Source organism: Melospiza georgiana, chromosome 3 (genome assembly GCF_028018845.1).
Source record: "Melospiza georgiana isolate bMelGeo1 chromosome 3, bMelGeo1.pri, whole genome shotgun sequence".
Classification (NCBI taxonomy): Eukaryota; Metazoa; Chordata; class Aves; order Passeriformes; family Passerellidae; genus Melospiza; species Melospiza georgiana.
The window spans coordinates 11,273,084-11,483,967 of record NC_080432.1 but is presented as its reverse complement, the minus strand read 5'-3'; the positions used below and the strand labels follow the sequence as shown (position 1 = coordinate 11,483,967).

At 42.7% G+C, this 210,884-nt stretch overlaps 4 protein-coding genes across 8 annotated transcripts; 1 reads left to right on the top strand and 3 right to left on the bottom strand.

Annotated features, from left to right (window-relative positions):
* Window positions 1-3,828: 3,828 nt before the first annotated feature.
* On the bottom strand, window positions 3,829-10,119 carry MKKS (MKKS centrosomal shuttling protein). The gene is made up of 4 exons (XM_058021235.1): window positions 9,036-10,119; window positions 8,377-8,552; window positions 7,633-7,743; window positions 3,829-7,179 (listed from the first exon to the last, which is right to left on the bottom strand). The coding sequence occupies exons 1-4, from the start codon at window positions 10,024-10,026 to the stop codon at window positions 6,739-6,741; spliced, it is 1,719 nt and encodes a 572-aa protein (XP_057877218.1). The 5' UTR covers window positions 10,027-10,119; the 3' UTR covers window positions 3,829-6,738.
* Window positions 10,120-10,277: 158 nt separating this feature from the next.
* Window positions 10,278-13,174, bottom strand: LOC131081864 (uncharacterized). 4 transcript variants are annotated; one of them, XM_058021238.1, is made up of 3 exons: window positions 13,000-13,174; window positions 12,025-12,254; window positions 10,278-10,452 (listed from the first exon to the last, which is right to left on the bottom strand). In XM_058021238.1, the coding sequence occupies exon 2, from the start codon at window positions 12,235-12,237 to the stop codon at window positions 12,046-12,048; it is 192 nt and encodes a 63-aa protein (XP_057877221.1). In that variant the 5' UTR covers window positions 12,238-12,254; window positions 13,000-13,174; the 3' UTR covers window positions 10,278-10,452; window positions 12,025-12,045. The 4 variants fall into 4 exon arrangements, with proteins under 4 accessions (XP_057877221.1, XP_057877222.1, XP_057877219.1 ...); XM_058021239.1 differs by having other exon boundaries at window positions 12,025-12,250; XM_058021236.1 differs by having other exon boundaries at window positions 13,046-13,174.
* Window positions 13,175-13,254: 80 nt separating this feature from the next.
* SLX4IP (SLX4 interacting protein) lies at window positions 13,255-96,676 on the top strand. 2 transcript variants are annotated; one of them, XR_009114273.1, is made up of 13 exons: window positions 13,255-13,333; window positions 14,567-14,701; window positions 16,519-16,567; window positions 46,439-46,528; window positions 49,536-49,659; window positions 64,243-64,320; window positions 66,217-66,305; window positions 78,752-78,861; window positions 80,347-81,334; window positions 82,980-83,118; window positions 85,183-85,349; window positions 85,940-86,055; window positions 96,599-96,676. XR_009114273.1 is itself a non-coding variant. In XM_058020814.1 (9 exons), exons 3-9 carry the CDS (start codon window positions 16,541-16,543, stop codon window positions 81,179-81,181), a joined length of 1,353 nt encoding a protein of 450 aa, XP_057876797.1. In that variant the 5' UTR covers window positions 13,255-13,333; window positions 14,567-14,701; window positions 16,519-16,540; the 3' UTR covers window positions 81,182-82,255. The 2 variants fall into 2 exon arrangements, 1 of the variants encoding a protein (XP_057876797.1); XM_058020814.1 differs by lacking the exons at window positions 82,980-83,118; window positions 85,183-85,349; window positions 85,940-86,055; window positions 96,599-96,676 and having other exon boundaries at window positions 80,347-82,255.
* JAG1 (jagged canonical Notch ligand 1) lies at window positions 90,614-123,858 on the bottom strand. Its single transcript, XM_058019390.1, has 26 exons — window positions 123,784-123,858; window positions 122,666-122,971; window positions 112,051-112,102; window positions 106,395-106,649; window positions 105,321-105,381; window positions 101,446-101,576; window positions 101,041-101,160; window positions 100,538-100,651; window positions 99,872-99,985; window positions 98,999-99,112; window positions 98,555-98,601; window positions 97,885-98,058; window positions 97,243-97,393; window positions 96,555-96,719; window positions 95,936-96,049; window positions 95,202-95,315; window positions 94,983-95,096; window positions 94,742-94,858; window positions 94,205-94,232; window positions 94,019-94,104; window positions 93,102-93,215; window positions 92,768-92,877; window positions 92,452-92,688; window positions 91,993-92,124; window positions 91,401-91,551; window positions 90,614-91,082 (listed from the first exon to the last, which is right to left on the bottom strand). Exons 1-26 carry the CDS (start codon window positions 123,856-123,858, stop codon window positions 90,625-90,627), a joined length of 3,654 nt encoding a protein of 1,217 aa, XP_057875373.1. The 3' UTR covers window positions 90,614-90,624.
* Between the last annotated feature and the right edge of the window lie 87,026 nt (window positions 123,859-210,884).

Here is a 210,884-nt window from a genome sequence, read left to right as displayed (position 1 = left end):
CATGGCAAATAAATCCCCGTTTCCCAATATTGCAAGTCATCCTTGTATTGTATGTGGTATGCACATTCAAGAGACATTTCATATTAACCTGTTACAAAAATAACTATCTGCAGCACTTTTCACTACCCAAAACTTCAAGCCAGATGTCTGTCAGCAAAATGGAAACTCACCTCTGGATTTTTGCAGAGGTACAACCATTCCTTTTCCCCCTAAAATGCATTTTAATATCATAAATTTTTTTTCTTTTCTTCCTCTAATGTAAAAACAACTACCTTCCTTTCTCTGCAGGCACTAGATTCAGACAGATGTAGCTCTGGATGACTTATGCCCACAAGACATAGTTTTAGGCAACTAGAAGTAACCTATGATACAGAAATAATCTTGCTTTCTACTCTAGTGTCTTTAGGGCCAGTAGCAGGGGAGATTTTCGATCCCCTTCCAGTGTGCAAACCCAACCAAAACCACATTTTTAAGATTGTAGATGTTCATGTTTCTTTTTGTGTTCAGGAAACCTGTTCTACCACCTTGCCGTGAGATTTTTGGCCTAACACATAGTACACATAAAAACTTAGATAGCACATTTACAAAGTGCACATAAAATATTATAGTACAGATAAAAACTTACATCGTACACTTTGCAACACATAGTACATATAAAGTCATACAAGATGTGCCTGCTTCAATCAGCACTACTTCCAGAAACTTGAAACTTGAAATCCTAGATGAATTTTGGATAAATTTAGCAATTATTATGACCAAAGTATGAACACTGAAACAAAGTGCTCCTTCAGACTGTTTGCTGTAGTTTGCTTAAAATATACTTAATTATAATACAATCTTAAAACTCTTAGATCAGTTCAGCCATGCAGCTGCACATTCCTCTCAGTTAACAGAGAGCCCCACTGCCTTAAACACACACCATGCATAGGGTGTGTATTGATGCTCACTGCCCACAGCTCTTCACAAACTGGTTCCACCCCATGCCAAAACACTCAGCTCCAAATGGAGAGAGTCCAGAAACACAGCATTTCTCTGGTATTTACCCCAGCAATCATCAGTTAATCTCAGAAATTCTGTGATGTGTTCCATCTATTCCTCAACACATGATATTAAACCTAAGCAATAATGTCATGCAAGAGTTATTCTTGCAGTGAAGCAAATCCTTCTCTGGGAACCCAACTAAAAACTGGAGTGACATCTGCTGTTGTGCATGCAGTTTTAGAAGGATTTTTCATTTAGCAGCTATTCTGATTAAACAGACACAACAGATCTTCTTAACACCTAAAACCAGGACATGTGCACTCACAGTCCCCTCAGAATTCTGCTCTGGATTATTCAATATAGGGTTCAAGTATTCCACTTTTGTAGCATTTTGTATTATATTCTTCTACCTAGTTAATTTCAAAGGTAAGAAACAGCAAGAGCATCTTCAGCTGTCAGAGCTATTACCCAAATAACCTTGTTTCAGCTGAAAACAACTTTCAATTAGAAATGTTCCAGCTGTAGAACATTAACACATCTGACTGGCCAGACCAAACAATTTATGGAACAAAACAGAATAATTTATGGACAAATTCACAATTACAAGTAAAGCATCATGACAGGACAGTTCAAAACCTGATTCAGCAAAGATATCTGGGTCAAACACAAACCATGGAAGTCAGTGCAATGCTGATCGCAACTACATGACACTTCAGTGATGCAAGGACAGGCAGTTTCAGGACATGCTTCCCAGGATCATGATTTTAAATATCCAAAAAGAACTCAAGTAAAAACTGAAAATCTTTCTTTTCCTCTCTTCTGCTGGCAATCCCAAAGAAGAAACACATACAGCATACCAGGGTTAAGGTATGCAAAAGCAAGTGAATTTCTCCTACCTTCATTAGTTAGAGAAAAAAATATTTCATTGCTTAAAAATGAAGCAATAATAGCAGAAAGGGAGGAAAAGGGCTGGCATCAACAGCCAGCCATGTCACACAACTACTTGCTTAGCGGGCACAGTGCTGGTGCAAAGAAAATGTAAATGTAAGGAAATTAAAACTCACTTTTTGGAGTCACCCTGCAGACTGCAGCTCACATGATGATGGAGGGGCCGTGGGTCAATCCTGTCTCTCTCCTATGCTCGTGTCCTCAGGCACTCCTGAGGAGCCCTCATGGCTGTGGGTTGGTGCTCGTACGTGGGAGCTCCCTCATGAAGCGCTGCTGGGCCTTTCCCCTTTTCAAAGCTACTGGGAAGCGATCTCGCCTTCCCAGAAAGTGCCCAAATCCCCAAAGCTCCCCAGTCCTTCAGCACACCATGCACCCTTGCTTCTCCACAGGTGGGATCTATCTCTGAGGGGATCAGGGCAGTCTGTCACAGCTGCCCTGCATAACCACCATCAGGAACCATTGGCTTCACACCCACCCTTGGCAAAGGAGCCGGGCTTTTCTTTGTCTGTCCCTTTTCTGAGGTCAGCTCTCAAGGGTGCCTGTCCCTCCTGAAGCACTCACTGCACAGGGAAAAACCCCATTTTCCCAGCACCTTTCCCAGGACTGGGCTTTGTTGGCAGCCCTAGTGATTTCCAGGTTTCATTAAACACAGCGATTTTCCGCACCCTCCAGCAGCCGTCGTGAGGGCTCTCAAAATGGTGCCCGTGAGGCCCCTCAGGAGCCCTGTGGGGAGCAGGGGGCTCCAGCAGCCACCCCGCGCCTGTGGCAGCTCTCCTTAAACACATCTAAAAAAGGGCAAAATGCCACTTGGCAGCGAGCAATTTAGGGGAGAAGAGTGGGAAACACAGCAGGAGAGCCTTATCTGGACCCAGGAGGCTTTTCATCTCATTTTCTCCCTCTGTTGAGCTGAGGCATGAGCAAGTGGCTGGGCAGGTGTGTGGCAGGTATGTGGCAGGAGGAATATTAGTTACAAAGTAATAAATGAGGGTGAAATAGTTTTGTTTCTGGCTCTTAAATAAGTCATGAAGTCTTCCAAGAACTGAAGGTACCATAGTCACTACAATTCCCTGAAAAAACCATTCAGCCATTGCCCGAGTACACCATCCATCAGCAGGGCCTGCACAGCCCACACGCAAATGGGGACTCAGGGTCCTTCGGAGTCATTGCCACAGATTAGGGAACTCAGTTTTCCCCACACCTCACAGTTTTTTTATCAGGGATAACATATTGGTCTACCAATGTCATAAAGCCTTGAAGAGACTAAATATAATGGTTTATAAAAAGAGGGTTACCAATCAGGAATAGCTGTTGACATCGCAGTGCTGCCACACAAATGCTTAGCAGACATCATGTAATAATATTAGGAAAAAGAAAACAAAAAAAGGGCAGCTAATATTTAATGTGTATTTAATGTGTACCTGAAGACAGCTGATGTTGTCCAGACAAAAAATAACAAGGACACTGGTAATCAGTTTCCAGAAGGCAGACACAAACAGCTGGGGCCTTCGAGGCACATGATAAACGCTTGAATAAAAGCTTTTCATGTGCAAGCAGATTTAAAAGCTCAAGTTTATAAAGATGTTTGCAGTAAGGTGTGAAAATAAAATGAGTTTAATGATTAGGTCAAGCAGCCCAATCCTGGAACCTGTTCTGCACTTAATTTTACTGGTGCCTGAAATAATGACATGGTGGCTGTACTTACAAACATTGTAATTACATTTCTGCTTCTAGCATAGAGAATAAATTTGTATATGCTTTTGAGCTTATGATGTGCAAGACTATTTTAAACCAGGCAATGCATACAGACAAAAAGCAAAGTTATTTCTTAACTGAGAATTTAAGATCACAGTGTTACTGGTCAAAAAGTTATTTATTAGTACTGTGCAACTTGTCCCTGCTGACTAACATAGAAATAACTTGTATTTACAATAATGGATAGAAGCTACTAATATTCTAGAACTACCCATTGTAATATGGCTTCTCAAAAAGTCTGGCTGGCAGATTGTAAGCATGCTGGAGGCAGTCCCTTTGCAATAAAGTCAGACTGTTTCTGCATCTTCAGAACAGCAGTAAACGCAGATCCAGTTAAAGTTCTTGCTACGACATTGACTCAAAGACATTGATTTTTCTGATATTCAAGAGTGTAATACATGACTCAGATCTCATGGCACTGCTGAAAATGTGATAAATACCACATTTTGCTAACCAGCACAGCAAAATACGGGCACAAGTAAAACTCAAGAGTACAGGTTTTGGGTAAGGTGTGAATTGTTTTGTACAAGCTCTGCTGTGCCTGTGATATTCCAGGCACTGTTTTCCTTACAAGCTTTGACAGCAATCAATACCCTTCTTACTGGGACAGATCTAACAGTGTAGTGGCTGCTCAGCCTAAAAAACCCCAAACACTTGAATTAAAAAAAAAAAAAAAAATTAAACCAACAAACCAGTGTTATGCCACCAATATAGTAAGGTGACGTTTCCCAAAGTCACAAACCTGCTTCTAGCCTGTCTTGAAGGATTAGCATCACACAAACATCCACTGAACAGCAGAGCACAGACTTTGAAGACATGATACAGTAAGGATTGCTGATATGTCTGACACAGCTGATCTCAAATTCCAAACAAATGCCAAGGGGAACAGGAATAAAACCAGAGTGGCTTCTCAGAGGCTTTACAGCTGACCATATTTCATTCTGTCAACTTTGAAACACACAGGGAAACCCAACAATTTTTGCACCCAAGTTTTATTAGAAAACATTAAGTTCAAAAAAGTTACTTTATGTTGCTGTTCGATTTGAGTCAAAATTCTTTTTACATGGATTTTAACAACTATCCAAAGCTGTACTCCTCCTATGTTACCCCTCAAAGATGAGGCAACAAGAAACATTAAAGGTTCAAGCCTACTGTAGTACAACTGAGAACTAAACCTATACTGTCCATAAATAGCAGAGCAAGCTGCTTATTTATCCTTTTTAGTTACAGTAGAAGGCAAAAATTCATTGTTATTAAAGTTATCTATATAGGAAAAAATCTTTAGTTCACATATAAATGATTTTTAGCTATTTAACAAAAATTTAAATTTAATTTTTTCAGTTTTTTAATCTGTGACTTTCTTTTGGGGGGGAGAATAAAAACCATTGTCAGCTCTGGTTCAAGACCTGTGATTCGACCTTCAGATACCAAGACAAAAGAACATTCACAACTGCTTCTGCTTGAATATTGTTTTAATTTTCACTTCACAGCTGTAGTCACTAAACTGAACATTTTCCACACTGCATAACAAGCTGCTATTATAGGAAGTCAAATAGTATAATTCAGCACTCTGAGCTGGAGAGTCATAATTAGATGAAGTATTACCAAGATTCTTCTGTGCCTTTAGATGTGCACCATCATTTGGCTTCATTATTCCTGATGTTTTCAGATAGTTCATGGCATATGGGAGGATCAAGATATGAAAGCAGCCTTATTAGCTTTCAAACCAGCTTTCAGCAGCCTCCATTCTCAAGCCTTGCAACATTCTTGCACAAGTCCCCAAAGTATGCCTTACAGCACTGAAGCAATCATTTCAGGTCATAAAAAGATAAAGAACTTTAAATAACTCTTCATTTTTTTTTTCCCAGGGAGAAAATGATTACTTATGTTCTCAAAATTAAAAGAACTTTAGAACAGAAGGCCTGGAAAGATCAGGTTTTAATTACATATTTCATATACATATTTCATATACATATACATAAACTGAGTTATATATAACAATTCTACTGATTATATGCAGTAAACAAATATATTAAAATCTTAAGAGAGCAGGAAAAAATAAGCAGACTAGACAACAACTGAATTGGACGTTTTCTGAAAATGCACCATGCATGATTTGTCCCCTGTGACTGAAAACAAAGAGGGAGAAGAAAAGTGGCAAAGAAAATGAGCTTAAGTAAGAAAATGTAGCACCCTTTTTGATCTTGCATGCAAGCTGAGAATAAGAAAAAGTTTTGATCATTCAGTCTACAGTCTTATTTAAAGATCAAAACAAGTCTGAACAGCTTAAAGCCTTACTTCATTAAAAGAAGCCATGCACAGTCAAAGAGTTAATTGAATGGTAAGTGGGACATTCTTGCAGCTTTGCTTGAATGACAGAAACTTCATTATACACTGCCCTGTATTCCACAGAAGATAATCAAGGTCCACTTCACAAAAGTTTTTTCCACCCAGTCTGCCATTTATTTTCAAATCATCTATTACCTACCTGCTACCTTAAGAGCTACAGGTTGAGTTTTTGTAACTTGCTAAATAAATTACATATATTAATTTAAATCTTTCACCATTTAGAAATAGAAACTGCATCTGCATATAGTATACGGTAACAAAAACTTCAGGACAAAATTAAAAACAAGTGGCTTAAGGTATCTGCTAAGCCTTTTTTACCTACAAAATTAAAAATACCAGTGATTCAATTCTGCTGTAATATAAAAGTCTCTTTAGATGTGTAAAGCTTTTGCTGAAACACTATAAACCCTAATACATAACATTTTCTCAGCAAGTGAATCCATTTTTCCCATTCCTTTGAAGATGCCACAGAGCTAACCAAGATCCAAAACTTTCCTTAATGCAGAAGGAACAGGTTGAACATTTGAAAATGCTTGAGAGCACAGCAGATTAACAATGAGAGGAGTTTTCAATGGCCAACTGTTGAATTTAAAATTTCTGTCTGCTGTCCACCCTCTAACCCATTCAAATATTTTAACACATTATAGATTAGCCTGCCTTCAATTCAGTGTTGTCTTGCTAAACAACACAAATCATGTTAGATCAGAGCTAATTTTGATCTTCAATTATGTATGAGAGATCCAAAATCAGGTTGGCTGTCTCCAGAGCTACTTGCAGGCCGCTGCACTTGGCAGCAAAGCAATCCAGAACCCGGAGGTCAGCAACCTTTACTGAGGGCTCTTGAGGGCAGCCCTGTAAAACAGGAGAGCCAGACTGGCCTTGCAAAAAGCTCCAGCCGAGGTCCTCTGTGCTACCACTCACCCCACAGCCGCATTTGGAAACTAAATCTGACCACCTGGAGACATAGGGAGAACCGGGGGGAGCAAACCAGCAGTGCCCATACACCACATCTGTCAGGACTTCTTCTCCATCGTGACCAAGAGCGCGAGCTACAGACTCGAGGGCACGGCAAAACCCCTCAGCAACCAGGTGGTACTGTGTCTGAGAACAACCCAGGTCTCTGAGAGTGCTGGCAGGCAGGCTGTAGCTCTAAAAAAGAAACCAGAACCAGGAAAGCAAAGTTAGAACACAGTTTCACAGAAGTAATTTTAAGCATGTATCATACTGCTGCTTTTTTCCCCCTCAAAACAGATGGTTCAGTTCTAACTAAAACATGTTTCATTATTATCCCACGATAGGAAAGAGTCAAAGCAGAGTTCTGCATGATCATCTCTCAATATAAAAACCCTACATATTTTCAACACTTAAAAACATGCAGTTACTACAACAGATACCTAAAGAAAGATCAACAAGTACAAATATAGTGTTAATTTTAAGAGATATAATTAAAACTCAGTGCTTCAAATAGACTCCTTATTTTATATTAGTAGTTAGCAAAATGCCACATTAACCTAGAAAGAGACAAGTGTTTTACTGTCACAGTGATTCTACATAAATTCTTAAGTACATTAAGCATCTTTAAAACCCTTACATCTTACGTACCTTGTGCCTTAGGTATGAAGCCAGGTGAGTTTCTGTACAGCCCCCTCCTAATAATGCCAAAGGTTCCTTCACTGTTAACTGCAACACGTGTTCTGCAGTTTCACAGACACGCTGAAAATGACAGAAAATTCTTGGTAAACATATCATGATTAATAGGATTTGTCCCCACCAGAATAAAATTTTCAGTAGTTTCTGCTACAGATTCCATAAAGTTGAATTACATGTGGATATAAAACTGCTGAGAGATTTCCAGACCTTGTTCACTTAATAAGAAATTGTCTTTATTTGTCCACACTATGGAAAAGCAGAAATAAAAAGAAGCATTTCAACCCTTCTTTTTTCAAAACAGGGCTATATATAAAAAGCCAATCAGTATCAACAACATTTCCAGACCAAATGTTCAATGCAAAACAATGCTTGACTATCATTGTATGTGTTGCTGCTAGCTTTTTGCTAGGCAGTTTTGATTTTAATGTTCTCATTGACAAAGTAATGAAAATGAGAATGTTTATCCAGCACTGGCCTCAAGAAAAGGTAAAGATGTACCTGTCCCTAAATAACTTCCTGTATTAAAACAGAGGCATTAAATGAACATGAGCACTTCAAGGATTTTGAAATTCTGTAAACAAATAATTTATGTACTGAAAAAACTATGCTTCCAAACTCAATGTATTTCATATTTCTCAGTATTTTTCTATTAAAAATATGACTTTCCCAGAAAATATTTGAAGAAAATTTACCTACCTTCAACTCATCCCACGCTGTTTCACTTCTGTTACAGAGTATCAGGCTGCAGATAACTGTGTCCCCAGGAATTAGATGTAGAAAATGCTTTGAAGCAAAACTCTCAACACACAAATCCTTCAAGCTGCCATAACAGCCAGGAGGCAATGAATGTATGGAAGCTATAGGCTGTGAACCTGTCAATTAAAAAAGGAGAAAACAGTATGTGGCAGCATCAGAAGAGCTAGCTCATGCATTTCATAAGGCATCACCTTTATTCCTCTTGGCTTTTTAAGTTAAATACATTGTTCAATACCTTTCAATTCACACAGGAAATCACAGAAAGCAATAGATTCAGAGTGCAAGACTTGGTGGCAATTTGAGATTAAAAAAAGTAATTGTTTCATTTGCCTTGAATCAAAGTTTGAAAACAAACTGGAACTGGATATCCCTCATGCCACAAGCAGTAATAACACCTGTGGTATGCCACCATCAGGGCCTGCACAGAAGACCCAGTCACCTTGAAAAATGGTTTGTGGACTAGAAAAGAGCAACTCTTGCTTGTGGCTAAAGTAGAGGGAAATAAAAGACCTTCCTCTGCCATGACACCAGCCCAGGTGACGCTCCCCTCACAGAGACAGCTGCAGGACAATGGCTCAAGCAGAGAACTGGCCTGTTACCTGTCACACGGCCCAGGGGCTCCATCAGGGACAGCCCGGCCCTGTCCACAGCCACCACACCCTGCTCCTTCAGGTACTGCTTCAAGGAGGGATGCATCACCTTCTGGCACACCACAAGGCCCACCTCATCCTTAACCAGCTGCTTCCCCACGTTCAGCAACTGATTCAGCTCCGACACTTCCAGAGAAACTCCGTGATGGACCGCTATAGTTCCTTCCTCAGGGTTAGAGCCGTCCCCTGACATGGACACACTGAAAAGGGCAATCTTGATCATGTTTGAACCAGTCCTTTTGACAGCAAGTGGTTTTCCCAGCTGGACTTCTGGTGCTTCCATCAGCAGTCCAGGAAGAACTGTAGAATCCACAACTCTTCCACCCTTCACAGGTATTACCACACACTTCCCTAAAACAGCATTAGTCCCAACGTGACATGGAACAGTAAATATAAAAGCCCTTAAAACCAGTGAGGTGAGATGATCAACTTCAGTTTTATTAAGCATGCAAGCAGGTTTGCTTGTTAAAATGCTCCGAACCAAACAAACAAGGGTCTCAACACTGCTAAAATCCACAGACACCCGGCAACCACAGGCCTCAGATTTCAGGTGGTGCACGCACAGACTCAGAAGATGCTTGCTTATTTTAATGACAGTAAAAGGTGCAACATTCAGGCTCCTGAAATTTTCAATGAAGCCACAGCAAAGGATGGCAGTGAACAAGCCACAGTCACTGAAACGTGACACGTGGTTCCGTACAGAGGCTGTCAGGACACGCAGCACGGGCTGGCTGAGGGAAAGGCGCCCCAGGAGGGCTGAGGACTGGGAAGTGGTACAAACACAGCCCCCCACACCATTGTGCAGCTGCTTGAGTCGACCAGCAGGACCGTAGGAAGATTTTAATATCCCACTCAGCAGAAACAGCGACTGACTCACTGCATCTCTAGTTAGCGGCTCGCTAATAAATAACGGAGGCTTTCTAGCTTCAAGGCGAGACATTCTGAAGGTAAGATTTTAATTCTAGCCAAAAACACATTGCATTTTTACTTGGATCTATAATTCATTGCACTTTTAAATTTTAGGAGTGGTACATTTTAATTCTTTGCAGGTAAGGATTATTTTCAGTGCGAAACAGTATAACATTCCTGAAACTACTCATCACAGCTCTCTTAAAACGAGGCTTAAATCATGTTACAAAACAGAAAAATAGTGACAGCAGGAAGCTATTTCATTATGGACGATCTCTTTTGGCTTCTGAATGAGATAGAGCAGACTTTTTCGCAACAAAGTTTACAAGCATGCTTCCTATATGAACACCTATAAGTGACAGTCCTGCTACAAGCAGAAAGTTCTTTCTACCCCAGGAAGTTTTCTTCATCTTTTCTGGCAACAGGCACAGATGAAAACCTTCAAGCTCAGTTATACCTACAATAAAAACCAGAAAGATATTAGAATAATTGTTGGAATATTAAGTCAGAGTTATAACAAATAATCTTATGAAAACATTGTATAGCTTGACCTATTTTAGTTTTCACCAGGAAAAGTCACAGAAGGACAAATACTGCATAAAAAAAATCACTTAGGTTGGAAAAAACCTTTGAAGTCTAGTCCTGCTGTAACCCCAGCAGTGCCAAGCCACCACTGAACCACGTCCCCAAATGCCACATCTATGCATCCATTAAACACCTCCAGGAATGGTGACACAGCCACCTCCCTGGGCAGCCTGTGTCAGTGCTTGACAACCCTTCCAGTGAAGACAGTTTTCCCAATATCCAATCTAAACATCCCCTGGTGCAACCTGACGCCACTTCCTCTTGTCCCAGCACTTGTCACTCGGGAGCAGAGACTGACCTCCACCTGCCTGCAGCCTCCTTCCAGGCGTTGTAGGAAACAATAAGGCCACCCTGAGCCTTCCTCTCCCTGGGCTGGAGACCCAGAGCTCCCTCAGCACTGCTGACAGGAGCACCGCCCTTCTCAGGGCTCATTCAGCACCTCAGTGTCCCCCAGCAGTGCCGAGCACAGGGGACAGGCACTGTCAGCACACACTGGCTCACGTTCAGCTGCTGTCACAGCATTCCCAGGAACCTCTCCAGCCACTCTTCCCTGTAACTCAGCATGGGGCTGTGACCCCAGCGCAGGACACAGCACTGGGCCTCTTGAACCTCCACTGGCCTATGCATTCTATAATGCTTTTTAACTGAGGAAATCTACTAATATGATTTTGCTACAAACACAGAGAGTGCATCAATTATACCTGCTTATCAATAACTTCAATTCTGATCACTGGTCTGTACCCTTACCAGCAGGTCTGTAAGTAGGCTACACACAACTTCACTGAAGTACCAAAACTACAGCAATTTTCACCTGATTTTACTCAAGAACTAAAGAACTCAACTGGTCAGCAGCGCTTTTGATGTTCAAACAAAAACAATAGCTTTTGATGTTCAAACAACTTCAAGAACTCTGGCTCAAACAAAGGTTTCTTACTTCAAGAGGCCCACAAAGAAAGCTTTTCAGTTCTTACAACAGTAAAACTGAAATCAGTGCTTATTTACGTTTCTATGTGAACTTTACAGTATTTACACTTGTACTTCATTTTGTTTCTCTGCTGTAATCACCATCCCTACTAACACAAAACATGTTACTATGTACAGTCACAATTATTTCTGGGCAGTTTTAAGCCTAAAAGGACACTGTTACAGATCCAGTCACACGAGTTTGATTGCTGTCCTGAAGTTATTGGCGCTTGTTTTAAAATATCTTTAAGACATATAATCCTCTCACTTAATTGATCTCATCATGTGGGATTTAGCAGTAGTTTTTGAGACTTATGATGCACTTTTTGGGTCCATGTAGGTACAAAAAATTAACTCAGTTGCAAAGGAGGATAAAACTCCAAAAGACTAAAGTTAGAACACCAAGGCTGTATGTTTGAAAATTCCCAATTAATTCATCTTCTCCCTCAAAGACACAGATACAACTAATTAGGCAACTTACCCAAAAATCAAAGTACTAATGCTATTTTTCTTTACTTTTGCGAGCAGTTTGCATCATGAATGCCAGAATCTCACGGTCTGGAGAAAAATCCTCTGTCTTCACTTGGAAAATAGGACTGGACTTCAAGTAATACCAGCCCCAGTGTACTAGCCCCAGGCTAGCTCCCATAACAATCAGAACTTTGTTGTCCTTCCAGAAGGTTTTAAGACCCATTGCAAACTGGCATCTACCTAGGTAAAGATAATTTATTATTTTAAACATATTCTAGAAATCCTTTTTTCTTACTCTATAGCAACAATACTGAACAGATGAAGCTGAATATTAATACCTTTAATTGCAGTGCAGCAGATGACTAAAATACTAAACAGAAAGCCTTACTTTGTGAACCAAAAAAAATAACCTCAATTCAGACATTTTGAAATGTTAATTGCTGCATTTGCTTCGAGCTTTGGCATGCTAAATCTGAAACACAACAAAGCTTTATCTAATTACAAGCACTACTGCCCAAATGGTAAGCATCAGAAGCCCAAAAGCAGGTTCAAAATCCACCTTCCCCCCTATAGTTAATAAAATTCAATGAGTAGCTGGGCTCCTATGGCAATGCAGACCTTTGAAACTGCAGGCAAAGCAAGGTGTGAAGCTTCTGACACCACTTTACCTTTGTGCAGCTTTGCCTGACCACCTTATAGTATTCAGAAGTGGCACCATCACAAAGAGAACAATAAATTAATCCTTATGTAATGAGAAACTGGAAAAAAACTACTTGCCGTGGGATTTCTCACGGACACTCCTGTTTTATACCAAAACGCCTCACTGGTTTGAGCGGCTACAAAGCTGGAACTCGGAGAGGAAATGCTCCCACACCCGGCCCAGCTCCGTGGCCCTGGCAGGTGTAACCCGCCCCAACAAGCACCCCTCCCTTCATCGCGCTACGGAGCCCCCACAGCCCACTCCTTCTTCCCCGGACTCAGCCACCTTGAGGCGCAGGCGGCTGAGGGCACAGACCGCGGGCACGGCGCACCTGAGGCGTCTCCCCGCCCCGGGAGCGAGCGAGTAAGGAAGGTGCTACCAAGGAGCCTTCCCAGGGAGGAGAGCACTCGCCCGGCCCTCACACGTTCAAACGCGCCCCGGCAGGAAGGAGAAGCCCTGCGGGAAGCACGGCCCCGGACGTGCCGTGCCGCGCCGCCCCTCGCGCCCGCCATTAGCCGCGCGCAGCGTCACTGGCGGCGCGGCCCGCCTCAGCCGCCGGCGGCCATTTTGCGTGCGGGCAGCGCGGGGCGGGCGGCGGTGACGGGCGCGGCCATTTTGGGTAGGGCAGAGGAGCGGCGGGAGGCGGGCACGGCGTGGGGAGGGGTACGGACGCGGCTACTTAATGCCGCCCGGCTGGCGGGGTTGTGTCTTGGGCTCTGGCTTTGTGCCTCTCCTCGGTTAAACCTCTGAGGGGAGGCTCGGGCACTTTGGTGGTGGTGCCGGCCGGCCGGCCGGCTCCCACCGAGCCTGCCTCAACCACCGCCTCCGGCGTCGCCTCAGCCGCTCTGTCCTGTTCCTCACCCCCGCCCAGCCTGGCCAGGCAGAAAAATACGTGTATATATCTCTGATTTTTCTTCCTTGAATACCTGCTACTGTAGCCACTCCGCCTTACACCTTCGCCCAGCCGTCTGAGGCTTCCTGTGGGCGGGGAGAAGTGCCCCGGCCAAAACAAGTTCAAATAAGTTTGTTCCCTGACCTCTGCTTTTCCTTAGCTCTTCTGCTTTCCTGTAGTCACTTTTCTGTATTCACTCCTGTAAGTACAAGAAATACTCCTGTGAATACACTTATACTTCTGTGTTCACTCTTCTCTTTACTCATGCAGTCAGTCAAGGATATCTCGTTTTATATTCATTTGTTATTGAATGGGTTTGTTTTCAATTTCGTTTATAGTTGCAGAGTTTTTGACTGTAGCCAAAAGACAAGTATTTAATGTCTGATCTTCACGCAGAAAGGAGTATAATTTTTTAATTCTATAGTAATTTTTCAGTGTTAATTGCATTCAGCTGTTCCACAAAAGTTAAAAAAGATAATAGTGCCTGTTTATGGCTCTCTGGTGCTCCGCAGAACCTCTCCTCCCTCTAGTTCTAGGTAGTTCTGTGGTGACTGGGTCATGTTTTGGAAATTGACTTATTGAGCCTTAAAGGTGAATGGGCAGTTTGTGAATGAAGGAGTGTGAACAACAATGAGGAGAAAAGGCTCTGACTGGCTGGAAGAGTATTTTTCAAGGGCTAAGTGGAGTAATTGGCAGCAGTGGGCATAGAAATCCTGCATGGCAAATGGGAAGATTGTGGTGTGTCTTTTCAGCACTGGGGATGCTTTAGGGGATGTGTGAATAGCTGAGCATTGCACTGCTCACCCCAAGCTTAGGATCCACTCCTGGAAACTGACTATTGCTGGACGGGAAAGGTTTTTTTTATGTTGTGATAGTTCATTTCATACTACAAAAATAGTTAATATCAACTTACCCTACAGAGTTCCTTAGTGAGCACTTGTTTGTTTCTGCCGTCCTCAGGTGCCCTCTCTCCTCACCCGGGCATGGGCCGTGTGTGAAGCTTGCTGCTGTATCTCCAAGTGTGTGCCAGGAGTTTTCAGTTCCTCCTCCCTCCGAGCTCTGCATTTGCTCACCACAGGAAGCTGCTTTGCTAAGGTAAGATGCTGATCATCAGCTGGCAGAGAACACCTGAGCTTGCTCTCTGGGTCACTGTGTTTTCTGGCTTCTCCGGAGACCCCACTGCTCCATTTGACTCAAATTTAGGAAAGAAAGATATTCTGCCACATTATTTTTAAATGTGTCTCACTCTAGCTACAGGCAACCTATGTGTTTCATTCTAAATCATGTCTTCATGCACAGGTTGTATCAACATTTTAGGCCTTGGAGTACTACACATCCCACATCAGGACTTGTTTTTCGTACACACACATATATATATGTATGTATAGTCTTGTGAGAAGCTTTTCTGCCATATTTGCTTAACTTCATATGTCCTCATGTGACGCTTACTTTAGAGGTTTGCAACACAAAAAGCATTCCATGAGACAGAATCTTGCTGTCTAACAGTAGCAGTTCTAACAGATCTGTGTTTTTGGTGTTTTTTTTAAACACAGGAAATGGTAAAGTATTTTGGAGTTAGTTGTTTTGGGACTAGTTGTTGTTTTTTTCTTGAACAATTGATGAGTGGTTTTCCTCATCTTCTGATGCCTTTGTATTGAGTATTTTTTCACCTGTGTCACTTCAGTGATTTCCCTGATGGTTCACACATAAAATATTTTCCTTTTTGTGTTCTGCGGATTTGCTTACATTTTGTCTGTCTGCTCTATTTCCTTTGTCTTATCTGTGTGGTCAGTGCAAAGAATGGGGTAGTTGGCAAACTCCCAAAGTCAGCTTACTCCCAGGAAGAGCAAACTGAACCAAAGCTAACTTTTCTTGTGCGTCCTTTTCCTTTTTATGTTTTTCTTCTATTATTTTGTAAATTGTATTTGGAGGGGATTGCTGCCTGCCAGCAGTTCTCACATGAGTAGTAGCAGACATGTTGCAACAGTATTATTCTGGAAAGTAAATTGCTACCAGAAAGAAATGAATGATGCCAGGGTAAGTTCAGCTGAATTTACTACATGACTGAACTGAACTAGGATGTTTCAAGTGGCCCAGAGCTCTGTTCCTTCCACTGTGTTTCTCAAAATTGCCATCAGTAAAGTTGTCCGGATTTAATCTGATAAAATGGAGACGTTTCCAGGGCTGTTTGGTGCAAGGGAGAATGACAGCAGCATGGCACAAGGCATGATGGTGTTCCAGCTTCTGTGTGCAGGACTGTTTAAGATTAAAATCACCTGTGCTACACCATGTAGTTTTAAAGTGGGGGTTTATCTTGTTTTGCACTTTTTTGAAGTCAAACAGTGATAACAGTTGCATTTTGAAACATGTAAGTGTAGTGCCTGACAGAAACATGTATTCCCAACCTGACTTGGGTCCTGAAATTTGACAGCTCTCTCACAGTACTTAATGATTTGAAGTATGCAATGAGAAATGTGTACACATTCCTCAATTTTTAATGTTTTCACTTAGGATCCCAAATTGAGTGATTTAGGTCCTGTTTGGGATAAGCAAGGGAGGAGGAAGTCCAAAGTTCACTTTACTTTTGTGCAACCACCATAGGAGTTGGGTTATGCTGCTTTATGTGTGTAATATAAAATTTTAAATATACATAATGTGTATGGATGGATACCAGGTGAGCCAAAAGCTATATTTTCTTACATTAAAGAGTTCTAAGTTTGTATTTCCTGTGAGGTTCAATTAAAGAAACCAACACAGGTAGCTAAGTAATTGTCCTTTAAACAAGAATTTTCCTTGTTTTTTCAAAATCAGAGTGTAGGGTTTGAAGAACAGTAGTCATGAAGGAATGGGCCACAGATGTGAAATTCATTCTCAATTTCTGTAGAGATCATTTTTAATTGGTTTCTTTATAGGACCAGCTTCCACTGACCTATCATGGCATCCAACAAATTTGTCATTAAGGTAAGCAGAATGTCATAGCTTTACAAAAAATAATAAATCTGTAACACTGATTAGAATGTGTCTGTTGATACCAAAAGTGCATCCTTCAGATTTCTGGTCATGGTAGCATACCTTATATGAGCTTTTCTCTCCCTCTGGAAGCAAACTTGGAATTACTGCTGTATCATGGCAGAGTGTGTCTGGGGTCAGCTGAGGATTAAAAGGCTGTGACTAAAAGTGATCAGTTGTGCAGCGAGAATTAGAAACTGCATGAATTCTCAATAAAACACTATTTTGCTACCTGAAGTAAAATTTTGGGTGGATTCTTTTTTACTGTGATCTTGTAATGCTATTTGTGTACTTCCCAGTTCTGAGGGTTCCTGGTTTAAGTTGTAGCAATGTTCCTAAAGTATTAATTTATTTGTTTCTTTTCTGCCTCTTTTTCCATTTTCAAGGATTGATTGTTTCATGTGCAATAAAATGCTATTGAAGTTCATTTTGCAAACAGTCCCAGACTTTTAGTTATGAACTGAAGAGCAAAACTTTTCAAAACATTCTGTGGTAAACATAACACTTCATAATTCTACTTCTGTGACTATACTAGCTAATCAATAAATAAACCTAATTGTGATTAGCACAACATATTATTCTCTTGGAAGTGTTTTTCCAGGAGTTTTCATAACACAGCAGATTTTTCTTGTATGGGTATGCTTGGAATTTTTTGGAGGGCAGCTACAAAATCCTTCCTGAGTGATCAGGCTGTGGAAGCTGTCAAAACTTGGTTTTGTGGGTAACCAACCTGTTTAATGAGAAGACCAAGCATTTAATTTTTGTGTGTTGCGTGTTCTTTTCCAAGGAAAACCGCTGTCATTTAGTGGCATGTTTGCTTTATATTTTTACTATTTAACAGGACTGTAAACCTCCAGAAGGTTAACAGCATCATGTTATTCACTGCTGCTGAGTTGATAGAGGGACTTAGAGGAGATATGTATTTGATTTTGAGCACATTTTAGCTGATACTCTGAGTCTGTGCACCACTGATGTGGATAACAACAGGAGCTGAGGCTGAAGGCATTGCTTTTCTCAGCTGAGAACTCTTGATATCATCAATATTCATGTAAGTGCCCAATAAAAAAAAGAGGTGTGAGTTGGCATGTCTTTACTCAATATAAAGCCTGCAGACTCTTGGTTTCTGATGTGCATCATTACAGCTTCATTATTCAGCAAGGATGTGTAAATGGTATTCAGCATGGACCTTGAAGTCACTGAGTTTAGCATCCCTGACTGCCTGACCAAGGCTAGGTTCTCATTGAGCATGTCTGTAGGTAGGAATATCACAGATAAAGCTTTTGAAAATGATAATATGGAATGCAACATTTTCTTTCTTACAGTAGGTGAGAAACGAGAGTAAGTTTTTAAGGTTTTGCATGTACCAAGTGCTGAAAATTAACTTTACCTTGACCTGATTGAAATTCACTTTGTGCACAGATTAACATTTTACTTATTAGGTCACGGATTTTGTTTGTCAAGTTTTGCTTCTTTAAATACACTGGATTTGTATTTCATTTTTTAAGACTTTTCAGCTTTCAGGTAAGTTTTGCACAGAAGATCCCCATGCAATAGATTCTCCATTAAAACTATTCCTACTTGTCACTGCAGGCAGAGTACAGAGAGTACTCTATTCTTTATTTTAGGTTCCCTGATGGGCGTATTTTACTGAGTCTGAAAATGTTCAGGACAGATGTGTTGGAGCAAGCCCACAGGAGGGACATGAAGATGGAGCCCCTTTCCTGTGAGGAAAGGCTGAGAGAATTGGGGTTGTTCAGCCTGGAGAGGGCTTCAGGGTGACCTAATTGTGGCCTTCCAGTACCTGAAAGGAGCCTACAAGAAAGGTGTAAATGGGCTTTTTCCTAGAGCATGTGGTGACAGGGAAAAGGGGAATGGCTTTAAACTGAAGGAGAGTAGGTTTAGATTAGATATTAGGAAGAAATTCTTCCTTGTGAGGATGGTGATAACTGGAACAGGTAGCCCAGAGAGGTTGTGGATGCCCCATCCCTTGAAGTGTCCAAGGCCACTCAGAGCCCCATCCAGCCTGACCTGGTCTAGTGGAGGGTGTCCCTGGCCCTGTCAGGACGTTAGAACTGGAGGAGGGATGGTTTCTAAGGTCCCTTTGAACCCAAACCACCCCATGATTCCATGTTTCAGGTGCCTCGCCTTGTCTTCTGCATTCTCTACTTTTAAGCTTTTAGATTTTGTGAACTTGAATATGTGAATCTTTCTGGTAAGAGAATGAAAAGTGCAGGTTATCAGTCTGTCAAATCTTAGCCGACTATCAAGTAATTTAGTGGAAACCCCCTCTAATTTGTTTAATTTAGCTTCTGATTGATGCGCGTTTTATCTGCACATCTCGGCACCCCGGTGCAATGGTCGGTGACTTCCAGAGGAGGGAGCAGTTGGCCTGTTTTTGAGAGGCGAGCCTAAACTTTGCTTTACGGGGCGTTGAGAGATCGAAATAAACTAATTGATGCAGTAAAGTAACTTTAAACCTTAATACAGAAACTACATTAGGTCCTAAACACACATTCTTCACCTACCAAGCAGCTGGATGATATAGTCTTGTGATTTGCAATAGATAATATTTTATGCAAGTTAATTTGATCATCAGTTTTCTATTTTATATTGATATTTCATAAGCATTGCATGGTAAAATACCCCCACCATATGAATTTGATTAATCTTTCTCTGTGTGTTGCTAAAATATTTTATTGCTGTTCTGAGAAATAAATCTTAACTTTAATTGGTGAGGCTTAAAGCAAAATCTTGAACTCTATATGGATTTCAAAAATAATATCACTGGGGCCTTGCTTAAAACTTTGGACAAAGTAGAAAGAATTCCTCTTCCAGAATTGTGTAAATTGACTTTATTCATGCCAAGCTGCAGAACTAAATATAGTAATTTTTATGGCTTCAATAGAAAAATTTCATTTACTGTTTTCTGCAATTTGTTCATTTGCCAAAGACAGAAGAGTAACTTGTTACTGCATTTCAATAGCTCAGCTCAAAGGAAAGCTTTTTTTTTTTTTTTTTTTTTTTTCTTTTTTTTTTTTTTTTTTGCTTTGTTTCCTACTTGGAGCGCTGTTCTGTCTCCAATTTGTAGGCCTTGGATTAAGATCATTGTAGTTTTAGTGTTCCCTCTGGTCATCCAGCTCACTTGGCAATTGATTTTTCAGCATTGTTGCTCCTTGTTACCAATTTAAATTACTGCATGCTGGACATTTATGTGACTTTTTTGATCCTTCCTACTAATTTTTTGCTTGATTTAAGTGGCAAGTTCATTTGAAACAGCAAGCACAGCTTTTTGTTTTATATTGGGAGCAAAGATGGAAATACTGGACAGGATTGGACAGGAAGATGACAGTGAGATCATAATGTGATCAGTTTGTATACTTTGTTTTTTTTACATTGATGGATCTTAATGTAATCATTAAGAAACTGACTTAAAACCAAAGGCATCCTAACATCTGTCTTTTGAACTTAGGAGTGCTCCATGAAAGACAATGTGTGTAGCAAGAGAACACATTTTAGGCTGGAAGAGCAGGTAGAAGGAAGTGGAAAGCCCTGTTCTTGTCAGACAGTGTCCCAGTATGGACTGACAGCCCTGGCTGGGCCATTCTGGGGTCTGCTCACACACCTGTGGGTTGGCTTGGGTGTGGAAAAACAAGATGAGACTTAATTATGATATTTGCAATGTTTTCTTTTTTTAGCCACCAGCTGGAATGTAATACAGTGACAGTACATTGGCAAAGATTTCTCCACCAGTTGTGCCCATCTGGATGATTCTTGGTGACATCTCAGAGGGCTTGGCAGACTAAAGTGCACATTTCTGTGAAAATGTCCATCGAGTTAGCTGATCTATATTCCTGTAAATATACCATTAAGCCAGAATATTTTTGTGAGAAATTGATGTGTTTTCTTCTTCTTGGGAGTTGTTTGGAGAGAAAACAACTCTGGAAATGAGTAGGTTTTCTTACCTGCTTTTTTATTTCTCTTATCCGATCTAGTGAGTGATTAGGGATAACAGATGTGTTTACTTCTATATTAAGTCCACAGATACATGAGTGCAGTGCTCTCAAGTGGAGAGCAAGGATAAGGAATGCTGTTTATATTTAAAGTAAATTTTTATATAATGTGACTGCTCAGAGTTATGAGACTGATTCTGCAGCTGCTTTTTTGTGTACATAGTTGTGAGCGTGTTAGCATTCTGAGTTTTGGTTTGAGAATTAGTCTTTTTTGTGAGTACTAAGTTAAATTAACCAATAAATACAGTATCTGATGTTCATTTCTTTTCCCCTTCACTGCAAAATGAAGATATTTTTATGTGAAAGTCCTGTGGTTGGAGTACTCAAATGTTTCAATAGAAACATGCTAAGATTAGGTTTCTGTGATTTAAATAGAATTTTCTAAAGTATTCTAAATCTAAAACCAAGGTGCTGGTGTTCTCTAAACAGATTAAGTGTTGTTGAGTTTTACAAGTATTGTGTGTTCTTATATTTGCTGTTTGGATCTTTAAAAACTAAGAAATGGTTACGTTAACCATTAAATAGTGGTTTTCTAGAGATTGGAACTTTCCTGAAGTGGTATTGCTCAGAACAGCTGGAAATACAGGTGGTTGAAATTGGCATTATCAAGTAGCATCACACTTCACTCACTGTCATATTTGTTTCTGTATAAACAGATAATATGGGACACTTGTCTAAAAGGGCTTAGAAGTCTTAAAGAAGATGATGAAAAAGGGGCAGGAGGGAATGTGACTTAAAATAGGAAGTGCAAACAATAATAATGGCTGGAGGGACATCTATTTAGTTCTCTTTCTTAATGCTCCAGTAAATTCCCAATTTTATGGGACCAGATATGGAACAGCTAAAAGGATGAGTAAATAAGTTCCAGAAGAAACAAAAGAGGAAGTTGGGAGGTAGAAGGGGGAGGAAAATTAAGTGTACAATATAATTCTAAATCTCTTGGAGTCAATGGAAGTTTCCTCACTGACCTCAGAGGATTAATTTTCAAGCCTAGGGAAATGATGAGTGGATGAAGAGTTGAGAGATTAAAGTGTTAGCAGAGGAGAAAGGAATAGGAAGCCAGAGGGATAAACAACAATAGTGGAAACACTGCTTTCATGGGGATCACTTCAAATAAGGAATAAAAGGATCATTCAACTTGCATTACTACTTTCGGTAATTCAAATCTGATTATTTTTTAATGTACCACTTGTGCATGAAAATCAGGTTTTTTGCTAACTGTGAACACTATACTGCTGGGGCAGTGATATGGGATTCTAAATACCCACCATACTATGTAATGTGGGTTTTTTTTTTTAAATCTAATTAATTCAAAGATGTAAATTCCATTATATTTGCCATGCGCTTTATTTCTGACCAGCACTGCCAGATTTTACTGTTGGCTTTGTGGAGATCCTGGTGGTACTGCCTGCTTGACCCCAGAGTCCAGCCCTGAAGGAAGAAAGGATGGGAAACTTGGAAGGAGACTTGAATCTCCCTGAGTCCAGCAAAACATGAGGGCTTAGCAGCGATGCTGCGTGGGGTCACCGAGTGTCTTTAGGTCCTGGGAGAGGCTTCAGCTTACACTGTAGGTGACATTCTTCAATTCTTTCCACTGGGTTCAGATGGAGGTTAGTAGGCTGGGAGGTAGAGAGAGCCATGTTTCATGCACCACCTGGTACAAACAGTTTGGTGATGGGCAAATGCAGATTTTGTTCTTGATGGTATGATAATGAATATTTATTATAATATTTTTTGGTAATTTGTCATGTATCCTCTCCTTCTTTTGGACAATGTAGATGGATTCTAGTATGTGGGAGCTATCTGAATATTTGGTGTAAGAGTGTATTCTGACAGGACTGTGGAGTAAATGAGAAAAGATTGACTGACAACACGTTTTCATTCTTTACTGATGGTTAATCCGTGTAGATCACAACTTCCTTAAAAGGCATCTATTTTTAATAGCAAAATTATTTCTTAGTTTCAATTCTCAAAGAAAAGCTTTGTTTCTGGACATTTTGTGTTCCAGTTTAGGACATTTTGTGCTCCCTGCAGAGCTTACTCAGCCATGACTTTGCAGTATTTTTCTTGAGTCAGAAGCCAGACTTTTCCTTAAATAATGGTACCAGAGCACATGGCCCCTGTTTGATTGTTGTGCTGCAGTCATGGCTGTGCACGGGCACCTATGACGCTCAGCTCTTGTGAAAACCCTTTAAACTGCTGATAAAATGGTGACTCATGGTCACCTGATGAAAACAGATTCATTACCATGACTCCAGAAAGTTCAGCTCCCATGAAGTGTTTCACTTCCCACACTAGTTCTTCTAAAAGAGATGATGCTGCAGTTATTTTCTAACAGTTGACAACTGCCCAATTAAGTGCGACAGTGTGGTTGGAAAAAATTGGAATTCCAGACTTCTTTTAATAATAGTTTAAGAACTAAAATCTGTATGAGCTGTGAAGCAGTCACCAACATTCTTCACAGCGTTACTTGAAGTGATTTCTAATCAAATTATACATTTTGGATTTAATTTACCACTACCGAATTAAGTTCTTTTTGCAGTGGATCTGACCCAAACCTCACTGGAGTCAATGTGTTTTGGATCAGAGCCTGTAGAAGTGTATTGGTAGCATGCTGTAGCTTAACTGAGGACATGCTAATTCATTCCATAAATGGTCTTTCTCAGTCCAGTTTATCTGTGTTTTTAATGTATTGTGTTTGTCTGTAATGTCAGTGTGTAAGGAAGTTAGGTTGGAAAAATATGGAAAAGGAATACAGCCAAATAATAAAATATAAATGGATTTTAATTCCAGTGTGAAACAAGGACAATTAAATCCTCTGCATTGCTGACTTGTGATTCCCCAGGGACTGTGAAAGGATGGGTGAATTATAATAGAAATATGAAAAAACCCTGTTGCATGTGGATGATTTTATGTTATAAGGCAGAAAAAGGTTCTCACCAAGGATTTGAATGTAGGGTAGTGTAGGATGTGTCACTGACTCTTACATGATTGGGAGTTTGACTGGTGATTTTTGTCTTTACCTAGTTTCCCTCTTTTTTGACTGGAAATATTTCCGACACACAATGCTTAAGAAAGTCACCTAACATGTATGATTGAAACTTGCTACAGTAACGACTAATATAAATAGATGTTGGCTAAGTAATTCATGCTTTAAAATTTAACATGCAAACTCCTATGTTTTTTTTTCTTTATTACATCTTCACTTCTGCTTGGGCTTTTTTCCCATTTATTTTCCAACTGATTAATTTTATGTTAGATGATGAACATCATAAGTTTATTTTGTGTTAAAAACTTGCCTAGCTTGAAAAAGAATGGTCTCATCAGAATTGGAAATTAGCTTAAGATTTTTAAAAAAGGTAGAAGTAAGATAGATTTCTTAGCTGTTTTAAAATCAGTCATACAAACTTTGTCAGCAAATTACATATGGGAAAGTCATGGCTTGTTTGCATGGTGGTGTTTGTTTTTCCCCTGAATACCTCTCCACCATTTTCATTACCACAAGCAGTGTTGTAATGGAAAGGCAGTTGCAGATCTAATAAAGAAATTGAGTAATAATGTTAAAAACCCCTTAGAAATTCAAGCCCCAAAATGGAGTGAAGAGGTCTCACGATTGAGAGAGGAGAACTCTCACTGCAGAACACAATTCCTGTACAGTGTGTCTCCATCTGAGCCCTTCTGTTGTTGTGCGGTGTTGTTTTTTACAGAATCCATCTCCTGCCTTTGTGTGATGTTGCTTGGCCAAAGGACAGAAAGCATAAACACCTCTCAATAAGGCATGGGAGTCAGGTCAGCTGTGTATGTTCATTTCTTCAGAGAGATGGCTGAGTGAAGGTGGCTCTTGCCAGGCCCTGGTGTCTGGCCCTTGCCATGTGGAGCTCCCCTGTTCTTCATTTCCCTGCTCCAGAGAGTGCAGGGCTTTGAATGAAGCCTACACGAGAGGCAGCTCTGCCTTCTTAGTACACAGCAGTGTTTGCAACTAACTGAAAGCTTTTCACTGGGAAACTGGGAAAAAAGAGTTTGTGATCTATATTGTGTGCTGACATTTTGAACCAAAATCTTCACTACTGTGTTTTCCTCTTGGCTGTGTACATTTTGCTAGGGAAGTAGGGTCCATTATGAAGCCTTAAGGGCAAGTGCCATTTTTCTTGGGTTTGTACTTTTTTGTCTTTGACCTTCACTGAGGGTTCTTTGCTGGTTTTGCTATAGGTGTGTTTTACAGACAGATCCTCTTGCAGGAAATCCTGAATTTGGCAAAACTGAGATTTTATTCCTTTTTCTGTGTAACTTGCTGTGTAATGTGAGATAGCATTCAAGTGGAGAATCACAGTAAAAATGTTTTATCAAAGCTGGTTGCAGAATAGTCAGTTGTTAGTCTCGAGGGAGAGTGGGAACAGAGATAAGGAAGAATGACACAGTGGTTTCCACCCAAGAAAATGTGTCATAGCCACAGAACATTTTCTCAGCATTTTCATATCGTTGATGACTGAGGTTTGTCAAAGTTACTTCAATAATTTTATCTTCATTTTACTCTAAAAAGTTATGTGGTAAGTAAGCCAAACAAAGCTCTGTTCTGTGTGCAAGGTCCTCTTTGCACATCCCTGCTTAGTTTCCAGGATTAGTGCAATGCCTGGTGTATCTGACACCACTCAGCTGGTGAAACAATAGTTTATATAAGGTATAGTTAAGTACAGCCTTTCAAGCTTGAGCCAGTGCTCTCCTGTTGTAAACTCTGACGAGTGTCTTTGTTCATTGAATAGCCCAATGATTTAATAGCACTCATAATGGACCAAATATACAGGGCTGTGGTTTATCCTGCTTTGTATCATGCAGATAAAGTCTGAGAGAAGAGCAACCTATAGATCTGAACAGAAAATATTTGCTGAACTTAAGAGTTGGGAAAGAGCTAACTCTTGGGCCATTAAAGAGGCTCTGTTCAATGCCAAAATCCTAGGATGTGACAGTTAGTAGGGTCATGCAGAATATAATTTTTCCTTCTTTATTTTGACATTCCTATTGCATAAAAATAGGAAGGAGAGTCATTGAGCTGGACCAGAGTGTGCTGCCCTGCCATAATAAGGTAATCTTCAGCAGTGGAAAACAAACCTACAAAGAGTTATTCATTCCCTCTGTGGTATTGTCTGCAAGTCTCTGGTTCTTATTTGCCTGGGTGTTAAACTGACACAGTCACAATCCATGGTTCAGGGAATTTACAAACAACTTGGATGATAGGATTAAGCCTGACACATCAAAAGTTGAAAATTAATCCCATAATTTAAAAGAGCAATCAAACAACAACATATTCTCATCTCTAACAATGACTGCAGAGAGTTTGATGCATAACATAAAATAGCTGAATAGCAGAGAGCAGTGATTAAATCTTTGGCTACCATGTGTGGAATAAAATAGCAACATTGGTTTATAGATGTCTTCAGGAAATTGATAGAATTTGTCACTAGTTTTAAATGTTTATATGTTAATTTATGTGTAGTTCATTAAATTGAACTGAATATTTAATTTTGCTTTTATTGTTTGGTGGAAACGGGGTAGTGTGTAGAGATGACCTCAAAGGACAAAATAATGTTAAGGAAAATGTGTCTTTGTCTATATCCCTTCACCCTCATAATTGGCAGGAATTTTGATTTGTAGAATATTTGGAGGATACAACTAGGGGTAGTTTTTGATTATGAACTGGAAAGAGATTTAATTACAGAAGCTCAGTATATTCTACACAGTTCAGAAAACTCTTTGCTAATTTGAAGCTATTTTCTGTAGGGTTATTAGAGATGGTTCATTTGTTGTTGCTATTTTGGAGAGGCCTACATTATTAAGCATGTAGGTACTGTTGGGGTTTATTCTGGTATTGTAAATTCCTATTTGAAACATGATATAGATTTGGGGAAGGGAAAATCCAGAGATGAAGAATACAATAAAAAAATATTGTAAGTTTAGAAGTGAAATGATACTCAGGTATCATTAAAACCTGCCTTTCTTTATCTTAGGCAAGCATCAAGGAATCACAGTATTTCAAGCTGTACACCTAGAAAGTCACTTAAAGCTCTCTTGTTGGTAGCTGTGCTGTGACAAGGGGAGATAACTGTTTTTTATCTACCATTATGAGGCAACATCCACACTCCAAGCAGAGAAAATGAAGTTGGCAAAAGATAATTTCCAGATTTGTAAGTAGGCTAGGGTATTTGAGCTGTTACAAAGTGGTAGGAGTACCAGTGATGATCACAGCCTCCTAAAACCTAATAGAGTACATGATATTCACTGTGGGCTCCAGATAGGAAACTAGCTTAGAAGGAGAGAATACTTCAAGAATTTTATCCACAGAGATACTGGTGACTTTAACTTGATGCAAGTGGTAGTTTCAGAAAAGGCAGGGTAATGGTACTTAAGAAGGTAAGCTCATTCACCAAGAGCATCTACTCTGTAGTAGTGCCCTAATCCAAATGATCTCTGCTGCTGCTGGCTGCCATCATACTGGTACTGGTTTTGAAATACCCCTTCTTTGTCTTTGGACTGCCACACAGATTTGGTGCTTAGGCCCTGATCAACAAGTGGCTTGCTCACTTCTCTCATTTGACCATCTGCAAGTCAGTTCAGTGACCCTCAAGATGTTTGGATTAGTTCCCTTGTGTTCTCAGTAATGCTTTGGTTTTCCTCAAAGTCTCCATATGTTACTTGTTTAAATGTTAAAGTAGTTAGACATTAGTCCAAATCTGTTAAAACAGAATTCAGTTTAAATGCTGTGTTACCCATTACTTTACTAGTGTGGTGAAAACCAGCAAGGCTTTGTAGTTTTCTTGTGGGCTGTGTGATGGAGGTTCCTGTGTGTTATGGGTGAGGATTCCAGGTTTTCCCACTAAGTGAAAACACTGTGAAAATTCCCTTCTGTGAGGGCTCATTCTCAGCAGCGAAAATCTCCCTTGTTGTTATTGTCATGTTTACAGCAGCACTGTAAAAGGGCTTAAAAATCAGGCAGACCTAGGGGGAAGGTGTAAAGGGAAAAGTGGCAGGGTCATGGAACAGGCTGTGGAAGGTGTGTCCTATGGGCTGGGAGTAACTGTGGCATCAGCTGTCACCTGTGTGACTGATGGTGAATTGCAGGGGAGCCTGTATGAGTTTTTAAATTGCAGATAAATGCAGATCATAAGCATAAAAATGCCAAAAATTGCCATTAAGTTCCTGAGGAACAGATTGCACATGAACAGGTGATGGGATTGGAATGAGCACTCCAGTACCTGAAGAAAAAGGCAATCTGCCACAGAATGCTTGTGTGTTCTGGAGTTTCCCTCTGTGACTTGCACAGAAGATTTTGCAGTCTGGCATTGAACAAAATAAATTCTTAGGCCTTCCTTTGTTTGCAGCTGTCCTCAACCAGTCTATTAATATTTCTGCACTGGAGCAAAAGCTGGATGTTTACAAATAATTCCACACTGAAGAAATGTGCAGCATAATGCTTTATTTACCCAAAAATACGGGTTCCAGCAGGCAGGCTCCAGGAAGGCAGGCTGACAGCCCAGGAAATCCTGCAGTGCTGCTTGGCTCTGCCCCTGGGACACTTGTGCCAAGGAGCCCCCTCTGAGGAGTGGCATGGGGATAGTGCCCTGCCCTTCTGCCTGGCGTCAGAGCCACGCTGCTTCCTGCAGGCAGCTCAGAAGGACCCCTTGCAAGAGTCATTTACAGTTTGTTTGCAGGGAATTACCCTCCAGACATATTGCCTTTCTATTGGCTCCTCAATCACTTCTCTAATTGGGGAAGTGTACTTTGAAAGACTTTCGGTGACATGTTTGTTTTTCTTAAAAGCTTATGGAACAGAAACTCAGCCTCATGAGGGATGTGTGTCCCAAATGGAATTACAATGATCCCACAGTGTTAATTCTGTTCATCAGTTATGCTCCTGATTTTTTTCTGTTCTAACATTAATCCTGTAATTTTAGAGAAGAAACTGTTTTGAAGAACTTTGCTTTCTGTTCATGTATTAAATTATCAATAGGGTATGAACATGGGAAAACTTAATAAGTTATTTCTCCTTCCCAAATATGCAAATGAACAATAGGACCAGAAATCTGTCTCAAACCTTTGGACAAGTGCATTCTCAGTACAACCTTGTACTTTCAATCTTTTTTTTTTTCTTTCCCACTGAAGTCTTAGGAATTTCAGCCATGGGTAGTGAGGTTCACAGATAGATGCTGGAAGGATGAGGGCCTCTGCTTTCTGTTGCTGGCTGTGGCAGGAAGTGTCAATTAGTGTGGAAAATACTGAGAGTTCTTGCATTGAGTGATTGAAGTAAATATATTTTGTTTATTCTGCGTACTTGCCCTTTAAAGTTGCATGTTTGATTGCTAGACTTAGGGAGTGAGAAGGTGTGGCAGTTTGATGCCCTTTACCTATTAGCACTCCTTAGCTGTGTGTGAATAGTAAAGCTACTAATTGGTGTCCCTATAGTACAGGGAGCATCTTCTTAGTGATTTCACAGTGCTCTTTCCTCTGAAAGGCTTTGCTTTTTATCAAAAAGAAAAAAAAATTGTTGTAGGACATTTTTCCAGTGATTCCTACATAAATTAGTAACAGCAATTTGTAGCAAAAATCAGCTAAGAATCAGCAGATTAGACATTTAAGACAATTAGGAACTAGAGCTGTGATATATGTATACTTGTGTACAAATTAGAGTAATTTAATACATTTCATGTGAGAAAGCAATGCAAGTGAAATGACCATAGTTTCAGAATCGCGGCTTTTAGCAAAGATGATGTTTGTTATTTTTAATTTCTTAATTTTATTTTCCTTTCTAAGCAGTGTAAAGGGAAGAAAACTTAATTTTTGTGAAATATGAGTCCTCTGTTTACTTTTAGAAAAGCTTTGTTTCCATTTTTTTATTATATTGTAGAAAAGGAAGTAAAAACTTTGTATGTAGGTACATGTATGTTGTAATGCTCGTTTTCAGAAACTCAGATCTCAGTGCTTCTAATATTTGCAGTCTGGCATTGATTGTAAGTATAATAGGTTATTTCATGCTGTTTCTCTTTATGTTCATGGTTATGATACTGAAATGTTGAGACCACACACAGACAACAAAATCTCCAGCCACTTACGCATGTAAACAGTCTGGCTTTTTACAAAGTGGAAAAATATTTCTTGTGCAGTATTTTTAACATGATCAGCATGTTAAGGCTTAATCTGCAACTGTGTCAACATTTCTTTGGCTGTAACCATTAATTCTGTAGCCTCTTGATAATATGTAAAATGTGAGACTGGTTTGTTTACTACTGGGATTTGTCAGCAATTACTGTCTGCGTTTAGCTTAGTGCTTTCAAATATATAATAGATCAAAGAGTTATTTTGCATCATCACTGTGGTTTTAGTAAAACAAAGGATGTTTTTCTCCCCAGCTGGCTTTGAGACCTTCAAAGAGCCATTGGAGCAATAATTTCATAAATATTGTACTTATACCTGTTTGATATTGGTAGGCACAGGTACAATACATCATTTACCTTCTGTAGCTACTCTTTAACAGGAATTTAGCTATAGGGACAGGAATGTACATCTCTTTCAGCCTCAGTTATTGTGAGAACCTGGCATGGCTTCAACGTAGCTGGGAATTTTTGTTTTGCTTATTTTTGTGTAATTAATGCATGTTTTCAGCATTCTTCTTACCATCAGGAACTGCAAGTGCAGTGGTCATGTGCGGTATTATCTAAGTGCCAGATCATTTTCATCACAAAGAACTGAGCATTACACGTTCTGATAGACAAGTTCTTCATATGGATATCCATGTATGGAGTTAATTAAGAGTAAGATGGCATAAAAGCATTTTAATGGACAACATATCTGTTTCAAGTAACAAATATTTGGCTTTATATAGTGCCTTTATCTCTGTTCTCAGAGATAATTTATTAACATAGTTATGAATTTAGTTTCAATGTATTTTTGTGGCTTTGCAAGTAACAAAAAGAACGATCTCCCAACCTTATCAGACAAATGTGAAGGACTTTGGTAAGAATTTTTTGTTTAGTTAGAAGTAGGCTGTGAAATCAGTTAAACTTACTACTGCTCCTCAGAAAATTGCCATTAATTAATTCTGTGAACTCAGGGACACTTGGTTAAGATATTTCACCTCAGCTTTTTCTATGACCTTATACAATTCTGAAGTGCTTGTTTTTCTGTGAGTATTTTACTTAAGAGATATAAATAATGGCACATCAATCCATAATACTGACTTTAATAAATCTTAAAATGCAGGCACTGTAATATGGATAAGGGAAATTGTTGGGGAGTTCAGTTTTAGAGGTAGTCACCTGACAGAATAAGCTTTTATATGAAGCTCTTCAAAGGCAAACCTGCATTTTTAGTCACTATAATAAAGTATTTAATAAATGTGTCAATATTACTGCAGGAGATTAGGAAAGCTTTCAGTTTGTAGATTACTGTGTTTTTATTTTTAAGACTTAAACACTCTCTTAAATGCTTAAATTCTATTGCCCTTTCTCGGCACCGCTCAAACCAGAGGTTTTGTTAAAATTTGAGTTAATCTTTTGCCCAGTAAACCCTAAGATACTGTTTTCCTAAACAGCATATGAACAAAGAGAATCTATGTGTTTCATCATTCCTGTTCTGCTGTCTGGTCCAGTTTCATTTCCTTTGATGAAGAAATGATAAATAGATCTTACAAAGTGAGGCAGCAAAACTATCTCTATCAGTTAGTTAAAGTTAAATTCTTGATACTAGTTTTGTTTTCCAAGATTTTAAGCATTTAGCTTAAATGATGAATTTCCTGCTAAGAATTTGTTTAGTAAAAAATTAGTTGAATTTTTGACTTATTTTTTCCCCTGCAAAGGTGTTATTTTGGACATATCTACCAGCTGTGTATCCAAGTCTTTTGCATGGTAACAAATCCCAGGCTTTAAGAAGCAGCAGTAATTCTAGATGGAGTTTTGTGATGAGCCCTTTGCCCTTGGTTTGGATATCTCCCCACCAAGTTATACACCTCTGGGGAAATCAGTTTTTAGATTCACTTTTCATTTAGGAAAACCCTCAACTGACGGGGAATCTCCTGTGATCTTGGTGGCCCCTGCTGCACTGGTGATGAGAAGGGGGGAGATTGAGCCTGTTCTGTTTGGGAGAAAGGGTGGGATGATTTATTGAAACAAAATTAAAATTAGACAACAAAAAGCAAAAAACCTGCTGAAGATCTTTGTTATTTATGGAGCAGAGCCTGGGGGTAGGTGGCACGGGATCGGCTACAGGGATATTCAGCAGTTTGTGTGAGGAACTGGTGATAGGAGAGCAGTGGAGCAGGAGTGAGGGGAAGATGGAGGGTGGTTGTCAGTGCTGGAGCAGGGATGTGCAGGCAGGGTCAAGCCGAGAACTGGACTAAAAGGTGCAGAGAAGGCTGGGAACAAGACAAGGCATGGAGCAGCAGGAGTAAAACAGGAATTCATAGTGGCTTGATAATGAGATGAGGATTAGGAGCAGTAAGGGATACTCAAACTGGTGAAAAGCCTCGGGTGGCAGGATGAATTGGTTGAAAAGCTGTTTTCAGCCACTTGGAGCAGGGAGGAGAGCAGGAATACCCAGATGTCGGAAGGTGTAAATTCTCAGGGATGATGGGCACAGCTGTCTGGTTTATGTTTTGTGTTCCCCTGTGCCCCCCAGAAAGAGAACGTAAGGCCCCTGAGGTGTCCCAGAGTGGCAGAATGTTTTATCCTTGCCCAGTATTAATCCAAAAGGAAGGCTGATGGTTTACTGCATGTTAATTGTGTTGATCCAGTCAGGGCAGATGTCTGTGGGCTTCCAGTCCTGCCCGTTTCCCGGTGGGAGTCAGTGTGTCAGCAGATGGCAGATTTTCCTTAATCAGTTTTCCACCTGCCCTTCCCAAGGTTGTACTCAGAGACCGTTTAACTTCATAAATGTACTTGTAGTCATCAAGGAGCATGGGTGGTGTCCTTGGCCTTTCTGTAAGTCATTCTGTAGGATATTGTCATTGTGTTCTATTATAGCACTGCTTCACTCTGCCCATTTCAGTTATAGAAAATAGTTCATACAAAAAGGGTGAATTTCTCATGACACCTTTTAAACACTTGTACATTTACCTGAATTTTTGGACAAATACTTGGTTGATAAAATTGAGGTTTTGTTGTGGATTGTTATTACTCTTCAGTATTTCTCTGAAAACCTAATGAAGGGAGGCTGAAGGGTATATTGAAAAACTTTAAAGCCAGCAAGATTTGGAGCATCTAGCACTCCTACCATGTTGTAATCATTAATAATGATTTAAATGTTTACACACCCTGATCTCTATTGTTCTCTTTGATGTTAATTACATTACAGCATATCACAAGTTCATTCTTCATATCAGGCAAATAAGGAAATATTTCCTCTTCATTTATCTGTGTCCCTTAGCAACACAATGGGTCTTATGCATTGTTGAATAACATGTGGTTTTGCTGCTTTTGCTATGTACAAATGCTTGTCTTTCCATCTTTTTAAAAAACCCTGAGTGGAACTTGGTTACTAAATTCAAGCAAAAAATAATAGAAAGATAAATATATGGCCATAGGTGACTATAGTGAAGCTTAGTAGTGTTCTTGGACATGTTAAAGCTAAGTCTTTCTTTTTTCTTCTTTTTGTCTTGCTCTTATTAATGTGAATCAGATTAAATGGATGGTGTGATCACTTGTTCCTGTCTCTGTGGTTCCTGACATCCAGGAGCTGTAATCTGTCAGGTGCTGTCATCTCTGTTCTTTCATTCCTTTTACCAAAGACAGTTGTGCAGCTAGCATACTATCAATTTTTTAAATTAAAAAATGAGCTGTTGCTTTCCAAAGGGTAATCCCCTTTCAATCTGTGAAGTAGGTGTGGTTTTTTGGTTTGTTTTTTTTTCTCCTGTTGAAATTAATGGGAAAAAAAAATGTAGGTTTTTAAACCTAATTTATCCGGAGTACACTTTTCTATGTGGCCCTTAAAAAGGATGCAGACTTGCAGGATGTGAAATTTCAGCCATATCTGTTCTAGCTCTGCAGATATTGTCAAAGTTCCTTAGTTGGCACAGTCCTGTCTTTGGTAGGTGATTTTTGTAGCATGTGAGGCTTCATCCTTTGGATTCGCCCTATGGTTTTCACACTTAAAGTTGTATGACAGGGTTGGTTTTGTAACCAGTGAAATCAGATAATATTTGTAGCATCTGCTGTCATGTATTTTAGTGTGAAATTCCTGACTGCTGGTAGGCATTGCTTAGGTTCCATCAGCAGTGTAAGTGCTGTGTACAAAGAGGCAGCCTGGCCTCTGGAACACAGTGCATTTCCAGTAGAGGGGTACAGGTCAACGTTGTACCAGGAAGGAAAGAAACTTTTTGCCCTCTAATATTATCTGTCAGTTGGAGAAATGCTTCACAGGTCTGTTCATCTGCTGCCTGCACAGGACAAATCCTGCTGCTGCACTGCCTTTAGAAGAGAGGGGAAGTCTCTATTCCCTACAAATCATCGTAAAATTCTTCATGAAATTCCTGTCTGAAATCAGCAAAATGCATGTGGAGTTTTGCTGTTGAAGCTGATTGCAAAGTTTTTAAATGTTGAGAGTTCCTCATTTTCCGGGATTATTGTAAATTTTATTTGACTGTTTGAAAAATTTAATCAGGAATGTAAAATTCTACTGGACCTACAAGCCTAAAGATACTGAAGGATAAGTTTTGCCCACAAGTACAGCAATTGACAGTCTCTATGTGTGTCTGTAAACTTGTTCTGCATCTATGCAGAGCTGTTACAATGGCAGAATCTGACCATGTCTTTTAAAAATCTGGTTTTTTTCCATTGCTTCTACTATTGGTGATATCCTTTGTTTTAGTGACATGGATTGGATCATTAATGACATTTAAAAAAATTAGTTTTTCTTCAGCATCTATATCCAGAAGTGCTTACAGAAATCTTTATTAACTTAAAAGGAATTCTGAAAACAAGGGAATTAAACATAATGCAGCATTATAAAGACCGTAATCTTAAAATCTGCTTCTGTACTATGGAAAATGGATCTTTAGTTCTGCTGTTTCTATATGTGTGAAAGTGCTGTTGGCAGATAAGGTTTACAGCTATAGATTTATGGAGAATTTTCTTCTAAAATTCCAATTCTAACATTCTTTCTTGTAATATTGACCTGTACGGATATTTGAAGCAGTTACTACTTAATTTCCCATGCATATTGAGTGAGAGCACTGTTTGAAAAGCCCAGGAAAGCAGACCTAAATACAAATCTCGTACCATCAAAATTTCAGTGGACTCTGGCAGGTTACATTTCTTTCATACTTGTGTGTTTCCTTTGAAAGAAAACCATTCCCAGATGGTCGTTGCAGGATGCTGAATGAAGCCAGTAATTTTATGTAAGCTTGTGAGTTCATAGCCCTGACAGAATTCCTTGTTTGGGTGCAGGATTCTTTGCCGAGGGTTTTTTTTTTTTCATTTTTATCTCTGCACTGTTAAATGAAGGCAAGTTGAGGGTAAGATTATCTGCAAGGTCACAGAGAAACTTAAGGCATGATGGGCAAAGGATCCTTACCGGGTTGGAACTAGAAATAAACACACAAAGGGAAGGATAGGGCCATACTGATAGTTATAAATTAAGTGTCAAGGTCTCAAATCTGGGAAGGGATCATCAGAATTTATAAAGTTCTATTTAAATAGTCCATTCTCCTCACTTCAGACATCTGTTACTGGTTATTGTTTGAGTGACCACCATGTACATTATACAAAAAGGAATGTGTTTTTTGTAAGATCTCTGCTAATGTGGCAGATAAAATCCCAGTGTTTGATAGCAGTGCCAAAGGGCAAAGAGGTGCTGAACAATATTCCTCATCTTTACCATAACTTTCCTTCCTGGAAAAACAGGCTTTGACAGTGGGAAAATGAAGACTGAGATAAGGAGAAGTGGAAAGAGGCTTGGGAACTGAGAGTGATATAGACCAGAACTTGAGCAAGCAGGGGAAAAAGTCTTCTCTTGGGCTGATGCACCAATTTTTTTTTTTTTTTTTTTTTGATTACAAATAGGAGTTCTATCTCCATGGTATGGCAATAAATTGAAAGGACTAGCAAGCTAAGAAGCTAAGGAACAGTTGTTTGTGTTGGCATGGAGTGTAATCTGGGCCTAGTTTTTACATCTCTAGCAACTGATTTTTGCACTGTTTAATGCAAATGCTGCATCAGTCTCAACATTTCATTTTTCAGAGGAGCAGTATTGGAACTGATGATAATGATTTGCTTACTCAGGAGAGATGAAGCAGTTGACAGTGCTGGTTCTCTCATTTTTATTGATTATGGGCATTAAGTTTCAGTACAGAAAGCAGGCAAGTTTGCCTTTATTTCTTTTACCCTTGGAGAGCTAAGCAGGTGGATACAGGTTATGGGAAATTAGGTGTGCTGCAGACATGTTAAGTGATTCAGTTTTAATTTTCCATTTTAACATCTTGCTGGGTAGACATAAACATTGCAATTAAGCAAGATTTAATTCAGCCAGTTGACATCTTAGATACCCGATAATAGATGACATAGCTGAAATTATTGAGCTGCTTTGTGCTGTCAGTTTTACTGTAGCCCTTGCCTGTTTAGAAGATGCATTAAGGAGGAATTTTGACCTTGGCAGGTGTAGAAAAAGTCAAATTTAAATTCAGGAAAATTTTCATGGAAGAATTAGGCAACCTATGAGAGTTTTGTGCAATAGGGTTACAGATGGAGCAGGGAGAAAAAGAACCTGACGAATGTACAAATATATGCAATTTTTGATAGAAAATTATAAAAATAAGAATTTTAAGGGACTGTTTTACAGAAAGTGGAATTTTTTCAGCAGTTTAGTTCATTATAGGGGGAATATGGAAGACAAGTGAAGCCGAATTAGCCTCCTGAAGGAGAAGGTATTACCTTAAGCATGATTCTCTGTATTTGCACACAACAGGACAGGATGCTAAGATGCATTTGTAGAATTTTGCTATTTACTTGTATGTTAAAAAGCTGACCTTTTTGAAACATATGTATTAACTTTGGAAACTAATTTTCCAGTATCATCATGTTCTCAGCTGCAAAAGAAACAACAGGTATTAATATAGTTTATGAATTTATTTAGTCTTAGTTAATTTGTACTCTGCACTGGAATAAGTACACAGAAAGCCACCTTTTAGAATATGTGTGAAGAATAAACTTTGGCAGATGTTGCTTCTGTTAAACTATCTTTGCTCCATGTATGTGAGAGTGCCTTGAGTGATAGGAATAGAAATTTGTCAGTTCAGTGTCTGACATCTGTGTTGGGCAAATTAGCACAAACTCCAGGGGGCAGAATGAATGATATGGGAATCAGTGGAACCTGTTGGGAAAAAGTCAAAACACCCATTGTAACAGAAGCCATATGCATCACAGCCCTCTGGTGTCTTTACAGGAGGGAGTGAGTGTAAGGAGAGGAAATGTGGCTGCCATAACCCTTTCAGATCCCCCAGAGGGGATGGACAAGGGCCTTCGCCAAAGGCTGAAGGTGAGCTGAGGGACAAGGTCCATGCACAGATTCCCTGGCTGAAGGGTGGAGGCGGCACTGGAGCTGAACAGGGAGCTCTGGGCAGATGCTGGATTTGTGCTGGAGCTGAAGAGGGAGCTCTGGGCAGATGCTGGATTTGTGCTGGAGCTGAAGAGGGAGCTCTGGGCAGATGCTGGATTTGTACTGGAGCTGAACAGGGAGCTCTGGGCAGATGCTGGGTTTGTACCAGCCCTGAACAGGGAGCTCTTGGGCAGATGCTTCTCTGAAATCTTGGGAGCATGTTGTTTGTATTACTCTTCATAATAGGTGAAAATGAGCAATGTGTTACCCATGATGTCTGTATATTGTGTTTCTCACAAGTGTTTTTCCTTGGGCATTCATGATAGGATTGACCACATGTGAATATAGTACCTATCAGTGCACTTAGTGTGAAAAAGAATTAAAGAAACCAGCAAAGCCAGTTAGAGATTACACTCTGCTTATGTAAAGTACTGAATTTGTTTCTGTAAATGTTTGTTTTCATGTTAGAAACAATCACACTTTGTTTGGATCTTTCTTTCTGCTATTGGAAGAGACTGGAGTAAATTAACTGATTTAAATAAATTTTTAGAAGAAAAATGGTCAGAACTTCCCAACCTCAGAAACTGCGTTTGTGGGAAGAGGAATATTTGCAGAAGGATTCACTTTTATGAATTAGAGGTCTTTGTTGTGGCTGCTGGGGACACATAAATAAATATTGATTAACCTGTGCAGTGTAGTGCTGTACTCACCTGCCTCCCTTAGAGGTCAGCGTGGGTTCCTGGGGCTCCTGAAGGGCCGCGCTTGGAGCAGGGTCAGGTGCATTTTTCAGCTGCATCTGATTTAAGTTAAGGCCTTGTGATGCGGCACCTGCTTCTCATTGCCCTGCTCTCCTGCCAGGGATCACCAGTTCAGTTTGTCAGGAGAGATATCTGAATAGGCACTCCCTGTTTGTTGCTCTCAGACTCGATAGGTGCTGGGCTGCCTTTTACAACCGATGGTGAATCAAAACTGTTTGAGGCAGGGGACACTTCCACTGCTCAGCTGTGGTTGGTGCTGCCCTGTGGGAGATGTGAGACAGAGGCAGTCAGGAGCAAGGACAGACACATGGGGAAGGAGCTCTGTTAGCACGTCATGTTTTAGTCCCAGGAGCCTTTCTGGTGACAAACACTCCAACAGCTACCTTCCACAGTCTATTCTTGCCTTGCACCAACTCCTCAGTGTTCAACTCTGTTCATATTTTACATATTTTTATAAATTGCTTGTTGCTCCTATTCTTTTTTCTTTTTATTTAAGCATAACATCTATTTATTATATACTCTGTTCAATGCCAGATTAAATGATTTTTTTTCTTGGACATTAAAAAAAATTATATCGCTTTGCTTGCTAGCTGTTAATTCCTTGAGGTTTTTGGTGATCTGTTTCCATTTTGAAATATGATGGATTCTCCATCATCTGATTCTGCTTTTTCAGCAATAAGATTTAGCACATCACTTGTTCTTTTGGAAGACTCAGCTATTTCTTCCCTTGTACCTCTGTGGATAAAGCATCAAATATTTTGTTGAACTTTCCTCCTCTGCCCTGTGTTGACTTAATATGCTCCCACTTAATAGAAGGATTTTGTCCAAAGGGTGTCACTTGTGTAATATGCCTTTTTCAGCATGAGTCACTTTTTTCTTATGCTGTTTCTGAAAAAGCTTTCTTGCTGTTCTGAAACTTTCCTGGCTGGGTTTAGACAAATTAGTTAAAATAGAGAGTTAAAAGTACTTCTTTTACGTACTTGGAAAATGTAACATTTCAACCATTTCAGTAAATTTAACAATATTAAGAAGTTTGGCTTGCTACACTTTTTTAGCAAATAAAAATACTTCTGCTTTATGTATTTGTCTTAAAATCTGATCATGTGCAATTAATTTATCTTGAATCTGTTAAATTATTTTGGCATGAAGATTGAGCATCTGCAGATATTTTAGCTTGAAGCATGGGCTGCAGATGTTGGGTTTGGTTTTGTGCTGCCTCCTGCTTCCCCGTTCAGTAGCTGTGTGCTGCGGTAGGTAAGGCTGTCACGAGAGGCAGGGAGGGAAGGCAGTTCCAGAGCAGGTGAGGCCTCGTCTCTTAGAATAAAAAGGAATCTCAAATAATTGCAAAGTTGGACATGTGGAACAGTTTCCTGCCTGGGACCTGCCCTCACTTCCCCATTCTGTTTTTGTGAGAGGGAAGTCAGCCCATCCCTGCAGCTGTTGGACAAATAACTCAGAAATACATTCATGGGTGCATCATGTGCTGGAGAACTGCTGCTCCTTCATCCCAGCAATGTGCCCGTTACCTTGTGAAACAAACACTGTGGTTTGCCTCTGCTTCACCTTACAGGAAGCTTGTAAATTGTGTTTTTGTGCTATCTGACATCTGCTTTTATTTCCTCTAACAGTTTACATCAGAAGATACTGAGGGTGGTGTCTCCACCTAATTTTTATTGCACTTCATTTTCTGGTATATGCAGAAAGTCATAAAATCAGGTGGTACATTGCTAATTTCCTCAGCCCTCTTGTATGGTGGCTCTTTTCATGCTGAACAAATCCATCAGTAGCTTGCCAATACATACTTGGTGATCTTTTTTTGATGCTTTAAAGTCTGGCAGATTAATATTAAAATACAGCCTGTAAAGCATGTATGGGAAAACCTGTGAAAATCATTTAACAAGTTGAATGTCTGAAAAAGGCCCTTAAACCTTTTTATTACTGGCTCTAATTTCTTTAAAATTAGGTATTATCATGTTGCAATTAGCCATCTTTAGGAGTTCTGGAAGCTTTAGTAGTCATTGCAGTTGTTTTGATACCTATTGCTGTAGGATCTGATAATTACAAACCGAATAATTCAGCCACGCAGAGTGTTTTGTACAAGTTCCTTGTTCTTTTCACCTGGGGAAGAAACAAAATCCCAGGACTAACTTTGTAGAACCTGAAAGAATGTCCCCAACTCCAGTTTAGTACAGCAATGACAAAGCAATTCTTCTCATGAATTACCAAATCCATAAGAGCAAGTTTTTGTCATTATTATTATTGATAGCTCAGGGTAAGAGCTCGGTAAGGTAATAATATTTGTCTGCACCCACTTACCTATCATCAAGGGATACACAAGAATATGGTATCCTGTGGCACTCTGTTGGTGTGGCCAAGCCCTAGGAAGTGTCTTTAAAAATTTACAATTAAGAGTTAATTGTATTTGGGTAGATTGTGAACATTTTCACCTCCTCAGTTAATATGGCCACTCACCTTTCCCAGCTTGCAGTGGGATGAAAGCGGGTTGTTGCAGACATGGGTATTTCATCATCGCTTGCTCACAATGATTCAAAAAATACCATCCTTTTTAGAATAATACTTCACAACAAGAGGATGAAAGCAGCTTGTTGGAATCTCAAATTATCTTTTTATTATCTTGAGCAAATAGTGTGCTGCTATTTCTGTTTTTCTGGATCAGTCCTGACACAGGCAGGGACATGGTATATCCTTTCAAAACGATGGTGAGATTGCACTGTTACTTGGAGACTTAGCCCCAAGGAAAAAACTTGCTTTTTGCAATTGTTTGAGCTCCAACTATATGACTCTTTTCAATATGTGGGCTACAAAACCTCCTACGGAATTGGGATCAGGCAGCACAGATTGACAACGTAAATTAAGCTTAATTCTCTCATGCAATTTAGGCCTTTTTCAACGTTGTACCTGATAGAGCAGTTCTCCAGGACCAGTTTATATGTTTAGATTAAGTAATTACTGCTTAGCCTGGCTGTGGGTGATGAACTGGAAGCTCTGTTTGCACTGCAGCATTCTTACCTTGCTAGAAACATGCAGCTCCTTTCCCTCAGCAGGTATTGGGTTTTCTGAAGGAGTTGTCTTCATTAACTTATTTGAATCTGTGTATTTGGGTGGATTGCTCACTGTTAACGTGCTTTTAACAGCAGTGTGTTAGTCCTCAGTTTGAAAGTCTCCAGTATCACACACAGCTCCATCAGATCTGAAGTTCCTTAGTGTTTTTATGTTTTCCTAAGGGTTGAATCACTCACAAGTATTTCTTGTTTTCTTTTCTCCATCATTTCTGAAGTTTAATATCCCGTCCATCTGCATCTGTTAAGAGTCTAATGCTGCCTTGATGTTGCATCCTAGTCTCATGAGTTGTCAGGCCACATTTATCAGAGGATCATTCTAAAGGCTTGTTCTCTGCTTACCCCTCTTTGCTTGGCATGGAAACCTCTCAATGGGATCTTAATGTGCCTATAGCTTATTGATTGAATTTTCAGATAACTGCTTCTTCTCTTCCACTAAAACACCAGAAAATTAAGCACTCCTCCTTCCAGGAATTCCTCATATATAAACTGTTCTTCTAAAAAAAGCAAGCCAACCGCTTGTGAAAAATTACTTAGATATAATTTGTATGCAGGTTGTAAAAGGGGAATTTCCTCCCTGCTTTTGGAAAGTCTGACTGCCTTTTAGATTGTCCAATTCCTGCTGAATCTGTGTATAATTTAGTGCGGCTATCTTTAAGGATAGATCTTCTATTTAGAACCATTATAGCATTGCCCTTGATCTGCTGCTCCCTTTTTACTGTTGCAGTGACCCCATAGATCTTTGAAAGCAGGGAATTGAAAAGATCTAGGTGATGTTAGCTGATGGCTATAATCCTTCTTTAATAAGAAGGATTTATTTGTTGAAACTGTTCTACAACTTCAGGATATAAATTTATGACAAAGTACGAGCTTTGTACAATTTCCAGAACCAAGCAGCTCTTATCCAGAAAAAAGGTCAAAAGTGGAATATGCCCCTTTTCCTCTCTGACATTTGCATCATATTACTTGAGCACTTTGAAGAGTGGACTTGTTACATGATTTCCTAGAGGGATTCTGCTTTTGGCTTCTTCTGGAGGCTTCTCTCATCTGTTCTGCTCTGCTGTTATATCAGCTGTTGAGAATTTTTTTTTGTAATTGTCAATTGCTCTTGTTAGGTGAGTTCCTGATTAATCTGGTGACAGCAAAACTATTCACTGGTGACCTAAATCCCCCTCCCTCTGAAACAGAGAGAGAAATATCTTGCTTTGAGCATTAACCAGGGAAACACTATTTTCATGCAACTTTCCTGCCTGGTGGAAAAAAAATTGTATTATTTTTTCCCCCTTCTTCTCTCTCTGATTTGCCTTTTTTTTTACCCTAGAAGTATGACACCCCCCCCCCCCCAAAAAAAAAAAAACAAAACAAACCGACAACAAAAGAACCCTTGAGATTCTTGAGAAAAATATGTGGAAAAGTCATACACATATCAAATTGTAACTTTATCTACTTAAAAGAATGAGAAATGTACAGTGTTAGCTGTCACCAAAATTCCTTTATCATCTCATAGCCATCAGCAGTGGTGGTGGCATAAACCCCTATCCTAACTCCTGTATTTATACGGCTTGAGGCATTTAAGTGTTGGAACAGTGTCCCTATGGTTTGAGAAACTGTGTATAACCTCAAATCTTGTAAATGAAAGTTAATGTTGTATAATGACAAATATGTCTTTTGTGCTGTATGCTCACTATGCTGCCTCTTGCTATTGCTCTGTAAGAGGAAAAAGTCAAAATATTGCAAATCCTTGGTGCTAATAGTATAAACGATAGGAAAACACATAATTTTATTTGGGATCGCAAAGATAAAGGAGGAGAATAAACTTCTAATAAGCCTGGAAAATGTAAGTTTTTTTATAACACAGTTGGCACAGTACAGACCAATGATTAATTGGTCATAATTATACTCTGTTGTAGATATTAGAACTCACTTGACTCAGTGCAGAACACTTAGTGATTTTCAGAAAGAATTTAGGATGGAAAATATTCAAATTTTCCTTTTTATTTTAAGACAAGATATTTTGCATAAGCTTATGTGTGGTTTATTTTATTTTTTCCCACAAAATCTCTTGGCCCCGCTTTTGCATTCTGGAGAGTGATATGTCCTATCAACTTTGTCACAGTGCCAGAAAGGGCTTCCAGTGACATTTTTGGAGTGGTCATTGGGATCAAGTCTATCTTTTTTTTATTTTTAAACTATAGATATCATCTAAGACTGGAGTACAATTCTCTCTGTAACAACAGAGTCGCACAGTGCTCAGGGAAGAGGGAACAGTAGAAATAAACAGTTCCTGTATGTTCATCATGGAGCAGTTTTGGAGTTTTGAGTGTGTGAGGGTTGCAGCTGAGCTCCTTCCTGCCCATCGCAAAGCCCAGCCAAACTCTGGTGTTTCTGTTCCAACTGAGCTTCAGTGAGTTCTGACCCTCCAGTCCACATCCATCATCCCAGCAGTGGGGAGCCCTGAAACGTGTCTTAGGAGGCTGGCTCTGCACTCGGAGTGCTGGAACTGAGGACAAGCCCACCCTGGTCATAAGGACTGCTTTGATGCTTCTCGTGTGATGCAGTTTTTAGAAACAAGAGCATCCATGTTGAAGCCCACTGATTGTAAAAATGGGTATAGCAATAAAAAGTATTGATGTGGGTTTATTTACTCATTCTGGGTTTTGCAACAATAGTTCACCATCTAGCATGTGCTGCCTTCAAGGTTTCAGCAGGTTATGGGCAGATGACTTTGCTTGAATGACCACTTTGTGTTGGGTTTTGTTCTGTTTACGTTACATTTCGGGTTATATTTTCAATTTGTAGAGTCTATGAAGTGTTTGATGTATTTGTATAAACAATTTGATTTCTGAAAAGATGTTCTGAATTAAATGCCAATGCTGTACAACAATACACTAACAACATTCTGAGATCATTTAAAGCCCTTTGTTTAGTAACACAATGAATGTCATTAGACTGTTACAGTAAGAATGTGAACATTAAAAACAGCTTGTAATAATGAAGAGTTTTTGAAACCTAGAATTATGGGGGATATCAACTTGGAGCATCTGCTTCTGTCTTTAATTTTTGAGTGAAACATTTTCCTATTGATTCTTGACAAATGTGTTTCCCATCAAATCAGGCATTCAAGTTTCAGTTTTTACAATAACACCTCAAAAAACAATTTTCAGTGCAAATTTTGAGATGGATGTTGAAAGCGTGAAATTAAAAGTTGTCGTTCTTTTTGTTTGCCTCTCAGTTGTGGTACTTAGGAGCCACGAGTTGCATCTTGCAGCCACACTGACTGGAAACACTTCATTTCCACTAAAATAAAAGCGAGTATTTTCATGGAATTGCATGTCATCAGAATAAAAATAAAACCAGAAACTTCTGTAAGAGCATCAGATCTTCTAATATAAACTGTGTACATTTTTCCTCCACTTGCCTCTGTTCCCTGCCATTGTTTGTATTGGCATTTATTGTGTACTTGTCCTTTGCTGCTGGAGCAACCCAGGTTGTATTGAGCTGCTCAGAGCTGTAGCCTGTGAAGGCAGAAATGCAGGTGTAGCTCAGGAATGCAGGGGAGCCTGCATGGGAGCTGTCACTCAGATCAGTCCAGCACTCACCAAAACCAGGAGGAGGAGAGGCTCGGGAGGGGCTGCACTCATGTTCTCTGACTCCCCCTTCTCCTCTTTGCCTGTGCCAGTGGTGCTTCCCTGTGTCCTGTCCCAAAGCTGCTCTGACTGTGGGGCAAAGCTGTTGGCTTGTGGCTAGTGAAATATTTCCAGGTGTGCTGTCTACAAAGAAGAGTGCTCCAAAGCTCAGAGGGGCAGAAAGCGTCTTTCCATTGGGAAACCTGGACTATTACAAAGATTCATGGGCTATTTGTATCTGTTTTTTCTTTGAAGCACAACAAATGTTTGGTGTGTTTGTAAAATTTTCAAGATAATTTTAACTGTTCCATTGTATAGTTTTGAATGTGGTTCATTATTTTCTTTTTTTCCAATCGTTTCAAGATTGGCGACTGAGACAAACAGTGCCACTCAGAAGAAAATAATTACAAACATTCTGTCTCCTTGAAAAACAGGTCTATACTTTGTATCTGTATCTGTGTATAAAGTTTTGTAGTCAATAGAAAATGATACCAGTTAACATGGAGCATTTGATAATTTGAATTTTCTTGATGTATCAACTACTTGTTTGTTGTTATTAGTGCTGAACCATGAATAATTTACTGGCTTTCACTTTATAATCTGCAGCGTCTCCTAACTTTGAAGTTCAGTAGTCAATTTAAAGTTTGCTGGAGCTGACTAATGATTCACCAGAGATTTTTGTGAGATATTTTGTCATCCATTTAAAGCTTGGAAAAGTCTGCTGTGGCAGCCATCTGGCAATTCTTGGTTCTCTGGAGGAAAGAGAAGCCTTTTGATACAATAGATCAAAGCATTCTGCTCTTTCAGTGACTGATACCTATAAGTAACTTAGAAGTTTCTCAAAGTTATTTCACAATGCCTGTCTCGTTTGCCAAACTTTTGTATTGTAGCTACAATACAGTATTGGCCATGAATTACATTTTAATTATATTTGAATAATTATTTAGAAACTTCTGTTTGCAGTTGATTTACAGATCCGAGTGTTTATTAACCAAGAGATTTTAAATTTAACGAATATGCTGTTATGATCAGTAAAATTAATGCGAAATCTTTTTGCTCTTAGTGCTAATGGTATAGGTAAGGGTGCTCTCAGCAACTGTACTTGTGCTACAGCATAAGCCTGAGATATAGGTGCGCCTATCAAGGAGTTTTAGAAATAGCTGATGTGTCTTGGCATGTAGCTGTATCATCCTAATAACTGTAATAGGTGAGCCTGATTATTGAACCATTCGAAGTGCACGTTACAGATGTGCTAAGTGCCAGATATCCACTGACAAGTCCTTCAGACTTGCTCTTCTTTACATAAGGTAGCTTGGAGAAAGGAATAGACTTCTAAGATGCTGAATTTTTAGATAATAAATTTCAAGCACCAACCAGATAATTAATGTGGTGCCAAATTTTCAGAAGTAGAACTATGTGAGTTTGGTGAAGGAATAGCTAATTTTTTGCACATTAAAATTTGCTTGAACTCAGATTTAAAAGAGGCATTTAGGTAGCAGAAGTAAATTCCACATACTTGTGCTTGTCATATGAACACTTCAGTGAGCTATCCAGGATAGGTCTGGTGCTCTTGTTCCTTGTTAAGTCCAAAAACAATGATAAATTTGTAATTCCATACTTCATAAACTTCCATGATTTAATGTTCTGCCTGCTGTAACTCTGAATCAGATACATGTGCTTACCTGATTATCTCCCTGTCTGCTTGACATGTGCTTCTGTGCTTCCTAGCAGCTACAGTTCAACATGTTTTTTCTTCTTTTTTTTTTTTTTTTTCCAGTGTGGGAACTTTGCTGTCTTGGTGGATGTTCATATTTTGCCTCAAGGCTCCAGTAAAGACACCAGCTGGTTTTCAGATCATGAGAAAGAGGTACAACAAATATCAATTCTACTTCAAAGGTGTATGGCTGCAGGGAAAAAGTTGGATTGCGTTGAACTGTTCAGGATTTTTCAGTGTTAGGAGAATATTGTTAGTTATACCTAACCATCAGCTGTTGCCATGGGACCCCTAAGTCAGCCATATGTGCTATTTGGGTCACCAATGACCACTTTAAATTTGCTTTTTAATTTTTAAACTCTCTGTGTGCACATTCGTGCATGCATGTGTGCTGTGTGTATTCTTGTGACTTAACTTTTAATTTAAAAATGTTTCTCATGAATGCTTGTAAATTATCCTGAGTGATACAAACCAGATTGCGGCAGGTATCATTTTGATGGTGAAATATCTTCCTAATAATTTTTTTCTCATTCTGAGAATTGTAAATGATGTTGCATTTAGAGAGTGCAAGAAAACATAAATATGCAAGATAAACCATAGTAGAACTGTTGCCTTATACGAAAAGAAACTTCCATTATTTTTAAGTGTCACATGTATATCCTGATGAAATAGTGGGAAATCAGTGAGCAGCAAAAGTCTGTCTGTAGCTTTGATCAGGCTGCAGGGAATCACAGAGGAGCTTGTGCTGTGTCTGGCAGGAGCTCTCCTGGGTGGGAACGTGAGAAGCTCCCTGCTCCGCTGAAAGGGAGGGCAGGACGTGTTTGGGATGCCTGCGCACTTTCCCGCAAGTCTCCCTTACGGCACTTTCAGCAGATAGCTTCCCCAATAATGCCATCATTAACTTGTCACTGCACAGCCCCAGACATCCCAGAGTCATACATTTCAATGGAACTGAAAGAAACAATGCCTTCGGATCCTGAGGGAGCAACAGCACAGTGTTTAGCAGCATGTGGTTCATCTGATTTGTGCTTTATTAAGCACAGGAATAAGAAAATAGGAAAAATCGCTCGGATTTCTTTTTTATGGCTAAATGAATGCTCATTACCTTTTCTGTTTTATAACAAGTTTTGCTCTCCTGGTTATCTGAGTTTTAAACGTTTTCAAAATGTATTTTGTAAGACTGCCAAAACAAAAGAGATGAATTTCAGGAAATTAGCTCACGATTGATTTAATAAAGAGGCATGACAGGACAGCATTCGGTGCATTTCTATGACTGCATGTTTCAAGAGAAGTACAAAGGTTGCATATTTTCAGCAACTGAGAAGTGTGAGTCAAATAGCTTTGCAGTTCACTTCCTGAAAGTCCTATACAGAATCTCTGTGAAAGTGAGGGGAGAAAAGGTCCTAAAGAAAGATTATTCCAATGTATTTTTTGTGAGAGCTTTTACATGTTCATCCCAAGCGGTTTTCTGCCTTTTTATTGTTTCCAAACTCTGAAAAATGTTCGTGGTGGTGCGGCCCTCTCTGGCTGTCTGTGGGAAATGTGGATGCCTCTGTAACAAACGATTCCTGCTGATCCCTGCTCACCCTGGCTGGAAGTCATCAGCTTGAGCTCCAGGACCCTGGTGCTGCTGTCCCAGCGGCCCTTTGGCTGCTGCCGCCTCGGAGCATGGGCTGTGGAGGGCAGGGTGGAACTACCCCAGTGCCCAAAGCACGGCCCTGGAGTGAGGGAATACAGCTGGGTGTTGGAATCGGCACCGTGGCACACTGCTGTGGCCAGCTGCATGGGGAGGACTCCTGGCCTTGATGCGAGATGCTGCAGGTTTCCCTCTTTCTGCACTCCAATTTCCCTGCCCTTTCTTCCACACTCCTTTTCCCCTGGAATGGCCAAGTCACAGTTTTATCTTTGCTCTCTGAGGTCTGTATGGTTCTTTGTGGGGAGCCATTTAAATAACATTTCCATAAGGCTGACAAGTGAAATATGTTCCATGTAAATGAAGGAAGTGCAAGGTAATGTTTATTGCTGTGGAAGGAACCAAAGACACACCATGTTTCTGCTGCTTCTGAGACCTTCTCGTTGTAACTCCATGAAGGAATGTGTAATGGGAGCACTTTAATGAGTTAAACAGAAGGACAGGCAAATACAGAAATTTATAATTGTCCTCTACAAGCAGAAAGGAAAATGGATTTCTTACTGTAAAGGGAAAGTACTGGTTGTGATTGACTAATGTCTATGCCCTACTTTCATTTAGATTTTTATGAAAAATTTGTTGTTCTGAGTACTTTCTACATGAATCAAAATGAAATTTCAAGGCAAGATAGTTTAGATACTACTTATATAATTTTATCTATTACCCTAACACATTTTAGAGATAAAATTATATTTTTGTGTCCCACAAAGTATCATTGCTGTGAGCACATAGTTACGAACAATGGAAAATGAGAATACTGAGGGAAAAGTCTCAGATGTGTGTGTGTGTGTATTAAGCTTAAAACTTATTCTGGTATCCAAGAGATGAATTTTTGGTTTTTACTCCAAGTGAGATTTTTTTTCTGGCTAATTCTGGCAGAAGGTTTTGCTCTTCCTGAGTTGTCTGTGTTTTTATTGTGCTTTGTTGAAGAAAGTATGAAAGATATGAACAGTTATGTTTAGGAGCAGAAAAATCTAAATTAATTAGAGCAATTAAGTTGCTGTGACCTAATTTTCTCAGTCTTATCCACTCCCCCCCCCCAAATTACTCAGAATTGGCACAAAATATCTGTTGTTGTTTATAAGGATTCTTAAACACAAATAGTGTGGTGACAATTCCTGAGAGGATTTTTACTAAAATTTTGCTTCAATACCTAATGTTGTGATACATTTTTAACATGTATTTTTTCCTACTTTGCATGCATATGAAACTAATTTCTGGTTTTAAAAAGTTAGTATTCTAATGTGTTTCATCTGCCAAGTAAGAATTTCATAATCTACTTCCTCTTTTGTTCTTTAGAAAAATTGCTTGATTCCCCTCCTTGTTCCCATCCATTTCCTAATTCATGTGCTTCTCCTCAATGTTTTTCCTTTTAATGGGAGAGGGGGTAATTTTGTATTGGTTTCTGCTGTGTGCCTGAGGGCATTTCTGTAAATTTAGATCAAACCAGGCCAGTGGTTTCTCTTTCAGGAGGTCTGCAGGCTGCTGGAAGAAGTTGTTGCATCAAGGGTCAAACACTACTTGGAGGCACGTAAACAGCGTGGTCAGTGGAAGCCCACGGAACAGGGATCATCTGGGCCTTTGTTTCTTACCGGTAACAGAAATTATTTCACTTAGTGTGCCATAAAGTGCTGTGGAGAATGCTGTTCTTTGTATTTTCTGTGAGAAATTTGCCATCAGCGAGGCCTGAAATAGTTGATGTTTTGGTCTGGAATTACTTCAGCTATGTTAGTGAAAAAATTAAGTGGATTTTAATTTTCTGTGTTACTGAAAAATGAACATAATGCTGCTACTATTAGTCCAAGAGCCTATCATTGGAACTAAAAAAATTACTTATACAACCCTTGGTCCTGCAAGATTGGTTGAAGTCTTGCTGGTTAGTTAAATCTCTTTTCCACTCATCCATTTAGTGTAGAATTTTTAAATACAGAAATAATATCTTCGCCTTTTACTTTTGGCAATCTGTTCAGTCTTTAAAAGTTGGTGTGATGTGATAAGTGACATTTGTCATTTCACCAGTGCTACTGCAGGCCTGGCAGCAGCACCCATGACCTTGGGAGTGCAGAGATTAAGAGCCTTCACCTATTTGGATCTCACTTTTTGTGTGTGTGAGGATGATGAGGCCACCAGGTGCCATTTCAGTACACCCTCATTTTAAACTAAAGATCATGATCAGTGCAGCTTAGGCCTTACTGCTAGATCAGCTTTGGGGCTGAATGGCTGCCAGTTCTTGTTTAACACCATTTCATTGTTAGCATAATGTGGGGTTTGCAGTGGATAGGCTCATCTGTTGGTCATATACAGCAATTTATCTTTAAATAGTTCTTAGGCAAAAAATTACTGGTGTTAGTTACTAGTCTGGAGCAGGCTATAAACGTGTCTCAGAAGAGCAGGGCTGCAGCAGTAAAGCTCTGTGCTGGCCATGCTTTGTCACATCTCCTTCAATCCAGGAGAGATCTCTGCTGGAGAATGGCTTCTGCAATCCAGGTCATTACATACTTGTATTAGATCATCACTAGGCTCGTAAATTTTACAATTCAACATATATTGGATGAACAGTTCCAATTGGGAACAAGTTCTTTGCCTCTTAACATGCTTTCCATTGTTGAACAAGGTGTATTCCTATAGAATGCTGATTGGTGGTTGCAGCTTTGCATGCTATTGTCAATAATAATGATAAAACACGAGTTATGTACTGTATGGTTGGCTTCATATGGCAACATTTTAGGCATATATGGGAGCCAGGTTCTTCTGGCATGACAGGGCCTTTTTCCCACCCCTCAGGAACACAATACCTCATAAGCAAGAGGTGCTTCAGGCCACTGAAGGATTTCCAAACCCTTTTCTTCCTTGCAAGTTGAAACTACATTTTATCCCTTTAAAATATCATTATTGTTTGTCAAGCACGTGAACTTTCAAACCCTGGTACTTTTCTGATTGTGAGTGAACATTACAGATGGTGGGATCAGAATTTCTAAGATCTGTTGAGGTTTTTGTGTTTTCTTTTATGAAGGGATGTTTTTTAATATTTATTTTTGAAGTTTCCTGCCTTAGTAAAAAGTAAGTTTTGAAAAAATGATGATTTTATAAAGTAAAACTGCCAGACATAATAGTTGTTTTTTATATATGTGGGTAGATGCAACACTAATTTGTGTTCTTTAGAATTTAGGGTTTCTATTTTCTTTCACATCATGAGCTTTTCAGTAAAAATATTGATGTGCTGTCCCAGGGTTGGGAGCTGTTCTTCTGCTTGACTCTTCCCCTTGTTTCCTGAAAATTAAAAACTTAGGGAAATGCATTTGAGAAGGTCATCAGTAATATCAGTGACAGTGTTAGATTAAAGGATATTTACTTTGGATGAGGCAGAATGACTGTTCCATCAGTTTTCTGCAGTTAATCTCACCGTCATTAATTAACAATAAAGAACTAAAGGAAGAAAACAGGCTGTGATAACGAACACTCATGTTCAGCTTCGCTCCCAAAGCCAACTCTTTCTTTTTCTCTCAGCCTGCTTTGCTCAAGGCTGTAATTTGTAAGAAAGGAGTGCTTTGTTCAAGCCCAAGAATCAAGTTTCTTCAGGTTCCCTTGGAGTCTGTTCTTACCTGGGAAGAAAATAACAGAATAGGTGGGTGTTCAGTGGGGCAAGGGGCCCTGCCTGTAAGGACTGACCCTTGGAGCTCAGCAGCAGTGCCCCTGGTGCTGTGCCTGCTCCTGGGCCCCCAGCAGGGATCTGTCTGTGGCCTGCAGGGAGGAGGCTCTGTGTTGTCACACAGGTGAGGTGCCACACTGCAGCATAGAGGTGGTTCTGTGTTGTCAGTGCCACACAGGGGAGTGCAGGAGCCCCGTGTGCTCCATGGAGGTGCTGCTGGGAAAAGGCTTCAGCTGCAGCTCCTGTTGCCTCTGGAGCTCAGGAGGAGTTTCTGAGGTCTTCAAGCTCTGTGTGGTTTCTGCTGCTCCAAGTGATTCAAGTCTGCGTGGAGTTGCACTGCTGTGAACCCCCTGCTCTTGTAAAGAGGTGTGTATCTATAGAGGGACCCTGCACATGGTTATTAACTGCTCACTTACTCTTTCCAGTGTCCCACGTCAGCATTCCACCCCTGGCTGTAGTTGCATCTTTTCAAGTCAATTTTAACTATTTGCTGTTCACACTGAAGGATGTATTCAACACGTCTTGTAAAGAGACTAATTAGACCTGTACTAATAAGATTTTAGACTACCTTTAACATCAAGGCATGATGTATTAGGTTTCATTTCAGAACTAGAGGCCAAGCTACCTTAAGACTTGTTAAGTCCTCTACTTCCTCACTACTATAACATTTTTGAAGAGAAAATTTTCACCTATCACAGCTTCTTTTCAGTATTAACATTATATTATGTTTAATATTAGTACTACTTGACACTACCTTTCAATTTTTGTAACACTTAATGTAAATATCCATGCCAGTTACTTGTTAATTTACATTGCTTTTTCATTTGAGTTACACCCACACTGCAGTGTGTGGTGGGTCGCATACCAGCTCATTAGGAAATCTGTGGGTGTTACACACAGGAGAAGAAAGAAAGAAGGAAAGAATGGAAAAATGAGAGAAAGTAGCCAAGACAAGCAAGTTCTTCCTATTCTTCCTTCTGTCTGAACAATTTCCACACCCTTCCCAAATGGCCAGTACAAACAATTTGCCAAAGTAAACTTTAATTTAGTATTTGGGCATAGGCTTCAGTATAAATTCTCTGATTCTTATGTTTAATTAATGTCCAAATGTGTTTGACTTTGGTTTATTTTATTTTTTTAAAGAGAAATTTAAAATGGGGTGGATTTTCAAAGCTGAATTTTGCCTGCATGCAATCTGCATGGCCAAAATCATGCAAAAGGGCATCAGACAGGTATGGCTTGTGATAGCATTATCTGAAGGTTCACATTCCACAGAAAGTGTCTGGTTTTGATCAAGAGCAGTGAGAATTAAGAGGAGACTACAGAGGTCTGAGTAGAGGAATTAAATACCAGGAGAAATGGCAAAGGGAGAACTGAAAACAATAAGGAAGAAGGTGAGGTTTACATGGGCACAGAGGAAACAATAAGGAGAAGTGAAAAAAAAATGTGGCTGATAAAAATGTCAGTGTTAGAAATGGAAGGAAGGAAAAAGGTATATTGTAAACTGACCTTCTTCCCCCTCTTGAGGGAGGAAAAAGTTAACTATGTTTTTCCTACAAGTAATATTCAGACCTACTCTCATTCCTTCCCTAGCATCCTTGCTGTTTTTCTTGGCTTGAGGGTGGGACATTTTTGCTCTGATTTCAGATCTTTTTATTGTACAGTCTCTTCTACAGTGAAAATAATTAGAGAGCATGCTGTCACATGGCACAGGGAGCTCCCAGCTTGATTTTATCTGCTTTCCCTGGGACTCTGTGTACTTTTTTATATATTTTTAACTTTCTTCTCTCATGAAATGGGGCTTGCAGTGATCATGTTTCCTGAGTCCATCTTTTGACCCAGTTGCTTTTTACAAATGTGACTGTACTTTATTAACAGGTAGACATCTCAGACTTGAAATTCTCAGACATTAACTTGTGACAAGCTTACTAAAATGAGAAACTGGAAGAGGGACAATAGCTGTTATGAGTTGTTCAGCCTTACAAAGATCTGGAGTCAAAGTTCATGTCCTATTTAGTATAAAGAAAAATGCATAAGATGCAATTTCATAAGAAAATACATTTCTCTTGCTTATGAAACAATTTTTTTGGCTCCTGCAAGCACACAAAAAATATACAATAAATCATGATGGCAAATATTCCAAACTCTTTTGGCCTTGCATTTTAATTTGAACATTATAGTGTTTTTAAGGGAAACACCCTTTTCAGACTGCCCCAGTTTGCTTTAGGAGTGTTCAGTATTGCTGTAGGACATGAATTGTGGGAAATGCTTATAGGGTATGTCCCACATTGTAATCCTGTAACAGCAAAACTGATTTATTCCCACCCTCCCAGCTGTTAACTCACACTCCTCTGCTGTGAAACTGTTTGGTTGGGTCTGAATTAAAATCTTTTCACTGGTCTTGCTTGAAGAGCAGCTTTACAGCATTTCGATGGGTGCTGACATAGGGGTCTGGGGAGGAGTCTTTCCTATGAACTTTGAGATTTGGAGTTGCACATTGTAATATCTGTCTCTCAAAAGAATTACATTGCAGCTTCTCTGCAATGGACTCATTTATGATTTGTGGCCAAGTCCTGCAGATCTGTGTGAACTTTAAACTTACATTCATCTGTCTGTGACAACAGAGCTCCCTGAAGTATGCAGTAACTTATGCAATAACTTATGAAAAATGTTTTGATTAGTTTTTGATTAGTATCTTGTACCTAATATTTCCTGGTTTTGCTTTAGATTACTTCCTCGCCCCAACCCCCCATTTTTTACAGCCAGATAATGGGGAATAAGGGTATCTGTTTTTCATCAAAGCATTCTTCTTCTAGAAGGTCAAGGTTATATATCTGAACTCTTTTTTTTTGTCATTTTGTCCTTTCCTCAGGGTAATGGGCATGACAAGAACAAAAGAAATGTCCATAGTTACACGCTCTTTGAGTGGTTTTTCTTTATGATTTTTTTTTCCTATCTTACCTTAGATTGTAGTAAAATTGGGAAAAATGCCAAGAAGGACAACAGAGATAATCTAGGATGGGGAAATGCAATACAGAGAACAGTTACATGTGCCTGGACTCTGCAGCCTAGAAAATATATCAATTATGGGGAATACAACCAAGATTTGTGAAATAATTTCTTGTCTCATTCCCTTCCAGTTTGAGAGCAAGGGTGTATCAAATGAATGGAAATGCTGTGGTAGTTAGGAGAGCTGGGGAGCTCTTTGCCAAAGGATAACAGATATGATAAAGGCTTGCACTGCATCCACAGCAACATGGGAGGGTGTTCCAGAGAGGGGACAGAATCTCCTGTGGTGCATTAAAGGCCTGAGCTCAGAGGGCAGAGTGTCAGGGAGGTAACCACGTGCACTTGGCCCCTGTGTTTTAGGGTCCCCTTGTAGGTGTTTGGCTGTAGTGACCTTTGGTCTTCCCTTCCTTGCCATTGTGCCCCTCTGCAGCTGAGCCCCATCCAGTCAGAGGCTGGGAGGAGTGCCTGCACAGCCTGGACTCGAGCATGTGCCTTTGGAAGGCTCTTCTGTGGTGACACTGAGACTGGCAGAGGCCTCAGCAGGGCCTGTCCCTGGTTTATGGGGGATATTTGCAGCTGCAGCACCAGCTGGGTTCAATGTGTTCTCCATATTTTGCGTCTTCCCTGGTGGCAGCTCCTCACGAAATGTCGCACTTATTTAAAGATGTCCTTAATAAAGTGGTTTATATAGGTAGTATTGGATTGAAAAAAGCAACAGGACACTTGTTTAATTCGGTGTATTCTTGTGAAAAGGAAGAATTTGGTGTTGGTTTTGAAAACAGTCTTGATCTCTAGCCTTAAAATACTCTCTGCCTTAATGCTTTTTATCACTTTCTCTTGCTTTCATCTCATTTCCATTTGTCTCTTCTTCCCATATGATTTTTTTTCATTTTATGAGAAGAAAAAAATAGTATGAAAAGAAGTCCTTTTTATGTGTGTGTACAAAAAAAAAAAATGTGTTTGCATGCACAAACAGCTACTCTCTTACATATCTATAAGAGCTATAAAGGTCTTCCTTCATCATCCAAATATTTCTGCAGAGGGATTTTGCTGCTAGGACTACAGTTTATGCAATGACACAGATATTTATGCAAATTTAAAGTTTATCTTTGGAGTTTTCTTTCTATAGTTAGGCAAAAAATCAGCATCCATTAATCATGTGTCTTTACAAAGTGGAGTGGTGTGTCTCAGTTTCTCAGAGTTGGCTGGAAGTTAATAGGTAATTTATCTCTATCAGTTAAAAATGAAGTTTAGGGTACTAGTTTGATGCAGGTGTTTCAAGTTAGGCAAGATGAACCCCACCTTTAATTTCTGATTTGATACTCACCTGAGAATATTAAAGGGACTCTCATCTAGGCCAGGGAACATACCCTTGGAAAGAGCTCTTGGCATGCTTGTTCCAAGTGGGAATTCAGCATTTTTGGAGGGCACATGAAGGCAATTTGAAAATCTGTCCCTGAGCACTATTTGTTACTCGACTGCCTTACTCCTCTCTGCCACATCGCTCCCTCTTGGAGGTGCTCTTTGTGTGTGCGCTCTGCAGGGCGCACAGCTGCTCCCGTCCCTTGGAATCAGGAATGCGCACGATGGATTCTCAGGGTGCAGCTCAGGGACCTGCTTTAGCACTAAGCACTAGCACTACATAGGTTTGGGGGTTTTGGAGTGCTCACTGTTTTGGTTGAAATGTTGTGATTGTAAAAATTAACTAGGTTTAATAGTGTTTTGCCTTTAATTCAACTGTACATTAAATGAGGTGACAAGAAAGAGATTGATTCTTACCTTGAAATTAACTATTGGGTTCCTTCTTAAAACAAGTGCTCTTTATTTAATGCTTCTGAAGAGACCAATATTGCTTTGGTTAAAATGTAAGCAAGAAAGAATAGGGATTTGAAATAAAACCTGAAAGAAATGTGAATTCCCTAGAAACGTTCAGAGGAATTTACTTAATTGCAACCAGAAGTTTGACCTGGAAGTGTAACGCTTTGACCTTTTAGCTGTCTGGCTTCCTAAATGTGTTGTTTTGCTCTCTCTAAACTGTGAGAAAATCTCTTTTATACATCTTTAACCCTTACCTTACCTAAGAGTCTCATTGAAAGTCTGCAAGCAATCAACAGCACAAGAAAAATAATCATGATATTTTAAGAAAAAAAAAATGGTTGCAGGTATGTATTGAGCATTGAAGTCCTTTTTATTTTCATTTTAACTGGAAGTAATTGGAGGTATAATTTCACTGTTAAATATAAGTAGGAATTTCTTTTAAACTTTCCATGCTACCATATTACACAATAATACTCTCCTTTGTTCTTAAGTTTCATTATCATATGACCAAGGTAGAAATTACAGCTTTTAAAATTGCAAACATTTTTGTGGGTTTATTCATATTTGGAAAATTTTTATAAGTCTTTATGGGAATCTGTCCAGCTAGAGTTGGAGGGAAAAATCCTGAGAAAAATTATGGCTCTATTCTCTGTGTTAGTAGTTTGGTGAGAGCAATTCTGGGTGTTTGATTCACCACTGAGTACCAGGTATGTTGTGGTTACTGAACACAAAGTGTTTCTGTGGACTACAAAGGCACAGTGGCAGACCACAAACAAAACTAACACCACAAAGCTTTGCAGGGCCCATGCCTAATTTAGTAAAAAAAGGAGATAATTAAATAAAAATTTAGTAGTGTAGCAAATAATAAAGACTTCTCATTGAAAATGTGAGGAAAAAAGTTCAATGTAATCGTGACTGGGTTGTGGGCTTAGAACTTGGTGCATCCCTCAGTTTCAGACTGATCAGAGATGATCTAATGCACGGCAAATTACACATATTCAGGGAGAAACATTCCATATTCACTGTACAAACCCATGTTTAAATGCCAAAAGTTACTTTACAGAGAATATTAGATGACAGTTCTGTATTTGTTTATGGAGTATCTTTTGTGGGGGTTTCATATGTGCACATATGACAGGCAATGCCTGTCTTTTTTCTGCTGTTTTCTTGCCAATGCAAAAGAGAGGATTGTGGAGTTTGTCTTTTGCATAAAAGACCTTAAATTTGCTATTTAGTTTTGAGGAAGAGGATGCTCTGTGTACTTCTGTTCTTTGCACTTGGCATCTGTTAAGGTGATATCAGAAATGGAGGCTGCTGAGCTGTGCCATTCAGGTGGTCCCCTATAACACCATGCTCTTGAGTGAGCTAAACTGAGTGGTTTAGTACAAACCATTTGCAATCAGTCTCCAGCTCTCTCTTGCACCAGAACCGGAGCTGAGCTGATGGCAGTGGGCATATGCTTCCAATCATGGCTGTTCTTGGTCTCTTTTAGTGGTATCCTCTTTGCATCAGAGCTTGTGAGAGCCAAAGGACATGCAGATTTTTTTGGAAATAGAGCCTTTCAGGAGCTGACTTAGTTAGGGTCTGTTTGCCAGCATTTAAAAAGACAAAATACAGAAGGCTCTATTGTGATACTTTCACCTATTTGCTACGCCCCAGAATTTCCTTCTGTTCTGAGTTGTTGCAAATCTAACAAGAGTCTGTTGTGTGAAAAGACAAAAACCTGTGAACCTCTGGCACAGCTTGCTTTATTCAGACAACAGCATGAAACTGCAGGTTCAAGTCTACACATGTCTCTTAGAAGTCATGTTCTTTTGAAGTGTCCTCTAGATGTTAGGCTAGGAAAGGAGTTATGACCATCAACATCTACCTCTTAGCTCCACTGGGATATCCTAACAGGAATCCCAAAAATAAAAATAAAAAAATGTAGCTAATATCAAGACCTTTGAAGAAACAACGTTTTCATGTTTAAGCTACTGCTTTAAAGTTCTGCTGAATATACCTGTTCCAGGTTGGTCTTTCCCTCTCATTCTCTCCCATCGTGTCTCCAGTGGTGGTGTTGGGCTTTTTCACCAAGCCCAGAGGTGTTGTAGCCCTGTGATAGAATATATTCCTGACATTTCCAGTGACCCTTGCCTAGAGACCTTGTTATTGGTGGAAGATGAAAGTCTTGGCAGCTGTGGGAGCTTTAGGGTTAAAACCCTTTCCTCTTGGGGGTAAAAGTTTTGCAGAAGTTATTTCCTCTTGCCAGGGGAAAAAATGGTGCTGGGAGACCTGTGAAAGGTTTGATTGACTTTATTTGAAAATCCTTCAGCATCCTAATATTGGCACCAGTGATTTTGCTGTTCTCATGAACACTAAGGGGAATCAGTCATGTCTGATAAATTCCAAGAGGCTCATTTCCACATTTTGGTTGAGTTTTTGTGCTTGAAGGGACCTTGTTGTGTAGAGATTCCTCACCCTTAAAATACAAAATCCTCCATTTCAAGTAGTTCATGGCATCAAAAAGTTTCCTGCAGCTCATGGATTTCTTCAAGGAAAAACCGCAGAGCCAGGCTGAAAGGACATAATTCGTGCTGTATTATGCATTCCCTAGCGTGCTGTGAGTCAAACTGGGGTCCATCACAATGTCTGTGTCTCATTTGAGCCAGAATCTGCCTCCTTTTATCACTGTGAGGAGTTCAGTCATGGGAGGGGTTGGGCCATTTGGGTAGAGCTGTGTCTGGCCAGCCTGTGGGACAGACTCCTGATGTGCAGAGGTGGCACCAGCCCGTGGAACTGAACCCCATCGCAGTCCAGGCACTTGGAGGAGACTTGGGCTTCTCCTGGGCTGCAGACTGGTCAGACAGTGCTTACCACAGGCTTTGTGTTCCAGCTCCCACTGCCTTTTGGCTGGTAGCAACAGATGCCTTTCTCAGCCTTTCTCTTGGTTGTTGTGCTCATTCCAGTGGTTAAAGAAGCCCAGGCACGTGGCTTTCTCTGGAATACAGTTTAGATGTTCAAAACAGCGAGCATTCCTAAATAGCTTTCAGTTTGTGCCCATCATGTGCAGTTAATAATGTGGTTATTGAGTCTGAGATCAACAAAAGGGCTAAGTGAAATCTTGTGTCCTGTTAGAAAACAGTTGCTGTGGCAAAGGTGCACTGACCATTGAATCTATGGCTCTGCATCTCTCTGCTTGAATGCCTTGGCAGGTGCTGCTGGCTGTTACTGCTCATACATTATGGATGGGTATGGATTTTCCAGGAATGGATCAGCCTTCCTCTCCATCCCTAAGTATTAGTGAGGGGAAGATGGTCTTTTTCCTTCAGAGCTGGTGTGTTCCCAGGACCTCCATCAGAGGCATTACTCATCTTGCAGCCAGATGGTCTCAGATGTGCTTTTCCTTATTCTTTCCCCCAGAACTGCACTGACAGCCAGCCTGAGAAATGCCTTGTCCTGGATCCAGTTTGGCCAGGATAGTTCTGATTTTGCAGTGAATTCCACACCTCTCCTGCTAGAGGAGACCCCTACAACCCTGCTATAGGATTTCTCAAAATGACTCGGGTCAGTTTTGTAGTTTGTGGCTCGTACTCTGAACGGTTTAGACAGTGGGTTGTGTCTGGGCTATCCAGGTTCTGATAGCAGGGAGGATTCTTCCATCTTCTTTGAGCTGAAGGCAGGCTGTATGGAAAGAATGGATGTCATCCTGACATGTTTCAGTTGTTTTGAAGCCTATTCTTTGCTGTATAAAACTTTGAACTTGGAGAAGATGCTACTTGTTTAAAGAATATCAAGTGAATTCCAGAAAAGGCTTTGGAAATCTCAGCAGCTTTTTGTATGTGATGTCATGCATCTGCTGCCCGTCTTAGACTTGCCTTTAAACTTCAATGCCAATATTTCATTTGAATCTCTGCTAAATTAGAAATGGCAGCCAACTCTGCAGCACATGGTATGGAGTTGGACATTTTTGGGAAGGAAAGCTTCTCAATTAATAGTAGGTTTAGAATGAAATGTTCCTTTTTTTGTTTTGTTTACAAACAACCAGGACTTTTGATTCTGTGGTGAATAATTTTAAGTGGAGAAATATGAGTGCTAAAAGGCAGTGTAATAATATGTCTGTAGAGCACTTTGAAGATGAAAAGCTCTATATACTGTAAACATTATTACTGGTATAGCCTAATCTGTGTGGAAAAATTAATCAAGCATGAACTGAATGTAGATTTTTTTTTTTCTAATGTGCAGTTAGTGTTTTAGAAAGTCTAATGCACCCATGTATTTGCTTTCACATTGTAACACTAGAAATTTATCCTTTTATATTTTTAATATGTGTGTTGTAATGATTTACTTTGTTATTACTTTCCAAAAGCAGAGTCAGTCCTAATCCACAACAACCTTTCAAAAATGGGAAGTGTCTGGACTGGGAGAGAAAATAGGTATGATATAAAAATAGTGTGTGATGAGAAATGGGTGCGTGTCACCCGGGGAAGCGTTTTGGGGGCAGTTGGCCTTAGGCTTTGGCCAAGCCTGGAGTGGAGCAGGGAGCCAGGCAGGTGCCAGATGGTGCTGAGGAGGGAGCAGCTGCCAGGCTGCTGCAGATAACTCAGCAGCTCCGAGGCATTTTCCCAGGGAAGGTGCAGCAGAGCCTGGCAGGGCCTCCCAGCGCTGCACAGGGCAGCACAGCCCTCCTGGCAGCCTGCCGGGGGCTCCCTGCAAAGCAAGTGCTGCTGGGCACTCCTGGGGCAGGGCTGGGGTCTGATGCTCCCTCGCTGCCGTGGCACTCTGCAGTACAGCAGGCAGGGCAAATTACTGTTCCCTGCAAAGGCAGCTGGAACTGAACTGTGCCTTTTCTAGAACCACTTTATGCAGTCTCCTTTTGTGTTTCAGGTTCTGTTTATTTCCTTGGGGTTGGTTTGTTTGGTTGGTTTTGTTTTACTGTTTTGTTTCTGGACCCTGGATCTGATGATTTAGAGTCCCCAGTTTTGAAACAAAAACAAAACTTCGAGACACTAAATACAATTCTATTTCTGCCTGTGTGCTGGTAATCCACAAAGGGAGCTTTGTGTTGAATGGTGAAGAGGAAATTGAAGATGGGATCAGCTAGGTGCAGTTGCTGAGCCCAGGATCTGTGAACTTTCTACATTACTGGAAGAAAAATTGTAGCTTGAGGTTCAGACTTGTGTTGTGCTCAAAAGAAGTTAGTGATGGAGCATTTAGTATGTATCAGTTGGTCTGTTCTTCCATGAGATTACAAACAGATGTAAACTCATGCTGGGTAACTGTAGAAACCTTGAAAAGCTGCGAGCCTATGGACTTCTTGGAGAAGAAGGTTTTCTTGTGGGTCTTAATTTTAAGTTTCTTTCTTCATGAAGCAGAATAGTTAATTGGATAGTATATTTCCCCAGAGGGAAGCTGAAAGAGGATATAACCATTTTTATAGTTCTGCAGTAATTCTGACAGCTTTAGGACTGGGGGAGTTTTCAAACTGCAGCTGACTACAGAGTAGATCATATGTCATGTGCAAGAGGGCTTCAGAACATTTAATGAGTGTAGCTGTGTGATACTTTCAAAGTGCTGGTATCTTAAATGTAGTGCATCTTAATATTTTCTCAGGCTTAGCAACAAGTAACAGCAAATATCTGTTCAGGCCTTTTCAGTAAAGTATTAAATAATCATGGAAACTAAAATGATTATTTAGTGTTAGTCCCTCTGGGCCTGAGTTTATCAGCTCAGGCAGCTTCACAGCCTTCGCTGTGAAGGCTTTATAAGACTTTCAGACTTGAGCTGATGCTGCAAAACTAGTTTGTAGAGTGTCTTGATCTCTTACATGATTATTTATTTTGTCAGATCTGAGGTAGCTGTTCTCTTCCACATAACAGTAGCTGGCTGAATCAAGGACCTCTAAGGAGAATTTGAAACTTTGTTCAGTCAAGCACATGTGATTAAACACTTAGCCTCTCAGAGAATACCAGGACAGCAAGTAAAATAAACAGATATAGATGTCACTGATCTATAAAAGAATTTCAAGAAAGAAGCATCCAGCTTTTCCTGTGAAAAACAAAGATTCACACTTTTTTCACTTTAGATGCCTTTCACAAAAAACCCAAAACATGTGGATTATTGTGAACAAATGGAGGTGGAAAGAAAAACTTTTAATATTTACTGTCTGAAGATTGTTTTCCAAGCTGTACTTTTAGGAATGCTACTTTCTCAGCTTTCCAAGGTCACAGTGGCATATGTTGTTATCACACTAATAACTTATTTATATACAGGGCAAATTCTTTGATTTGACTAAGCCTACTAGCACTGATTAAGAATTGTGGATGCCAAACTGGAGTAATTTTCCTTAATTGTTCTTTTAAGTAAACAGTTAATAAAGGTGGTGGATTGCATCCAAATTTTTCTCTGGTGCTCATCATTTTTAAGGGATGGTTCAACTTGTTGCATCTTGACTCGATCTCTAAAAGGAAGTCAAATTTTGGGTGTCTTCCTGAGGGGAGGGAAAAAAGATGGCTGATAAATTTCAAAGGGATTGATTGTGATTGATAACTGTAGTTGTTAATGAGAGCTGAGGCTCAAGGGCACTCCATGGTGAGCTCCAGAAGATCTTGTAGAAGAGAGGGGAGCCCTTCAGGAGGACGTGCATTTATACTTAGAAATAAGGCATGCCTTGGCACTTGGCTCTGTAGGGATTGAGACTGAACCAAGCAAGCTTTCCTTCTTTTTAAATGGTTAGATTATAAAAACAGCAGTAGCACTTCAAATTCTAACTTATCTGTGCTAATTGCACTTAGGGTGCCTGACTGTCTTCAAAGCATCAATAATTTAAGTGTTGCAGACCCCATCCAAGTGAGGGGAAGTATCACCATCTCTTTCACGGTTTGATTTCAGTGAGGTGCACGGGGAGACTGGGGAGGATGAGTCACAGATGTCAGGTTTTGCACTTTCAGTGGGAGTCAGGCTGCTAAATACCTTCATGAATGAAGTGCTAACTGATTTACCAGGGTCATTTGGGAATTTAAGTAGAACAAAAGTAAAAGCTGATGTCTTAATACTCTCTCAGCCATAACAGAGTCTGTTCTGTCCATTTCCTACACCGCTGATGCACAAGGATTTCTGTCATTCTTGGGAGTAGAAAGTGAAAAAGCCTCTGGAGGTTACAGGTACGGCTGAGTCAGCCAGGCCAGCTCGGGCTGCTGTACATACTGAAGAGTTCAAATGTGGCCATTTCTCACCTCATTCAATGGAACTGTGGAATTGAGCCCTTTGATGCTTGGGTTTCTTTGTAGTTACCTTTTTTTATTTTCCCTACCAGGTCTGTCACCTTCCCCTAGAAGGTGGTTAAGTGAATGGATATCTGCAGTGTTCCTGTAGAATGTAGCTGAAAGCATGACACCGCACTATTAAGTGACCATGACACCACACTATTAATCAAATGACACCTCTGATGAATTAATTAATTAATTTCTGAGGTTGGGTTCCACTACTTGGTGGTTGTTAATTTGTCTAGATTTTTGCCCTGTTTCAGGCACTAATTTCTTGAGATTTCAGTATGGAGTTCAGCAGTTTATTTTGAAAAATATTCCATTAAAGTTACTTTTTCCTTTGTATCATTGAGCTGCTTTCTCTCAATCCAGTCTCTTAGCAGATGTGCAACACTTTGAGACCAGAATGCCCAAGATACCTTTACACTTACTGTTATCCCTTTGTTTTATGTTGCAGCCAACAGTTTGCACATTACTGCCTACTTTATGAAGAGATGGGTTAATCTCCGTTGTGCTCTAGGGAAACGTTATCGAGGTAAGAAATCAGTTTCTTACAGACTTAGAGGAGAAAGAAAGGGAGCATAACTAAGACACTGTCAGATTTTCATCTGCTTAAATCAAAATTGTTTTCAGAGCTTGGGTTTTTTGGTGGGGTTTTTTTGGTGGGCATTTTAAAACGATGATTTCCTGAAAACATAAAAAAAAAATAAAAAGAGAAGTGTTTCTTGAGATAAGATGGATTTTTTTTTTTTAAACTTAATTTTAAATTTGTGTATGCCTTGCCCCAGGGTAATCAGCTAAGGCTCACCAAATTCTGAGTATGACGGGACGGACTCAGCATTTTCCCGAGTCTCTGCAGGGTGAATCAAGCAGAGGGTGTAGCATGAATCACTCCATTCTTGCTGGAGTGCCCTGTGACATCAGCAGGCAGTACAAGTGCATGCAGGACAGGCTTTCCTTGCCCACACACACGGACAGCCCTGACGTAGCCTGAGCTCTTCAGGCTCTCTCAAGCCAGGATGATCTGGGAGGAGGGGAGATCAGTGCTCTCCTGCCAACACCAACGCAGTGGAGCCGTAATGATCACTGCCCTCTGCTCTGTCCTCTTGGCATTAAACAAAAACAGCCAAGTCCTTAACAATACTGAATAATTGAATGGATATTTGAAAATCATGTATTGTTTTTATAGGGATTCATGGTATTCATAAATCTTTAAATCTGTCTTCAAATGCCAGCTGGTTATATTCTAAGTCTATATTGGCTGAAGAGATCACTGTTGACTTTAAATATTTCATCAAACTTGTCTTATTAGATTAGAATTTCAGAGTTTCTGCATTGGAATCTCAACATCATTTGCTGTCTGTTAAATCTGAACTGTTCTAAAGCATCAATGAATACCTAAAGATACCTGTATTTTGCTAACCAGCAGATGAGATCGTTATAAAATGTAGCAATAAAAGCATTTTACTGGAAGCAACTTGGCCTGCTCTTCAATTCTACAATTCTTCACATCTGTGAGATCAATCTCATAAGTTTATTTCTGCAAGCCTTGTCTCTTTCTTGTCCCACAAAAACAGAGTGTAATGGCTTCATTCTGAAATACAACGAACTTCAAAATATTTTAATTCTGTTTTTATAAAAACAAAACCCAGCAACAACAACAACAACCAAAAAAAAAAAAAAAAAAAAAAAAAAAAACCAAAAAAAACCTGAGCTGAAAATATGAGGATACTGATCTGGAAATAATTTCATATGTAAACAAGAAAATATCCAGCCTGTGCTCTTCCCATAGCATTGCCAGGTACTGAATAAAGCTTTGTCTCATCTGTTCTAATCTGAGAACCTTCCATTTTTAATCCTTTGAAAACAGAAACTTTGTTGTGTTCATAACAACCCATGTGATTGTGAGTAAGATGTGTAATTCAGTAGTAGTTAACCACCTTGTTTAATGACTTCAGAAATGTCTGTAGGCAGAGTGTGAAACTCTGTGCCCTGGCCTTATGCAGAGGTTTGGTGCCAAGCCCTGGCTGAATGTTGTTGTGGGCTGCAAACCTAGTGTACAGCTTTTGTGATGGGAAGACTCATCACAGAGCAGCACAGAAGAAATCCTTGTTAAGTGGTTTGTCTGTTGGGTCTGTCTGGGCTTCCTGTCCAGGGGTGCAGGTGACTAATGTGCAGCCGTGACTGTCCTCTTGAGAACTCCATTTATTCTACTTATTGATTTTTTGGAATGCTTTATAAAAACAAAGCAAAAGGAGGGGTGGCATGTAGAAGAGAGTAGGTGAGAAGCTAGAGAGGTGCATTAATGAGTTAGTGTGCAATTAAAATACAAGTAATTTTGTGTACTAAAAGAACATGTATGTTGTTGTTGTGAGTGGTTTTGAAAGTGGTTATGACTTTTGTAATCCTCTTTTCAATTCTTTTCGTGTAGAGCTCCGTGTATTTCCAGAGAAATTTATCGTTTGTGTCAGTAAACTTGACTTTGATCCAAGTGCTTGGACATGTGACAATGGTGGATTGGTAGGTACAAAACTGTTCTATAAATTTTGGGGGTTTTTAATAGAAATGAAGCAAATATTTATATATATAGGTAGATGTAGTTATGCAAGTATTTGTTACTAGCATCTTGGCACTAGAAAGTCACATGAACAGTTGAGCCAAAGTATTCAAAAGGGCAGTCTGAAATGAACCTAAATGCAGGCAAAAATGGAAGTTTTGAAAGCTCAGCATTTTCTGAGCCTTCTAAGTCTTGGAGACCATGTGTTTAGAAAGCTGGATATGGTTTTAGCACCTTGATTTAAGGATCTTTTTTCCCTTTATATTTTGTCCTTGTAACATTTTACTTTTCAAAGTTCTGGTGTAGCTGTTTGTAATGTCCACGGGTTCTTGTATGTTTTCTTAGCACATGTTCCGCACAGCAGCTCAAGCAGATCAGTGCTGGCCCTGCTGGGAAAAAAATCCCCAAACAGTTATGGAGGAAAAGGCACTGGTGTGTGGTTAAATACCATAAGCAATTCTCCTTAAATATTTCATCCTGAGGGCTTCATCAGGGTCAAAGGCTTCTGGATTTTATCCTGCAGTTAAGTGCTGCTGTCTCAGGAGTGCTCACACGGGCCCAGGTGCCGCTCTGTGCCCCATGCTGAGGGTCACAATTACACCCCGAGGTCTGGGTGGGTTTTAGGAGTTGATCTTACATGTATTAACGTGTATTTGACCCTTGGAAAAACGTATTTTCTTTTACTCATTCAACTCTTTTTTTTTTTCCAATACCAGCCAGCGTGTTTATATTTGTAATGCTAAATGCAGATTTTCTTGTTTCAATTCCTAGCTTGGTACATAGCCTTAAGTGTCAAAGAATCAAGCAAATGTTTTTGGCACTCTCAGAAAAAAGATCTCCCTGCTCTAGAAGTACTTTGCTCTTTGGAAAATTATTACTTTTTCAGTATTGTCTTGAAAACTACTTAATGCTTGAAGGAGAAAATTCTATCTCTGCATTTTGACTGAGTAATAATTATAGGGTTTCTTATTGCTTAAGTAACTCTTATGAAATACCCAATTCCCTCATTTGGTATTTTTCATTTTTCCATAAAATAAGAGTTGAGAAGTTTTCTTTAGTTTTTCTTGTGATTTTGTGTGGGAAGGAGAAGGCAAATTTAAAAATTCAATGTTACGGACTTGAGCTTTACTATTTCAAAATTGGATCTTGATCTGTGGAAACTGCTTGTTTAAAAGGCAAGTTTAAACACTTTTATATTTAAAAAGAAAACAAATATCTCTTAGTGAGCTGATAGCCCAATCAACAATAAAGTCTTGGGAGTTTGCTTTGCTTACAGATGCAGTGTGTGCTTTGCTTACAGATGGGCAGTGCAGTGTGCTGGTAGGAGGGAGTAAAAGAAAGTTAGCCCTAAGCATCTTGCCTGGTTTGAAGAACTTGGCAAGATGGGAGCAGACCCTCAGCAAATATTTTGGAGCATCTGTTCAATTCTTACCACTCTCACTTAAAGGGTCCACTCCAGAGTGTTTTGTTGTTCCAGGGTTCCTAATGCACATTAGGACCAGATTTGTCATATACTCCAGCTGAGTACTTTGCCAAACTGGGGGAGTGTTTGATTGCCACTGAGAGTTTTTCAAGTTTTTGGCACTGCAAAAGAAAGGCAGAGAATCTGCACTTTGTGTGTGTCTGCTTTTCTCCATGCAGTTGAGCCGTGAGTAGGCTGGAATTCTAAACTCTGCCCTACAAAAGACCACCCAGAAGACCTTTCTGTTGATACACTCTGCAGAGTCTGTCATGGGCTGAAAAAGAGGCTGTGTTTTGTTTTCTTCTCCATGTTGTTTGGGTTTGAATAATGCCACAGTGTTGGATGCAAGTTCTTTTAAACCTTTAATCAGCTGGCACCCTTGGATTTGAGGGCCTGTTTGTGTTTTACAAATGCAGTTAACTATACATTAATGGAGACTTTGACACTTTCCTGTGTTGCTGTGACTGTGATTGACCTAGTCAAGACTTAGTGATTATGTGTTTTTTTTCAACTGTTTTTATGCTGGTTTATGGTCTGGGTCAAGCTTTCATTCCTGAGCTCTGTCAAGACAAATCAGGCTAAGTGTTCCCCTTTCCCCTTACTGTGAACCAGTTTTATGTCAGCCTAGTGCACGTTTCCTTCACTGACCAAAGCTCTGGTCCTTCACCTGTCTTCAGCCCTTCATTCTTTGCCTCTTCTCTGCCTTTTAGGCTGTTCTGTGTACCTCCGAAATAGGCAGTGCTTATACAACGAGTTTCAGGGGATGTAGCCAGCTATGAAATGAAATCTTTGTACTACACCTCAGGAAAGATCATAATTAGATTGCTTTTGAGATATTCACAAGCACAAACCTCAGCATCAGTTGCTGGGAGAACCAATTTTAATCCTTCTGTGATGCCTCATGTAAGACTAAGGTTAGGGTGGATTAGACAGTCTCTTAAATTAGCTTTAAGCATAAACAAATAAAATATTTGAGAGCACCTCTAAGGAGCAGGGATGAAATAAAACAGAAGAAAATCTATCGATATGTAATTTTCTAGGATGTATTTATAAATGGGTGTGTCCGTCATTATGTGTAAAACACAGGCTGCAGGCAGTAATAGCGTTTTGGAGGAAGGGAAATCTCTAGTAAAGAAACAATATAGCAAGTTATTGAAATTACATAAGCAAATTGGAAGTCTTAAGGAAAAGATGGAAAAATAGGCTGAGTGATTAATGCTAAATTTAAACATAAAACCATTGTTTCCTGTTTTACCAAACTATGTTTGTTATCTTGAATAGTTTTATCTTGAAAAAGAAGACAGTTTTGGGAACATGGCAAAAGAGGAAACCCAAGGAAATATATAAGAGCTCTGGAGAGATTAGCCATCTTTGTCAGTGACGACATTTTCTTGATTATTATTATTATGTAGGGAGCTATAATGGAAAATGTGAAATGGGTTATCTGGGGAAACAGTGGAAATGGGTGGAAGGCTTGTGGGCATTTGAAAATGTGCAAACAATGGAGTATTCATTGATAACCACATCGGCTTTATACCAGAATCTATGAGAGGAAGCACTTCTAGGGAAAGCATGAAGGAGGTTAAGCTAAAGATGGTATTAAAGTGAAAATTTGAAATTACTGTTTCAGTAAAATCAGAAAAGAAAGCGAGGAGTAGAAGATTGTCTTTATGAAAAAGGTCTCAGGTTTTCCACTGAGCTTGTTAAATTACAGAGAATATTAGACAAAAATAACAATTCTATTCCAGCAGAATATTGCACTTTAAAAACCAAACTAGCCAAAAAAACCCCTTCACAGGTACACACGGAGAAAAAAGTGCTAAAGATGTGCCCAGTGCTTTTTTAAATCCCCAGCAGGGAAAAAGCCTATTTCATCTTCTTCATGCATATATATATGACTTATAGATTGTGTCATTGTAATACTTTTCAGGAGCATTAGAGAATTCTCATTGTTAAAACTCCTGAGAGCCTTAGCCAAGGGTTTGCTTGGGTTTTGATTGTACTGGGAAGAGGCTTCTGGTTCTTTCATGCAAACATGAAACTTAGCTTTAATTAATAGATCTGTCCCACTGGAGTGTATGCTGGAATAGTGTGTCTATTGGAATGTAGAATGAAAACTTCAGATAGCAGCAATTTGTAAAGATTAGTGTAGGACTTTATGTGGAATTTAGTTATCTTTAAAGCATTTAAGACTTATTGTTAAGTGATATCAGATTGGGTAGGGGAGGAAGGAAATGCTGTGAAATAGAATTGCACAGTTCACACTGTAAGTATAAATCTTGGGGTGTGTGTGTATCTATATGTGTGTATAAAATATTACAGTGAAGCTGCTGTGCTGGTGGGCTGCTACTGAAAAGGTCACTCTACTTCCCCTCTACATCCAGCACATATTCCTTTCCTTTCTGGGTACAATGGACTGAGTGATTCTTCAGCTGAGAATGAATTAGTTCATTGACTTGACCTAGCAGAAAACGATTTATTTGTGAAGTTTCTCTGTTTTTCGTTGGAGGATTAGTTTTCCATCATGTCAGTTCATTGAACCAACTCATCCTGTACCCACACACTTGCCAATTGTGATGCAAAAAAATGTTGCAGGAGCATGCAGCCAGGATTTGGATGAATGGAGCTGAAGCAACCTTTAGGTAGCAGCTAGAGTTACTTGGATTTGAAAGTAACATCCACAACATGTTAATGTTACATTTCTTGTAATATTTGTCTTGTTGCTGGCTTTTTTATGTCACTGTCCTTTTTGAATTTTATAAAATCTAGTTTTCTGTGATTTTAGATAATGTGCTGAATTATTTTCAGTTACTATAGTAAACAGGAGAAAAACATTAAGCTGTAGTTGGTAAATATGAACAGGGTTCACTACTGCTTTCAAAAAGGTAGAGAGAGGAAACTGCAGACTAATGAACTTTAGCCAAATACCATATTAGTAGAACAGGCAAAGAATTGCTTGGGTGAGTTTTCACTTTTGACACCTCAAGCTCCTGTCACTTTTTTTTTACTCATCCTTCCTGTTCTGTGCTCCTCCTACCTTTGCTTCCCTGGGCATTCTTGTCTTCAGTGTTGAACAGTGCTGGGGTCATCCAGTGACCCCTCTGTAAACAAGGGGTGTTTTTGGTTTGGGTTTTTGTTGTTTGTGTGGTTCACTTTCAGCCAGATCCCTTGGGGGTTGATCCTTGGCAGGACCACATGTTGGGTGAGGGTGAGACTTCCCTTTCATTGTTGGTGTAACTTCCAATTAGCTTCAGTCATTAGGCTGCTGTCCCTGAGAAACTGCATCTCAGGAATGCTCCTGAAGTCTTTGACTCCATCATAAAAAGAAAGCTGCAGCAGCTTTCCAGTATTCCCTTTTGTGCCAGCTGTCTGCCTCTTCTCCTTGCAGATGCCTCTCCTGCAGCAGCGCTGCCAGAAGGGCTGTGTTCCTGCATCTCACCTTCCTGGGCATCGCAGTCCTGGGGCTGGTGCACACTGAGCTGCCCTGGGTGGGAGCAGCTGGGCTCTGTGTGTGTGTGTGCTCCCTTCTGCCAGCTCTGTTAGGGCAGGAGCTCCTGCAGGAGGCCAGGGAGAAGAGCTGAGAGCGGCGGTGCTGGGAATTGCCTCCGTGAGATTTGTCTGAACTTGTCGCAGTTTCTTCTCTTAGCTTCCAAACTGATTTATTTTCTGCATGGCAAACATCTTGCAGCTGTCTGCTGCATTAACTATCCAGAGAAGTGGACAAATGATGAAATGAAAACTGACACAATTATTTCAATTAGTCAGGATCAGAGAAGGCTTTGGAGAATTTCAGAGAAACCTCCCAGAGCTGGGTAGAGAGGCACTAGGGCTGTAAATGAAAATCATCTGTTGATAAATGCACAGTATTTTCACTGAAAAGAGCAATTGCTGTGCTCATGCAAACTGCTGAGTGCATTAACTGTGTGATGGCTGGAAAAAGGCCAAGATATTGCTGCAAGGAATTGATTGGAAAACTTTGTTCTGTGACATTATTTATCTGAAAAGCAGACAGAGTATTAGAGTATGTATGGAATGAAATAAAAAGTAATATTTTTTGCCTTGGATCCAAAAAGTAAGTGGAATACATCCTCAATAAACGAGTACCTCATTATGCAAAATCAGGTGAAGCAGAGCAGAAATCTGGATGGTCCTGTAGCAGCAGTATAAATGATTAAGATTGTAAAAAATTATTTCCATATGAAGCAATCCTCAAAAAGTAGGGACAAATTGAGTAATCTTTTACTCATTTTGGTAGTTGCTTTTTATGAGTCCTCCAGTTGATTTAAATCTCACTACTTAGCAGCGTTCACAAGATCCCATTTGTCAAAGCCTTGTGGTTATTTAAGATATTATCATCTGTCATCATCCTTTCACCTCCCTCATTTTCCTCTCCCCTCTCACTGTTGCTGTCACAGCTTATGCTGGTGCTTCAAGTGGATTTGACCTGCTTCTCTGCTCCTTCCTCTCTGCAGACTTGGAGAGGATGGGCCCCCCTGGCAGAGGGGCAGGGGGGAGGCTGGCAGGGCTCATGTTAAACTGCAGGGAGCTCAAGATTTTATTTGTCTTTGGTACATCTGTGAGATTTTGGTGGCTGTAGGATTTGAAAAGGATGAACTTACTTAAGGTTTTGGTAGTAATTCTTGATATTCCTGTTGGGCAAAAAATATTTGACAGGATTTTAAAAAATTGTTTCAAGGAGCAATCTGTTCCTCAGTCTTCAGCAGAAATCTCTTAGAACTAATAGGAAGTTCATAACTTGACTGAAGAGGGAAGTGAAATAGATGATGGTGAAGTTCACAGCAGGATTTTTGAACAATTTGTAGTTATTTGAAATTATTTGGAGGGACAGATCCCCAGTGTGGGCTCAGAAGTGTTGGGGGTTTTTGGGGTGGTGATACTGGTGTTGGTTTTGGAAACCAATCTAAAACATTACACTGTTGAACAGTAATTATTTCCTGAGCTGTGCTATTCTTGTTTTACATATTTTGGGTTTGTGTAATCAGTGCAATCAAGAGTATTAGATATTCTTTACAACATCTCTTCTGGGTGTTACTGCATATTGTAATTGCATAAAAACAACAGAAGAGCATAAAATTGATGTGTTTTTTTTTTCCAGATTTTTGTCCTGTAAGTATCCAAGTGTTGGGCATCTGAATCACACTGTACACATCATGTGCTCCAAGGAGTATTCTCTTATGTCATATAACTCATGCTGTGCCTGGGCAAATGCAAAGTTTGCTTCAGTGTTGCTGGTGGGTGATGCTGAGGGACATCTGCACTGGCTGACCCATAGCCAGTGAGGTTTGGCACACAGAGGATCCTCATGCCAGCCTGTGAAAAGCTGTAGTACAGGATTACAGAAGGGCCTGCCTCAGGTATTCTCTCTTGATTTGTAAGCTGGAGAAAGGGGTCAAGTGCCACAGCAAATTGCTATTCCCTTATTTTATAAAAATCTCTTTCAAGTATGAAATGTGTGTCTCACATGCATGTCCTCTTTCATAATTGCTGGAGTCGGGAACCTAAATATTGATGGAAATGGCTGGCTGAAGATACATGATTATAAAACAGTGGTTTCCTTTAAAATTCCCTATCACTGTGCTTCAGATTTTTCTTTAGTGTCATTGAGGGAAGTTAATTGGGTTGAAAAGCTGTTGTCTAGTCCTCCATTTCTTATCAGTGGACACTTTCTCTGAAGATAGAATCTGAGTCTTGTAGCATCAGTCTATAAAATCAGAATGATTAATAGCTCAATTACTTAACATTAATTTTAGCTGTTCTTGCCTTCAAGCAAATGCACACAGCCTGTGTCACGTGCTGCTCAGTATGTAAATAAATCAGTTATTTTGGGAGCACTTCTGTGCCTTTAGAAAGTGTGATGTGGTATTTGCTCCCTGTGTTACACATAGGTCTGATTTATAAAAAGGCCCCCCTGCAGCTCTAAGTTTTAGAAAGAATCACATTTCATTTGTTCTCTGCCATTTACAGCAGGAATTCTTCTATTTTCTCTTCTTTAGTGGATGTTCAAATGCAAATCTAGAGAGCTCTGAATTTCCAACACTCAGAACAGTCTGGGATTTCTCCTATATGTGAAATACAGTTAAGATCTGCACGAAATACTTCAAAAGGAAGAGGGCATTTTCCTCATAGAAGTCGTATGCTTTAAACTAATCTGGTGATGCCTGGGGGACCTTTGGAATGTTTGCAGTTGCCAGGATTTATGTATTGAGTGAGAAACTTGGGTTCACACCTTGTGCTTTGAGAAAGGGGAATGTGTATCACAGGGGCTTGTAACAGACTGGGCCAATGCTTGGACTAAATAATGCAGACCATAGAGTCTCCTGAGCATCAGGACTGAAAATCTGTGGTGTCACATTCAAGGGAATTTTGGTGGTAGATGATGAAGACTGTGCTGATCCAGGAGTTTGATTTTGCCTTCTCTGCTAGGTCATGGGAAGGTTGAACAGTTCTGCTCCTCCTGGACAGATGCAGTTTGCTCTGGTTGTTACATTCTTTCAAGATTGAAATTGGAGTTTTTTGAAAACCACCAGCATTCCTTAAAAATACTTATTTCAAAGGCAATACCAGTATTCCAGTGTAACCTTAATGGTTTTTACTGGAATTTACTGACTTTTACAGCAAGACAGTCTTTAAAATGTAGATGAATATTCTACAAATCTGATCAAGGAACTGTATTTCAGGTTGAGATTAATATCCATTTCTGTACTTGGAAAACTTCTACAAGTGTTTTATGATGTGGTTGGAGTTCATATGTAGAACTGCCAGGACTGATGCATCACTACATTGGAAATGCAAAAAAATTTGCATCTTGAAACTGTGGGAAGCTTTTCCTTCATGTGGGTTGGGAGAGGGCAGGAGGCGAGACCCAAAGTCCTGTCTCTGTCACTTTTTTATCAGTTAGATTGTAATGTCTGATCCATCCTTCCCTCAGAAGCCTCCTCACTTGCTTTAAGGAGCCCTTTTTGCTTATCAGATTGGAAGGAGTCCTGTCTGACCTCTCTGATCTGCCCATCATCTGTCAGGACACCTCTGAAACCTAAAGGTTATCTTTGATGGTTGAGCTCATGATGCAGCTTAGAATGACACTGAGAGAAATCATCCAATTGCCACCTTACTTAAAGGTCCTCTCAGTAAGGGTTTCTGTCTTATTCATGTCACTAATTTTTATTTTATTTTATGGACCTGGGATAATACATTAGTTCATAGCTTTGCCTATTTTATTTTTATAGTCCCCTCCCATTTGCCACCATGATATAAAAATTGATTTCTTGAACCCACTGGTGTATTCTATTAAGTATTTTTGATGAGCCACATTAATAAATGCATTTTAAAAACTGTGTTTTTTATGATGGGGTTGGGAACCAGACATGAAATTTAATTATCTCTTAGTCTTACTTTATAAGCTTGTGGCACTGAGAAGAGTGAGAGACAGCAAGCAAGCATGACACCAGAGAGGCAGGAAAGGGGGGCAGCAGTGTTCACTTTGAAGATTTTCTTTCAACCCAGTATTAGACTGGAAGAAAAAAAAAGAAAAGAGTATTTGTATGAGTATATTGTCATGCTGGAAAGGCCAGAGCTTCCACTCTGCTTCAGGGTAATGAGTTCCTCTTCAGGGTAAGGGTCCCTCACAAGTGCCCATCCATGGGTAGCTCTTTAACAGGTATCTAGTGCTGTACTGCTGAATTCAGCTGTCCTGGAGAGAGATGGAGACAGCAGTGAATGCCACTTCTACAGTTCTGAGGGTTTCTTTTTCAGCTTGAATGTGTAGTAAGTGGAGTAAGATAGCTGAAAAAAAAGGGAATCTTCAATTTGATAAACCTTACAGGAAGCATGTTCCGTGTCTAGCAGTGTGCCTGATATTTCTCTGTAGGCTTTGATAGCTATTTTTCTTCTCCCAAACATCTCTTTGGATAAGTGTTAAGGACCTTGAATTCAGGTTTGGGGTGGCCAGTGTCATGAGCAGGTAGGCTGGTAAGACTTAGCAAGCTTCACTTCTGCGGGCCCTTCTCTGCAGTTTTAGTGACAAAGAGGACTGAGCTTACCCTGGGATTTTAAGAGCACATATTTCTAATAGAACTTGGCAGTTCAAGGGCTAGAGAAGCATTTTAATCTTTTGTGCCCACCCAGTCTCTATACAAATGTAAATATGTCTGTCTTTAACAATTTGCCAAGAAATGTGGTTTTAATTTGTTAGCAGCGATCCCACTCCCTGCAGCTCTCAGAGTCGAGTCGCAAGTCTGGCGGTGCTTTGACGTTTTTCTCTGTCATGGTGTCATTGTTTATATGATGTCTGCTTCTGCTGTCCTCCCTTTTATGCCTGGAATATTTTTCTTTAATTATTTCATTGCCTAAAAGGAATCTGGGATTACTAGACAGGATGAGAGCAGATTAGCTTTTTTTCTTTCTTTAGCAAGTCCTGAAGTTCCCATAGGAAATAAATAGTATTCTCAAAACAGACGGTGTGTTTTATTTTTTTTTTAATTAACTAAAATTATTAAGCCTAATAAAGAAAATAAAGGAAGTATCACCAATAATGGCTGTGTGTCTTAGTAGTATATGGAGTGCCCACTGTTGTTGTTTATGACTCCTTCTGCCTTCTATTGTGGACTTATTCCAGCCTTAGGGAGTTTACATCACTACTAATAGCAAAAGGCTCTCTGGTTCCCACAGTGTCTTTCAGAGCCTGACTCATATGCCTTATGTTAATTGTTCAGCTCTCAAAATACAGCACTTACAGGGTGTGGTTCCGAGGGGAAAATCTACTGTACTTAGAGGGCATGTTCAGAAGTGTTTCACATATAAATCATTTTGGTTTTTACTTTTTTTGATGCCTTAACCCTTTCTGTCACTGCTTTGTGTGATAAGTTATATGAAAGCAAAACAAAAGGTCGATGACAGCGCAGTGAAGGGAATGTGTTAGCCCTGCAACTTGGGGCCATTAGCTCCAGCCTGACTCAACTCTCAAGTGCTGTGATTTTGATCCTGGCCTCTCTGCAGGGTCTGCACCTCTCAGCCTGGCAGGACCATCCCAGTGCTGCAGGGTCCAGAGTCAGAGGCAGGTCAGAGCTGGGGCTTATTCCTCATCTGCAGTAGGGAGTATATGGGGACATGCGCTAGTCCTAGTCCTCCCCTGGATTTTGTACTAAGGGCTCCTTTGAATGCCTTGCTTGCCACATGCCAAGAGTTGCCTGAGTGGGCTGCCGATCCTGGCCTGGTCAGCACGCTGGGGGCTGGAGAACAGTTAACAGAATTAACCTTACCTGTTCCCACCCAGCAGGAGCTCAGATGGGCTCCGGCTCTCTGGCCAAGTATGAGTGCTCTCCAGCTGCTTTGATGCAGGGTGATTGTGCAAGACCCTTCAGCCTCCAAGTTGTGTGGCTGTTACTGGAAATCAAAATAGTTTCTACAGACTTTGCAGTCTCTGCCTTCTCTTAAAATTAGCATAGGGCTCGAGTATCTTAGTAGTATTTCTTTATTTAATAGCTTACAAAGTATGAAAATATATTTAGTCAAATTAGGGGAATCTACCTCCAGCAAGAATAGAAGCAGCAATTAATCCCTCAGATTAAACTAGTTAAGCTTGATTTCTGAAGCTGGGATCACATTGCATGTATGCTGTTTTCTGCCTGCTGTAAACACACTTGTTGCACCACGCGTGGACAGAACTTCATACGTGGCTCAATGTGCACATTTGTGTAACTTGTCTCTGAAAGGAAGGCTCAGAACAGCTGTAGCTTTTTTCAGTGCCACAATGGCTTTACTTCTTTGCCTGACTACCCTCCATCTGCTTGCAAAATAGGAAGCTGTTTCCGCTGGCTATTTCTTCTGGAAAGAGCATGGAGGTACCCCTGCCCTCTCCTCTAAAACAGATATAAAAATGGGCAGGGCTTGATCTCCCCTAAGTGACAGGTTCCCGAGGGATGTTCCAGGCAGGGGTCATGCACAGGCTGTGGCCTTGTGCCTCTGCTGGCTGTCTCTGTGTTCCTCAGTTCTTCCGCACCGCCTGGCTCCAGTGCCTCACCAAGGAATGGGCTGGAGCTCCCCTGCGTTTGGGGAGCCCTGTCACACACTGCATCGTGGGGGCTGAGGGAGAAAAGTGCTCTCAAAGACAAGGAGATGCACAAAGCCTCTTCTCCCCTTGACTTCACCACTTCTTTTTCCTCTCCTCCGTGGCCTCAGAGATAATACTTTTTTGGAGTGTGTGGTAATTAATGGTGAAATCAGCAAACAGCCCTTCTCTGGTTGAGATTGTTTCATTGCGAAGGGAAGTGCTCACAGCTTGAAGAAAAAGAGCATTTTCCTTCCCTCCCGCTCGCCCCAACCTCATATTATATAAAAGGATGGTGCTGCTGTTAGCTGAGATCAGAAAGAATTCCCCTGGTGTCCTGTAGTAGCCAACCACTACAAGCTGCGAGCGTTTAAATGTTAGAATTAAAAGTTTTAACCCTTGCCTTGTTCAGTGAGTAAATAATGCTGTGTATGGTTTTTTGTAAGTATGGAAAATGATGGGAATTCCTCTGAGAATAAGTGTATAGACCACTGCGCCAGTCAGTCTCTTCAGAAAAAACTGACAAGCGTGCTCCTGTCTGCAAGAGAGATTCCTGGCATTTGTCACAGTTTGAGCCACAAAGATGTCAAGTATTTGCCAACAGTTTCCTCAGATGGTTTGGAAAGCTACGTCCTTTACATTGCAGCCTTGTTTGTTTGCGGTGTATTTTAGCATACAAAATATGTTGCTTGAGAGTCAAGGGGAGGGAACTGACTAGACTCCTAAATATTAAAAGATTAAAAATGATTGTTTCTTTTAGACTGCTTAGATCAAAATAATAAAGAACAGCTGTAAATCTTAGTATTAGAAATGGAGCTTTCTGTTGAATAATCACAGTTTGATGTGTCATGCTTTAAACCTGTATTTTTTTTTTTGAGCAGAAAGAAGAACTTTCCAATGGGACGTCTGAATATTTTACTGAATCTGCTGAGAACAAGAAGCTTAAGATTAGTCTGAGTGAACAAATAAAGCAAGACATCCTGAGAAAAATGTATGCCACTATTCTTTATAAGCTTTTGAATTTATAATTGGTAAACTTTTATTTGGTAGAATCTAGCTCATGAAATAAAATTTTAAATAATACAAAATTTCAAATAATATGAACTACTTTACAAAAGATTGTTTTAAATTACTGAAAGATTACTACTGTAGTGTGGATAAGCACATAAAATGATTGATGTTTTTTACAGCATGGAGAAAGCTATTACAACCGACACAGATGTAACACATAGCACTAGGCAGAGTCAAAACAGGCTGTTTTTCCTTGAATGAAGCTCTGAGCCAAAATAAATATGTGATGCTTGAATCGGGTGAAAAACACTTCACAAATGTTTTTGGTTGTTCATTTTGAGACTCTGGATCAATAGTCACAATTAAAGAGTATCCCTGATTGAGTGGATGAGGAGGATGAGCTGATCAGCTGAACTTGTCACTGCTCCATGTGGTAGCAGGACCCCATCCCAAGCTGTGGGAGATGCCAGCAGCCCCAAATCACCTGTGAAATCAGGGATTTGCTGTGAACCCTGGCAACTTTTCTTTTTGCCACAGTTGTCTCATGTGTTGCCTTTAGCAATGAGATTAGCTTTGGAGGCATACCAGCTCTACCTGGATTGGGTGAGCCCTCTCTGAGGGGAGTTAGATGCTCTGTCCTGGGAGCTGCTGGGCAGCAGAACATGGTCTCAGCTTGGGGCTGTCTCTAGCAACCGTGTGTTTAGACTCCAAATGCAGCTTCAGGACTTGGGCATAAAGTTCATCTTAAGGGCTGTGTGAAATCCAGATCCATAGGTAGCGTGCTGCTGAGGAGTGTTTATGTACTGCCGCTCTGTCAGGTCCCTTGTGATCCCATTTTCCTGTGTAATTCCTTTCAGAATATCATCTACTTGCATTACCCAAGTCCTTGCCAGATGAATGGGCTTGATACTAGATGAGTAGTGGTTAACTTTAAAGCAATGCTTTGAAATGTCCTGGGAAAAATTCCAGAGGAACATTCTAAAATAGAGATTAGGAGCTCTCACACAGAGGCGCACTCACTGCCTCTCCCGCCTGCCCCCTCTGTCCTGTAGATATGCATTATGCATGTGGGTATATGGGAATGGTTTGCAATCATTTAGGCACTTAGGAAATGCTATTTTATCTAGCCAGTTCAGAAAGGAATTCAGTATACTTCTGCTCTGTTGACCTTTAACATCGGTAATGAATTCAGTTCTGCCTCTTGGAAAAGAGTGTGAACTCACTCTTTCGGAGCTTAGTCATTAATAAATAGGGCTCTCCCCTACAACAGTGGAAAATCAGATGGATAACGCTTGATATTATCCACACTAGACAAACATTGCTGCTTGTCAAGATGATACGCAGGGATTTTTTCCATGTTCAGAAAGAGGGTGGCCCAAGTGGTGTTTCAGAGTTGGAAAAACAGTAAATGGAGTCAGTAAAGGTTCTTTTTTAATTTAAAAAACAAAATTCCTTTTTATTGCAGTGTGAAGAGGACAAAACCAAGGAGAAGTAGTGCAAGCAAACCTCAAATCAGCAAGGACTCCAAGAAAGTGTATCTTGGCGGGGCAGACTCACAGACAGAGAACAGAAACAGCGACTGTGAGGCTTCTCTGAGTGCTCGCTGTGCTGTGAAGCGCAGGAGCCCAGGCCTGCTGAAGGACTGCACAAACACAGCTGAGAGCAGCCTGGGCCTTCCTGAACCAGAGCAGAGAAAGGATGTTCATCAGGGACAGCCAGAGGAGGTTCACAGCCAGCACAAACCTCGCTCTCTGCAGCGGCCAGAGGCGAGGCTGCTCGGTGAGAGCCCTCCGTGCAGCTCCGAGTCAGCGCCGACGGCTCCTAAACAAAGCCAGAGAGTGACCAGAGCACAGGCTCAGCTCGAGACCTGTGGCTCACAGCAAAAGCTGGAGCATTTCACAAAAATGTCCTCTGAAGGGACTCCTTTAACTTACATCAATACAGAAATTAGTGAGTGTGACAATAATTGTTTGGGTCCATTCCTGGAGGAGACGACACCTCTTAATTCCAAGTTGTTTTCAAAGCAAGATGTGACAGAGACTATGGTTGACAGGAAGTCATTGACTTTGAGAAAAAACCCCTCCTGGTCTCTTTCTGTGAGCAGCAGTGGAGTGCAGACAAGCCAAAAGGAGCCAAGCACAGTCCCGGAAGAGCTGCCTGCAGTGCCAACATCATGTCTAGAGCTGCGCCCCGTGTCTTCAGAGAAGCTTTCCCAAAAAAGAAAAAAAGATGTGGAAAATGGTCTTGGGAAGTTAAAACTGCGAAGGCTTAAGAAGTCAAAATCTGAAATACTGCCTTGATAGCATGGGTGGTCAGCCAAGGTTGTGCCTAAGCAAAGTGCAGGAAGCAATTCAAAATGATGGAAAACAATAGAAATACAAAATCAAAATTAGAGAACACAATAAGAAAATTTAGTTAACTAAGGATCTTAGTCATTTGGCACTGTAATACAGGTAATCCTTTTAAGTCTTTAGGAAATAGTCATGATTATTACACAAGTCAGCATCAGATTTATAGAAAGAAAAATCTCTTATAAAATACTATTTACTAAGCAAAATGTTAGATTTATACATATTTAGTGCTATTAAAAAGTCATATCAGCTGCTGACAGCAAAAGTTAAAACTCCTTGTGTGATCTGTTTTGAGCATGTAGTTTATTTTAGTAAAAAATTAACCCTTTCTCTATATTAGGAAGTTTGTGGTTTACTCACATGATCTTTACAGCAATAAAGCAAATTAATTTTATTTCAGATAACTCTTTAACCAGGATTAATAGCTGATGATTTGAGGCCCACTTTTTCAGAGAAGTTTCAAAATAACTATAGTTTCTGCTTGTGTAGTTTTGATATGAACATTTAATTCTAGCCCATGTTGCGGATACAAGTCATCACGCATTCAGTCTTGGGGAAGAATGAAGGTTTCTTTTATATATTTAGATTTATATGTTTACACCTGGATTTCAAACATTGTTCTTGGGTGAAGTTCATATATAAACATGTATGTATATCTTCATGGATACATGTTTCAAAATGAGGCCTTGCTTGTGTACAAGGGCAACACACTGGTTTTCATGTGGAAGTAACACTAGAGTTAAATCTCATTTTAAGATAAATTTTAATTTCACAGTGCTTGTTCATACTGCTTCTTGAATTTAAATGCTAATGAGCTAAGGAAATGTACCTTTTTATTTCATGCTTATCTTTTAAAATGTGTAGAATAAATGTATAAGCCATTTCCTTTCCTCATTCCCAAGCTCAGTGTGACACAGCCCCTGAGGCAGCAGGAGGGCCGGCCATGTCCGTGGCATGCAGCAGGCCCAGGAGGGACTGTCCCGCTCTGCCCTGGCCTCGAGGGCTGGGCACAGCTGTGGGCACTGGAGTGTAACAAGGATATAGAGGTGTTTGAGAACTTCCAGAGGAGTGCATGAGGATGGGGCAGCCCTGTGAGGAGCAGCACTGGGTCTGTTCAGCCTGGAGGAGACTGAGGGGACACCTCACTGCAGCTGCAGCCTCCTGGTGAGGGCAACAGGAGGGGCAGGCACTGATCTCCTCTGTGTGGGAACAGTGACAGCACCTGGGAATGGCCTGAAGTTGTGTCAGGGCAGGTTTAGTGTGGATATCAGGAAGGGCTTTTCCACCCAGAACCTGGCTGGGCACTGAGCAGGCTCCCCAGAGAAGTGATCACTGCACCAAGCCTGGCAGAGCTCAGGAAGCATTTGAACAGTGCTCCCCTGCACGGGTGGGATTGTTGGGGTGTCCTGTGCAGGGCCAGGAGCTGGACTCTGATGGTCCTTGTGAGTCCCTTCCAGCTCAGCATATTCTGTGCTCTGTGATTTTGTGTGAAGTAATTTAGAAAAATTTCAGTGACATTTACTTATGACTGTGGATCTCCTCATTGAGGTTAAGGAGGTGATTCACATCCAGGAACATTAGAGTTGGTGGTGTAACCCAGGTCCTGATGAGAGTTAGCTGCTCTGCAGCTGACAGCAGGACTCTGCTGATTGTGCAGCTTCCTCCTGCTGGAAGTGATTTCTGCTCTTGCTGCAAATGAAGAAGATTCTGCATGTGTCTGGAAGACATGTTCTCTTTTTTCTTTCAGCTCTTTGGGTGATGTTTCTCAGTGCTTTGCAGTCAGGTTGCAAATCCTTACCCAGCTCCAGGCTCTGCTAAAAGCTTTTTCCCAGTACCAGCAAAACCAAGGCTGCAAAGAACCTGGTTTGGAGGAAGAAGAGCCTGAGGTATGTTTGCTGTTGGCTTTTTTATGCACTGGAGATACTAGGCCAGGAAGGGAGTAAAAAGCACCTTTTTTGATGGACTTTAAAGAGGTACAGGGATAGTACATTAAGCATTTATCAGAAAAATGAGAGTAGTTAGAATAATTTGATAGTTTATATTAAAGTCTTAGCATAGACAATTCAAGTATCAGAAACCAGAGGGCAACCACATCTAGTTTTTATCACACCAGTTTTCATCACCACTGTTATTATGTGTGTGTGTGTGTGTGTGTGTGTATGTATATATATATGTGTTAACCTTATAATTAAAGTTTTAGTTTTAATCTTGACTGAAGAACATACCTGCCTGCACCCTTTCAAATGAAGGTCATGCTTTTAAAGGGGGCTTAGGTACGTTAAACTGTTGTCTGTGTAGGTAAGAACACTTGATTTTTCCTTTAGGATATTTTGTTATGTTACTTAAAATGCTGGTTTTATCTCTTTTCTGCTGCCTGGGAACATCTCCCTTTCAAAGCAGTGGTCATGCAACAGTGAGAGATGAAAGGTGATGGAGGGTGTTAGAGGCTGGGGAGTCAGAACAAAGCTGGGCTTTCTCACAGGTCCACGGTGGTGTAATTCCATTTGTCCTTACTGTCTTGATAAGTTGTAGGCTCTGTGCAGCTGTGTATTTTTGAGCTTCATTGCTATCAAAAGTTGTGTCTTGGATCCTCCCAGAAATGCAGCTATTTAGGGAAAAGACTTTGAATTCACAGTCATTTCTGGATTTTAGAAGGCGTTGCTGCTCAGACCTGCACTTTCTTTTGTCTGTGCAGCAGGACTTTTATACCAGCTGGTCTTTTGCAAACCTGGTGGTGCTTTGGCGGTGCTGGGACACAGAGGCTGTGTCTGTGTCTCTCTCCTCTCTCTGCTTCAAGCCCAGGGCCATCTTCTTAGACTTTGCTTTTTTCTTCAACACCCATCCACCTGCACCCAGAGGACTGGCAAAGGTGTGGTCTGACATGCTCTAGAACCACAAATTTGATTTCCTAAATCAGGTTTAGAGGGGAAAAAGGGAACTGGAAACTGAGCTGGAGTAAAATTAGCAGTTTGCAAGTCTTGGCTTTCTATTATCAAATTGCTTCTGAGCAGCACTAGCATGCCTTTCTGTAAAAGTAGGGAATACCGAATATCTGTTCTCTTCTGAAGCTGCCATTGAAGCACAGAAACAATATCTTTGGTTCATTTTTTATCCTAAACCAGCCAGCTTTGGTGGGTTATTATTTTTAATGAATCATCTGGTTCATTTGGTCTATGCTTTTGCTGATAATGAAACAGTTGTTTCCTAGTGAAACACTCTCTAATGTGTACAAATTATTGTTTCCATTTTTCTTTACGTCAAAGCAGTTAAAAATATTTGTTTAGTGGACTTCTATGGTTAAACACATATCAAAAGCTAGACCAGCCTTTTACATAATCATTTATAAAGAGGAATCAGCTCATGTGAAATCTCCCTTGCCCAGTGCTGGTTGGTAGGAAGGTTTTAAGTATCCCAAGATCTTGTGGGTGCTAAGCTTTGTGCAGGTTCTGGTGTTACCTGCCAGGTAAGCACCCAGACGTCCCTTCCTACAGAAGGCTTTGACCAGGTGAGGTGTTAAGTAGCTTCTGAAGGCATTTCTTTGGTCAGTGTGAACTTCCTTCCCTCTCACTGCTCAGCATGTGGATTGCATTGGATGAGTTGTAATTGCCATTTACATCATCATCTCTTTGGCTATTGACTAGAAAATGGTTTCTTCCTAAAGAAAAAAAAAAAAAAGGAGGGAAATATTTTTCTGTTTGGAATAAGAAAGATGTGAAGTATAGACTCTCCCAGATGGCATGCTAGGAGTAGGTATCTCTGTGGCTTTATCAGTACCCAGGGAAAGGTTCTCTATTCAAACAGACTGCACCAAACAGAGGTAGTAACTCTGAGCCTTTTTGCCAGCAGTGGGAAGTGTGGGTTGGCCTCAGAAATTAGCTTTAATAAAAGGCACTCCTCACTTCTTTGCTTTGTGCTTTTTTCTCCTTTAATAAACATAAACTCGCTGGCAGTAACCCGGGTGCAGGAGAAGATGTGGGCTGAGGGAACAGCCGCGCACGGAGCCTTTCATCACAGGATATCAAAGCGCTCCACTGAACCTGGAGGGAGCTGGCAGTGCTGCTTCTGACAGCTGGGGCAGCTCTGAGGGAAGAGCTGCTCCAAAGGGAAAGCAAACTGGGTAAGGAGCAGCAAATTCTTTCATCACCTCACACGAGTCCTTTCGTCCACCTGTTTCCCCCAGATAGTTAAAATCGAGCCTGGTAGTGCATGACCTCATCCTTTACACAGTGGCAGTAAGGTGACATTTTTAGGTAGGGACTTTTTGGTTCTGTAGTGTTGCCGTATGCTGGGAAACCCTAATAGTTGTGGAAGTGATGGAGTGTCACAAGGCATTTCAGCCATAACCTGGAATTTGTTCAGGAAATTAGCCACAACTGTCCTACCTTCTTTACTATCCATTTAAATTATTCCAGAGCGGGGAATCTGCTCCTGTGAGAGCTGACAGTGCATCTTTTGTAAAGGAAAATTTCAGTTTGCTCCCATTCTGTCCAAGTTAAATCTTTTAGTACAGCAGTAGGAATTGGTACTCTAGCTCCATAACTGCCTTACTTGCTGGCATAATAATTATCTTTTTTATTTATGCATCAGATCTTTAAAGAAGACTATCTGGAGCACTAATTCTAGAGCTGGGCATGCCCCTTTTTAATATTAATATGATCTCATAGTGCTAGAATGAAAGGAATAGAGATTTATTTCTCCACCCTGTAGGGAAACTGGTTGAAACAATTTGCACATCACAGAAGGCGCTCACTGGCAGATCTGGGCTGGGACTCCAGCCTGACGCCATCTGATCCCGCGTGGCCCTGCTGCTGCCCCAGTGCCAGGTAAGCACTGCTGAGCCATCCAGAGCCTGCACCCCTCTCCTCCTCCTCCTCCTCCTCCTCTGCCCCAGAAACTGCAGTTCAGTTTGCACAGCTTTTTCACTGGGTTTTCCCTCTACTGGGAGAAATCACCGATCTTGGCAAGCAAGCTCAGTGGGCACTGGCAAACAGTAACCACCATGGCCATTGCTGTCAATGCTTAAAAAAGAGGAAGCCAAAAAATTCTTAAATAGACTCAAATATTCTTGCTTCCGTTAGAAGGGGACAGGGAGGTTACGCAATCACTTCCATCTTCTGGGGAGGAAAAGGCTGAATTGGGTACTTCCCTTGTCAGAACTTCTCATCTTGGCAGGCGCTGCTAAAAACCATGAAGGCTCTGCCTTGTGGCTCTGCAGATGGCAGGGCAGCACCCTGGCCCTGGGATTGCTGGGAGGCAGGGCTGGATCTAGCCTGAGGGCTGGCAGATAAGGAGCAGAAGCAGGCAGTCTTCAAGGAGCAGCAGGGAGCATAACCCTGTACATCTCAGCTTGGCAGGGAGCTGATTAATACCATTAGCTCTTGCTGTGCAGGTGTCAGCTGGTGTGAGAACAGGAGGTGTGTCTGTGCAAGGCAGAACGGTTTCACCAGGCACGGCTGGAGATGCAGTCTCACCTTTGGGCCCCAGCCTGGGTCACGTTCCCCTGGCCTGAGGGGCTGTGTGTCCCAGCACTCCCAGCTGCCCTTGGCTCCTGCCGGCACTGCAGGGGGAGCCCTTCCCGTGGCTGGCATTCCCTTCCCTTCCCGGTGACATGAAGGTATTGTGAGAAGGCTGATGTAACCTGCTCCATCAGCACCTTTCCCAGGTACCTGTGCACAAGATGGGCCCTTTCCACGCGGAGGTGCAGGGCTTTGATGTGGCCGTGTTCAGCCAGGCTGAACCAAACCCACATTCAGCAGGTTCATTTAGCTCTAGGTAGAGCAAAGCTCAGAGTGCTAAGGGGAGCCATTTCATTTCTACTTCATTTCATTTCATTTCTTGTATGCTTAAATGGCAGCTCAGGAAGCACACATTTTTCAATGCTTAGATGAAGAAAGATCCAAAGAACAAACTTACACTACCAGTGGAAACTTCTCCTGACTAAACAGAATGTATCTTCCCTTAGTAGTAGAAGTGTGACCTGGCAAAGTATGATTTCCACAAAAATAAATGTGCCTTGGTATTCTAAGAGGGAAGCCCTAAAGTTCACTTTTCTATTTATTTTCATGGCAACGGAAACCACTTCATGGACCAGCCCCCAGCCTGGTGGTGGATCTGGGCTTTGGGGGACTGTTCTTGTATTACAGTCACCAGTGTAAGTTGTGGAGCTACCACTGAGATAGGACGATTAATTAAATATACCATAATGGCAATTGTGTAGAATTTTCTGACTGCCCCCTGTACAACTTGCATGATTCTAATTTTCCAACACCATGGGATAGTGATGAAGTGAGGAAAATCCATGGGGAAAAGCAGGGTGTGTCTGGAGGAGCTCTGCAGTAGCAAAGCATCTGCATGGAGCACAGGAAAGGCTGAAAGTAAATAAAGGAACCCTGATCTCAGGGCTTTGACATGTTTTGAAAGCTTGAGGAACCCAGGTTTTGATTTCACTGAATCTTCAGAGACCTAAACACTTTGTCACTACATGTACATATTGTTAAATGAGTAAGTCTGTAACTAGAAATGGCCTCAGTAGGTTTTCAAGAAGCCTGCCAACTATTGTTCTCAGAAATAGCAAATGCCCTATTTTAATTATTTTTTGGTTAATAGAAGGCAGACTCTTAGAAATCCCTATAAATTCAAGTATGTTTGAGCCCTTTGGAAGAGGGGCTCAACTTCCCGTATCCTTGAATTTGAGACCCATGTGAACAGTAGACAGCAGGAAGATGGTTAATTCAACATTAAAAGTATGGGACAGCAGTCAGGGAATAGCCCAGCTTTGCCCTTTGGAAGCAGGTGGAAGATTCCATTATCTTTAAGTAGCTTTTTTGGACATGACGTGTTTGCTTTATTGCAGATTTAGAAGTCAGGGAACAAAGGGAAATAAAATACTCGTGGGATTTGTTAGATGAGGAATTATTGAAGTGGTCAGCTGAAGCTAATGGTGTTGACTTCTCCTTCAGGAGGCAGTAAACTAAACAGGCTCTGGTACCTGCCCTGTGAGGTGTGTGTGTGAAGAGTAAAAGCAGCACCCAGCCAAAGTAGAGTAGCCACAATGGAAATCTTCTAAAGTGAGTTCAAAATAAAAAGTAACACTAATTACATTTTATCAATTTTTTTTTACAGCTGTAAAAAAAGTACAGAAGAAAGTATTTCTCACTCTCAGGTTTTTTTAGCGTTCAGTGTATTCATATCGCAGCAGTCTGTATATAAAATACCTGTTTATTATTACAAACAAATACAGATGCAAAGGCCTAGCCTTGCAGCAGGTTGGTTCAACTATTTTTCAATGAACTTGTTACACAGTTAATTGTTCCTTCAGCTTTGCAGTAGCCCCTTAGCAGAACAGTTTTGCAGCTTCATCAGAACATGGTAAAACCAGAGCAGACCCTGAGCCAGCCAGCCCCTGCCCATAGGTGGGAGGGGCGGCATTAGTTCAGCATTCAAAGCCATCATGTTGAATACTTTCAGAGTTTATTTTATGCTTTACAAAGCACTTTTTGCCCATTAGAAATCAGCATCATCTATGGATCCCTTCCCATCCAGGTCAGCACTTTGGATCTTGCCTAGCTACTTAGATTTGGTTCCTATCTGGGGGCAGCTCATTGGCCCGTGCAGGGTAAACTCGTTGCACAGGTGCAGCCGCAGCACCCTCAGAGCACCGAGGGCCATTGGCCAAGAGGCAGTGAGAACAAGGGACATGCTGCTTTCAGACCTCCTCGGTGCCACGGGAGCCAGAGGGGAACGTGTCATCAGCTAACAAAAACTGACTCCACCAAAGGCAGGGGCAGGGCCTGGAAACCTCCAGCAGCACCTGCCCCTGCTTTTGCACAACTGACTGGCCGGGAGCGCCTCCAAGCTCAATAATCTCCACGCTCTTTTATGTTTTCATACAAAAAATTTAATAAATATTACTTTTCAAGATTTATTGCCAGGAACAACACATCAAAGATGCATTTTCATATAACACTAATATCACAATACAAGGTATCTTCATGATCTCAATGGTTAACCACTGAGATGACTATGTTTATAAGCCTTTTGATCTTAAACATCGTAATAGCACTTTGATTTCCTCACTTGTTAAGGCGGGCAGTGTAATCTATGGCAAACCTACACAGTGATCTTACTGGACATTCTACTGTTCAAGTATTCAACAACTAGCTTATTAGAATACTCCCTAAATGCAGTAGATTACAAAAAAAGTCAAATCTACAAGTGGTTCAGTATTACATATTCATGGTGAGAAAAAAATAATTAGAATTTACAAAATAAGATTGCTGTGTTTCCAACTTCACACGCTAATTTGATATTTTTAATTACATGCAACCACTCACATTTCATCTACATAAAGTAATAGCTCAGTTTTGTTCCCTTAAACTGCTTCTTAGCAGATTATCTGCCTGTCACTCAGTTTTCAAGTCTAAAGCAGCAAAAAAAATTTTCTAGTCTAATTCTCTAAACTGCCTCAGTCAGTACTTACAAATAGTCTTAAAGTGATACTATGGAAGGTGTTTCAAACGTTTGACATTGTACAAAAACCAGCATCAAGGCATGAAAGCCCATCCTATTAAAAATAAACTATTTTAGAACACCTTAGTTTTGGCATATAGGCAACATGTAACAAGAAAATAAATTCAAAATAGAGAAGCCACGAGCTTACAATGCTATCAAAAACCTTCAACTCTAAACACATACATATAAATAAAAAGGAATGATATTTTAAGGCTCTTGATTATTAAGTTAATAAATCAAATATACACAGTGATTAATAAAAAAAGAATTATTTACATATCTATACAAACTTCTATTTTTGACACATTTTCCTCTTTAAATTCTTCATTTACCAGCAACTGCTGACAAGTTCCCCCCACCCACCCCCAACAAAAATACAATAAAAAAATAAATAATAAACTTATTTTTGATAGTTGCTGTGGTTCCGAGCTGCAAAGGCACTTTCAAATACAGAACTAGTTGTACGTCACCATAAAACCAATATACAAAAAACTCAAATTCAATAAATATAAATAAAATGTATTATTCTAAAGAAACTGTATAAATCGGAACATCTGGCAGAAAAAAAAAAATGAACACTAAGGAAGAGTAATAAGGCTATGTAATACCTTATGGAACGTTTCTGTGATGGATCAGCTGCAGCTGAATTTACAGGAGGGCACTTTTGACTAGTTTTGCATAGATGTGAAATGCAGCACTTGGTATTCCAGCCAACCACAGCAACTATCATTGCCAGTGTAAGCCAGCTTGTCCAAACTTAAATTAACACAGGGATTCTAAGTAAATAATAGCCTTAGACTCAAATATTACACAACAGTTTAAGAACTACAAGCTCTTGAGTGCCTTTCTATGAGGCATGCATGGCAGCACCCCACCGTCTGCTATACGATGTACTCCATCCGATTTAGGCTTTGTGCACTTTCCAAGTCTCTGTTGTCCTGTTTATTTGTCCAGTTTGGGTGTTTTGTAGGGGTGCTGTTGGGGGGCTTTTCATCTCTGTCTACCAAAGTGTAGGCTGGCTGCTTGGCAAATCGGGCCTTCTGCTGGTGCTTGTCCATGTCATCCTCCTCCACCTCAGAGTTGTGTGTCCTTATTTTGGCGATTTTAGAGTTTTTGTTTTCGTAGTCTTTAATGGGGACAGTATTTGCTCCGTGTTTCTCAATGGGGTTTTTGATCTGGTTCAGCTGCTCCCTGACGTTGTTGGTGGTGTTGTCGTCAGAGGCCGTGTGGGTGTGGCTGCTCTGCTTCCGGCGCTTTCGGATGCACCAGTAAAACACGGTGACCAGGCAACAGATCCAGGCTACTGTCAGCACCGAGCTCAGCAAGGGCACCAGGAAATCTGCAAGAGACAGGAGACAGTTAGTCCTGCTGCAGACCACGGGGGACACTTGGGGATGTCTCACAGAAAACAAATCTTAGTTCTTATGCCTTGTTACTTCCCGCATTTCTCCATGAGGAGCATGGAAAGGCAGCAGCCCTTTTGCCAGGTTTAGCAAACTTCTGGCAAGTTTCTTTAGGGTTTTTAGCAATGAATAGACCTTGTGTGCAAAGCCTCCCCATTGTCCCTGATGATCAGGGAGTTGCTAGGAGTGTCCAAAGGGAGGGCAGGCTCTGCCCTTGGCAGGCCCTGCAGGAGCTGGGCTGAGGAGCAGCTCACCTGTTCTGCTCTTGGCCGGCCGCCGCTGCACCCTGACCTCGGCGACGGCAGCAATCAGCGTGTTGTTCCCGTCGCGCTTACTGACCAGGTCGATGATCTTATCTGTGATGTCTTTGATGGGGTTTTCATCCTCCCCAATGTCCTCTGCAGACTGCAGGAGGAGGCACACAGTTAACACCACATCAGATGCACAGGGGAACCTGCTATTTATAAACTTTCACAGGCAGTGAAGGCTCTTGCTACTGTTCATCTATAACAAACAGAATCAAAGCAAAATGGCCTGCTGTGGGCAGAAACTAACGACTCTGAATTCTTGTCCTCATCCTTAAGAAGACCAAAAACCCCCCGAAAGCAAGAGTATAACAGAGAAATATTTTACTCCCCCTATTACAGTTGCTCCCAGACGGCAGCTTTCAGGTACACACATGTACCCAGAATTCCTTTCCTGTTCTTAAAGGGCATCAGGATGGAAACTAAACGACAAGAAGTGCTAACGAAGCCAGGAATTAATATTTTTATGAAATCCGCATGTTGCACACATATCTGAGCAATTAACTACTAAGACATTTAAAAATATTCCAGTAATACTTACAATAGCAACATGGATTTCATTATTTGCCAAGTGGGAAGGCTCACAGGTAATATAGATGGAATATTCAACAGAAACATTCTTCAGAATATTCAGATTCCTCAATTCACTGCAAACATGCTCTGTGGTAAGGCCCTGGAGGATACAAAAAAGATGTTGGCTTTTTTTAAATACATATGCATACGAACAGACAGATGTAAGATTTGTTTGAGATTTTTTTTGCCCTGAAGTAAGAGTTCTCAGGGGAAAAGGAGGTAGAATTCCCTCCAACCTAGCTTTTTTTCTTCTCTAGTCACAAAAGCATTTAGGCTGCAAGGCTATATTAATCCTTCTCTGCTTTTTGTTTTCTTTGCTAATGAGGCAGAGTCAGTTTTTGCAGCAGTATTCCCTATGGAAAACATCTCTCCATGCTCTGGGAATGAGTCTGTGTGTGCCGCAGCCCAGCGAGCTGCTGTTACTCACTGGGGCCATCATTTCTTTGTTGAAGGTGAAGGTGATGTTGGCACAGTTGTCCTGGTAGTAGGAGTCGGAGTTGCACTTGGTCCTGACAGGCTGCTGGTTGGAGGGCCAACACTCCCCCACGGCGGCACACGGGCGGGTGAAGCAGTGATCGTCCCGCACAGGGACACAGGCGTGGCCGGCGGGGCACTCGCCGGGGCCCTTGCCGTGCAGCACACAGGGCCGAGGGCCACACCAAACCTAGGCAGGATGAATACTGTGAGAATCCACTGCCTAGGGCACAGAAGGTGCTGTACGCCAAACCACAGCACAGCTGTACCTTAGAACAGGTGACTTTTCCATTCAGACACTGACAGGTATTGCAGTCGTCATCCCACTTAGTCCCATCTGGCATGACTCGAGCACTGGTAATGCAAGGCCTTCCTGTAACTGAGGAGAGAGTGAAAAGAATTATAAGCTAAAACCAGGAAACAAACACCTTTTCAAAGTTCATCTAAACTTCCCACTGACTTTCTTCTTCAATAAGGATACATGCTTTATAAAACAACAGATAATGTGCCCCAAAACCAACCCCATACAACCACAAACCCACCAATGTGCAATTATACAGCTTTTGCTACAAGTGCTAGGCTCAGCTCTGGCATCTGGAATACCTTCTTGGCATGCTGCACCACTGCGACCCGGGGGGCAAATGCAACGGTACCCGTTAATTTCATCCACACACGTGGCTCCAAAGGCACAGGGCGAGGACTGGCATTCGTTGATGTCTGTGATGGGAAGGAGAGGAAACAGAACAGTTACTCCACAGTATCCTTTTGTTTGTCAGGAAAAAAGCAAACATGGGATAGAATTGCCTACTGGAGCTTTATGTTCATTTTCTAGTGTCTACTGGGACATGGATTCCTGCTTGCAGCACCAGTATAACCTCAGAAAAGTCCTTTGACGTTTCTGCTGTGTGACACTAACAAAGATCAAAACCTGACCCCTGTGGCTACTCGAGCTTTCCAGGGCAAGGACATATTCCTTCCTACACAGACACACTTCCTCTCCTCTCCTCTGATGTGTTCCAATTTTGTCCCCCACTAGATTCTTCAACTGATGGCAATGTTAAACCCTTCCCAGCTCTATTGCTGCTGTGAGACTTCTATTCCATGGCTGTTATTAAAAAAAGTGTCCTCCTACCTGTAATTATTATTAAATTACAGGGAAGTGCATACATCACCTCAGGGCTTGGAGGTGGATTATTAATTGACAAGGTTTTTGGCTGGCACACTTTCATCTCAAGCAGAAGTCTGGGCCACACAAACACAAGGGAAGGCTGTCCCAAAGGGCATTTTGCCCACTCGGCTGAACCAAGAGGTTTCAGCTGCAGCTGAAAGACTTTAAATTTCATTCATTTTCAGTGTGATTCCTGCCTTCTCCAAATCTGCTACAGATCCAGGTACGGATAGGGACGACACAAGACATCTATCACTCATCTGATCTACTACTTAACTCAATTAAGATGATTGTCTTGCAACAAGATTCAAGTGAGACAAGAAGTGAGGCAGAGAGCCATGGGAACACTCACTGATCCTGCAGTCAGGCCCGGCGAAGCCTGGAGCACACTCACAGCGGTACCAGTTCTCTCCATCCACGCAAGTGCCACTGTTGTAACTGTGGACAATTATCACAGACATTAAAAACTGCCACAGATAAAAGGAACCCAGAATTCTAAAGCAACAAAAAGAGCGTAGGATAAACATAACAAACTTACCAAGGATGAGGACTGCAGTCATTTGTGTCTGCAAAGCAAAGACAGACAGCATTAAACATGTAGACTTTGGCTAATACGGCTCTACTGGCAGTAAAGAATGATCAAACTTCCCCTAATGCCCAAGTTATACTTAGCTCAACTTTTACGAAAATATGCTGAAATTCTCTACTAAATTGATTCCAGGCTCGTACCACAAAATTTGTTAACTACATTGTGGAACACATGTATGCAGGAAGAGATCCTTGTAAAGAATCTAACGGGGGAGAAAAAAGTGGAAGCAGACAGAGCTGCTCGTAGAAAAAGAATGCAGGAGAAAACAAGACAACATCTGTCTCCACTTAGCTCATTTGCAACTTTCTCATGCCCAGGTCAGGGCTGTATCACATAAAGTCATTAAAAACAAAGATTCAGGTGATGCTAAAGCCTACATCAAACAAGCTTTCCCTTCTGGATTCAATCTTGACTCCAGGGGCGACAGGATGAGCTCATGTTCTCATCATGCAACACTCTGGAAGAGTTCAAGCAGAGCTGACTTACTCTGGGTGCACGTGGGTCCTTCCCAGCCCTCCTTGCAGACACAAGTGAAGGAGTCCCCGCTGACCACACAGGTACCACCATTGTGACAGGGGTTTGGCAGGCAGCTGCTGTTCCTCGCTGTAACACAAACAACATTTGCCGCTCAGTTGTTAGAAAGCCCTCAAGTCTGAGCCAAGAGGAACAGCTGAGGTCAGAGCTGCAGCGCTGCATCTGCTTCCTGGAGATTGTGCAGGCTATTTACCTATGTTACAAGTGGCTCCTTCCCATCCTGCAGGACACATGCACTTGAAAGTGTCCCCCTCGTCGTAGCACGTCCCCCCATTGTTGCACGTCGCCTCATCGCACTGGCTGTCACCTGTGGAAAACCCAAACTGTCCTTAATGCTGGTGCTCCCTTAGGGCAATGAGTTCATGCAGCCTATCAGAGCATGTCTGGTATGTTTTGGAAATGCTGAACTTACGGGAGTGGCAAGTTTTTCCTTTCCACCCATTTTTACATTCACAGAAGAAGTCGTTGACCAAGTCTCGGCAAGTTCCTCCATTGTGGCAAGGGTTTTTACTGCAGTCGTTAATATCTGGATATGTTAAGGAGAGAAAACAGGCTCAGTAGTGTTTACAGAACTGACAAACACAATGCTTGAAAGGAGCATAACCCACCCCTAATTTTGGCCTGTGTTTCAATTGTGGATTAAATGCCTAAGTCAGTATTTTAAAGTTTTAAGCACTGTCACATAGATGAAGAGTGTTTCACCCCAGTCCTCCAGTTTGTTTTCATTTTGTTTGTAATCTTGTTTCAGTGAAAAGGTCTATTACATAAACTACCCTGTTAGTCAGGCAAACGGAGCAGAGCACTCAACTCCTCTCCTGTTCCTGAGATTGACAAAATGCAAGTATGATACGCAGACAGGCCATAAAGTGGCATCTACTAATGCAAAGGGTTTCTTCCTGGAAATTATCCAAAGGACAGAGCAGGAAACTCAATAGTGAGAGAGCCAGGCCCTAATCCCAGTCCAGCTTTGTAACTTGGGCTTAGTTCCAATACAAAAGATTGGGACTTGGTGGGAGGACCTAGTCCTCTGTGGCCTTTGAAGCAGAGTTTATTGACATAGGTCACTGTCATCTTGACAGTACCAGCCATTCCTTCCCAATGTTTTCCCAAGAGATCCTTCTGTGTGCTGGAGCATGGATAACTTACTCGTTTCACAATATGTTCCTTCCCATCCATCACTACAAATACATTTGTAGGAGTTGATGCCATCAATGCAAGTGCCACCATTTTTACAGGGGTTGCTTTCACAGTCATTGATATCTGCAACAATTGGGAAGAAAGAAGAGGATTAAAAAAAGAGGGGAAAAAAAAGTCAAACCAGAAGTACAGTAACTAGGAGTCATTATCTTACTGCAGACTGTTTGGAACTACTTCCATTTCTAATAATACCCTTTGGAAAGGAAGGGTTATAAGCAAGATGACAAATGAGTAAAAAACTGCACAAGGTGATGAAACTGTCACTATTAAAAACAAAAAATTCAGGAGTCCTTAAGATCCACGTTAAACCCCACTACTAACTCCCTCAGACCTTGTATACATAAGGTTTTCAACAACATACAATTCAAGGCCAGAGGGGTCAGGACTCTGAACCTTCCCCAAGGCCTAGCAAATTCCACTCTGCCTCGCCCAAGAGGGATATGAAAACTTACAGCAGTTCCAAGGTTCACTGAGTTACAATGAAGAAAAGGGGTCTGGGAGGGAAGGATGGAATCTTTGCCCAGTAAGAGTGGGGGACAGTAGAACAGTTTCTCTTTTTCGCTCTTACTCTCATGACAGTAGGTGCCGGTGAATCCTTTGTTGCATTCACAGGTGAATTTTCCACCCGCCTGGCTCTTGCACTTCCCGTGAGGACCACAAACGTTGGAAGAGATGTAGCGAACCCCTTCGGGTGTGCTGTTGGAAGCCACTGCCACAGTGCAGCTGTCAATTACTGCAGGAAAGCAGAGACCAACATGAGAATTACCCATGCAACCCAATTCCTCAAGAGCAACATTTTCACTTCCAGCCACGGACATTTAGAAGACACTTGTGCCATTGAGTCATTTAGGTTGGAGAAGACCTTTAAGATCATCGAGTGAAACCATAAACATACGACTACAAATATGTTTGCTGCTTTAAAATAACATTGGACTCTGCCAACTGTGCATAAAATAATCACAGCATCTTATCTGGTGATTGCTGGAACACATCCATGGCCTGGAATAAATGCATCAGGCTATTTGCTGCCTGTGCTTTCTGTCCACATGGACATAATGCTGTCTTTAATAGCTGATACTTACAAATATCACTTATCTTTTCACACGGGGAGAGGCCTAAGGCAGAGGGCAAAATTCAGCCTCCTTATAGCAGAGCTACTCCAGTGACTCCCCTGCTGGAGCTGAATTAGGGCCCCAGTGAGGGCAGGGCAGGAACCATTGGCAGCCACAGCCCTTCACCCCCAAAGCAACACGAACCTTCACACGGAGTGGTGCGGCAGTGATCCTTCAGGTGGGAGCAGTTCTTCCCTTCGTAATCCTCGGGGCAGTTACAGAAATAGTCCATGGCAAGATTGAAGCACTGGGCGCCGTTCTGGCATGGATTTGGCTCGCAATAATCTATGTCCAGCTGTAAGCAGTGCACAGAGTGGGAAGGGAAATGGGAAGGGGGGGGAAAGGGAGCGAGGGAAAGCTGAGTGAAAGAGGTTTATCATGGCTTTCCCTCACCACGACAGGCTGACATTGTGGAATCTGACCTTTTTATCTGCGGCCTCAAAGAATCATTCATAGCACACAGAGTTTAGTCCCACTCGCCACTATTGCGGCAGACAACTCTCGATATTAAACTGCCAAAGTTAATAGTGAGAGCTCCACAAAGCCTGACGTGCAAACTCTGCCGTCTGCTTAACAAAGAGAATCCTCCACAGCCTGTCAGGGGTTTGTTGGTTTCTTCCCCCGCCCCAATATATATTAATCAAGCAGTTTCTTGGCAGACTGACAGCGATATCAAGTACAACTTTATACTATGCTTCACTGGATGCAAGGCATTCCGTGCTCAGATCCGGAGCGTTGGAACAAACGGCACTGGCTGAGGGCCTGCCTTTCACCCGGCCTTCTTACCTGACAGAGGTTTCCTGAGAAACCAGCGGGACACAGACATTGGAATCCATTGATTTCATCCTGGCAGTGACCCCCATTCATGCAAGGGTTACTTGCACATTCATTGATGTCTTTCTCACAGTGATCTCCTGCATAGCCAGGTGAACAGATACACCGATAACCATTAACCAAGTCCTGGGAAAGAACATAAAAAAGTTTCAGAGTTAATGTTGTTCCTCCTTTGATATATTCTTATTAAGAAAAATAATTTTTTAAAAGTTAAAAAAAAAATCATCTCAATGTCCAAAATATTTAGAGGGGAAAAAACCAAACACACACACACAGACCACCCAGTCCCAGTTTACATTCTGAATTTCCAGGCAGAATACATTAATCGACAGGATGAAGGGAAGCGCCTGCATTTCCAGTAGGTAGTGTGCACAACCACCAGCTCGTTCACTGGTGACATTGGCAGTGAAAATGAGTCATTTATTGAAGTTATACTTTTTTTCCCTTACTGTTCTACAGACATATCTCAACATGCTGTAGCATGACACAGGCCCTCCCCCAAGGGGACATGACCATTTGCACCAGCTATTTGCTATTTTCCAAATTTTTTGTGCTTAGGTTCAAATGTTTTAGTTACCGTTGCAAGCCTTGGGGAAACCAAGGTAAAACAAGAACAGCTTACCCGACAGGATCCTCCATTCTGACATTGTCCACGACAGTCGTTAATATCTGCAATAAAATTAGCACGGTTAGAAGGCAAAAATATATTTACACTAGATAGAGAGTTCAAGTCTCTCTAAAACTGCAGCTAGATAAACTTTTTGTCAAGTTTCCTGCATGCCTTCCTTGAGATAAGGTTATTATAATGGGTGGGAAACCTTTCGTGATTCTTCTAGGAGAGGCAGTAAAACTTCACATCATTGTTTTAGTCCCTTTATCAGAATATAGCTATGGTACAGGCTAATGACTTTGATAAAATTGTGTATTTTCATTCGGCACCAACTACTCCCTTTCTAAAAACATCAACTGCTGGGGCTCTGCCCAGTGTTTAAACTGAGCTCAGAACTCAGGGGCACATATGCCCAAAGAGCTGGCTGTCGACAAACCCAAGGCTATGGACACTTACTTATGTCACAGTTGTGGCCAGACCAGCCAGTAATGCAGTCACAGTAGTAGCTGCCAATCAGGTTCCTGCAGGAGTTGGCATTGACACAGGGCTTGCCCTCACATTCATTGGCATCTGGAAAACCAAGGGGAACGTTCAGGGGGGAAGGGAGAAGCCCACACCCCAGCAATAACCAGCAGTTCCTCCAGAGCTAAGAGGAACTTGCAGCATACAGCCGGGATTAGCGTGACTTGAAGGAACAAAAGTCAATCATCATCAGCCTCTGAAGGCTCTTTCAGTTTCTCTGCAATTAGAACATACACACTACGCTAATTATTTCACAATTACCCAGCCACTCATTAAGAGCAACTTGCCCCCACACACGCATCTCAGCTGAGCATTCTGAAGGAGGAATGCTGCAGCCTGGTCACTGGGATGAGTGTGTTGTGTAAAGAATGCAGCCAGCTCACTCTCCGTGAGATCATCCCCATTTTAGAACCCAGCTGGGAGCTCCTGGGTCTGGAGGAGTTGACATGGTTGAGAAGATACAGCAACTTTCTCACAGGGCTAAGGGAGAGAAGCACATGTGGGGGCGGCACTGGGAGGCACAACATGCAGCCTCCCCACTTCAGGGCAGTTCTGGTTTGAAGGATGTCTCTGTTAACTATTTCCTTCAAGTGCCAGCATGCAGAAGCAAGGTGATGGAAGCCACACTGCTCTTGGACGCTGACCTAGACCTCAGTCCTGCAAACAGACACTGAATGTCTTCAATGTGTCAAAATACATCCACAGGCTTCAGAAACATGATCATGAGTAATGCAGGACTATGATCCCTTTTGTATATATCTTTTCCAGCTCTGGAACAACACTGGATGAAGAGAAAGCAGTTCTTACCTAGCTGGCATGTTTTGCCAGTCCACTGAGGTGGGCAGATACACTTAAATCCATCAACTAGATCTTGGCAAGTTCCTCCATGACCACAGGGATTTGGAGAACAATCATCAATATCTGTAATGCAGAATCAGGAGAGGCTTAGCTCCACTACCAGACTGACAATGGCAATAACTGACAAGTCTGACAAATGGTTGCTGCTACTCAGGTTTTCCCTGAGGAACAGAAGAACAACGGGACTTCTACTTGGAATTTACAGGTTATCTTTGATTTCAGCAAAAGCCTCACTTAAAGAGAGGAGTAATGTGAAAAGGGGATTTAATGCACTGGGGGAAAAGTTTACCCCTGTGGCCTTTTTGCAAATGGAAGTCCTATTTGGATCCAGCAAGACCCTCAGAGCAGCATTTTTAACAACCTGCTAGAATGCTACAAAAATCCAGCATTCCACTTCTTTCAGGAGGCTTTGGGCTATTCCTTCCCCAGTAAGCTGACAAAACCCCTGGTACAAGCAAGGGGGAAGGGAGTGCACAGGGGTGTAAATGGCTGCTGAAAGCAATGCCCAGGCTGGGAAAGGTTAAGTAGTCTGCCCTGTAAGGTGATGAGGGATTAGAAGGACTGATCAAAACCAGCAAACTGGCACATTTTGAATAAACACTGCAAAGGACTCACTGTCAGTGCAGGTCGGTCCAGCCCAGCCAGGAGCACACACACATTCAAATCCCATGGATGTCTCGAGGCAGCTTCCCCCGTTGTGACAAGGGTCGGAGAGGCAGGCATGCTCCGCTGCACAGGGACACAAGGACATCAGGCAGAGGCCACAGCAGTGCCACCACAAGCCACTCCCTCCTGCTCCTGCAAGAGCCAGGAGTTTCCAGGCTGGCAGAAAGTCTCGCTCCAGCTAAGCTCACCAGCACACCGACTGGCACCTGCTGGGGCCACGGCCACACAGTGACCTCCCCAGTGAGCAGAAGGCTGATGTCCAGAGACACCACACAGTCATGAAGGAGCATGAGAACAGTAAAGGCTGCATCTTTGTACCCAGCCCTGGCTGAGTACGCTACAAACTGAGTTTTCCGCCATCTCATACAGCGCATCCAAAACCAGGCACCAAAAGCTGGCAAGAATTAACTGTCAGGTGGCGCTTAATCTCAGCAGCTGCAGCCAACACTTACCAATTTCACAGTTCTGTCCTGAGTAGCCCTCAGGGCAGGAACATTGGTATTTGTCAGGGCCAGTGTTGCTGCAGGTACCACCGTTCAAGCAGGGCGGGTGGGTTCCACAGTAGTTCAGATCTGCGGGAGGGGAGGATGTTAAAGCCAGGCCGGAAGGTTACAGGAACACCCCACGTGCTTTGTTCTGCTCTCCCAGAGCCTTTACAGAATGCATGCCCACAGAGGAGCAGGACAGGACGGGGACAAGCTAAGGACAGATGCTAACCATGCTGAACAGCAGTGGGCCAAGGGCAGGAGCTGAGGGCCAGCACGCTGCCAGCACGTTTCAGCAGCTCACTGAGCCCCATGTGCACAGTCTGCCTGCGCTGACACCCCGTGTGACACGGCCCTCTGGCATTAGCATACCTTTGTCACAGAGCTGACCACCCCAGTTGGTTTCACAGAGGCACTGCCATGGTTCAATGCAAGTGCCATGGACACATCCCGGGTGTGGAATGCACTTATCACAGTACTGGCCTTGCCATCCATACTGACACCTTCAGTAAAAGAGCAAAAAAAAAAGGGAAAAAAATCAGAACAGAGAAACAAACCCAAACCCATCATAACTGCTCTGTGTAGATGTGAGTGTGCAACTCCAAAGCTTGAAGAAAGGCTGGGAAGTGGGGGAGAAGGGCAGGATGAGGGGAGGGGAGAAGCTATTCAAGGATTGTTTGATGGTTTCTTGTAAACAAACATTTTGGTAGTTTTGCCAAGGTCTCTGTAGCCGGCCTCCTGACAAAAGAATAACTGTTCTGAGAAAACCAGCATGAGGCCATTCAGCACAATAACACTCTTTTGGAGCCTCATATAAATGTGGCAGAGAGGGTGGGTGTGCACTACAAATCAATCTCTGGACTTTGACAGGGTGCTTTATAAATTGAGGGGGGAAGAAAAAGTCAGTGGAAACAATAGTTCTGCAGAGATCCTGAATACAAGGTTCCAGGCGATTCAGCCACGCTGGGTTTGTAGGAAGACAAACAAAACCATAAGCAGCAACTCTGAGCCCTTGGCAAGGCAGTAGCAAAACACGAGGAGTTCCCTGCTCTGTCAGAAGGCAGCCTTATTCTGAATGCAGAGACACACAGGGCCAGTATGGACTGGGCCAGTCGGGGATGAAGAAAGCACGGCAGGGCTTTACACGTGCTCAGAGATCAGCTGTCAGTGTGCTTCTGGGTTTGATTTCTGCTAATAACCTCTTTGCTGGGAACAACTAAATCATGTCCAATTCTGAGAAACACTCATGTCTGGAGAATTTACTACTATTTGAATTCTTTACTGTCACCAGCAATGAACTACCTGAATTCTCTACTTAAAAGGAAGATGTTCTTTCGAAGTAAAGCCTCCTTAAGGGAAAGCTTATTTTGACTTTCATTTAGTTCTCACCAGCAAGACCAAGGATCCTTCATATTAAAGTAAATCTATAGATAGGAACAAGCAAAACAAGTTGAAAATGAAAAGCAAGGGCTTTTTGAGGTACTGTATTTCATTAACAGGTCCTGAGAGTAATTGATCAGCAGCAATTATGCACTAAGCTGTCACTAAATTATGAAAACAAACCTCAGCTCTACAGAAGTCAGCTAAGCTTTCTATTTGTAAAACCCCCCACCATTCTTCTGCTGGCAATTTCTTCTCATGGGAAAAAGCCAGAAGGATCTATCCAATGGATAATCACACACAGCCAGTGGTAAGTCTGACTTCCCTTCTAAAAATCTCAGGTGACAAACTGCATCCTAATTAACTTTTTTTCTTTAATAGCTATCACAATAGCAGCCTTTTCAAAGTCAATGGGAAATTCTTATTAGTGTGTGTGTTAAAAAAAGCCAGTCAGTGCAAAGAACATGAAAAAACCCAGATAAGGCAAAACAGCCCCCCTCAAGTACCTCTTGGGAAATCCTTCTGTACAGGGCATATACTGAAAATGCACAAAGATCAAAATTTAGGACCAGACCCTTTTAATTTGTGTTGCATACAAAGCAACTTGCCTGTGAGCCTGCACACAAGATGAACTAAGGGACCTCACCTGCAAAAGCAGGTATCCAAATTGAGGACTGATTTTACCCCCTCAAATCAAAGTGGTGGTGGGTTTTGTTTTCTTTAGAACAAGTGTAAAAAAAGCAAAATAATTTAAAACCCCCACACCACACAGGAGAAAAAAATCATGAGCTTTAGAGCCAAAGGTACTACTTCAAACATCAGCTTCAAAACATAACAAACAAAATTGGATAAGGCTATGGGCATTTAGGGAAAAAAAAAGGGGCATATCAATTCCAGAGAAAGATTCACAGTACTAACTGAGGTTTAATAATATGTATGCAGCAGTTTCTCATGAGAAATTTAAAGCTAACTTTCCTTGTATAGTGATTCATGAGTAAAAAATGGTTTAGTTGGCCGGTCTGCATTGAAGAAAGTGACTGGCAGCGAAAGGGAAAAGGATATTTTAAGAACATTTGCAAGTTGTCCGTTGTACCAGAACACAGAGCAGTTTCTGCTCAGATGTTATTTTTAAACCCTGTTGCATTTGTAGCATACAGGCTATATGACTCATCAAAACTTAAAAGAAAATAAAATCTTGTTTCTGTGTTCACTTTAAAGATAGTGGTCTAACTTGGCAAGCAGAAGTTATCTGAAAGCACCAGCAGGACAGCATTGTTTCAAGACTATGCAAATCAAGTGTGGGAAAGTTGCACCTTAAGTAAATAAGAGCACTAGTGCATGTCTGGGCAGTGAGTGGGAGGCAACAGACTTAGAAAGAGAAAGGGAAGAAAAAAAATCTGGAAACAAAGCCTGTTGTTCTGACTAGGAGACAGCAACCCCTACAAGGCATGTTTATTCTGATGACAGCAACACAAATCACTGGTAGCCCTGACTGATATGCTCCTCTCACCATCTGCCCCCCCCCCCCCCACTTCCTACTACTTGTTAGGCTTTTTTAATTAAAAAAGATTTAGATTTGGTGCTCTGGGGGTTAACCAGCTTATATCAGTGCTGCTGAACATTAAAATCACAGGACAAGTGACAACAGTTCATCCCCTGGCTGGACTTTCACTTTGCCACAGCTCTGTGAGGATGAGAGGTTACTTTCCACCTCACTTTCAGATGGTTCCCTGGTAATTTTTTTTTTTTTGTTTTGAAGCATGAAGTACAGAAGCAGAGAAAATGAATGAGCCACTACAGCTGTTCAGGCTGAATTCTTATAGACTAATCTGCCAGACACTCCAGATCCAGTTCCTGTAGGAACTCTAGTCCACTTCATGCAAAGGTTTCCAGCAACACAGGATCCACCAATATGCCTGTTAGGCAGAAAAATTACTTTCTATTCCTTCAAACTTCTGAGTCTTATTTAGAAATACCCAAACTTCACTTTTAACCCTTCCTACACAGGATCAATATGAATAGTTTTGTAACCTCAGAAGCTCTCAGTTGTAAACAGAAATGATAAAGGGTTACATGCAGCAACTTGGAACCTGCCTGTTGATAAAGAATGCCCACATTTAATATCCACTGCCCCTCTAAGGGTAAGGGACAAGACTTCCCTGTGCTGTAAATATGTGCTGCATACTTTAAGGCATTCCAGATATTTAATTGTTGGGTTATGGATAAAATCTGCTTTCCATTGTCTCCTTGCCAGGACAGAAGGGACTTCAAAGCACGGCAACAAAATTCAGCATTCATCAGAGCCCACTGACAAGATTTCATCCCAGCCATTAACCTCTCAGCACTCGGAGCCAGGCTCACAATGGGAAAGGAACCCAGAGATTTAACTAATCCCATTCTAAAGAATGCTTGACTTTTGCCTACTGATGGAAGAAACCAGGGGGTGGGAGGGAAGGAGGGGGAAACACTGAAAGGGAGATGAAGAGAGAAAAGCCACACTGTACTTCAGGCTTGGAATTGAAAAAAACCTATTAATCAGGCTGTTGGAAAAAACATAGCCACCAAACATTTGCACTATTTATGCAGAAACAATTAGTGCTCATTAGGCAGCATTCACGCGATTTATCCCATAGCCCCCTCTCCCTCAGTGCCACCACTTCACAAACCAAAAGCCTCTTAAAATTATCAGTGCATTAAAAGCCTGCTCCCCCCCCTTATTCTGGGCAAGTCAACATGAATAATGTGTCTTGCTCAAAACCACAGCTTCCAAAACGCCCTCCCTCCCCAGTCCTATTGTGCTTAGCATCACTTGTTTAATTAGTTGGGGAGGGGTGGGGGGAAAGCAAGGAGGGATAGGAAGCATTTACCTGCACTCTCCTGGAATTGTGCAAGAACCATGCTTGGGGCTACATCCCTGACGACAAATAGCTGTTAAAACAACAAAAAAGGAGAGTATCAGCACACTGCCCGCTTCCGGCGCCTCCACACTCGTGGGAACATTTTAATCTCTAGCAGCACTGTATGTAATCCTGCTGAATCCAAGCTTTTAACCAGTATCTCCTATCAAGTCTACCGGAAGGAAAACCAAGGAAGGTGTCTCCCTGGGATAGGAAATCCATCAGTTTTCCTTTCTGTAGGAAATCTGTTCCTCTGACTTTGCAGAGGGATCACTCCTAGTACTGTTCAAAGAGCTGTTTTCACGTGGGAGAAACCATCATGCCTTGCAGAGCTCAGGTCACTTGGAGTCTACAGGTTTTTCTTTTCTCTCTTTTGCAGGTGATCTGGACCACTTTCCCTGGCTTTACACCTAATTCAAAGCAGCTTTTAACTACTCTGGATTTAGTTCTGGCTGTATCTCTGAACAGATGGGATAGCAAGATGAGCAGCAATTCAAATTGCAGGTAAACTCAGTCATTAAGAGAAGCTGATAGTCTGTTCCTAAGTCCTGCTTTCTCCTTCCTCAATTACCCAGGTAGCAGCCATTCCCTAGTAAACATGTTGAACATGATCTCAGGTGGAACAAACAAGCCTGAGACTTTTCAAACACCAAAGCTTTACACTTGCCAGGTCAGCTCTAAAACAAGTCTCTCCTTCCTGCTTGTCTTGAAGTTCTGCACCAAAGGGGAAATCCTTTTTGAAGTCAGCAGCAGAACTCCCATTGAAGTCAGTGGGCTGGGTTTTCTTCCCAAGGGCAAAGATGCGGATAATCAGAGAAAGAATACATCTGCTAAGTGCCCAGGTCTCTCTCCAAGACTTCTCTGAGACTTCAAGGCAGAAACTACTCTTCTCCTGCCCCCAGCTCTCTGTGTAAAGAGCTGGTCACTGTCCCATCAGTCTGTAGCCCCCTGTCTGCACAATCTACCACCCAATGCAACCTGGACAGGCCGCCCTCAAATCCCTCCCAGTGCCCCCGGTCTGCAGGCCGAGCATTTGTCACAAACCTTTGTTGCACTCAGGTCCCATCCAGCCTTCGAGGCAGGTCTTGTTGCCGTTCTGGTCGCAGGTGTGGTGCGTGAAGAAGTCGTCCCTGGGCCGGCAGAACTTGTTGCAGCCGAAGCCGTAGTAGTGCTCGGCGCAGGTGACGCGGATCTGGTACTCGAAGTGCGCGGCGCCCGCGTTGTGCTTGAGCGTCTGCCACTGCCGGCTGGGGTTGATCATGCCCGAGTGCGACGCCTTCTCGATGATGCGATCGGGGTCTGCGGGCACAGAGACGGCAGCGTTACACCTCCCTGCAGCTCTCCCCACTGACCCCACGCCACAGCTCTCCCGCTTCGCAGGGCAGCCAGCTGGTTTTATTAACTCTGTTCCAGACAGTCAGATAAGGCTGACCTGGAGCTACAAACCATTAACTGAAACACACATGCAGCATGATCAAACTGAACCAAGCTCGAAATCAAAAGGCACTGTTCAGTTACTGCCAATCGCTTACCCCTTCTGCAGCATAAGGGCATCCACTAAGAAGGCATCCACTAAGAATTCATACAGTTCACGACTAAAGAAAATTCAGCTCCAACACACTGGTACAAAATGTGTTTTCCCCTGCTCCTCCATTAATGGCACTAGTTTTGTTTTCAACTGGAGCATTTACAAAAACAACATACTACAATAGACTAATAAAGCCACGTCCACAGGCTGAACACCGGCACTGCAAAAGGTTTGCAGCCTTTTCCTTATGTGCAAACACTAAATAGAAAACTACCAATTTCAGCATTCAGATGACATGGGCAATCTCACCAGATTTTGGCTGACAAATACCATGAAAGCCCTGTCTTCAGACAGCACCTGAGAGTACAAAGTCAAGATGACCAGAGCTCAAAGCAGAAGACTCAAACTACTGCATATATGTGCTATGGATCCCCTTCCTCTCTACAGAGCATTTTACAGTTTAGATTTGCACTTGACATTTAGTTCTGGCAAAAGTCTTCTGGCTTTCAGAGCCATACAACTGTCTGAATTATGGCTTGAAATAACAATATTTCACATTTGCTTGGAACATTGTATGTATCTGTGGTATCTCACTTTGTAGTCCAGGTCTTGTGACTTAAATGATCTGACACTGCCTTGCGACCTGCTGCTATACCCAGCACTTGACTGCTGAGTGAAAGTTTATCGTACAACAGCCAAAATATCCTCACAGACTGAGCTCAAAACCAACAGTGAGTACATGGGAGCATAATCCAGCGACAGGAGAATTTGAGGTAGGAAGGCAGTTTGCCAGTGATGTGTTAGCAGCGTGTGAAGTACTGGCACCTCTGAGTGTTAAGAATTCAAATGTACTGATGTGCTGCTTGTTGTTCCAACAACTACAAAAGAACCTTCTGAGATTTTACATAAGGCAGAGCTGAAGACTAATGAAGTCTCTACTAAAGCCATAAGATGACACATGGGCAGTTTTTAATCTAAGATACTTTTAAATGTATTGCTAAGGACCTTTGATTTGCAGCTTTCAAAAAAAAAGAACTTCCTGACAGACTTCTCATGGATCCACCACTGGGTCCTGCCTGCTTGCCTGCAGTTTGGAATGAAGTCAAAGCTCTTGACAAAAGAGTGTCAAGACTCAGATGTTGTGAGCATCTGCCCAGTTTTGGGGGCATTTGTGACTTGAGACTACAGCATTCCTTAGGTGTTTACAGTGCGAAATTAAGGGCAACAACTTCTTGTTCATCTTCTGGTATTTCTGGTTCTATAATATTTTTCCATTTAAATCAGTTTTTATTATTCATTGGCACTAAGCCCCCAACTCCACAACTATGTGTCAGACTTTCAAATGCAGGCAGGCCTTTATTAATTTAAATCCCATTCACAGGTAACGTGGATGCCTGAGGACCTTTCCATACTGGTACATCCAGAGCAACATCACTGCTCTGTGCTGTGCAGGTGTAAGGCTCTTAGATCTCATCAGCAAGATTATTGACTAATTCTAAGAGGTACTTAAGCAGATGCATATCTGCTCATCTTGAATGGGGCTAGTCTGGCAATTACAGTTCCACTCATGCGTGCTGGAGATGGCTCTGCTGCACTTGCCAAGATTACACTCCATGCACAGCACAGCTGGAAAGCAAAGGCACTTCCCCAAACACCGAGTGTGCATAAAGACATCCTGCTCCTTGTGAGTAGAACAACTTTTTCCTCTCCTGTAAGTGGCAGAAGAAAAGGAGAACGACACTCAATTTAGTTTTGCAAACCAGCCCCTCCACCTCCACACTCATTCTTGCTTTTCCAGTCTTTTCCTGTTCCCCCTTGGGAACATACCACTGACAACTATTTCAGTCCTTGGCATCAGAAAGGGAGTTGCCTTGAAAAAGTGATCTTTCCTTCTGCCTCTGCTCTTCCATTCTTCTCCTATCTGCCAGCTCATCAGGAAGCCTGTCCTTGCTGTACATCTGTGACCTCTCACTCCAGCCATCAGCTCTTTAGAGACCTTAACCACAGCCTGAACTCAAATGGAAACACCCTTTTAAGCCCACTGGACTTTCTTTTTTTTTTTTTTTTTGCAGGTGCTTAGATGAAACCCAGCTGCAGGTTCCCTCTGGATCAGGGATAAAATGTCTCCCATTGGATACCCGTTTTAAAGCTACCCCCATCCAGCTGAATTCAAACACAGCCTCACGGGTTTAAGCTCCCTTCCATTAGCCAGCACCCACAGTTTTCACAATGAAGCGCTGGCATGTTCCTTCTTGCACTGGAGCTCCTCCACCCTTGCCTATTCCCACCTGTCAGAGTGCACTTACACAAGGGTGCTGACCCAGACTCCAGGGGAGGCATTGCAACAACCCTGCCATTCCTAGCCCGCACCAGCCACCCTTTCAGCTTTATAGGAAGCACTCCCAACACTGCAGAATGGTTAAGTAAATAAAAAACAGCAGTCAGCCAGGCTTGAGACAAAGGGATCTTCTGAACTCCACTGCCTTCATCTGACTCAGAACCCCATGCTTTGATAGAAAGGTTAGAGGAAGCATTAACCCATTAGAAATTGATGAAGTGGAAGAGAGAGGCTTTCTGTACATCTCGGGCTTCCGCTCCACACTCCACTGTCAGAGACTCTGTTGGGTTTATTCACTTCTTGTGGCTACACTTCAAAGCTATAAATCCCTCTTTTTATTCAGTGGGCAACTGTATCAAAGGTTTTAGACACAAGGAAATGAGCTATTTTGACTGCCCACCTTTGCCTTTCAGTGCTCCAATGTCTGGCAATTATAACTATGCAGCATCAGGAAGCAAAAACAACAACAGAAAGAGCCCAGACTTCTCTGAGCAGTTTGGGTGGCCAAGGACAGCACAGTTATTTTTGAAAGTCTTTGTTTCAGACAACTTCCAGCCACGGCTTGGTTTACATTGTGAAGTCTCTTATGCCCGCCTGGAATTCACATGCAACTGATACCAGTAATTTACAATAGCTCTTTGACATAGTTTGAGATGCAATGTCAGCCCATTAGCTTTATGTATGAAGCAACAGTAGCAAGATGGCAACCAGACAAGAACCAGAGTAAGAAAACCATTTGAGTTGAATCTTGGCTCCAACAAAGCATGATTCTCATCAACTTCAACAGGGCCAGAATTTAACTGCAAGCCACTCTTGGAAGTGAGACAAGAGAGAGTATGTGGTAAAGGAAAGGAACGTAGGAGGAGTGGAATGTAAGGGGGGAAGGAAGCATCCACTCGAGGATTTTCTAATAACTGCATTGATCAGAGGATGCTTTCAGAGCTATTGAAAAGTCACACAAGGCCTACTAAACCCACTTTTATTGTTGAGAGCTCTCATGGGGTCTTTACGATTCAGTGGCAATTAGGGCAAAAGAAAATCCTGGACATCAAAAAACCCCACTCTTCTCATCATATGATGACAATTGTTTTGTTGTAATCGTTTTCTTCACTGGTTCTACAAGCCTTACTCTGCAGCTCTGGGAAAGCTGACTAAGTCAAGCCGTGCAGCACAAAGGAGAAGTTTTGTGCAGTGCAGTGACTGGAGTGACCTACAGATGGGTAAGTGACAGCAAAGCTGGAGCAGGAATGCAGATCAGGAACATATGCAAGAGCATGTCTGCACTTGGTCTAATGCACTGCTGAGAAATGAGGCAATTTTGTCTGAAGACAATTGTACTTCCAGAACATGAAAGCAAAGAAAGGGTTCATTGTGTAGCTTTGGAAATGAAGTTGTTTCATGAAAAAAGATGAGCTCTAATAATAGTAAAAGTGGCAGAGACCCAGTCTGAAACAACTCCCAGATCCTAGTATAAACAAGACTTTCATTTTGAATTCAGGCATCTTCCATTTTTAATATTTCACTGCTGCTGCATCATCTACTTTCTTCTCCATATAACTCTATATCCAAGAAATCCCCCAGCCAGTGCTCCATGGCTGTGCTGGGGTAGAGTCTGAAATCACAGGTATGGCAGCAGTGCTGAATGGGGCTGGTTGTGGCTACCCCTGACAGGCCATGAGATTTGTCTCAAGCAACAACTGCTTTTCTGGAATGAAAAATTAACAGGACACCCCATGTACATCTAAAAAAATATAAGGAGCACAGAGTAGTTCCCAAGCTATGCTCCCCTCACCAATTAAAACATAAAAGCACACCACTGCGCACACTTGTCCAAGGCCTCCCTCTCACAAGGCATGAAGCCCATTTCATTCCTGCATGGCTGCCACCTTGGCACTCAAAGCAGACTGCAAGAAGCTCTGTAGGATTTCTGTAAGATGGAGCACAGTGCTGCTGGCCTGCTTGCTGAAGGAAAAGGCCTGTTGTGTCAACAAAAGCTTTATGAGTTGAGATTCACACTCTCTCCTGTGGCTTTTACCACACACACACTGTTAAAGCCCTAGGTTGAAATAGAGCTGATTTTGCCCACCTCCTTGAGTAACAGCAGGCAAAAAGCAGAACAGCTCATGTACCAAGAGACCCTGTGCAGCTTCCTCTAGCCACGGGAAAAGCTGAGCAGAACGGTTCTGAAACCAACCAGAGACATTCCAGGGGAAAGATCCCCACCCTTGATTTTCAGCCAGCCCTACCAGGTGGTGTCTGGTAAATATTTTTTCAGCCCCTGCATACAAACCCCCAAACATCCAACTCCCAAGGAAGAGCTTGTAGTAACTCCTCTTTCTCATCTAGTCATTAGATGGATGTGGATATCAAATCTTACACAGATTTTAAGTTGTTTTCTTTTTTTAAAGCAGTACATTCAGTTTTGAGACATGCTTATAGAGTTTATAGAGAGGTCTCAGGCGAACAAGACTTAGGCTTCTGAATATTGGTCCTAATTAAAAAGAACAAAACAAGACCAAAGAAACCAAACAAAGAAACCTGAAGAAATCCTTTGGCTTTTACTCTCGCAGAGGAGAAAGAAAGAATTAACAGCATCTATTTTTAGGCATCACCCTGTTGGTGCCCAGGTGAGCAAGCTACTCACCCTCTGCAGGCAGTGTGAGTGAGACAGGCTGCTGCAGAGCCTGGAGGAAGTGCTCCAAGCTCTTTGGGGGAGAGCTTTTCCCTCTCCTTGTGCTCTAGCTCACAGCAGCCTGGGGAGGCTCCCAGAGGCCTTCCAGTGCCCGGGACACACAGGTGTCAGAACTAAATAAGCCAGAGGAAGGAATACTTACTTGTGGAGTTATCATTGTAATCCCACGCCTCGACAAGCAGTGTGTAGGATCTCTGCAAAAGAGAAATAAGAGTTAGTTTCAAAGCCACACATGACTAAGGGAAAGAAAAAAACCTGTCAACAATTTTAATTAAAAAGAAAAATTCAGGTCTCTACCCCAAAGCAGATCCTTGAACACAGAAATAGGTAAAAGATTATGCTTGAGACAAACATGATCTTCTTGAAACCCAGTAAGCTACCTTATCCAGTCTGACTTAGACGACCTTTCACCTTGGATAGCTCATCTTTGTCACCATTAAAGCATCTTATGTACTTAACCAGGAAGTGCAGCCTTTGACACTGCACTGCAGCCGAAATACAGCATGTGGGACAACTGCACATGGAGGACAGGAAGCACCAGGATAGCACAGCAGCATCAAAAACCCAGACCAAACCCCCACTCTCCAAAACTGCTTCAAAAGAATTCTAGTTACAGAAAAATAGTCTGGATGTCCCTTCCCCCAGCCCTCCTGAAAGCAAGGAGTGTTGCTGAGATTACTGTGCCCTGCCTTGACAGCGCAATCTCCAGGGACTTTGCTTTTCAGCACCCCCTTTGAAAGCTTTGTCTGCACGAGGGCCATCGCAGCTCCCACAAGTATCAGGTAACGAGGGAAGCACTGATGGATATGGAAGGGGGTGGGGTGAGAGAGAAGCACTGTAAAACAAAGGCTGAGAAAGCCTCCTCGGAGGAGCCGGGAAAGGGAAGCCCGCTCTCCATCCGTGTCCCTTCTACAGATGCTCCAAGAGGCCAATGAGCTCTGGAGCACTCCAGCAATAATAATCATAAGCACAAACTGACTGAAGTGACTCCATGGGCTGGAAAGATGCCAGCTATTACATCTAAGCCACCTTTATCTTCAATCCTAACTTGAGAACAAGACCCATTAAAACATCTCCTCCTCCAGCTCTACCCCGAGATATTATTATCCAGGCTGTATCTTTCAAAGTTGCCATTGAGCCAGCCAAACTTACACAATGATTAAAAACCAAAACAAAACACCTCCTCTCCAGAAGGAACGAGGGGGGGCGAGAGAGCTGAGGAAAAATAAGCAAAATATATTACTTGAAAAGTAAAAAAAAAAAACCTACAGATAAGGCAATAAATGTAACATCTTTCTGGAGAGCAGAACAATAACACTACAAATAAAAATTCTGTGAAGAGTTCTGATGCTTTGCCATAGAAACTGTGCATTGCAAGGCTTATTTCTCCTTAACTGTGTGCATGTTCAGTCATAGGCTGGTCATCTGTGGTCTGCAGTGCCTCTCTGTAACAGAGACCAAAATACAATTCCCAGAGTGAGCTGCTACAAGGTGCACGGGGGTAAGGTAGAACTCAGACTTCTGAAGAGGAGGGGAAACAAGAAAGGAGGGAAAAAAAAGAAAAAAAGAGAACAAGAGTTGGAGCAGACTGCTTTCTCACGACTGGACACAGCATGAGGCTCTGAATGAAAACCCAGTTTGTGATGGACACCGGCTCGCTGTATAGCCTAAATATGTTTCATATTCAAACCAGGATTCCATTCCGTTCCTGATAACTGTGGGAAAATGCTTCCAAAAGTAAGCAAAGCTGGGCAAGCCAAGACATGCACCCAAACTTCTACACAGAGGCTCCACTGGCCTGAACCATTTTTGGTTAATATTTCATGAAAAGTTATATGTTACTTGTTTCTATTCTAGACCAAGTCTGACAACCTGAAAGAAACTCTGAAAATCAAATAAACCAAAATGAAATGCAACTCGATCATCTAACACCACTTAAAACAGATTTAAGAAGTCCTTGCACAAGTCAGTGGTGAAAAAAAAAAGAAAGAACCAAAACAAACAAACAAAACCAGAATAGAACTCCCCAGCCATATTACAGATGCAGATTGCACTATCTTGGGTGCTTCTTCAGTGGTTTAATTACCAACATTAAGCAGCACAAGCTCAACATGTTACTGCAAGCTTGACAAAAAATGTTATGATATAGAGAATGAATTATGACAACTAGCACTACTTCCAATAAAGTTAAGGATGTTTTCCTTTCAGCCTTGCATAATTGTTTTGGAAGATATTTTGTCTAAACTCATAGCAACAGTTCCCTGCTGGTTCTCAGGACTGTTTACCAACACACCTAGCCCTTAAGGAAAGGAAAGGCTGAATCCTAGCTGTGAGTGCTACTGTTGCTAGATACTTGTGTGACCACTTTCCACTACCACACAGGAGTTTGGTTAAAACAGAGGAGATGCTTCAGCTGACCTGGATGGAAACAGACCTACCCTGGCAATTCCCTTGTTTTTAACTGCCCCCTCTCATTTTGTCTGAATGTATTAAATGAAGAGCGCCTGTCCTGAAAAGGGGTGATACAAAGAATGGCATTTGATCCTTGGCTCTGTCCCTCTCAGCATGGGGAAAAGACCAAAAAAACCCCAAGACTTTGTGTTCAGAATGGGACACTTTTAAACAAAAGCCACACTAACACCCAGAGCCTCACAGCAGTAGCAAACCCCCTTCAACGATCCAACTATCACATACCTCTAGCTAATTCCCTCAGCCCTCCCAGAAAAGCAGCTCTGTGCAAAGCTGCGCTGTTGAGATTTTTTAGAAGTGCATATCATCCCCACTCTATAGATCAAGGATTCAGATATCTCAGGAATGACTGCTTACAGTGTGGAGGTTTAACTTTTCCCATGCCCATAGATGACCTCCGCCCATCTTTGAATAAATATATATATCCAGACACAAGAACTCCACATCATGCACCTTATTCCATCAAAGCCATGTCTAGGCAACAAGGCAGCAGTGAACTCTCCAGAGTCACACCCAATTAGCCACTGTAAACCTGAGCTTGACCAGAAGGCAGAGATTCTGGCTTGAGAGGAAAGGTAGCTTGAAAGGAACAGCAAATCCTTAAACTTTGCAGATAGTCATGAGGGCTTTGAAAGGCAGCATGGCCAAATTTAAGCAGAATTTCTGTGAGTGGAGCTAGGAGAGGATGGAAATGGTCAAGTTCTCCAAGAAACAAAGCAAGCATCAGTGTGCAAGAGCTGTTTTCCTCAATGACAAGACACTGACACTGTGTCTTGATCCCCTGATAATACAGCTCAAGAGACTGTGCAGACCTGAAATCCATCAGAAATTGTCCCTTTTAAGGATCTCAAAGAGCAGTGCAATCTCCTTTCTGGTTATTTAAATGAATCCTGGCAGCTGCAAGTAAACAGGTGTTTAAAGCTCTCTGCTTGATTGCCCTCTTCCCTGCCTTCACCCAGACATCCACCCAAAGGAGGTGCCTTTGCGCTCTGCCTTCTGAAGGCACTCTGCAAGTCAGTGGGCCAGAGCAAGATTAAAACACCTGGCTCCTCGCTGCAGCGCTGCTCCATTTTCAAAGGGCTCACAACTCGTCCAACTCCTTTCCCTCCTAGCCCTGTGGTTAGAGCGTGCAAGAGCTTTGCTGAGCATGTGAAACCATGACTAGACAAATGCAGTGGGAAGTTTTGCATTCAGAGCGCTACTCCTCCTCTGCCAAACAAGGAGAGCAGGTTAAGCCCAGCCGCCCTCTCCTGACGCCCTGCACAGCTGTGAGCAGCAGCCTGAGAACGGCGCTCACACACACCCTGTCTGCACCCAGGGCGCACGCCGGGGACACCGGCACAGCAGCCAGAGGTGTCCAGCTGTGACACCTGCACGAGGGAAACTGAGGCACCTTTCAGCGTGCCCAGGGGCCAGGGAGGAGGGCGTCTGAGCAGGGTTAAAGCTAGCCACAAACCCGCTTCCTCTGACCAGCACCAGCACTGTCACTCCACAATGACGCTGCGCAGACACATCACCACACTGTGCCACAGACGGTCCACTTGGACAACTGAACATCCTTCAAAGGAGTTAAAGGCAACTGGCTCCTCACCCAGAGGATATGCAAGTGTACTCCAGAAAAGGAGCAAAGCCACCTAACCCTCTTAACCTTTTGTGAAATGGAACATCATCAGGAAGCTCCTCTTTGGGACAGCCTACGTAAGGAAAAGGCAACACCCTATAGAGCTAGTGAATACAAACACAGCCCAAGCCATGGCAATCTCTCTCATGCCTCAATGCCTATGGCCAAGAGCTCAGCTGAACCCCAGCAAGCAGCCCAGCCAAGAGCTCAGAATATGCCCAAACCAAAACATAGCACGCTGCTCCTTTAGGCTTCATCCTGAGCAGCTCCTTTGCTGCTCTAAGTGCCAGTAAACCCTGCAGTGCCACAGAAAGGAGACATGGAAACCAACCGAACCATGTCAGCAGCCCCAGGAGAGACCTGCCCCCCGTCCTGCCTTGGCAAGGGAAGGCAGCAGTCCAAGTCAAGACCTTGGTGCATGGCCACCCTCCTGCCAAAGGATGGAGGACACAAAAGTGCCGCTATCCAAACTATGCATACGCTTAAGCATCCAGTAAACCAGGCTGATCTCTGATCTGGCAAGCCTGCTGGAATAATGAGTATCCTGTGAATACATAATGTGCTGAAGTTGTCATTGTGTGAAGTAAGTCCATGGTTTGTCTGGGAGCCGAGCAATGCTGAGTCTACTGCTGCTTCCTGTTGCTTGTCCTGTATTAGCATTATTTTTGGATAGGCCCCATTATGTTCTGTAATCCTCACTGCAGTCAGTATGGCCACACTATTGTTCTTGGTTAATATTAGCAGTCAATGCCTCTGTCTGGGTGGCCGGACTACAATGTATTTCAATCATAAAACTAGCATGCATTAACAGGACAATGTACTGGGCTCAGGGGGGAGACCTGGGGTCTTCCCTCCACCCCTTCTTTAAAAAAAAGAAAAAAAAAAGGTACAAAAAAGTATAGTAGCTTCTTTTCTCCCCCTTCCCCCTCCCTCTTTTTTAGCTAATGATTTCAAGTGATCTCAGCCAGCAGGGTGCTTCATACAACAGCAGCATTTTAATCAGCACCTTATCTAGTTACGGAGTTATTTTCTCACGGAGCCCCACTTGTCAAAGAGCAGCAGATAGGCCAAAATGTCAATGGTTGCTTTCAACCTTCCCCAACAAGCAGATTACCTGCCCTTATCAGTCCCCCTACCTGTTTAAAGCATCCCACTGATAATTAAATGCACCAGTTACAAAAGGGTGGCAAGGTTAATAGACAGAATACCTAGTAGCCAGCCAAGCAAAACAGTCAGGTTCACATAGAGCAAGCCTGAACAAGAAGCCTTTCTACTTATTTACCTAAGTGCCTAAGAACTGGGTTGAGCTGGTAAAGGACTCTGGATGTTTGACTATTTACAAACCACTTTAACCACTTCTATCCACTTTTTGCAGTTTCTTCTGAACACTACAAGAATAATGAGTGTAATTTATGCTGCAGAATAGTGACCACAGAACCATGAGCTCCACAGACTAACAAGAAACAAATGCAACAGCTTCTAGTTTTGACATCTTTCCTCGTGTTAAGACACAGGGGTTATGAGTTAAATTATTAGAACTGAGTCAATTAACATATTAAACTTCTGTCCATCTAGAGAAATTCAAAGGCAAGCTTAGTTTCAGTTTTCAAAACCAATCCTGTCATTTGTGTTATCTACAGAGATCCTCTCCTTATCTACAGAGAAGTACTTTTAAGAACTGTAGCTTAAGGCTTTTGCTTTGCAGGGCATCCCAACTGCATTAGGAGTGAAGCTGGAACAAACAGCTCAGAGCCAACTCCCCTATTTTCTCTAGAGCCAGCTGACTCCTACTCCAGCCTCCAGCCCATTGGGAAGCAGTGTTTCCTTGAGGGAACTGCAACTTTCAGTATAAAGCATCGATTTTATGCAATTCCTTTTCAGCCATGCTGACTTCCAGCTGCATAAACAAGCTGACAGCGCTGGATGTGTGTAGCCTGAGAAAGTTTAGGAATAAGCTTCAGTGTCAAGCCCAATCCAGCTGCCACTGAAGTTAAACTGGAGCAGGCCTTTATTATAACAAGAACAAAAATTCTAGGAGCAGGCAAGATGAGGATTTATTTTTAGACATATTATGTTAATACAGTCAAATGGTTTTACCATGAAGGTGAAGCTCTGAACTGGCTGGAACATTAAAAAACTCTTTAAACATGTAAGAAGTCCAAAACCTCTGAATGGCTGCATCACTTCTCTCTAGTCCTGGGAAAAAAACAGCCCTGTGATGCTAATTATGCTTCAGATGTCACTTAATACTCCCAGCTCTGTTTTGAATAGTAATCCTAAGCAAAACATTACACTTTGAGTGCTAAGATTTATTCTTATATTATTAATCAACAATAAATGACAGAGTATGGATTTAATTAATATGCATCTTGCTATTATAAAAATTTCTTCTGATCTGCACATGCTCCAAGATGACTTTTTGTTCAAGAAAAGCTTCAACTATAATCTAGCATTTGCTTCTATAAGTTTTCAAGAAGTTAACTGGAAGGAGAGAAGAAACAAAATCAAAAGCCAAATTTTCGTCTTATGACTGTGACATGCAGGGCTTAAAAGAAAAAAAAGCAGATGAGCGTACTGATATTTTTTCTCAGATTCAAAAGGCTGTTATTTTAAATATCAGCTGCAGATTAGTATTTTGGACACCTTGTATCAAGAGAGGGAATAAGTTCACAAAGCTTAAAAAACACTAAAGCTCTTTTACTATGTCTCTGTAGCCACAGAAAGCAATGCCTACCCAGAAAACGTATTTTACATTTTCAGGAATCGGGACCACTAAGATTTTACATTAAAAAGGGGCTATTTTATTTTTTAAGGTTGACTATTTTTATCTTGAAGTTGAAATAAGATGTTCAAAACTCTTTTAAATTGTATTTTATGCTAAACTCACTGCGATGCTGGAAGGTTTTTTTCCACCTCAGTAGTTTCCTGGTGTGTTGGTGCAATTGGCCCCAATATTAAATAATTACAAGGAGCATAATTTTGGGATAAACAAGCTGTTTGAAATTGGAGCTATGTATACCAAAGGAATTGCCAAGTTTGACCTTCTTACTCAGTCTCACCAAACCCCCAAAAGATCTTTCTTTACATAAAAGCAAAGTGTAGTGTTAAGTTTTGCTTGGTTAATTGATGCTCAGCTCCCATCACACTTGGGCTTCTTTAAGCAAGGCCAGAGGTTTGATTCATGTGAGAGAAGAGCATGTGTGTGCCTCGGAACCAGACTTGTTCAGACAGAGCACTTGGACAAGTGGAACATGGAAACACTTTTGTTCCGGACCTTTTTATACGGCTTCATAAAGCCAAGCTTGCCTGTCAAGAAAGTCAGTGAAGTCTCAAAATGAATGTAAGAAGCAAGCCCTGGTGCATTTTAGTTTTTTTAATCATCATCACTATTGTTTCAATGCACTGAAGAATTACCAGCTACTGCAGGGGCAGCTTTCTGATCCACTCCAGTTCCTTTATGCTGGGCTGCTGCCCTGTTTCCTAGCAACTTACTCAAACCTCCCATCACTTAAATTAATTTATGGCCCACCGTCTCCACACCCATTACTCACAGGGGAACGTATCAAAACTGACAAGAGCAAACCCCATAAGTTATTAATAAGACTCTGACACTTCGAATCTACATTACAACTGCAAGCTCCCTCTAACAATACTTTTAAAGCACCCCATTCTCTGCCCTTCCTCTCCTGCATGATGAATAAAGGCCTCTAATGCAATGCAACTATTTTTCACAAATGGCATAAGGGGGCAGCTTGACATGGGAAGAGGCTTTTTCTTTTTAATTTTTTTTAAGTAGTCAAGGCAACAAGACTTCTGAATGTTACTACTGACTCAAGCTGGAACATCCAAGAAAAGGCTCCCTCAGAGTAGAACACAATCCAGAGAAGGGCACGAATTTTCAAGTGCAGTATGATTAACATTTTGGTGGGGCTCTTATTACCTCTACTATAATTTTCAGCTGAATGTATTCAAAGATACCCTCTCGTGATCAGCCACATGAGTAAATGCAATGCTAATCTCAAGCTCTTACTGAAGTCAACAGTATTCAGCCACCTAAAGAGTTTTTTAAGTTCTGAAATTTCAGCGTTAGATTAGAGCTGACTAAATTAAGTTTACTGCTTTATCCGTAGAGCTTTGAAAATGCCTGAAATGATTTGTGTACACAATTTTAGTACAAATAAGAGCTTTGCCACATTAGATATTCTTTTGTTCAAATGCCATTTGGAAGTCACAATGGCTAGCATAAAAGCTGTGTCCTGTGGACGCTAAAGCTGGGAAGCAGGCTTGATAATTGCACAGGGACTATCATCAGCATCTCAAAAAGTGCATTTCTGCCTGGGAAAATGCAAGAGCTTATTCCAAAATTCCAGGCTTATGAACCAAGCGTCTCAAGTTGTTGAGTTTTACCCATTTCAAAGGTTGCACTGGAGTTTTGCTGCTGCTGCTCCAGGATTCCAGTGCTGAATGAGATTCAGCAGGACAATAGAAGCATTTCTTTTACTAAGATGCAGGCAAGCTTAAGAGACTTCTCCCAGGGTCCCCACCCCCCAAACCCACCCTCTACACAGATTTCCCTTCCCAACCCTATGAAGAGAGTGGCTGCTAGAAGGAACATGTTTAGTTTTCACACCATTTTTATATGCATACCTATAGATTCAAGACAGTCAGATTACTGGGAGCTAGATTAAAAAAATCCTCGATGTACCTGACTTCTCTGACAAAAGTCAAAATCTGCAACACAAGCACTGCAGCCATTGGCAGAGCTTCAAATACCTCAGATTTTTACAAAGCCCTTTATCCCTTTGATGGCATATTTGATAACAGTTTTATCTCATTTCATGTTAGGGGGGAAAAAAAAGAAGAGAAAGAAAAGGGAAAGAAATAAAGGACAGACTTGTACTTCCAACAGAGAATACTTTTGTTAACTCTGCTATTGTACTCTGTAATACTATCTCCTTAAAAAGGGAGAGTTAATTTGTGCCCTGTGCCTCTGAGCCCTCGCTGTTCCCCAGTCCCGGCTGAGAGCAGAGGCAGGTAGGAGGCAGCACAGGACGCCTCAAGAGCGCACGGCTGCCTGCAGCCCTTGGCGGCAGGACCACAAAGCGGGTGTCTGCACAAGGAATGCTTTGGGGCGGGCTGGCCTCCCCCCAGAAAAAGCCCAGGCCCTCCCAGCAACCAGTCCTTATCCGACCACGGAGGGGCAAGCTTCGGAGGGTCCAGGCACGCTTCCACCTCGCCAGCAGCGATAGTGGCAGAGGATAGGAAATGAGATTCACCCCTCCCCTGCATGCACATTCAGCGCCCTCCTCCCCTCCCAAAAATGAACTTAGGCATCTAGGTTAGGATGACTGGATTTACAAAACTGCTGAGCATCAACATACCCCAAGGCAGTTGGTAGGAAATTGTCTGCTCAGCGCCTTTGGAGAAGGGGTGTGTGTGGCAGGGGGAAACAGTTTTGTTTCCTAGGTGATCTCAAAACACAAGTTTTAGGAGCAGAAATTTGGGAGCGCTCGAGAGCCAGACAGGAGCCCCCCAGTGCACACAGCGCTGCCAGGCACAAAAGCCACACACCTCCTGCCACCCGAGGCCAGGCACTGTCCATGTCACACATCCCGGGCCCTGAGCCGGCCTCTCTGGGGCTGGCCTGCACGATGGGCCTTTGGGAAAGATGCTCCTCGCTTTCTCTGCCGGGAGCTGAGGGCTCCTCTGCACAGCTGGCCATCAAAGCCTCAACCCTCCTGAGCACCCCACAAGAAACAAGCAGCAGCGATGTCTCAGTGCTTTTTACAGCCAACAACAAAGCAGGATCACCGACGAAGGAAGGGGTCCCCCATCCTCCATCTCTCTGTTCTGAGGGGCTGACCAGTATTTACTAGAGTGGACAAGGTGGAAAAGTGCCTGGCAAAAAGCTCCACCTCCTTGAGCCACCGAGTTTTGCACACACCTAGAGAGAAGCTAGAATCTCTGGACCACAAGGGGCAGGTAGGCAGGAAAAGGTGTGCTGTGGGGAGGAGTAGGTGAAGTGCACCAAAAGCTAAAGCTTTTCTCAGTCTTCAGCCTCTGGAGTCCGCGAGCACCTCCAAACACAGCCAGCTTCCCAGGGAAGCTGGCAACTACTGCACCCAGAGCAGCAACAGCAGCTCCCATCCACAGCGAGCAGTGCAGTGAGACTTCCCCCTGGGAGAAGCAGGAAGCCTTCCCAAACACGCTCCGGGGAAGGAGGCCAGCTATGACACATACTTTTCACACGGGATCCCTCTACAGCCCCTAACCCACTGCTCTTCTGGCTTAAGCCCAAGACTTCACTGGTTAAGAGGAAAAAAAAGAAAAAAAATGAACTTCTGACCTTCTAAGTCTCAAGAGACTTATTCATGCTGTAAAGTGCAGAGATACTGGGTTTGCTTCCCTGACCCACTTAGATCCCCCTCACTGCATATCTGACTTTCAAATTTAACAGGCTGTGCATTGTGAGCCCCAGGGAACAAAAACAAAAACACCACTACATTTTACTCATTTCTGTGCTGCGGATTCCCGACGCTCTTGCCAAGATGCCTGCTCCCTCCCAAATCCTGCTCCCTCTTCCCCTGGCACAAGAAGTTAGAGCTCAGCTCACTAAGGACCATCTCAAGCATCATCCAACAGAGCCAGAGCGGCTCAAGCAACTCACCGGCCAGGCGAAGCTGAAGGGGATAACGATCCGGTTCTTTTCATTATTCCGGTTGTACTTTAAATTGAAGGTATTTCCTCCGATGACAGGAGTGGATTTGGATCCGAAGCTGCAAGGACCGCCAGCAGTGACCCGCGATTGATACTCCTTCAGACAAACTTTAAAATAGGTGTCACACTCGTCTCTGGTGCATTTTTTATCTCCTGGGTTTCGGGTGCCATCGCAGCAATTTCCATTTTGCAGTTCACCATTCACATTTTGCATGGATAAGATCTCCAACTCGAACTGTCCCGACGCTAAAGTCACCTGTTAATCCCAAGAAAGAACCGAAGGAAAAAAAAAACAAACGAAAAAAAAAAAAAAAAAAAAAAAAAAAAAGAAACAAGAGAAGGACAGTTACCTAACTTTTTTTTTCCCCAAACACAAGGCACAACAACTCTGAAGACAGGAAAAAGTAATTTTAAGTGTGCTTTCAAGAAGCACATGCATAATGTTAAAAATAAAGCTAACCACTCCAAGCTTTCCCGTATCAGACATCCATGAGAAGGGCTCATAAATCAGCCCAACTAAATAACGCCATTAATGCCAAAAAACAACCTTAAGTGCCAGCTCCGAAAAAACAGCGCGAGGAAGGCTTCCAAGCGGTGAGGAAATAAAACTAAACTAAACCAAGAGTGCAATACGCGAGGAGCAAACCCAGCAAAACGATGTAGCTCATACTGCAGTGCCTGGAAAGGCACCCAGCCACCCCTATGCCTCCTCCGGGGTGCAGCTGAGCCGGGCACGGCCGGAGCTGCCCAGCTGACACTCAGACCCCGCTCATTAATCACCCCAGCAGCGCTGCTAATAAGTTGATTAAAAAAAAATAGGTATTTAAAAAAAGAAAAATAAAAGGGGAAAAAAGTGATTTTGGGGGGAAAATTAAAGCGGTGTGCAGTAATCGCGTTTCTCGTTCCCAGGAATTAAGCCTCGCTGCAAGGCGCACTCCCGCGTTTGCCACCTCCAGAGAGAAGCGAGGGCAGCAGCTCCGCTCCGGCCGGAGGAGCCGTGCAGAGGCGCCCTGCGGGATCTCCCAGAGCCCTGTCCCCAGCCCCGCGGAGGCCGTGCCCGGTACGTACCTGGGCCCGCAGCGCCAGGAGCAGGGTGAGGAGGATGGAGCACGCCGCCGCGGCTGCCCGCCGGGGCGCACGCATGCCGCCGCCGCCGCGCTGCCCGCCCGCCCGCCTGCAGCGCCGCCGCCGCCGCTCGCTCCGGGTCGGGACGGGACGGGGAGGGCCAGGAGGGAGGAGGAGGAGAAGAAGGAGGCGGAGGAGCTGGTGGAGGAGGAGGAGGAGGCGCCGCTGCTGCTGCCGCCGCCGCTGCCGCCGCCCCGCTCTAATATACCGCGGCGCACCCGCGCCGGACAACGCCGCTTTTCAAGCGCTTTCAATAGCGCCCCGCTCTTCAATGCAAAGCAGCCCAGCCTCCTTTTATCCGCCTTATTCTCTCGCCTCCCCTCTTTTCTTTCCCTTTTCTTTTCTCTCTCTCTCCTTTTTTTTTTTTCTTTTTGTTTTATTATGGCGATTATTATCCCAGTCCTTTTATTTCTTGCGGCGGAGCCCCTGGCCCCCCCCCCGAGACACACGCACGCACACTCACTCACTCACATTCACACACACACGCACATGCAGCACACGCACCGCCCCGCAGCCGCCCGCCCGTCTGGGAGCGCCGCCGCCGCTCCGCTTCATCTAGCCCAGGGCAGCAGGCGCATGCGCCTATCCATATGCATGAGGGGGACAGCAGGAGGAGGGCGCGGAGGAGGGGAATGGCATGGGCCGGCAGGTACCGGCGGGAGGAGGTGGCGGCGGGCATGGAGGGAGCTGCGGCTCGGCGGCTCCCCCGCCCGAGGGAGGCGGCGCGCCCCGGCCGCCCCGAGGGTCCGTCCATCGGGAAGCGCCGCTCCGCAGGTGCTTCCAGTGCGACCTGGAGCAGGAGGAGCCGCGCTGCGGCGGCCCCGGCGCTCCCTCAGCGGCGCTCGCGGCTGAGGGCTTTTCCCGCCCCGCCGCTCGCTGAGGGGACGCGCGGGTCCTGCCCGCCCGGGAGCCGCAGCTCGTTCCTCCTCGCCTCCTCGGCGCCGGTGGAAGGAAGAACAAAGCACGAAGCATTTTGGGGGACGCTTTTTGCGGTGTGAAACCTTTCCCCTGGCACTGGCCGGCGGCGGCCGCCCGCCCTTCCCGGCCCTCGGTAGCTGAGGCGGGGCGGGCCGCGGGCGCTGCCGGAGCGGCCCGGCGCGCCCTGAGGGGACGGGAGGCGCGGCCGGCCCGCGACTCTCAGGTAGCCCCGGCCGGCCGCTGTCCTGAGGGAAGCGGAGGTGGCAGTCGCCACCGTGCGACTCGTGCCCGCCTCGACACGAGGTCGCGGCGCCGAGGGCCTCCCGCGCTCCAAGTGGGAGGAAAGATCCCTCAGCTGATCAGTGCCGGTAGCACAGTGCTGGCAGAGTGCCGAGACCATCAGGGACCCTGTGCCCGCGCTGCAGAGCCTCATCCCAGTTTTCAGGTGGGTGCTGGTGTTGTTCTGCCACATATCCTTTGAGGAGCAAGGTCCAGAGCCACACAGCCAGGTGATTTACTTAAGGGACTCCCTGACATAGGTTACTGAGAAGCCCAAAAGTTTGCACAGTAGCAAAAAGAGTTCAGACTGGTTCCCAGAGGAAGAGGCACACATCAAAGGGCATTGAACAAAAAAAGAAAACCCAAAAAAACCCCACCCCTACCTTTGTCTCTGGTTTGGGAAGTCCCTGGGCTGCAGTCTAGAAGTTGGGTGACTGTGCTGGGAACTCACTGCATCACTGTCCCTTTCTTCCTGAGGCACTGGCGACAGGAACTTGTCCTACATGACGTTCGGTCTGACCCAGAACAGCTATTCTTATGTCCCGATCTATTCCACCCTGATCTAACAGAGTAGATGTGTGAATGTCTATTTTATACACCAGAGTCAGTGGTACAGAGGAAAACAAGATTTCTGACCTAATTTTATATCCTTTGTTTTCATTTCCTATGGCAAAAGCAAAGTGCCTGTTGTTGGCTGTGGTGAGGTCTGTCCCGTTATAGGGTGCCCCAGGCTGGAAAGCTGATGGTATTTGTGCCCCTCACCTTAGAAATGCGCTCAGACTTCACCCGACTCCTGCAGATCCTGTTCCCATCGGTGAGTTCGCGGCTTAGATCACACTCTGGTGATTTTGGCACGCCTGTGAGGTGCACAGGTGCCGGATACTCCTTCCAGCCTCACTCAGCCCCCAGGTTCCAGCGGTGTTGGTTGTACCTCACTGGATTCATTAACTTTTCGAAGGCTGGTAAACCATCATGGTGTTTAATCTGCAACATGGCTGCAGTTTGGTGATACCAGTGCCTCTCTTCTTTTTTCCCAGTGCATGTTGGTTAGCTTCCACAGCCTGGTTAAATGTTATTCATTCCCAAGTGCCACACATCTGCTCCTCTGGGCCTTTAAACACCCTGCTGCTGCTGCTGGTATGCTCCATACCTTTAGGGCAGGTCTGGAATTGGCCTTTCTGTAAAAGGTTACTCCACCTGTTTGACTCCAGTGCTTAGGAAATCCAGAGGTCTCTTTCCCACAGTGCTTGTGACTCAGCAGTGTTGCTGCCCTCAAACAGAATTACTTGTCCAACAACTTAAAATGCTTTGCAAGCATTAATGAATTAAGTCTCCCAGTGTCTTGAGATGGAGAGTATTAGTGATAGGTAAAGCAAGGCAGAGCATGAATCATGTGCAGAAGCACATTGCAAACCCTCTCCCTTGCAGCCCTGAAAGAAATGTTGACCTCATGGAAGTCAGCAGTAAAACCCCCCTAAACTTATTTAATCTAGAATTTTCCCCATGGAGTCCCACCTCTTGCTTTTTTTCCTCCGGGCTGTCAAGAGCCCAGAGACCCAGTGGCCCCCTTGAGCACTGCACAGCTGCCTGCAGCCACTGCACAGCACAGCCTGCAGCCACTGCACAGCACAGCCTGCAGCCACTGCACAGCCGCCTGCAGCCCGAGCATCTTTTCAGGATGCTCCCTTCACTAGGGCCACAGCAACGTGCAAACTGCTGCGTGTGCACAGGCCCTGCACTGCAGTTGCTTGGAGCAGCCCGGGACCGGTGCACATCAAATCCCTGCTGCAAGGCTGCCTGCACGTCTCACGAGGTGTGGAGCCGACGTGCCTTCCTCTGAGGCTGCTGAAGAACTTTTCAGCGTCTGGCACTGGCTTTTTACATTGCGTAAAGTTACTTCCTGCTAATCTTCCTATTCTGACATAATTAGATCACATCCACATTAGAAGCCCTTACAGACATGGAGCGTGCCAAAGCCCAGCGTTACAGGCAGTGCTTCAATTCAGGCTTTGGGCCTGGATCAGCTCCCTAATATAGAGCTGTTCATTGAGGCCACTGGGAGATTGCCTAGGACTTCGGTGGGACCAGGATCACAGCCTTTAGAGGGAGTGTCTGGCTTACGAGGGTCAGGTGTCGTGAAGTCAATTCTTTGTGTGAGGAAAGTTGTAATTTCCTTTTAAAGATCAGTGACTCATGGAGCCATGGCTGTGAACAATCCCACAGGATTTCCTTAGATTTGTGATACCTGAAGGTAAGCTTGGAATGGCGCCCCTGGAAAAGTTCTTCGTTCAGGGACCTGATGCATCTCATTTTTGAGTCTGTGACTAAACTTTTGTTTACTAGTGTAATGCAGATCAAGACAGTTGCATAATCATAGGGCACTGACACTGCATCAGCCTTCAATAAACTAGTTAAAGGACTACCAGAAAAGAATCTGTTGACATGTGGAATCTGTGGTCATAAAGAATTCATAAAGCTCAATGACCTCTTTTCACAGCAAATGAAGAAGCTAAAGGAGCTCTTTGTTCCTTCAGATTTTTATAAAAGTAGTTTTGCTCCTTGAAATTAGCCAATAAAATAAATTTGCTGCAGTGTTAGATGTAAGCCTGGACAAGCTGAGTGGAAGAGTGAAATTTCATCCACTCGGCTAATCCTTTATCTAGGAGTTAAGCTTCCCTGTTGCAAGGAGAAGGATGTATCGGCACAGTCAATCACGGATGAGTGAGCTTTTAGATAAGGCCTTTCCTATAATACACCCACAACACTTGATTTTCCTCTGGCCGTGGTGGCAGTGACCTGCCCACTTGGGCGAGTGTCGCGGAGCAGAGATAGGGACCGCGCCGCGCCGCTCGGCTGACACGCATTTCGGAGCAACACATTCCAGCAGATGAACCCATCTGCACAGTTGAGTGATCTAAACTTAGAAAGCTAATTTCTCTAATTACAAAGTGAGACTGAACTCCTGTAAAGCTTTTCATCACCTGAGTGCAATGGGAATTGCACTTCCATAATCATTTAATGCTTAGAAACTAATTAGGAAGCATTTTGTGGGGAAGCCACACCCGGTGTTAGACTATTTCACAAATGGAGCAGGGGAGAGAACTACCACTGAGGAGAAAGTTGAGCAAGTGGCGGAGGTTAGAGAAAGAGCACAGTCTACCCAGCGCTGAAGAGTGCATTCCCACTTCCATGAAAGCTTCAATTCCTCCCAGTCAGGCAATTTCTTAAAGCTGTGTCTTCAGACAAGCTTTCCAAAAGATTTTGGAGAAGGAGATGCTCTGGTAACCAGAGCCCCAAATCCAGTTTGCTGCCACAAGCCCTTACTTTCTCCTTTGCCTGGAGTGCTGCTTAAGACAACTAAAATTTAGAAACTGCGCTGTGTTAATTGTGCATGTGCATTGTGTCTCTGTGAAATTCCTGCCTTAGTTTTTTCTGTATGTTAGAAGTGTTTCATTCCCCAGAATGAAAGTGAGGCACGAAATCTATTTCAGAGGATACTCCGAGAACAATTTAATTAAAAAAAAAAAAAGATTCTGGGGTACTCAGAAATTACTGCAGTGAGAACCAGTAAAGTCCCTGAAAGAGTTAAAGCTGTTGTACCAAAAAATACATCTGTTATAGAGCCTTTATGTTTTATCCAGCTGTAATTAAGTGAATCCATAACATTATTGCTTTCTGTCACAGCTTAAAATTGAGACCTTACTCCATTCCAGAGAATAGTGCTGTTTTTCCTTCAGTTTCCTTTATTTATATGCACATAAAACCTGCTCTCTGGCTGTTTCTCTGTTAACCCTACAAGGATCAGATGCCTCCACATTAACCTGTGGATCCAACTGCTTTGTCCTTCACTTATCCTCCCCAGGGCTTGGATTCCTGTGCAGCAGTGATGTGATCTCAAATCCCCATTTTCTAAAAGCAGGGAAGAGCTAAGACTATGGTTTTAGATCTGGGTAGGGGTACAGCTTATCAAGGTGGAGTAGCTCGCAGTAGGTGCAAAGACTGTGACACTGAGCAGTGCTGGCACGTCTGTCACAGACAAGATCACACTTTCATTTGATAAGCAGCAACTCGGCTATTCTTGTCAAAGAGGCTGCGCTGAAGCCTGGGCTGAGCCCCATCTCCAGTGAACAATGGGATGCTTTTAAAGAGCTCCAAGTTTCAAGTAGTGTTTTCCTCACAGCTTTCTGCAAAGGTGCTTCTTTGAGCCAATTTTGTTGAGGAAGTGCTCAGACCAAGTTTCATTTTCTTGTCATGACAGCATCAAAATGCCCGAACTTCTCTTCTCATGCAGATTGTTTTCATTGTAAATTGCATGTGAAAATATGCGTTCAATATGTTCTCAATCACAAATTAGCCTGCAGGTGCAAGACTGAAGTACACAGGGGTGTCATTTAGCTAAGGAAATGTCTGAAGAGAAGAGAGCTGTGATTAGCAGATTTAAATTTGCATGTACAGTAAATGACTTCTTGCCTTTGCCTGCCATCATTCCCTGGCTGATCTGATATTCTGGGCCTTGACTTTACTTATTCCTGTGTGGGGGATATAAAGGGAGTTGCTTCATTTGGCCTGAAGGAACTTTTAAAGACATTAAGATTTCTAGAATCCAATTTCAGCCCAAAATAGAGATGTGCCTAAATCAAGAAACTAAAAACTTTAGGTAAGGGATGTGTTTAAGTAACTTGCTGGAGTGGCCAGTGGGTTGGGCCACAAAGTTGAGTGCATGGGAGTGGTGCTGCTGATCTGCAGGGGAAACCCTTTATTCAGGGAGCTGGGGATGTGCACAGTGGCCTGTTTTTACCTGGTCCCTTGGCACTGCTGCCTCCCTGGTGGAAGGAACCTTTTTGCATCAGCTAAATGTTTTTAGATAAAGCACAGACCACAGCAGGTGGCTGGTGTCCTTGGTAGTACAGATAAAGACAAGGCCCTAAAGGGGAGAAAAAATGTCTTTGTGTTGATCCTTTACACAAGAATGAAAAAAGCCTCCTGGCCATTCTGCATGGCACAACAGTGCTACTACCTGCAGATGTGAATTGAGGACTTTTCTGTCACTGGTCATGCAGTGAGAGATCTGACAGGACTGGGTGTTAGAGCCAGCAGCATTTGGAACAATCAGAGTCTGCACTGATTTGGGAATTTTGGTGTTGAAAACTCTGTATTTTGGACAAGATTTGTATCAACACATTTTATCACTTGAGACTCTTCCAGTCCCACTCTGGAGTTAGCTGTGGTCAAAATGCCTGCAGCTTCCAGCAGGATAGTGGAAAATAGAGAAGGACTGGAATAAGAACAGTCTAGGGGTGTCAGGGAGAGGTGGCAAAGAAAGGGACTTATTCTTGAGAGTCTGAGCAAGTACAGCTCCCGGTCACCCTGCCTCTCTGGGTAAAGGTTTGTCTTTGCCACAATACCTGGAAGATTTTCCATTCCTGCCTCCCTGACAGCTGTTTTGTCTAATAGTCTCACAAGGTCTTCAAGCACAGGGGAGATGGTTTTTCTCTTCAATTGCTCCTGATCTCAGCCCTGAGGCTGGACCACTCCAGGTGGGGTGAAGGTCATCCCTTATTTGTGGCACTGTAGCAGCAGGACACCTTGGTGAAAGAAAAAGAGGCTGGCTGTAGAATTGGACCCTTAAAACCAATTAACTTCTTTGAAGTGTGCTCCAGCTTTCTGTCTGAAAGGGGCCACTGTTGTAGGTCCACAATCTGTGTGTTGCCCTGAATTGTGGGGATTTTTCCTATATATAATGATGATTTTTATTTACTGTGGCAGAGAGGAACGAATGAGGATCTGCCCCAACTTGAATAGCAGCAATTCCACACCTGTCCCTTTAACTGCCCATTTGTGGTTGGCTGCCTTCTATTGTCCTCCCCGCTGCGGGGCTGCAGGGCAGCGTGTGTGTGGAAGGGTTTCCCAGCCTGGTGGGTGACCCCTCATCTCGCTGCTCCGAGCAGTGCCTTCCCTCCCCTCCTTTCTCTCCAATGTTTATTGGAAGCACGTGCTAAGGAATCTGTGGGCCCGCAATGCTAATGAGTGCGTGGCACGGAGCGGGGCAGCAGATGCACGGGGACAGGCACGTTTCCTAATGAGGGAGTCTCGAGACCCATCTGTTGAGTCTCGTGGGCCCTCAATGCAGTTTGCTGCCCGAGGTTGCCAGTGGAGGTTTTTTTCCTCTGATGCTTTCAGTTCTCAACAAGTGCAATCCTGTATAGAGCAGCATGTCATGGGGTTAGGTTTTGTTGTTACTAGCAGATAATGTGACTTTGAAAGGAACGCCCCTGCCCCAGCTGAAAGGAGGATAACCCTCCTCTACCCCCTTCCTTCCCATCCTTCTTGCTCGGATCAATAACAGGTCCCTAGGCACAAAGCCCGCATTCTTTTATTCTCAAATTAGAGCAGCTGCAGCAGCAACACCACAGCTCATTGGAAACCTATTAGCTTTTGAAAGACTTAATCCAGTTTGAAAATAACTAGTGTTTCTCAATCCTTCACGCACTCACTCCCGTAAGAGTTCTTAGGCTGCATTGACAGCGGACTGGGCTTATTATTATAATAACCTGCATCTTGCCGTGTCCCAAAGGGGCAACAAAGAAGGCAAAATGTCACTTTCCCAGCTTCACAGGGCCTAAGAACATTGGATTTACTCTGCCATATCACACCCTATCTCTGAGCTCTGCCGCCTACCATCCGGCCTTCAATGGTGACTGATGCCTTGTGATTCACTCTCCAATTTCATAGTTTTTAAGGCCAGAGGGGCTATTATGATAATCTATTTGACCTCCTGCACAACACATTAGAATTTCATCCTAGGTGGGATAAAAGCTGGGAGCAGCTGGATTCTTTGATGTGGCTCTGCTGGGCAGCAGTGGAAATTTGGGGTTTTCTGGGGGTACTCTTTGCTGTAAGGGGAATTTGGGTTTTTTTTCCTTTTTTTAAAGCACTTGAAGCACAGAGCTTTGTGAATGGGTGCATATGCAGCAAATGCCTTGCTTTGGAGGTAGGGGAGCTGATTTTACTTGGAGAGGGTTTGCTCCCCTGTCTTGGTTTCTTGTTTAGCTTCTGTATCCCCCCATTACTTAGGATCTTCCGGCAGAAGCACTTTAAAGTGCTTCTTTTAAAGGTGGGGGTCTGAGCTTCAGAGATGTTTAGGCATTAAATGCCTTGTGAAGACCATTGCAGTCAGGAAATAGAGTTTTCTGGAACAGGATCCTCAATTTCATGCCCCAAGTCACACTGGAAATCTGTAGAAGATGAGTGATCTCGTTTTCTCATTTTTCTTGAGTCACAGGCTAGTGTGCTTGCAGGGACATCTTTCTCTGCTCAGACTTTTGCTTTGCTGTGCCAGCCCTTAGCCTTTCCTGGAAGTGCTGCCAACTGTTATCATTAGTGTTGGTACAGATATTTAGCCAGAGGTGGCTGGGGTAGGACCACCAGCTGATTCCTGAAGGCCACTGAACAGCAGCAGCTTTTGATTTTTACTGACCTGGACCAGATTCAGTGTGGTGACCTAGAGCTCAGGGGCTCAGTATCTCATTACTAATCCCTTGAGCTAGCCAATTCCTTCCACCAAGTCAATGTTTTCTAAAGTGTTAAAAGACTTTTCCTGCCTGCCTGCCCATTAAATCCTGCTCTTCTGTCCGTGTCCTTGGATCAGCCTAATCACTGAAGTGGATCGGTTTCAAGTCTTAATGATGCAAGCTGAGGCCCTGACAATGCAGAAGATGGCAGGCGGCACAGCTGGGGCAGGCTCTGCTCTGCTCTGCTCTGGGGCTCGGCTTTGGGGTAACCCTGATGTGCTGCTTTTGTAGTGCACTGCCAGCTGGGATACAGGGGCTTTCCTGCCCTTAGCTTATTTATCTGAGATTTATCATTTAGGTGTGCTTCCAGGCACTTTTAATTTAAAAAGAAAAGAGGCCATGTGTTTTCCTGGATTGTCCATTGGCATTGCATTTTGGGTGCAAATAATAATTTTCTTCTGTGATATTTTAATCCTCTCACTTTCCTAGATGGGGAAAGCACTACGTGGAACACCATCACTGTGTTTAATGTATCTTTATTATTAATGTCATATCTTAGAGTTGCAGAGAAATGTGTTTCAAGAGAGCGTGTACAGAAAACCACTTTAGAAACAGCAATAGCCTCATCCACATACACCTAGCAGGAAACAGCTTCCATTTGTTTCATTTTAGATTGAACACAGAGCAGTTTACAAGTCCCATATATGTGTCTCCTCTTCCAGCAAAGCTTCCTCATAATTTTTGTAGACTTTGTATTGAGACTTCATAATTAATGTAATTCATATAACTGATATTCATAATTCATATGATGGTGGACATACACATTGCTCCATGTGTATGCATTTTTCTCCTTTTATTTATATATCTGCATGAAAAAGAGAAGTTATTCTCAGATATTTCAGTTGCTTATCCCTGGTAACAGTTTTCTTAGTATTTACTCTGTTAAAATGAGCATGGCTGTGTTTTTATGAGGAATCTTTTTCTTTTTGCAAAGTAGGAATACTTTCCCCCGCTGCTTACATGCACACAGGCACTGGAGTATGAATTTCCCTCCCCATTTTTTTCTTAAAACAAAAATTATTCATAGAGAGCAACTCTGCCTTTGGCTGGCTATAACAGACCAGGCTGCAGATGAGAAGAGCATGAACCTCCTAGGTCCTGCACTTGCTCTTCTGGAAGGAGCTCAGTATCCCCTGACTGATACTAAGCACATTTTACTTACTTACTTCTAGTCAGTGGATCAGGATACTCTAATTCTAGGCTATCTCATTAAGAATCTTCCCAAAATAGTTAATTAATCTCCAGAATCTTAGGGGGTTGCTCCTTTCTAGTACTGGTGATGTCAATTAATGCTGTGTTACCATTTGAAACAAGTTCTTGATGTGGAGTTTGACATGAAGGCCCGTGTCTAGCAAAGACACAGAGGCAGAATCTGACAGTGCCCTTCCTCTTGCTAGCACTTTGTTTACGTGAATTGTTTCCCAAGTTAACTCCTGTGGCCTAACCCCAAAGAAGAGAAGATCTAATCTCTAATTGTCTTCTGGGACCATCCCTGCAAGGTCCTTGAAGAATATATCCTGTTTCCCAGTCAAAGAGTCAATCCAAGGATGTGTCCTGGCTTCTCTTCTCATTGAAGATTGTTTACCTGTTTTTTGTGAACTGTATTTTGTCTGTGGACTATTCCTAGTGCAGTCGCATTGTGATGCTTGCTAGAGAAGGAGGAAGGATTAAAATGGCACAAACTTTACATTCAATATCACATATTCCATGCAGAAGGATTTACAGCCATCCTGCAATTGCACCAAAGTCCAGTCAGCCCTTGGAGGCTGCAGGAGTTCTGCTATTGGTGGAAGACAGATTGAGCCTGTAATAAAGAAATGTTGGGAGAATTCCTAGTTACCTGCTCTGAAAATGTTTTGGAGCAGCATGGTATGTGTTAGTGGGTCTCAGATGTGACACAAAACATTGAACATTTCAGGATGATGCTAAAAGGAAAGCGATTCAAGGATCAAATTATGTATGAGTGTCAATATTCAAACCCAGCTGTAGCAAACGGAATGCCCTCATGTATGCCAGCTGGGACTACAGTTTGGACATTTTATTAGAGTATGAAGTGGTCACTTATTGTTCAAAGAGATTTTTCCTGAAAGGAAGGCAACCAAGGCTGAAGAGCTGAAAGCACTGAGTTGTGTTCATTTGGATTAAAAATGTGTGTTTTGGGCCAGTGAAGCTTCAAAATAAGCTTCAAAATTCTTAAACCAAACAGTTTTCCTCTTGGTAGCCGAAAAGGAAACCGCACATCCAGGAGGAATGTAGATCAAAGCAAACTCTGCAAATGATGCAGAAACACATAAAATAACAAACAAGGCTGGTGGGAAGAGGGAAGCTTTTGTAAGTAGATAGGTCTGTTCACGTTACACTGAAACCAAAGGCAAGATTGCTAAAGAAGATACTGGAGAGAGGTATATAGGGGTATAGGTTTTTCTCCTCAGAAGAATTTTCCAGCCTGTTTTTGCATCTCCATTGTATTTGCAAAGTAACAAATAAGGGGCATACTCAGCAGCAGATCTCACTGATACCAACTTTTGCCTTTCACCATCCTATCTTATCTCTTACTTTTCTTCTTTCTTGAGTTTTCCCTGAGTCTCCCTCTGCCAAAGTCTGTGGCAAAACATGTTTGTTTCACTGCTCACACACTATTCTCTAAAGCACATAATTGGGTCAATAAACTTGGAATATTTAGGTAGTTTAGCTTTCATACTTGCAGAACAGAACGATTCTGAATGTACCTACTATTAGCTGTTTACATTGGAATGCATTTGTTTAGGATTTTATGTATGAGAGTACAAATCTACCTCAGAGCTGTTTTTAATAGAAAAAATAATCTTGCTAAATAGTTTTAAACTCCTTGTTTCACTTATGTGTAAGTGACTGTGTTGCTGCAATAACGAATTTTAAAAACAGAATTGATAGGGATGTGGCAATTGTTGCAATGAAGTCATTCTTCAGCTGAGTGACTCGTCCAGTCCTTTCTTGGATGCATCTTCATGAAGTGATGGGCGTGTAATTCCTGAACTCCTCAGGGTTTTGTTCCACAGAATTCTCCACACAAGAGGAAGGACCTTGCAGAAGGGAGAAGGGTGTTTTGTCCAACAGCCAAGAGGAGCTGGGGTTTGGGGGATAGCTGTGCTCCCTCCTGTGGATCCTGCGGACGTCTCCGTTTCCTTTTAGTGTTGGCAGCTCTTCCACGTGCCTCTCCAGCTGAGGAAGCTGCAAGGGTGGCACCTGCCTCACCCTTGGTAGAGAGCAGCTCTTTCCTTGTGCGGGAGGCCATTTATTTCATCTAGGCCAGAAAGTGGAAAGGCAGCATTTCTTCATCAGCCTCATTTCTTTACACAGAGAATGTCTCTTCCTCTCATCCCCCCTCTCTTTCCTCTGCAGCCACACACATTTTGAAAGCACCCTGGTCCATATTGGTGGGGTAGAACGGGTTCCCAGGGCTCCATAGATTCAAGGACAGGGCATAAGCTGGATTTACACTGCCTGGTAGTTGGAAAGATTTGATTCCCTTTTTTTTTTAGATAGACAGCCCCTTTTCTCTCTGCTTTGCGGAGCAGCCTTTCATCAGGAAGGGCAGGCCCCACTGCACCCATCCTGTGCAGATCACTGGAGCCACATTTCACCCTCCCATCTTCCCCTGGGCGGTGCACAGACGATGCCTGCTCCTTGTGGAGAGGGCAGGGGGCTGGAGGAATGCTGCCCTTCTCTCGACTCTCACTGGGATAGCTCAGGGCTGGGTGGAAAACAATGATTTCCCACTGTACCTATTGAGGCTTGTTTGCACCAGAGATTTCCTCTAGCAATGTTTTATTTCTCCAGACCTCTGGAATTGTTTGCCCGTTCTTTGAACTTTTTTTTTTCAAGTGGCCACTTGTAGCCTGGATGGAGACCAGTGAAAGTTTGAGCTCTGTATCCAGGGAAGCTCCTCTCTGCGTGAGCACTGGACCAGTCAATAGGCTCCAAGCCTAGGAGTGCCAGACAAAGGGACAGCCTGCAGCAAAAGGGATGTTTGTACTGTGGCCAGAGTAGGCTTCCTTAAAAATAATAGCCAAGGTAAACACTATCAATTCACAAGTCAGATGCTTGTGAAAAACCACCAGCCCATTTGCTAACCCATTAAGAAGGGAAATAAGACTTGACAGTTCCCTGTGCTGTGATTCTAAGCATGATGTTTCCCTGAGAAAGAGTGCTTGTGCTGCTGAGAGTGCTCTGCAGCCATTGACGGCAAGGGACTGGGAAGATTTGTTGCTGCCCAGAAGTTTGTACGTGGGTTGGTTTTAGGTTGTTTAAACCTATCCACATCAAGTGACAAAATGCAAAGCTGTCAGACCTGACCTGGCAAAATGGAGCTGGCATTCCAAAACGAGTATGTCCATTCTGTGACTTCTGTTTTTCCACTCAAATGGGGTCTTTATGTTTGTGACTTCAGGTAACAAAAAATGTGGGATGTTTTTTGAAAGAGGATTAAGCCCAAGCCCAAGTTAGCTTTGCCAGATTTATTCCCAAGGACATGCCTTCCAAATACGGAATAAATTCTCATGTGTGACCCACCTCATTCTTGGTAGATGAAAGGGCAGCAAATCTGAAATGTGGTCAGAACTCTGCATCCATTTCATAACTGATCCTGGTCACCAGAGGAGGAAATGCTGGCCTTGCCCAGTTTTGAGAGGAAGTTCATTGGTGGGAGAAAGTTGAAGAGACTTGATGAAAGGAATGGGGTTGACCAGCTCAAAAGCAGACTGGACAGTTTCTGAGGAATTTTTTACAGAGTATTTCAAAGTTCCTAGGAAACCTCTCACTGAGTCCAAGCGGTTTTGTACGTCCCAGTGTTTAGCTGGCCTCAGATAAATGGGAAGTCACCTTAGAATTTTTTTAAGGACAGCAAACAAACAGCTTCCGGTACAATTATGATGGTTGTGTGTTTTGCACTGATAACTGGGATCAGAAATCAACTACATTAATCAGGAGATAATACTTAGTCCATAAAACTGAATTTAAGCGGGTGAGGCAGAAATGTGGCATAGAGAGATAAAGTAAATCAAAGTGAGTAAGAAAACCTGCTTAGGAGTAAGCACTTAGCCTGGACCTTACACAAAAACAATCCAGGCAGGAAATGAAATATACACTTCAACATGAAACCGAAGACATCAATTGTCTGAGGTTCTTTTGCTGAAATACCTTGCTGTGTGCAAGGCTTTCAAGGCTGGTCTTTCATTCTGGTGACTCAAGCATTGTTGATAAACATAGCTTGAAAACTGATCCAAATGGACCTGTGGGGTCTTTATTTTGCACACTTTTCATCAGGACCCAGATTTCTAAAACATATGATTAAATATTTGATAACTTTCACCACAATTAATATTGATTAGTCTTTAACTCAAGATTTTTATAAAGTAAGTAAACAACTTCCCTCAAACTTCCAGAGACTCATAAGGGCGTAAAGAATCTCTAAGAATTAGGAACAGCTGCTTTTACATAAGTGTTAATATAGCTATTGCTTTTATTACAGTGTGGTTCCTTCACAGTGTCTCTTATGCTTACATATGTTAGCACAAGAGTCATATTCTCACTCAAAATAGTCATTGGTGTTTTGGCAACAAAAAGCTATAATCATAAAAAAATGTTGTAGAAGCAGCATTTTCACAATTCAAGTCCTGCTTTTGAGAGATTTCTGACAACTCTTAGCTTGAAAGGAACAGTTTTTAAACAAGGAAAATGCTGTAAATATCACCATTCTGTAGAGAAATCAGTGACATAAGGAGGAAAGCAATAGGGAAACACAAACACTGCCCTACCAGATAAGATATCCAGTGTGATAACATTTGTTGGTATTGGTCAGTATAAGGAAAAAAGAAATTAGAAAGCAATTAATTATTTTCCTAAATTAAAAAAGGATGCTAAGGCTTTTGTTGTTCATTTGGATGAGAATCACAGGACTTGATAACCCTGTGGTTGTATCTTGTCATAAATAACACTAATTTGTTGTGAAGTGCAGCATTTGTGGTTTCCCGGTTGTTTTCCTGGCAGAGAGTTCCACGGATTATTTATTCATATCGAGACTTTTCTTAAATCACTTAAAAACATAATCTTTCTACTCCATTGACAGAACCTTTGTCTTTTGTTAGGAGAGAAGGCTGAAGAGGACGCAGCTCTATGTATGTTTGGTCTGTTGTGTAACTCTCATGTGATTTTCTTTAATAATCATAATTCCGGTGTTCTCAGCCTTTTTTTTCCCAGACATTTCTTTAAGCTTCCTGGGCACATCCCTTGCCAGTGTCTGGACTTGTCTTGTTCCTGCTCTTGTCCCTTTCCTGTGGATTCAGGATTTCAGACAAGGAACTTATATATGGACACTACTGTCCTAGGAGAGTAATAAAGTGTATACTAAATGCCCACATATTATAAACAACTGTCTAGGCAAGACTTTACAAAACTTATGACTCTTATTTCTTAGGTTTTAGACTTTTAAAGAACAACTATAGTGAATTCTGTTGCAAAGAAAGTGATGGCTTGGCTGAGCCAGGTAGGTGTTTTACGCTTCTACTATTTAATAATTATGTCTGAGTGAAAAATAAAGGTACTGAAATGACAGAAGAGCTGCAGCACTGAGTGTGACTTTTCAGCCTGAGCACGATCTTTCATACTGCTGCTGGAGGTAAATTCACAATGAGTCATAGCATGGTGGTACTGAAAATCTGTTGGTTCAGGCCTGTGGTCTTCTACAGGACGATCACGTTACAATGTAAAAGTTTCCTGTACATTTGGGTATCTTTAATTCTGGAGTACGTGTTTCAGGAAGGCTTTCACTCTCCATATTTCAGCTTGTCTTGCTGCTGACACTGAGCACTGAGCAGTGTGAATGGCTCATGTCAGGGGATCTTGGTCTGTGGTGAAAGAACAGGAACAAGGCCAGTACACGCAGAACAACTGGCTTTTGTTTACTGAGTCAAAGCTGCAAAACTGTAAAGGGACCAAAAGCTGAAATCAAGGGACACAGAAATAATGGAGTGGGAAGGGAAAGGAGAATCAACATTTGAGGGTTCTTCTGGTATGAAGCAGAGATCTGGGTTCCAGAGATGGGGGGGAAGATGCAAATCATTCTTCCAAAACTTTGATGCAAGGACTCCTTGTTTTGAGTTTGGATTTGAGGCTCTTGGAGTGGAAAAGCTTATTCATCAGCAAGTATTCCTAAACACCTTCCCTCCCTCTCAACTTTCAGCCTGGTTCATCAAAGCCAAAAAATGGCTTTACATGATGATAAGTTTTCTCTCAGACTGCCAGCTGAAGCCAGAGTCCTCTGTTGTAAGAGGGAAAAGCTTCTTTGCAGGAAGAGCTTTCTTAGATTTTATTCTTAAAAAAAAATGCACTCAACATTCCTGGTGGAGACTTCCCACTTCTTGGAAGCTACTGCTTTATTAAAAACCTTTGGTCTTTTAGAGCATTTTAAACATACTCGTAGGAAACGCTGTATTGCTGTGGGGCATCTGGCTTGTAATCAGTCAGTGCTTTCAGTCTAACTCTTCCGTTGTGACACCGACCCAGAGTATGCCTGGTGTGGTCCTGGGGAGCCATGTGCCTTATATGTCCATTGCAACTTGCAGGAGGTCAAGTAGGGGGAAGCCAAAGGATTTGTGCAAATGGTGGAGCCAAGCAGAAGGTCAGGGATGGCATTTTGTGGCCATGGGAAAGAGACAGCTCTTTCTCCTGGGTCGGGATGAGTCTCCATCCGTGCCAAGTCCCAGAGACTCAGGGGGCTTCCATGGCTGGCACCCAGAGTTCCTAATTTTGTGGTGAATAAGAGCCCTGAAAGCACATCATTTAATCTGCCTGAAGATAATTGTTGAAATAAATCATTCTCTTGTTTAAAGAATAAATCTTCAGCAAGTTTCAAGAGAGCCTACAGCACTGCTGATTTTAATCATTACTCTGCACAGGGAAGTGTCTATACTGCTTTGTGTTTCCAAACCAGCAGTGCTGCTATTAAAAAGCCAGGCTTGGATTTGGAAGCTGTCACAACTCAAACGAAGCTTTTTTGGGATTCCTGGATTCACAGCTGAAAGAGAAGAGGCCTGGTGAGCAGAGACCCCACTGCCCTCTGTGGATTTACCTCACCAGTGAACTGCACTGCCGCTTGGTGCCTCAGTTAGCGTGTCTGAAGGCTGGCTGTGCAGTGCTCTGGCATTCTGGAGGGGAGGAGCGCTCCAGGAAAGATGGGTATTTGGGGTTTTCTGGTGTTGCTGGGATGTTGCTGGAATACAGGCTGTGTGTGACAGGAAATGTGCTGTGGTGTGTCAGGCTGTGCCACAGACAGCGATTCCAGTCAGCGGTGGGTGATTTTTATCACACCGCCCTGTGGTCACCCCGTGGGCTCCCCAGGGCTCTGCTGGGCAGCTGCTCCTCTATAGCATGCACTGCTTTGGTTGAAGTTTTTCAGGGTTTGGCTGGTCCACAGGGGATTTTTTCCTGAGGGTGTGAAAAGGATTGGTTTGGGTGAGACGCATTCTAGCAAAGCAGGAATTACCCTGTTCAGCTGAGGTCTGCAGAGTCTTGCTTCTCTGAACCTCCCTGTCATCATGTGGGAGCTGTGCTGGGGCAGAGGTGGTGTCCTGCAGAGGCAGGATGTGGGCTGAAATGGCCAGCTAAGGTGTTCCAGCCACGGGTGAGGTAGGATTTGGATACACTACAGCTTCTTTTGAGGCTTGAGGGTTCAATTCGCTCTTGGCAATTTCATGTCTCCTATGACTGCACTCCGTTCCCTGGCTGGCTAGTTAAAAGGTGTCCTGCTAATTTATGATACTTAAGTTAAATAACAGAGAATTTGGGCCATTTGTGCATTAATCCATTATGGATTGCAGGCAGGTTCCTGCTACTTGACCATTTTTTCCCTGTCCAGTAGTTGAATGCCAGAGAATGTTGGTGATCTTGATATTCTCCCATATTTCTGTTGGGGTTTTTTTTCCATTTTCTTGGAGTTCACTTGAAAATTTTGTCTCTGGGAGAAAATCTAGGAGGAATAGACACTGCTCTGGTCTTTTCCATTGCAAATAATCCAATTTCTCCCTGTATTCCAAACTGGGAAGTACTTAATGCTCTTTTAAAGCTGATTGTAGTGCTAAGAAAGAAATTCATACAGCATTTGGCACAGCAGCATTTGAACGGTTTTAAGTGCTTGGAAATTAATTCACTGTGCCATTTAAACTACTTTGAAGAAGAGCTCTAGCTGCATTTTATTTCGGTTGTATGTTGTATGAAATGTGTGCCTTATTGAAACCAGGTATATTAGTTTTGTGCTAGGCTGATGTACACCAGTTAAAAATGTGTCCCCTGGCACATGGAATTGAAAGCTGAGGGTTTTCTCAGGCACGGAGCAAGGTTCCACCAAGCCCCCTCAATTCAAGGTACTCCAGCTGCTGGGTTTGTTAGTGTGTGTAAGAGATATGGAAGCACTGGGTCCCGGTGCCATTCCTGTCAAGTCATCAAGCCTTAGAGCTTGCTTTTGTCTGCAGCAAAGTATTTGTTAGATGTTATCAGACAGGACCTTACTGTGGGGTAAATCAGGGTTTGTTAAATTGTTCAGTATCATAGAATGATTTGGGTGAGGGGGAATCGTAAAGGCCACACAGTCGAACCCCCTTGCAAGGAGCAGGGACATCTTCAACCAGATCAGATTGCTCATAGCCCCCTCCAGCCTCACCTTGAATGTTCCCAGGGAGGGCCAAGCACAGCTCCTCAGGACAAAATGTGCCAGTATTTTACCACCCTCACTGTAAAAAATGTCTTCTATTTATCCAGTCTAAATCTACCCTCTTTTACTTTATAGGTGAGCATGGGATATGTTCAACTCCAGGAACGGTGAGGCTGTAGACAGTATGTCATGAATTGTTCTACTGTGTCTGCTGTGTTTCTTGCACAAATCACACAAGTGTTGTGTGTCACAAGCACAGGGTTTCATAGGAAAAACATTCTTAGAAATTTTCATTTGCAGAAAATCTTGGGAGCCTTTGTCTTTGTTCAAAGTTTAAAAAAAACCCCAAAGTAATCAATTTAGAGCACTTGTATATCAGCCTCCAAAGAATAAATAGTAAAAGAAACAGCATGACATTTCCAGCTATCTTTAGAGGGAGGTCTGTTCAACAATACATTTCAGGTGACAAAACACAAATATGATGCACGGTGCCAAATGGAAGGGAAGAATAGACCCTCTGCTGCTGGGAATAGAAGAAGACTGTAGTAATGTGATTATGGTAATGGTCAACAAGTCATAGTCTTGTGCTTTTGTTCACTGTAATTAACTTCTTGGAATGGCACAGTGGCTTTCTCTGTGCGCATCAGATGGCCCTGCCTTTGTGTCCCCAGTCTGTTATTTCTCCTGCAGGGACTGCAAGCCTCCAATGAATTCATTGCTGGAACAAAGATTCAGTAGCAGAATAGAGATTGATATCTTTTGTTGTCAGACATTCAATACCATATAGCAATCCAATTACTTAAGCTGTTTCTATCAGTCTTATTATGGCTCACTATTGAGGCATGCTTTAAAGCTGGATAATTCTGTCTTGCAAGAATGTAGTGGAACAGATTAGAGCTTTAATGAGAAGGCTTTCTGTGAGCCAGGGCACTTCCATTGTATGTGTTGGGATTGAGGAATCATACCTAGGCAAGGGCCTGCAGTCATTGTTGCAAAGAGTGATCAAAGGGTAGCCTGCAATGTGTACAATTGCTTTAAGAAATTTTATGGGTTATAAAAAAATAAAATAAAAATGGGCAAAGTTTCTGCCTGCTGTTCCCTATCTATTGAGAATCTGTGCTACACTGGGAAGAGGAAATTACTTATTGGGATTCAGATTGTGGAGGGGATATGTCATTTTGTGTTTGAACTTTTCCTCCACTGTGGTAGAGGTTGAGTTCGGTGCTTAGCTGTAGCATTTTAGGAATGCTGGCAGCATGGATTCAGCACAAGGCTTATTTGCGTACAATTTCCCAGGGTGGATGTTTGGAGAGGAGGGGTTTCTAGTGCACAAAGACATAGAAGGCTTTGATAACTGCAGGTAGAGGAAGAAGGATTGGACCAGCAAGTCACCCTAGCCAGGTTTGCATCCTCACTCTGCTCTGTGCAGCACAAAGCAGGTATGGATTGAACCCCAAGGCAGCAGAAAGCTGGAGCTGGAGTGTCAGTAAGACCTCAAAACTGAGCCTGGAGGGTAGAAGTGGAGAAAAGTTAGTTTACCATGAGAAAAAAGCAATGAATAAATCTATCTACTTAGCAAATATATATTTTTGAGATTGCATATGTAAATCACATCTAAGTTTGTTGTGTGAAACACAAGCAGTAGAAGCCTGGGAGATGCCAGACTGAATTAGTATGTCCAGCAAGTCAATTTGGCTGCTGCTTGAATGTAGGATTTCTGATGGACTTTTAAAAGGTGACAAAACTCTTCAGCTCGCTTTCAGGCCTCAGCAGAAACATCTGTGCTTGAAGTCAGCACAGTCTGACCAGAAGAACCTCAGAGCTGCTGAGGTTGAAGTAAACTGGAAACACAGATTAGAGTGCTTCTGTGTGCAATACACACAGCTTGGGGTCATTCATGAACACAAGTATTTCTAAACTTGTCTGAGATCCCGCCTGCCTAGGTCACTCTCCCGAAATAACTGAGGTATGGTTTATTTGTTGGTGTGATAAATGCACCAAAGCAAACACTCACTTGGACTGAATAGCAAAGCAATGTAATTTCCACAGGACAACACTGGTGATGTCCAACAGTCTGAGGATACAGCCTATTTTTCCTGGATGCAAAAACTTGTATGATTTATAATTTCATTATAATACAGCTGATTTTCCATTTCTCAGGGTGGTTTTACACTACCAACAGCTAAATATTTCCTCCTTGGGGATGAAGTTACAAAGTGTTGCCAATGCACACATGTTGTCTGCCTGTAACATTTCCAAAGTATTATTTAGAAGAACAGCAATTATAAAGACATTTTCCAAAGGAAATTATATTTGAGTTAGGATAAGGACGTGGGGGTGTGAACATAAGTCTGAGGAACACCTGGAAGTTTATCTGTGCATTTAGATTTGTTTTCAGAAAGTGTTTGCGTTCCTGTCTGTAGAACACGAACACTGATTTTCTTCAGCAATAAAGGTATGACCCAGTTCTGCATTGAAGCTAAAACTTTATTTTGTAGCCTCAGTTCCTTGATGGGGATGAAAGTTAATGTTTTATGAGGCAAAGGAGGGCACCTGTTCATTCCAGGAACAGTTACTGCTAAGATATTTGTTTTGGGTGAGAGTTAAGGTGATTTTGTGCTGAATTATCAGTTTCTCTCTCACTCAGTGGTGTAAGGAGCAATTAAAGATTTCGGGTGACCTGAACTTTATTCTGCTCATTGTTGACTTGTAACAAGTGATGTCTACAGTAACTGCTTTCTTGTAATTTATTTACTCTATTTGGGGATGAGGCATTTGGACTTGGGATCTACCAAGGGGAGCTTTTAATGTGCATTTTTATTTATTTTATCTAAATGCATGGAAACCTCCAGGACAGATACTCAGCTGGTGTAAATCAGCTTAGTTCCATTGACGTCAGTGGAGCAGCGCCAGCAGCAGACCTGACCCACTTCTTTAATCTGATCCCTTGTCCATCCCATTTATTTCAGATTACATCAGAGTGAGCAGGGCCTTACCTCATCCACCATGAACTTGAGATAGATACAACCTTGCAAGTTTTGGCAGAGGAATATCATCCCTGAGAAACATGTAAAAAGCAAAGGTGCCTCCAGTCTTCTGCCATGCAGAAACTGCGATTTTCTCAGCCACCAGCGGGTCCTCAGCAGCATTATCTCATGTCCTATGACCTCTCCAGCCTTGTCGTGCAGTGGCCATTGACTTTATACTGGGCTTTCTCCAGTACCTCCCTTCAAGAGCTTGCAAATGCCAAAATGATGTGAGCCATTGCAGTTCTGGTATCTTTTCCCAAATACCAGATGTTGTCTTGGCTTCTCTTGTTCCCAAACTATGTCTTGTTTTTGCAGACTCTGATGTTCTTTTTGCAGGTCTCTCTTTATCAGTATGTTGTCTCTTATATCTGTCAGAACTGTCCCTGCACCTGAAGTTTCCCTTTGGATAAAGTGGTTTCCTTTTCTTGGCAAGTCCTAGTTGGGTTATTCCTAAATCTTCTAATAGTATTTCTTTGTCTCTTCCTCTACCCCTACAGTACAGTATCAGCTTAACCCTCATACCAGCTTGTGTTTTCAGCTACCAATCAATAACAGAATATTTCCATCTTTTTTCTCTCTCCTGGTTCACTATAGTACTCCTGCACATTTAATAGTCTGCCTCCCCTGCCTCAGTTAACCAAACTATATAAATCATCTTTGGCTTCAGAATCAGACATTCCCTGGAAGGAGAACATGATCCTGTTAGCTGGGAAGGAGAATTGCTGCTTTAGCTTCTCTTATCGCTCCTTTGTCTCTCTGAAGGGCTTTGACTTTGGTGGGATTTTTAACTCCTTCTTTCTTCCCCCCAGAATATTGTCTTTGTTACCATTGTGGCTGCCCCATCCCTGGATGTGTTTGAGGCCAGGCTGGATGGGGCTTTGAGCAGCCTGCTCTCATGGAAGGTCTCCCTGCCCATGGCAAAGGGGTTCAAGCTGGGTCATCTTTAAGATCCTCCAACCAAATTGTTCTATGATTCTGCTGCTCTTACTCTTCTCATTGAAGAAGAATCACAAAACCCTGCTCATCTCCCTTACATCTCTCCCAGCAAGCTTTTCTCTCTCCCTGCATTCACTGGTGCAGTTTTCTCTCTACCCAGAGAAGCCAAGCTGAAGGGCAGGATTGCTGTTAGAGGTGGTTTCATTGCAAGTGTAGAAGAGGAAATCCATTTTACCAAAAAACCCTACATGTACTGGGAAACCTCAGGGAGTGCACAGAAAGCAAGACAAAAAAATCATAGTTGTGAAGGTCAGGTTCAAGGTGTTCTGTTCTTACAAAAGTTGTGGTTATGTGTGGAATATATGCTTAGAAACTTTGTTGGATGAGGGCCTGGTTAAATTTGATTAAACCAAATAAATAAAACAAGTACAAAATAACCAGTTTTTATAATATGCTTGAGAGAAAAGCAAGCAGACAGCTTTTTTACTACTGCTAAGAAAAAAAAAAAAACAAGTCAGAAAAAATGAAGTGAGTATCTCAGCTCCTGGGAGCAGGTAGCAAAGCAGACCCAAAATTCAGAGGATTTTTGTTCTGGGCTTTGTCTACTGCACTGACATTTAACTTTCTAAATGTTTTTCATAAGACGTAGTACTTATTTTATTCATTTCTGTGGTTGCTTTCCTAAATGGAAATAAGTAAATCACAGCAAAGTTAGTCTAAAGTTGGGACAGTATTGAGTTCAAGAGGTACAGCAGAAATTTAGTGAAGATGCAAATGGATCTGGGTCCTATCAAAAGTTGCTCCTTCACTTCCCAAGGAAACTTCACTGAATTAATGGATTTTAGAGGAGAAGGAAACTTAAGACTATCTATTATGACCATATGTATTTTGCATGCCATAGAATTGCACTCAGTTATCTCTGCAGAACTATTTCCTGCCAGATAGCGGGCCAGATCTCACCACCTCTGCCAGCTTTAACCACTGCAGTGTCCAAGCAATCTCCAGAGATGCTCTCTGAGTGGGCTGTTGCAGCTTTGCTGAGGAAAGGCCTAATGGCTCCCAAGTCCATGAAACATGAAAGGAGGGCTCTGTGTGTGTGCTCCTTCTGTAATCCCACAGCCCGAGGGACTGCTCAAGACAGGAGTGAAACAAAGCAAAGGAAAATCAATGTTTAACTTGGAAATATTTGTCAGTTAACAAGTCACAAGGAAGTGAGTACCTCTAGCACCTAGTAGAAGCTTATTTTATGCTTAATTAATACTCTTTTTTTGAGTGGGGAGTGTATTTTAAAAAAGTGAACACCACCAAAAAAAAAAAATCTTTCTTTTGTGCTTTGTTTCCATTGGAATTCCTAAATTCAAGAATAGTCTCTAAATGTACTTGGACGCATTTATTTTGTAGAAGGCTGACTATCTAGACTTTGACCACAGGTTAACACATACTGAAATTTGTCCTTTTTGTGGACAATGTGCAACTGTGTGCATAAACTCCTGTTCTCTTTAGGGATGCTTTCCTGAACTGGGAATACGGCTTGTGTGCTTCAGTTGTTATAAGGGATTTCTTTTCTGGCATCTTGTTTGTTTTCTCCTTTTTTCCCTTCAAAAGCACTTCTCTTGAGTTTAAGAATATATTCCTTTACAGTCTCACAAGCTCTCAGTTTGTGAGACATGGAATTCCTTATTCAAGAAAATCTGCTGGAAATCCATAAAAATCCTGTGTACAATAAACAGGAGACCAACTTCACCCTCAAGTTCTGGATCTCAGGCCTTTGTCATCGTGAAGAATGACTTAATCCCTCCGAGGGAGGAGTCTCCCAGGTATTTCTGTGTGGATCAGTCCCTAAAGCCTTGATCTGTGTCTCAGAGCCACATCGATCTGTCCTGTCTGCAGTGGCTGAAAGGACTTTATGCATTGAATTTTCTCAGAAGTGCTATGAAATAACACGTCTTGGCCAGTGAAGCCAGCCTGTTAATGTATGGATTTTCTGTCTTGAGTGATTTTCTAAAATCAATACTTCATTAAAAGGAAAAAAGCTCAATTCTCACAATTCATAGCCATGCAAATAAACAGGCTGACTGCAGCAGCAGCACCCAGCTGAGTTAGAATAGTGGGTTTGGAGGATGTTGTGTTGTTTGCTCAGTTGCCCTGACTGCAGTTTCAGTATTGCTGGATCCTTCTTGAAAAAGATATTTTAACAACAGTATTCATTCATTAATTCTTAAGAATAATGCTCTGTTGGCAGAATGGTTAACTAGTTGCTAAAAATAAGGTCTGCTGGTGAATCCTTCAAAAATAGGACTACATCCCCAGGAAATAACTCTCTTTCAGCAAAGAATAAAAGTGTAAATCTTTTTCAAAATCACAGTCTCTAGAAATGCTTTATGCACATAATAATTCCCCCAAAAAATGTCAGATAACTTGGCAGGGGAGGAAGCTTTCCATCCCAAGTGTGTAAAGCATTGCAGTCATTAATTTATTGACTGAATTGATCTGACTTTTAAAAGACTCCCTGCCTTGGCATGAGTATTCTGTTTATCTCACAAGCAATGAATCTCCTCTTCCTCCCTGTGTGTAAATACTTAATAGCTGTTAACTTAAAAGGTCAGACCTTGCTGGATCCATAAGTATTGTACTTCAAGGTACATTTGGATTGAAGTTTTCTTTTTTTTCTGCTCAGATCTCTGGTTGCTGCACTACCTGCTCCACTTGACATGCTCAGTGGCTTGGAAACCATGTCAAATGTTTTTCAGAGAGCTAGTTCTTTTTTTCAGGGTGATTTTTCTTGCACCCAGATGTATTGTTTTAAAATACTTAGGGTTTGGGGTTTTCCCCCCCCCCCCAAAGTACAGTGACAGGATTTAGAATGCTCCGCAGGATGCTGAAGTCAGACATTTTCAGGAAGTTTTTCCATATGATGCATGTCAGCAGCACAGCTTCAAGGAATGTCTTCTCATGCTGCCTTCCACTTATCATGGCTTTAACAGGTGTCTCAGAATGCCTCTGAGCTGGGCAGGATTAGTGTCTGTGATCTGGCAATAAAAAGAAAAGGTGCTGGGGGGTGGGGGCAAGGAAGGGAACTGTGGAGGATGAACTGGTTCCAAAGGACACCCTCAAGCAAAGAATCACATTAGGTAGATTGAACTTGAGTGTGAGAAAGAGCAAACCTTGCATGTCAGCAGGGACTCCTGTGGTTTAATAAATTACTGGAAGGTTAGGACAGTGAGACATGGCCTCTCTAGAAGAGTCTCTAGAAGGTCTGAGGGGATCCTGAGCCCAGTAAAACATTTCTCCATCTCAGATAAACAATGTAGCCACTAGTACGACCAAGTGTTCTTGAGTGCCTGTGTGCTGGATTCCTGCCCTTTGAGGCACTGGAAGAATGAACAGAGCAGAAATTGCCCAACCAAGGAATTAAAATCCAAAACTATCGTGTTCGTTTTGTGGGAAAATTGTAAGGGCTGTTCCAGGAGTAATCAAAATTCAGTTTGCTATGGAACCATGTCCTGCGTCTCCATGCACCTTGCAGGGACCTTCAGGAGACCCCAGATCCCAGGACCACTCACCAGCAGAAGGGCAAAAGGCAGCTCCTGCTGCATCTGCTGTGGAGCCCCGTGCGGGCAGATTGGAAGGCTGGAAATAAGCTGTTTGTACTGACTGGACAAGGAACCATTGATCCCACTCTTTCAAGGAGATTCTCCTCAGCTGGGGGCACTAATTTAGGTCTCTTTCCTCTGTGCAATGACAAGAGCTGGGGGAACATAATTATCTCCAAATCTTTTACTTCTCCCCTGACAACTTGAAGTGACATGTGGCAGTGGGTTTGAATGTTATTAGGGGCAGACATGAACAGACAGAAGGCATGACTGCATAAGCCTCATTTCCTTAGGAAATCAAGTGGAAATGTTTGTATAGTTTATATACAGCACAATATGGTTTGTGTCTGTCATATTACCTTGAAGGTTGCTGGTGCAATCACATGTTCCGTTGTTGTGCTTCATCTCATTTAGAGTTTGTAAAAATACTGCTCTGAACCTTTGTGATTTGTTTTCCTGCATCTCATAGGAAGCCAGGACTGGAAGGGGCGTCCTGGGTCAGCGTGCCCAGGCTCCTGCCGAGGTATATGGACTGTAAAAGTTAAAAGAGAAAAATACTCTCTAATAAACTTCTGATTGGTACAGTGGGAAAGTTAATGAGACAAATGAAACCTTCCGTGTGGCCTTTGCAAAGCTGAAAGTCACAGCATGGGGCAGTCCCCTTGCAAATCTTGGGTCATTAGCTTGTCTTCTGCAGTAACTGCCATGCACAAGTGTCAGAGGATGAAGGAATTTTCCTCTTTACAGCACTGGACTAATCACATGTTTGTCAGAAAATCCTGAGGAAAAGATTGCCAGATTTTTTCTTGTGCAACAGGAGTATTAAAATGTTAAATATATTTATATGGGAGAAATTATTTGATCCAGAGAGAGGAGAGACATCCCTTAGCTTTGAAATGTGCCTGAATGACAGTCAGGCATGCCCAGCATTCTGTAGCATTTTCCTAAAGGAAACAGGAGCCCAGAACACCCTCCATAAATAAGACAATAGACAAGACAAGGACAGCAGCTTCTTATATACAGGTCACAGGGAAACAACAGTGTCAGATTATTTCTGGAGCTGTATTATACTGCTCAAAAGAGAACCTGATGATGTAAGAGTAAAAACCAGAAGTGCCCACGTTTCAGAATTTCTGATGTTTGCCTTTAGCTGTGCACTGATTGTCAGTATTAAATGTGCTTCTCTGCTATGTATAAATACTTGCAGATTGTTAAGGACACTTCTAGAGCATTTATATTCCAGAATATCTCAATTGTTTAAAATCTCAGTGATAAAATTCCCTATACATAGAATTATGTATGTGCAGCTGTTCAGAGAAAGATACAGCCTGAGAAAAGGAGAAGGACAATAGTTTATTTGACAGGTCCCAGAAATTGAACAGAAAATGAAACAGTACTTTGAAAAATCTCAGTTTTGCACTATTTAAACTTGTTCAAAAATAGAAAGATATTTTTCATATTGTTTCAGACCATTTGCCTTTTTCATAGTAGAGTCTATAAAAAGCATTGAAATTTTTAATGTTTTTTATGGAATATCTCTGGGAAGTTCACTGACTGCCTTCAGCATTGCCTTTGGCTTAATTCTGTAATTTTATGTCTTTGTCTTTACACCAGGAAACCAGGGAGTACTTCAGGCTCTTCCATGTACATGCTTGCGGCCGTGGGTATTTTTAAGCATCCAAAGAGTCTCTTTGGCTTTGTTTTCAGGGTTTGAATCTTAGAGTATGAAGTGTGCACTGAAACACTTGGCTGGGCTGTGCTGTGCTCCCCGCCCGAGATCTGAGCACAGCTGGGACTGGCAGTGGCAAACTGGGCTCCATCAGCTTCCTGCCTGTTCCAGACACTCAGAACAGGGATCTGCACTGAGCTCATCCTCTTGAGCAGCTCATGAAATCACAATGGGAAAAAGGAAATCTGCAGCTTCATTTCAGAAAAGTCCATTTGCCATAAAAAAATTACATGCTTTAGAAGAATTAGGCAGTTTAAAAGAGCCGTTCTGGAGTCCGCATCATTAAACTTTGGACCTTTAAAGGTATTTAACTGTTGAACTCCTGACTTGATGGAGACCCATTTCTGGAATGTTGTAGTCACTTCTGTTTTAAGGTGTTCAGAATGAGCTAGACTTTTAAACACTTGCTGCAGGTTAATTTTTAACAAAGACGTTTTCTTCACGAAAAGTATGTTTTCTGTCCGACAGAATCTGATAGTGCTTTCCACCCAGATTTTGAAGACTGCTAAGTTTGCCATTGCTGCTAGGTTTGCTCAGTCAGGCTCAGCCTGTAGAAAAAAGGCTGTTAAAACTCTGTCACCCAAAGGAGGAATCCTGACTGCTTTCCATTACAGGGCTGCCCCTCATGGCTCTGTTGCAATGGCTTTAAGCAGGTGTGACTCATTTGTATGACTTTGGCTCTCACGCTGCTTTGGGGAACCAACTGCCTTGGAGCTTAGTGCTCAGCTTGGGCCTCTCCAGGACCTGTTTCTAAACCCACCTCACCCTTTACTCATCTCATCTCCAATTGCCTCCATTACAGCACGGTCACCATGCAGTGAGGGATGATCCCAGCCCGTCACTGCTCCTCTTGTCCAGCCACCAGCAGCTCAATCCCTTTTCCCTGGAGCCTGTGCAGTGCCAGGGCTTGGCCATCATTGCTGAGCAGATGTGTGTGACTGCCTGACCAGTGAGTTTGTCTCCCAGTCTTCATTTGGGTAAGTATATTGTCTCCCATACTTCTCTTGCATCAAGCTGAACATCTTTGCAAGAAATAAAGCCCGGTCCTGCCAACAACTTCAATCACTCCAGTGTAGAATTGAGTCGACTTAGTAGAACAAGTAAAAAGACTGAAGCCAGTTGGCCAAATCCCGTTTCCAGCCACCCTTACATAAACTACACTGACTCCACTGAAATCAACAGAGAAAATCCACAATGAATCGTTTATATTGACTTCTGGGATAAGTGCAAAAGCAATTAAAAATTCTTTTTATCATTAGTTATTATAATGCCATATAAAAACACTTACATTAGGCATCATCAGCTTTTGAAGAAACCAAATGTTCAAAGTGTGTCCATGCTCCTGCAACATGTCAAAGCTACAGCTGAAAATTCCTCTTTCCTTAAAGGTGCATTTACCTACTGGATTCTATTGCTTTGTGAGGAAAATACTTGCATAAAGAAGGAAAAATTAATTATCTATATCCATCACAAAGCAGGAGAAATTTCTATTGAAGTTTTGCCACCTATGTTCAAGAAACTTTAAAATTATTTCAGTTAGCAAGAGAGCATCACCTTCAAGTTTTATCCTTATGTTAATAATTGACAGCACTATCCCCCCCACAGCCCACAGTGTTTAATATAAGCAATACATTGAGGGGAAAAAATATATTCACTTGAAATTCGTTACTGTATTTACAATGCTGCTTTCCCATGCTTATTTTAGGGTCATTTGGGAAAAAAGCTGTAACTCCAAAAAAAAAAATGAATGCATTGCTATTCTGGGAATTAGACTGTCACTTAATAAATATACTTCTGATAATAAAAATTGGTGTCATTTTCCTTGCAGGGACTTATTCGGAAGAAAGTTAATAAAAACTGCATGGAAAAACCAGCATCACAGTTGGTTGGGGGGTTTTTCGGTGGGTTTTTTTTGGGTGCTGGTTTTTTTTTTTTTTTTGTTCATAATTTCTACAGGAAAGTTAGCCTAATGCAAAAAGTATCAAGAAGCAGAGGAACATTCCATGGTCCTTAAAACCCAAAGGTAAAATTCTTTTCCTAAATATACAATTAAGCAAGGTAGCTCTGATGAACCTTTTAAATACCTTTTAAGGACAAAGCCTTAACTGGCCCTGCTGATGGGAAAGTCATAATGTGGCTTTTTTCCTGATGGCTTTCTATTCTTTGTATGTGTGACAGATGTCAATGAAGTTGAAAAGTGTCCATTTCCCAGCAGGGTGCTGACTGTTCCCCAAAATGCCTGGGCAGTTTATAGAGGCCCTACCATCTCCTGATGGTGAGGGAAGGATTTGTAGGGAAAGCTTCCTGCCGGGCAGAGGCCTGCTGCCTTTGAATAGAAGGCAGCCAGCAGCTCTACGGGCCTCAGCAAGAGATGCCACTGCACCATCAGGAAACTTTGATTTATTATCTGAGAAATTCACCATCCATCTGCATGAAGAGGTCACAGAAGCAACTTTCCTAATGGGAATCTGAGACCCCCATTATTTCCCACTTATTGCTACAAGCATGAAAAATTGCTCCAACTGAGAAAGCTGGGCCTTCAGGACTTGTTGCCATGGCTGAATTTATAGGAATATTTGGGAGCAATGCTTAGTGGGGCTTTTTTGAACCTATAAACTCCAACAATTTTCACAGGTTTTTGCTAATTAATGCCACCACAGTGGAAATGGAAGCAGTTCTGCAAACAAGCTGGGACAAATGGGATTTTTCCTGCCAGTGGAAAAGCCCAGGGAATAATTAGCGGGTCCATAGAGATCTCTTGATTACAGACATCTGCACTGGTAATATCCAGACACAAAGATCACCCAGGGAAATGTTTTGGGATTTTCACCTTAGGGCACATTTATGTTGTCAGCAACGCCCTTCAAAACGCACTCGGACATTTGTGGGAAAATATTTAGTGAAATGTTAGACCAAGGAACCTGGTGTTGACTAATCTGGGCTAGGGAAACCAGCTTTGCTTTCCAAAGCACTGTCTGGCTGCCAAGACTTGCAGATGTGAGATTTTGATATCTCATTAAAGCTGATTTCACAGAGATATTTCTCAGTGCTGCATCCGAGCTGCTGTCAGTTGCCTGAGATGCTTTCGCAGTTATCACTGCCTGTTGAATAGGATGAAGAGGAAACAACGAGACTGATTATTAAAAAACCACATGACTCCTTGTAAATGAAGCACTGAAAAAAGAACTCATGTCAAGGCAGGATTTATTAGTTCAGGTTGAAGAGTAACTTGATTTGGGATTTTCCTCTTGTCAAAGAGATTCACAATATAAATTATGAATCTACTTATAGAAGTGGTAGAGGTTTTGCCTTGTTTGAAAAGGCATGCTTTTAAACGGGCCAATAAAATAATTATTTCAGGCCTACGAACCAGAACTTTAAGCTAAAGGTTTTTTTAAAACCACAATTATTTTCATTCAAATATCATTAGAGCACAGTTACGCCAGTTCTAGACTTGTTCATGTTGTATTAAATGCCAGTAAGTGCCAAACAAAAGTCATCCCTTCCCTGAAAAATTTATAGCATAGAGGTTACTGTGTTTACCAGTTGAGCTTGGATACAGGATATAGGATATAAAATAAATTAAATTTATAATGCCTGTGATTTTAAAACATTGGTGACACAGTGTTGGTCTGTCTTCCTTAGAATCTCTCTTTGATGGGATCTTCAATCCCACAAGCCTTGAAGCAGAAAATGCCCTTAAATTTGTATTTAAACCCATCCTTTTCCAGGACAACCATTAAGCAAATGATTCATTTTAAGATACATTTCAGTCCCAGTGGCATCATTTATCCTACTCACTGGTCAGGCAGTCACTTACAACAAAGTTAAGTACTGAGCAGACCTAATTCTGAATCCAGGCTGTCCTTCAAGATGTCATGAGAAGCAAGAATAATTAATTCTCCTGGCTTTTAAATCACTATGTGCACGACACATAGCTTCACCCTCTAATGCACCAACATATCAGCTGTTTCCAGAGATCTCTATTGGCTTAGCTTTTCTGGTCTCTCTGTGGTGAGGGACAGGGGTAGAAAGAGTGAAGGGTTAGGAAAGAGGGAGAATTCAGAGTTGCTGAGGCTACTTTTGTTCTCAGATAACTGGAACTTGTATGACAAGTACATGTATATTCACGAGCACCGAGTACTAGAATCCACGCTTCAATCCAGTCTGACCCAGGATATTTACAGAGATGTGAAGCAATTTCAGGATGGGGTTTGTAATAACCTCATTCTGAATCCTTAAGAAGTCTTTCCAGTCATCCCCAGAGATGCCTGTGATCACATGTATCTCATTGTCACCGCCTTGGACAGGTGGGCAAGTCCCTGGAGAGATCGCTTCAGAGTGGTGTTTGCTGATCACTGATCAGGATGTGGGCTGCAATGGCACTGCTTTTGGGGAACACCTGCACTGGCTTTGGGGTGCAGGTGAAAGGACTCTCTCTTACAGTGTCCTGCAGACAGGGCTTCCATTCATTCTGGGCTGTCTTTCAAAGTACAGGCTAGTTACATGTACAGTCCAGGTGACTTTGAGCTCCAGCTGGTACATTTGTCAGATGCACTGAAGGAAGTGATTTACAGTGGTTAAGGGTATGAGTACGTGGCACTGTATACCTGCTTTCAGAAATCCGATATGGATTCCTGTAAATAAGGCATTTAAGCATAAATGTGTTTGACTGTTTTCTAACGAGCCTTGTTCACTGGCCCTGCAGGGTTAATTAGGTTTCTAGATCTTATCTTTACTCTATTACACTAAAGGCAAAAACCTCTACAGGAACTGAATCCACTCAGAAAGAGCAAATAAACTAGCTCTAAATGATCACAAACTGACCAAGCTTTTCTGCTTCAGCTCCCTGTGTGCCTTCAGGCAACCGGGATTTAAAAGCACTGAGATTACAGGACCATAAAAATACACATTTACATTTACGTGTGGTCACATGCAAAATTTAAGATTTAGAGAAAGCCACAAAGGGAATGTTTAACACTAGTAGCCAGGCACAAGCTGAATTAATGACACAGCAGCCCCAGCAGAAACACAAGAAAAACATGTAAACCTTCATCTATTATTAGTTGCTGTAGCCCACACTCCAGAGCACAAGGACGCATGGTCATTAGAGGTTGTGCTTTTCCAAGAGGCCTTTTAGCTGCCTCATGAATGGGAGCTGGGCAAGTCCTGAAATGTAGGGAATTCACATGTGAGGGTCCTTGTTTTGAATTTTATTTCTTTGTTGGGTGATTAAATCACGGAGTACATGAACAGAGTAGCCAGAAGCTTCTCCCCACACCTGCCCAGGTGGGGACGCTCTGCAGGAGGACTCCCAGCCTGCCCGTGTTGGACACCCTGGGCTGGGAGAAGGCTGCAGGTGGTGCTCCCAGGATGGGCACCAGCTCCTCCAGCACAGGAAGGGTTTGCATTGCTGCAGCCCCTGGCAGGCCTGCCACAGGCAATCAACAGCCTGTAGCAAGTACAAGAGCCTGTGGTGACAGGACAAGGGGCAATGGCTTCAAACTGACACAGAGTAGGTTTGGATTAGATATTAGAAAGAAATTCTTCTCTGTGAGGATGCTGAGGCCCTGGCACAGGTGTTGGCCACAGCAGCTGTGGCTGCCCCATCCCTGGAAGTGTCCAAGGCCAGGCTGGATGGAGCTCAGAGCCAAGTGGGAGGTGTCCCTGTCCATGGCAGTGGGGCTGGAATCAGATGATCTTTAAAGTCCCTTCCAAGCCACTCAGTGACTCTATGATTCTATGAATTCCTTTGCTTAAAAGTCCTGTGCTGTAATGTAATGCAGACACATGGTGATGGAGAGCTCCAGGAGTAGATTCTGTTTGGTTTTCCATGTGTTGGTATCATGCCTACCAGAGTGGCTTTTAGGCCTGACATGTTAAGCTTCCCGATGTTTAAAGTAAATATTAGATATGAAGAGAAACACATATTCTTTCTAGTTTTTGCTTGCCTTTGTAGAAATATGGGGTTTTTTTTACACAAGAGTGACCTGTCAGGGCATAAAAAACTAGACTGGTTGATTTTAAGCAAGTCTGAGTTCTGGTTGTGTAATTATGGATCTGCTCACATGAACATGCACCAAAAAAAAAAAAAAAAAAAAAAAGTGGAGGAGTTCCCAGGGGAAAAGTAATGAAGTCTGTCTTGCAAAAGCTATGTTGTATTATAATACAGCAAATGATAGCATGAGATCTTCTCAGGTAGGACATTCTTCAGGAATAAAATTCAACCAACACATGAGTTTCAGAAGCCAGTTGTCCTGTTGCTAATTGCCCCTGCACCCCTGCAGCAGTTTGTTTAGTTCCTTTGCAAATTGCAAACTCCTCAGCACCTCAGGCAGGGTCTGCTCCTCAGCTGGCCAGGCTCAGCACAGTAATGGGATCAATAGTGGAGCTACTCAATGGCAGCCCTGAATTTAGAATGCTAATTGTTTAACCTTGCCAAGTGGAACAATTGCATTTTTGATACCACAGTGGTAGGGAGCTCAAATAAGCAAAGGGGAAAAGGACATTCTCTTGTGCATGCACTTTTTTTTTCTTTTTTTTTTACCTAATGAGGCTAAAACATGTGGGCCTAATGGTGTACAGAAAATTAAGCATTTGCAAAACTCCTTACAGGTTGGGGAAATAAAGGCATGGATTGTAAGACTGAGAAAAGAAGAAAAACCAGAAGGTCATGTTGTTTTATCTCTCACTGGAGTTTTCTCCTAGGATTTGTTATGATTTACTGTCATTACATATTATGTAAACAGTCACTGTTTCCATGAAGTGGGAGGTCCTGTTAATCTTCTGTAGCTATTCAGCATTGTTTGTGAGTTTAGCTGGAAATGTACCTCCTTACTGTAGGGGAATGATCAGGAATCTCTACCCTATAGCCTCGGGTTATGGCTCTGACCCCATTAAATGTGTAGGTGGGGTCTCCCTGGAAAGTCAGTAAAGCCAAGGACAGTCTGAGATGATTTCCATGCTTCCTGCTCTTGTTTCCTCCTTAGTGGATGCTCTTGTCTCATCCAGATTAGCAACTGCCTGGCCCCAGGGCCCATGAAAATACTCTGGAAGGATACTTTCTGTTTGAGCTTTAGGGAATGACTGCATGGCAGGTGGTTAAAAAAAAAAAAGGCAAACAGAGAAGGAAGCCTCCTTTTATTCCCTTCTTTCTAAATTCATTACTGAACTACATCTTTACTTGGTCCTCTACCAGCAGAACCTGTATTACATGCAGGCTGTCCACACTTTCTTCAACAACAAGGCAAATCAGTTCTAGCAAATACATTGCTCACAGTCTCGTGCTCCTTTTGCTGAAAAGCCCTGCCATTCAGTGTTGTTTTACCCACAGCCTATACCCAGCGTTTCACTGACGGCAGTGGGAGCCTTCCTGGGATGTCTGAGAGTAATTTATTAATTCCCCTTTCCAGGAGTGATTCCTTCAGTGCTGCCACACCAGTGGAGACTGCAGCAGGGTCTCCTTCACACCACTGCCTACACTGGAGCAGCTCCTCTGGCACTGCTTCCTGTCCCTGGGAGTTGTCCTGGCTGGATGGCTGCGAGGAGCTGGGAAGAAATGCACAGCACTCCTGTGCTCATTCACTTGGCTGCCAAACATGCACATTTCACTGCTTTCTTGAGAGCACTTTCCTGCTGTGGAAATGTGATATGCCTGACTAGGTAGGCCAACAGCTGTGTGATTGTCCATCTGCTGCTTCTCCAGATTAAATATTAGCCCAAGTGTCTCCTCCAAAGCCATGAATTTCCTCCAAGTGCAGTTCTCAAAGAAGAGCTTTTCTTGCTTCTCTTCTCCTGCACCAGATATTCTGTGAGATAAGCGATACTGATGGGCAGCAGGGGAATTCAAAGCACACAGCTGCCAAAAAGCAGGGTCTATTATTTGTGTTGATTTTTAAATGTAATCGCTCTTTGGTGGTGAATGAAACAAAGCACGCAGGCACAGCGAGATCACTACACAGTGCTAGTGAGGGAATCCTGTCACATCTGCAGGGTGAAGGCAGCTTGGCTCTTGGCTGGCCAGATCTCCCCAGGAGACAAATGCTTCACAGAGAACTTCTTCCATGAGAAACATTTCAGCTCCTCAGGCCTTTGTTGCTGCTTCTGCTCTACCCTGACCATGTACAGTTGTTTATCAGTGTTGCTAGAATTTTTTAGTTTCTATAGATGAGGATATTTGAGTTGTTTGTTGTTTTTTTGCAGCTGACATAGAGAGAAATATTTAAGATAGATTTCAGAAGTAGACAGAGTCATTCTTAATTTGTTTCTTTAGAGCTTCATTTTCCTTATGCAAGCTATTAGTAACTCCCACTGAAGCCAATAAATTCCTCGTTCTTCACGGCAGGAAAGGCACTAAAGTCAATGGGAATTATTTGTATCCTGCAGTGGGGGGGAATAAGCCTCCTGGGAAACTGTGGATCTCCTATTTGCCATAAGCCATCCATTATTCCCTGCCAGTAGCAAGTCATTCCAGGATTTGTAGGAATCTCTATTGCTTTTTGAGTGTATCTATGCTTTAATTCTCACTTCTCATATGAAAGTAACTGATGCAAGTTATGAAATTGCATTAATATATGGATTTCTGCTGACTCTTTGTTCATGGCTTATCTTTCATTGCCTTTATTATAGCACTTGTTGTCCTGGGATTCAGAGTTATGTCCAGGCTTGCTGCAGATCTCCTCTCCTCAGAATTTCACCCGTTGCTCGTGAGAATTTCAACTTCTGGATAAATAAATATTTTGGGTCAGGTCTTAAAAACACAGAAGTCTTTATTCGAATGTTATTTTTGGAACATGCCCATGTCTTAGTGGAACTCTCATACCACAATAGCTGATGGAAGAAATAGAGAAATGTAACTTCATGTCTTGGATCTGAGGGTCAGAGGGAAGGAAGGAGATAGGAGTAGACAGATACGGTGACTGAGCTTTCCCTGCAGAAGAATAAAAAGGGTTTAGTAGTGACAGTTAAGTAGAACAAGCACAGTGTCAAATGCATCTTCTAAAGGGAGCTAAAAATCATATCAGGCTGAAGCAAACTTCTGTGGCAGCTCAGGGGGAGCTGCAGCAACAAGCTGAACTCGCCCCATCCTGTCACTCTTGGCCTTTTGTTCTAGGAACAGATGTCCCTTCTCCCCAACTGTCTTCTAGTTTCAGAATTAAGAACTTGGGCTCTGAACTTTTAATTCATGATTGCCTTCATAAGCTTCTCTATCCCTGCACTGTGAGAGTAAGTTCATTGTTTTTCTTCTAATTATCAGTCTCTTCCTGTATTGCCCATGTAAAATTAAAAAAAAAAAAAAAAGAAAAAAAAGACTGGGCTCTGCTGACTTCCTGGACCTGTGCTGGACAATTCTTCCTACCCGGATATTTAACCCTTTTCAATTTCCAACAACACATAAGCTGGAGAAGTTTCTGGAGAGGAATACTTCCCATCTTTGGGAAGAAAAATTAGGTGGTACTTTACAGACAGAAACAGTTTGAAACCATGCTCAAATAGTAGAATTGTAAATTGATCCAGAAAAAAAAAAAAAAAAAAAAGAAAAACCAGAGAAAACCTTTGGGATAAAATGCTTAGTGTTTCATGCCATCAGGAGAGATAAAGTTTTGTTAGGTATATTACTTTTAACAGGTGGTTTTGACAGTGCCAAAGATATTTTCCACACTCATGTTAGTGAATTATGTCTCTGTTATTCTTAATTCTCTTCCAGACCTCCTAAAGTAAGGAGATACAGACTAACTGTTCAGACACCCAGAACAGGCTTGTGGGGTTTGGAAAATGAGTGGGGAAAATCAGATGTGATTGGTGGGCAAGACAGAGGATGTCTGTACAGATCTGTGGCCACTGTGGGCTCGGGTTTGGCACTTCCAGCCCATGAGGAGGTCTTGGTGAAGCCCCAATGGAGAGAGCAGCATAAGTTTGTAATCATGGATGAGACAGGCTCTTCAAGGTGGAGGCTGTCTGGCTTATCAGCAGAGCATCACAGAATTCCAAGGAAGGCTGGCAGAAAACTTTAAATAAGAGAAATTCTTAGAACCTTCCCATTGCAAAGGCAGACAATTAGGCAAACATCGCCAGTTGATTTTCCTGGCAACTGAATAAAAATGATTGTTAAACAGTCAGATTGAGGTCACATAATAAACCTACAATTTATTAAGAGAGCCTACACCTATCAAACACCCTGCAGTGACTGTAATGATAGGATTTATACACCGTTTAAATGTTTTGCATCTTTTAAAAATACCAAATGAGGGTCAGACATATTGTGATCATGTCGTAATGTGATATAAACAACCATAAAGAGATTGAAGAGATTCATTGGGGTTCTTTGCCTCTCTCATCTTCCAAACAGCTACACCCCACGTGATCAGATGCTCCGTTTCATAGACCAGTGTGATTCCTGAGCCCATATTTTGTGCAATTATTTGATTATTTTTCTTCAGCCAGCCTTCCAAATATTTGCAGGAGGGGATTGTAGCAGTGTGAAATGTGGCAGTGACCCGGAGATTCCACACCTGCTGCTTCCACTGTGTTGTCTTCTGTGAAACACTAACTTGTTCATGGGGATGCTGTAGAATATTGATCAGAGCACAGAATCATTAACACAAAGTAGTTTTCCACATCCTGTCTCATGGCCGCTCACACAGTTGATGTTCAACTTTGGCAGTGCCATGTTTGGGATGTGGAAGTCCCTTTTAATCAAATATTACAAAACAAGGCCCAAATCTCCAGCTCCTGCAAATGCCTCGGCACTTGCCAATTTCCGCTGGGCTGCATTGATTTTTCACTCTCTGAAGAACCTTGTCCCTGAAGCTTCTAAATTGAGATAAATGCTGTCTTACTACGGAGCTTTCCAGTGATCAGCTGGAAGCCTGAGGTCCCCTGGCTCTGTCTGGGTAATAGAGTGCAGATGCTGGATGCCTCTCTCCACCTGATGAGCTGTCAATGTGCTGGATAGATGAGCTGTCTGGAAATGAAAGAGGTTTCAAGTTGAAATATTTCTTAGTTTTTTCTTTCTTAAAGAAACAAGAAGTAAAAATAATTCTGTGGAATGCCTTGATTTCACCAAATCAGCATTTTTTTCCCAATGAGTATTGGTTCTAAGAGAAGCCAGACGAGTTCAGCTGAGTTTTAGAACTCTGCTACTGTCCTGCTTTGGAGTGCGGAGGGTTTGGGGAGCTGGAGATCGGTGCCTTGCATTGCACAGGCAGCGTGGCTCTGCGGTGAGTCACGGGGCAGCAGGGAAACAGGGCAGAGTTCAGTGCTCAGGGTAGGGGAAAGGCCTGCAGGACAGAAAGCCAGTGCTAGCAGGGGCTCCCTCCAGCATCCCCACAGCACTGGGCACTGCAGCTTTAGGGCACGTGGCCTAAAGGTGGCTGTTAGGTGGGAATCAGCCAGGGCGGGCACGGCGTGAGCACAGAATGCCGAGGCAAACAGTGGGTACAGGTTTTGGAGCTTCCATGGCAGTGGAAACTGTGACACAGACTAATCACTGTGCTAGAGGTAATCATTTCAAACACTTTGCTCCACTTTGATTCTATCTGCTGCTGCCTTGTTCAGTTAGGAGCATTCCTGTGAAGATCCCTGAGCAGATGGAACTGGATCCTGCCTCTCTAGCATACAGTGGGAGCTACGCTGTTTATTTCATTAAGAAACAGGGCCTTTAGGGAGACAGAGTGTAATTACTACTCAAACAGAATGGGTCCAGCCCACAGATTCTTTCCTCAGCTTTGAAAATCTCTCCAGTAAAGGCAAAGATGTTTTTAAACAGCACAAAGCATCCACAAAGAGCTTAAAAAGCTTCATCTCTAAACCACTCCTTCAAGCACGAAGGTGGCCCGAGCAGATCCATTTAATAGTGAGCAGCCAGGACATGGACAGTCTCACAGCCCTGCTTTTGGGCCACTTGACAGCAGAGGAGAGTTCCCGTGTGAATGCTGAGTGCTCCAGCTCACTCTGCCGAGCCAATCCATTTCTTCAAAGACTAGACAGTGCTGAACTTAGTAACATGAAAAATGTGACTTTTTAAATTTCTATTTTAAGTTCACAGCTGGATTTTTAGTCAATTAGGATGTTTCTTTTCTTGTGGTTTCTGGTGAAAATATTACCTTAAGTCAACCAACTAAAGTTTTAGTCTGCCATTAAAAGATGCAAAGTCAAGACTGTACTTTTTAAAATTTTCAAGACAAAATTTTTCTGTGTGATATATAACATGGCTTCTGCAAATGTACACCCATTTAAAATGGTCCTGACCTAAAAAAAAATATTAGCATTATGAGAGAGCTCAAAAAAGCTTTTGAGGTCAGAATTAGCCTCTGGAAGTATATTTTGATTTTCTATACAGGGCACAGAGTGTTGGTCTGGTTTTCCCAGGGTTTCAGTGAGACTGTTAGCCAGCAGGCAGTTTGAGTTAGACTGCACTGCAAATCAGTGCATTACCTTATAAAGCACTGAGCACAATTTTGTACCTTCTGCTGCAAAATGTTATGTCCTAACCATTTTCTAACAGCATTTCCTCTGCCCCTGAGTGAAAATTAGTGGGGGGGAAGGAAGGTAACACTGGTTTAATGTCCAAGTGAGGTGGTTAAAGTTCCTTAGGCAGGCCAAGCTCCTCACACGCCTCACCTGAACAGCTGTAGGACTAAACTTAAAAATCCACCTTCTCCACTTCTGAAGCACTCACTGCCCTGCCACTGCCTTCCTTTTCCACTGTTGACTAGGATTTTATTTGATATACCTGTGGTGTCCTCTCCAGGTCTAGGACTCCCTGGTTTGACTGACATTGGTTGTCTCTTTGATCAGTCAGAGACTCTGGTGCTCCAGATGACTGTGCTTGGACAGTCTGTTTGCACATCATGCCTGGGGCAGTTCTGTGGCTGATGGCTGAGTGGCAGATGGAAACATTGCACAGCCTTGAACTTGAACTATTTGGGGTTTGGTCTACAGAGATTTGACACACATTCTGTTGCAGGGTTACAGAAAGGGAACTGTGTTCTGTGGCACTCTGAAATGAGAGTTTGGCGTATTGAGAATGATGCTTTGCTTTGTTTTCTCTTTCTGTCCACATGCCTAGAAATCACACAGTACCATGTTTTACCAGAGGCATGAAAGCTAATCTATTTAACAGGTATTTCTATATCCAGTTGCTTTTTTGACTCAAAAAAGCAAGACACAAAGAGATAAAGGGAAACAAAAAAAGAATGTGCCAAAGAGTGGTATGGGAGAGGAGGAGAGGTAGAGAAGCCAAGCTGTTCCATGTTAATTTAGGCACTGGAGTATTTGATTTCTGGTGATGTTCATTGTCTCAGACATGCACCATCTTTGGAAAGAGAAATGTCTTTGAAGATAAATCCAGCTCAGAGGTTTGTGTGTGCTTGTGTGTAACAGGAGCATTCTAAATGACGTTTAAGGCAAGGGCAATAGCTACCTCTACTTTGTCATCTCCTCAGCTGTGCAGTGGAGAAAGTTTAAAGCATGAAGAGAATATTATCCCAGATAATTGATGGAGATAGAAAAGGTGAGCATGGGTCTCCTATCCTGTCACATCCCTGCAGGCAGGGTACCCCACAGTAGAAAGCAGCAAGGAAAGCTGAGTACAGAGCATTTCCTGTCATGTTTCAGAGGAATAATGCTGAAATCGTGTATTTTGCACACTGTGAAACACTGAGCTGATTATTTACAACAAGGCTGCAGCTGTTAGCATGAGTCAGGGCCATGAGCCACAGGGCCTGTTTCTCTCAGGACTATTCTGCAATGCCAGTCAGAGCCTCTCTTTGTGGCCATGGGAACTGTGGCCACTGATGACTCCATGCCACCCACTTTGGTTATCCCTCCTAGAACAGAGCAGGGATATGCTCACCCTTGTCTGGGCAGGGATGTTGAGGGAAACAGCCAGTGCCTGCATGTTCCATGGTAACAAGTGAAGCAGCATGGAGCTTTCTACCAGGGCTTCTCTGCAGCTTCTGTACTTTTTCTGCCTCTTTTCTGTATGTACAGGACAGATCACAAGTGTGGAAGGATTCACAGGGGCAAACACTGATCTCTGCTCTGTGGTGAGCAGTGACAGGACCTGTGGGTCTGGCCTGAAGGTGTGCCAGGGCAGTCTGAGGCTGAATATCAGGGAAAGATTCTTCACCCAGAGGGTGGTTGGGCATTGGAACAGTCTCTCCAGGGAAATGGTCACAGGACCAGCCTGAGAGAGGTCAAGAAGCATTTGAAAAATGCTCTCAGGCACATGGTGAGGCTCTTGGGGTGTCCTGCACAGGGCTGAGAGTTGGACTCAATGATCCTTGTGGGTCCTGCAGCTCAGCCCAGCTGGGGCTGTCACTTGTTGCCCCCATGACACCATAGGATGCTGCTCCTCAGTTTTGTCACAGCTGTGCCCCCGCTGGCATTGCTGTGCCAGGCCTTACCTGCAGTCTGCTGGCCTGGGCTGGCCTCAGCTCTCTGTGTGCTTGGCTGGTGGGCTCAGGGCTGACCTTGGAGTGTCACCCTGGATCTGCCCTGCTCAGCTCTCTGGCCCGTCCTTGGCTGTGTCACCACGCTCAGTCCCTGAGGGAGCAACTGGCCCTTGCTGCACTCTGACATTATACACTCTCCCTCCCTGCTTCTCAGGGCTGGGCTGGATTGTTCACTCTCAATCCAAGGCCAGTGTTCCAAAATAGTTAAGCTGTTAAGTGCCTCCTCTCTGGGTAAAAGGCATTTCTCCTTTAGCTGAAGGTGGTGAGGTGTCTTCATAGTCTGTATGTGCAATCCATGACAAGTATCTAACCTCCTCCTTTGTGAGTCACCTTCCAGGAAAACTGCATCAGTAATTCCAGGTGTCATCTGGACACAATTCAAGGGAAGGTGTATTTGTTACCTCTTCAGTGTGTTCATCAGAAAACCTCTCAGAAAATGCCTTTGCTGTTGCAGCTTTGTTAATTTTCCCAATTATTAAACCATCAGTGTTTGTAGTGCTGCAAGCTGCCAAACAGTGAACAAGCTCTTGGCCTGGCCTCGCATCGTTTTTTACTTTACACTGGCAAGTATTTAATTGTTTGGGAGTCAGTCCAACGTACATTGCCCTTCCCATTATTGATTGCTGCAGCAGCCAGCATGTTTTCTAACTGCCTGCTTTAGAGACCGACAACTGCATTTGAAGTGTATAGTCTGTATTTTGTCAGCTGTGGCAGGGCAACATCTTTGGAACTGGATCACATAATGCACAGACCTGATAGATGGACTCAATTAAATCAACAATAATATAGCAGTTGGCACACTCAGTGTAGCTACTCTGATCCTGCTCTATCATTTTTCCAAATCCTTTTTATTCTTCAAGCCTCTGATCAAAACTTTAGGCCCTTTATAACCCTAATTCAAACATCACTTCAGAGGTTAACACATTTGAACTCCCAAAGCAATGCTTTTAACTTCTATCTTGTGGTCAATAAGAGGCTAAGTCTATCTATAAACAGTGTCAGATGGTGTCTCACACGTTGCACTTAAGAAACCTTACTCCTGATAGTTCCTTGACCTTGGTGGCCTTGCAGATTGGGCAGTTTAAATGACACTGAGCAGGGTACCCACGGAGAGATCACACTCCTGATACTGTAAAGCTGACAGCAAACTGACAGCGCTCAGGGTGTGAGGAAGGAGGCAGGAGAGCATCTGAGAGAAGTGAGCACTGAAGTCTGCCCCAAAGCAGCAGGTTGAGATTTTTATATGATTTATTTATGGCCATATCCCTGGTTGGGTTTTTTTTGGTTTTTTTGTTGTTTTTTCTGTTGACCATATGTTAGCTACATGCACATGTTCTAGAGAATCACAAAAGACTATTTACTCCTAGTGGTTACTCTCTCCTTTTTGTGTCTGGTAGTGTGGTGAATGACCATAATGTTGGGAATTACTTGGACCAGAAACAGTGTTACTGTAGAGCAACGCCCACACTGGCAAAAAAAATCCTGGATCTTCAGCTGGCTCAGGTATGGGAATATTTTGTGACATGGGTGTTGAGTTAGTTTGTGTTAGCTGGGGATCTGGTCCAAAGAAGCAGGAGGAATTTAGCATTCAGGTGCTACTGCAAATCCTCTAAAGGACGAGTGACTACTGGTGTGATAAAGGTGAAATTGTATGAGAGGAAGCTAGTTTGTTATTGTTATATAAGGGACTTGTTTACTAAACAAAGCTGTTTTCAAAGTAGTGTGAAACCTATTAGTATCCAAGGCTGAAAGGAAAAGGTTTTTCATTGTGGTTGCTTTGATGAGGATGACAGCAGAAAATCTGGGGCAAGATAGAAGTCAAGCCCTTTTCATTCTTCATAGAGTAGTGCCTTAGAGAGTAATGGAAGTAATCCCTGCACATCCAGGCTCTGTCCCTAGATCTCATGCCAGATTTGTGCTGGGTGATTTCTCTCAGTTGCAAGTACCGTATGCTGTACAGCTGATGTGCTCCTGCTGCAGCTGCACCCTGTTAGCAGAGATGGTCATAGATCCTTTTGTCAGGAGCTGAACCAGAGCACCAACGGGCTGCTGATACAAATAAGGCTCTAGAGGCAGCTCCTGAATGCCATCTGTGTCCACCAGGATCATTTCTCCTTGTGCATCTGATGATCCAGCTCTGCTGGCATGAGTCTGTAATACATGTGCAGCCTACATGCCATTTCTAAGCTCCTGAGCACATAAAATATTTATTCCACATGCCTCTGTTCCGCAGCAGCATACATTTCTTCAGTTCTGTATTGTGGGAACAACTTGAACATGCCCTACCTAAAACTTTACATATGCTGAGCTGGTGGGAAGGATGAGAGTAGGGGGGAGATACAATTCTGCCATGTTGACATATTTCAAAGGCTCCCATTTCTTACTGTTCACAACTGCAAATTGTTTGATCATGGAGTTGTTAGATCTCAGCTTTGCAGAGAATGGTACAATGAATATGATTGATTTTTTTGTGTGTGTGTGTTCTTCACTTGCTTGGTTGATGTGAGGCCTATGAGCTTTTCAGATTTAGTTTATGGAAATTAATCAAAGAATCCAGAGGCAATACATGACAGAAATAGGGATTTTTTTCCAAGCTGCAAAATTTCTTCAGATTGCATGTAACATCTGTCTATTTGTGGGTGAAGGGAATGAATGTGGAAAATCAGACACCCATGTTTCAGAAATGAATGAACAGAGATTAGCTGGCTAAAGACCAGTAGCATTTTGAATCATAGGCTTATGATGGCAACTACTGGGCAAGTTTAAAGTGACAAGCAGGAGAAGAGTACAGCGATTATCATCATTTTCAAGTATAAAATGGGATTAAGCTCAGTCAAGATGGACTTTTTAAAGTAATTTTCCGTTGTACTTACTCCATCACATTTATTGTACATTGAGATACAATGATTACCATGACTTGGGCTATTCCTCCTGTGAATATAGTTGCCCAGAAATTCTTTCTACATTAGATGCTGTCAGAGGCAGGTAAACTGTTTATACAGCTGATTCCTGTTTAATAGGTATAATGTTACTGTTATTTATTTTGTAGAAAAACAGCAAAGTTTTGTTTAACTCCAAGTTTATTTTCTTAGGGAGCAGCTAAAAAGCTTAAATAATAGTAAATCTTTGGGTATGCTTTTTTTCCCAGTTATTTTACCTTCAGAAAATCTAATTTCCCAATAACTTTAGAGATGTTTGTATTTGAGAAATTTTCAAAGCTGTAACAATTGACTTTTCTGATGCATAGGTTTGTCAAAATCTTTTTGAAGTATCTTCATTTTGTTCCTCAAATGGAGAAATAGCAATATTTTTATCGCCTGATTACTTTTTTCCATGTTACTCATGACCAAATGACAGGTTCATTGATCAGACCTTTTGTCTATAAACACAGTTTAAACATCACTTTTAAATGGAAAAGATAGACCAAACAATCTGATAAGGATTCCTGATTGTGTACACTGCTTGTCTCCTTGTAATTGCATAGCTCTGGGTTCACTGCTTGCAGTACCTTTATTATTAATACCATAATACCCTCTCCATTCTGTGTTTCTGTAATTTCTCTGCTGGACTGACTTCAGCAAGCAATTTTGTTGGTCATTGATTATAACCTGTACCTAGATAATTTCTTCTCCACCTCCAAATTCACCCCCTTGTGCTGGAAGGTTGCACAGAGCCTGGGGGTGTGTTCCATTCCTTCTCATCTGGGTGTGTTCTCCAGTGCTCAAATAAAAGGTGTATCACAGCACAGAGATCTCTCAGAAGATGGGAGGGCTGTTGTGCAAGCTACTTGCTGATCAAATAAAAGCCATCTGCCTCTAAACACAGACAGTCAAAGCAAAGAATGGGAGAAAAGTGTTATCAACTCTCATTTATGCTTAAAATGACACAGTAAGGGAGCTCACAGCTCCACCTGCCCACGCATACAAAGCAGTCTTATGTCAGTCAGTGTTTGAAATTAAACCCTGGTTGGGCTAATCACTTAATTACAGGGTCACCTTTCCCCTTTTGAATATATTTTTCTCACTTCTTCCAGTTTGAGATTACCTCGTTCAGGGCTGAAATCAGTACGTCAGGAACTTGAGATGCAGAGCTCTGTACTTTTCTTGGAGCTGAGCTTATGAGTTTTGAGCTCATCTCTAATGAGCACCATGTCCTAGGGGGAGAAAAGAGTGTGATCTTACCTTACCCTTGTGGAAGTTAGAGCCTGGCCTGGGATAACTGACTGCAGTTTTGTGTTCACTGGGGATGGGCCAAGTCATGTATCAGCAGCTGCACGAGTGGCAGAGATAGCCTGAGTTCCCCAGGAGGGCAGGGAGGCTTCAACCTCACGGGACAAGTGTAAAATGTTTTTCTCACCAGGGAACTCAAAATAAACACTGTGACAGTCTGGGTCCCACATTACCTTGCTGCCTGAGAAAATGTAAAGTAAGTACCATCTCTAAGCTGGCCTGGAATTCCCCACTTGATGCTTTAAGCATCTCCTTGATGAGTGGAGGAGAGATTTGGCTGTCTCTATCTTTGAAAGGTGATAGAAATACTCCAGAAAAGCATGTGCCAATTACATGCATTAATGTCTCCAGCAAAACCCAATTCTCAGCTGAGGATATTGTGCAGACAGCACCTCCCGTCAAAGCACGGAGCATAAAACAGGATTGTGGGGTCTGACAGGGACGAGTGATAGCTGAGGGGAGAGATTCCTGCAGGGTGCTGTGAGCTTCCCAGGCTGTCACCGACAGGCAAAGGCTGTTCAGGGCATGGAGCTGGTGCCTTTGAATCCCTGACCTCAACAGATTTTGCCTTTGTTACATAAGAGTGAGAGTGCTGCCTCTAAAATAAGAAAGGGGAAGTCTTTGAGTTTACTTCTACCAGCTAAATGCAGGAGTTACACAGGGACATTTGACTTCCAGTTTAGAGGAATGAGGGCTACACCTTACATATTGGGCCTTTGGAGGGAACTCATAATTGCATTTGCTTGTGAAAATTGGTGTTTATATGCTTGGTAAAGCATAAGGAGAGTATAATTACGTTATGTATAGATATATGGAGTGACTAGCATTTCTTATCTGGCCTTCTACATAATAATAAGAATGAACAGAAATACCTAGGGAAGATGTGGCTATCCTACCCCTTTTTTTCTAGTCTGTTAGACAGTTGCACATTAACCAAAAGGGAAAGTCCTGGGATCTGGCCCTTTGTTGACATAATTCCCTACAGACGGTGAATGCACATCTGTTCTCTTCTGATCTGTTCTGTGCATCAGATCTTTTCTGCCAGGAGAAGGGGCTCATGTCCACCAAGGGTCTCTAACCCTGCAAAATACGGGCAAATACCAACAAATTGTTGTTGGGGCAAGAAAGCTGTTGTAAACTGTGAACAGCAGCAGCAGCAGCTCTGAGTGTGTGCAGCTTCAGAGATGAAACTCTTCCCTGTGTTCACATCTCTCAGGCAGTGTCAGAAGAAAGCAGTCTTGTTCCAAGGTGCTTTGCTGCTGTCCTGTGTGACATTCCAGAGGGGTGGCTGCCTAAGCCAGGACATTGGCATGGCTTGTTGGGACAGGCTCTCCTCTTCTGAGACGTACCTCTGCCTTTCCCATGGGGATTTCTGGAGAAGGGGAATGGCTGTGAGAGGCATCCAGCCAACCTGTTCTACCTGTTCCATCCCTGGGTCTAGCTCCACTTGCGGGGAGTGCTCCATCCTCCCTTTGAGGTGCAGAGATTGGATCAGTCTCAGAGGAAGATTCAGTGGGCAGTGAAACACAAACACATCTGCCCTCAGCTCGTGTGACTTGACAAAGCCAAACTGCCTCCAGTGAAGTTCTGTGGGTTTGTAGCAGCTGAAGAGCTGGCCCAATAGGGCACCAAGAGCTTCCGACTGCCCATGAAGCAATTCACTTCTATTATTAGCAGTTGGAGGCTCTTTGAATCAGGAAGGATGGCAAAATTTACTTCCTTTTTGTTGGGCTCCAAAGTAAAAAATGGGGTGTTGTCATCTGCAGTGTTGAATAACACCTCCTGATTTTGAGAAAATATCCTGTTCCTAAATTGTATTAATTATTTACCAGCATATTAAGCAGCTGTTACAGATGTTGGGGATATGTGGAACATTAATAGACATTAGGATGAGAGATTAATTTAGGGAAATTACAACATGTTTCTGAAAATTGCATTAAAAGTTTGGAGTGCCCTGAACAGCAATATGACACAAACTGGGACCGAGAGCCTGAGAATCTGAATTCAATTTGTGACTCTGTCAGTGACACCTCATGTGACCTCAGGGAACTTATATAAGCTCTGTGTGCACTATTTGCCTTTTGTTAAAGGAGAAGGAAAGAAAAAACTTTCTGTTTCTCATGTTTGCCTGCTTAGAGTTGGGGCCACTGGTTCTTTCTGTAGAGCACTGAAAAGAACGAGACCCAAGTCTCTTTGTGAGGGGCCCTGGGCTTTACCACAGAAGTAATTTGAAAAGGAACAAATTCAGTAGTATCTGGAATACTGAATCCCAAAGCAAAATTAGAACAGGGCAGCTCTGGGGTTGTACACACAATGCTGTTTTTTAATTACTACTTCAATCATTCATTATTTTTAAAACTAAATACACTGACGTTTACAAAATAAATAATTACATATTTTATTGTCACCAGCAAAGTGCTAAAAGGAGAAGAAAGGAAATCCTGTGGAGACCTTCTCCAGCTGGAGAGCCCTTCTGGAGGGAACTGCAGAATTAGGTCCAGCATTTATTTACCCAGTCCTGATCAGTTTAAAGCACAAATGCTCCAAGTTCTCATGGTTATAGGACCCAGTGCTGCCTTGTTCCAAAAGTACAAGGGTGCAGTTCTTCATCTTCTGCGCTTCCATGGATGTGGGGGGATAGAATGTAAGAAAATACAGACAGTGCAGAGGGCAATCTCACACCTGAGGAGTTGCAGCTGTACCAATCCCCAGAATCAGGAACAGGCCTGCCCTTAGCAGGCCACAGTTGTGCCCAATAGGAAGAGTGCTACAAAAGAGTGGGTGAGCTGGCTGAGGGGAGGGCTGCAGTGTTGTGGCTGTGCTGTGAGGAAGAAGGAGTCAGTGCTGCAAGGAGATGCCCATGAGACATCACCGAGAAGGTATGGGAACTTTGTGATAGGATGGCAGCACATGGAGTGCTGTAAGCTTTCTCTCACTGTTTCCTTGGTCTGTGCCCCACAGGCCCAGCATCCCTGCTGGGCTTGGGAGTCACAGCTCTGTGTTCCTTGAACCTGCACTGCCTGTGATCCGGCAGGTTGTACGTGTTGCTCTGGGGCCTGGGTGTTTAAGGAACACATCCCTTCAGGGATGCAAAGCAGCTGAATGGGGTCACCTAGGACAGTGTATCGTGAGATTCCCTTGGATTCGCAGTCACCGTCTGCCCTGGATACAGATGGTGAGGGATGGGGTAAATCCCAGAGGGGACAGACCCATATGCCCGTGTGTGTTTGCCAGTTGTGCAGAGGGTCACCCGCTGCAGCTCCTCTTTAAGAACTTATCATGAAGCCCATCTCCTTTGTGAACATGCTCATTACCATCTCATTGTGCTGCCTGGCGCAATGAATATTGACTTCATGCTTGCTTTTCTAATTGAATTACAGGGGAGCAGGCTGAGCCACTGAAGTTTCCAGCCTGCACTCCTGCTTCCCTGGCAGCCAGTTGAATAGAGGCTGAAAGAAAAGCTGTTTGCTTGGGCATTATGGATAACAGAGACCTGTCACAAAGCTGCTACAATGATTTATCAAAAGACAGAAGAAAAAGAGAGAGAGACTTGCTCACTTTCAGCACCAGCTGCTTGCTTTGCTTATCTTCTTTCCTTTTTCTTTAGTCCTTTTTTGTCTCTTTTTCTCTTTAGCACTTGCTTGCTTTCTCGTTCATCCTCCCTTTCTTTCTTTCCCTCCCTCCTCTTCTCTCATTCTCTCTCTCCTCTTCTTGATCTTGTCTTACCAAAAATAGAAAGAAAAAATCAAAGAAAAACATATAATTTGAACAAATGCTTCAAGAAAAAAGTATCATTCTCCAGTCCTTAAATAACCGTCCCTGCCTAAGACAGATGTGTTTATCATTATGGACAAATCATGAAAAAGTTTGTCACTGTAGCTGCTCTAGCAAACAACATCCCACACATGCCTCTACAGTGTTAGCCAGACTTATTTAGGAAATCCTACTGAAAAAAAACCTACAAGACTCTGTCATTTACCTTTTCTACTATTGAATTTAATTGTCAAACTCTTACTGATGTAATAGGAGTGGAGTAAAGCCAAGTCTCAGTGGCTTTGCAAACACCATGCTGTATTATGTAGCTCACCAGCAATTCAATTTACAGTGGTGCAGCACAGTGAGAAAGATCCCAGGGCTGCTTATGGAACTGCTTTTACCAAAAATACCCAGAGCTCAGCTCATGGACCTTGATCAACATAGAGATCACTTGTGTTGGGCTATTTTTCCCTCTTTCTTTAGTTTGTGTTTGCTTTTTTTTTTAAGCTTTAAAAGTTTTGATTCTGATCAAATAAGATGAAAAAGCATAATTCTGTTAGGTTACTTATGTAGCATGTTTGCTCAAGGCTGTTGGACTGGGGCACACAATTGTTTTAGTTTTTCCTTAAAGTCTGTGCTAGCTTATATTCCATATAGTTTATTTAAGGAGGCATTTCTGAAGTTTGGGTAGGCAGAGAAGGAAAGTTCACACCCAGCTCTGGTAAGGGCTAGCCCAAGTCAAAAACATCCAGGCTTTTGCCTACTAAGAATTTGGGCTTTCCCATGAGAATTTGGGGAAAAGGTGTTTCTTCTTGCAACATCTGCTTCCTTGGAGGCATTTTCATCCCCTGAAACCACAAGATCTTAGCCCAGAGAAAGCTGGGTGCTCTCAACTCTCCAACTGGACAGCTGGCAGTTTGATACACTGTTGGTTTTTAAAAAACCCTACAGGAAAGTAGTGTTCATCTCTATTCAACAGACTTACTCAGACCTGACCTTTTTTCCCCATCCCCAGGTTATCACCTAAATGTATACTTTGGTTGATTAAGTCATTATTGTTATCTTTCCTGGTACCCTGTCTCTCTTGTTCTTTATTATTTTCTTTCTCCAGTTTTATAGCCTTTCACTTTGTTTTTCAGATGTTAAAATCCTCTTTTGTTCAATTCTAGTTAGCTCCAGCACAGAAGTTTGCAATAATTTACTACAGAATAATCTGACTTTTCAGTGCCTGGCACTCTCCTTAGATTTAACTTTTCTCAGTGATTAATCAGGATTTAATCTTTGTTTGGAGTAAGTTAATTGGTGAGTGCTCTTTGGTAGCCACTAAGCTGTTTGCAAACAGAAGGGAGGTTTTTGGTGACCTCACTGAAGATAGGGCGACAGGTGGATTTATTCTTAGGTTTACATCACTTGAAAGGGTAAACATGAAGCTGCAGCCATGCTTTGCATTGTAAAGAACATTTCCACAGGGCACATGTGTGTGCTTGGCAGGTACACCCCGTGCTGAAATGGAATGGCTATTGACAGAATCTGAAGGGCCTTGTAACTTAATTGATGACTTTCTGGCATTTGAATTATTAATACTTTACATCTTGTATAAAATACCAGGGTGAGCACATCTGTCACTAGACGCAGGCATGTGCACATACACAGCAACAGCCACATCTGGGGCTCTGTGGGGCTGCAGGCTTAGGTAGCCTCTCCTAAATAAAACCCTCAGAGATTGTACCTGACAGGAATTTACAGTCATGAAACAGAAAACTTCCTGATGCTAATAAAAGGATTCTTTTCCTCTCCTCGGTGGGTGCTGGAATTGGTACCTGTGCTGGTACTGGAATGGGTAATGTTCCCACAGGGGATTGGCTGCCCTGCTGGACACAGGCTGGCAAAACTCCTGGTGGCTTCACTGGGACCAGGATATTCTCCACTTGTTTTGTAACTCCTGTGAAGAAACATACCTGGGTAACAGGTTATCTGCCAGTGAAATTAGAACCTGGGATTTACAAACTGTGGCATGGGAACCATAAGTAACCAATGCACTGAAAAGTGGCATTACAACTTCAGCAGAGGAAGGACTTGCGAATCACAGTCTTACACCATGCTTAGCTATGTCAGAGATTGAGGAATGGAATATAGTTGTTTCCATGGCTAACTGGCTGGCCTGAGTAACAATTGAGCCTTTGAAGGAACACAAGGGATCCTGACCATTTTCTTGGATGTGGGGTCAGTGTGGAAAGGAAGTTTTATAAGCCACCTACGCACTGTTTCCGCCAGGAATCAGAGAGAGAATCTTTCTGGATTACAGGCGTTTCAAACCCATGAACCGGTTCAGCTCTACAATTCATTCCATGCAGCTCAAGACAGGAACTGCTTTGTGTGGTGCTCTCCCATCAGGACTGGTGGCCATAAATCACCATGAATGTCTTTCTGAATGCCCTGCTGCAGCTCAGCCCCAGGAGCTGGGCTGCGGGCAGCGACCGCGCAGGGAAGTGCTTGGGCCTATGGAATTCGGAAGGTCAGGCTGGGGACCACGGTGCTTCCTCAGAAGGCTGTGAATCTTCACATTGTATATTATTCTGGGTTATGGAAGTGTGCAAGAAGCAGAAGATTATTAATTGCTAATAATTTATTCTCAGCAACAGAGATTGCTGTGACTGCCCAGAGTTTGGTATGTTTTCCGAAGGAGACAGAAGGAAAGAAAATCCTTCCACTTTGAAAAGCACAATGCTTTGGCCAGCTCTTTATGTTGGCAGGGATCCTGTGCTAGAGTGAGTTCCCTGAAAGGTGACCAAATTGCCCACCACAGACATTGTAGTTGATGAACAACACTCGCTGTCTTTGCAAAAGGACTGCTTACAGCTCCCCATCCAATCCCAGCACGCCGTAACATGCGGTGCACTGGAGTTTATTTGGCTTTTACAAGCTATTATTGCCACTCAGCAAAACTAATCCTTGAGAGCAAGGGGTGCTTTGTCAAGTGAAGGCTTCAGCTGCCAGAGTACAAGTCTGCTTTGCTCATTCTGGCAGCAGTGGTGAGCAACACACACCTTGGATAAAGCACTGTTGTGAACAGAGCAGGGAACCAGGCTGGCAGGTGCTGCTCTGAGCTTGGTACCAGCCTGCTGGCTGATTCTAGATGTGTAACCTCATCTATTAGTTTCTCCTGTCCCTTCCTTCAGTCCTCTTTGCCTATGCTGTCCCATCCCTGAAGCAGAGGTTTCTCTATTCTTACTGTACTTCAGAGAAGAGTCCTGCTTCATGTCACAGATTTAGAATAGCTGCAGAGACAATGTTCAAGACGTGCTGGCCAAAGCAGAGGCCTCCAGAACACATCCAGCCCTGCCTGCAGGTGCCTGCTGTGTCAGTGCACGTGGCCCCAGAGCCTGGACATCTTAGCCCAGCTGGTAAATGGCATGGGCCACCAGAGATGGGGCTCCCACTGCCCCTTGCTGCCCCAGTGAGCTCTGTGCTGCTGCCCCATGGAAACAGCCCCTCCTGGGTGTCATGTCTGTTACCTCTGGTGGCAGCCAAGCTGGTCCAACACTTCCAGAGCTGTTTGCTGCTTCTTCTGAAAATACAGTGGCTGGTAAATCTTTGTGTTGCTTCCTGAAGACAGGGTGCCCAACTTTGTCAGACCTCTGGCATGCAGGACTGCCTGGAGGATTATTAGTCTGACATCATTCAGCAGGAAACAACCTAAGAGGCTCTGCTCAACTACAGCAACCTCTCAGTTTCTAAAAATTAAAATTGTATACAGTGGCTTCTGAATACAAGTATAGGAATATTTATCAATCCATTTAATTAAATAAGTCTTTCTTAATTTAACAAGCTCTGCTCAGCAGGGTAGTGATAAATGCACACAATTTCACACTCCTGACAGGCATGTTTAAAAAGGAGGAAGGGAGGGAAGGGGAAAAAAATGCAACAGAGCTCCCTAAATGGTAATTCAACTTAATTTTTTAACAAGACTGTTTTGGCTTCAGAGTGATTCCATGACCTACAGCAGTGATCAAAGTGGTGCCGCAGCGGTGAGTCTCCTACAGCCAGAGCGTTGCTGAGTGTGCTGCAGTAGGCCCTGCCATGCTTACACCAGGCTGCATCTCTCAACCAGCTGCTTCACTCTCCTGCATCAGAGCTCCTGAGCTGACTGCATGCTCAGCTCCCTCAGCACTGAAGCCCACAGCTTAATCAGGACCTTGAGAGGTCCAGAGAAGGGGTGGCAGGACAGAAAGATAAGGTTTGTAGGTGTATGAAGGATTGCCTGGATGTACCTTTCTGGGCCATCAGTTAAATATTTATAGCTGCCCATATTGTTTAGATCTTTTTCAGCCTAATGACCTTGGGTTAATACTAGCAGGAACCATGTCTTGTAAGCAGCAAAGCTATTGCATTTCAGTCTGAAGAGAAGAGTAGCCAGCTGCAAGACACTGTGTGCCATCACCACCTTGCTGTGCATTGCCAGCAGTGCCCAGGGTGGGGTTTATGTGCTGTGAGCTCTGCACCCGCTCCTCAGGGGGATGTTCCAAGGCACAAAGATGGGAGCATTTTAGAGAACTTGGTGCATTTCTCAATGTACATGAGAACTGTTCAATACTGGCAGAGAATTGCTCTGTGCTTAGACCATTTATTAAAGTCTAGACGCAACATAAAAGCACGTAAATTGGTTCCAGTCGCTGCTAGTAAAAACTTCAGCTCGAGCTGGGAATTGATTGGTGAATCTCATAGCGTAATTAAAATTGACTGTTAAAGTTTGTCCCGCTTAATTGGTAACACTTTCTTTGGAAGTCAGCGAGTTGGGATTCTTGCTGGATCATTTAAAGGAGTTCCTGTGTATATGATCAGAACTCAAATGCAGTTTTATGGAGAGGTTTACAGTTATGTTCCACCCTGGTGGTCTTTCATCCTGTATCTTTCCTATTTAAGATTTATGCTGTCATTCACCACAGCCTAATTGTGTTTTGATAAAAATGAAACGATTGCTGACGCATTTCAGGCTGAAAGCCAATGACATTTTGAAGCTTTCAGTAAGATGATCTGAAATACTGTGCTGCTCAAAGCCCCTGTCTCCCTGCAAGCCTGCGTTTTTAATTCCAGCATTTGTTAGTCGGTTTTGTAGGGATTCTAATAGGCACCTATAACTCCTCTCTGAGTGTCTCCTGCCAGCATTGTGTTATTCAGTTTGCCTAATAGCTCATGCAGACTTTTTCATTCTTTCTTTAGCAGGAGGGAATGTGTGCAGTGTAGCCTCTTTGGATTTTTTTTTTAAATATATAAATTTAAAGTTACATCTTGTGATAAAGCACATCTTGTCCTTTGAGTACCAGACAGCGGGGTTTTGGTGTTGTTTAGCTCCTTAAGGATATCCTTCCACAGTCTTGGTACAGTCCCAGTTCTGGAAGTTGGTGTCATAGGATGGTACTACTGGACATACTTAGCTCTCTTTAACATAAGCTGTCTTGTCCTGACTAGCCATGGACTTAATCACAGCATTAACTGCTCTCCTGAATCAGGCACTAGAGATACACTTAATTCTCTCCACAGTCACGGTATTTTTAGCACATGGCACCCAGAGCTTATCATTAGCAAAATGTAAATGTGTCAGGGGATCGTGGATGGGCACTACAGAAGCATTGTCACCCGCTAGACTCAAGATGAGGAGCTTTCATAGCTGTGATTAATGTCCTACAGAAAAGGCAGGAAGACACTCAGGTTACTTGGCTGGAAGTGATGCACTCCCACAGCTGGAAATTGCTTTGGAAGACACAGTTAGGTACTTGCCAACATGTGGAGTCGCATGAAGAACCCACAGAGCACAGAGAGAATTCAGGGAACCTCGTTAACTTGCCATCAGAGCTGTGAAAACTGGGGCCGGCTGGGCCCTCACATGCCCTGGTACCCTGCTAATGATGCACGTGGACAGAAATACCGACCTTAGACACTTCCTGTGCCACCACTGTGGGCTCAGCAGTGCTGGGAGCAGGAGATCGAGGTCAGTGCTCCGTGCAGCTCTTCAGAAGGAGGTGTCACCTGGACTGCTGCCAGGGCATCCCGAGGTCAAGCCCTGGAGGTTAAAGAGGTGTTCAAGAATAACGTGTGGGTCTGATCCCAAGCCGCTGGAATCACTGGGGATATTTTGTTGGTACCAGTGGATGGCAGACAAGCAGTGTGGGGCTGTCAGCCTTGGTGTGTTGCTGGCCTGTGTTTTAGCTGCTTCTAACAAAAGAATTTTACAGGGATGTTGGTAGTAAATGAATGCTCAAACGCTCTTGCAGGTCATTCTGGCACCCTGACTAGGGGCCTCTGGTAACAGAATTTCAGAGCTGCACAAATTATATCTGGACTTCAGAAGTGGATAGCTAAGGTTAAGCTGCCTCAGTAGTCCTTGCTGGAGCAGCTACATGCTGCAAATACTTGTATCCCATAACAGTTATGTTCTGTACAATACTGTGCTCCTTTCAAAGCCACAGAGCCAAATCCCAGTCTCAGCTTCAAGCCATTGAACTGCAAACAAGTGAGGACTCAAACTGGCAAGTATTATATTTTGTGGTGCATGTGCCATTTATACAGACACAGTTGTCTTTCATTATTTCATCAACTTTAAAATAAACAAAGATTTCTTTAGTAAGTTTCAATGCCATCTTTATACTTCTCTGTTAAAGTGATGGTCAGAAAGATAATCCAGGTGTTACTATCAATTGAATCTCAAGCCGTGACTTTTGACAGTCCTGTAAAATATGTCAGGAGGAATTTCTGAATGACACTTGTGTCTTCTCTTGGTCTTGCCACAACAGGGTCATTCCCAGTGGCTGCCTCATGTCTGTCCTTTTTAGTATGCACATTTATATATATTTATATCTAGAAGTGGGCTTGGAAGGTACCTTTAAAGATTGTCTAGTGCAGTCATGAAGATCAGAGTCCAGCCCATGTACACACACTCGAACAACACACCCAGAGACCGTCTCGCGCACTCCAATAGCCACAGCACTGAGCTGATGAAGTGTATTCAGGATGAAGAGTTATTTCAGCTCAGCAGAGGGTGTAACACAAAGGATGTCCCACAATATGTGGGCCCTGCCATCCTTGACAATGACCCCTTGGTTACTCAGTGTGTGAGCAAAATCTCTTTGGCTTTAAAATCTGTCCCTAGTATATGAAAAGATGAGCTCTCCTTGATTTGGCCATTTTCTCTGCTTTTGATAGAGGATCAGTGGGAGCAAGTAGTGATGAGCACACCCAAAGAGATTGCTTTAAGCATATTTGATTTTCTTTTCATGTATGCAGTATGTTCCAATTCCTTTTAAGCAGCAAGGTCATTTAAGAGTGCCACGCCAAAGGTTTTTCCTTTTCCCCTCATTTAGTTCCTTAAATCTTATTGTCAGCCATGTTCCTTTTGAGTGGGAGAGCAGCTGCTTGGGGTCTGCTTGTGTGGTTATAATCCCATTAAAAAGCCCTCCATTATGTTGCTAATATATTTATAAAGGAGCTGTTCACCTGGGATTAGTGGTTGATTCTTCTCCCTGGACATACTGTACTGAAACAGAATTATTCCTGATCCCCCAGCTTGTTAGATACTACCAGTTGCATTTGTCATGGTGCCAAATTGGCTGACATAGAGCAGCAATTAATGCAGAACATGCTTTCCTGTGTTTGTAAAGTCCTTGTAATCATCCCTAACAATCACCTTCTCATCAGCTCTTTCCTGACAGCAATGGGATGGCAGATAGGCTGGGGCTCTGGAACTTAGGGTCTTTCACAGGAAATATGAAAGGCATTGGAAGAACATCCTGACAGAGGAGGTGAGGAGTCTGACAAAAAGGAACCCTGAAAAGCCATTACTCTATCTCAGCTGAAATCATACCTCTCTCTCTTTGCCTCCATTTCATGGGTTCATTCTGCTCTTGGCTTCTGTCTGTATTTATAGCATTTGTGTTGTGAAGTGTTTCCAGATCCAGGCCTGGGGGAGTTTATTTGAAGTGATGTTGGAGGATGAGCACAATGGCATGGGCTCCTGGCCTAACTAATGCTGGTTTGTTTCTGCCTACTCCTCTCAAGGAAAGAGGGACCAGGGAATGGCTATGTCTGCTCTGGGAAGCAGAGCAGCCCAGCCCAAGGAAGGATCAGCCTGAGATGGGGTACCTTAGGTGGCCAAGGCTGTACCCACAAAAGCAACTCCACGAATATCTGAGCTGTGTCGGGGCCAGTACAGCTCTGCCATGTGGAAGTCCATCTCTCTTGAATATCTGGTTTGACTCCTCCTAACCTTGATTTTCCCCATACGCTTCCTTTATTGTACTCATAGCTGGGCTGTGTCCTTCTGAAATGCAGAGTCTGAGCCAGCTAGTCTACAGGAGAAGAACATCACTTAAATACCTCTTTTGTATTTTAAGCCCTGTTGCGGTGTGGAAATTTGTGATAGGAAAGTACAATTTGGAGGATTAAACTAAAAGCACTGTCTACAGCTGGAGCAATGAATAATGGGGACACAGTGGGTGCAGAAGGAGAACAAAGCTCTGCAAAAAGTAGCCGTTCCAAAGTGCAGTCTAGCTGCTTTAACCAAAATCTCTAATGTATGGCTTGCCAGTGCCTTCAGCTCTCTTCTCATTTCCTCTTAGGGAAAACGGTTCCCTGGAACTGTTGTGGTCTCCTTGCATTGCTAAGCTGGCAGTGCATCCCAAGGAGCCTCTTGCCAAAGGTGTCAGGCAAGAGCTGCTCATGGCAGTGAGGTCCCTGAGTACAGCACAGCTGCAGGCCTTCAGCTGTCTCCAGCTCTCAGGAAGTCCCCAGGAGCTCCCCTGGGTCAGGGACACCATTCTGAGTAGGCTTGAGGCAGTTCTTAATTGCACTGGGAGGTCAAACCATTCCTGCTGGCCACCAGGACTTGAGGCTGAAAACTGTCTTTTACCCAAGCCAGACACACTCCTCAGTCATGGGTTGAATGCAGCTTGGTGGAAGCAAGGGATCCAGCCCAAAGGTCTGTTCAAATGTTTCCATTTCATGTGGCTTGGTATTGTAACATTCTCCCCTGGTTCTAACAAGTTGTGCAGAATTGTGAAGCCAAAGCAGCATTCTTCCTTTAAAGTTTCAAAATTAAGAGAAATGGTTGTGAGGTTGGAAACTTGGGAGAGATGTGCTGTGGTTATCTACTGGTCCAAGAATAAAATTCCTATGGCTCTGTACAAAAGCACAGAGTAGTTGCCGATTAAAAAACAAAATTAAAAAAAAATAATTGCAAGTCAGGGTACCTTTTTAGTGGCAGCTGGACAGTGTTTAAAGGATTTGAGAGGCCACACATTTCTGTCTCGTGTACCTCTGAGATTCCCGTAAGTGCAAGCAGTGCAAGTGAGATTCCCTGCCCGGGAGCTGGGTTGACAGGAGGAGCACCAAGGCTGGGCTGGGCTTGGAAAGGAAGCACACCTTGGACATGGGAGTGCCTGAGTGCAGCTGTGCGGCCTGCAGGGCCAGCACACATCAGATGGGCACCTCTGCAGCCAGGGTACATGGCAGCATCCTCGAGGGCACCCCGGCTGGGCAGGCTGTAAGCTCAGTGCTGGGCTGGCAGGACATACCCTACAAGTGGTCATGTCTGGAGCAGGAAGGATTCAGTGGCCTGTAGTTGCTTTGCCCAGAAGGAAGAGGCCAGACTCTTATCTTTGTGGAATAAAGGAGGTTACACATTAGCTACCCATAAAGAGAGTGATCCATTCATATAGGGGGGAATCTAGGCTCTCTGTGGGATTGATAAATGGCTCTGAGAATGAGTAAAAATAGCTGGAAAAAGCTTTTAAGTTTTGTTTAAATTTAACCATCAAAACTCAAAACATTAGAGGGTGTTTAGAGAAGTGCCTGAAACTTGGAGACCCTGAGAAGAACCAGAGAAGAAATCAAAGAGCCTGAGGAAAAAAAAAAAGGAAAAAAGAAAAAAATAAAGTGAGAGAAAGAGAGTGAGAGATGAAGATTAAACAAACCTGTCTGGATATAAAGCTAATCAGCTGAGATCCTGCTCCATTGACATCAACTGGATGACTATTAGGGCCTCAAGATGTTACTGGGAAGGAGCCCAAAAAATCAGTGTGTTTTGGGCTGGCTGGAGAGGCCTCGGCCAGACTGGGTGATGTGGCAGCGCCTGCTCTGGATGAAGGGGTAAAGTAGTGCTGCCTGTGGAGGAAGGGAGAAATTATAAAGGCCCCAACCATCTACGTGTGGTAAAACTGAATAATGGAGTGGCCAAAGGGAAAGGAGTTCCTGGCAAAGTCTGGAGTATTTATGAGAATCCAAGTGGGAGTTTGGAGCATTAATATTTATTGCAGGGCTGTCAGTTGTCAGTGCTGAGAAATCTTCACTTATGCCATGACAACCTGTTTTTGTTCCAGTGGCCGTAATTCAACCTGCTGTGAGGTTCCCCTGCCTGCCTGGTTCCCAAGTCACACATGGTGGCTGGTTAACTGGCTCAGCACTGGCTGCTCAGCTTCAGTCTCGCAGCTGATTTGGGTGCAGAACAGATTTTGGCTGCTACAGAGCCTCTTGCTGAGACAGAGTTTCTCCTTCCTCATAGCTCCCACTAAGAGATTCCCAGTGGTGCCAAAGAAAATAGTGATAATGCTAAGGAACAAGGACAGTTTGGCTGTTAGGAGATCTACTACACTCACTTTCTTTTTTTGTGTGAAATTATGAAAAACGAACACAAGGTTGTTTTGTTTAGCTTTTTCTCTTCTTTTCTAATTTTAGTGTGATTCCTTCTGTTATCACTGCTAACACTGACCACTGGAACCTTTGGGCAGGCACTACTTCTTTCCTGCAAGGTCCTGGGCTAGATTTCCTTGACTCCAAGATCAAACCCTGAGGCTGAGCAGTGAGGAATTCCTGCAAAGATTTGCATGTGCTTCATCTTACATGCTGGGCCCAGCTGTTGAGCCTGGTGATGGCAAGGAGCCCTCTCTCTCTCTCTCTCTCTCTCTCTCTCAGCCCTGCATGAGCCTTGCCGGCTGCCAGAGGCTGCACAAGGGAAGAGCAGATGTGGCCGGCCTGTTCTCCCCTTCCCTGGCGGAGCGGGAGGGAGCGCTGCTGCAGCTCCACCCTCCACAGCATGCCAGCGCTGCCGGGCCCGCCAGAGCGGCGGGGAGCTCTGGGCTAGGAAATCAGCACCGACCCAGTGCACACCATTTCACCATGAAGGACTTGTCCCTCTCCACCCTGTCCTGCTTGCCTGGCTCGTGTCTTGGTGCGGCGCCCTGCGCGTGGGCTCGCTCGTGGAGCGCCTGTTCCGTCCTCGGTTGGATTGGGAACTGCTCCGGGTTGTGTGTGATGTTCCAGTTGTGTGCCCACCTTCCCAGGGCCGGCAGCTGGGTCTGTGCAGGGCTGTTACACACCGCTCTGCTCTGCTCTACAAGCACAATTCATCCCTGAGAGCTGAAGAGGCGCCAAGAGGACAACAGATAATCTGAAATGGATCTACCTTTATGAGAAGAGCAGTGAAGGATATGCAGAGGAAAGGACTCCAAAAGTAATTCCTCATTTCTCATCCAACAGCTTTAATTAACCTGAGCAGTTGTGCTCTGGAGCCGTGCGCACTTCAGGGACCAGCTCGATGGCACTCTTGCTGCTGCCAGGAGAGTGGGAGCATGACAGTTTGGTTATTGCTGTGCATTGTTAATGTGGTTGATCTTGGTCCTGCTCCAAGAGAACCACTAAGCAATCATGGAAAATGAAGGGTAACACATTTTTAGAAGGATTCTGGATAATTTTGGCTATAAAACAGGCTGCATAATCTTGGCAAAAAGTGGATGAATTCATTATCTGCAAATAGTGGAAAATATTATAAATGGCAGTAAATGAAATAAATGGGTGTTTCCACTGTAATATGCTATTCTCTGAGCCACCCAGAAAGAATACAGCTTGGTTTACTGGGTGGGTAGTCCTAGATGAAGTGAAAGATCATGTTCATACGCTCAAATACTTGTTTGGGACTGAAATATTTTATGCCTTTGTTGCAGAGGGAAATCTTTACATTTTACATTTAAGAGGCTGTGTTTTATGGCCACATATGGATGCTGGAGTGAAGTTAAAGTTCTAGATGTGCTGTATATCTGTTTGCATTCCTCAGCTAACCACATTTTTATTTGCACTACTACACCTTCAGGGTTTGGAGACCTCAGTGACTCCTCTTATGGAAAGTCACCAACCTCCTTGTATGAAAAAATTGATCTTCTGTATGTTTTGAATTTGTTTGTGGGCCAGCACTCTTGCTGTGAACACATGGAATTAAAGTCCTGGCAACTTTTAGCAGAAAAACAATTGATGTCCACCTATGAATAGGATCTGGCTGGATGCTCTTCATTCCTGCTTGTTTGGTCTCAGGATATATCCTCCTTTCTGAGACTCCCTTCATGACAAAGCCCATGTGTATCTTTGAGCCTGTGAGTGGTCCCAGCATCACTTGTAGGCCTGGGGTTAGTCCTGTCTGAGGGTGCTTTGCTGGATAAAAAGCTCATCGGTCTCGTTTATGGAATTTGCCTTTGGCAGCAATGGTGAGGGCAGCAGCCGTGGGGTGAAAGCTCTGGGCTGTGTTCAGGGAAAGCAATCCCACACTGTGTATTCTCCTCAGCTACGTCAGGGTCTATTTGCTCACCTCAAAATGCCCCCAGTGGCTTTAGGGAGAGCCAGCACCAAGAGTGTGTGGGCTGGCTGTGCCATGCTTTGGTTATTAACACCCAGAGCCTTTGTCAAACAGCCCTTGGTTCTGTCCTTTGGCCTTGCAGTCAGGTACAATGACTGGGTAACCACCCCTGCTGATTAAAGGGTTGTTTTGTTATACCATTTGTAGGTTTTATTTTTACTTCTTAATCAGATGGTTACCATTCCGTCTGATACTTCTGCTTCCTCCTGTACTGCTTAAAGAAGAGTTCCTCCATGGTGCCTGGATTATCCCTGCTAAGGAAGGCGTTTCCTCAGACACTTGGATAAGATCGTGGATGTGGCCACAGCAGATGAGCTACCCCTTTTCCCAGGAGCAAACACTATTACAATTTACTGTTTTGCAAAGAAAAAGTTGCAAACAGAAACAAACAACTGTCTGCACCCATGTTCACATCTGGCTCTTTATAGACAGGCATATACATTTATATGTGCATATGTATGTGTGCATATATATATTACAAGTTTGTGCACATGTATATTTGAGTGTGTGTATCTCGGTGATTTTAATTAGGTAAGCTTAAGAGGCTCTCACTGGCTTCAGAGTTATTACTAGCTCTGCTGGTATTTTCACTTCAAGGATGGTTTAAATGCATGGCCACTGCTTGTATACATTTATGTACTGTGCTCTGCATGGACAGATCTCTGTTCTCATGCCATGTCTGCTTTTGCAACCTTGGTTCTGCATTTATAAACAGCTGCACTCATAATCCTGCGAGTACAAATAATTGCAACTAAAGAGGTGAACACTTATAGCTGGCCTTTTCAAAGGAGTCTAAGGGAGTTAAGTACCCAAATCTCATTGAATTTGGTTACCTAATTCCTGTGGCTTCTTTGAAAACTCCAGCCTTAATTAACTAATTCAATCAACTATCTGTGAACCAAGTGGAGACATAACATGCTAAATCCAGTCAATTTGGGTTGCACAGGAGCTACCTGAACACTTTTCAACTGAAACTTGAAAGGTTTCATTGTTGGCAAACACGATCCAGTAATTTCAGTGAAACAAACTGCAAAGTGTAACTTCAGCATGGCTATCCATCCTCTTTTCAGTGTGGTTCTCAGGGTCCTTAAGCTGACTGCTTTGTGTTTAGATTTGCTAGCAAGGGTGGACAGTAACTTCACAAGCTTTCTTCAGGCATCATTTCCACTTTTAGATGCTGCAGGGAATTCTTCCTGAGACTACAGGAATGATAGCTCCTGAGACAGTTCCCACGCTGGACAAACACTGAGCTGTATCAGTGGCACTTTGTGGTCTGTGCCTTGGTGACACCTTCATCCATGTGTTTAAGCAGATTGGTGTTCAAGGAAAAAGCAAACAGCAAACAAAGAAAAAAAACATGGAATGGAAAGCTTCTGAGTCTGCACGTTACCCTGGCCAATACTTACTTCTATTCCATAATAGCTTTGCCTTCTTGCATCTTTTTTTTTTTCAATCCATGTTTCAAAAATCTTTGATGTGGGTTTTTTTTTTTCTTTTCTTCTTTGAAAGTCTATTCTGCTAAGTATGGAAAGCCACAGTTTTAACAGTTCCCCTGTTTGTTCAGAAATAGTATCATTCATATTTGGCATCAGAAGGAAGACTACACTGAAGCCCAAATTTACTCCTATTAAATTAAACCTAATTGAAAAGAGGCAAAGACATTCATTAACTAGTTAAACAAACGGTATTAAATCTACTTTTTTATTTAAGAGAAGAAAGAAGACATCTTTAACTGAAGAAACATAAGTGGAAGAGTAGCTATTAAAATTTGTGATGGAAGAAGTACATGTTGCTGAAAACTTAAGAAGAAACCACAGACGTATAACAATAAAAGAAATGTACCTTTCTGGCCATTTCTCCTCTCTGTTACTGTGTCAGATGTTTCTGATTTGAATAAGATCTTTCCTTCATGTCCCTGAGCTTCTCCTTCCATTTGACTCTACGTTGAAGTCATAAACCTGTTGTCATGGGAACAACTGTGCCATCACAGATGGAGCATTAACTTCACCACCGGGCAAAATAAATGAATGTGATGGCCTGTGAGGAGAGAGAACCTTTGTTTGAGCCAAAGCCAAGCTTATCCAGAGCTGGCCCGGAGCCCGGTACCCCCAGAGCCCTCGGTGGATCCCAGCCCTGCGCTGCAGGCACGGAACCAACAGCCCCTTGCAGCAGGGACCCTCTGTGGGAGCTGAGTGAGGGTCTCTGGGGACAGGACACAGGAAGCATTGTCAGCTGGGCTTCAAGGCTGGAAAACCAAGGAAGAGAGAGAATAAGCACCTTTACCTCAGGTGGCAGGGAGGATTTGAGGCAGAGCCCAGAACTGTGCTCCGATAACTCAGCAAGAGCTGCTGGAGATGCTGAAATGCAGGAGTCAGAGCCTGTTCCTGCATATCCAGTTCCTGGAAGTCTTCCCCAAGCTCTCTTCAAAACTGACAAAACATGCAAAAGGCAATAGAGCTTGGGACAAGTTGAAACATTGCTGCAAGCCTTTTAAATGGTTCAAAATTTCTTTGCCCTCTCGGAAAGTTTGTTTTAGGAATCTTCTCCACCACATGTGGGGTAAAGTCTTCCATGGCAGCGTTCCCATGTTCTTCCCTAGGCCCAGGATTCCGTCTGTGGCTTTTAAGGAGCAACGACCCAACACCTTGAGTTGCACTCAAATGTAAAGAAGGAGCAGATCTGTTACAGAGCAGAAATATAGAAGCTGTTGCAGCCAAGCTGGCCAACTAAATGGTCTCAGCAATTCCTGCGTTTTGCTGGCGTTCTGCTAATGACCTCAAGAAGTTCATCTGAATCTTTGCTGCTGCTGCTATAAGGGGGTGACATTGATCCTTCACAGGTGTCACGTGTCACAGGTGGCCTGTGTTGAGGATAGGCACAAGCACTGGAATACTCAGAAGTAGCACAAACTCTGCTTGCTCTGTATTTTCAGTCAGAAATCACTGTTTGGATGTTGGCCCACCAGCTTGTCCAGCTTCTGGGCTGTAGCTGGCTGAGGTTTCTGGTCAGATGCTCCACTGAATAAAGGCATAAAGGCAGTGACCCCACTAGATCAGGGATTTTTGCCCCCCATCCTGCCCCCACAGGCACACGAAGCCTGCAGCTTTGCAGGAATTAGGTGGAAGGGTGCCATGCCACACCCGTGGAGCTGAACCTCTGTTGATTTAATGAGAGCTGTGTGGCTAAAGCCCACGCAGCTCTCAAACTGGAGGGGTTAAATCCATTTTGCTTTTTGCCTGTTAGTCTGTGGTTGAGAAAAACAAAACTACCATGTGTTTTAAATTGTTTTAACTGATAAGTCTGGCCAGCAATTGAGAGTAAATCACAATATCAGTGCACACCCACAACCTATTTGATACATGTCTACATTTTAAAGTGACTTCAGTGACTCATGAGAACTGTTTTAATTAAAAGGATTGGAAGTGTCAGAAATTTCTTAAATCTTTTATAAAGAAAGATCCCTCTGCTACACTTCTGTGGGTAATAAACAACTGTGATTTGTGTAGTGGAATATGAAGGAGACTTTATCTTCTGCAGTACAATTTTCTGCTTTAAATACTCAAGTTTTATTAACGTACAGAAAATTTAAACCTGGCATTCATATTGCAGTAATTGTCTTATCGTCTCAAGTTATCAATCTTTGTGACTGCCAGAGCCCTTTTATTAGAAGAGGCTTGTGCCACACTTGACAGAAAACTAAAGGCACGTCAAAAAACAATCAGAGTATCACAGTACTTCAGGCCAAACCACGTGTTCGTTAATCTGGCTGAAGTCTTTGGGAAGGTGTGTACAGCATTGAATTGGTGAAAGCTAGAAATTCGTGTTAATTCTAAATTAAACAACATGGTGGCTGGAATAAAATCCTATTGTTCACGCTCTGCATTCTCAGTGGGGCCACCCTGTCAAAATATGGTAGTCAGATTTGCCATGACATGTCAAACAGTGAAAAGTATCAATCAAAAAGCCCAATAAATGCAGTATAAACATGGTGTTATTAGACAATGAGTAGAAAAGGGAAAGAAATTTATTGAAAACTAGTTTGCATGTGCAAAACTGAGTTTGAGTTGAGTTGTATCCACAATTAATTTCTATTTGGGTTCTGCAATATTTAGTGCCCAGTGTTTGCCAGGGAAAATATTTATCAGAAGGAAATAAAACTAAAAATTTTATTTTTTAAATTAAATTTTTTAAACTAAAAAATCTAAACCAAAATCCAACCAGCAGATCTATTTTATTTTAATATTCCACACATGGAGTTTTCAACTTACATGCATATTGCTTACCTATATGGACAAAAGGGATCTCTAGAATTAGAATGGGTCAGGACAACATTAGAGAAGGAAGAGTGAACTTCCAGGCTTAACAGGAAATATCTGACTGTAGAGACCAGGATGAGCCCTCTGTGGCAATTGAAAGGCTTCATGTTGCAGCAACTGAGGCCTTATCAGTTCCTCAGGAAGATCTGATGCTGACCCCATCTCAGAGACATCATGAGATGCCAAGCAGATTGGGTCAAATCCTGTGGGGCAGCTGAACTGTTCTTAAACAATTCCCTCTGGGAACAAACACTGCCCCAGGTAATTCTGGTCATTGGCAGCTACTGCTGAAGTGAGGTGAGGTACTGCAAAGAAGTGTTTGTCAGAGAAACTTGGAAATTTCCACATGCTAATGAGAAAGGTGCATTAAAACTGGAAACAAACACCATGTGAAAGTTTAAAGGGAGAGACACTATTATGAGTTTATTTGCTCGTCTCTAATTAAGACTTACTTTTTCCTGCAGCGATGATTCTTTCTTTAACATGCATAATCATTGTACTGTGTAATGCATTTTCTAGGGTGTGGTGATATTCCTTGTCAGCCACAAGAGCAGTGCCAGCATGAGCAGCCACCTAACACCGTTGGAACTAGTAAGGAGTTGTGTTTTCTCCACTCCTTATATGACCTGCAAAACTGTGTGAAAGATCAGCATAAAGGAGTTCTGAACCAGTTCAAAGGGAAAATCTGGTTTGGTTATGTTGGCTTTTGGGAAATGTAGCTTTTTTTCCTGGAAAGCTGGTCTGATTATACACCCACATCTCTGTAGCCAGCCCTTCTGACCAAACGTTTTCTCTATGTGCCTGTCCCCAAAGTATGTTAATTTTATTACTAAAGTTAACCAGATATGTCTCAAGTTAAGGGATTTTGCAATCAGTTCCTATAGAAGCATCTGTGGACTGGACATAAATGAGAACATTGCGAGTTGGACAGAGGAGAGAAGAGTGGGGAAATATTTCTGCTGTGTTAAGAGCAACTCTCCTCTGCTCAATTTCCTTTCCTAGTCTTTACAGAGGAACTAGAGGAGTCTCTGTATTTCATCATTAATGTGTACTGGGGAAAAGGATTCTCCAGAAATTGAACATTTTTTGAACTTTTATGGCTTGGAGCATCTAATGGCAATATTCATGAGAGCCAAATCATGGTGAAAGACAAAACAGAGACCTGTCAAAAGCAGGAAACTCATCTCTCATATGCAAGTGATTGTGCTGACAGGGATGATGTCTGTGATATCCAACCAAAGGTTATGATTTCTGAAGGAAAAGCAGTGTATTTCCATTGCAGCCATGACTGTGCTTCCTAAGGACCTTAGCAAGTAGGACTGTTCGGTCACAGCAGCTGACCCAGCTTCAGATCTTGGATTTGCACATAGCCAAAAGAAAGCCATTTTTAGTTTTGCCATTTTCTGAAATGGAAGCAAGTATTGCATTCCCAGCTTCTTGCTGGTGCCACAGATTTATCTTGGTTCATCCTGGGGTTATAAGGCCCCACCTAAGAAGTCTGGCCTATAGCCAGTGCTAGAGGGGAGCTGTAGAGAAAATCTCAGGAGCTTTCTTGAGGTGCTTTTTTTTCTTTGCAGGCAGAGGGTCAAAGAAATAAATACACAGGATCCCAGAGAATGTGGTGAAGGCTGGTTTGGGACACTAAAAATTACCTGATGGCTCAAAGGCAGCAATTTTCCAAGTACAGATCCTGAGAGGAAATCCTGGGGTTTTAGTCCCATGCTGAAAGGTGATCTGGTAAATGACACTTGGAGGGAAGATTGAACAGAACATTTTGAAAAGCCATACTGGAAGTCTTGGCTTTCAGGGAGAAACTTTAGGTCCTGGGAATAAGCCTGGCTGACTTTAACAATTTTGCTAAATAAGAGAACTAAACAGAGGAACTAAAATTCTTTGGCTTTCAGACTTGCATATAATTTAAAAGAGTAATTTGGCTCTGTCTTGTTTTACAAGCAAAAGAGTGGCTGTTGTCACATTCAAATGCTATTTTTAAGGAACATGGAATAACTCAATTTATCTCCTTTTCATTGCTTTTTTAACAAAACCAGTTTCATAGGGCTTCTGTAGTGAATGAGTGGAGTGAGCCAGTAAAGACTGGCCATGTTTTGACTACCACAGACTGTATTGACACACTGCACTGTGGAGAGCCTGGGTAGTTAGGGTTTAAACACTCGTGGAACCTTTCAAGGTAAGAAAGACTGTAGTTTGGAAGTTTTACTGCTTTTGACTGACGTCCAGTTTGGACATTTCTAATACAAAAGCAAAGTACCGGTAAGTGGTTTTGTTCACCAATGTGTGTTTAAAATTCACTCCACCTTTCCTATGAAATAGTTTGTATGTGTAGAAAGTCCCTAAAAGGCTGAGAGTCAAAAAACCCAAACAAACACCCTGAAAGGTTTATTTCCTTAGAAGGAAGGAATTAGCTAAACACATAATGAAAGACTTAGAAGTAAACTCCACAACACTCAGGCTTTATACCCAAATAGCAACAAAAACAGTGAGGCCCACAGTAAGGACTGATCAGTTATCATCTCTGGTTTATTCTTTTGACAAATGCACAGTTCAGGGATGGATGTCTGTTGCTCCAGGAACAATTACCTGTGCAGGCATGGGAAACTCTTCTTCTTGGAAGTCAGATAATCATTTCAGTTTTCCCATGAAGAGGAAGCCTTTGCTGCATATTCTCAGAGCTGGGATGGGGAGGATCAGGTGACAGTTCTCTCTGTTGACAGTGATCCTTGGACATGTCACTTAAGGGATGTCTGGAAGCTGCTTTGCATGAATGTAAATCAGGAATTGCCTCCAATGAAACACAGGAAACAAGTGTTGTGTAAACAGCCTGTCTTTTTCCCCTACATCGATTTTCTGTCTGTAAAGTGGGGGATATTCAAGTTTCTTTTCTTCAATGGCTTCTTGATTGCTTGTGCAGAAGGGAAATGCTATGGTGATAATCCTCAAAACAAAGCCTACAGCCATTTCCACTTTTTTTGTTATCATGCTAATGGACTTATTTCATTACTTTGTGTAATGAGAAGTTTCCCCTGGCTGTTTTAGCCATAATTAATCACAGCATTTCTGGCTTATAAACCACTTCCTTCATATGTTTAGCTGTTCATTATTGCCCTTTAGTCAGTTCCATACAAGCTTTAAATTCTGGGTAAGTCAATGATTTTTTTGTTTAGCTGAAGGTATGCTTAGACCAACGCCCTGAACTCCACAGAGACACCATCCCAAATTAATTCTCCAGGTTGCAGCTGCATGATCTTGCTAAAGAAGTGAGTAATATTTTGACATTTAATATTAAATGAGTTATCTTTGAAAAATGCTTCCCTGCCCCTGGTGTACCTCAGGCAAATGGAAACATGCTTAACGTGCATAATGAAACCTTGGTAATGGAAAAAGTGGGGAGCTGAGATGATCTATCAGCATCTAGAATCTGCAGGACATAAAAACTGATGGCAAAATGATGGCGAGGTTAAAACATAAACTAATCAAATTGATTGCACTTAAGTGGAGCCCCTTAACAATAGAGCTGTAATTATTCTTAAAGCCCTGCAAGCCTATAAAAAAATTTGGCAACAGTTTGATTTTTCAGCTTTAAAAATTAGTTTGTGATAATTTCAGTGGTACTGAGCATGTTAGATTTTCCAGCAAGTGACTTTGAAGAGAATTTTGCACTCTTCAATTCCTTTTCTTCCAAAGAGCACTTCCTATTCCTGGGACGATCTCTTCCTATGCTGGCCACCAAATTGTACCCTTAATTCCAAAATTTGCTCTTAATTAAAAAACCCATAAAATAAGCAATTTGCTGGTGTTGTTAGAGGATTTTTCTGGAATTGCAAGCCCTGAGATTATGGTGGGAAGAGTTTGTACCTCATTGCTTATCTGCCAAGTATTTGGCATAAAAGGCAGAGGTGAGGGGAAGTGCACAGGTCTGAAGTAAGCATATGAACAATTTTTCTGAAGCACAGAACATCATCACTCCTTGAGGACGTTTTGCATAACTCACTAGCTGTGAGCGATTTGGCTTTCCCAGGCTGTTGCCAGCCAAGCCTTTGTGCCACCCCATGCCAGCATTTGTCTGCATCTCTCCCTGGCTCTGTGCGCACCCGGTGGTGCCGCGCTTCCGGCAAAGAGCAATGGATGCGGTGTGTGCTCGTGCCTGGCTCAGGCACCTGGGGTCTCAGAGCCACCAGCAGCTCCCCAGCAGCACCACTGACCCATCCTCTCACAGATGTGTCTGTCAGAATCGCTGAAATGGGCTCAGGTACCTGTGATCTCAGTGCCACCAGAGCCGCTGACCCATCTCTCACAAATGTCTCTGTCAGAATCACAGAAATGGGCACAGGCACTTTGAACATGTCTGGGGCCTGGCTCTTTCCATCAGCTTTACCAGACGGAGCAGGTCCAACTCCCATGGTTTTCCCGAGTGGTTGTGATATATTGTTGACGGCTGAACCACTTGGGGCCATCAGGGAGTTCAGCTCTTCCTCTTCAGCTACTCTGTGCTGGATCATTTTCCCTCAGGTAAATTGATTGCCAATCAATTTGAGGTAACTCAGGCAGTTGTAGTGCCTACTCCCTGGATGCTCGTTCAAAGCTGCAGATGTTTACTGTGTGCCCTGACTGTCCTAAAGACAAGCAGCTAGTGTAAGAGGGAAACAGCACCACGTAGGCAGACTGCCAAGTAAATGATGCTTTCAGCAGGGAGGAAGAATAGATGGTGCAAAATACCACAGATCATGAAAAGGATAGTCACCACCAGGAATCTGCTTAGTCTGTTGCATTTTTGAAGTGTAATGATTTTTAGCAAGCACATCAATTTAAGAAGTATGGAGGATTTTGTTAAGTATTTTGATATTGATACATGGGTATATTATTACATGGCTTAGTCACTTTTTTAGTCCAACAGAGAGAAAATTCTCCAGCCCTCATTGTATCTTCATTTAAGAAATGGAGATAAGGTCAATGATGGAGGTGGCAGTGGTGACACAAAACAAGCACGGACTGTCACAGATAGAAACAAGCAGTGATTTACTTATTTCAGCTCCACAGAAGAGAGCACACACTTCCAGTGAGAACTGTCAGATCATGTCTGTCGTGTGCAGCTCCCTCATGGCTCCAGCAGTCATAGGGCTGCTGCTTCAGGCCAGCACTTTCTGAGGACATAAATCTCTTTTTTAGAGGTGAAGGAATGGATGCCTCTCTGCTTCATGTTTTGCTAACTGAACCAAACTATTAGCAAATAATTTGATTGAGCAGGAACTGAAGCAGACATTTTCCATGTCTTTCAAGAATATGTGAACCTCCCAAATTACATCCATATTTTGGCATGAAGTGGAATATATATTTTGGATTAAAGTATGACTTTACCCTGCACATTCTTTTTGTTCTAAGAATATTTTGAAACAAAAGGTAGTGTTTTGAAATGAAAATACATTGAAATTTCATTACTTTGTATTTTCATAAGTATGGCTAAATGAAATATTTTGGCATTTCTGGACTAGATCTTCTAATCTTCTAATTTTGAAAATATTTTCAATATTTTCAATCCAATAAGTATTCTGAAATAAACCATTTTGGATAGTTCTATCCCTTCCATTAACCTCTATTCAAAATTATGCAGTCAAAATTTTAAACATTTGCAAACTATTCTGAGTCACTGAAGTATTACAATGGAGTAGCTTTATACTCAATCATTCAAAAAGAAAATAATATGTAGGGTCATTAAAATGTGTAATAGGAAAAATGGAAAATTAGAAGTATCTGAGAAAAAACCAGGATTTTTTCCTGACTGAAATCCATAGTTTCCCCCTGGTCTGCACACTGATCCTGACCCATCAGATGGGTGGAACCTGGCCCATCTTCTTTTGAAGGACTTATTTGCAAGTCCTTCCTGAGGACTGACATAATTTCAGGAAGCTGTTGGCTATGCTCTTGTATTTTAGTTGTGTTTTGGGGCCTGGGTAGATGTGAGCGTTGCTCATCACATGTCTTTGATGCACTTGCTCCCATATTTGTTCTGCAGGGTAAAGTTCTCTAGTTAATGCCCATTCTGCAAAAGCTGGGGCACAAAGAGGTGGTGGGAGATGGTGCAGGAGCAGGGGTTTGCACCCAAACTTTGTGAGCTCCCCAGCCTTTGTAGCTCCAGGAGCTGTTCCTTGGACAAAGCACCAGGATTTGTCAATAGGCACAGATTCATGGAATGGTTTGGGATGGACCCGAAAGATCATCTTGTTCCAACCCCCCTGCCATGTACAGGGACACCTTCTGCTAGATCTGGTTGCTCAGAGCTCCATCCCAGCCTGGCCTTGGACACTGCCAGGGATCCAGAGGCATCCACAGCTGCTCTGGGCACCCTGTGCCAGGGCCTCAGCACCCTCACAGGCAAGAATTTCTTCCTAACATCTCATCTAAATCCCTACACTTTCAGTTTAATATTGTCCCTCCTTTTCCTATCAATATCTGCAATGGAAACAGTTGCTCTTCCTGTGTTCCTTAACTTTAGTTAAGCGTCTGTTTCTTAACTTTAGTGTCCTCCTTTAGTACTGGGAGGTGCTCTGGGGTGTCCCCAGAGCCTTCCCTTCTCCGGGCTGAGCCAGGCCAGCCCTCTCTCCTGTCTCCAGAGGGGTTATTGGCAGAGCTGAGGGAGCCTGGGCTGAGGCAGGGCTCCGGGAACTGGCACCCCAGCCCTACCTGTTGCCTGGCAAAGCCAGAGGTGTGGGTGCGGGAAGGATGCTCTGAAGAATTGCTGTCAGTGCTCAGTGTGCGTGGGAGTGGGGCTGCCAGGGAGCCCTGCACGGCCAGGGCAGCACAGGGGCAAGCAGGGCAGCCCCAAGGCTGAGACATGTGGCTCTGGCACTCCTGAGAGGCAGCAGCCTGGAGAGGAGCGAGAGGGAGGAGTTAAGATCAAGCAACCCTGGCAGGAAATTCAGCCTGAGGGCCAAATGTGGAGCTAGGGTGGCACAGACATGTTTATCTCTACCTTCACTCCCACCCCATACACTCACTGCATGGTACAAGGTGTAAACAAACCTATTTAGACTGAAATAGATTTTTTCCCCTTATCCTGAGATGGGGATGGGTTAGGTTAATTTTTTAAAATGGTAACAAGGAAGAAGTCACATACAGGGACACATGGCCCACTCTGATTTTTTTTTTTTTTTTAACTCCTTTTGCTGGTGGAAAGCTCCTCCAAACTAATAAAGGCCATGACCTCTTCAAGGGACTGTCATTAACACCTTTTTACCTTTACTGCACTGGTTTATAATATCTCTCCTCAGAATTTTCAGGATGATTTAGGGTCCTGACCCAAAGCCAGTGGGAAGAGTCATATCAGCTCCAGTGAATTAGGTCCTCAGAGTCCTTTGCACAGCTGCCAACTCACTAAACAGGGTGTAACATGCATGCTAATAAGCTACTTTAAAAAACATGATGTGAGCACAATTCTCCACTTCTTTACATTGGTTTTACACGCCACTGAAGCCAACAGAGTTCCACTGGTAGAAAAGCAGGGTCCTGGATGGAGGCTCACCCCCGTCAAAGCTTTCTAGAACTGGTTTCAGAGATCAGAGGCAGTCAGTCCTATCATATACTCGAGCTGGGCCTGATCCAAAACTGCCTGTGCTGCCCTGGAGTTGTTCCATCGGGCCCTGGGGATATGCGTGTCTGTGTGCACAGATGTGTGCATGTCTCTGTGTCAATCTCTGTGCTGTTTATCTGTTTTCACCCTGCTCCTCACTGCTGTGACTAAGGGCCCGGGTGACTGAGGTTAAGCAATATGTAAAGTCCCCAAAGCCTTGATCTAATGTATACTTGCTGATCCTGTAATGTAAAAATAAATGTAGGTTAGCCTATGATCCATGGGACATATACATTCAAGCATGCAGAACACACAGAGAAAGAGCAGGGCTGTTTTCTATCCAGTTGGACAGGTTGTGCCATTGGCAGGACACAGGAAACTGCTGCCAAACAAGCATCACCCATTTTTTCACTCTCAGGCTCTGTTTTTATACACTGCTGATGGATATTGGATGAATTGCTCATTGTAAATCAATAATACTTCATCTTCGGATTAATGAGGAACTAAAACTGTTTCCAATAAATGTTTAAATGCTTAGCATTTTTTAGAAACCAATCCTTTTATGAGGAATCAGGAATCCTTTTTTTTTTTTTCTTTTAGGCCAGAATGGTACAAAAACATTTAGGGATAACCTTGTGAATTGATAAAAAGGGAGAGAGCAAATGGACAAGCATGTATTCTGGCTCTTTGCTCTATAATTTCATCTGTGCAGAACCATGTGCACAGAGAATCATAACAGCATCTAAGATGCACTATCTGGGTGAAAATCAGTGCTCTTCAGAAGGGCAACCTCACTATTAAATAATAGTGCTGTACTATAGCTGTGGTTTTATTCCTCTGCTACAGACTGTGTACTGGAAAAGATCTGTGGAAACTGCAAGGAGGAGAAAGGTTTTCATAATTTGCCTCCTAGTAGTTTCTGAACCTGAAGTTTTGCTCACATTTTAAAAAAAGGCAGCTTATGGGGGTTTTTTCCTTAGTTTTGTATTCAGGAATTCTCTCTATGAAGTAATGAAAGATGAGGGTGAGAGATGGACTTGAAGTGAATGGGGCAGAAACAACTGATTTTTGCAAAGAACAAATGTTTTCTCCTCCTGAGGATCCATGTGAAGTGAAATTGTGTGTCAAAAGCAGCAAAGCAATACAGTGGTCAGCAAACTGCAAATCTTTGCTGTTCATCAAACAAAGAAAAGTAATGAAACGTTCTTAGAATTTCCTCTTTACTGTGTGAGGAATGAAAATAGCCCAAAATAATGTGGTGGGTGAACTGTATACACCAGGCAATAAACTAAACTTCCTGTCTCTAACAAAAGGCTTCTCTTTATAAAGTGCCAGCACTTTTAACTGCAAAACATTGGTATCCAATTCTCCTTTAGCTCTTTAAGAATGCCTTTTGAGAAGTTTGCAATTTGGCATTTAAATTTTTGGATTTTTTTTTAGAAACATAAGCTGCTGATAGATGAAGAACATAAGCTGCACTGCTTGGAGCCCTGGATTCCAAAGGTTTTGGAGAGCAAACCACTGTCAACCTTTGATCTATCTTGTAGACCCCCTGCACAACTGCATAGAAACGAATTTATAGATTTTGTTCTTTCATGCGTTTTTGTGGGCTGGTTATGGATCTACTCGAGCACTCGCATTCCATAGTTTGAGCTATGTGAGCTTGGAGGTTTCCCCTCTCCCCAATGGCACAAACAATTCATGTCTTTCTGTCAATCATGCAGACAAGCACATTTAGCTGCTAGTGGGTTCTGATGTCTCTAGTAAAAAAAAAAACCCTGTGATCTCTTCCATCAATGCCTCTCAGCATTGTCAGCATTGCTGTACTTTGATGATAGAATGACCTTTTCCTGAAGAAAACCAGGATTTAGTCTCATTTAGTAGTCTTCAGCCTGGTAGTTTGTTGCACACTAAGTTTTTTGAGGATGTGAGGGTACAGTTTCCATGGCTGGAATAGATGGGACATGTCTCGCAGTTTCACTGACCTGTGAAGAAGAGAAGCTGACAGCCTGTATGTGTTTGGAATTGCTGAGGATCAGTTATTTTGTGGTTTTGTGTGTTGTTTGTTTGTTTGTTTTTCCTGGTGTGGTTTACACTGCAGCTGTGGGTTCTGTGCTGGCTGACGGGCTCAGCTGCAAACAGGCAGACTGGTGCTGTGGGCAGGCTTGGTCTGGAACTGCCAGGAGCTGGTCTGCAACACCTTCCCCAAAGCTTGGGATGCTGCCAGAAGAGGTGCTGGCCCTGTGAGGAGTGTGCCTGACTCCTCAGAGGGTTCTGTGGCTCTCCAGAGGGCTCAGGTGTGCCCAGGCTCCCTGCACAGCCTGGGAGGTGGCAGTGCTGGCCCTGTGGGGAGTGTCCCTGGCTCCTGAGTGGGATCTGTGGCTCTCCAGAGGGCTCAGGTGTGCCCAGGCTCCATGCACAGCCTGGGAGGTGGCAGTGCTGCTGCCAGGCTGTTCACGGGGACTCCAGGCACACAGACTGACAGGAGCTCTGCACTCAGCAAGGGCTCTGCTTTCTGCAGAGGGACTGCTGGGGGCTCCTTGCACAAAGGGGCAGCAGCTGCCTCTGGGGTGCTGAATTCACAGGCACTGCAGGACAGAAACAGCTTTAGGAGGAGCGTGCTGCTCTGCTGGGTTTATCTACCGTGCCCATCTTTGCTTCTTCTCCATTCCTCTCCCTTTCTATTATTCCTCTGTAACTGCTGTTAGAAGGGGAAATAGGAATCTGTGTCTGTGATGGACTTAGAGGTGTTAGAACAAGGGATTATCACCATTTTAGGGGTCAGGGAAGTCTCAAAGTTTCCTTCCCATATTAGAGACTAAGCATGAGGAAGAAACCCAGTGGGAGCTGCCCCCCTTCCAGAGGTAAGAACATGCCAAGGTGGCATTTCTGCAAGACACAGATTCCACTGGGTTTGGAGCTGCTGGGAGGGGGAGCATTGTCCTGACCCACTAATTCCTCCCTGGTATCCCTGGGCCAGCAAATAGTGGTGTCTGTTTGGGCCCTTGTGTCCCAGGCTGCTGATCCTGCCCCACGGCAGGCAAGGCTTGTTGCAAACTGGCCCAAACAATGCTTTAGGTGAGGCAAGGCCTAAATGAGCATCCTGAAGGCTTCTCACTGGCTTTGAGTTTGGATATTTCATTTGTGTGCTGTGGATGGAGTCCCTTTTTGATCTCCCAAACACCTGAGTTAGTTGGTACTGGAGGGAGTTCCTCTTTACTCACACCCACCAGACCATGTTCAGTTGCATCTCTTGGTTTAACAGCAAAAAAAAAAAGCCTATCCAGCAGCATTCCTGCTGGGCAGAAATGTTCAGAGATTCATGTGTTTGGCTCAGCAGGGCCTGCCATTAATCTGCTGTTGGAATATCTTTGGGAAAGAGCAGCCAAGCGACTGAAGAGGAGAAGAAATCCTAGTTTGTCTGGCACAGACTGGCCTGCCACCATAAAAGATGAAAACACAGAGAGGGGAGGGAGGAGGGGCCTGCTCAGCTGTTTCAGTTTTCAGTTTGCAGTCTGGGCTGGCTTCCTTTGCTTATCAGGGACGCTAAGAAAAGTAAAACAGTGTTGCTACTCTGTGGAACAAACTCTTTAAAACAAGTTAGGTCAACCAGTGAACTTAGGGACGCTTGTGGGGAGAGTTGAAGTGTGTAATAATGATAAAGAGATAGCATTAATATAGTTTTAAAGTGTTTCATATTTAAATGTGGTTCCAAGTTGGTTGTGTATAACAGGACAAATATAACTGAGGTGGGGCTGAGCACAAGAGCTGGATTCCAGCCCACTTTAGAAAGCCAAAATAAACACTCAAACGACTACAACATTTCACATGGACTTTTGGGTTAATTATCTGCAGTTTCTGATGCTGGTTTGTACAAGGGTGGGGAGAAGACACTGACATATCCAGAAGGCTGCTGGAAATACTTCAGACTTTGTGCTGATCAGCAGTGTAAATCATGTCTGACTCCTCAGAAGTTCAGGATGAGGGCTGCCTGGCCTTTCTCCCCAGGCTGTATTAGGCTAGACTTGAATTTTTACAGAGTGGGATGCCAGAATTGATGGGTGGATGCTGAAGTGAGGATCTGGATGTCAGGCTTTCTCCCTGCGAGCTGCTCTGTGTGGCTCAGAGCAAGGCTCTGTGCCTCTGTTTCCCATTTGCTCTCTGGCCTGGGACTGGCAGCTCAGTACTATTTATTGTTCTTGTGTTTTATCCCTCCCTCTCTGGGACCTGACTTGTCTTTCCCAGCTCTGCATACCCTGCTCTTGCATCACGAGCTGAGCCTGTTTGCCTGTGCTTGGCTTTCTTGTTGGCCTGGGCTGTAAAACCCTTGGAGCAGATTGCTCTGCCCACAGCCATTGTTTTATCCTTTGTAATAAACATTATTGCTAATATCTGAGGTAACAATAACCCCATATTACTTTAAACAGCTTTTATTCTTTTTATCCCATACTTTCCTGTAGCTGATGACAACACTAAAGGTTCAGGATCTGCATCTTTGAAGCTTTTATCATGCTTTGTGCATTATGAAAGGGTTGTGGTCTCTTTTTGGAGTCTCAAGGTGCTGCTGTCATACTACTAACAAAGTGCTCGTAAAACAAAATTATTTAAAGCTACTTTATGCTCCTGGTGTGTTGTCTCCTAAAAAAATCCCAACCACCCTCTCTGTTTCTGCTTGGTTTTGTGGCTGTAAAAGCTCACTGATGTGTGTTAAGCTCTGCAGAGACACTTTGGTTTCTGTACATCTGAGTGGCTCTCACATTAGGAGTTAAAGATCTCTATTTCAAGGAAAGAGGGATTTTTATGTTTCTAATATAAACGAGTAGGCTTCAGTCTTTTTACCAAATTCAAACTGCATGGAAGGGTATTTTATAATAGACTAAGAAGGCAATATGAAATTAAGTAAAGCTGGGTCTGGTGCCTAAAAATATTTGGCAGAATTCCCTGGAAAGCCACATTTGAACGTTTTTAATATATATTACAAGGCAGACAAGAATAATTATCTTCTCTTGAAGTTCCCCAAGTGAGAGAATTGTATTGTAATGCCCTTTGAAAGAAAATAATGTAAGTTACCAAATGATTATGTTGTGGAATTCTTCCCCACCCCCTGTCTCTTTCACCCATCTGATTGTATGCAAAGAGAGAAAGAACATGGTACAAATGGAGCAGCTGTTCTTGCATTCCTTTTTAAAATACAAAACTTAGCACCTCTAAGTAGGTGTACCTGCCAATGTACAGAGGAGTCCTTGTAAAAAATAATTGTGGCAAATATTTTTAAATTACTAAAGCACAGCATTGCTAGAGATGAGGCAACCCTCTTACAGTTCTATGTTGTGAATTCTTTGGGAAATTTCAGTAGTTTTGTTTATTTGTTTGTTTGTTTGTTTTTATTTGCCCCTTTTAGCTAGTATTAAAATGAGCAGCAAAGCCTTAGCAGTGAGAGCTCAGACAAAACAGGATTAAGTGAACCTGCAGCAACCACTGGGATTTTAAGAGGTAAATGCCCAGCTACCTCAAAAATTAAGTAGTATGGTCATGCCATTAAGGTAGATAAGTGGAAAGATGTATCTTTAGATGAGACACAACTTTCCTAAAACATGGGGATCATTCTAGAGCCAGTAGAAAGACACATACTGACAGATATTAGAGCTTTTGTTTTCTTTCCAGTCTCCCTGGGCCTGGCAAGAGCTCCAAAAAAAACCCGTGGTACCAGCTTCCTGTGGAGTTTGTCTTGTCCATCATATAGGCTGATGATGAGCAGAGTTAGGGCAGCCAGAATTTCAAAACTAAAACCAAACAAAACCTAAAATGTGACTCTTGGAAGCTGATTAGAGTCAGATTTCACAGTTATTTTCAGTGTGTTTGGGGTCTGTGGTGAATAAAGAAAATCTGAGTCCTGATACTGAATTCCTAGAGGGAAAGAGAGGCATGGGCTCACAAAATAAACGTGGGGCTAGAGGGGCTGGGGGAGAGGCCAAATTCTCTGCTGTTGTAGGCTGCAGTTGCTGTTACTTGGATAAAAAAAGTTCCTTCTGATTCAGGCCAGCCAAGAAAGGTCCTGCAGGGTCTTGAGAGAGCGGCAGATTTGTGATCCTGCAAGTGAAGAAAGTGAGCTAGGGATGTATGGAGGGCAGTGAGAGATGTTTTGGCAGCAGGATTTAAAGTTAGAAACGGTGGGAGGCAGAGCTGGGATGGGAGCACTGAGCAATCCCACCCTGGGAAATCTGTCTGACTGCAGGGCTGAGAGCTGCTTTCTTAATTATTTATTTATTTATTCAGACCAGAGCATGTGAAATTAGACTGCCTCATTTCAAGGGGGAGGAGGGAAAGCTGAAGAATAACAGTGTTCATTTGCTCTAGTGGAGTCTTTCCTATGAAATATATGTGCACGTGGTTTGTGTCCAGCCATTTCAGGTCTCTTGGGAGAGGCTGGATCAGTGTCCTTGTGCCTGGCCTGCTGCTCAGAGACAGGCACCTCTGCAAAGCTGACTTTTAGAAATGCTCTTGTGTAATCTGGACGGGAGCAGCAAAACTGTGGTCTGGTTTTATGGGCAACAAAAGGATCCCTGGGATGCCCTGTGCCACAATCAGTGTGGTGCTGCCAGGGTGCACCCCCATCCCCTCTGGCACTGGTGACAGTGCTCCTGGGCCCAGCCTGAGCCCCCTGCATTGCCCCATGTCCCCCACCTGAGCCCCCTGCACTGTCCCCATGTCCCCCCTGTCCCCCACCTGAGCCCCCTGCACTGTCCCCACGTCCCCCCTGTCCCCCACATGAGCCCCCTGCACCGTCCCCATGTCCCCCCTGTCCCCCCCTGCTCCCACCCTCTGCTGGCCTCAGGAGCCCGTGTTGTTCAGCCAGCTGGGAGGGCAGCAGCTCAGCTGCCGCAGCTCAGTGCACATTTCCCGAGTCTTGTCTTTTTAATGTAGCAGATCAGAGCCTGCAGGACAGGACATCTTGGAACTCAAACTGGATGAAAACAAGCTAAGTGAAAGTGAAAAAAGCATATAGTTTTACTACCAATTAACATTGGGACCAGATGAAACCTCTGAAGCCCTGGGCATTTCATTTACTGGAGTCGGTCACTCCTGTATGAAACCAGCATTGGGCTGTGCTCTCTGCACATAAGTGATATCTTTGTTTGTTTGTATTTGACTTAATTGGTTGAAGAAAATAATGAGGTGAATTGTTTTGGTTTTCTTGTTTGCATAAACTTTCCGTGGAGGTGATTTACTTTGCCAGCCACTCTGCCAAGGTGTCTGCAGTTGATGTGCTCAGAAACCCTGCAGAGCAAAGCCATGGGATGGGAGCTGTTCTGGATCTGCAGGAGCTTTCTCAATAAACAGGTTCCTGCAGCCTGCCAAAGGCTGGGCTTCCCTTGTTGTTGTCCTCCCTCCATTTGCATACATATGAGTTTTTATCAGCCAGAAAGAGAGGCTGCTCTGCAATCTCACCTGCTTGTTCTGCTTCTATGAAGTGAACACACCTTTTCCTGGGGACTCCTCGCCCAGGGCTCTCATTGTGTGGGACACGCTGACCTTCTCTGTTTGTGGTCATGGATATAAAAATACCTGAGTTTGTTCCCTTGTCAGGCTCGCAGGGCCTTCACACAGCCAAATATCAGTGTTTGAACACTCATTTCTGTCTGAACTGGTTGTACAGGTATCAAACTGAGCCATTTCTTTTTGCACTGCCTGTTTTCAGATTTGTTTCTGCATAGAAAATTTGGCCTATAGCCTAGATACCAGTAATTTAAGAGAGTCAATCATGGTCACAAATCAGGTAACAAGAGAAACTCCCTCCATAATTTGTAGTATTTTATAGGGAATGTGTTTTGAAGCAAGATTTTGGTGATGGTTTTTTAGGAAAGTTAGGGTCACAAGCCATTTTAGAAACATGCCTTCAACAGCCCTCAGGAGGATTTTAGACACTTGAAGATAAACAAACAAACAAACAAACAAACAAACAAACAACTCTCACAGTTCTAATGAGTAACAAGAAATGGAAGCACAGGTATCCCTACCTGTGGAAGTGTGATTTTCATAGCATGGGTAATATGAACTTTAAAAAGAAAACTTTCTTTCTCCAAATGAATATTTTTTAACTCTTGCTACATATATGTCAGTAAAAATATTGATTCAGGAGTGCCAAAGCTTTTTATTGCATAAAGTAATAAAGCAATTTTGCTTTGTTTAGTGCAGCTAAGAGCCAAAGCCTGCATTTGCTTGGATTTATTGAAAGAATATCTTGAAATGGGAAGTCAGGCGGATACAGCTGAAATGAAACAATTAAGGATTTTGTTATTAAATACTGTCAGAATGGGTACTTCCCACCCTGAGAGAGGAGAGCTCATTGTTCCAGGGAGATATTTCTTCCTAAGATGCTGGATGAGATTTAAGAGGAAATGTTCAGCCTTATCCTGGTGTGCTGCCAGGTTTTGCCAGCTTGGGTGCCACAAAGAGCTGTGGCGGGGTTCCTCAGCCTCGGGAGCTGGGTGCTTTTGGCACTGAGGAGCTTGCATTTGTGTGGGGAAGAAAAGCTGTTAACAGAGCAAACCAGGGGATATTTATGGTATTTGGGAGAGCCCGTGAGAGAGAGCCTCTGCACCACTGGAGAAGCACAAGATGAGTGTTTTCCCAGTGCCAGTGCAGTCACTGGGAGCCCTGGGAGCCCTGCCCGTGCTTGGCCATGAGGTGCTGGTTGGACAGAGCCTGGGCCGAGCAGGACCTGCCCAGCAATAGCTCTGTGTGTGCAGCAGCTGGGAACGAGCTCTGTGGAGCTCTCCAAGGCTGCAGGCAGCTGGGTGTTCCTGTGCTGAGCCCCATGGCACCCACGAGGGCTGGAGCTTTCCCCAGAGCACGACGAGGAGGAGGAGGGTGATCCCGCCTGGGGTGTCCCGGCCAGAGAGGCGCAGGGAGAACTCCTCAATCTTCCTCTGTCATTTGTTCCCAACTGCTCCTGCTCAAGCTGAGTGGGAGCAAAATGGCACTCACAGGACAAAATCAAGGCCACTCAGAGTGTTGGTGTGGGCAGAACACTCCTAAATGGAAAAGGCTGAGAACTGTTTTCTTTTGACTTTGTTCTGGGTAAGTTCAATGTGGTCCTCTGTAAAGAAAACAAGAGACTGGGAACCCAAATCTCCAGGAGACTCTGGTCTATTAGATAATGTGAAAATCTTTAATGATCACACACATAGATCTGAGAGCTGAGGCATGCAGCTGGAGTTTCTGAGCCCTGGCTGTATTTGCCATCTGTCTCTAAGCAAGCAGAGTTTGGCTGGGGGCTCTGCTTCGTGCAACTGCCTGTTACTCATTTTGCTCCCTGTCACCTCTGGACTGGGCTCTCCACAAAGATTAATGGGACATGAGGGAAAACTCCTTCCCTGGCCTGAGAGAAAGCAGCACAATGCCGTGCCAGTTGTGTTAACTCAGATCAGCTTGGTGGCATGCTCTAATGTTTGGGGCTTCTCTCCTGGGTGGGAACTTCACCCAGCCTGGAAATGCAGAGGTGACTCTTCTGCTCAGCAGGATTAGAATTGCTCATATGTCTGCTTTTACCTCAGACCTTTACAAACTCCTCACAGATAAACAGGCCCAAAGAGCACCCCAGAGTCTGGGGGCTGCCATGACACTCCTGTAATCCCATTAAACTGCTGGAGAAGGAATTGATTCATCATTGTGAATGTCTCCCCAGTCTGTTACTTGCCAGTGCCTTAAAGGAATGTCTCTTGCTTTGGGCAATGGAAGAAACTTTTGGTTTTCATTAGAGCCTGTGGAAAGCTTGGACTGAAAGCCTCAGGGGTGCTGTTGTGTCCTGCTGCACATAGGTACTGTACCTAGGGATTTTTGAAATAGAGATTTTTCTGTCTCTGTTTCCAGGATTCAGTGAGATCACAGATTACTGGGCAGCAATATACCCTCCCTTCTCCTTGGCTGAAGTGTGAGCATGGAGTTTGGTGCTGAGATCTTTTAATTTTTGTTTTCTTGAGTTGTACTCTGCCTTCTTCATTACTGTGGCATCAGTAGAAAATCAGAATTTCTCCTCATCTTGCTTTTTGTGGGACTAGCTGTTATTTAAGAAGCTGATATTGACAAACTGCTGCTGGGGAATTTTTGAGGCCATTATTAACTAATTAACTAATAATTTATTTCATTTTGGTTTTGGTTTTTTTTCAGAATTTGGGTCAATTACATGGGGAAAAGATGTGTGTGGGGATCTTGTGTGTATTGACAGGTTTTGAACCAGCTGACAATTTTATAAGGAGTGATAGTTCCTTTGTTTCTCCTGTGAGTGTAGGTGACAACCTTTCCTCCTGTAAGAGGGTCATTTTTCTTAGGCTGCATTGCCTGTAAGTTAGAACAAAAACTTGAAATGTTAGTAAATCCAAAATTCAAGCAGCCTGACATTAGATATAGGTAAAATGAAAAATCTGTATTTCAGTGTTCATCTTCTGACTTCAAACTCTTTATGACTTCAGTTGTTCTTTTATTTTTGAAGACAAAAATACAAAAATAATTGAAATTTGTGTTTTTGGAGGAAACATCCATTTAGAACCTGTTTTTCAGAGGGAGAATTAGGTTCTGTTTTATGACCAGAACTCTGCTGTTGCCCAAAGACCACCTCTTGGTGAAAACTGTTTTCATAGTTGTTCAGGCAAGACTTAAGTGCTGTGATTTGGATTTTACATTTTCAGTTTACACATATTTTCATTCTTCTCTGACCACAGGAATTGTTCTGTAGTTTGCTTTTCACTTTTATCTCTTTGCTTGTGGTGATTATTTCTTATTAAAATGCTCCCATCCACAGGGCAATTAATTCTCAGCAATTCCCAGGCTGTGTTGACTTTGTTGGTGGTTGATCTGGTGCAGGCTCAGAGGATCAGAGCAGGGCCCCTGTAGCTGTGTGTGCTGCAGGGGAGCTGTGCTCTGCACTGAATGTGCTCCAAAACCTGGGAGAGAAGTGCCACACTAAACCAAGCCTGGCTGTGATCCAAACCACAGGATCAGCTGGGCTGGGAAAGAACCTGGAGATAACAAGTGCAGCCTTGTGTGACCTAGCATCCATGGGGACAGTTTGGTGGGTCTGCTGCACAGCTTCCGAGCTCCATTTGTGTGCTCTGAGCACCAGTGCTGGGATGGTTCACCATGCAATGCTTGGCTCTCACCAGAGCAGCCTGTGCCTCGTGATGGATGCCATGCTCTGTGCTCTCTAGGAGCCAGACTAGGCTAACCTTGGCTTTACTGGTGTGTGTGCTGTAGAAGGAGATCCCTCCCTCCCTGCCTGTCAGACACAGGGAGCTCTGTCAAACAGCTGGCTGGCCATGGCACTGCAGGTGTTACCTGAAGGTTGGCTGCATGCCTCTGAATGGGGATCCTGGGCCACGTTTCCAGTTAGCAGGGAGACAACCAGGCCAGCCATTTTCCTGAGGTTTGTAGAAGCCTGTAATGGTGATTCCTGGGTGCCACAGCTGCTGGGGCTCCCTGTACAGACACCCAGGTGTCTCCTGGGAGCCTGCACAGCCAGCACTCGGGTCTGTGTGTGCCAGCAGGGAGGGCTGCCTCGGCAGAGCCCGGGAGCTGCTCCCTGTGCCTGGGGACATCTGACCCCTGGGCTCTCCCCTGCCACCCCAGGACAAACATCCTTCTTTTTTGGGGGGCTTAGGAAACACAGCCTGGCAAGTTTTCAGTGACTCTTCTCCCTCCCATCCTGCCTGCTCTTGTGCTGACTCTTTAACATGTGTTTAGGGATTAAATCGACCCTCTAGCTACAAAAGCTGTTATGGGCCTAAAAAGCTTCCAGACTTGTATTATAAACTTTACATCTGAATGGTAACAGGGTTCAAACTCCAGTGTGGTGACTGTCCACAGCTGAGTGGGAAATGAAGACAGATGTGGTTGCTGTCCTCTCCTCAAGGCATTTATAGTTTAAACCAGTGAAGGAGGGTTGGGCTGACTTGCACAAAAGCAGTGCAAGGCATCATCTGCCCAGTTGCACTTAAACCCTTCATTCTCTGTCTCTGAGCTGCACTGTCTGTCTTCATGTTGGCCTATGCTGTTCTCCTTTCTATAAAACCATCAGGACTGGCCTTTTGCAGTGCTTCTTTAGGCTGCCCCCTTTCCTCCTGTGTGTGCAGCAGCCAGTGTTGATCAGGGAACTCTCAGGGACTGTCCTTCCCTGGGATTTGCCTGTGTGCTCCTTTGCCAGCTCTGTCTCCTCGAGCCTGAGGAGCAGGACGTGAGCACTCATTCACACACTGCTCCCTTCTCTGCTGGATGGATTCAAGAGCTGCAGGCTGAT

What these genes read in the sequence shown, in the direction of transcription:
- JAG1 (XM_058019390.1), bottom strand. Translation starts at nt 123,858, where the DNA reads ATGCGTGCGCCCCGGCGGGCAGCCGCGGCGGCGTGCTCCATCCTCCTC. An exon ending in TCCTGGCGCTGCGGGCCCAG is followed by an intron (nt 122,972 to 123,783) that starts GTACGTACCGGG and finishes TGGGATTAACAG; the next exon opens with GTGACTTTAGCGTCGGGACA. An exon ending in GAAAAGTCACCTGTTCTAAG is followed by an intron (nt 92,689 to 92,767) that starts GTACAGCTGTGC and finishes CATCCTGCCTAG; the next exon opens with GTTTGGTGTGGCCCTCGGCC.
- MKKS (XM_058021235.1), bottom strand. Translation starts at nt 10,026, where the DNA reads ATGTCTCGCCTTGAAGCTAGAAAGCCTCCGTTATTTATTAGCGAGCCG. An exon ending in GCCCCTGGGCCGTGTGACAG is followed by an intron (nt 8,553 to 9,035) that starts GTAACAGGCCAG and finishes TTTAATTGACAG; the next exon opens with GTTCACAGCCTATAGCTTCC. An exon ending in CTTCATACCTAAGGCACAAG is followed by an intron (nt 7,180 to 7,632) that starts GTACGTAAGATG and finishes TTTCTTTTTTAG; the next exon opens with AGCTACAGCCTGCCTGCCAG.
- LOC131081864 (XM_058021238.1), bottom strand. Translation starts at nt 12,237, where the DNA reads ATGGGTCTTAAAACCTTCTGGAAGGACAACAAAGTTCTGATTGTTATG.
- SLX4IP (XM_058020814.1), top strand. Translation starts at nt 16,541, where the DNA reads ATGGCATCCAACAAATTTGTCATTAAG. An exon ending in TTTCAGATCATGAGAAAGAG is followed by an intron (nt 46,529 to 49,535) that starts GTACAACAAATA and finishes TTTCTCTTTCAG; the next exon opens with GAGGTCTGCAGGCTGCTGGA. An exon ending in TCTAGGGAAACGTTATCGAG is followed by an intron (nt 64,321 to 66,216) that starts GTAAGAAATCAG and finishes CTTTTCGTGTAG; the next exon opens with AGCTCCGTGTATTTCCAGAG.